The sequence below is a fragment of the Geotrypetes seraphini genome, chromosome 2 (genome assembly GCF_902459505.1).
Source record: "Geotrypetes seraphini chromosome 2, aGeoSer1.1, whole genome shotgun sequence".
NCBI classification, from domain to species: Eukaryota; Metazoa; Chordata; class Amphibia; order Gymnophiona; family Dermophiidae; genus Geotrypetes; species Geotrypetes seraphini.
Window position 1 is genome coordinate 252,736,852 of NC_047085.1, and position 288,358 is coordinate 253,025,209.

General features: G+C 43.6%; 3 protein-coding genes across 7 annotated transcripts in view; 1 reads left to right on the plus strand and 2 right to left on the minus strand.

Moving 5' to 3' along the window:
• Positions 1-26,716: 26,716 nt before the first annotated feature.
• On the minus strand, positions 26,717-160,048 carry CSDC2 (cold shock domain containing C2). Of its 2 annotated transcripts, XM_033929376.1 has the most exons (5): positions 159,908-160,035; positions 110,683-110,779; positions 37,144-37,396; positions 35,110-35,232; positions 26,717-28,602 (listed from the first exon to the last, which is right to left on the minus strand). In XM_033929376.1, the coding sequence occupies exons 2-5, from the start codon at positions 110,684-110,686 to the stop codon at positions 28,440-28,442; spliced, it is 543 nt and encodes a 180-aa protein (XP_033785267.1). In that variant the 5' UTR covers positions 110,687-110,779; positions 159,908-160,035; the 3' UTR covers positions 26,717-28,439. The 2 variants fall into 2 exon arrangements, with proteins under 2 accessions (XP_033785267.1, XP_033785268.1); XM_033929377.1 differs by lacking the exon at positions 110,683-110,779 and having other exon boundaries at positions 159,908-160,048.
• A 52,286-nt stretch (positions 160,049-212,334) lies between these two features.
• Positions 212,335-249,431, plus strand: POLR3H (RNA polymerase III subunit H). Of its 3 annotated transcripts, none has more exons than XM_033929387.1 (7): positions 212,335-212,556; positions 212,905-213,038; positions 214,701-214,797; positions 225,484-225,570; positions 227,047-227,110; positions 228,308-228,512; positions 249,233-249,431. In XM_033929387.1, the coding sequence occupies exons 2-7, from the start codon at positions 212,928-212,930 to the stop codon at positions 249,284-249,286; spliced, it is 618 nt and encodes a 205-aa protein (XP_033785278.1). In that variant the 5' UTR covers positions 212,335-212,556; positions 212,905-212,927; the 3' UTR covers positions 249,287-249,431. The 3 variants fall into 3 exon arrangements, with proteins under 3 accessions (XP_033785278.1, XP_033785277.1, XP_033785276.1); XM_033929386.1 differs by having other exon boundaries at positions 212,336-212,610; XM_033929385.1 differs by having other exon boundaries at positions 212,338-212,574.
• Positions 249,432-262,293: 12,862 nt separating this feature from the next.
• The window catches only part of ACO2 (aconitase 2), a 183,014-nt gene continuing 156,949 nt past the window's right edge, over positions 262,294-288,358 (minus strand). For both annotated transcript variants that reach the window (XM_033929388.1, XM_033929389.1), the window contains exons 16-18: positions 279,632-279,764; positions 274,666-274,787; positions 262,294-262,790 (exon numbers count right to left, since the gene is read on the minus strand). In XM_033929388.1, the coding sequence (XP_033785279.1) occupies positions 262,656-262,790; positions 274,666-274,787; positions 279,632-279,764 (390 nt within the window). In that variant the 3' untranslated portion in view covers positions 262,294-262,655. The remainder of the gene's footprint in view (positions 262,791-274,665; positions 274,788-279,631; positions 279,765-288,358) is intronic.

Genomic DNA, 288,358 nt, shown 5'->3' on the forward strand with positions numbered 1-288,358 from the left:
AGAGTCCTAAAAAGTGGCAAGATTCCATGTTATTTACCTCCGGGGATAAGCTGTGGCTTTCCACAGGTTTGTCTTTATAATAGTTTATGGACTTTTGCGTCGACGCTGTTCAGCAGATGCAATTGCTCGCAGCGTTTTAGGACTGGGCACAACATTGATTTCCAAGCTTTCATATATGAACTGAGAACATTCCTTTTTAGTTTTTGCAAGTATACTGGCGCCATCTACTGGATTTGATTAGCACACACACCCCTGAGGAAGGCTTTCCAAGCCGAAACACAGACAGTGTCGGGGACCAGTACAGAAAAGGCTAAAAGAGTCTCCTATAGGCTTGCATTATTTATTTTTTTTGTATATGTTTTTAGCTATTTATATGTCTTCAATAAATTGATTGTCGTTGAGGCTGATGGGCTGTGTCTCTTCCCCACTCTCTTTTGTGTTTTGCGGTGTTTTGTGGTGTTTTGCGGTGAATACAGCAATTATGGACTTTTGCATCAGGAATTTGTGCAAACCTTGTTCTAAACCCAGTTGTACTGCTTTTACCATATGACTGGCAATGAGTGCCAGAGCTTAACTAGATGGCGAATGAAAAAATATTTTCTCCTATTGGTTTTAAGTGTGCTGATATGTAACTTCATGTAGTATCCCCTAGTCTTTGTACTTTTTGAATGAATAAACAATTGATTCACATTTACCCATTCTCCCTTCAGGATTACATAAATCTCGGTTATATCTCCACTCAGCTGAAGAGACTCATCTTTTTTAGCCATTCCTCAAAGAAGTGTCATTCTAGCTCCTTATTTTGGTCACCCTTCTTTGAAGCTTTTTGGGTTTCATTACATCTTTTTTGATATTCAAAGGCCAGAACTGCACTTAATACTCAAGATGTGGTTTCACCTTGCATTAGGATACTCTGTTTTATTCTCTATTCCTTTCCTAATATCCCTAACGTTCTGGTTTTGGTTGCTGCCACACACTGAGCAGATTTCAACATATTATCCACAATGACTCCTAGATCCTTTTTTTAGATGATGACTCCTAAGCTGGAGCCTAACATCATGTAGCGATAAAAGTGAGTTAATTTTCCCACTTTGCACTTGTCCGGGTTATAAATTTCATCTGCCATTTGGATGCCCCATCTTCCAATTTCTGAAGGTCCTCCTGCAATTTCACACAGTCCACATGTGATTTAACAACTTTTAATAGTTTCTTGTAATCTGCAAAATTTGAGCACCTCACTCTTCATTCCTCGTTCCCATTTCCAGTTCAAAAGCAACAGTCCCAGTATAGATCCCTAAGGCAGTCCACTTGTCATCTTCCTCCTTTGAAGAAATTGTCCATTTAACGGTTAACCTTATCCTCTGGTTTCTTTTTTAACCAGTTCCCAATCCATAACAGAACATTACATCTTTTCTTAGGAGTCTCTCATGAGGAACATCGTCAAAAGGTTTCTGAAAGTCTAGATCAGACATGGGCAACTCCGGTCCTCAAGGGCTGGAATCCAATCGGGTTTTCAGGATTTCCCCAATGAATATGCATGAGATCTATTTGCATGCACTGCTTTCAATGCATATTCATTGGGAAAAGCCTGAAAACCCGATTGGATTCTGGCCCTCGAGGACCGGAGTTGTCCATGTCTGGTCTAGATACACTGTATCAACTGGCTCACCTTTATCCGTGTGGGAGAGAATTGGGTGAGACCAGGGACATCCAACCTCAGCCCTTGCCAGTTCGGGTTTTCAGGATTTCCTAAATGAATATGGATGAGATCTATTTGCATTGAAATGGAAGCAGTGCATGCAAATAGAGCTCATGCAAATTCATTGGGGAAATCCTGAAAACCTGACTGGATTGGGGCCCTCGAGGACCCAAGCTGGATAACCCTGGGTTAGACATTAAAGGGTGCATTTTCAATAGGTCACCTAATCACAAAAGTACTCATGCACTTCCCCTTGGCGGATGATGGCACAAAGCTTTTGTGCTTTTCCAGCCGAGCCTTTGACTCCTCCCCCCCAAAAGTACTTTACAAATGTGTGTTTAGGCAGTAGAAGAACTTACAGGTGATTGGAAATCCATTTATGCTAAGTCCATCTCCCACTTTCTAACTGATTTGACTAGGGAAAGGGAGAGACTGTCCATATTTTGAAGGACTTGAAAGATTAGGTTAGAGCAGCGATTCCCAAACATTTTACTATAATGGAGCCTCAAATAATTTTTTCATATCTGCAATTTATATAAACATATAGATATGTTCATACAAGAGATCCTACTATCTAATTTCTTGAGGAACCCCTGAAGAGAGTTTGAGGGACCCAGTTTTAAAAATCACTGGGTTAGAGAAATATCAGTCTGAATTGCTAAGGATAAAGGGGAATAATCCTGCACAGAAGCCACAAAATAGACTAGAGCTCTGTTTCCCAATGGAGGAGGGCCGTTTCTTAAGTAGTTAATGAGGGAATTAGCACGCAGTCTAAGCACACAGCTATGGTAACAGTTAATGTTGTTGCGTGTGCATAGCCACCCAGCCAATTTTGGATGAGCCTGAGCCTGACTGGGTGGGTGCAAAATCTCTCCATCCCTTCCCATTCACCTGGCATCCTCCAAACTCAAATATAAATACTTTAACTGGCAGGGATCCCCAAGCCCCAGTTGAGGACCTCCTCGTCTGGTGGCCAGAACTCCTACCAAACTCAGTAGGCAGTACCATGATCCTGAGCCCTTTGCATATGCTTTGCCTTCACACATACAGTGTTGGTCCAGGGAGATTGCCACCAACCAGTAAGGGGGGAGGTGGCAGTCTGTCGCAGTGGGCCTCTCTGTCCCCCCCCCCCCACTACTTCTCCCCCCCCCCCTCCCTGCCAGGCGTGCACCTTCACTTCCCCCCCACCATACCTCTAGCTCTTCACTGATACAAGCAGCAACTCCAACCTGTTGCTTGTGCCAGCATCGGATCTCTCTCTGACATCACTTCTGGGTCCTGTGCCTAGGAAATGACGTCAGAGGGAGAGCCGACGTCAACGCAGGCAGCAAGTTGGTGATGCTCCTTGGGTCGGGAAAGTTAAAGAGGTACAGGGGAAGGGACGCACACATGAAGCAGGGGGAGGCGGGGAAGGAGCAAGGGAAGGGCGTCACCACCCCGGACGCCTTTCACTCTCCCTCCACCACTGCCACCGACGCTTGCTAGGAGTTCTGACCACCGGAGGAGGAGGCCTTCAGCTGGAGTTTTGAGAACCCCGCCAGCCACAGGAAAGGTGCACCGCTGTTGAATGGGGATGAGCCCAAAGAGGGCAAACCCTGGCCCATCCTTGGCTATACCACTGATACAGTAACCTGATGCTTAGTGTGTGCTAATTTCTATATTAACTGCATAGCGTGAAATGGGGAGGGAATGCTGCATTAACTGTTACACAGATCATGTAATAGCACCTTCCTGGATGGCACTAAGAACCAGATTCTATAAATGGTGTCCAACTTGGTAGGCGCCTGGAATAGCAGCTTAGCTGCCACATGTCAATCAAAGGTGCCATTTGTAGAATCACGCCTAGCAGTGCCTAAATTTCAAGAAGTTTCAAGCTAGCAAACAGCAGACCTGGCTAAGCAATTACATCAACAGAGCTAGGTTGACCTATGGTGCATTTCGGAAAGAAATTAAGACAGCACTGTTCAATAGATTTATCTCCTAATCAGTTACCATTTCTAAAATGATTAACACCATGCTGATAACTTGAGAAATATGGGGCTCATAAACAAAAGAGAAAAACGTCCAAAAACCCGCCTAAGTCAGCACTTGGACAAACATTTCTCATAAATGTCCAAGTGCCGATAATAAAACTAGGTTTTGGACGTATTTCTAAACGACCTAGGCCTTTATAGTGCCGCTGAACGACCAAAGCTAAACGGGGCGTTTCGGGAGGAGAATCGAGGGCAGGAGTTGGATGGGACATGGGCTGGCTTAGACTTAGTCGTACAGCATGTATAACCAAAAGTTTTACAACAGAGCCTAGACGGAACTTGGACGTTGTGACTTAGACCATGTAAAACATGGTCTAAGTCACAAAAACCCACCTGAAGTCACCAGATAAGCACTGAAAACACATGAAACAGACCCTCACACACTACCCCAGTGATCAACGACCCGCCCACCCCCATAAAAATTTTAATCACAAGTTGAAAATTCAGCCTCCAGACCATCATCACCTGGCCGCCTGGCATAGGAAAGCCTAGTCGTCCAGCATAGATGCAGCTTAAGTCGTCTTGGGGTGGGTTAGAGACCCATAGAGAGGAGGACCCATGCCCATAAACCCCTGTAATCACAGCATTGATACTTAAACATGTGCACTGCCCTATACACCCCCAAAACCCTTTTGTACTGGCATATAAGTGGCTCCTGCAGCCATAAGGGCTATTGGGGTGGTAGATAAGTGGGTCTAGGGGATTCTGGAGGTGGTTTGGGGGCTCACTGTAACTCATAAGGGAGCCGTAGGAAGGAGAAGCCATGGCACCCTTTTTGTGAAGTTCACAGCAGTGCCCTGTAAGGTACCCCACTATTTAGGTGGCATGTCTGGGTGTGCAGTCCATCACTGCAGACCCCTCCTACATCCAACAGAGCTTGTTCTAGGCGTTTTTGATTTGGACGAAAAGTTGGACGATCAGTTCGGCAGGACATATAATTAGACGATTTTTGACACGAAAAAGAAGTTGGACGTATCTTTCGAAAATGTGTCTTAAGCTGTTTTTTACTTTGGACGACTTGCGAGATGGACGTAAACAGACTTAGACGTCCCTTTCGATTATGCCCCTCTATGTGTATTTTACTAATTGTATTCTGTAATTCGCTGATTGTCCAGCTCTCTTCACTGTAAACTGCCTAGAAGTTGTAAGATTTTGGCAGTACAGGAAAAAAAAGTTATTATTATTATTATTATTATTATTAAATTGACTTAGGCACCAGTATATTAAGTCAGGAGTTTTTTTGGCCTAAAATACCAGCACTTAACATGATTCACAGCCAAACTCCACCCCAAATCCACCTCTAATTACTCCTACTTGCCAGTGAGCACCTTGGTGTAATGCCTGCATTGAAGTGGAAGGCTCCTACTTAGGCACCTACCCCCAAATTATTTTTTTTAAATTGGGTTTTAATGGTGCTTTCAATTAATGCCTATTAAAAATTTTTACTTAGGCGCCTAGATCGGCTAGGTGTCTTTTATAGAATCAGGGCCTAAGTATCCCTCATGCTCTTAACTCACAATAAATACTCTTTATAACCTAAATATAACATAAATTTTTATTTATATATCGCAAAAGCCTTTCAGTTCTATGCGGTCTACAAAAGAGATAGGCTGGCCATTGTCAGTGAGCTACAATAGATAGAACACTGGCATCGACAAGTTAAGAATAGTTTCATATCAATAGGGAGTAAAAGAATTTTGAGAACAGATAGGTTTTTCATAGCTTTCTAAAATGCATATATGAGGTTGATATTCTAACCATTTGGCCCAGTTCGGGATCCCTGGAAGCAGCTTGGTACAATAAGAGTTGGTTAATGACTCTTTTCTGAGTGCAGTCTTTTTATCTGTGTGTTAACTGCATGGGCAGATGCTAGGAATAACCCCAACAGTAACTGCAGAGGCTTTGTGGCTATATGATAAGAGACATTTAAATACCTATGTGGTGTAAATGGGCACGAGTCGAGTCTCTTTCACTTGAAAGGAAACTCTGTAATGAGAGGGCATAGGATGAAGTTAAGAGGTGATAGGCTCTGGAGTAATCTAAGGAAATCCTTATGTACAGAAAGGGTGGTAGATGCGTGGAACAGTCTCCTGGAAGAGGTGATGGAGACAGAGACTGTGTCTGAATTAAGGAACGCCTGGGATTGGCACGTGAGATCTCTTAGAGAGAGAAAGAGATAATGGTTACTGCGGATGGGCCATTTGGCCTTTATCTGCCATCATGTTTCTATGTTTCTATCATGCAGTCATTTGAGCAATGACTGCATGGCCAGTGCAAAATTCTACCTTACTTCAGTTAAAAGGGCTTCTTATTCCTGCTATCCCCAGTGAATAGATATGAGGACAGAGAGTGTGGCCCAGATTCTGTAATGGGCACCTAAAAAAGTTAGACGCATGTTGTATGTCAGTCACACTTAGGTGCCCATTACAGAATCATGCTTAGGGTTTTAAAGGCCGACATTATAGGCGCCCGAGTTCTTTAGAGAATCACGCCTAATGGCATCTTTTCTCGACCTCTAAAGATACTTACTTTTGTGTTAGGCACCTACCACATTGTGCCTAGTGGCACCTCTCTTTTGTAGAATTGCGCCTAAGAAGATAGGTGCCTATCTCCCAATTAAATTCTGATTTTTCAAAAATTATGAGTTTGTTAAAGTTCATAATTGAACCCAGTTTACCAATTAACCTCCCCCCCTCTTTTTTTTTTACGAAGCTGCATTAGGCTTTTTTTTATGGCCAGCAGTGGCGGTATTAGCTCCGACTCTCATAGGAATTCTGTGAGTATCAGAGCTAATTCCACCACGGCTGGCGTTAAAAAAAAAGCCTAACATATTACTATGTGGAGAAATTAAATGTTTACTTTGTTGAAATTTGAATACAGTGGTACCTCGAATCCGAATGCCCCAGAACTCAAATGCTTTGGAATCCGAACTTTTTTTTCTAGTAAATTTTGCCCCAGAATCCGAACTCTGCTTTGGAATCTGAACGCCCTGCACATTGTATGTGTGTGTTTCTGCTCCAGAATCTGAATGCTGCATTGGAATATTTGTTAATATTTTACCTTAAAATTTGTTAATACCTTAAAATATTTGTTAATATTTTACCTTAACATTTGAGTTTGTGGGACCCAGGAACGGATTAATCCAGTTTCTATTATTTTCAATGGGAAAAATTGTCTTGGAACTCAAACACTTTGGAACTCAAACGGGGTTCTGGAACGGATTAAGTTTGGATTCCAAGGTATCACTGTACTTGGATGTTAAAAACTGTAGCCCTGGTTGGTGGCATAAATTTAGGGCTATTTGGGCGATAGTATGGGACACTTTGACCCCAAGAGCTCGAAGTACTCTACTGAATTTTGACACGGGATTGCTTGGGAGGGTGGGAGAGGGTAGGTGGGTGGAGGGGAGGTGGAGTCTTGGTTTGCTATTGTTGAAATCTTTGAGTCTCAATGAAGAAACCACAAGGTAGACTTTCTTGTCTGTTTGGTCTTGTGGTACATTGAGTATTGTGCTCATTGTATGATTTACTGCACTGCAAACATTTTCAAAATAAAAATGATTCAATTGAAAAAAAAGAAAAAGAAGCCGAACATGGCTTTGTAAAAGGGGGGGTGGGGGTGGGGGGTTAATTAGTAAATCGGGTTCAATTATGAGATTTAACTTTAGGCACCTATCTTTATAATAATAATAATAATAACTTTATTCTTATATACCGCCAACAATCTTGCGACTTCTAGGCGGTTTACAATAAAAGAAACTGTAGATACAATCAAAGAAACTGTAAATACAATCAAGAGAAACTTTACGTTCAGCGAATTAAAGAGTATATCAGTGTATATCTCGTACAATGAATTAGAGAGTATAGCAGTGTACATCTGATAACATTAATAATGTTAACGTCAGTTTGTGTGTTGCAAGGCCAGGAAGTGCCAAGTTGTTTACACAGAAGTAGAAATATTCCGTAAGTTCATAGAGTGTTCATATTTAGTGAATAGGGGTTGGGGTTTGCAGTTTGCACGTTCAGGTATGTGTTGATGTTACGAGGGGGGTTGATGTTCCGGTTCGTTACCTAGGTATTTCAAGAATAGGTAAGTTTTTAGGTGTTTCCTGAAGTCTTCATAGTTGTTTGTGTGCGCAATTAGTTTTTCTAGGTCTTTACCCCATATGGCTGCTTGATATGATAGCAGTTGTTGATGGTGTCTCTTATATTTGCACCCTCTAGCCGGTGGGGAGACAAATTTCATGTGTGTTTTTCTTTCATGTCTGTTGGTTGGGAATGAGAAGAGGTCTGTAATGTATTTTGGGGCTAGACCATTTAATACTTTGAAGCAGAGGCATCCTTTATCAAATTTCCCCATGTGTGCTTATTATACGATGTGCCATACTGTGCCCTGAATATATTAGCAATAGCATCCACAGGTTCAGAGCAGAGGCTCGGAGGAATCACTTACAGCTGAGAATTCTCTGCCCAACATACACTTGACCACCAGGTTATTTTTATGGCTCTAATTAAAAAAAAAAAAAGAGGGGTCCAAATTCAGACCAAGAACTAGGATGAGATGTGCAAGCTACGAAGAAAAAAAAAAAATATAAACTGAAACATTTTCCTTTAAGCCCAGCCTTCCTGATGATTTGTGTGCGTGGGAAACAGAAAGGGCTGTTGTTTGTAAATACAGAGAGCAATGTGTGGTCTTGCTTTTAGCTCTGCGCTCTCTCCTTCAGCTTGTGGCTGGGCTTCTTTTGCCATGTCTCATCTTGCTGTGTTTACATTCTGTCAAGGGACCAAAAATCCAAAGGAGGCAGCAATACCTTCCCTTGCAGCTCTGGAACGGTACATCCCGTGACGACTCGTGCAAGGGGAACTAGGGCTGAATGGAACCACTCAGGGCCAGGTCTGTGGAAACAGACCGAACTGGTCCTGGTTTTGCCCCGTGCTAGAAACTATTACTTTAATAGGAACAGGACTAAAATGTTTATTAACCATTTAGTCAAAAATTAGGCCTGGCTCGAGCTGTGGGGTAGACCTAGGCCTGGATGATCTGCAGGGCCTGCTTTTCCTGCTGACATTCCTGAGAGGGCCTAAACGAGCCATTTCTCTACTGTCTGCCTGCATGTGTGACACTCATCTCCCATGGGATCAAAGAAGGGAGTTACTGTGAAACAGAATTTTATTTAACATTGTTACTTAAGATTTTGTATTACAATGATCACGAATAAAATGTCAAAAATATAAGAATTTTGTTTCTACCTTGTTCTTTGTGAAATGTAGATGAAATTAGGCATTTGACTTTAGGATGGTGCTAATGGGCAAGTGACAGCTGTTCTACTCCACCACCAAAGGTTCTGCCAGCAATGCTAGGGTTACCATTTTTCGGGCCGCAACAACCCAGACACAAGGCCCTGCCCTGTTCTGCCTCCACCCCCCCCAGCCCCACTCATTGCTAGTTCCACCTTCGGCTCTGCCCCAGCCCCTCTCCATTCAGCCTCCTGCCCCTCCCTAACCCCACAAACCTCCTCTCTTCTTCCTCGACAAGCTCCAGCCACATCTGGAGGGCCTAGAGCACGTGGGGAGGTGAGTGATGTCATCCGCACAGGCTCAGATGCCTTCCAGATGCGGCCAGAGCTTGTCGGGGCTTTCCAAAACCCAGACAAACTGCCGGGTTTTGGAAAGTCCATCCCGGACATTCATTTAAAAAGAGGACATGTCTGGGTTTTCCTGCACATCTGGTAACCCTAAGCAATGCTATCAACCCCACACAATCACCAAGCATCTTCGTCCAAGATCGGTCCTTGAGGGCCACAAATAGGGTGGGACTTTGGGCTATCCTGATTCAATTTGCTTCTCCGCCATCTACATTGTATGCAACCTCTGTCATTCAAATGCATTAGGGCAGGGGTGTCAAAGTCCCTCCTTGAGGGCCGGAATCCAGTCGGGTTTTCTGGATTTCCCCAATGAATATGCATTGAAAGCAGTGCATGCAAATAGATCTCATGCAGATTCATTGGGGAAATCCTGAAAACCCGACTGGATTCCGGCCCCCGAGGACCGACTTCGACACCTGTGCATTAGGGTTATCCTGAACATTTGACCTGTCTGTGGCCCTTGAGGTCTGATCTTGGCAAGCCTGGGCTGAACAAGGTGACATGTGAACATTTCATGTTGGCTCATTTCTTTCTTCATTAGAGACATCTGCAAATGTTAAAGTTTCTATTACATAGAAATCACATGAACTATCAGGAACTGCTTTGTCCAGTAGGGAACCAGTAGGGAATGAAATCAGCCGATGGGGTTTGCGGTAGACTAATGGTACTTAAACCTGCCTTGTGAGACCCCTAGCCAGTTGTGTTTTTGGGATATCCCTAATGAATATGAATTACTATAACATTCAAATCAGCTATTATTTATTACTAAAACACTTTTTCTTTTAATTAATTTAATAGTGTAAACACCATAAACCACCCCATATCTTAAATCATTTATAAATAATACATAAATTTTCACAGGTTATAAACGCTCTCCAGTGAAACTAGCGTGACTCAAGCAGGAACCCAGGTTCGACACAAACCGGGTATCAGCTGACAAACAGGAAACACACCATCTACCAGGAAATTCAAACTGTTGAGTCACACTAGTTTCACTGGAGAGCGTTTGTAGTTGGTGGGCCTCGTAAGCACAGCTCCTGAAGACGCCAAGTGGCAAAACACAGTCCTGTGTCGGGCTGAATGCTTTGACTTCTAAAGTAATGGACAATTGAAAAGCCGCCTGTTATTACGGCCTTCAATAACTAACCTCACGGCAACCCAATATGCTGGTATAATTAATATATATTTTATTTAACAATCAATAACAGGTTACAAGAGCAAATCCTTTTAGCATATGGAGCTGACAGATAATATACCTCAAGCGCTTGAGTATACCTGGATGTCTGTCCTGCCTAAGACCTCAAAAGGCTGTCTTTTTATATATTTCCTAACAGCCTGAGACCACATTGGCATATATTACGTATTTGATTATTATTGGACATACACAGTTTCTCATTTAATTAATTGGACAATATTTTTATTTTTTCTTACTGCGCAGGACATCCTCTGTTTACCAAAAGGTTCTATCTATTTCCCGACAAATGTTTTTCTAATATCACAGTTCGCCCCTTCCTCATTTGTACAGTAATTAATTCAATGTTCTTTGATTAGGATATGTAGTACTTCTCTGTGCTGGTAATTCTATCCTCATAAAATGGACTTCTCTATTTCAGCAGCTGTTCTGCTGACTTCTGTATGAAGAATGAGTTCCACTTGGCTTGGCCTTGCTAAGAGATAAGAGAGTTTGTGAGAACTATGTAATGTTTTATAAGTACTTTTCAGGCCTGTAAAAACATATTGCCTTTTTCTTATTATTCTGGGGATTTCAGGGGGCTTTGTCTTCACCTCCAGTATCATGAAGGTTGCAAAACAGCTGGACAAATGTATAACAACTCCTCGATCACCAACTGCTGTTCTTGAGAAGAAATGGCTGATGGTCCTGTCTTCTAAAGTGACTGACAGTTGAGAAGAAAGAAGGGAACAGCAGTTGGTGATCGAGGAGTTGTTATACATTTGTCCGGCTGTTTTGCAACCTCCAGTCTGATTCCCTCGATTGGCAATAATGTTTACTGAACTAAAATCCATTATTGGATAATTGCAATTACATTGAGTGCAGCCATATTTATGAGTACACAGTATGCTGTTATCGGTGTTTGAGTGATTGTATGTATGAGTTTGAGTGATTGTATGTATGTATGGTGTATGAGTTGGTAGATTGGAGAAAAGTTCACCAACTGTGAAATATCTATATATAAAAAATATTTATAATCTGTGAAAATTTATGTATTATTTATAATTGATTTAAAATATAGGATGGTTTATTGTGTTTATGCTATTAAATTAATTAAAAAAGTGTTTTAGCAATAAATAATAGCTGATTTGAATGTTGTAGTAATTTAATAGGCAGCTATTTAATTAAATAGAATATCCCTAAGCCTAAGTTTTAGGTTAATTAATATGAATGAGAGAGAATTGCATACAATGGACGTGACAGGTATGCAAATCTGTCTCATGCATATTCAATAGGGATATCCTCAAAACTCAACCGGCTGGGGGGTCCCCCAGGACTGGTTTGAGAACCAGTGCAGTAGACCATGACTATTTTGAATCTGCTTGGTTGAATTTGAAGCCTGTTCAATGTGCTTCGTTTTTGCTTTTTTGGCTACTGTTAAGGGCTGTTGGTACATTGCCTTGTATATCCTATAGCTGAACCTGTCTTCATCTAGGTGAGATTTCCGACATGGTTTAGTACTGAAACAGTGCTAGTGACAGTTGTGGACTCAGTGCTGAGATTTTTATGAAAAGGCATTGAGGTAATATTGACACTTTTAGAACTCTCTGCAACTTTTGATTTGGTCAGACATGATATACTCATAAAGTGTTGTGGTCGAGTAGGAATAGGGGAGACAGTTTAAAAGTGGATATCATCCTTTACAGAAAACAGAAAAGTTAGGGTGGAGACAAATGGTGAAGATTCATCCTGGCACAAATGTGAGATGAGTCCCTCATGAATCAGCACTGTAATGCACTTTCTTTTACAGCTCTTGGATGGAATTATTAGACAGTTGGGCTGTGAATATTACATCTACACAGTAGTGTAGAAAGGGATGTTGTGTGTGTGTGTGTGGGGAACACCCTGGGCGCCTTCTTGGTAGAGGCGCCAGCAATCTCTCCTCTTCTCTGCCCCAACACTTCCTCCCATCCCTCACCTGCTGTACACACCTTCACGTTCCCCACCCCCGGACCTCTAGCTCTGCACCGGCATGAGCAGCACATCTAACTTGTTGCTCGCACAAGCCTCGTTCTCCCTCTGACTTCACTTCTTGGTCCCACGACCAGGAAGTGACATCAGAGGGAGAGCTGAGGCCAGCGTGAGTAGCAAGTTGGAGATGCTGTTTGCACCGAGGAAATTAAAAAGGCACGGGGCAGGAGGACGTGAGCATGGTAGGGAGCTGGTGGAAAAGAGGGCGGGAGGGGCGCCAGCACCCTGGCGTCTCCCACCCTTGCTACGCTACTGCATCTACAGTATGCTGATGATGTGCAGGTGATCATTCCTGTTGGGGATCTCTCTCGGCCAAATTTGGATCTGGAAAATATTACACATTGGTTTAAATGGAATGGTTTGGTTGTAAATACTGAGATTTTAAGGATAAACCAGGATAGAAAACAGCTGCCATCCATACAGCTGTGTGTAGAGGGAATTAAGGTCTTATCCAATGAAGAAAAAAAAAAATGATGGAGCTTGGGGGGGGGGGGGGTGTATTTCTCATAGCTTTGAGTTCACTCGCACTGCCAATGGCACAAAGCATTTACATCAGCTACGAATAAGCAAGCACCGGATCCTAGGGGTGGAGATGCGGGGATGGCAAGAAAGATGCTGGACTGCAGGGATGGTTAGGAAAGATGCCCTAGACCTGCAGGGGAAGAAAGGGAAGGGGCAGCTAGAGATACCAAACCATGGGAAGAGGGGAAGGGAAGGAGAGAGATGTCAGACCACTGGATGGGGAAGGGGGGAGAGAAGAGAGAATTGTCAAACCAGGGAAAGGAAGGAGGAGGGAGAAATTCCTCACTAAGGAAGGGGAAGGGAAAGCAGATAGATGTTAGACCACTGGATGGGGAAGGGGGGGAGAAGAGAGAATTGTCCCAGGGAAAGGAAGGAGGAGGGAGGGATTCCTTACTAAGGCAGGGGGAAGGGAAAGGAAAGACAAAGATATGTCAGGCCATGAAGGGGGGGGGGATGCCAGACTGTAAGAAGGAGAGGAGAAAGATCCTAGATTATAGGAGGAGGAAAGGAGGAAGACAGATGTCAGACCATAAGAGAGGAAGGAAATGGTACACAGGATGGAGGGGAAGGGGAAAGAGAGGGAGGACATGGTGCATGGGGATGGGAAGGGTGGGGAAGGAGAAGGGGAGAGCAAGGGAAGAGATGGTGCATAGGGATGAGAGGAGTGTGGAAGGTAAGAAAATGGAAGAAATGCTATTTATGGATAGATGGAAATAGGGGAGAAGATGGTACACATGGATAGATAGGAAGGAAAGACATGGAAAAGTAGATAGATTTGAGGAGGAAGCAGAAAAATGGAAGAAAGTTGAATGTTAAAAATTAATGCCAAAGATGGATGTAGCCAAAAATGTAGACTGACCTCTCATTCAGACAGGTAACCCAAACATGGATTGTGGCCAAGAAATTATGAGTCACTCAGAGACGTGAAACTCTACAAGGAGGGAACGCTCCCCCCTGAAGATGTACCAGAATTTACCTTCCAGTCATTGCAACTGTTTCAATGCTGGTCACGCTCCATGTTGGATTCCAGAGTGAATAAATAAATAAATAAATAAAGGTTACAATCTTGCAGTCTTCTGTGTGAATATACTTTCTTGCTATTTTCTTATTTCTTATTTCACAAACATCAAGAGCTATAAGGGCTTTGAAACTTAGCTCGGCTTGGCTTTTAACAAGTGGAGGGGTCTCCACTTGTTAAAAGCCAAGCCGAGCTAAGTTTCAAAACCCTTATAGCTCTTGATGTTTGTGAAATAAGAAATAAGAAAATAGCAAGAAAGTATATTCACACAGAAGACTGCAAGGGGTCTCCACTTGTTAAAAGCCAAGCCGAGCTAAGTTTCAAAACCCTTATAGCTCTTGATGTTTGTGAAATAAGAAATAAGAAAATAGCAAGAAAGTATATTCACACAGAAGACTGCAAGATTGTAACCTTTATTTATATATTTATTTATTCACTCTGGAATCCAACATGGAGCGTGACCAGCATTGAAACAGTTGCAATGACTGGAAGGTAAACTCTGGTACATCTTCAGGGGGGAGCGTTCCCTCCTTGTAGAGTTTCACGTCTCTGAGTGACTCATAATTTGTTGGCCACAATCCATGTTTGGGTTACCTGTCTGAATGAGAGGTCCAAGCACTTTTCTGGCTTCTATTGTATCTTAACTAATAATACCCCTGAGATTTCTGAAGGAAAAAGATGGATGTAGGGCAGAAAATGAAGGAGAAAAACAGTAAATGGATAAGGCTGTCCTGGAAACACAGTTAAGAGCACAGACAGAAGAAAGTGCAACCAGAGACTGAGAAAAGATGAATAGAAAAATAAAATCACCAGAAAACAAAGGTAGGAAAAGTTATTTTATTTTCAATTTAGTGATTGAAATGCATCAGTTTTCAGAATTTACATCTGCTGCCTATATTTTGCACTGTTCAGGAAGGAAAGTATTTATTTCTATTTCTCTGGTGTTATACTGTAGAGAATGATGCGGGGGAAAAAATCTGTCCCTGTCCCTGCGAGCTTGGTCTCCATCCTCGCCCTGTCCCAAAGAGCTTGGTCCCCATCCCCACGAGCCATCTGATCCCATCCGCACAAGCCTTGAATAATTATGATTTTATACTGAACTTATTTTATTAAAGTATAAAAAGAAATAATATTCTGTACAAGTGTCATTTTATAAACACAAATACAGAGCAAGGATCAACAAAACCCCCGTCTCCCCTCCCCTTTACAAATATCCCCTCCACTATCGAGAAAACTGAATAAGCCAAATTATTACAGAATGCTACACAGAAAAATCATACTTACCAAATACCACAGCCACACATGACAGGAATAGTGTTTGGAAGCTAAAGAAGCACGGCTTGGGCTTTGCTGTCCCCAGTTATGTCTAACACCAACTCTAGCAGGATACACATTTCAAATCTAATATATTCTAATCACAAAATTGAAAATAAAATTATTTTTTTCTACATTTTGTTATCTCATCATTTTATTCTTCAATTCCATGTTGGTCTCAGGCATTGGTCTCTGTTTTCTTTTGTCTTCTCTTAACTCACTTGCCAGGGTATTCTGATCATTTGACATTTCTTCTTTCTCCATGCTCACCATCCATCTTCTATCTCTGTGTATGTATTGTTCCCTATGTTCAGCGTCTCCCTTCTTTATGTCTCCTATGCATCCCTTTCTAGTATTTCTCCTGTGCCCATCTCCCTGTGTTCATCATCTCACCATTCTATGATCCCCTCCTCCTGTGTACAGTATCACTCCCCTATATCCCTATGCCCCTCCCCCATCCAGCATCTTCATTCTGCGTTCTTATTCTCCCCCATGTCTAGCCATCTTCTCTCTGTGTCCATATGCCCTCTCATGTCTAGAGGTGTTCCAACCCCTTTATCATCTTGGTCGCTCCTTTTAAACCTTTTCTAGTTCCGCTATATGTTTTTGAGATAAGGCGACCAGAATTGAATGCAATACTCAAGGTGAGATCATCACACCATGGAGTGATACAGAGACACTTTTAGTCTTGTGGATCATTGGGTCTCCCTTTTTGTTTTTAGTCTTGTTAACCATCTTTTTTTTTTTTGGTTGCCGCTGCTCATTGGGTGGAAGGTTTCAGCATATTGTCTACAATGACACCCAGATCTTTTTCTTGGGTATTGCATCTAGTAACTATGATTTGGGTTATTCTTCCCAATATGCATCACTTTGCATTTGTCCACATTAAATATCATCTGCCTTTTGGACCATGGAGACCACAGAGCAGAGACTCTCTCTTATACATATTTGTAAAGTGTTGCATACATCTAGTAGTACTTTAGAAACAGATACTAGTAGAAATTAGCTTATATTTAGCAGGGAAATTTTATTTTAAAAACAGCCAAAGTCTGATCTCAAGACAGGTTTATGTATCCAAGTTTCCACATCAGATTACAGCGGAGACACATTAAGAAGGTTAAGGTTTGCTGGAGTGTTTTAGGCCCAGCATTTTCTTTCTGTTCCAATGGCTGGAAATTGGTGTCACTCACAGCTTTAAGGATTTTTGCCCTTTTTTGTATCCCCTCACAATGTGCCTGTAGTCCAGCAACAGTTTACAGCTGGAAGCCATACATCAAAGTTCATTCCAGGACCTGTGAAGATAGGCCCTAGATTTGGCCACTAGATGTCACTATTGTGCAATGATGTGTTTCTTTTATTTTGGAAATTTTATTTATTTATTTATTTGTTTAATTCAATTTATATTCCGTCCTCCCCAAGGAGCCCAGAGCACAGATATCAAATATTCTCCTTTTAAATTTAAAAGCCATGCTATGCTATGTATGAAATAGTATGTTAAAGCTTCCCTCTGTCACAATTTGACTGCCTCCCAGATGGGAATAGCCATTCAGTGCAAAATCAAGGAAAAATCAAAGAAAATACCAGCCAGTTTCTTGTGTTCTGGGCCATTCAGGCATAGTACATAACATATGCATACAGGCATCTACAGCCTCAAGCAGTCACACAAACATCTATCTTCTAGGTGAGACAGAAGTGGGAATGGAGACAAGAAAGGGCCCAGGAAGGCTATTCCATTTCCTTGGTTCTTTACAGCAGCCTTGTTCAGAGCAGCACATTTCCTTAACACCACCTGTTCTGCCTTCCAGTACGCTGGAGACTGTCTCCCTAGGAGGCTAGAGTAGAAATCATAGGTTGGTGGGCCTGTCCCACAGCTTCCTAGTAACCCACTCTCTAGAGCAGTGGTTCCCAACCCTGTCCTGGAGGAACACCAGGCCAATCGGGTTTTCAGGCTAGCCCTAATGAATATGCATGAAGCAAATTTGCATGCCTATCACTTCCATCATATGCAAATCTCTCTCATGCATATTCATTAGGGCTAGCCTGAAAACCCGATTGGCCTGGTGTTCCTCCAGGACAGGGTTGGGAATCACTGCTCTAGAGGACAGCTTTGGGTCAATGCTGACAATATAAACATCTGATTTATCTTAGTATCCACGAGACAGACTGCGAATAGAAGATGTAAGGAGTGCAAAACGGGAACCCAGAAGTGACCAGTCTCCCTTGAGGGCCTGGGCTACTTGTTGGCTCTGGAATGCTGCCCAGCAAAACATAATAGAGACAAAGATGACTTAACCACTGTAACCTGAAGTGGCAGGCACATGCCACAAATGAGGCTGCCGCCACAGCTTTGATTCCCAAAGCTAGCGCTTCAAATTGCCTCCTAAAAGCCATGTCAGCCTTGCAGTCCTGCGTATCCTTTAACATCACGCCTCCCTCACTAAAAGAGGGAGGTATACTTTGTCACTTGAGCCATCGTAGCATCTACCTTCAGCTGACTAAAGAGCTGCTGAAATTCCGAAGCCGTAAAGTAAAGCTTAGCCATAGACTTGGCTACCCAAAGAGATGACTCAAGTTTCAAGTTTAATAAAATTTTGATTAATCGCTTTATCTGGATTCAAAGCGATATACATCATGATAAAATTACATTATTAAAATTATTACTACAATAGATAAAACAAACTCAACTTTAGACAAATGCGACAAACTGGAAACATAAGGAATTAAGGGGAGAATTTACATTGTATTAAAAGTCTGGAGAGACATATAGGGAAAGAACATGAGGAAGGGTAGGGTGATTGAAAAAAGAGAAAAAAATGATTTCTGATTTTTTTTAAAAATCAAATTATAATTAATTTATAAATGCATCATTGAAAAGAAAAGTTTTCAATTTACTTTTGAATTTTTCTATATTAGATTCTTCTCTTAGATAAATAGGGAAAGAATTCCAATTTTGGGGAGCAATAACGGAGAACATAAACTGGCGGCGCGTATTTATTATTTTTAAAGATGGGATAGATAATAAATGTTGTTCTGCAGATCTTAAAGTTCTATTGCTCAATAACGGGAAGGGGTAAAACGCGGACCTCACGGATCTAAAACCACACGTCCTTAAAAAATCCAAGGTCCGTGCATTGACAAGTCCGCCTTCGCTTTCCCTGCAGCTTAGCTCAGGCCCCCGGCTCCCTCGCGGACCTCACGGATCTAAACTGCACGTCACATCCTTAAAAATCCGAGGTCCGTGCCACTTTTGAGGTCTGCACCACTTTTAGTCTCTGGCTCTGACAGACCTCTATGACAATTTAACTCTGACAGATCCTAGCATAGGGAGGGAAAAGCATTAGGATCTGTCAGAGTTAAATTGTCATAGAGGTCTGTCAGAGACAGAGACTAAAAGTGGCATGGACCTCGGATTTTTAAGGACGTGCGGTTTTAGATCCGCGAGGTCAGTAAAGTCCGTGTTTTACCTCTTCCCCTCAATAACTACTAGCAAAGTGATGTCCGGGTATGCAGGGGGGAAAAAAAAGGTAATTTGAGCATTTGTACCATTCATGACTGTGCACAGATAGGTCAACAATTATTGCAGTTCCAGCTTCAATTTCCTGAGTGCAGTAGCTGACTTGAAAAGCTGCTGCATCAAGGGATGCAGGTTGAGCTGGACTAATGCCTCCTGAACACTGGTCCCTGAAAGGGAACTCGAGTCCTCCAGGCAAGAAAATGCACTTGGGACAATAAAAGCAAGGAGTCTGATCTCCAATCCTCCCAGTCCTGGTCTGCTTGGTCACTCAGGCTGGAAATAGGGTTCCTTAGCGGCGTAGAGGTCTCCTAGAGTGGAATATCTCCCTAGAGCAGGGGTAGGGAACTCCGGTCCTTGAGAGCCGTATTCCAGTTGGGTTTTCAGGATTTCCCCAAATAGATCTCATGCATATTCATTGGGGAAATCCTGAAAACCCGACTGGAATACGGCTCTTGAGGACCGGAGTTCCCTACCCCTGCCCTAGACCAAAGCCCACAGGCAACACAGAATATCCCGGACACATCAAATAGGCTCTCCACAGGAGATAAATGAAATACGGGGTAAATTCCTGAACAGGAGGCCCCATAGGGCTTCTCTTGGGCTCTGCCACTTCTACGCACTTGTGCATTGCGGACTCACTTTTCAGGGGTTCTGGGAGGGATTTATTTAGTACCATTCAGACCCCCTACAGTTTCCCAGCCCTAGAGGACTCTGAGGAGGCTAAGCCCGAGGCTCCCGCCCCTACCTCGCATGCCCCACGGCACGTGGTACACGGATGCTCCTCAACTGACCATCCAGCACAACATTGGAATGATATGGGGGTAGAACAGCTTGAGGAATCTAATTCAAATTGTTTTTGAGCCAAATCGAGGGGTTTTGAGGCAGATTGAGGCTTTAGAAAAAAGGATAATTTAAAATCCTAGATGGTCACTGCCAAGGAATTCGCACCTGTAGGGCCTCCCCTGAAGTTTAAAAAACTCAGGAAAAGTGGTTTTGGAGGTGAGGGACCCTACTTCTGGCCCCATAAACCCTCAAAAATTAAATTTTTTGATCCTGCGATTTTCCCTATAGGAAATAATGGGCTAGTGCCTGCCTTGTTAGCTTTCCTGCAGCCTGATTAATGGGAGATTTTCTGCCTCAGATCCAAAACTGGAGATCTTTGGGCTGCCAGTTGGACCTGACCTGACTGAGGCATCGACCCCTACAGATCCTCACACCATGATAGAGGGAGTGAAAAACACAGCTAGTTCTCTGAAGTCCAAAGGGCACACAGAGACTCCACAGCCTGCGCTCAAGTCTCTGATAAAAATCAGAAGAGCTAGTTCCCGCGGGAACGGCCCTGAGCATCCAAATTGCACCAAGCAGGCTGGCTCAACAGGTACACCTGGGGGTTGTCCTATGAGCAGCAGACCGCCCATGCAGAATCTGCATCCTCTTCCAGGTACAGCTGCCCCAAATTGAGGACCTCTAGGCACTAAAGCCTCCCAAAATGATAGAAAAATACCTGAAAATAATAAAATCTAAATCATGCAGATCAGAACACACCTCAGTTCGCTTGCAGAAGGAAAATCTGGAGACGGCACTACACTGATGGAGGAAGAGCTGAAAGATGTGATTGACATCCTTCTGCAACAGCTCACGGCCAGAGGATATTCAGACTCTTCAAGTACAGACTCCTATTTTTATGTAACAGAATTGGAATTAAATTGCCTTTTCCAAATGTGAGCTCAAGGCAAGTTACAGTCAGATTCGCAAGCTATTTCCCTAACTAAATATGCTTATGATCCAAATTGTGCCTGAGGCAGAAAAGAATGAAGTCACTTGTCCACTCTCACAAGGAGTGTTATTGAAAAATGCAAAATTTGAATGGGGAGGCGGGCTGATTTTCATGCCCCATTGTCTGTCCGAGCAGTTCACCCCAGTTTTGAATGCTTAGCTGGAAGAAAATCATGTATAGGAGAGGGTGGGAGGGGAGACAGAGATCTGTTACCCAGCTGACTGTGGGAATCCCTTCTATTTTTTTTAATTTATAGGTGGGTGAGGGAAGGGAATTAGAAAAAGATTCTACATCAGAGTATTGAAACCTGTCCTGATTTTTTAGAATATCGATCATGAATCTGCACAAGATGAATCCAGTGGTGTAGCGCGGTGCAGTGGCGCCCCTCCCCCACGCTTCTTCCCCGATCCCCCCCTGCTGCGCCTCCCTTCCTTTCCCCAGTTGTTCACTGTCGCAAGCAGCAAGAATGTCAACATGCTCCTCGCAACCCCGTCGGCTTTCCCTCTGACATCGGTAGGAGAGATGACACGGTTGCAAAGTAGGTCTTGTCGCTCATGACGGTGAACAAATAGAGGTACTGGGGAAGGAAATGGAGGCGCAGCAGGGAGGATCGGTGAAGTAGCGTGGGGGAAGGGAAGGGGGCCTGGAACGAGGGGAGGAATGGGAAGAGGCAGGGGGGCAAAGAGGAGGAGGGGTGCCGGCACCCCCACCAACATGGCGCCTGGGGCGCACCCCTCCCCCTTACTATGCCACTGGATAAATCAACTTACAATGAAGACCCACCATGAGCAGATTTGCTACATGCAAAATCCCTCAAATCACAAATTGAAGGGCACACACTGTAATGCAATATCCAGCAAGCACGCTCCCTCCCACCAAATACAGCCTACAGACTTGTAGGGCTACTGTCTATTGCAGCCCTCATCATCGTTCTGTCCTTTTCGGCTACGCACTGGCCAAGCTTACAACAGAAAAGGAGGAAGTGAATGCCGTGGCGTAGCGAGTGCGCTTGGCATGACATCTGGGGCAGTAGCACCCCTCCCCCACCCACTCTTTCCCAAACCCCACTACCATGCGCCCCTCCCCCCCCTTCCCATGTACGTCTTTCATTTTCCCAGCGTGAGCAGCATCATTAACTTGCTGCCTGTGTCGTGCTGGCTCTCCCTGCATCGTCACTTCATAGGTGCAGAACCCAGAAGTGACATCAGAAAGAACCAACACCGACATGGGCAGCAAGTTCGTAATACTGCTTGTGCCGGAGAAATTAAAGAGGTAACAAGGGAAGGGGCAAACGTGCATGGCGGGTGTGTGTGTGTGTGTGTGTGTGGGGGGGGTTGGGGCAGAGAGGACAGGTGCTAGCACCTCCACCGAGATGGCACTCTGGGTGGACCCCTCCTCCCTTACTACGTTACTGAATGAATGGAAGAGCTGCACGCTTGAAAGACAAGGCATTTCTCAAGACAAAGGTAATATATTTGGAAATGCCCATCTCCTTGAGAATACCCACCATAAAAAGTTTGAAGGCAGGCTGGTTGTGTGGATATCATTGACACAGACTGATAAGCACTGTTCAGGTCTTATGTGGGAAGATATTTAATGGCTCTCCTTCAGCTCATTTGGACCCAAAGTGGCTCTGACTTAAAAATGAGCAAAAACTACTGGTCTATCCATTAAAGCTACCAGCGTTTCAATCTCTTGCTATCAGAGCAGGGTGTAGGAGGTGAGGGAAGCTCCGCATTACCAGTGTTATGCAGAGCCATTTCTGTTCACTTCTTTCATGTATTTCATTTTTGATCCCATCCTCCGAGAGGACCCAGAGCAGGTTACAAATTTTACATGCACAGTGAGAGAACAATAGCGAAACATTATAAACAGATCGTCTTAATATGAAAATGAGGCAATGGGTGTAGAAGTTCTTTGACAGTATCGATAAGATAGCTAGACATTTATGTACATTGAAATTTCGTAGGTGCCGCCATACTGGAGATCCTTCGGAAGATGATGGTTGGGATCTAGTTTCAGTTTGAGGGCAAGATTATGTGAAAAGGTAAGTTTTAATAGTTTCCTGAAGAGTTCCCGTACCAGATTTTGTGCTAAAGCCAGAAAGCAAAGCACCACCACTTTATGTGAAACAAAAAAGCAAGTAATACCAGATTTAAAAACAAAATAGAAACAGACATCATCCAGGATACATATTATTGCATTTCATTTATTATTGCCAAAGTTACAGTGAAAGACTAAAAACACCATCTTCCAAACACAAAGCCACTTGTAATGAATAGTTTTATTTAAAAAAAAAAAAAAGGCAGTATTTGTGTCAGACAAGTTGGCAGCTGAGATTGTAGGGAATAAGATCACAGTGACATCAGAGTACCCCGGAGGTGTGGAGGGTGGGGGTGGGGATGAGATCCCTCGTCCCTTGGATACTGCAGTGGACTCTGGAACTCAACCGTGACGCTGCAGGCCCAAAGAATGACTAATCAGCTCCCAGTCTTGTCTGCAACAAACTGAGGCCCCCAGCACTCTCCTACATCAAAACACCAAATATGGGTTTGTACAAAATGGTAAAAAGCATAAGGCAGAATAAAAGGTTTGCAATTCGCAGTAGGCCTCTGTACACTGAGAGGTACAGGATAGGCACAGCTGGGTCAGATGATTTCGGGAACTAGGAGGAGGGTGGAAAGGTTGGCTATGGCAGATTTTTCAGACCCATTGACCCATAGTTTGCCACTCTGATATATTTCATAGTCTGGCACAATGTGCTTTCTGGATAGCTTCCAGCACCGGACGGGAGGACCTGAACTTGGCATATATTAGGGCCCTGCTACTATAAAGTCTGCCTAATTTAATTGAGCGATAGGCTTAATCCGTGCTGATACTGACACTCAACACCTCACAATCTGCTTTAATTGGAATTAATTTAAAGTTAAGCACCTAACTCAGACATTTTGAATCTATAAAAAGTAGGCGCCTAGCCCAAAGCACCTACACTACAAGTGGGCGTGGTCAGGGGGCGGATCATGGGCATGTTCTTCAGTTAGGCACTTCTCTGTGAATCAGATATTGGCGCCTAACTTTAGGCATAGAAAACCCTAGCATAGATTGGAGACGCCTAAGTGTTAGGATGCTGAGCACCGCCTAAGCACACTTAACCCTTTAATTGGCAGATAGTGAACCAGCTGCCATAGGTAACTTGATGTTGAACGAGAACAACAGTGCCAAGTAACAGGCAATTAGAGGTGCAGATCTCCCATAAGAGCCACAGAAAACACATGTTGCTTCTGAGCAACAATGCCAAATAAAGGGGTTAAGCGATGCCAAACCTGATTCTATAATGGGCGCCTGAGTTTTATAGAATCAGTGCTGATATCGGCACCTAACTTCAGGGCCTTGGTGTCTAACATTATAAATCTGAGCTTGGCTAATACCTAATCATACAGCAAAGATTCTCTACACATAAGAAGCTAACTAACTCCCCCATCCCCCCATAAAACCCCACAACTCAGATATATGTCCATGTACCAGAACCTCAACACCAAAATAAAGGCAGTATGTCTTTCCCAGCAACCCCCTCCCCCCCCCACACACATTGGATCCTGATACCTTCATTTTCAAATGGGGTGCTCTTACCTTGATAGATTTATTCCCACATTATGTGCTTAGAAGTTTCAGAAACTCTCAGTGTACACTCATATTGTAAAAGATCCCCAATAAGGTGAAGTATATGTCTCACAGAACTTCTCCCTGCCCCAACCTTCCTCGCCCACAAAAATGTATTATTGATGTGGGATACAGAAGACAGAAACGTGACTTTGATCTCTCTTTGTCAGAAATAAGACAGGAGACCAAGAGAATGAGGATGGCAGTATGAAGGGACTTAATTTCTCTCCACAGCGACGCCGTGGAGGAGGAAGAAAGGGAAAGGAAAGGGATTAGGACTTGTATACCGCCTTTTTTGTAGTATTACAACCACATTCAAAGAGGTTTACATACAGGTACTTTAAGCTTTTTCCCTCCCTGACCCAGTGGGCTCACAGTCTATCTAATGTACCTGGGACACTGGAGGATTAAGTGACTGACCTGCCCAGGATCACAGGGAGCAGCACAGGGTTTGAACCCACAACCTCAGGGTGCTGAGGCCCTAGCTCTATCCACACGGGTTATATACACAGCCTAAAAAATAAAAAGGTCATACCCAGGTTTGTGAGGTGGCAGCAGACGTTTATGACTTCTGTACATTAATTCCCCCATCCTCTCCTAAACACACCAACACACTTTCAAGTCTCATACCTCATAGTGCAGCCATCTTGAAAGTCACATCTCAAAGACTCAGGGAAATGCACTGCAGGGTTGAGTACAAAATATCCTGTATAGGTGTTAGGGGGGATTTTTTGAGCAGATATTAACAAATTTTACTTCAATATGTCAACCAGGATAGGCTGATCCAGTCCTGGTTTTTACCATGGTACGCAAGAATTTGCAGTCTTGCTTTCTTTCCTTAGGGACCATGTGCGAGACAAAAACTTGGAACTGGATCACTCTACCCCGAGGAAGTGCAAGCGCCTGGAAACCCTAATGCCAACACTTCCTTCTCCCTGCGTTGTCCATTAACCCTGATGCATAGAGGGCAAAATCCATCCAAGCTGCCCTAACAGTCCCCTCTGCTCTACAATGCAGCCTTCTTGTGCTAGGGGTACCAAATGTCACCCTGCTGCCAGTGCTCATTGGAGGACAGAAGCCATGGTCTAAAAAGAATCAGACCTAGATTGCTGCCATTTGGCTAGACATCCATATGTACCTCCAATCACTGATGGGCTATACCCTCCTGTGTCATATTGAGGGGATTATCTTTCTTGCTAAAGGTTATTTGGGGGGGGGGCAATCTGCTGGGGATACTTTACTCCTTAGCACAGGTTATACTGTGGGTAAGAAATGTATTCTGAATCACTGGTTACAGGACTCCCCACCCACCATCTGCGATTGCTACAATAAATGTGATCTTTTAATGGTCTGGAAATCTATGCCGTCCCTGTTCTCCAAACACCAGAGTAAGATCTTTCTGTCTGATTGGTCTTCTTTGATACTCTATCCCCTACTATCAAGAGTCAAATTGTAAATAGACTGTGGAAGCCAGCAGTATCTTTATTGCCTGTTATTTGATGTGTGATGAGGGGGGGGGGGGAGGTTAGGGAAGGGGGGTTCCAGTGGGGTAGTTTTCTTTGGCTGAGTCTGTGTTATAAGAACCCAAACCTGGACTCTGATTGTTTAACCTTTGCTGTATCTGTTAGGTTTTGTACTTTTCTTATTGGGAAATGTTACATCTGTTTGTATTGCTCTATGTTTTATTTCTTGAATAAATTGTTTAAAAAAATAAAAACAAATCAGACCCCGCTAACATACTGACTCACTCCTAACTGGTCTCTTCTGTCAAGTCCACTCAGCTTACTTGTCAAAGTACACTTCTCCCTCGGTATTCGCGGGGGTTAGGTGCAGAGCCGGACCGCGAAATGTGAAAAATTGCGAATAACTTCTTGGCCAGCTCTAATCCACTCCCGCCTCCCTCCTGCATCCCCAGAATCTTATCTGGTGGTCTAGCTGTGAAGCGGGGCAGGAGCGATCTTCCTATGCTTCTGCCCCGTGCAGAGTCGTCATCAATATGGCTGCTGTGAATTCCTGTTGTAGTCTCGAGACTACAACGGGAACTCACGGCAGCCATTCTGATGATGGCTCTACACGGGGCAGGAGCATAGGAAGATCGCTCCTGCCCCGCTTCACTGCTAGACCACCAGGTAAGGTTCCGGGGAGGCTTGGCGGCTTAAAAATAGCCAAAAATTGAAAATAGTTTTTTTTTGTTAAAATAATCGTGAATAACCGAATCCGCGGATACTGAAACTGCGGATTCGGAGGGAGAAATGTACGACACTTCTCAGATTCAAGCAGCAGGCACAGAAAGCAGAAGTCTAATTACCTCTGAAGATTTCTAGATTTCTTGTTTCTAAAAATGGTGTTGGGGGGTGGGGGGGTTTCTTTCTTGTTTTAATTTTCAAATGCATCCTGCTTTTCCTAGACAGTCCTGCTTGGGTCTGGGGAGCCCACCATGCTAATTACAGCATTCCCAGGACTCTGCCTTTTTGTCATTTAGCCAGTAGGATCTCCTATTTCATCATGAATATGGTATATCATTGAAGGGGGTTCTCCAATAATCATATTTGAAACAGATCTTACTACAGGTACTCATCGACTTACGACCTATTCAAGTTATGACTGTTCGACTTTACGACGTGTTTACAACAGTTTCCCCTGCCAGCTGTTAGCAGCCCCAGTCTCCCGCACTCCCAAGTCTCGCTACGCAGCAGTAATAATATAAAGAGGAGGAGGCGCCACAACAAATGTTCACCACAAAGGGATTGTGCTGTACTTGACTTAGAAAGTAAGAAAATGTTGATAAAATATTACTTTAAGATGATTACAATATCATTACCCAATCTAATACAGTATTCTTACCTTAGTCTAACACAGGCCGACTTACGTCCTGATCAACTTACGACCTGTCAGTCGGAACCAATTATGGTCGTAAGTCAACGAGTACCTGTATACGATTATAAAAGTACTGTAGTCACCTAATCTTGGATGCTCAGGATTATCTTGTTCTTATATCGTGGTTGTAATGTATCTCGCAATTTATTACATTTGACTGAGTGGATAATTTTGCTGCCTGTCGAATAGGCTTTCCAGGATTCATAAGAGCCCAGGGTCTTGGATTCTTTTTTTTTATTTATTATTTACATGGTTTGGTGTGATGGGTGGGGGTTTTGCTTTTGTGTTCTTAGGCTTTGTGGGGAGGGGGAAGGGAGCTGTTGTGGGATTGGGGGGGAGAGAATATGGGGGAGGGGGGATGATGGATGACACACATTGTACTGTTTGGTTGTTGTTTGCACTGTTTTGAATGAAGTCATCAATAAAAATCGTCATAAATTAAAAGTATTGTAGTAATGATTCTGAAAGCCACAAATGTGTGAAAATTACAAGGCCAGAGAGACAAAAGATTAATGGAAACCTCAATTTTACCAAAATCTACGTCAAGCCGCTCTGCTGCTTTGGTGTCCTGCAAGACCAACCTAGCAGTAGAATAACAACTAGTTGTGTTTTTCAGCACCACCAGCAATAAACATTCAGCATTGGGATCTTGTTTCCTCTTTGTTGGATAGAGGAAGATGGGGCAGGGGACCTCAGACCTTCTGAGCAACTCTGCAGAAGGTTCCTCAGAAACTGTGCAAGGCTGGATTTTTGTGGACACTCTTAACATATTAGCTGGCTTTCAAAAACTAAGAATGATGGAGACTGCCACAAAACAGAATGCAAAGGATAAAAATGCTCAGAAAGGTAAGAGCGCAGGCTGGTCCCTTAGCTGAGCTGGGTCTTCAGTTGCTCAAACCATGATTGATAAGCCAAGCGACCATGACACAACAGATCACGAGAGCAAGATTTATGTAACAGAGACAACAGCTTCTGTGCTTTGAAATTCCCCTCAGTCCCTCAATGTAAAAAATAAGCTTCGATAATGTGAAACAAATTCATCTTAAAAAGAGAAAATTCTGGTTCACGTTATAGATGAGACAGATCCCCCAAAGTCTTACATTGCCCTCTCAAAAGTTATTTGCCACCACCTTCTTCCTCAGTCACACCGTGGTCCAGAGCCCAGGCCTGACAGGAGCCTTAGGAGCCAATTACTTGGCCTGTCCACGTCTCATGCTTCGTGTGTGGGGCCAGATGGGTGATGACCACCTCCACAGCCTGGAACTTCTGGTTTTTGGGAGGAATGGGGCACATCTTGTAAGAAACTTCATCTCCTTCCACTGGGACATACTCCCCTTCAATGCTGATAGAAAGAAAAGCAGAGAAGGAAATGGTAAATACATAAATAAAATTTAAAAATGGACAATCCCTCTTAGAGAGACAACTTGAACGAAGATGGCTATGAAGAATAGAAAAACTTGTGGGATTTTCCCCATCAGGAACAATGGCTGGCGGGGTTTATATTTACTGTAGCCCGAGTGGCCTTGGCTCATTGCTGGCGCTCCCCTAAAATACTTAAACAGCAGTGTCTGATTCGTAGAAGGCAGGCGTTACTCCCCTATCAAAAGGTTTGGGTTCCCTATGAGACCTGGAGATCTGGTTATTCTGCCTAAGTGCTGTAATAGACCCATGATTCTTATTGTACTCCTATCATTTGACTGCACTGTATATTCGGGTGCTTTGGTTGGGGTGGGTGAGCTGGTTTGGGCTGGGAGGAATTATTTGGGACTGTGCTGATTTATATGCTGAAGATTGTATAGTCAAAACTACACAGGAGGAAAATAACTTCAAAAATCAAACAGCGTGAAAAGATTCAAGAAAATAAACAAAAAACACGCTAGTGTAATTGCTGTAACTTCTTAAAAGTCCTCTTGAAACTCCATATTCCTTATACTTTAATCAGTGGCTAGATTGTGCTCAGAGACATGGAGGAAAAAGGGGGACAGAAAGTCCCCAAAAAACCTTACCACCCAATCATTACAAAACTTCCACCTTAACACACTTTTATATGTGCATGACTTAAAAGATTGAAAAAGCACTTATCTTTTGTGTATAGTTCTTTGGCCTTGACATGCCACGTTTCAAAAATTCCTTCAGGAAGCCAAATGGTAACAGCGAAAGACTCTTAAGTCTTCCAGAATGGGTGTCAGTCTCTGGTCTAGCTTGCAATTCAGCTTTCAGTGAACTTCCGATATCTGCTGTTGTCAGATGCTTAAGGCCTCTCCCATAGGAGGGGCCTTAAACAACCTGGGCCAATCAGAGTCTCAGGCCTCTCCCCGGTACATTCCAGGATGCACCAGGGAGGGTAAGGGGGAGAGGGTGTCGGGTGTCAGAGGCAGGGGGGTGTTGTGTGGCAGCGGAAGAAAATGGGCATCTTTCCCGCTGCAGGTGGAGGGTGTTGGTTGGCAATGGGAGAGATTGAACATCTCTCCCGCTGTTGTGTTTTTGGTTTTATGTTTTTTTTTTCTTTTTGTTTTTGTTCTGCGCATGTGTCCAACACTATCACCAGCGATGGTCACATGCAAATTCAGCGAGTCTTCGCTACTTTCCACCAACCTCATTTGCATGAGTGTTTTTTGGAGAATGACTTGCTTTTTTTAAAATCGCTACTAGAATGGCTGCAATAGCAGCCTGTCATTTTTTTTACACAGTTTTTTGAGACTCTAGACTTCGGACACCAAACAGACATACACAATATTCCCCCCAAGGACTGGCTGGGTGCAAATTTTTTTTTTTTCGTTTGAGGGCCAAACTCTCAATTGTTTTTCTTTCATGTGAGCAACCAGTTCTAAAAAACAAATTTGCAACTATTTTTGTGAGCAGCCATGTAAAATCTGTGAACGACACTCCTAGAATGTATGAGCGATTGTTCATGTGCTCTGAATAGAGCAGTGGTTCTTAACCTTGTTGGAGGTACTGAACCCCACCAGTTTCATATGCGTGTTCACCGAACCCTTCTTTATTGGAAAAATAAAATATGATTTTTACAAATTCAAAACATAGGTATACAGTGAGGGAAAAAATAATATAAATTTTGAAAACAAAAAAGTTCTCCTATATTTTGAATAATAATAACATAATAATGAAATTTACTGCAAATCAGTGTGACTTCTGCTGTTGCCTCTCAGAGACCAGTTCAGAAATGCGCGGCTTTACCTTGGCAAGTGCCACTCTCATGTCATTTTCGCAACAAAGTCTGTTCCTTTTCTTCGTTTTTATGTCCAGCATCCTCGAAAAGGATTGCTCGCAAAGATATGTTGTAACAAACGGTATGAAAATTTCCAGAGCTTTCTTAGCAATAACAGGGTACGTTACCAATTGTTGACACCAAAACGTTGAGAGCGTTGTTGTTCTGAAGAGTTGCTGTTGAACCTGGCTCTGCTGAATTTCAATGATTTCATCGAGGTATTCATCATTGACATCTGTTGTCTCAACACTAAACGTGAACGGCTGTCTCACCCATGCTGGATATGACTCTCTTGTAGGGAAGTATCCGTCGAGAGACTTTGCAAGCTCATCTAAGTGTGTGGCAATAGTTTGCTTCAGTTCCGCGGGTAAAGAAATGTCTCCGATTCCAGATATATCTTCGATCTTACTTACACAGTTGTCTAGCAGGGGAAAGTTTGCGAAGTTATCGTTTTCTGTTCGTCGTTTCCATAATGGTAGCTTTTTTTGAAAAGCTTTCAGGTTTTCTTCCGCTTCGATGATGTTGACTCCACCACCCTGCATCTGCTTATTGAGATGATTGAGAGCTGCAAAGATATCAGCCATGTACGCTAAAATGAGAATGAACTCAGAATTTTTGAAGCAATCTGCATGACAATGTTGCTGCTCTTGCAAAAACAGAGCTAATTCTACACGCATGGCAAAAACACGATTCAGCACCTGTCCCCGGGATAACCACCGAACGTTAGAATGGTACAGAAGTACCTCGAATTCAGATCCCATTTCTTTACACAGCTCCTTGAAGATGCGGTGCTTCAGAGCATTATTTCACACACAGTTCACGCATTCCACAACAATTTTTAAAACTTCTGCCAGTTTTGGAGGCAAGGTTTTTGTTGCCAACGCATGCCTGTGCAGAATGCAATGCGTAACAATGATGTGTGGTGCATCGGCATTCACTAGCGCACCAAAACCGGACTTTCTTCCAAGCATGGCTGGAGCTCCGTCCGAACAAACTGCAGAAGCCATATCCCACGAAAGATTGTTGTCTTTGAAGAAGTCAACAAGTTTCTTCACATCAGTTGCCTTAGTTGTTGTTGTAAGAGGCTTACAAAATAAAAAATCTTCCTTTATCATGTCATCTTTCACATAGCGCACGAATACTGCAAGCTGGCTTAGACTGGAAACGTCTGTGGTCTCGTCGAGTTGAAGGATGAATTTTGCCGGGCTTGAAATCAGATCTGCAACTACTTGAGCCAAGATGTCTTTGCTCATGTCCTCTATTCTATTGCTGATGATGTCATTTGAAAGAGGAATTTCAGATAACTGAACTTCAGCCGCTTTTCCCAGTATGATATTCGCCATCTTCAACACAGCTGGTTTTATGAGTGTTTCACCAATGGTGTGTGGTTTGCCCTGCTTTGCGATCAGGTAAGCAACTTCGTACGATGCTGTGAGGATCGGTTTGTTGATGGGTACAAAGCCGAGAACAGGCAGAGTAGCCTTTTCATCGAATCTTGCTCTCTTCACCTTGAATTCAGCGAGCGTTGTGTTCTTGTATTTTCCTTCTCCATGCAGCTTAAGGAAGTGTTCCCTTAGTTTTGCCGGAGCTAGACTAGAATTACTCAACTTGGCATTGCAAATCATGCAATTAGGACGCTGACTCCCATCACGTTCCGTTATACATGTGAATCCATATTGTAAATATTCGTCCGACCACTTTCGTATTTTGCTCGACATAGTTAGTAAGGGATTAAAATATTAAGATAGGTATCACATGACGTACCATCACAACAGTTACAATTCGACTACTGTGCGCATCAAATCCCCTGCAGCACAGTTAGGCCAAGCAATGTTGCGTGATCACCTGCAGCCAATTATGGACAAGCGGGGCGTATCATCATGAATCATAAGCGCTTCGGTCACGTTCAATCATCTATCAGTTAAATCACAAATTTTGATCAGGAATTGATTGATGTATATAAGGCGTTAGTTACAGATTGATAGATCAAGAAACCGAGTATACGATCAGTCTTGATCAAAATCACTGAATAACTGATAGATGATTGAACTTGACCAAAGCGCTATATGAGTCGGAGGTGTGTTTTGACCTCCGCCGAACCCGCGAGACTGACTCACCGAACCTCTGGGGTTCGGTTGAACCCAGGTTAAGAACCACTGGATTAGAGGGAGCATAGGACATACTCGAGTTTGCAAATTAAGAAAGGGGAAATGTGCCATTTTGTCACAACAAGAGGCTTATTCTATAATTGTGCACCTCTATTTAGGTGACCTGAAGATGCGCAATAGGAGTCTATTCAATTAATGGAACCTGCGCACCCAGATTCCATTATAGAATATTAGTACCAATGGCATAGTAAGGGAGAGGGGTGGACCGCCCTGGGTGCCATCTTCATGGGGGGCACTGGCACCAGTGCCTCTCCTTCTCTCTGCCCCCCCCTCGCATACCACTAGCGAGACCAGGACACGATGTCAGAAGGGGGCCAAGGCCAGTGCAAGCAGCAGGTGGAAGATGTTGCTCATGCCGGCGAGCATTTCAGATGTGGGCAGGAGGCAGGGTGGGGTTGGGGGGGGGGAAGGGAGCTCAAGTGGCGGGGAACAAACAGAAAAAAATGTGTAAAAACTATCGCGCATCAGTATGTCGTTTCAATTAGACAAAGCCCAGACATACGCAGCCCATTCAGTTCCTAAGGGTTTCGTTGCATTTGCCACGCAGGGAACTGCTACTGCGGTTTTGTAAAAGGGGCCCTTTGGGTTTTTGAATATTTCTCTAATTATTGTTTCACACTGAACGCAAAGAGCAGCGTTTCCCAATCTGTCTCTGGCCGTGACCCCATGATTGCAGCCAAATAAAATTACGATTCCCCTTGGAGGTGTAAAATAATGATGCACCTAGGGAGAACTCACCCAAATCTTGACTCCAAAGGTAGGTTTTATGACCCCATTTAGGGTCCTTAGCAATGCTCCCTCTAAAGAATGGCTGGGTCCATGCAAATTTTTTTTTTCATGTGAACGAGTCTCATCCCTTTTACCCTTTATGCGTCGTCGAATATCAGTGAATAGCTCAGCATGAGCAATTTAACCAACCAGGAGCTGGAGGAGAGTGCTGTTCCTTGTGACCCTAGGCAAGTCAGTTAATCCTCCACTGTACATTAGATAGATTGTGAGCCACTGGGACAGATAGGGAGAATGCTTGAAGTACCCGGATGTGAACCGCTTTGAGTGTGTTTGTAAAAGTACAAGAAGGTGGTATGCAAAGTCAAAATCCTTTTCCCATTTCTGGCTAGTTAAATCACTTTGAATACTGACCCATAAATGTTTTTTTTTGTGTTTTGTTTTGTTTTTTTAAGATAGCAGCAAATTGCATGTGAAGACTTTTACAAGGTATGTTATCTTAAAACATATCTGATCCAAACTCAACAGACCATCTGACACAGACTTTGTCCCTACAAGGGCAATATTAGGTAAGTGTCATAATTTTTACTTTTCATATTAACTGTCGATGCAAACTTTTTTTTTTTTTTTTAAATTCTGTGCCATTTGATTTGGTTTTTCTGCTCATTACTTTGATCTGTCACTGACAGGAAAATGGTAGCTAAATTAATAAATGACAATAACCTGAAATTTGGATATTTGGGAAAGAAACTATGCTGCTAGATTAGTGATGACCTTTTTTTTTGGAACAGAAACTGGGTGCATTGCAATCTCTTTTTGGTCTGTCACTTAAAACCTGCATGGATTCCAGGATTCAGGACTTACAGAGGTGAGAGTGGAATCCATGGAAACCAATATAACTTAATTCATTTGGAAACCCTTCTGGTTTTTTGAAAACAGCCACCAAAGAAGTAAAATGTGGTCTTTGCAGGAGTTCACATTTCTGATCCTGCTTTGAAACCCTGCAAGGTGCCTCCCCCCCTATGAACTATTTCCATGCAGAACTGGTGACCTTGAATAGATCGTAGGAACGATAAGAGCAGCAGAATTATAACTCAGCCAGGAAGGGCTCATACTGAGGTGCCGTTTACACCTCTGGGTTTGTTTGTCCTCCTGCAGCCTCTGTGTTATAATGTGCTCAGAGCTGGCGCTTTAGGGGTGCAAACAGGGCAATTGCCCGGGGCCCCCCATGCTTCAGAGGGCTCCAAAGCCTGCTTAAAGCTGAAAGAGTCGCAGCCTGCTAGTGGGCTTGGGGTTCCATTTCAGGTTTCTGCCCTGGGCCCAGCATCTTTAACATAAGCACAGCACGTTACCAGATTAGTGCTGCATGTGATCCCTGTCTCCCCAGCTTCTGAACGTCACAGTATGTTTCATCACAAGTGGAAGTCAGCAGCAGCAAATGAAAGTCCAGTGGGGCACAGATTTCATCATTGCTGGAGTCTGATGTGTTAAAACAGGAGTTTTCCCATTCCATTTCAACGTTTCTTCTTAATGGGAAGAACCCACCACCAACCCCAGATACCAGGGGCAACAGAACAATGTTTGTTTGGAGGGGACAAACAAACCAATCTTCCGCCACACCCTCAAACTCTCTAGTTGCCGATAGTGTTGGGCAAAAAGATCGGTGGGGCCACTCCACACTGCTGCCTGAACCAGATACCCAGCACCAGGGGAGGTCAGGGGGACTCACTCAGAAATGTGTACGAATATGTCCTCGCTGCCATTCTCCGGTGTGATGAACCCATGGCCTTGTGAGCGTGAGAACTGCTTACAGGTGCCCTTGTAGATAGGGCCAGCAGATGCACGGGCAGTTCTGAAATAAATAAAAAAAGAGAAAAAGAAGCAGTAAAGTTTCCTATGATCAGATTCCAGAGGACACAGCCCTTAGCTAAGGGTTTAGTGCTAGTCACTCTGAAGCCAGTTTTCAAAAACAGCCAGAGTGTCTGACTTGTTAAAACATATTTTCAGCCATAATCGATCTGACTTCACTGCAGCTAAAACCATTCATAAAATCTAGCAGGCCAAAATAAAGCCAGCTAAATCCAATCCAGTTCTCCCTGTACATAGGTACACTTCTCCCTCCTTATTCGCGGTTTCAGCATTCACAGTTTCGATTATTCATGGTTTTTAGCTTGCTGGCTCCTTCACCCAAATTACATCAGTTTGCATAGAGAAATCACTGATTCCAAGCGTTTACAGAGAAAATTGCTGATTCCCAGCACTTTCTTCACCGTGATTTGCCTCTCCTTCAGGAACAGGCCAGGTCTCCCACCATATTCACGATGGTTTTTAATAGAAAACAGCAAATAACATATAAAAAAGTTATTTGCGGTTTTTCAGTATTTGCAGTTCTGTTAATCCTCTATCACAGCGAATACGGAGGGAGAAGTGTATATCTATTTGGTGGGGAGGTGCATAGGGGAAAATAGTTTGATTCATTTTGCTTCATTCAGCCTCTTCGCCTGAATTTTTGGATTTTTTTTTTCAGGTCTTTTCACACATTCGGATTAACGAAAATTTTTAGCATGCACAAATCATCTTCATGCATACTATATCATAGGTTAAAGTGTATGAAATCAATCTTGTATGCACTAAGGCCCCAATTCTATAAACGGCATCCAAGACCTAGATGCTGTTCAGCACGGATGTCAATCATTCGCTAGGTGGTGTTTATATGAGGGCTGATTAAAAAGTAACAAGACTGCCTCTGTTTTTCTTTCCGAGAAGCAGACATGGACAACGCTGTGCTGGTTCTTGTGAAGCTTGTACATCTGCCGTGACGAAACGTACAAAGTTCTTCCTCTCGCTGTGATCCAGCAATGAAGACTTCGGCAGTCCAACTGTAGGTTCAGAAACGTCGATGCACAAGCTTCACAAGAACCAGCACAGCGTTGCCCATGTCTGCTTCTCGGAAAGAAACCCAGAGGCAGTCTCGTTACTTTTTAATCAGCCCTCATGTAAACACCTTCAGCTAATTAGGGCAGCCTGCAGAGGATCGCTGATGCTGCAGCGATCCTAACAGGCTGCCGTCGGCCTCTGCAGCACGTTCCCTGTGCAGAGGGAATGTGCTGCGGAGGCTACAGAAGCCTGTTAGGATTGCTACAGCCAACCGGCGAAGCCAGGATGGAGGGAGGGAAGAAACAGAGGGCCAAATCTAATTACCCTGTGGGCCAAATTTGGCCCGCGGGCCTCAGTTTGACACCCCTGGTTTATGGTTAATTTACATATTCTAATTCACTGAAACACTTGGGGCTCCTTTTAAAAAGGTGTGCTAGTGTTTTTAGTGCACGCACCAGATTAGCGTGCACTACCCGAAAAACTACCGCCTGCTCAAGAGGCGGCGGTAGCAGCTGGCGCGCACTAAAACCGCTAGCGTGCCTTTGTAAAAGGAGCCCTTGGAGGAACAGTTTGCCATCTTTGCTCTCTTCATCACAGAAGTCACCACAGTGCCTGGGGCAAGTGGAATAAAAGTCCAGTGGGCATAGGCTGCTGGCCTAGACAGCAGTTCAGCTACCTAAGCTGTCATGTGGTGATGCCCAGCAGAGCAGGACAGCCTGGGTTTTCGATGTGCTTGACAATTCACACATTGCTTAATATTTCCTCACATATTAAGTTACTTCCCACACAGAGTCTGAATAATATATATCCAAATGCCCTCTCCCCAATTCCTCTCTAACTCTCCCCCTCCATTCCCCTACCCTTGAAGAATTCAGCAGCCACGTACGCAGAAAAGGTCCTGGTTCTCTTCGTAGGGAGTGGGCTCGGGAGGTCCCCGAGCAGATGGTGACTCCTCTCCCAGAGCCGGCTGCCCTCCCTGTGGAAGGGGAAGGAAGGCGAGATGGGCGACCTCGGGGATTGCAGGGGTTGCTCTGTGGGCAGCGGAGTTGTGGGATCAGAAGACATTGCAACTGCTGAGATCAATTCTGTCTCCCGGGACAAGGGAAGAAGGCTGGGATCCTTCAGCCTCTTACTGCAATCTAGAGAAAAAGAAGATTTTTGGACTACTAATAAAAAAAAAACATTTCAGAGATAACCTGCAGGGCTAATATTACTAACAGAGAAATACAAGGTCAGGAAGTAGAACGTCAGCAAGCGGTAAAAATATCCAGGTAACTTTAGGCCAGCTTTTTGTATGTGAACCAACTTCTTTATCATCATCTTTCCAGAGCTGACCAGAAAAAGGTGTGCGATACCCTGGGAATGTCTGAAAACCCACCTATTTAGTCAAATTTAACCCAACCAAGCCAACTACATTACTGAGTGAAGGAAGCGGATGTGATTTAAGCAAATATTCAAATCTCACATTTTGTCCTGCTAACACAAAATGTTAGCTTGACAATCTCTTTGAATATTGACCGTCATTCTTTATTTAGCTCATAAACCTCCTCCATCTCCTTTTACAAAACAGCAATGTTACTTACCGTAACAGTTGTTATCCAGGGACAGCAGGCAGCTATTCGCACTAGTGGGTGATGTCATCCGACAGAGCCCCGATAGGGACATCTCACAAGCATACTTGCTTGCAGAAACTCAGAAGTTTCGAGATGCCCGTACCGCGCATGCGCCAGTGCCTTCCCGCCCGATGGTCTGGGCGTGTCTCCTCAGTTCAGGTAGCTAGCAGAGAAGCCAACCCAGGGGAGGTGGGTGGAATGTGAGAATAGCTGCCTGCTGTCCCTGGATAACAACTGTTACGGTAAGTAACATTGCTTTATCCCAGGACAAGCAGGCAGGTATTCTCACTAGTGGGTGACCTCCAAGCTAACCTCAATGGGATGGTGGGAGAGTTGGCAATTTAAGAGAATAAATTTTGTAACACTGTTTGGCCAAACTGTCCATCCCGTCTGGAGAAAGTATCCAGACAATAATGAGAGGTGAATGTATGAACCGAGGACCAAGTGGCAGCCTTACAAATCTCCTCAATCGGTGTCGATCTGAGGAAGGCTACAGAGGCCGCCATTGCTCTGACCTTATGGGCTGTGACCTTACAGGGAAGGGGTAATCCAGCCTGGGCATAGCAGAAAGAGATGCAAGCCACCATCCAGTTGGAGATGGTATGCTTCGAGACAGGTCCCAACTTGTTTGGATCAAAGGAGACGAAAAGTTGAGGAACAGTTCTGTGTGGTTTGGTGCGATCCAGGCAGAAAGCCAAAGCACGTTTACAGTCCAGAGTGTGAAGAGCTGATTCTCCAGGATGAGAATGAGGCTTTGGAAAAAACACAGGAAGAACTATGGATTGGTTGAGATGAAATTCAGAGACCACTTTAGGCAGGAATTTCGGATGAGTGCGAAGGACCACCTTGTCATGATGGAATACTGTGAAAGGTGGATCTGCCACTAAGGCCTGAAGCTCACTGACTCGGCGGGCAGAAGTGAGGGCAACCAGAAAAACCACTTTCCAAGTGAGAAACTTCAGCGGAGCCTTGTTGAGAGGCTCAAAAGGAGGTTTCATAAGTTGAGAAAGGACAACGTTGAGATCCCAAACCACTGGAGTAGGTTTGAGAGGAGGATTGACGTGAAAAAGACCTTTCATAAATCTGGAAACCACAGGATGAGCAGAGAGAGGTTTCCCTTATAGAGGCTGATGGAAAGCCGCAATAGCACTCAGGTGAACATATATAGATGTAGACTTGAGGGCAGACTGAGACAGGTGTAGAAGATAGTCCAATACAGAAGGCAGGGAGGCTCGCTGAGGCTCCTAACGATTAGAAACACACCAGGAAGAAAATCTAGTCCACTTCTGGGAGTAGCATTGTCGAGTAGCAGGCTTCCGGGAAGCCTCCAATACATCTCTCACCGCCTGGGAAAACTGGTGAGGAGTTACGTTGAGAGGAACCAAGCTGTCAGGTGGAGAGACTGCAGGTTGGGATGGAGTAGAGATCCCTGTTGCTGAGTAAGCAGTGAAGGAAACACTGGAAGAGGGAATGGCTCCCTGCTGCTGAGTTGAAGTAGAAGGGAGTACCAAGGTTGTCTGGGCCACCGAGGAGCTATCAGAATCATGGTGGCATGGTCGGATTTCAATTTGACTAGAGTCTTTTGAATGAGTGGAAATGGAGGAAACGCATACAGAAAGCGATTCCCCCAATCCAGCAGAAAGGCATCTGCCTCGAGACGATGAGGAGTGTAGATCCTGGAGCAAAATTGAGGCAGCTTGAAGTTGTGGGGAGCCGCAAAGAGGTCTATCTGAGGCGTCCCCCACTGAGAAAAGATCTGATGAAGGGGCCTGGAATGGAGAGTCCATTCGTGAGGCTGGAGGAGACGACTTAAGTTGTCCGCCAAGACATTGTCCTTCCCCTGAATGTAGACAGCCCTGAGGAAGGCGTTGTGGTGAATTGCCCAATCCCAGACTCTGAGAGCTTCCTGACAGAGGGAGGCCGAGCCCGTGCCCCCCTGCTTGTTGACATAATACATGGTGACCTGTTTGTCCATGCGAATGAGGACCACCATGTCGTGAAGCAGATGTTGGAAAGCCTGAAGAGCATTAAAGATGGCTCTGAGCTCCAGAAGATTGATTTGATGGAGTCGGTCCGCACTGATCCAGAATCCCTGAGTGCGAAGCCCATCCAGATGAGCTCCCCATGCAATCAGTTGTGAGAACCTTCTGGTGGGGAGGAGCGTGAAACAGCAAACCTCTGGAGAGATTCGAAGAGGTCATCCACCAAAGTAGAGACTGCTGAAGAGCAGGAGTGACAATGATGTGTCGAGTCAAAGGATCTGACACCTATGTCCATTGAGAAGCCAGGGTCCATTGAGGAATCCTGAGGTAAAGTCTGGCAAAAGGCGTCACATGAACTGTAGAGGCCTTGTGGCCCAGGAGAACCATCATGTGTCTTGCCGAGATGGACGGGCGAGAAGATACAGACTGGCAGAGACGAAGAAAAGCCTCCATGCGCTGAGGGGGGAGGTATGCTCTGAGTCGAATGGTATCCAGAACCGCTCCGATGAAGGGGAGAGACTGGGTAGGCTGTAGATGAGATTTGGGAAAGTTGATCTCGAAGCCCAAACTCTGCAGGAACCAAATAGTGGTTAGAGTCGCCGAGATGACCCCTGGAGCTGAGGCGGACTTGATGAGCCAGTCGTCGAGGTAGGGAAAGACATGAAGACCCTGGTTTCGGAGTGCTGCGGCCACTACTACCAGACACTTCGTGAAGACTCTGGGAGACGAGGACAGGCCGAATGGAAGCACTCGATACTGCAGATGTAGATGTCCCATCCAAAATCTGAGGAACTTGCGAGAGGCCGGATGAATGGGAATGTGAGTGTAGGCCTCCTTGAGATCCAGAGAGCATAACCAGTCGTTTCGCTCGAGGAGGGGGTAGAGAGAAGCAAGAGTCAGCATGCGAAATCTCTCCTTGACCAGGAACTTGTTGAGGATCCTGAGGTCCAGAATGGGACGCAAATCGCCCGTCTTCTTCGGAACAAGGAAGTATCGGGAGTAAAACCCCCAGTTGTGTTGGTCCACAGGGACCGGCTCGACGGCTCGAAGCTGGAGCAAAGCCTGAGCTTCCTGAAGAAAAAGGGCGGTCTGTGTCAAGTTGGAAGGAAACTCTCTTGGAGGGTGGTCCGGGGGGATCCGATGGAACTGAAGAGAGTACCCTTCCCTGATGATGGTAAGGACCCAGAGGTCGGTGGTGATAGCCTCCCATCAATGATAAAAATGATGGAGGCGACCCACAATGGGAAAAACAGGGAGAGGCAGAACGAGGTTGGTTATGCTCTCTAAAAGAGAGTCAAAAAGGCTGAGGAGCCTTGGGGACAGTAGAAGGCTGAGGCTTTTGCTGAGCCTTTGGCGGAGGCTGTCTCTTCGCTAGTTGTCTCGCAGCGGGAGCCTGCCTGGGTGCATAGCGTCGCTGATAGATCAAGGGCGATCGAGAAGGTCGAGACTGCGGCGGCTTAGACTTGAGACGAAGAATGGACTGAAAAGATTTTTCATGGTCCGACAACTTCTTTGTCACGGTCTCGATGGACTCGTCAAACAAATCCGCTCCCACACAAGGAACGTTGGCAAGCCTGTCCTGGAGGTTCGGGTCCATGTCAATGGTCCGCAGCCACGCCAAGCGATGCATAGCCACAGAACAGGTGGCAGCCCGTGCCGAGAGCTCGAAGGCATCGTAGGAGGATTGCATCAATTGAAGGCGCAGCTGGGACAGAGAGGCGACCACCTCCTCGAATTCGAAGCGAGCCTGAGACTCGATGTAAGGCGTAAACTTCCGAAGCACAGGCAGGAAGAACTCCAAATAAGTTGCAAAATGAAAAGTATAATTGAGAACTCGGGAAGCCATCATCGAGTTCTGGTATATACGCCTTCCAAACTTGTCCATGGTCCGGCCCTCTCTGCCTGGAGGCACCGAGGCATACACCTGGGACGGATGAGACCGCTTAAGGGAGGATTCAACCAACAGGGATTGGTGAGAGAGTTGGGAGCCCTCGAATCCCTTGTGATGCACTGTTCGGTACCTGGCATCCAGCTTGCCAGGAACAGCCGGGATAGAGTACGGCGTTTCAAAACACCTTATGAAAGTTTGATCGAGGAGTTTATGAAGAGGAAGACGAAGAGATTCTGTCGGAGGATGAGGCAAATGCATGGTATCCAGGTATTCCTTGGAGTATCGGGAACCGGAGTCCAAGGTGATGTCCAGGTCATCCGCCGGAGGAAAGATGAGAATGATAACTGGTTCGCTAGCACAGGCCGGCGGGACGGACTGGACGAAGTCGAGGCCTCGGGATCCATAGAGACCTGTGATCGACAGGGCGAGAACGAGCCACAGGGATCCTCGAACTCCGGTCCTGGAGGAGGAGAGACATCCGAAGAGGAATACCCCACACGAGGCAGCTTCTTCTGAGGTGAAACTGTAGAGTGTCGAGAGGAATGCCTTGAAGAATGCCTGGACCGACGCCCCTCCCGATGTCTGGAAGGGGATCTAGATCGGCGGTGCTTAGAATGGTCCCCAGAAGCCTCCAAGGAGTAGATGGGACTCGAAGCAGTAGAGCGAAGAAGCGGGAGATGCGACGCCTCTCGAGATGCATCCCAGGCCTGATAAGGAGTGCGGAAGAACTCTTCCTGTTTGCGATGCCCAGGGCTTCGATTACTCGAGGGAGGATTCCAAACATCCTCGTCTGGAGGTGTAATAGGTTCTAAGGGGGGCATATCACTAAAAGAGGCCCGCCTCGAGGGACTGACCACCGAGCGCCGCTCCTCCTCGCCGAGCAATGAGAGCGAACGGCGAGGAGGAGGGGGCGGCCCCGCCCCCCGGAGGAGGAACCGGTTGGTCACCTTGAATCATGGCCAGCAACTTGGGTCCCACGGTTTGCATAAGCTCGAGGAATTGAGCCTCCATAATAGAATGTAACGAAGCCGACAAGGAGGTAGCCGCACCTAAAGTGGGGCCTCCTGCACGGTCTTCACGTTCCTTCGTGGTCGAGTGCTTTGGCTTGGAAGCCTTCGGCACTTTGAGAACCACTGGCGGAATGGGAGGCTGAGGTACCTGATCTGAGGAGACGGAGGAAGGCACCGGAGCAGGAGGCGGGGTCGAAACTGGAATGAAGGAAGCCGGCTTCAGGAGACCGGCGTAGCAGGAGCGGTGGAGGGCTTCGCAGAAGCAGACGAAGCGCTGGTCGAAGTTGTAGCCGAAGGTTCTTTAGCAGCTTCCATCTTGAACATCAACTCCCACAAAAAACAGCGACGCTTAAACGCACGTGCTGTGAGAGTGGAACAAGGCTGGCACGATTTCGGAAAATGTTCTGGACCAAGACACTGCAGGCAGCGTCGATGCGGGTCCATCAACGAAATCACGCGCTGGCACTTGCTACACTTTTTAAAGCCGGTAATTGGCCGGGACATAGGCCGAAAAAGCTCCGCTGCGAGATCGAAGGAGCGGGGCTTGAGCCACGCAGCCGACCCGGTCGAACCACCGGAAGAAATTTTAAAAAAAAAAAAATAATAAATCAAAGAAAATAAAACACACGATAAAGAGTAAAATAACTCAAAACCGCAAAAAGGCAAAAAAACGGGTTTTCAATTAGCGCAGAATTGAAGTAAACTTCTCAGCTCCGCGGAAAGAAAAGAACTGAGGAGACACGCCCAGACCATCAGGCGGGAAGGCACTGGCGCATGCGTGGTACGGGCATCTCAAAACTTCTGAGTTTCTGCAAGCAAGTATGCTTGTGAGACGTCCGTATCGGGGCTCTGTCGGATGACATCACCCACTAGTGAGAATACCGGCCTGCTTGTCCTGGGATAACATAGTGTTGTTTTTAGTGCCAGCCATGGCGGTAACAGCTCCAACACTCATAGAATTCCTATGGTTGCAGTCTCACAGGCATCAACACACTTCCATAACACCAGCAGCACAGAATGACAACAAGTAAACACTATTACAATGGGTTCAACCAAAGAAAACTAGTTTACTGACTAAATGTTTGGACTAAGGGCCAGATTTTATAAAGGCCGCCTATGTTAGATGCACTAATCACAGCCACTTAGCGATACCTAACTTTGGGATCAGCATACAACTTTTTTAAAAAATTGGCTTACTAGACATGGTAATTGACTGCGCTAGTTTTTGGCCAATCAAAAAAATTTTAATTACCGATTAAGAATTCAGTGCCAAACTCTTAGAATGTCTAGCGACACCTAAGTGGAGGCACCCTCTGATGTCTACCTGAAAAGTAAGCGTGGTTAGGGGCAGAGAATAGGTGTGGTTGAAAGGCATCACTAGGCGTCTGAGTTAAGCACCAGTAACTTAGGCCCGGTAAACCAGGCCTACTATACAGGATGCCTAATGCCACCTAAGCACACCTAGGCTAGGGTTATCAGACAGCCAGGAAAACTCGGACAAGTCCTCTTTTTAGAGGACTGTCTGGGTTCTTGGATGGACTTTCCAAAATCCAGCAGTTTGTCCAGGTTTTGGAAAGCCCTGATGTGCTCCGGCCACATCTGAAGAGCCTCTGAGCAGGCGCGGATGATGTCACACTCATCCACGCATGCTCCAGGCCCTCCAGACGTGGCCAGAGTTCGTCGGGGAAGACGAGGCTTTGAGGGGGCGGGGCTGGGGGTGGAATGGGGCCTGAGGTAGAACAAGGCATGGATGGGGCGGGACCATGCATCCGGGTTCATGCGGCTCCAAATATGGTAACATAACCTAGGTGCCACTAGGTGGGATTCTATAAACTGCATATGGCCTTTTTTACTAGAATACTGCCACCAACAAAAAGTCCAACTATTTTTCTGGATGATCAAGAATTTTTCAATAAATGATGCGCAATACCTTATTTGTTCCTGTTACAGCCAGAGACTACTATTTCACTTCGGTTTGGTTTTATCAAATAGGAAACCATTTGACCTAGATTAGTGTTAAAGACATATGATCCTAACGCTCATCACGAATCCCCTTCTCTTCCTGTAATATTGTATTATACAGACCCATAAAGGGATGGTAACTATTCAGGCCTCTCTGTTTGGAGCATATAGGCACTTGCTGTCCTCTGGTCCAGTACTTCACTTTTAATAAGCTCATAAAAATGAACATAATCAATCTCTCCCCCTCCCCAACCTATGATCTAGCATCTCTCTCTCTATAAAGTCTCCCCCTCCTGCTGAACCAGGTGATGCACTGGTTCAGGGAACTGATAAAGGCTGCCAAAATGCAAGTCCAGCATCAATTCTTCTAGAAGTTTGAAGGTAGACTAGACTGGGATTTTGCTGCCCTTTATCACCGGTTCCCTGGCCAGGGCCTCACCTGGACCATAGGTTGAGCCATCCCCAGTTCTTAGCCGTTTCTTATTCTTTCCAACCCAGCTGCCCATCTGTTTAGAGCAGAGTAACTCTGCCAGGTACTTGTGACCTGGACTTACCACTGGCCTATTCTTGTGTTCTCCAAAATCTTAATGGAACAGGACCAAATTGGGCATGGGGAGAATACAAGTGAAAAGATGCAATGAGTTTCCAAATGAGCCAGAACAAACTGGGGTCTCCAGAGAGCATAAAGCCCCACAGAATGACCTAATGCACTTTAAGGAAGGGGGAGGTGTTCCATTGCCTGCAGTATAGAAACATCAATACAGTGAAGAGAACTCGGGGAACGGCTCTTTTCAGACTGCCCTTCCCGTTTCATGATCTCTCCCAGATACAGCCAACAGAAATATATGTACATATATATATATATATATATATATATATATATATATATTATAATAATAATAACTTTATTTTTTCTATACCGCCATAATCTTGTATATATATATATATATATATATATATATATATATATATATATATATATATATAGAGAGAGAGAGAGAGAGAGAGAGAGAGAGAGATATAGATATATATATATATATAGAGAGAGAGAGAGAGAAGTAAAGCATAACCAGCAGACAGGAGGAGGTTTTAATGCCCTATACAAGTCATTAGGAGGCCCCAGTGATGGAGGCCGTATCTTACTAAGGACATAAAAGACTTGAAACAGATCAGAGGAAAAAACAACCAAAAGACCAGAAAACATCTGAGAAGAGATTTGAATGTATACACTATAGGAGAGGGATCTGGGGGATAGATGATACGGATGTTAACATTCTTGAAAGATATTAGTGAACATTAACAAACCTTTTTCAGAAATGGGGAGGCTATACAACCAGAGGACCTAAAATGAAGCTGCAAGGAAATTTTTTTCATGAAAGGGTGGTGGATGCCCAGGATGCTCTCCCAGGGGAGGTGGTGGGGATGAGAATGGTGACAGAATGCAAAAATGTGTGGGACAACACACAGAGGATCCTTACATATCAGAAGGGTGGAATACAAAGTATGAGCATTTCCACTCAACGCAAAACTTAAATGACCTTCACACTTTTAAAACCGTTTTTTAAATCTTTATTCATTTTTAAACGTATAATAAGTGTGATAACATATCCATACAAATAACCATAAATATATCACTTAATAATCAACAATGATACATATAATATCTCCCCCCCTCCCCACCCTTATCTATCATATAATCAATATTTATACAACATGTAACAATAAAAATACCCTCCCTCCCACCCACCCCATAATTGAACTTGTAAATTTAAGGGAAACAAGATTTTTCTAATCATTACAATACTTTGTTAATGGCTCCCAAATATCTTGAAATTTCCTGAAACAACCCTGTTGTATTGCAATAAGTCTCTCCATTTTATAAATATGACATTTAATATGACTTTAAAACCATAATGGGGGCAGCAGTTAAGCTAGGTTTATCAGATTTCTTAATGAAAAAAAAAAAAGGCTACATGGCCCTGCCCTGTTCCACCCCCAGCCCCACAAACTTCATCTCTCTCTTCTTCCCTGAGTCTGGGCCACGTCTGGAAGACCTCCAAGCTAGACATGCATGCATGTGGGCGACATCATTTCGTCACATCCGTGTATGCTCGGAGGCTCTCCGGACACGGCCCCGAGCTCAGGCCCTTCCAAAACCCAGAGAAACTGCCAGGTTTTGGAAATCCGTCCAGACACCTGGACAGTCCTCTAAAAAGAGGTAACCCTAAGTTAACTGAACAGAGTAGCAGTCAGAACCCAGAAACAAAAGTATGTGGGGGGGGGGGGGGAGGAGGGGGGAAGGGTTAACACACACAGAGTCACAAGTACAACCCTGGCCTCCTTTCTGGGTGATCCATGCTGGTCTTTATTTGTTGTCTTGTTCCTATATAAATTTTAAAAGACATTTAAAAGCACATTTTTTCCAATTGGCTTTCTCAACTTAGAACAGAGTTTAAGAGCATAAGAGCATAAGCATAAGCAATGCCTCCGCTGGGTCAGACCTGAGGTCCATCGCGCCCAGCAGCCCGCTCACGCGGCGGCCCAACAGGTCCAGGACCTGTGTAGTAATCCTCTATCTATACCCCTCTATCCCCTTTTCCAGCAGGAAATTGTCCAATCCTTTCTTAAACCCCAGTACCGTACTCTGCCCTATTACGCCCTCTGGAAGCGCATTCCAGGTGTCCACCACTCGTTGGGTAAAGAAGAACTTCCTAGCATTTGTTTTGAATCTGTTCCCTTTCAACTTTTCTGAATACCCTCTTGTTCTTTTATTTTTAGAAAGTTTGAAGAATCGGTCCCTCTCTACTCTCTCTTTGCCCTTCATGATCTTGTAAGACTCTATCATATCCCCTCTAATGCTGTCTAAATTTATAAGTGTAACTTTTTATCTGTAAAATTAAGATACATTTTCAACTAAAAGCTCACGCTCTTAAGTTTTTCTGAAAATAGGGCACAGCTTTTCTTTTTAATATCCGGAGCATCCTGAATAAAGGATGCAGAGAGCGGAGGGATAGAAGAATGCTTTATGGAATTAAATAAATAAAAAAAGATATGAACATAAGAATAGCCCCCACTATTTAGAACTGTGATCTTTGTTTTATTGGTTTACTATTAGAATTGTTACTGTTGAGATATTTGCTATGATATTTTATGGGAAAAATATATATATATATTTTAACTTTTGTTCTTAATCTTTCCTTTTCTATTTTTAATGGAGTTCTTTTCTTGATGAATATGAATTGTGTATTGTAAACCGATTAGATCCTTTTAGGCTGTTATGCGGTATATAAAAATTCTTAATAAACATAATATGCTAGTCCTTCAAACTGCACCATAAAACTTACTTTTGAAATTGAAGAATGTTTGGCGAGTGGAAAAATACTATCAAGCTATGGAATTTGTTGGCAAAAATGTGGTCAAAGTATATGACATAGATGGGTTTAAAAGGAGGTTGACCTTGAAACGTTCTCTCTCATCCCTGGGAGGAAACTGCAAGAAATGTATCCATTGCTTGGGTCTTCAAGGTACACTGGCCACTGTCAGGATACTGGCTCTGACTCAGCATGCCATTTCTTTTGTGTCTCCATCAGACTTATTGACTACTGTGAATTAGAGAGTTGCACGGGGACAGAAATCCCACCCATCCCCACAAGGAATTACCTCCATCCCCGCCCGTCCCCATAAAAAGCAGCAATTACTTCTGACAGGATCATCAATTCCACCGTTTCTTTAGTATTTGTGCTGCTGTTTTCCTTGTGGAATCTCTGTGGTGGAACCCTTTTTTTGTTTTCTGTTCAGGTAATTAACTTATAAACCCCCTCTTTTACTAAGGCTGACGTGTCCATTATATTATATGGACGAACCCTGCTTCCAAAGCCTTCCATCCCCGTGGGAATCCCGTGGGCCAGAGGGGGGTCCCTGCGGGACCCGGGGGATTCCCGCGATCCCCGTTCCCGTGCAGACCTCTACCCCCTTAAGAAGACCTTTTCTTCCTGGTATCCAGGAAACTGTGTGTGTGTGACAAGCTCAGGCTTTCTTCTTACCCTTGTAGAGCTTTTTGGGATAGGGGGAGGAAATTCACTTTCCGGGTCCTACCACCATACGCTTCTTTTCTCTAGGCCAGGGGTGCCTGCACCCTCAGAGGGAGCAAGATGGAATTTCAGGGGATGTGACAGAATGGCTTAGTGATGAGTTACGTATTGTCACTCAGCCAGCTGCCAGTGTGCCTTGAGTAGTGGTAGAAGGGAGCCAAGGCGGGCACAAGCATCTGGTGGAAGGTGCTGCTCATGCCGGCAAACTTTACATGAGGAATGCGGGGGGCGCTCAAGTGGCGGGGGAAGAATTGGCACCCAACACGGCGATGCTGGGCGCCAGCCTCCCTCGTTACATCACTGAATGGAACCTCCCCAACAGATGTTATTGTAAAATGTACTGTGCACATTGATTCTTCTCTGTAAATAAAACATAGAATTAAATACAAGAGAGACTGTAAAGCCAAAAATCCAGATTGGCCTGTGTTAGGGATGAGGCTGCTGTTACAGCAGTAAGTCACACTTTGTTCATGCAAATTACGGTGTCCGCTTTAAACGGTACGTATCTTGAAGCATGGAGGATAGTATAAAAGGCAACTAGAAGGCCAACTCTGATGGTGACATTAAAACAAAGTAAGCACCACTCTGTAAATTAATTAACAAAAATATTTCTATTGCATACCAAATAGTCTTTTGCCATATAATAATGTGTTTTCTTAGGGTCAGCAAATTTCTTCTGTCCCACTGTCTCTATAATACTATGGATTACTATATTTACACAAAATTCCAAGGGTGGTCTCCTCAATTTTATCCCTCCTCTGGTCTTGTTTGGTCCAGCTGCACAGCAACAGACCCTAACCAGGTGGAACAGATCTAGGATTACCAGACGTCCAGGGAAACCTGGACCTTTCCTCTTTTTAAAGGATTGTCTGGGTACCCGGAGGGATTTCCAAAACCCGGTAGTTCGTCTGGGTTTTGGAACTCTCCAACCTCAGGGCCACTTCTGGAGGGCGTCTGCACATGCACGGATGTTGATGCAGTGACATCATATGCATGCACACATGCATGTGATGTCATCCTGATGATGTCCGCGCATGCGCAGTTGCATTCCTGAGTTTGGAGAGCTTCATGTGGAGGTGGGGGTGGAGCTAGAGGCAGAAAAGGACGGGGCTGTGAGTGGACCGGGCAGCGTCAGGTATCCTCTTTTTTCGATTAGAAAATCTGGCAACCCTATACAGATCACCACACAGCGCCCCCCACAAACCATATACATGCCCCAAAACTAGTTGCCAGCTTTCACTGCTGGGGAGTGGCTGGTATCCACCCTTCTACCACATCCTGCTTTAGGGTTTCTGAAGACTCCTCCACTGCAGCACCCCCAGCAAACCTGAACATCAGAAGTCGGGCTGAGGAATCAAATCCAGGTTGCACTGCTGCCAAGCCATCCAGCCAATCCCTACAATACATCTGAATAGGAATAATTCACTTAGGAGTGTCTGCTTCACCTTACTTCCCCCTCCTTTTACAAAACTGTATAAGTGTTTTTTTTAGCACAGGCCGGTGTGTTGCTCCCGATGCTCATAGGAACTCTATGAGTGTCGGGAGCAGCGCAAAGCATTCAACATGCCGGCCTGTGCTAAAAACCACTTTTGTGGTTTTATAAAAAGTGGGGCTTATTATTTAGACAGGTATTTAAAAAAAAACAAAAAAACCCCAACAACATACAACTGGCCACTTTCCAGTAGTACCTGTCTGCTCCGGAGCATCATCTTTTTAAAATTTGCATTTATACTATACATATTTCACACAAATGAAATACAAAAAAAAAAAAATCATAGTCCTTATCAGTGGGAAGAAGCAACTGAAATATTATTTAAATTTAACAGATTAACCCTAACCCCATCATCATCATCATCAAACATTTTCCTAATTTTACCTATGTCCACTCACATTACCCCCTCTATGGATGCTTCTTTTTCAATCAGTAATTTTTCATGCTGGGTAGGATCAAAGTAAAATGTATCTTATGGAATTCAAATGTTGTCACACATTTACAGGAAATTACAGAGGGGAAAAAAAACCCCCGAGCATCATTTCTTATCTTGTGTTTTGAGGGCGTCTGCAGAACATAGCAGGTGATGTGTGTTGTGAACTGGGAACTGAATCAAGGCAGAAGTACACATCATCATATCATCCTCCGCTGCCAGATCCCTGTCCTATTCAACCTCCCCTGCCTACCAAGCACAGATCACGCAACTGTCACTATGTAGGTATCAGACATGCATGGTGGTGGAGATGAAAATGACAACGGAATTAAAAAAAATAAATAAATAAATGCATGGGATAATCCTCTATGAAAAAATAATTAAACCAAACTCACTTAGGAGGTTGCTAAAGATGCCCATTATATTCCTATGGGCATCTTTGGCGGTTTGCACACGCTAATGAACTCAGCACCCTCTGTTGAAGTTCCCCCTTAGATGATAATGCTAGCAATTGGAAAACAAAGCCAGTGCCAGGCAGACTAATACAATCCGTGCCCCGACAATGGCAAAGGCAACTCAAGATCAAGTATGCTTATGTACCATATATACTCAAATGTAAACCAACATTTCTGGGACATAAAAATGGCCCAAAAATGGGGGGTCTCGGTTTATATTCAAGTTGGTGCCCCCTGCTCCCTCCTGGACTTGTTACAGGCCTTCCCTGGGTCTACTGCAAACCCTGGTGGTCCAGCGGTGAGCTGGGACAGGAGGGATCTCTCCCACCTCCTGTCCCAGCTGACTCTAAAACATCCCACCTCTCTCCTGCTTCCCAGACCTCTAGAATGCCTGCCTTGAAAGCCCTCAACCAGGGCGGGAGCGATCTTCCTAGACTCTTGCTCTGTGTAAGCTGTTATTTAAAATGGCTGCCACGAGTTCTCACAAATTCCTGCGGTCTCGCAAGGTTTGCTGCAGGAACTCACAGCAGCCATTTTAAACAGTGGTTCACAAGAGGCAGGAGTGTAAGAAAATCACTCCTTCCCCAGTTCACTGCTGGACTATCAGAACTTTCAAGCAGGAGGGAGGTGGGATGTTTTAGAGTCACGCTGGGACAGGAGGCAGGAGGGATCCCTAATGTCCCGGCTCATCGCTAGACCACTAGGGCTTATGGCAGGCTTGGAGAAAGGGCTGCAATGCATTAGGAGAGGGCATGGGGACAGGAGAGGGCATGGGGACAGGATGCAGAGCCTGGCAGGGGAGGGAGGGGGGGGTCTGGTCCAGAGTCTGGCAGGGCAGGAAGGAAGAAAGGGGCTGGGTGCAGAACCTGACAGGACAGGGTACTTGAATATGCACCCTCGGTTTATAATCATATTAACCTTTTCCCCCTCTTTTTAGGAGAAAAAAAAGAAGGTTACCCCAGTTTATATTTGGGTTGGTTTGAGTATATATAGTAATATTGCATCGTACCATATGCTATGAATTTATCTTGTTGGGCAGACTGAATGGATCATACAGGTCCTTTATCTGTTCTCATCTATTATTTTACTATGAGGTTCTAAAGCATTTTGAATTTCAATTTGGCTCAGATAAAAGCCACTCTGCTGCAATTCCATTCTCCTTCTCTTCTACTACACAGGGATACATCTGGATGTTACAGAGTATTAGCTACTCTGCTGTCAGAGGTCTTCAGTAGGGAGAAGCAACAGTATCGGGACCTGGGGTGACAGACCCATACACCACTTAGAAAATCCACACCAGAAGTTGCATTCCAAAATCAACAGTGTTTACTGAAGTAAAAAGGATTTGTTGCTTATTTGCCGATTCAACATTATATACACAGTGTGTCAATGAAGAATCTTGAGTTCCCTGGGGTGCAGACTCTTTGAGGTGTCTCTAGTTGCAGGGCTGTGATAGGGACAGACAGGTGGACTACCAGAAGATCCTGTTTCCCTTTTTTGATTTTACTAACTGGATGGAGAAGTGGTGTAAAGGATTTATGTGCCACTGGTAGCCCTGATCCTCTTAGGGACAATTTTTTAAAGTTGTCGAGCTGGTTTCCAGTACCAACATCCTCCTGAGGGAGCTTCAACATAAATTTCTAACAGGAACTCACACTTCTCCGTGACATGCCCATCATGTGTTTGTTTGGTGATGGACAGCAGGTGTCCCAAGTGTCAGGTGAATATGGCTACTTTGGAGAATAGGTTCTTTCGGAAGCATTTACTGGCCCTGTCTGTCTGCCGCCTCAGTCTTGTACTGGAGTGCATAGTATTTGGGAATCCTACATCTCAGCTGCCGCTTCAGTGGGATAGCAGCTTTTCCTTTGGGAGGCACTGCTGCTGACTCAGAAGACCATCCTGCTGCGGTTCAGAGGAACTCCATCTTACGAAGCCACCTTGACAGCCAGCAATGGTGCAGTTTTCAAGTTATCTGGGAGCAGTACTGGGATCTTCTGCTGCAAAGAATGCATAGTTTAGTTCTACCTAGCTAAAACGTGCCAAATGATGGCTTGCGAGCCTCCATCTTGGAAGAATTCTTGCTGCTGATTTAAAATTCATGCTAGATGATTTGGGTTGCTTTCCAAGGTGGATTCTCTCCAGGGGTTAATTATAAATGAAAAATACTGCGTCAGGATAGTATTTGTAACTATGACTGTTGGACTGCAATCCTACTGCAGTAATATTGTGTTCATACAATTACTCAATGGTGTACAAGAAATCACTCTATGCCACTGGGAGAGTGTGGCGCAGTGATTAAAGCTACAGCCTCAGCACCCTGAGGTTGTGGGTTCAAACCCACACTGCTCCTTATGACCCCAGACAAGTCACTTAAATCCCCCCCCCTCATTGCCCCAGGTACATTAGATAGATTGTGAGCCTGCATAGACAGACAGGAGAAAATGCTTGAAGACCTAAATAAATTCATGTAAACTGTTCAGAGCCCTCCTCGAAGAAAGGTATAGAAAATGGAATAAATATGTTGGGTTTTTTTTTTTAACTTTATTTAGGAAATTTTCACAATACATAATCAAAAGCAATACAAGATGCAAAAAGCAAAACAAGAAAAAAAAAATACAAAACATCCCCCCTTCAAAATCCCCAAAATCCCAAAACAAAACTAGGTAGAGTGTTGCTGCCATATGATAAGCTAAGAATGTATTATGCTTTAATGCAGTAAGATGGGACATTAAGTGTAAATAATTCAAACGAGAGTAAACCTTTGGAAGAGGAGGCACCCTAGGAGTACGCCAACATTGCGCCAAAGCAAGTCTGGCAGCTGTAAAAGCAAAAGCTGCCAATTTCTGTTCAGGAGTGGACAAACCAGGAATTCCCACATTAAGTAAACAACATTCTAGCAATAGGCAACAATGCTTATGATAAATCTGAACTAAAAAGCAACCCACCCGCTGCCAATAAGATCTCGCTCCAGGACAGGTCCACCAAATATATATAAAATCACCCCGTTCCCCACAATTTTGCCAACAACGATCAGAACCCACATGAAAAATGGGAAAAAAAGACGCTCAGGGGTATAATACCACCTATAAAACATTTTAAAACCATTTTCTATATAGTTAAGAACATAAGAACTGCCTTCTCCGGATCAGACCCAAGGTCCATCGAGTCCGGCGATCCGCACACGCGGAGGCCCAGTCAGGTATACACCTGATGTAGTTTTAGTCACCCATATCCCTCTATGCCTCTCGTAAGGAGATGTGCATCTAATTTGCCTTTGAATCCTAGCACAGTGGATTCCTTAATAACCTCCTTTGGGAGAGCATTCCAGGCGTCTACCACTCGCTGCGTGAAGCAGAACTTCCGGACATTTGTCCTAGACTTGCCCCCCCCTTAGCTTCAAACCATGTCCTCTTGTCCTTGTCACGTTGGACAATGTAAATAATTTATTTTCCTGCTCTATTTAAGGGACAATGTAGATTTAAATAACCCTTATAGATATGGTCCCAATGAGGTGGAATAAATATGTTAATTTTGGTGTTGTACTCAGAGAAAAGTTTAAAGGGTGCAGCTCCTTAGCAGTTATGCAGAAGAGAGAAAAGGAGACCTGTCAAGTCTCTCACATCAAGTGGAAGACGCGCTTTTGCGAGTCATCTCCTGTACTCCCACTAGTGAGCCACAATCTCCTGCTTTGCAGCTTCCCCTTCCAGTGGTAGCAGGAGACACCTTAATAAAGCATTATCTCCTGCTGCTGCTGCTGGACCAGTCTTGCAATAAAAGCTGTGGGACTGGTCCTATAGCAGCAGGAGATATTTTGTTAAGGTGTCTCCTACTGCCGCTGGAAAGGGAAACATAAGAACATAAGCAATGCCTCCCCTGGGTCAAACCTGAGGTCCATCGTGCCCAGCAGTCCGCTCATTCGGCGGCCCAAGAGGTCCAGGACCTGTGCAGTAATCCTCTATCTATACCCCTCTATCCCCTTTTCCAGCAGGAAATTGTCCAATCCTTTCTTAAACCCCAGTACCGTACTCTGCCCTATTACGCTCTCTGGAAGCACATTCCAGGTGTCCACCACACGTTGGGTAAAGAAGAACTTCCTAGCATTCGTTTTGAATCTGTCCCCTTTCAACTTTTCCGAATGCCCTCTTGTTCTTTTATTTTGCGAAAGTTTGAAGAATCTGTCCCTCTCCACTCTCTCTATGCCCTTCATGATCTTGTAAGTCTCTATCATATCCCCTCTGAGTCTCCTCTTCTCCAGGGAAAAGAGACCCAGCTTCTTCAATCTCTCAGCGTATGAAAGGTTTTCCATAGAAACATGATGGCATATAAAGGCCAAATGGTCCATCCAGTCTGATCATCCGCAGTAACCATTATCTCTTCTTCTCTCTAAGAGATCTCACGTGCCTATCCCAGGTTTCTTGAATTCAGACAATCTCTATCACCTCTTCTGGGACACTGTTCCATGAATCTACCACCTTTTCTGTAAAAAAGTATTTCCTTAGATTACTCGTGAGCCTATCGCCTCTCAACTACATCCTATGCCCTCTCATTCCAGAGCTTCCTTTTAAATGAGACTCGATTCATGCATATTTACACCATGTAGGTATTTAAACGTCCCTTTCATATCTTCCCTTTCCTCCAAAGTATACAGATTGAGTTCTTTAAGTCTGTCCCCATACACCTTATGACGAAGACCACGCATGAAGACTCCATCCTTTTTATATCTTTTTGAAGGTGCAACTTCCAGAATTGTACACAATATTCTACATGAGGTCTCACCAAAATCTTACACAGGGGCATCAATACTGCTGCTGGTGTTGTGGGCTGCGTCAGTGAGGTATTACAGGCTGCCCTATATCTCCCACTGAGAAAGCTAGCCCTCTTGGCAGCTCTGGAAAGGGAAAGAGATAACATGCAAAATTGGTGAGGAGACGAGGGACAGAGAGAGCAGAGGAGGTGGTGAGAAGCAAGCAGAACATGCAGGAGAGGAAGTGACGTGATAAACTAAAAAAAACAACCCATGGGGAAATTAATGGAGGAAAAGCTCAGGAGGTGATGAAGTGGTTGAAAATGAAGGAAGAAGGGAAGTCAGTGGTCAGTGCTGGAGAAGATAGAGCATGACAAGATTATGGAGAGCACACAGGAGGAAAAAATATTGGACAGAAGGAAGAAAATGAAATGGGTAATGGGAGGGAGAACACGGGAGAAGCAACAGAGGACAGTTGAAAGCATTAAAGGCTAAAGTACAGGAGGAAAGTAGAAGAATGAATAAAGGCAGAGGAAAGGACAAAGAGAGAAGAAAGTGACAGCTGTTTTGAGATTGCTTTTAAATGACTGATTTTAAAACTTTTTGATTATATTTTGTCAAATTAATTATTGTAACATAAATTGTAAACTGCCTTGTAGCTTTAACAGAAAGGTGGCATAGAAAAAGGAGAACTGAATAAAACATGAAAGAATGAATAGCAGAGAGAGAGTAGAGAATCAAAAGAAGACAAAACACCACAGAGAGCAAAAAAGGAAACGGATACATAACAGAGATAATGAGTCGGAAAATAAGGTTAGAAGCTCCAAAGGTTGGAAAAATGTTTCATTAGGCTAGGTCAGGGGTAGGCAATTCCAGTCCTCGAGAGCCGGAACCAGGTCAGGTTTTCAGGATATCCACAAGAAATATGCATGAGATAGATTTGCATCTCAAGGAGGCAGTGCATGCAAATCCATCTCATACATATTCATTGTGGAGATCCTGAAAAGCTGACCTGGCTCCGACTCTCGAGGACCGGAATTGCCTACCCCTGGGCTAGGTAAAGAAACACAGTAATGAACTTCTTCACACAAAATCTCCTGGGGCCTCATTAGGATAGCTGCAGCCTGCCTGGATCACCTCTGCATAGTAAGAAATAACACAACTGAAAAACAGAATATAGTTGATTCAGAATTTTACAGGGTGCAATTATCTTTACTGCATTAGATAGGAGAGTTTACATAGAGTAAAAATGAATCATCTTAGATTAAGTGCTGCTTTAAGATTCACATAATTGCATATTCTGAAATTATAACAGGTCCAGGAAGATTTGCAACTACAAGAAAATGGGTCCCAGATACCATCCCTAGAAGTCTGCAATCTACCTCTTTCCAGCTTCATATTCCCCTTCTTTTACAAACGCATAGTGCAGGCTATAGCGCCAGCAGCGGAGGTAACTGCCCCAACGCGTTCGTAAAAGAGGGGGATTGTGACTTCTTACTCTAGAAGTGTCTGTCCTTTAAAAGTGATTCATTTTTTTTTTGTGCATTATCTATTTGCCTCTGTCATATTCCTCCCATCTCGCCTCTCCTCTTAAGTATATAAATTTAGGTTTTTAAGACTCATCTCAGAGGACTTATATAAAATTCTGCACCACCTTGGCCTAGTGCAGGGGTAGGCAATTCCGGTCCTCGAGAGCCGGAGCCAGGCCAGGTTTTCAGGATATCCACAAGAAATATGCATGAGATAGATTTGCATCTCAAGGAGGCAGTGCATGCAAATCCATCTCGTACATATTCATTGTGGATATCCTGAAAACCTGACCTGGCTCTGACTCTTGAGGACCGGAAATGCCTACCCCTGGCCTAGTGGATAAAGTTGCTGCCTCAACACCCTGAGGTTATGAATTCGATCCCAGCCCACTCCTTGTAACTCTGGGCAAGTCACTTAACCCTCCTTTGCCCCAGGTACCACCAGTTAGATAGTGAGCTTGCTGGGACAGATAGGGAAAATACTTAAGAGCACTGATTACTAGTCAATGTATTATATACTGCTTTGGGTGAATCTCTTCATGAAAAGGCGGTTAATAAAGTCCAATATGTACATGTATATCTTGGTAACTGTCTTTCGGTGAAGTGCTTTGCAACTGGTGTATTGTGAGACAAAGGTTCAGGGGTGCATGTACTCCTTTCTGCCTCCCTGTGGTCAGCAAGAGGCGAATGTTGCCACACAATAATCTGCTATATCTGTCAGCTAGCTTCCCTTTCAACTTGCAAGGTGCCCTAGTTTCATGGGACTGCTGTCATTGTACATTCGAAAACCAGGCTCCGTCAAATCCGCTCTGTCTCACAATTTCTCAGTGCCAATTCTCTTAATATCCTTATTCATTCTCTTTGTCATTTCAAAAATAGATTACTGTAATGCTTTGTTTAAAGGTATAGCTCAAAAGGAAATTAAACGCTTACAAATTATACAAAACACATCCATTAAGCTTATTTATAAAGCTAAAAAATTCGATCACATAACACCTCTCCTCAAGGAAGCCCATTGGCTTCCAGTAGCCCATAGAATAATATATAAACTTAGCCTGCTCACCTTTAAATCTCTTCTTTTTAAAACTCCTGCTTTCATTCATAAATTGCTAATCCCATACACAGCTAATAGAACATTAAGATCTACCGAAATGCATTTATTAACGATTCCATCTCTTAAAATAATAAATACGCGTCGTCAGTTTATTTTTTCAGTTACTGCACCCCAAACCTGGAATTCTCTACCTAGTCATTTAAGGGAAGAAATTAACATAGAAAAATTTAAAAGTAAACTAAAAACTTTCCTTTTTAACGATGCCTTCATTAACTAACTAGCTACAATGTAACCTTTTTCACAATCATGAGAATCTCTTAAAATCATTTTTTTAAGTCTCACTTTCAATTTTTACCCTTCTTTTACATCTTATTATTATCATTACCCTCTCCTTATGTGCCTTCCCTATATGTATGTTTCTTTAACTTAAATTGTAACTTCTTCCCTATACTCCCCCTTTGTTTCCAGTTGTCAAATTTGTCATTAACCTTGTTTGTTTTATCTACTGTGATACTGTTTTTTATATTGTAATTTTATCTTTATGTACATCGCTTTGAATTTAGATAAAGCGATTAATCAAATCTGTATTAAACTTGAAACTTGATTAAACTTGAAACTTGAAGCTAGCCAACAGAGGAGAAAGACACAGTATTTAGTAATGATGCTCTGCTAGCAGAGGAAAGAGGATTTAAAGGCGTGGATGAAAGGTAAACTGCTTTGGCTATTCCACAGAAAGGCAGAATACCAAGAATCTAAAACAAACAAGAGAAAAATGCAGGTGGCTGGGTTACATGTGAAATAGAGAGAAAGCACATGAAAGACAGGTCTGAGGCTGAAAGAGGACTGTGCAAGTGGAGGTGATCAGAGAGAGTGAGTAGAGAGGTTGAGGGCGGTAAGGGAGAAAATCAAGGAGGGTGAGAGTGTTACAAAAACACTTGAGCAAGAAGCTCTACAGTGCGTTGCTTTGCTTTTTGATCATGACCCTATCACAACTACAACCGAGATAAGAGGGTTTCAAGGGCGGGGGAAAGGAAACCAAGAGAAGATGTTGGGCCATTTGGGAGACAGGGGAGACATAAGAACATAAGAATTGCAGCTGCTGGGTCAGACCAGCGGTCAATCATGCCCAGCAGTCGCTCATGCGGTAGTCCCCAGGTCAAAGACCAGTGCTCTAAATGAGTCCAGCCTCACCTGTGTACGTTCCAGTTTAGCAGGAACTTGTCCAACTTTGTCTTGAATCCCTGGAGGGTGTTTTCCCCTATAACAGACTCCGAAAGAGCGTTCCAGTTTTCTACCATTCTCTGGGTGAAGAACTTCCTTACGTTTGTATAGAATCTATCCCCTTTTAACTTTAGAGAGTGCCCTCTCGTTCTCCCTACCTTGGAGACGGTGAACAGTCTGTCTTTCTCTACTAAGTCTATTCCCTTCAGTATTTTGAATGTTTCAATCATGTCCTCTCTCAGTCTCCTCTTTTCAAGGGAGAAGAGGCCCAGTTTCTCCAATCTCTCACTGTACGGCAACTCTTTTAGCCCCTTAACCATTTTAGTCGCTCTTCTCTGGACCCTTTCGAGTAGTACTGTGTCCTTCTTCATGAATGGTGACCAGTGCTGGACGCAGTACTCTAGATGAGGGCGCACCATGGCCTGGTACAGCAGCATGATAACCTTCTTTGATCTGTTAGTGATCCGCTTCTTTATCATTCCTAACATTCTGTTCGCCCTTTTTGCTGCCGCCACACATTGCGCGGACAGCTTCGTCAACTTGTCGATCAGAACTGCCAAGTCTCTTTCCTGGGAGGTCTCTCCAAGTACCGCCCTGGACATCCTGTATTCGTGCATGAGATTTTTGTTACCGACATGCATCACTTTACACAGAAAAAAAATGAAGGCAGTTAAAGACCAAATGGCACATCTAGTCTACCTAACCATTTCATCTACTATCCCTCCTCTTTCTTATCCCAAGCTTTCTTGAGTTCAGATCCACTTTTCATCTCCACTGGGAGGTCATTCCAAGTATTCACCACTCTTTCCATGAAAAAGTATTTTTTTTGAGGTTGCTTCTGAATCTACCCCCTTTCACCTTCATTCTATGCCCCCTCATTCTATAATTTTCTGTCAATTGAAAGAGACTCACCTCATGCACATTTATGCCATGTAGGTATTTAAATGTCAAAGGACATTTGGGGGGTGTGTCCGGGTGGCTGAGGCAGAAAGGAGTTGGCATCTCTCCTGCTTCTTTTTTTTTAGGGCTGTTGTCATGGGGATTTATTGAAAGGGGGGGGGTCAGCACAACTTTTTTTTTTAATGGTGAGATGTGCATTTCTAAGATGCTAATTCCCTATAGTTCCGCACGCACACTCAGATCATCTTCCCAAAACTTATTAGTTATTCCATCTTTAAAAATTATAGGCACTCGTAGATTAGATATGTTTTCGGTCGTTGGCCCCCAATGGTGGAATTCATTGCCCCATTATATAAAAAATGAAAAAGACATTCCCTCTTTTAAGAAATCTTTAAAAACTTATCTTTTTAAAAAGATTTTTAATACATAAAAATTTTTTTTTTCTTTTAATTATAAATTTTTCGTTTCAAGAATTTTACTACCTCCTTAATGTTTTACCCTTAAATGTGTTTCTTATTATAAGATATGTAACTTTAACCTCCCTTACCTCCCAATTGTTGTTGGTCCTGTCTAATATCTAATGTTTACATATTTATTGTATGTTTTTATCTTAACAAATTGTATTTTAATGTACATCGCTTTGTATAAAGATATAGCGATTCATCAAATATTTAATAAACCTTGAAACCTTGAATGTGTGTGTAACACACACACATCTTTGCCCATTAAAAAAAAAGAATAAAAGTCTTTTTGCCCTGAACAGCTGAGCGGCAGGAGGCTAATTCGGGGCTTCCCTGTCAGCTCTTCCCATATGTCAAACATAGAAACATAGTAATATGATGGCAGATAAGGGTCAAATGGCCCATCCACAGCATCCACCATTTCCCTCCTCTCCCTGAGAGATCCCATGTGCTTGTCCCACGCTTTCTTGCATTCAGACAGTTTCTGTCTCTAGCATCCCTACTGGGAACCTATTCCATGCACTTACTACACTTTCTGTAAAAAAGTATTTTCTTAGATTATTCTTGAGTCTATCACCTTTTAACTTCATCCTACGCTCTCATATATTCCGGAGCTTCCTTTCAAATGAAATAGACTCCTCATGTGCATTTATGCCATGTAGTTATTTAGACGTCTCATATCGCCTTTCCTCCAAAGTATAAATATTGAGATCTTTAAGTCTGTCCCCCATGCGCCTTATGACAAAGACCACTGACCATTTTAGCATCCTTTTCCAACAACTGATCAGATGGGATTATGGCAGATCTCTGCAAAACTCATTTGCATGTGAAGTCATTTGAGCATCAATTACCATTTTCAAATTGGACAATTTGTCGGCCCCTCAGCAACCCACAGGATTTTAAATGACGATTTGAGTGCATTCGGGCCATGGTGTTTGCAATGATAAATATGTTTAAAACAGTGTGCATGTTTTGGCAGGGAACAAAGCTCATCAATACTCATCTAATGGGAGGGGAAAAAAAAAGTTCATCACCCCCCCCTCCAATAAAGTTTTCAAACCACAGCTATGTATGTATAAATTTAGTGAAAATAATGTCATTGCAAAATTGAATTCAGTCTGCCGTAAAGACCGAGCAAACTTGAAAGCGTACTGTGAAATAAAAGGCTGTGAAATACTGCTCTAGACAGTTTCCGTACTGTGTATCCTTTTCAAGCTGAAGCCTTGAGAAATGGACAAAGGTCTCACAATCCTTTTTAAAGTGTTGCATATTAACAAAAAGTGCCTGTTAGGAAAGGCTCCATTGGTTTGTCTATCCATAGACAAAGACATACACATAACAACATATACACACACGCAAACACCTCAGGCAGCCCCTGTCACCCTAAGGAGACACATTTTAGCAAGTCTTTTCACACCCAGTGCCTGAACAGACATGCATGGGTTTGCATATGGAGAAAGGGAGACACGCTGTCTTCTTATAATAATCAATTCGTATCTGTTAGTTAAGCCTCTCACTACATCATACATCATCACCATGTCTCACTGTCTAGCAGACATGAGATCATCAGACACAATCACCCCCACACCTCTCTCCTGTTTGCTGCTCATCACTGCCTCACTCCTGGTTTACTGTGCCTTGAATGCTTTATAAGACATTTTGCATAATAGCTTCAAATATTCCACTCTTTCAGTCATATTTGCACTCTTTCTGGAATGCTATCTGAATGCATCTGAAAACCTGGCTTTTTTCAAAATTGTAACACTTACCCCTTCTTTGGCCTTCTAAGCCCCCCAAATATCCCTCTCACTATTCCCTTTAACCTCTTTGGAGTTTCCTTTCTCTCTCAACTCTTGTAAACCGTGCCGAGCTCTACGATTGTGGAGATGATGCGGTATATAAACCTAAGGTTTAGTTTAGTTTAGTTATCTTCCAAAAGACATACCTTGCCATTTAACCCCTCTGCTGTATTGACTATAAAAACACTGCACAGGGCGATGGGCCAAAAAACGCTCAACTTAATAACACAGTCAAAGTCGGCCTGTCATCTACTGGACTCAAAGTACGTCATTATCCTTTTGTTTAGATGCGATACCAACACAGCCATCTCCTTTCTTCCTTCCCCCCAGCCTCAAACAGAAGCCTGTTTTACAAGGATTCTTCTGGTCTGCACGCCTCTAATCATATATGAGTTTAAACACAAACGCACTGTATTTTCATTATTGTGCTATCTTGTCATGCAAAAATATATTGTGGGATTCGTTAACTAATGGTACCTCAGTAATTTATTTTGCATTGCTGCAGGAGAGAATATTATATAAGAACATAAGAACATAAGCAGTGCCTCCGCCGGGTCAGACCATAGGTCCATCATGCCCAGCAGTCCGCTCCCGCGGCGGCCCAAACAGGTCACCTGTCTGAATCACCAGAAGGGGCCCCCTTGCCACCCTGGTTTCCCATTGAAGTCCTATCTTCCCATCGAAGTCCTAACCCTCCGGTTTTGCACATGCACGATCTGGTCGAGATTCTATACTTATTTCCTGGATACTTCTCTCAGTATCCCACGATCCCTTTATCCCAGAGCACAAATGTAAAGATAAGAGATGATCTATGAAGGGGGGGGGGGGGAGAATAAACCTGCTCTTCTTGCCCTTCTCAATGCTTGTAAAAATATACATTTCTCCCTCCGTATTCATGGTTTCAGCATTCGCGATTTCGATTATTCATGGGTTTTAGCTTGCTGGCTCCTCCCCCCCCTCCCAATTATATCAACTTGCATAGAGAAATCGCCGATTCCAAGCATTTACAGAGAAAATCGCCGATTCCCAGCAGTTTCTTCACTATGTTTTGCCTCTCCTTCAGGAACAGGCCAACATAATATTCGCAGTTTCACCATATTTATTTATTTATTAAATTTTCTATACCGTTCTCCCAGGAGAACTCAGAACGGTTTACATGAATTTATTCAGGTACTCAAGCATTTATTCACGATGGTTTTTTTTAATAGAAAACAGCAAATAACATATGAAAAAAAGTTATTTGCGATTTTTCTGAATTCGCGGTTCTGTTAATCCCCTATCACAGCGAATACGGAGGAAGAAGTGTACATCTGTTTGTGCTCTGGCCCCATTCTACCCCATCTACTCACAACCTCTCTAATCCTGGTAAAAAAAAAAAAAGTTTCTGTTCTCAGTCCCATTTTCCCTGATCCTTTTGTAAAAAAATATTCTTCCTCCAGGCATTCATACCCTCGATCTTCCCCAAGTGTTTCTAGGGATGACGAATTAGGCTACCGAGGAAGAGGCAGAAATGTATCTTTATACAAGATTCAGGGGACTTGGAATAGGACATTCTTGTGGGAAGCACACAATTTTAAGGGATTAGGAGATAAAATGATTTTTTTTTAACCTGGCACGTACAGTACTTTGGACATCATCCAAGAGTATCTTGCTTGCTGGTTACTGAACCAGTGCTCCGACCCAGGGGAAACATAACACCTCTTGAGGTGATGTAAACTTTCAGTGAATAATGCAGCTTGGGAAGTTTAATGCAAGCTGTATTACTCAAGTGAATTGGTTTTACCTGCATTTGTACTATTTAATACATTACATTAGAGATTTCTATTCCGCCATTACCTTGCGGTTCAAGGCGGTTACAGAAGACGGATTACAAAAGAAAATATCTGGTAATTTCCAGGGGAGATAAAGAGAATATCAGGTTGCTTCGGGGAATCTGGTAGGTATTGGGAAGTGGGAAGGAACTTGCGGTATTAAGTCGTTTTCAGGGATTTCTTGAAGAGTAGTCTTCATTTTTTCTTGAACGTTTTGTAGTCTGGGGTCGTTATCAGTAAATTGGAGATTTGGTTATCTAGTTTTGCTGCTTGTATGGCTAGGAGGCCATCATATAGTGTTTTCCGTTTAACTTCTTTGATTGGAGGGTGCGTGAATGGAGTGTGGGTTTTCCTATGTCTAGTTGAGGCAGTTTGGATGAGGCGGTTGTTCAGGTAGGTTGGGCTGTCGTCGTTTATAGTTTTAAATAGTAGACAGTATACACTGTGGTGTTAAAAGAAACATGCATTATTGACAAATTGGGTACAGTGAACAGCCTCCTGGGGACAGGGAAATACCCACTGTACCTTTATATCACTCCCCTTGAACTACTAAGAAAGGTGTGTGCTAAAACCAAACAACAATACTGTATATTGAAAGCAAGTATTTTGCAAGTATTTCAGAGATTTGGGTAACTACTGAACTAATAACTGGGGCCTGGGTTATTATAATGTACTCCAAAATGTGGTTCATGCTTTGTACTGCCATGCTACAGGTCCCTAGCTTAATGCTTGAGTCAAAGCTTTCATTCCCTGGTCATCCGGGGATTCGGTGGAAGCAGCACTCACAGTCCCTGGTGGGAGGGGCAGAGGGAGTCATCATCATCACTTAGATGCGACATCTAGCGGCGACAGTCCTCAGCCAGACTACGATCCAGAACAAGTGCCATCAGCCTTCATCTGCAACTCCTTTTCCCTCCCCCAAGGTGGGGGGGAACCCTCACCCCCCCAATGAAAACAACAGAATGTTAGACATTAGGAAAGGAATAGAGAATAAACAAAGGATGTAATGCCTCTGTATATATATTGGAACTGGAAAACATACAGAGAAAAGCGACCAAAATGATTGACAGGATGGAGCAATTCTCATATGGGGAAAGGCTAAAGAGGACAGGGCTCTTCAGTTTAGAGAAGAGAGACTGAGGAGAGAGATGACAGAGGCCTGAGTGGAGTGGAGTGGAATGGGTGCAAAGACTAGGAGACAATCCAAGAAATTATATACTAATACATTTCAAACAACTAGGAGAAAATAGTTAAGCTCTGGAACTCATTGACAGAGGATGTGGTAAAAACAGTTAGTGTTGCTGGGTTTAAAAAATTAAGTTTGGGCAAATTAAGGTACACCTCATAGGCGTAGTTTGACTGTTTCATTTGGGGAAGGTGAGCTGTGTGCATATATACATCTAAAAAATAGACCAGATAGAACCCAGTTTATTGAACACTGAAGTTTGGGGGGTTCACTAAAATGAGCCAGTACCAAGGAAAGTTTGTCTCGTGGTGCCCCCAACCGACATCCCTGTGAATTAGCAAGGGGAGTGCATACTGTCACTCTTCCCTTTCCTTTCACTACTACAAATGCTCTCTTTTTTCCCTTCCTCCTTTAGCCAGCACTTCCACACATATCACTGTTTCTCTTTCTGTGGTGCTACATTGTGTGCAGAGTCTGGCTTCTTTAGGGTTCAGTTTAACTTTTGTCTATACAGTATATTTGTTTATTATTAACCTTTAGAGAAGAACAACGCAGTTATACTACTACATTATCCAAAATTAAAAATAAAATTATTTTTTTCTAGCTGTATGATCTGGTCATTCAGAGCTCCTTTTATTTTATTTATTTAATCATGCATATACCACTTATATCCTAAGTGGCTTACATTTATCATATTTCCCTATCTGTCCCAGTGGGCTCAAACTCTATCTAGTGTACCTGGGGCAATGAGGGGATTAAGTGACTTGCCCAGGGTCACAAGGAGTAGTGAGAGATTTGAACCCACAACCTCAGGATTCTAAGGCTGTAGTTCTAACCACTGTGCCACACACTTCCCACTGTGCTACCAATTAGGACACACTGAATGTAAAGAAGCCAATGGAAATAGAATGGGCTTCTTCACATTCAGTGTGCCACTAAACCAGGGGTAGGAAACTCCGGTCCTCGAGAGTCATATTCCAGTCGGGTTTTCAGGATTTCCCCAATGAATATGCATGAGATCTATTTGCACGCACTGCTTTCAATGCATATTCATTGGGGAAATCCTGAAAACCCGACTGGAATACTGGCTCTCGAGGACCGGAGTTCCCTACCCCTGCACTAAACCAATAGCGCAGCTTTGTAAAAGAAGTCCTTAATTTTTCTGATTGTGTTGATTCCAGTCTCTGGTTCTGCTTTTCTCTGTCTTCTCTTAACTCTCATTCCAGAGTTTTCCCTTCATTTCAAGAAGACTCTGGTTCTGTACATTAAGGCCACAGAGATATTTAAAACATATTTATCATATCCCCTTCCTCCCACCTTTCTTCCAGAATATACATATTCCAAGTTCTCGAAGTCTGTTCCCATATGCTTTAGGACAAAGACCACTAACCAATTTTGCAACAACCCTCTGAACCTACTCCATCCTATTTATATCTTTTTGAAGGTGCAGACTCCAGAATTCCATACAGTATTCCAAACGGGGCCTGACTATTACAACATTGCTGACGGAACAGCCTTGGACATTTCAAGATTTTTCAAGAAGACAAATCCAAACAAGAAGATAAACTCAAGCAACATTACAGGACAAGATGTCCTACCAAAAATTATCAGAACTGCTGACAGAACAACAAACAAGCTCAGAAAGGAGAGGGCCTACTCTCAGAAATTATTGAACTTAGTATTAAGAATGCACTGTCAGGGAAATAGAGAGGTCAAATTTGACAGTGGGTGATATCATGCTTCAATATGGCTCTGAGATAAATATGCAGACTATACAATCAATAGATATAACAGAAAGTGAGTATGTAATCTGTAACTAGGTGATACTTTAGGCTACTGAACTAAAAGGTTTATAAGTGGCATACCGGCTGCCTTAGACTTTAGGATGGAAAGTGGCCACTCTGTATGTTATCCATTGGCTCAATGTGCTTTGTTCCATGTGAACTGACTTTTGTCTATTATTAATAAACCTATATATATATATATATATATATATCTCTCAATTAGGTTGTTTCATTTGGTGATCTCTCGACCATTGTCTGCCCAGATCTGACTGATATGATGTCAGTGGAGGGCCTAACCTGATCTGACTAGTGTGACTCCAGCAGAGGTTTGTACTATTGGTTTCCCGGGAGCAGGCTGGTTGGAGTGACTTCAGCAGCACTTGTATTTTGACTTTTGCTTCTCTGTATTGTAGGACCATACTTGTAGGGATCATAGTGTGCATTTGTTTCTGTGCTAGTTTCATTAGGTTTTGTATCCATGGATTCTATATTTTTTGATACTGTTATTGCTCAGTTCAGAGACACTGAGCTTGTCTTCTGCTCTTTTGTGATTTACTACAGAGAGAGAGAAATAATATAAAATATTGCTTTTGAAATTGAATTGTGCTGTTTTTATGAATCATCACCGTTGGTACCATGTGAAAACAGTCACTTACAAATCTTTCCCTGGTAACCAAACTCTAATCTAATCTATCACTGTTAACTGTTTATATCCCTTTTCAGTCAGCATGCATCTTAGTGAACATATATTATTAAGATATATGGGAACTGATGCCTGACTTCTTTATTCTCCTTAAACTATATTTTCCTCCTGAAACTTCCAACCTGTTGAAGGCTGGCACATATTTTGTGTTTATGGCATATTTTTGAGGGCGGTCTTTATAGTCAGTATAACTCTACTGAACGCCCACAAAATTTATGTCCTCAAAGCTATATTTCTAAGCTTCTCTTCTCCATAGAGGAGAGCATTTCTCCATACAATAGAGCCTTTCCCGGCTGTGTCCCAGAACCAACGAGTGAATTAGGGAAATTCAGAGTATAAATTTAGGAGTAGACGGATTTGAACTATCATTGTTTTTGTACACAAAGGAGTAGAGAAAAAGTAGGTGAGAAAGTGTGCAGAGGTTCTGATAGCATTGTGTGTTTATAAGGGAGAAATGAAATGGTTTGGGTTGGACAGATGGGGAAGGATGCAGATGCACGTTTGCAATCAAAGATCAAGGGAAATGCAGGGGGGTTACCGGAGGTTGAAGATAGGATAGCGTAGGTTGATGAGAAAAATCAGTTTGCATATTCACAAAAAAAGAAAAAAAAAATGAAATGAATGTATGATGGGCATCCTAGCATGTTTGTTTATTGTATGTTGTAAAATAACCCCTTTATCTTTACAGGTCCGAAAGATCGCTTTCCCATCACTTTTTCCCCATTATTAATGCCTATTTGTTTTCTAGAGCTCTAACCTGCAGTCTTCATTTTATGAATATATTTTGGATACAGTGCACTTTAGGGAATTACTTGTTGATTTTCAATTATTAGTACTCAAGAATAAAGAAACGCAGAATGTTGTCCCCAACTTGAAATGTACATTTTATCACCTATCAATGTGTCTTTGCTTTTCAGTAGTATCCCTGCTTGTAATGTAGTACTGAGCAGTGCTGTTTTAGTACCAGAAACTCTGTGACTTTGAGACGGTGCTTTAAAGTGAGATGGGAGGGGCTGAAAGGCATTTCATAGCTTAAATGTTTAGAGTAAGAATTTATTCCTTAAATAACCAAGGGGTTTCCTAGCTAATTTGAAGTTAAGTCCTTTAAGGTGTAAATGATGAATAATATTGAGCTCAGTAAGTAAGAAATAGTTAGGGAAGCAGATATTACATTAAAAAATGCATTTCTGTAAGTTTATCCATTAGCAAGGACACACGCTAGAGGCAAGGGGGATAGTGTTCGCTGACAAATTGTTTTGGAATCTGCATAGATAAGACTTTGTGTCTTAACCCTGAACATACCGCGATGCATAGTAATTTGTTATATTCAAATGTTACCAGACAAATGAGATCCTAATTGGAGGATCCTGTGATTTGACAGTGCTCAGGATCTATTTTGCAGAAAAGAGCAGGGAATTATTATTATTTTTTTAGACCACACTCCTTTTTCCTTCTGTTTTATTCTAATTGTAGTATGCATACTGTCTGAATTTTCTGTTTTCCCTCCACCCGTATGTCATTTTTAGAAGTTCCTTTTTTCCTTCTTACAAAAGGGGCAATATATATAGGGTACATAGTATTGCTTTAATCAAGAGATATGACATGTGTTTTACGTACTGGTTTGTTTTTCGGAAGCACTGTGAAAAAAAAGCATGGATTTAAGAGTTAGTTTTTTTTTTTCTTAACTTGTACCATTGTCAGTACTGAGTTTTTATTTGTTTTGTTTTTTGTATGACACAGTGTATCTGAAGAAACCATATGGAGAGAATATGACAAATTAGTGCACTACAGTATAATGGTTGCTGGACGTCCAGGGTTAACATTTCATAATCATGACGCTTAGGTTGTTATATTTTATTTGTCTTATTAACACTGAAGTTATACAAGCAAGCAATGGCGTACCAAGGATGGGGCAGTCCGCCCTGGGTGCACGCCTTAGGGGGGGTGCACAGCCGGCCAGGTCCGGGTCGTCCGGTGCCGGTCCGGCAAGATCGCATTGGAGCCATCGGCAGCGTCTGGGCTGCAACGGCGATGAGCGGCATCAGCGGCTCCCCCGCAATGCAATTCATGATCGGCAACGCACCTTCCCGTGATGACACTTAAGATCAGCAACGGGCCTCCTTCTACCCTCGGCATCAATAGCACTTCAGATTGGCAATGTGGTGCTAAATCAAAAGCTTCCCTCTGACTGAACAGCCTGGGCGGAAACAGGAAGCTGAGTTAGAAGGAAGCTTTGGACTGAGCACTGCGTTGCCGATCTGAAGTTCTGTTGATGCCGGAGATAGAAGGAGGCCTGTTGCCGATCTTAAGTGTCATCGTGGGGGGGGAGGGGCGTTGCCGATCTTGTTGCCAAAATTGGAAAGGTGAGAGGAAGGGAGAGAGATGGGCCTGTGGTGGATGGAGAGATTGAGAGAAGGGGAAGATGATGAAAGTGGGGAGAAGGGGGGGAGAGAAGAGGGCAGATGATGGAAGTGGGGAGAGAGAAGAGGGCAGATGATGGAAGTGGGGAGAGAGAAGAGGGCAGATGATGGAAGTGGGGAGAGAGAAGAGGGCAGATGATAGAAGTGGGGAGAGAGAAGAGGGCAGATGATAATAATAATAATAATTTTATTCTTGTATACCGCCATACCCAAAAAGTTCTAGACGGTTCACATTCATTAATTAAGGTCCGCGGTGATACACGGATTTACAAAATTTTGACAAAATTACAGAATTTTAACAAAAATTACAGGCAATGAAGAGGGGGGGGGCGAGGGGAAATCTATAACTGAGATTTAGCAGGGGTAATGGTAAGACAGAAGGTAGGGTTGGTAAGCGATAACGAGAGCGAGACCAAGTGTGGAGGGGGGGGGAGGAGCTGGGGGCAAGGGGGATGAAGAGCCCTGTTCGCGGAAGAGGTGCGTTTTGAGAAGTTTTCTAAAACTAAGGTAAGAGGGGGCCTCGAGTATCATTTGGGCAAGCCAAGGGTTCAGCTTAGCCGCCTGGTAAGCAAAGGTTTTGTTGAGAAATCTATTGAAGTGACATAATTTTAGGGATGGGAAGACGAACAGCTGGGTTCTGCGGGATTTCTTGTTGATGAGATTCAGAGTGAAATGGTGATTGAGGTAACTTGGTAATAGGCCAAAAACTGTTTTGTAGCAGAAGCAGGCGAATTTGAATAGGACTCTGGATTCGAAAGGGAGCCAATGCAGTTGGTGGTAGAAAGGCGTGATGTGGTCCCATTTGTTCAGGCCGAATATGAGGCGGACGGCAGTGTTCTGGATCAATTTTAGTCTCCTCATGGTTTTCTTTGTGGAGCACAAATAAATGACATTGCAATAGTCTAGTACACTGAGCACGGAGGACTGTACCAAAAGGCGGAAAGAGGAGTCATCAAAGTATTTTTTTATGGTGCGTAGTTTCCAGAGCCCCGAGAAGCATTTCTTGACAGTAAGATCGGTGTGATTTTCTAGCGATCTAGAGTCTAGAGTGACTCACAGTATTTTTAATGTTTGTTCGAGGGGGAAGACCAGACCTTTCACCTGGATTGTGGAGTCTTTGATTTTGTCATTGGGGGAGGCTAGGAAGAATTTTGTTTTGTCCAGGTATAGTTTTAATCTGTAGGATAGCATCCAGAGTTCTATCTGATTGAGTATGCTTGTGATGTAGGCTAGAAGTTCTGGGGAGAAAGTGGAGAGTGGGATGACTATTGTGATGTCATCTGCGTAGATGAAGAATTTGAGTTTGAGGTTATGAAGGAGGTTACCCAGGGAGGCGAGGTAGATATTAAATAGTGTGGGGGACAGGGGGGAGCCCTGTGGCACCCCACAGGAGTTAACCCAGCTAGGTGAGGAAGAGTCGTTTTTAAGTACTCTGTAAGATCTGTTTTGTAGGAATCCGCGAAACCAATTGAGGACCTGGTCGGAGATGCCTATGTGGGTCAGGCATTCAAGGAGAATGTTGTGGTCTACTAGGTCGAACGCACTGCTCAAGTCAAGTTGGAGGATCAAGGCGCTGGAGCCCAGGCTGAAAAGGGTGTGCAAGTGGTCAATTAAGGCTGCTATGATGGTTTCGGTGCTGTGGTCTGTTCGAAAGCCCGATTGATTGTCACTTAGTATGTTGAATTTATCCAGATAAGCGGTGAGATCAGCTTTTACCACCCCTTCAGCTATTTTGGTGACAAGAGGGATGCTAGCGATTGGTCTGTAATTAGAAGGGGCGTTTGGGGGTTCTTTCGTGTTTTTTATGATTGGGGTTAACATAATATGGCCTTGGTCTGGAGGAAAGTGTCCTGAGGAAAGTAGGAAGTTCACCCAGGTTAGCATGTTGGCTTTGAAGTGGATGGGCGCAGTTTTCATGATGTTTGGAGGGCAGGTGTCTAGTTTGCAGAAGGAGTTAGAATATTTGTTGTAGAGTTTATTGAAGGTTTCCCAGTCCATTGTTTTGAACTGGTTCCAGTTTAGATCTGCTCTGGACCCTTGTTCTAATTTATATATGTCGGTGTCAGGAAGAATGGGAAAAAGCTCAAGAGGATTAGTCGAGGTAGGTAAAGTAGATCTTAGTTTTTGAATCTTGGAGGTGAAAAAATCAGCTAAGGTGTTTGCGGTTAATGTGGAATCTTCATGGTTGTTGGTGAATGTCTCGATGTAGTATATGTCATTAACCAGCTTAAAGAGAGAGCTACTGTTATTTGTAATGTCACCAATTTTGTGTGAATAGAATTTTTTCCTTTTTTCCTTGGTAAGGTTTTTATAGGTTTTTAGTTTAAGTCTCCAGGCGTCTCTGTGTTCCTGGGATCCCGATTTTAGCCATACTCTTTCCGATTTTCTAAGGTCCCTCTTCAACTGAAGTAGCTCTGCATCGAACCATCCCTCCTGCTTTGTAGTTCTGATTTGTCAGTTTTTTATGGGGGCTATTTCGTTTAAAATGTTTGTGCTGTCGTTGATCCAATCTGTCATAAGTTGTTCTGTTTCTTCGCTTAGTTTTGTGTTCTTTTCGTAGCGGGCCCAAAATTCCTCTGGGTCAATCTTACCCCTGGAGGTGATAGTTTTGATATTTCTTGCTTTGTCATTTTTAGAGGGTTTTTGTTGGCAGTCAATGGAAAAGTCACAGATTCTGTGATCAGACCATAGGGAATCTGACCAATTGGATTTGATCCAATTAAATTTTGGGCTGGACAGTACTTTGGAGGAGAAGGTCACCAGGTCTAGCTGATGACCTCGTTGATGAGTTTTGGTTGGTGGGGGTTTGAAGAAGCCTAGTTGGGTGATGAGAGACCAGAAATCCGATACTTCTGGTTGATCAGGTTGCTCGAGGTGGATGTTGATGTCCCCGCACAGTAGGTTGTATTGGCTTGTTAAGGAGTTAGTAAGTAAGGCTTCCGCAAAGTCCTCTTTGGCTGGATTCCATTTTTTTGGTGGGATATAGAATAGAGTAATTGTTAGGGAGGCGGCCAGGGATTTTGACTTAAGAGAACAGGCTAGTATTTCAGAGTTAGGAGAGGACTTGGTGTTAAGTAGAGAGCAGTTGAGGTGGTCTCTGAAGATTATAGCTAGACCACCACCTCTTCCCCAGGTTCTGGCCAGGGAGAGAATCTTAAATCTTGGGGGTAGACAGTCTTTGATTATGATGTCCTTGTCGGAGTGCAGCCAGGTTTCAGTGAGTAGGACAAAGTCTGGGTTAGTTTCACTCAGCCAGTCTTTGATCAGAATGGCTTTGTTCCTCAGTGATCTAATATTTAGGTAGAAACCTAGTAGGTTCTGTTAGTTGGAGTGGGCGACAGGGTAGTCGTGAGAGTAGGCTAATTTTTTTAGAGACCTAGGTTTTTTTGGGTAGCGCTTATAAGAATAGCGGGCGGGTGGAGGGTTTGGAGGTGAACTGGTATTAGGTTGGTTCTGAGGCGTGTGGGAAGAGACCGTAGGAACTTTTGGTTTTATTGAGCGGTATAAGGAGATGTGTACAGGAATGGGGGTTGTGGCATAAGGGTCTGCAGTGCATATCCTGAGAATGAGGAGAAAAAGTAAAAGCGGAATTGCACATTGATGGGGGTTAGGCCATGCCATGATTCCGCACTCGGGGGGGGGGGGGGGGGGAAAGGAGGGGGTTTGAAGCACAGGGAGGTAAAATTAAGTGGTAAGAGATTAGGAGTTAAGAATATATCCCTTTTTTTTTTAATAGACTAGTCAGATTAAAGCAATATAGCAATACAGTAGGTGAGCAATGAGCATTAATGTTCAATACAGTATGTGAGCAATGAGTATTAATGTGTAATAAGAAGTGGTTATTAAGCTATAATTTAGTAAATTGTGTTCATGCTAGTATTTCAGAGTAAATTGTATTTAGTATCCATGGAGCTGCCCTGAAGGAAGCGCAGGCAAGAGCTAGGTTGCAGAGGGTTTCGGGGGGGCGGAGCTGGACTCCCACGCGTCACGAAACCTCTTTCCCTGCAACGGGACGGTCCGGCTGAGTTGGGGCAGCTCCCGGTATCAATGGAGCTGCCCTGAAGAGGTGAAAGCAGGCAAAAAGAGCTGCAGGGGGTTTCAGGTGGCGGAGCAGGGCTCCCACACTGCCCGAAGATCTCCCTCTGCGGCTGAAGTCTGAACCAACGATGATGGAAGTGGGGAGAGAGAAGAGGGCAGATGATGGAAGTGGGGAGAAGGGAGAACAAATGCTGAATAGAAGTGGAGAAAGAGAACACATCCCCTCTCTGAAATTCGAGCTCCTTACAACTTTTCAGAAAACATCTTAAAACTTGGCTTTTCTCAAAAATGTAACACCTCCACCCTCTCTGTTACCCAAAACCACCCTTTTTCTCCGTTCTCTCTACCCATAACCATCCTTTGGAGTTCCATTTTATCTTAGTCCTGTAAACCGTGCCGAGCTCTACAACCGTGGAAAAGATGCGGTATACAAACCTAAGGTTTAGTTAGGAAGGAGGGATAAAGAAAAAGGGCATGTGCTGGATGGGGGAAGAAGATAAGAGTTAGTGAGATAGTGGAGGGGTGAAGGAAAGGGGTGGCATGCTGTGGGTAGACACAGTGAAAAGAGGGAAACTGAGGATTGCATAGTAAGAAAGAATTTAATTTAGACGGAGGCAGAAAATAAAGAAGGAAGACCAGAGAAGGAAAGGGAAGAGAGAGATGCCAGAGAATGGGGAAGGAGACAGAGATATCAGATCTGAGCGGAGAAAATGAGAAGAGAGAGAGATGCTAAAAACCACAGGGGGGAGGGAAAGAGAGATGAAAGGAGAAAGATGCCAGACCATGAGGGAACAGAGGGAAGATGATGGATGCCAGACCAAAGGAGGGGGGGGGTGTCTAGAGGAGAGATGGCAAGGGGAGACAGACAGTTTCTGGAAGGGGCAGATAGTGGATGGAATGGGCAGATGCTTGATTGAAGAGACAGGGCAGACGCTGGAAGGAAAAAAGTGAAAAGAAGATAAAAGCAGAAACCAGAGACAACAAAAGGTAGAAAAAAATCATTTTATTTCTATTTTGTCATTAGAATATATCAGTTTTGAAATATATATCCTGCTAGAGACATAACTGGGGACTGCAAAGTGCTTCTTTAGCTACATGGAAGGGGTAGAGAAAGAGGGCATATGATGTAAGGAGGGGATAAATAAAAGGAGGACACATGATGGGCACATGGGGGGGGGAAGGGCTGAGTTAGGGAAATACTGGAGGGGGTGAGGGAAAGAGATGGCAAGCTGCAGGTATACAGTAAAAAAGGAAATTGATGAGAGGGTAGTAAGAACGTAATCTAGATGGATGCAGAAAATAAATTCCAAAGGAAAATGAGGGAAGAAAGGGATTGCAGAAGAGAGGTGTGGGAGAGGGAAGGAGAGGAGAGAGATGCCAGACCAATGGGGGTGAAAGGAGAGATGGAAGGGGGAGGCATACAGTTTCTGAACATAAGCAATGCTTCCGCTGGGTCAGACCTGTGGTCCATCGCGCCCAGCAGCCCAGGAGCATAGAAGGAGAGAAGATGCCATATAGGGGCAGAGAGACGGTAGACAGTGGATGGAAGGAAGAGAGTAACAAGAAGATGAGGAAAGCAGAAACCAGAGAAGACAAAGGTAGAACAAAAATTTTCTATTTATTTATTGCTTTAGGAGACATATGTCACTGTTTCTGTGGTGTTGCATCGTATGCGGAGTCCAGCTTCTTGCTGGTTCAATTTAACCTTTGTCTATGTAGTTCTATTTTATCCCCCCTTTTACAAAACTGTGGAGCGTTTTTTAGTGCCAGCAGTGGTGGTCTGATGCTCAGAATTCTACGAGTGTCAGAGCTGTTACCACCGTGGCTAAAAAGCACAGTTACTTACCGTAACAGGTGTTATCCAGGGACAGCAGGCATATATTCTCACATGTGGGTGACGTCATCTACGGAGCCCCGATGCGGACAGCATTTCAAGCAAACTTGATTGAAGATTCAAGTTTGCAGTGCTGCACCACGCATGTGTGCCTCCTGCTCCACTAGAGGGCGCATCCCCTCCTCGTGGTCTCCAGTTCACATATTCAGCAAAGTAGCCAACCCCGGGGAGGTGGGTGGGTAGTGAGAATATATACCTGCTGTCCCTGGATAACACCTGTTACGGTAAGTAACTGTGCTTTATCCCAGGACAAGCAGGCATGATATTCTCACATGTGGGTGACCTCCAAGCTAATAACGAAGGGGTGGAGGGAAGTTGGCAATTTAAGAAAACAGATTACGTAACACCGATTGGCCGAACCGGCCATCGTTCCTGGACAATGTATCCAGGCAGTAGTGGGAGGTGAAGGTATGAACCGAAGACCACGTGGCAGCCTTGCAGATATCCTCGATAGGCGTAGACCTGAGGAAAGCCACCGAAGCTGCCATCGCTCAGACTTTATGCCCTGTGACTCGACCGTGTAGCGCGAGACCAGCCTGAGCGTAGCAAAAAGAAATACAAGCAGCCAACCAGTTTGACAATGTGCGCTTGGATACTGGGAGCCCCAAGCGATTGGGGTCGAACGTTAAAAATAACTGTGGAACCTTCCGGTGAGACTGAGTGCGTTGGAGGTAAAAGGCCAGCGCTCTCTTACAGTCAAGGGTGTGAAGCGCCACCTCTCCGGGATGAGAGTGGGGCTTGGGAAAAAATACCGGCAGAACAATGGACTGATTGAGATGAAAATCAGATACTACCTTGGGCAAGAACTTAGGGTGAGTGCGGAGGATTACCTTGTCATGGTGAAAAACCGTGAAGGGCGGGTCCGCTACCAAAGCCTGTAGTTCACTAACCCTCCGAGCAGAAGTGAGGGCCAGCAAGAAGATCACTTTCCAAGTGAGAAACTTCAGATGACACTTATCCATAGGCTCAAAGGGGGGTTTCATCAGTTGAGCCAGGACGACGTTTAGATCCCAAACCACAGAGGGAGGCTTGATGGGAGGGTGAACATTCAAGAGACCTTTCATGAAACGAGAGACCAAGGGATGAAGTGAAAGAGCCCTTCCTTCCAGGGGCTGATGAAAGGCGGCGATCCCGCTAAGATGTAGTGAATGGAAGTTGTCTTCAGGCCTGAGTGGGACAATTGAAGCAAATACTCCAGAACCAAAGGCACGGGGACTGTCATTGGGTCCTGGCGGTGGGAGGAGCACCAGGACGAGAATCTAGTCCATTTCTGGGAATAACAGAGTCTGGTCGATAGTTTCCTAGAAGCTTCTAATACCTCCCTGACCGACTGTGATAGTGGGAGAGAGGTCAGGGGGAAAGGAACCAAGCAGTCAGGTGAAGAGACTGAAGATTGGGATGTAACAATGAGCCTCGACTCTGAGATAGCAGAGAGGGAAACACGGGCAGGAGCAGGGGTTCCCTGACACTGAGTTGAAGCAGTAGGGAAAACCAAGGCTGGCAGGGCCACCGAGGAACGATCAAGATCAGAGTGGCCCTCACCGATTTCAGATGAACCAGTGTCCTCAGGATAAGAGGGAAGGGTGGAAACGCGTAGAGGAAACTTCCCTCCCAATCGAGGAGGAAGGCATCGGCCTCGAGACGTTCTGGGGAGTAAATCCTCGAACAGAAGAGGGGCAGTTTTTGGTTGTTGGGGGAGGCGAACAGATCTATCTGGGGGGGGGGGGGAAGGGCTGAGTTAGGGAAATACTGGAGGGGGTGAGGGAAAGAGATGGCGAGCTGCTGGTATACAGTAAAAAAGGAAATTGATAAGAGGGTAGTACGAACGTAATCTAGATGGATGCAGAAAATAAATTCCAAAGGAAAATGAGGGAAGAAAGGGATTGCAGAAGAGAGGTGTGGGAGAGGGAAGGAGAGGAGAGAGATGCCAGACCAATGGGGGTGAAAGGAGAGATGGAAGGGGGAGGCATACAGTTTCTGAACATAAGCAATGCCTCGCTGGGTCAGACCTGTGGTCCATCGCGCCCAGCAGCCCAGGGGCATAGAAGAAGAGAAGATGCCATATAGGGGCAGAGAGACGGTAGACAGTGGATGGAAGGAAGAGAGTAACAAGAAGATGAGGAAAGCAGAAACCAGAGAAGACAAAGGTAGAACAAAAATTTTCTATTTATTTATTGCTTTAGGAGACATATGTCACTGTTTCTGTGGTGTTGCATCGTATGCGGAGTCCAGCTTCTTGCTGGTTCAATTTAACCTTTGTCTATGTAGTTCTATTTTATCCCCCCTTTTACAAAACTGTGGAGCGTTTTTTAGTGCCAGCAGTGGTGGTCTGATGCTCAGAATTCTATGAGTGTCAGAGCTGTTACCACCGTGGCTAAAATCCACATTACAGTTTTGTAAAAGGGGGAGGGGTTAGTTTGTGATGACATATACCATACTAGGCGAAGGTGTTTTCTGTGTTCTGTGTGTTAGAAAGACATGGTTTTTTGTTAGGATTGACTGCAGGATTGATCTGTACTAGTCTGGCTTGTTTAGTTTTACAGTGGGTGTATTGATGTTGTACTGCTCACTGCAGTATGTAAGATGTTGCCTTTTCCTAGGTACTCATGTGTGACATGTGGCTTGTTACTAAAAATCATGTTTTTCGTACAGATGGGGGGGTGTCAAAAAATGATGTGCCCCGGGTGTCACATATGCTGGGTACGCCACTGCAAGCAAGGTTCCCCAACTGCCGGCAGTGTGTGTTATGCTCTTGCTTTGCTTTGCTCTTTTTAAAGATTGTGAACTATTTGAAACTTAGAAAAAAAGAGTCACTATGCTCTGACAGGATTGCATGTCGGAATTTAGAATTGTATCTGTCTATCTCTGTGTGTAAGATGTTTTTAGTTCTGTGCAGTATGTTTCTCTCTCTTTATTTTGCTCAAGAGACAGTGAACGTCTGTGTGGTGGTGCTTAGGATTATGGGAAATGTAGTGGCTGTTGGTATTAGAAAACTATCAGCTTGCGGAGCCTGACTGCCACGGAGATCGAACACATGGAGTGACTGCTCCTCTGCACCTGCACCTAAAAATCGTCAAAACGGCTTATCGGGTGTTGTTTCACCTAAAATAAAAGATTGCAGCTCTACCTGCGCTCCTTATGTCTCCTCCGAAACCGGTCAAAACTGACTCTGGTGCGCCCGCGCCACTCAGCGGTAAGAGGCCTAAGCCGGACCCGTGCTCGCCCGACAAGATGGCGGCGAAGCATGACGACACTTCGTTTGATCTCCTCCTTAAAGAGATACGCTCTGTTCGGCATATAGTGCAGGAGCAGGTTGAAGAAACCAAACTCCTGCGGGGGGAAATTGAGGCACTTAACTCCCAATTTGTAGATACGCGTCACCGCCTCGATGCTCTGGAGGAAAAAGCTGCCACCATACAAACGACTCAGGCGCTGGTTAACAAGCACGACAAACTGACTATTTCCCTACAACGGGACCTCGAGGACCTCTCCAATCGCAGTATGAGATCCAACCTGAGAATTATTGGGCTGCCTGAATCATCCGAAGGCTCAGATATGGTCTCTTTCTTATCTGCCTTCCTGCCTGCAGCCCTGGGCCTCACCTTCTCGCCTCCTTTGGAGATAGAACGCGCTCACCGCGTGCCATCCCATCTTTCTCCACAAGCCTCTTCACCTCGACCCATAGTAGCTAAACTACTCAGATTCCAACATGCGCTTCAGATCCTCACAGCTGCAAAATCTCGATCACAGCTGCTTCATCAGGGCAAGAAATTTTTCAGAGTATTAAGATCCAAGATGGCGACGGGATAGGTAGCCTGTGCGTTTGCTCCCGATAACCTCCCACAAGCGGTTTATATTTCTGCAGGCAAACTTATAATTACCTATTTTTGAGATGCCCAAACGAAGAGGGAGAAGCGCCGCTGCGGCCTCGCGGCGCTCCGAGACTTCGACAGTGGGCAACATCGAGGAGCTTATCCGGCGCATGCAGGAGACGTCAACTCGTTCAGGGCTCCCCCCGCTGGAGACGCTGCAGGAGAACGGCATGCAGCAGGTCTCCTTGGGGCTTGAAACCACCTTCAGCCCTGAAATGCGAGCTCCTCCCCCGCATCCCCGAACAGCCAGTTCCCCGAGGGAGGGGGAGCCTCCGGGAGTTCGAGAGCTCCTCCCTTCAGAGGCAGTGGAGAACAGTCCGGGGGACGGAGATTCGAGTTCCCAGTTTTCTTCTGGGAACCTGAGTATGGAGTTGGAGGCCTCGACATCTGCGGGAGAGGGAATGATCCAGACTGAACAGTTGGTGGAAGACTTGCCAGTGGGTGAGCACAAGAATTCACATTCACATTTACATTTTCAATTTCCTCAGTTAAACAAACCCCAGGAAGTAACTTTGGATGCCCTGTGGGACTTGGTTGCCACTATACCTAAAACTCTAGCGTCTCAGTTAAATCAAGTAGAAGAACGGTTTAATATGTATGATAAGAGTATTTCAGAACTACAGAAAACTTCCACTGATAATAAATTGTAATTAGAAAATCAACAACAGAATATAAACTCTTATAAAGCAGTGCAGGAGGCACTAATTAAAGATAACATAAGTTTAAGAAGAAAACTTGAATCAATTGAAAATTCCTCAAGATCAAATAATCTTAGATTAATCAATTTTCCAAAGATTACAACGGTAACTCCTAGGGAAATGATTATTCGTTATCTAACAGAAATTTTGGAAGTTCCTGAATCTTCGATACCACCTTTCACTCAGGTTTATTATCTTCCTGTTAAAGATATTAAAGAAGAGAAAAATTTACAAGAAGTAAATCAAGAGCCTTTGAATGTGACGGCTTTATTAGAATCCTCTGACAGGGAAGTAGCCACTCCGGCAACTTTACTTATTTCAGTGGCTCTTACAATGGATAAAACATGGTTACTGAAGCTATATTTCAAAAATAAACATAAAGAGTTTCTAGGACTGAGAATTCAAATGTTTCCTGACCTGGCCAGAGACACACAGAGGCGGAGAAAATAATTTTTGATATTGAGACCAGCAATTATTACTCTGGGGGCCACTTTTTTTCTTCGGTATCCTTGTAAATGTATAGTACATTATAAGTCGCATAAATTTGTTTTCTTTGAACCCTCACAACTGACAACATTCCTATCACTGTCAAGGTTGGAGAAAGCGCAAGATGGACAAAATGATAAATGACTTCCTTGCACAGATTTACCTATAACTGTTTTTTCTTATTATTGATGATTGCTTAAAATCCGTTTTTACTTAATCTTGGATTTCAAATGATGAGGACTTGAGTGAGATTTAAGATAAAAACTTTTTTTTTTTCCTTTTATATACCATATATTAAGTTTGAACTATTTTCTTGTTTTATTTCTTGAATTTTGCTTTCTGTACAAGTATATACTTGATTGTTATATTTGAAAAATTCATAAATAAATAAAAAAATAAATAAAAAAAATTTTTTCATTGTTCTGGATTTGGCCAAGTCCACGGCGCTGAAGAGGAAGGCGTTTCTGTCTCATCGGCAGGAGCTTAAAGATATTGGGGCCAAATATGGTCTCATGTATCCAGCGCGGATGAAAGTGACCTACAACAACCGTACCACTTCCTACACAGATCCCGATGAGCTAGCAGCGTTTCTGGAATCTTTGAAAATGCGCCGATATGCTTTTGGCTGCTAATCTTTCTCTTTATGCTGTTTTATATGCACGCCTGATTAGCCTGTTTTTTTCTCACATTGCTTGTTTAGTTTTTAGGTGTGGAGATGTGTTAGTTGTTCCTACATGTGTTTCTTCTTTGTGCTCATAGGAGCACCCTTTAATTGTATATTCGCATGCATGAATGTGTGGCCCATTTCGGCTGTGCTTTGTGCTGATCTGTCTAGCTTCTTTTCTTTTTCCTTCTTATTCTTTTTCTTTCTCTCTTTCTTCTCTGACAGGAGTGTCCTTATCATTAAGTTGATTTGTTCTTTGCTCTTATTGAACGATAGCAGAATTTGCTGTATTTTTGTACTGTTTATCACTGCTTATGGCTGACTTACATGTTTTTTCCTTCAATGTGAATGGTTTGAATCATCCTATTAAACGGAAAAAGATAGCTAACTACATCAATGCCAAACATCCAGATGTAGTTTACCTACAAGAGACTCACCTTCCCCATGCTGCTGCTCTGAAATTTCAGTTGAGGGGCTACTCCACTCATATAAGTTCTCCTGCAACTCCACACAAAAAGAATGGTGTATCCATTCTGTTTAGTGATAAATTATCACCAGTCATCCATTCCTCCAAAACAGACACTGAGGGTAGGTGGTGTTTGGTACATGCTGCGTTGCACTCAGTAGACTTCGTATTCCTTAATATCTATGCCCCTGTTCTGGACCACCCAGAATTTTTCAGAGATCTTCAACTTACTTTATTAGACTATGGTTCCTGTTCTTTAATATTGGGTGGGGACTTTAATCAACTTCAAGATATTTATATTGACAGATCGTCGTCTTGTAAGCCCTCTAAATCCAAGTCTTTTTCAGCTTTGCATGCTCTTAAGGAAGCTTTCTCCCTTGTTGATCCCTGGCGCCTGTTACACCCGAAGGGCAGGGAGTACTCTCATTTTTCACCGCCACATAACACTTACTCCAGAATTGATTTTTTCCTTCTGTCTTCTTCCCTCACTCAAACCCTGCTGGACACTATCATACATCCGATTTCCCTCACTGATCATGCGGCAATCTCTCTACACCTGATTACTTCTGCTCCTCGCAAAGATTCTTCTTCCTGGCGCTTAAACAACTCTCTTCTCCTGGATGATGATATCATTGAAAAGATTAAACTCTTTACTGTGGAATTTTTTGAACTTAACTCTAAAGATCCTGAGGTTTGCCCCGCCATTGTCTGGGAGGCTTATAAAGCTTCTCTCAGAGGGGAATTGATCAAACTTGCTTCCTGGAAAAAGAAGCTGTCTCTGAAAAAAGAGGAAGAATTGGAATCCTCCATCAAGGCCTTGGAACTGCAACACATGTCAGCTCACATATACGATCCGTCTATATTCCAAAGTATCCAAAATCTTAAATATGAATATAATACTCTTCTTTCTTGTAAAGCCAGACGGGATTTATTTATCTCTGCTTCAGGTCATTATATGGGAGACAACCTTATGGGACGTCCGCTGGCTCGATATCTTAAGACCAAATCAAAACGATTACATATCACAGCTGTTCAAACTCCGTCTGGACAGACTGTATGAATGGAGTCCTTAAAGTCATAGCGAACAACTAGGGAAGAAATGGTCTGGGAAAGAAGAAGCCATTGTGAGTAAGCAGACAAAGGTAGCTGATATAAACAACATAATGTGGCTCTGATGGGAGGAAAGATGATCTCCCTTTTCTATAATATTTTAAGGGATCATACCTTCACCTTTTCTCCTCAATCTATGCAACATTGGGATTCTATGTTAACAATCTCGCTCTCTGATGTTGATTGGGAACTTTTTTGGACCTCGACGAATCGACCTCTCATGTCCTCCAGAGTCTCGCAGCCAATGTTCTTTGTTATGTGGAATGCAGTTTGGACCCCGTTTCGCATGTGGAAAGCCAAGTTAAAACCGGATCCCCTCTGTTGGAACTGTCTAAAGGAACCTGGCACTCTTGATCACATGCTTTATACATGCACTGAGGTTCACTCTTTTTGGTCTCGTATTTGGGTCACCGTTCAATCTATTACATCCTGCTCAGCTGATATCTCCATGGATATTATAATTCTTCGATCTCAACACCCCTGTTTTGCTCTTTCACAATGTCCAGCCAAACTTATCGACGCCATGTTTGTGACTGCTCTTATGCATATTTTGAAAAACTGGAAGTCACCTTCATTACTGGACCACACCTTTTGGTGGAATTCCCTAAGCATGTATCATAAATTTGAATCATATGCATATGAAAAGAAATGCCTATCCAAGCTCTCTTTACAGTTGGTATGTCCTAAGTCACCCTGGTTATTTCTTGACATGTATGTTCACTCTGCTGGATAGACACTCCTGTCTTCTTCTCCTTTTTTCCTTCCTTCTTTCTTCCTTTCTTCTTTTCCCTTTTCTCTTCTTCCTTTCCTTCATAGCAGTTTTATTGTTTTGGTTCATTCATAATGCCTACAGTTCTTGGTACTTTATTGAACTGAATGTATATGTTTAATGGCTTGTTTTTGTTGCTTATTATTTATCTATTCAGTTGGATTAAGGCATTTGTTCACTGTTACTTATACTAATACTGCCTTTTGTACCTTTGAAATATTCAATAAAGAAATTGAACTAAAAAAAGAAAACTATCAGCTTTTACCTTATGCCTGCATTACCTTGCATTCTACTCACACTATACAAAAGATACTGTTTATTCCAACTGTCGCCTTCACAAATAATTAAAGATCTGTCTTTAGAAATCGAAGCCTTTAGAAGCTTTTAGATACAGAGAACTGAGAAAGCTTTTGGACGCAGAATACTGAACTCATCCTGTTTTCTTAGCACAGCCATATTTTTAATTGGGTTGTAGTATGAATAGACCCAAGGTCCTTAACTATATTTTTGTTCCATCAGACAGCTGTTTCCTGGGCATGTGCCTAGATTTGCTAAAATGATGGGTATTTGGTTGAGTTGGGGTTTTTTTTGTCAAACTGTCATGAAAATGCTGGATTTGTGTTTTAATTTTTCCTTGATCGCTCTCATGTTCATTGTGAGATCCTTCCTTATCTCTCTCCTTGGGTCTGTAATGTTGCAGGAAGTTTTTTTTTTTCCCTTCCTATCCTTGCTTGCAGATGGGAACGTCTATTTCCTGGTCTGTGCTACTCTTACGAGTCTCCCATATGTTTTAAAATTGTCCCTCTATTATACGTGGGTGTGTGATACACTTTTTATTTCTTGTACTGGCTTGTTACTATCTGTTTGCAGTTTTTGAGTTGCAAGCATTCTCTTAGACTTTTCTCTTGCTTTCTGGAACTTATACTATAGTGATGATACATAAATTGGATTATGTGATAGTTTCTTCTGCTGCATGTATATATGTGTATGATGAGAATGTTATCAAATGCAAAATTTGTAAGGAAATAAGAGTTTATGTATACAAATTAACAATGAAATTTATTGGAATGCTATCAGGGCCTATCTGAACTTGTAAATGCAATAATTGACTGGACTATGGCCTATACAAATGTGATCACTGACAATGTATTCAAGAGTTTTGTAATGGAACATTAACTAAAGATATGACGTTAAGCTATATATATATATTTAAAAGATTTGAGGTGCTGCATTTTGGGACATTTGCTTTACCAATGTGATGCACATGTTCCAATATGCTGCAAATGTCTATGATGACTTAATCTTGCTGTTTGCACTTTTGCTCTTTGGTAGAATCATCTTTTTAACTTTTGTTGAGGACTTCCATTTACAGAGACTTAACGACTGCCTGATTTCTGGAAAGACTGTCCATAGCCGAGTACTGCGGCCTAACATGGATCAACACAACGCACCAGGACTTTTCTTCATTGGCCACCGCAAAAAGGACAGATTGCCTGATTTACTATTGTCACCAGGATCATTGGCCTAAAATGGCAGAGTGGAATTCAAAAGACTGGACTTTAAAGTTTTAGTTTAATTTGTTTTGTTTTCTTTGCAACTATGGACTTGTTGCTGATTTACCGTATTTTTTGCTCCATAAAATGCACCCTATATTTAGAGCAGGAAAACAAGAAAAAAACCCATTCTGAACCAAATTCTCCCTGCACCCAACTCCATACTCCTTGCCAGGCTCTGCACCCTGTCCCCCCTCCCTGCCAGGCTCTGTACCCTGTCCCCCCCCTCTGGTGGTCTAGTGGTAGGCCGGGACAGGGCGGGCAGGCCTAGTGGCAGGCAGGCAGGCCTAGTGACAAGACAGGCAGGCAGGCCCCATACCCCCACATACACCCAGTACCTTAAATCATCCCCCCACGTACCCCCAGTACCTTTTTTAATCATCCCCCCTTGTACCTTTAATCATACCCCCTCTTGTACCTTTTTCATCACATCCCCCCCTTTGTACCTTTTTAATCATATCCCCCCTTATATCTTTTTATTCATAATCCCCTTGTACCTTTTTAATCACATCCCCCTTATATCTTTTTAATCATAATCCCTTTGTACCTTTTTAATCATAATCCCCTTGTACCTTTTTAATCACATCTCCCCCTTTGTACCTTTTTTTTTATCATACCCCCCCTTTGTGTACCTTAAAAAAAAACCCAAAACTAAAAACAACTAACCCGTACCTTGTTTTAATTTTCCCTCCCTCCAAGGCTCTGCATTATTTTCTGGCAGCAGGCGCACAAGTCAGGAGGCCAGAGGTCAGGCCCAAGCTTTACACACTCCCGCCTGGCACCCCTCTCACACCCAACCCAAACCAGAGAACCCACCCCCTTGTTATTGTACCCCCCTTTTTATATGCCAAAGTAAAAGCTGTACTCTTATGCACTCAGACTTCCCGGTACCGGGTCCCCCAACCCTCCCCCTCACCAGAATCCTCTCCCTCCCCCCAACCCCCACCCCAATAAAAAAACTCCAACAATCATACAACCAGCCACTCCAACATGCACACCATTCTCCCTCACCCACAAGGTCCTGGGGAACAGGACAAAGGCAGGAACAAACAAACCAATGAGAAAGGCTGGTTAAAAGGTGTTCAACACTAAGCTCCTAGCCTGGGGGGGGAGGGGAATGATTGAATGTATGCGTCCCAAGTCAACAGGAAGGCTTTCTTCCTTTTGAAAGAGAGGTGAGCATGACGCCGCTCCATAAGCATTAAACTATAGAGACAGTTCCACCAGGCCCAGAAAGCAGGTGTGGTCGGCTGCAGCCAGACACTCAAAATAATTTTCTTGCCCAGAACAGCAGCCCTTCGGAGCAGCAACCGATATCTCCTTGCAGGAATACAAAAAGATTCATATCTATCTAGAAAAAAGTCTGCTGGTGACATCGGAAGAGATTGCCCAAAAAGGCACTCAAGATATCGAAGAATAGCCCTCCAAAATGCTTTAACTTTAGAGCAGGCCCAAAAGGCATGAAAAAAGGAGTTGCTGCCTTGGTTGCATTTCAGGCAGGTTGGAGAAGGGACACCCCCAGCCCTATGTATCTGTTCCTGAGATTGATCACTAAATTTAAAATAAAATCATTTTTCCTACCTTTGCTCTCTGGTGATTTCATGAGTCTCTGGTTGCACTTCCTTCTTCTGACTGTAAATCCAATATTTCTTTCTTTCTTCCTTTCTGCCTCCTGCATGCTTTCTCTCCTCCAGACCTCATTCCATTCCCCAACCAACATCTCTCTCTGTCCCTCCATGAGTCCAACTTTTTCTTTCTCTCTCCCTGCCCCCTTTCTTTGTCTGCTTTCTTTCTTTCTCTCTCCCTGCCCCCCTTTCTTTGTCTGCTTTCTTTCTTTCTCCCTGCCCCCCTTTTCTTTGTCTGTCTTTCTCTCTCCCTGCCCCCTTTCTTTCTCTCTGTCTTTCTTTCTCTCTCCCTGCCCCCCTTTCTTTATCTGTCTTTCTTTCTCTCTCCCTGCCCCCCTTTCTTTATTTCTTTCTCTCTCCCCCCCCCTCCCAGCCACCACCACCAATTTCTCCCTGCTTCCCTGACACCAGGTCAGGCACGTACAAATGCCAGGCCCAAAAGCTTGTACACGCCTGGCCTGGCATTGGGGAAGCAGGAAGAACAGAACGCAAAGGCAACGCGAGTCTATCGCGGAACCTGGGATGGGCTCTGCAATTGACTCGCGTTGCCTTTGCGATCTACTGGTCGATTGTGATCGGACCTTTTGGGGCCACCCCTGCTATTACAATATCATTCTCTTGATTTTTTGTGGTCCAAGTGCATGACCCTGCATTTTTAGCATTAAATCTTAGTTTCCAATTACTGAACTATCTCTTCAAATTTCACTAGATCTGCCTTATGTTATCCACATCCTAGGGCAGGGGTCTCAAAGTCCACCTCCTTGAGGGCCGCAATCCAGTTGGGTTTTCAGGATTTCCCCCAATGAATATGCATGCAATCTATTTGCATGCACTGCTTTCATATGCATATCTCATTGGGGAATCCTGAAAAACCCGACTGGATTGCGGCCTCAAGGAGGGACTTTGAGATCCCTGCCTCTAGGGTGTCTACCCTACTACAGAGTTTGGTATCATCCACAAAAAGGCAAACTTTGCCAGACAGTTCTTCCACAATATCACTAACAAAGATGTTAAAAAGAACTGGTCCAAGGACAGATCCCTGCGACACTCCACTAACATCCTTTTCCTCGGAGCAAACTCCATTTACTACTACACCCTTCTTCCACTTAACCAGATTTTCATCCAGTCAGTCACTTTAGGGCCCATGCCGGCACTGTGTCAAAGGTTTTTGCTAAAATTCAAGTACACCATATCTAGTGGCTCTCCTATATCCAACTGTTTGGTCACTCAGTCAAATAAATCAATCAGATTTGTCCGACAAGATCTGCCTCTCATAAGCCATGCTGTCTCAGGTCCTGCAACCTATTTGATTCTAGAAATCTTACTATTCTCTGCTTAAGAAGCGTTTTCATTAGTTTACTCACTACCGAGGTCAGACTAACTGGCATGTAATTCTCAGCTTCTTCCTTACTTCCGCTCTTGTGCAGAACGACCACATCTGCCCTTGTCCAGTCCTCTGGGACCACTTCAGACTCTAAAGAGGCATTGAAAAGATGAGACGATGAAGCCACCAGAACCTCTCAGAGTATCCCATCAGGCCCCATTGCTTTGTCCATTTTTAAATTTAGCTAGCTTCTCATAAACGTACCCTCTTTTTTTACTAAGGCGCGCTGGCTGATTTAGCGTGCGCTAAATGCTAACGCGTACGTTATATTCTATGGATGTGTTAGCATTTAGCGTGTGCTACGCCTTAGTAAAAGTTCCCCACAGTCTTCTAACACTTTAACCTGGTCTGTCACACATTTATTTCCATTTGGTGTTTTGTTTAAATAAATTCTTTATTGTTTTTCAAACTTCAACAGTGCATTACAAATAATATAACATTAGAAGATTACATAAAATGCACCACAATACACAACTAGAATAGCAAAAACAACCATTTCCCCCACCCCCTCTCAATTATGAATACATTAAATCATATTATTTATATAGCATTATACTCAATTAACTCCTCAAAATATCCTTCCCCTCCCCCTCCCCCCCCACCTTGGATGCATAAGGAAATCTAAGAAAGAAAAATATTACTATTATTGCGTATTAACAAATGCAGTCAACGGGCTCCATATTTTATTAAATGCATTACTAAAACCCAAGCATTCCGCGTTCATTCTTTCATATTTGTATGCGTTACACACACTTGTCCACCAGAATGTGTAATTAAGTCTGTCACGACATTTCCAGTTTCTCGTGATCATATGAATAGCTATCGCTGTCAGGATAAATAAAAGACGGCTTTTGTATTTATCTAACATAGGCTTTACCTGTAACAACGTACCACAAATAATAGTCCAATACCCAGTCTTTCATCCATGAATACAGAGCAGAAATAATTGTTAAACAGTTCAGCCTTATCCTTATCAGTTTCTACATATCTGTCCTCATCACCCTTGAGCCTCACAATGCCATTCTGACACTTCCTCCTATCACTTACATACCTAGAAAAATGTCTTGTCCTCCAAAATTTTACCGTATTGGCTATCTTTTCTTTCATTTATATCTTTGCTTTTCCAGCTTCTCATAGCTTTTCCACATATTTTTACTTGTCTTCCTCTTTCTGTGATATTTTGTAATTTATGAAAGCTAACCTTTTTTCCCTTACTTTTTCAGTTACTATAGAGTCCTTTTACAAAGGCGCGGTAGCAGTTTAATGCGCGGAATACCGTGCGTTAAACTGCCTGCCGCGCTAGTACCCAACGCCTCCATTGACGAGGCGTTAGGATTTTAGGCTGCCGCGGGAGGTTAGCGCATGATGAAATGTCCGACGCGCTAACCCCGGTAGTGCGCTTTGATTAAAGGAGCCCTATGTTTGAGAACATAATACTCTAGTCTTCTCAATGTGAAATGGAGTCCTATTGCTACATTAATAAATTTTAGAATATTACAAAGATTAAAACTAAACCAAAGAAATTTGGGTTTGTCAGATGATGAAAAGAAGACCAATTTTAATTTAATTTAATTCTTATATACCGCTAATAACCGTGAGGTTTCTAAGCGGTTTACAAAAATGATGCATTAAAAGATACAATAAATAAAAATAAATATGATAGGTACTTAGAAATTCCCTAACTGTACCAAAGGCTCACAATCTAACTAAAGTACCTGAAGAAACAATTTATATTTTTATCTTTACTTTTCATAAAGACAGAGGTAGAGATAGAGAGAGAAATGAATATTCCAACAAAATGGCGGATGGCGGCCAGTTAGGTCATCTTCTGTGCTGTCTCCCTTGCCCTGCTTTTGTTTTATTTTGCCTTTGTTGATTTTTCTTTTAAATTTCTTTTTTGTTGGTTTTTTGCAAATAAGAACTCTCCTAATTCTAGTATAATAAGTCCCAATGAACTCATACATGCACATATACTGTACAGTAATGAAGATATGGGTGATCCCTGTAGAATACCAAAAAGATTTCCAAGAAGGACAGAAAACTTCCTTTGTTCCTTCCAGCTCCTCCTTCCATCCTCTCTCCCCGTTTTTTCTCGCATCTCCGTCCATCTCTCCCCCTTCCATCCAACATTTCCTATTTCTCTCCCTTTTCCCCCTTCCGCTCCCAATTCCAGAGAAGCATTGAAAAGGTCAGCCAACAGATCCACCAGAAAATTCCCTAAGTTCCTTCAGTACCTCAGATATGTGCCATCTGGCCCCATCACTTTGCATTCAGTTGAATAGTTATTTGAATATGAATATTCAGAGTTCTAGTGTGTTTAAATCCTAAATCAAGTGAGCAAAGCATGCACATGCTTGATCTTCAATTCCACTTTGCTTCTTTTATTATTTGTTATATTAAAGCTCAATGCTCATTGTTCATATTTGGTATTCATAATCAGCTGAACAGTATAATATGCTATTCGGTACCACTGCGATCTTGTTTGCAGGCTGTTCCTGGAAAGTAAACAGTGCGAGGAGGCCGGGGGGGGGAAGCCGACAGCAGAACTTCCCGACTGACCCTCCCCCCTCGCCCTCTAAAGCAGGTGCTGCATCTGCCGCTCCTGCTTTAGGGGCGAGGGTCAGGCGAATCGGGAAGCCGTTTTTTTTTGTTTGTTTTGAACTGACTCGAATCGATTCACCCAAAGTGAATCGGTGAACCGATTCGAATCGTGAATCGGGCAGCACTAGCCTGCAGAGTGGGGAGCTAGGCCAGGGACTAGAAACACCAGCCTGAACAATGTACAATCTTGCTGGAGGTAGAGAAAAATATTAGATTTCCACTGAGCACCAGCAAGTTATTCCCTGGTGAATCCCTGAACGAGATAAGTTTTTCTCTACTTCCACCTGCTGGTAGGAGGAGATAACACCCACTTGATCAGAATGGTACAGCCAGAAGACAAGGAATTTGCTGTTACAGAATTCATGCTTAGCACATGAAATGTAGGCACCTATTTTAAACACTTTTTTTGAATTGAATCCTTAGGGGGAAATTTCATAACAGAATGCCTATGTGAAAAAAAAAGGTGATTATTTTAGGCCTATTTCATAAGCAACGTACGTAGGTTCCTATAAAGAGCTCCCAGAACCAACCACAACTGCATAAAAATGCTGCCAAAGGAAATGTAAAATGTGTATATTGTACCAGGGCTGTGGAGTCGGTAGATAAATGTTCCGACTCCGACTCCTCAGTTTTTTGTACTTCAGACTCCGACTCCAACTCCAACTCCAGGTACCCGAAATTCCCTCCGACTCCTCAACTCCGACTCCACAGCCCTGTATTGTACTGTGGGTCCGGTTGGATTTTTATCATTGTTTTTTTATGTCAGTGTTTAATAAATTATCTCCATAACATCTGTATTCACAGTTTTTTGTTTTTGTTTGTATATTGTACTGTGCACATGTAATTGTTTATTTTATAAAATATGCACAAACATCACACCACCACCTGAGCTTTGCCCAAATTATTCCTTCCCCTCCCCCTACCCCCAAAAAATCTGGCATTCCTATATACACAGTCTGTGAAAAAAATGTTCATTTATGTTTATTGGTATTTATAGACCACTATTTGATACATCATCATAGATGTTTGCATAGTACTGAACAATTTTATAAAAAGGTCTTTTCCATGTGGAAACACTTCACAGGTCAGGGAGAGGTATGGCCAGTAAGAAAAAGGAGGTATTGATGCCTCTGTATAAGACTCTGGTGAGATCTCATTTAGAATATTGTGTACAATTCTGGAGGCCGCACCTTCAAAAAGATATTAAAAGGATGGAGTCGGTCCAGAGGAAGGCTACTAAAATGGTGTGTGCTCTTCGTGATAAGGCGTATGGGGACAGACTTAAAGATCTCAATCTGTATACTTTGAAGGAAAGGCGGGAGAGGGAAGATATAATAGAGACGTTTAAATACCTACGTAATGTAAATGCGCATAAGTCGAGTCTCTTTAATTTGAAAGGAAACTCTGCAATGAGAGGGCATAGGATGAAGTTAAGAGGCGATAGATTCCGGATGTAATCTGAGGAAAATACTTTTTTACAGAAAGGGCAGTAGATGCGTGGAACAGTCTCCTGGAATAGGTGGTGGAAACAGAGACTGTGTCTGAATTCAAGAGGTCCTGGACAGACATGTGGGATTTTCTCAGAGAGAGAAAGAGATAATGGTTACTGGGGATGGGCTGACTAGAGAGGCCATTTGGCTTTTATCTGCCGTCATGTTTTTATGTTTGAAGACCTTTTCAAAGTTAGCTTCTAAGCAGGTAACTTTAGAAGCTCCTGCAAAGCTTTGAGTTTGGAAATAAGCTTTTATAACCGCCTGCCTGCCAAAAACAGCTAGTGTAAACCCATCTGGGAAGCTCCCTGGAGTAGTTTTCAAGGTGAAAGGCATGCACATATTTTTGTTTTGAAAAATTCATCAGTAGCTGCACAGGAAGGGGGAGGGTCGTGTTCGGTCTGTGCTTACTGTTTACTCGTACACTCAGTTTTATAGTTAAGGTTCCCATCTGCATTCCTTCTGAGGCTGCTTATGAATGTTGTTTATGAAAAAGACATAGGCTGGTTCCCTAGAGACATACTCCAGGTCTCTGCAAGCATTCACTACTGGTCTAGGTTTGCCAATCTCTACTTTTCATATTCTAGAGCTGCCAAGCTACCCAGTTCCAGGCTGAATACTTTTTGCCCATCCCGATTCAGTAAGTTTACCTCCTAAAGCAGTGTGATACTGGTATATACTGTAGTCCCTGATTCTCTCCACTGAATTCAGCACAGCGAGTCCCATCATACAAGATAGGGCTATCAGAATCCAGACTGGCCTCCAATCTGCGTTCGCCTGGAACTGGGTAGCTCTGCTATTTTTAACATCACCAAGTATGAAAAGAAGACAGTTTGCTGGAGGGATGAAAAGAGCTGCTCTCCTTTCCTCTGTGAAAGGGCCAGTTCTCTTTCGCTTCCTTTTCCCTGACATTATACAGAATGAAACACCATGGAAACCAGCAGCTCATGGGACAAGCTGGGAATAAAAGGGAAGGGAAAAGATAAGAAAAGATCCTCTGATGATACTACTAAAAATGAACGTATAATTAAGGTCATCACAGAAGCAGTAAGTAGCAAGCAGCTATTTCGGCAGGAGATGGATGCTCCCCTTTCACCCTATAAATGTCAGGGTGGTGCAAATCTGTACCAACACAATTCTAAAAGTGATCAGTATACAGTTTTGGGAAAACAGGGGTCTGCCATGGGGTGCGGGAAGGGACAATTTGAGAAGAGATTAGTCACAGAGATGGGCCAAAAATTTGAGTTCCATGGCCAAACTTGTAAACTCCACCAACCCAGGTAAATACACAGACCGCAAGCAAAGCTTTCAAACAGGGCTCATCTCTAACACCATAGGAAGAGTCATAAGAACCAGGGCTGTGGAGTCGGTAGATAAATGTTCCGACTCCTCAATTTTTTGTACTTCAGACTCCGACTCCGACTCCAGGTACCCGAAATTTCCTCCGACTCCTCGACTCCACAGCACTGGTTAATTTTCAGATCGTTAAAATGGAATGTCAAGTTGAGAGAAATTAGCATTTTCGACACCACCTTCTTTTTGCTTTTAATCATGGTTCTAAGGCCGCAGAAGCTGCTCGCAACATTTGTGCTGTGTATATAGTGGGTGCTATAGCTGAAAGAATCGCTCGTGATTGGTATGCCAAGTTCAAAAATGGAGTCGGTAGATAAATGTTCCGACTCCGACTCCTCAGTTTTTTGTACTTCTGACTCCGACTCCGACTCCAGGTACCCGAAATTTCCTCCGACTCCGACTCCTCGACTCCGACTCCACTGCCCTGATAAGAACATAAGAATTGCCATGCTGAGACACAATGAAGGTCCATCAAGTCCAGTATCCTGTTTCCAACAGTGGCCAACCAAGGTCCCAAGTACCTAGCTAGATCCCAAGTAGCAAAACAGATTCTATGCTGCTTATCCTAGGATTAAGCCTATGCTGCTTATCCTAGGATTAATAATGGCCTATGGATGTCTATTTTAGGAAATTATCCAAGCCTTTTTTAAAACCCTGATAAGCTAACTGATTTCACCACATTCTCCAGCAACGAATTCCATAGTTTAATTAGTTGAAAGAAGGAGTCTTTTAAATGGCACCTGCCCTTAATGTGTGTGTTTGTTTTTATTTCCAAGAAATGTGAAGCTGAACCAATCTGCAGAAATAGGCACACACCCTGCAGGAGCCCCAAGCAATCCCAACAAGTCCCTGCATGCAGATAAGTACAGCGGGAGGACTGAAGTGGAATAGTCAATGACGGCATCAAGTCACAATCAGGCTGCACAAAGAAAACTATTCTCTTTAAATTGTGCTTTTTGTTTGCAAGTGTGAAAATGATACTTTAGGCCATCACTGGTTTAAGATTCACATTTCTAATATTATTCAGTGGTTCACTGCAAATTATTTCCAGTGACACTGCCCTACAGAGCTCCATCTGAAGAGGCCTGACAAGCCTAGAGCTCTAATATAAGATTTAAAGGTCACCTCAAAATGGGATGGTTGCACCAGATATTGGAGTTCCTTTCTATCCCAGCCCTGTAAACTGTGCCGAGCTCTACGATTGCGGAGAAGGTGCGGTATACAAACCTAAGGTTTAGTTTAGTTTAGTTTAGATAAATATAGTAGCTTATTTTCAATTCTGCATTTCTAACTTTAGGCTTGAAAGTGGTTTTTCTTAACTGCTGGTGAAATGGATGATTTAGGGTCTCTTCCTTGCATTCCCTGCTCTTCTTATCTGAATAGTTGCTATGGCAACAGGAATGCCAAGTCTAACTGTTAGTTGAAATCTATCTTTGCGCCCGCTCACACCTCTGTGGATGAGCATTTTTCAAGACTTGGACACTGCATCAATCACTTTATGATCAGAATATTAACAGGTAACTTTAAAATCTAAGAATGTAAGATCTTTGAAATTAAAATGATGGAATATTTTGACATCCACTTGATAAGTCTTAACAGTAATCTGTTACTGAGTTTCCTATTATAAACCATAAAATTATACTGCTTTGTCACCTTCTGATTACATCTTTCTTTCCGTTTCTCATTCCATCCCCACCCCCAACATTTCCCTTGATACTGTCATTTGACTGCTTTTCATGTTTCACATATGAATTCTGATACAGTCATCTTTTCCTTAAATCCACCCTGAAGAATGTTCTGCTTTTGAAAGGTTGTCTAAAAAAATTTATTTAAGTTAGTCCAATAAAAAAGGGATCAACCGTTCTTTTTCTATTCCAGAGAAAAGGAAAATGGTAAAACCAGAGGGCATAATCTGAGGTTGAGGGGTGATAGACTCAAGCGTAATATTAGGAAATTCTTCTTTACAGAGAAGGTTATTGAAGCCTGGAATGTGTTCCCGAGGGAGGTGGTGGAGAGGGAAAACGGTGACAGAGCTCAACAAAGTGTGGGATGAACACAGAGGATCTCGAATCAGAAAATAATGTTCCAGCCACAGCCAGAATCCAGGAGCTAGATGAATAGCAACCATAACCTGCTGGGAGATAGAGAATACTGGAGATGCAGGAGGAGTCCCAGCCAGTAGGACCACCTGTTAATCAGTTTCTCTATCTCCGCCTGCTGGTAGATGTGGGCTATCTTATTGGTCTCTGGATTCATCTGCTGCTGTTGCTAAGGAATGGTATATATTGAAGAACTAAGGCCAGTACTGAGCAGACTTGCACAGTCTGTCAGTATATGGCCGTTTGGTTGAGGATGGGATGGGGGGGGGGGCTTCGATGGCTGGGATGGTTTAGATGGGCTGGAGTGAGCTGACAGAGACTTCAGTAGATGGAACCGAAGCAAAGTACTAGACAGAGCTTTGGGTTTCTGGCCCAGAAATAGCTAGGAAAAAGGAAAATTTAAATTAAATCAGTAATTTAAAGAGATGGTATGGTTGGGCAGACTGGATGGACCATTCGGGTCTTTATCTGCCATCATTTATTATGTTACTATGAGAGCGGAGGGCACTTCCAATCTAGAAAATATATACACATGTAATTGTTTACCGGTATGTAGCAGACCTCTCAGGTAACAGGGCTGATGGGGACCTAACAGGCCAGCACACAAGCCAAACTGTTCATGTATGTTACTAATAAGTACCAAACTCCTCCAAACCTTTGTTTCCCAATGCACACAGACAGGCAAGGGATCCACTAAATGCAGATTCTAATAGAAAAAAAAAAATAGGCATTCAGATATATTCACATTTAATACATTTTGGACAGTCCAATAATCTATGCCACAGAAAGGATAGCAAAAAATGAAGCAAATAGTCCATAAAACTGAAGCGAGATAGTTGCAAAAAGTATAAATTTCATAGATGTTTAGTCTTGTTTTCTTTCTTCTCATATATCTTTCAAACCTCCTTACAGACTGGACCGGTGTTACATTACTTATTCCCAGTAATGTGTCTTTTGTCTGCTTTAAAGTGATCAGCAGCCTCTCTTTTCTTCATCAGCCCTCCACAATTATAATCTAGCTTCTGGGTATAGATACACCCTAGACCAGTGGTCTCAAGCTCAAACCCTTTGCAAGGCCACATTTTGGATTTGGAAGGCCTCAGAAATGACAATTTTGCATGAGCTAAAACTCTTTATAATGTATAAATCTTCCCTTCTGGCTAAGTCTTAATAATAATATTGTCATTTATAGCTAAAGAGACATTTGATCAAGAAGGTAAAATTATGGTCATACCTGTTAATTTTCTTTCCTTTAGAAGCAGCAGATGAATCCAGAGACTAGTGGGTATAGCTCACATCGACCAGCAGGTGGAGATAGAGAACTGATTAACAGTTGGCCTTAAAGGCTGGTGTTCCTTCAGTTAATTCAGTTATGCACTTTGCCCAAGCACCCCGAAAGGAGAATGAGCAGCCACAAACTCCATTCCAGTAACAAATTTGTCTTTTTCTTCTGAATACCATTGATATTTTCCCTCTTTTTATTTTAATTGAATTGAAAATTTTTTTTTTTTTTTTTTTCAGTCCTGAAAGAATACACTTACCAACTATAGCCCCGGCTACCCTAATGACATAAACACCCTACACCGAGCCCGTGCACTTGGGGAGGGGCTCTGGATTCATCTGCTGCTTCTAAAGGAAAGAAAATTAACAGGTATGACCATAATTTTACCTTCCATAGCAAAGCAGCAGATGAATCCAGAGACTAGTGGGATGTAGCAAAGCAAACTCAAACTGGGTGGGACGCCAATGCCGCCTCCGCCAGCACTGCAGCGCCAAAACTCGCCTCTGAACGGGCCGCTACATCTAACCGATAATGCTTCGAAAAAGTATTCCCTGACGACCAAGTGGCCGCCCGGCAAATCTCCTCTAATGACATCCCCCCGGACTCCGCCCAAGATGTAGCCAAAGCCCGAGTGGAATGAGCATGAAGATGCTCCGGTACCTTCTTCCCTGATAACACATACGCCGAAGCAATAGCGTCCTTGACCCAACGCGCAATGGACGCTTTAGACGCCGCCATCCCTTTGTTTTTACCCGCGAACGCGACAAAGAGATGGTCCGACCGGCGAAAATCATTCGTCACCTCCAAATAATGGAGAAGCATACGGCGCACATCCAGTAGCCGTACCGACAAAAAACGCTTCCCCCAATCATCCTTCCTGAAGGATGGCAGGAACAAACTCTGGTTCACATGAAAGGACGAAACAACCTTAGGCAGGAAGGACGGCACCGTCCGCACCGTCACTCCAGTCTCCGAGAAACGCAAAAAGGGTTCCCTGCAAGAAAGCGCTTGCAGCTCCGATACTCGCCTTGCTGAAGCCATCGCTACCAAAAAAACTGTCTTTAGTGGGACATCTTTCAACGTGGCCGCTGACAGGGGCTCAAAAGGTGCCCCCTGCAATTTTCCAAGGACGAGCCTAAGGTTCCAAGTTGGACAAATTCGCTTAACCGGCGGCCTGATATGTTGAACCCCCTTGAGGAATCGCACCACGTCCGGCTGTGATGCGAGAGCCGAGCGAGCCACCCGGCCCCTGTAACAGGCAATGGCCGATACTTGAACCTTTAAAGAGTTATATGCTAACCCTTTTTCTACGCCCTCCTGCAGGAACGCAAGAATAGCCGGCAGAGCAGCATGGAAAGGCGCAATTCCGTGTCTTCCGCACCATGCCTCAAAGACTCTCCAGACCCTCGCATAAGAGGCTGACGTTGAAATCCTCTTAGCCTTAAGCAGGGTAGAAATCACCCGTTCAGAATAGCCCTTCTTTTTCAGCCTTGCCCTTTCAATAGCCAGGCCGTAAGACCAAAGCGGCCCGGATCTTCCATTAATATTGGACCCTGAGTTAGCAAGTCCGGAGTTACCTGGAACGCTACCTGCTCGCCTACCGACAGCAGCATCAGATCTGCGTACCACGGCCGCCGTGGCCAATCCGGAGCCACCAGGATTACTCTGCCTCGAAAGCGAGAGATGCGTTGCAACACCCGCCCTATCATGGGCCAAGGTGGGAATACATAAAGAAGGGAATTCGGAGGCCACGGGAGAGCTAATGCGTCCACCCCCTCCGATCCCTGATCCTTGCGTCGGCTGAAGAACCGAGGCACCTTCGCATTGCGGGAAGAGGCCATGAGATCCATCTCTGGCAACCCCCAACGACGGACTAGCAGGCCGAACGCTCGAGCCGACAACTCCCATTCTCCCGGATCGAGAAGAGTTCTGCTGAGGAAGTCCGCCTGCACGTTTTCGTGCCCTGCAATGTGTGCCGCCGACAGAAGCGGAACATGCAGCTCTGCCCATTGAAACAAATGTCTTGCCTCTTCGGCTAACTGCGGGCTCCGGGTCCCCCCTTGCCGATTGACATATGCGACTGCCGTGACACTGTCCGAAAAGATCCTGGTCGGCCTTTCGTGAACTAGGGCCTGAAGCGCCCGCAGCGCTAACCGGATCGCTCTTAACTCCAACAAGTTTATGGGCCATTGAGCCTCCTGGGAAGACCAAATTCCCTGCACCGACGTCTGCATGCACTGGGCTCCCCAGCCCTGCAGGCTGGCATCCGTTGTCACTACCACCCAATCCGGTGTGGCCAACGGCATGCCCCTCCAAAGATGCAAGTCCTGGAGCCACCAGCGCATGCTGTGAGCTGCTCGAGGACTCCACTGGAGACGCACATTGTAGTTCAGAGAAGCTGGAGACCAGCGAGAGAGCAGAGACTGCTGTAAGGGCCTCATGTGGCTCCGGGCCCAGGGAACCACCTCCAGAGTCGCCACCATGGAGCCCAGCACCTGTACATAATTCCAAACCCGAGGTCTGGGTGACCCGAGAAGGAGGCGAATTTGAGCCTGCAATTTCTCCCCCCGATCTCGGGGTAGAAACACCTTCCCCAGAGCCGTATCGAACTGTACCCCCAGATGCACCAAAGACTGCGATGGGGCCACAACACTCTTGGGAAAGTTGACAATCCACCCCAAAGACTGAAGGAGAGAGATCACTCTCTGCGTCACCGCCCAACTCTCCTGCCGGGACGAGGCGCGTATCAACCAATCGTCCAAGTAAGGGTGTACCCGAATCCCTTCTTTGCGTAGAAAAGCGGCTACTACCACCATGACCTTGGAAAAAGTGCGGGGGGCCGTCGCCAGGCCAAAGGGCATGGCCCGAAACTGGAAATGTTGGCCCAGAATCGCAAACCGCAGATACCTCTGGTGCGGAGGCCATATCGGAATATGGAGGTACGCCTCCTTGAGATCGAGAGACGTGAGGAACTCTCCTGGTCTTACCGCCGCAATCACCGAGCGCACCGTTTCCATTCGGAAATGGCGCACGCTGAGGAATCTGTTGACCCCTTTGAGATCCAGCACTGGTCTGAAGGACCCCCCCTTCTTTGGAACAATGAAGTACAGGGAATAAATACCGCGGCCTACCTCTTCCGGGGGCACCGGTACCACCGCCCCCAGCTCGAGCAGCCCCTGCAGTGTCCTGCGGACCTCGGCTCCCTTGGCCGCACCACGGCACGGGGACACCAAGAAAGAATCTACGACGGGAGCGGCGAATTCTAATTTGTACCCATCGCGAACAATGTCCAATACCCATTGGTCTGACGTGACTTTGGCCCACTCCGCCCGGAATGCCGAAAGCCGACCCCCTAAGGGCAGGGCGGAGGGAGCCAAGCCCCCGTCATTGTGGAGGGCGACTGGCTGGGGTACGGGCTGACTGCCCTGAAGAGGGTCTCGCCGTCCGAAAGGAACCTCTCTGCTGAAACCGAGGTCTCAAAGCAGAAAACGGGCCAGATGCAGACCTAGAAAAAGGCTTACCAGCCCTGGCCCGCCTAACATCCCGGAAACGCGGCCTAGACGATGCGGCCTTTACCGGGGGCCTAGCCCTGTCCTCCGGCAAACGCTGCGTTTTGGTATCCCCAAAATCCTTTACCAGTTTATCTAACTCTGCTCCAAACAATAAACCCCCTTTAAATGGGAGTCTCACCAGTCGGAGCTTGGATGCCGCATCGGCCGCCCAATGACGGAGCCACAAGGACCTGCGGGAAACCACAGATAGAGACATCTGCTTCGCAGACGCCCTAATAATATCATACAAGGAGTCCGCCAAATAAGCCAAGCCGGACTCCAAATCAGCCAGTTCCGAAGGGATAGAACCTCCAGACTCCAGCAAATTATCGGTCATCCCTTGTGACCACTGCAGACAAGCTCGCGCCGCGTAAGAACTGCATATTGCGGCCTGTAAGGTAACTGCAGCCACTTCAAAGGACATCTTTAGGGATGCCTCAACCTTTCTATCCTGTGCATCCCTAAGTGTCACGCCCCCTTCTACCGGCAAGGTAGTTCTTTTAGTCACCGCTGCCACCAGAGCGTCCACCTTAGGCAATCTAAACCTATCCAGTTCGGTCGGAACGACCGGATATAAGAGTCTCATGGCTCTTGCCACCCGCAAACTGGCCTCCGGCGCCTCCCATTGCGCCGAGATCAGCTCCTGCATGGCCTCATGGACCGGAAAGGCCTTAGACGGCCCACGGGTACCTGCCATCAAGGGGTTACCAGACCCCGTGGCATCCTCCTGAGCAATGTTCAAACTCTGCAAAGCTTTTGTAATAAAAGAAGAAAGCTCCTCTCTATGGAACAACCGGATAGCCGTAGGGTCATCCCCCTCCCTACCCGGGATACTCTCCGAGTCCCAATCCAAGAGCTCCCCTTCCTCCAATGACTCAGGCAGGGAGAAAGGAGATCTGGGCAACATATCCACTGCCTCCGCAGCCACTAGCCTGCGCTTCTTAGCCCCCTGTGACTGCCCCGGGGATCCTGTTGCCCCTGCCGTGGGTCTAGCGTCTGTCCCCTCCCCCCCCGTAGAGGTAGAGGGTACTGCAAGGGACCGCCCGGCCCCCAGCCCCGGCTGGGTAGGCTGCGAGCGCTGCAATTGAAATGCCTGATGGAGCAACAATACAAATTCGGGCGAAAATGCACCCCAGCTAAGAGGGACTCCCCCGCCCTGCTCCGAGCCGAGGGGAGGGGCCGCGCCGGCCTCCAGCGCTTTCGCCTGTTCCCCCGCCGCCTCACTCTTGTCCTCCATGGCCGAGTCTTGCAGCAACCCTGCATCGGCTCCGAGCGGCGGGGACATTGCGCAAGACTCCCGCACCCGGGACATGGCCGCCTCGCAAGCCGCCAAAAACGGGTCGTCTGCCTGTGCTTCCAAGCACCCGGCAGAACAAAGACCCGACCGTGTTCGGCGCTCCCCACAGCGCGAACACCGCTGACCAACTTCTTCAGCCATCCCCCCTCGGCCTGCCAAACAGCTCCGACGCGATTTTTTTTTTTTTTTTTTTTTACACACGCGGCGAACGCCGCCAAAAGACGACTCCGCCCCCCAAGACGCCCGGCACCCGGGAAACGCGACCACACTCAAAAAAGGCAAAGAAAACACTCACCCGGTCCGCCGCTTACCCCCGAAGCCAGGCACTCGTTGGTAAATGTACTGGAAGCCGAGTTAACCACTGCCCGGCTCAGTACTAGCAGGAAGGCTCTAAATTTTTTTTTTTTTTTTTTATACTGGAATGAAGAAGCCAGCCAATATCCTGCACCTGGAAAGAAACCCCTCTATCCAACGGAGGGGAGGGTGGAGCAGGGACCTGGGAGGGCCCAGGTGTACCTCCCAAAGCCGGCACCAATCAGCCAGGCACCCCCACCTACTGAAGAGAACTAGTCTCAACAGAGGAATCCTAACAGAACACCACTTCCATCTATCCTGCAGCAGGCAGAGACCAGGAGCTAGAAGTATAGCTCCCACCCTGCTGGGAGATAGAGCAAAACTGAATTAACTGAAGGAACACCAGCCTTTAAGGCCAACTGTTAATCAGTTCTCTATCTCCACCTGCTGGTCGATGTGAGCTATACCCACTAGTCTCTGGATTCATCTGCTGCTTTGCTATGGAAACTGTTTTATTTTACTTTTGCGATTATGATAAACATACCTAGGCCTCAAAATAGTACCTGGCATGCTGCATGTGGCCCCCGGGTCACGAGTTTGAGACTACTGCCCTAGATTCACTGCCCTCACTCTCTGGCAGGCAAGCAGATCTTCTGTGCTTCAACAGTCCTCACTCTCCAATGTTGTATAAAAACTCAGGGCTAGATTTAAAAAAAAAAAAAAAAAACCCTGTGTAAAAAAACCGACCGGCTGCTATCGCAGCTGTTATAGTAACAATTTTTAAAAAGCAAGTCATTGCCCAAAAAATGCTGATGCAAATAAGTCTGGCAGAGAGCAGCGAAGACTCGCTAAATTAGCATGTGCCCATCGCTAGTTATAATGATGGGCACATGCGCAGAATAAACGAAAAAAACCCACAAAAGTGGGAGAGAAGCCCAATATCTCCCACAGCCAACCAACACACAGCTCCCGACAGCGGGAGAGATGCCCAATGTCTCCCGCCACCAACCAACACCCCCCAACCCTCCTTCGGCAGCAGAAGAGTTGCCCAAGCTCTCCCGCCGCCACGTAACCCTCCCCCCGGTGCCTCCAATGACAGTTATAGTTAGTTATTTTATTTGATATACCACCATTATTAACAAAAAAAGTCAAATCAAAGTGGTTAACAATAGATAAAAATCAAAGGGAAATAATTAAAAAAACAACAATAAAATAAACATAATAGGGAAATGTATACTATACAATTAACAATACCAGATGCAAAATGACAATCAAGGGCAGGAAAGGTTTACAATATGACCCCCACCCTCTCCCCCTTATCTTATTTTCAAATGGCTGGCTGGAGGGATGCCTACTGTGACAGTTTTTCTACTTGCGAGACCAACAGGGTCGTATACATCATTCAGTGTCCGTGCCCCAAATTATATGTGGGTCCCATATCAAGAGCAATGCGGACACGTAAAGGAGAACACATTAGCAGAATACGCATCCAGAATTTAAAAGCCCCCCCCCTTGTGCAACATTGGCTTCTACACCAGCATACTATATCTAGTCTCAGTGGCGTACCAAGGGGGGGCGGAGGGGCAGTCCGCCCGGGTGCACACTCCAAGGAGGTGCAAAGCCGGCTGGATCCGGAACCTCAGCGCGGCTGCTGTACTTAGAGCAGAGCTGGCAGCCGCGATGAAGTGAACGAAGGTCCAACGATGACTGCGCCATCTACCGCCTCTATTCCGGCAGAGGTAAGTGATGTCAGGGGGGTGGACCGGCAGCCGCTGTCATCGCGGGATCTTGCCACAACTAACTGCATCTGCCGGCCCAGCCCCCACCGACGTCACTTACCTCTTCCATCTGGAGCAGAAGCAGTCATCGCGGGACCTTTGGGATGGAGAAAGAAAGGAGCATAGTAGGGCGGTGAAAGGAGGTCAGGGTGGTGTGGAGGGTGAGAAAGGGAGTCAGGGTGGTATGGAATCATGCTGAAGGGTGACAAAGGGGGGTCAGGGTGGTATGGAAGGGTGTGGAGGGTGACAAAGGGGGGTCAGGGTGGTATGGAAGGGTGTGTAGGGTGACAAAGGGGGGGTTAGGGTGGTATGGAAGGGTGTGGAGGGTGATAAAGGGGGGTCAGGGTGGTATGGAATCATGGTGAAGGGTGACAAAGGGGGTCAGGGTGGTATGGAATCATGGTGAAGGGTGACAAAGGGGTTCAGGGTGGTATGGAAGGGTGTGGAGGGTGACAAAGGGAGTTAGGGTGGTATGGAATCATGGTGGAGGGTGACAAAGGGGGGTCAGGGTGGTATGGAAGGGTGTGGAGGGTGACAAAGGGGGGGGTCAGGGTGGTATGGAATCATGGTGAAGGGTGATAAAGGGGGTCAGGGTGGTATGGAAGGGTGTGGAGGGTGAGAAAGGGAGTCAGGATGGTATAGAATCATGGTGGAGGGTGACAAAGGGGGGTCAGGGTGGTATGGAATCATGGTGAAGGGTGAGAAAGGGGGTTATGGTGGTATGGAAGCCTGGTGGAGGGAGAGAAAGGGGCAGATGCTGATGGAATTGCAGGGAAAGAGACATAAGGGGGAAGGATACTGCATGGAATTGGGTTGGAGGGAGAGAAAGGGAGCAGATGCTGATGGAAGTGGGAGGAAGGGAGAGGAGAGAGTGAAATGTCAGACCATGTGGGTGTGGGAGAGGGAAGGGAAGAAGAGGAGAGGAGAGATGCTAGACCACTGGAGGAGGGAAGAGAGGAAGATGGATGCCAGACTTATGGGGTGAAGGGAGACATGGAAGAGGGATGCATAAAGTTTCTAGAACGGGAATAGAAAGAGAGAAGATGCCATATAGAAGGGGCAGAGAGAGGGTAGACAGTGGATGAAAGGAAGAGAGTGACAAAAAGATGAGGAAAGCAGAAACCAGATTATACAAGGTAGAAAAAAATTCTATTTATTTTTTTGCTTTAGGTAAGATGCATAGCTGTTTCTGTGATATTGCATTGTATGCAGAGTCCAGCTTCTTGCTGCTTCAGTTTAACCTTTGTCTACGTATTTTTATTCTATCTCCCCATTTACAAAACTGTAGAGCGTTTTTTAGCGTTGGCATCTGAGCTGTTACCACCGTGGATAAAAACCACACTACAGTTATGTAAAAGGGAGAGGAGTTAGTTTGTGATTACATACTAGGCGAAGGTGTTTTCTGTGTTCTGTGTGCTTGAAAAGACATGGTTTTTTGTTAGGATTGATTGTGTAGATCTGTACTAGTCTGTCTTGTTTAGTTTTACAATGGGTTTATTGATGTACTGCTCACTGCATTATGTAAGATACTGCCTTTTCCTAGATATTCATGTGTGACATGTGGATTGTTACTTAAAATCATGTTTTTCATACAGATGGGGGGGGAAGTGTCAAAAAATGATGGGCCCCGGGTGTCACATATGCTAGGTACGCCACTGTCTAGTCTACAAGATTCTGTACTAGAAGTACCTGTTCTAGCCAGGGGAGGCAATCTAGCAGGGTATCTATGGAACAAAGGTGAATATATTAAACTCAACACCTTATTCCCTGCTGGTCTAAATAATGAGATCGAATGGCAGGCTTTTTTAACATCATAAACCTCACAGGTCTTTGTCTATTTGCTTACTGAGTTTTGCTGTGGTATCACAGCGTTTTTGCAGTACTTTCCATATGAACGCCTTTTGACCTTTTTCTGTAAATGTTTTTGTCCTGTTCCAGCCTCTGTATATGGGAATTTTTCACATAGTACCGTTTTGCCTTGTGCTCCTGTTGTCCTGTTTCAGCCACCGTACTACAGCAGAATTTCCTAGCTGGGAAGTAATTATGTTTGCAGCGCTAAAATCTCCATTTTAAAACTTTCAGTTGGCGTCCCTTGCCGCAGCAAACAGTGATGATAATTTTTTTCTTTAAAGCCTGTTCTGTATAGCTCTTGGGGTACCCTTTGGTTCTGCTTCAATTAATTCTGTTATATTTTGCATTTGAATGTTTGACAATTGTTCATTAATGTTAAAAAAATGTTTTGGTTTGTGTTTCAGAGACTGACACCCTGTATGTAAGACTTGTGTCTTATTAATCTTTTTTGTTTGGCTTCCTGATGAAGATGTGAAAAGTGGCACGTCAAGGCCAAAGAATTATAACTAAAGATAAGTTTTTCAACTTTATTTCATTACAACACACTGAAAAGTACCATCTGTTGTTAACTGGAAAGTACTGCAATGATTAGGTGGTGAGGTTTTGGGGGGAATTCATTCCCCTTTTTCCTCCATGTCTCTGAGCACTATCTTCCTTTATATAAAAATTAAATATATTAGTTAAAATATTTTTATTTTCTCATGTTGTTATTTTGATTTTTTCATGCTTCCTTCCAGAAGGAGTGTACATATATTTTTCCTCCATTTGTGTTTTTGTAAATGGGTCTCTGCCAGAGCCTCTAATGTAAATACACACTTCTTCCTCCATATTCACTGTGATAGGGGATTAATAGAACCGCAAATACAGAAAAACCGCAAATAACTTTTTCATATGTTATTCGCTGTTTTCTAATAAAAACCATCGTGAATATGGTGAAACCGCGAACAACATGGTGGGAGACCTGGCCTGTTCCTGAAGGAGAGGCAAAACACGGTGAAGAAAGTGCTGGGAATCAGCGATTTTCTCTGTAAACGTTTGGAATCAGCAATTTCTCTATGCAAGCTGATGTAATTTGGGGGGGGGGAGGAGCCAGAAAGCTAAAACCTATGAATAATCGAAACCGCGAATGCTGAAACCGTGAATACGGAGGGAGAAGTGTAAAATATAAATGCTCCAGCTGATGAGGACCCTCAAGCTATGTCAGCTGAAGACTTCCTCTGAAAGTGGTCAAAAATCCCTTTTACCAAGCTTGGCAGGCAGCAGCAATGTCCCTAAGCCACTTTGGAGGAAAGGCGGGAGAGGGGAGATTATGATAGAGATGTTTAAATACCGTACTTATGTGGTGTAAATGAACATGAGTCGAATCTCTTTCATTTAAAAGGAAGCTCTGAAATGAGAGGGCATAGGATGAAGTCAAGAGGCGATAGGCACAGGAGTAATCTAAGGAAATACTTTTATACAGAAAAGAGTGGTAGATGCATGGAACAGTCTTCCTGGAAGAAGTGGTGAGAGAGAGACTGTGTCTGATTTCAAGAAAGCCTGGGATAGGCATGTGGGATCTCTTGGAGAGAGAAAGAGATAATGGTTATTTCGGCTGGGCAGACTGGATGGGCCATTTGGCCTTTATCTGCCATCATGTTTCTATGTACAGTAAGTAAAAGAACATAAGAATTGCCATACTGGGACAGACCGAAGGTCCATGAAACCCAGTATCCTGTTTCTAACGGTAGCCAACTCAGATCCCAAGTACCTAATACAGAAGAATGTGTAAGCCCTAGGTCTAATGTATGGCCCAAATGTGTTGAGGATTGTAACATGTTGTTTCAGGCCTGTATCTGAAAAAATATCCTACAATCTGAAGCAGAAGAAGATGCTAAATCATCAACCTACATATTAAAATCCCCTACTATTAGTATATTTATAAACTGAATCATTATCTCTACAAGAGATTGATAGATGGAATCCCAAATCGCTGCTGACAGCCCCCGGAGGACAATAAAATACTACTATGTATACAGGAATAGAAAGTGCTACTTTAGCAATCAATACTTCATAGTAAGGCAAATGAAGAATATTAAATTTGTTTACTATGAACCTACTCTCAAACGGAATGGCTAATCTTCCATCCCTTTTTGTTATATGTGAAGAGTGTAAATAAGAAAAATCATCGGGGGCTGCCTGAAGTAAATAAACGTCTTCACCTTATTGTAACCAGATTTCTGTCAAACAAATAACACTCAAATTATATTCTTTAATAATATCATATACTAGGGAAGACTTCTGTTTCAGCGATCTACAATTTAATAAAGCCACATGGGCAGCGACTACCATGTTTCCCCAAAAATAAGCCCTAGCATGATTTTTAAAGATGCTCCTAATATAAGCCCTACCCCAAAAATAAGCCTTAGTTAAGATTGACCCCCACCAAATGTCCCCGACACTCCCCGACTCCATCCTTGACACTGGTGCTGCCTGATTTGCTGAAAAAAAATCAGACTCGTCAATTTAGCAACCCCCACCCCTGCTGCTTTAGGAGGCCTCGGAGCGGAGGTATGTCAGTCTCACGGTGGGAGGGAGGGATAGAAAGATGCTGCACAAAGGGATGGATGAGGGGGAGGAATGATGCTGCACATGGGGGGTTGGGGAGAAAGGAAAGAGGAAGAATTGGGGTGGAGGAAAGGAAGGGAGAGATGATTGTTGTACATGAAAAAAATAAGACATTCCCGAAAGTAAGCCCTAATGCATTTTTTTGACCCAAAATTAATATAAGACTGTATTATTTGGGGGGAAACACGATATATACAACCGATCCCCTTTCTGGTTTATTGAATGCTTTTATCTCAATTCAATTAACCCCATCATACCATCTCAACGGAGGAACCGGTCTTCTACCTACATAGAAAAAACTGTTTGGCAGTCTGTTACAGTTAGTTATTTAAATGAAATCCTTTCCAAACTGGCACATAAGTGTCCAAAAATTTCACCAGGGCCAGTGTTAAATGTGCTGTGGCCCAGGGAAGACATTTGGGAAGAGGCTCCCCAAACCCACAAGCAGTTTGAAATCTGCTTCAACTTCAGGAAGGCTTTATGTCCCCTATAGCATAGGGAAATTGAACTGTCTACACCACCCTAATGCAGGCCCTATCCTTCGCACAGGAAGATACCAATGAAGCAGATCTAGCAAAGGCTAAGGGTGGCCAGAAATGGTTGCTGAACTATGAATTTCCAGGAACAAGCAGTATTTAACTCTGCTCTTGGAAATACAAGAGTGTTATTGTTCAGGCGATCAGTGACTGCAGCACGGAGCCACTGATGCGATAGAGGGTATGTAATAATAATAATAATTTATTTCTTGTATACTGCTATACCAAAAAGTTTGAAGCGGTTCACAACAAAGGATAGCATACAGTCAATATTTAAAATACAAGATAAAAACAATCAATAAAAAGGATACATCAGGTAAAATCGATAAAGTTAAGACAGCTTAATTAGCGTAGGTGGGAACCATTAGACTACAACAGCAGATTCCGCTAGGAATGGCTCCCCATCGGCAGAAATAACCTGCTTGAGGTAGTTATGTGTTCAGCCTAATCTCAACCGTCTATCTGTTTGCACCCATTACCAGACAAACACACAGTCTGCCTCTGTACCTTCTATGGAGCCATCTTACCAGGATTTTCAAACAACTTTTTTCAAAATGTTTAATACAGTTTAGCTCTTATTACTGACCCATGATAAACTGATACCAAGACCTGGAGATACATGTTGGGACAAGAAACAGATGACGATCTTTGTTCCTCTCTTTTCTTAAAATGTATTGCAGCTTCTGTAACAAGAATTTTTAAATTGTAACTGCCTAAAATAAGGCAACCTGAAACTTGAAACAGAGGGTTAGGCAGGAACTGGGAGTCATGGGCTAATGAGGAACTCCCCCCCAAATAAAAACACAATTCTTCCTACTGTGGACATAACTTTGTAAAAGGAAGGACCAGTCCAAGACCTGACAGTACGAGGGTGGCAGCAGACTCAAAGGGGAATCCAAAAACACAAAAAGTAGAATTCTAGTTTCTGGAGATACAGGAAGTTTGCATAAAATATTTAAATTGTTTATTTCACAAAATTTAAATAGTAAAAACATATCAGGTACATAAAAGTCTGTGTCAGAAGTACTGGATACACAAAAGTGTTAACGGTAATGCAGCAGATGCTTTGTATGCACGCAGTGAAACAGGTGGACTCCTGTTGGGAAAAGACGACGGAGCTGAAGCTAATGGCTGTGCCCTAGAAAATCTGTTCCAGTTAATTGAGATAAGTGCTGTTGGGGTGTGGCCACCACTGGGTTCTGTAAGTCAAAGGCCCATTTCAAGACTTTTGCCTTAGAACTAAAAGACTATTTTCCTTCCCTAAGCCTGTGTAGTAACAGGGTTCAGGTTTCTGAACTAATAAAGAGGTTTTTGTTGCATCTTTCATGTGTGTCTTACTGTGTGTGCACCGACTTAACCTCAAAAATCCGCTCAGGCTATTACAAATGCCTAAATATTGTTATGTAAGACTGAACTCTGCCCAAGCTCCGTCCGTGTGTGTACATCCTCTTGTAAACATGCCAAATAAAGTGCACATTTGCATAACAACATTTAAGCAGACTTTTGGCATTTATATGTATATGTGTGTACATAAGCAAGTAATGTAGGGTGTGCTCTACTCTTTGGCTTTTCAGGCAAAATTTGAATTTCTGCTGGATATGGGATTTTTCCTAGCCAACAGTAAAATGTTGCCTTTTCAAGCTGCTCCTATAGGACCCAGGATTCATAATATGTTTCTAAGATTTAGGTTCTCTTGCAGATCTTCTAAAGCAGAGGATAAGATGGCCAGATTGATCTCAGAATTATTTAATTCTTCCCTATTACTAAAGAACTCTCCAGCAGTGTGGGAAGGCCATGAAGCATGTACATGTTAGAGAGAGGTAGGATTCTGCACTGGATTTTTTTTTTTTTTTTTTTGGGGGGGAGTAAGGGCTCCCTCCAAATTTCTGGTCCTGGGCTTTAGTCCCATCTTATTCATTGCTTCTGCCTGAAATTGTCTGTATGGTGTTTGTCTCTGGGGGTAGGACACAGGTGGACAAGGGTGGTGATATTTTAAGAATGCCCTACAGGTCTTTTTTGGATAGGATGCTAGCATTCCAAGCAAGTAAACAACAGTCCTGGTTGGGCAATTATATTAGCGGAACCATGCAATCTTACAGCACATGTCGAAAAGGGATTAAGATTGTACTATTTAGTAAATTCATTTCTTAACTGAAGTTTTAATAATAATTTTATACTGTCTATACTTTAGATAACATGTTGTACTTTTATTCTCAATACTTTGTACTTCACTGATTATCCAGTTTCTCTTCTGTGTAAACCGCCTAGAAGTCGCTTGATTGTTGGTGGTATAGAAGAATAAAGTTATGTTATGTTAGAAAACAAGAAAAAACTGATGTCACCTCTTCTTTCATTGTTCTGTAAACCTTTTATGAATATGCTGCGTTTTAGCATTTATATACTTGCATCAAATAAAAAATACTTAAAACAAACCAAAAAAAAAAAAATCTCTACTGGACTTTTAAAGTGCTCAAAACAAGCAGTGAAGGTGCTAAAACACAAACATCAGGGACACAAGTGTAAATCTTTTCTAAAAATAGATAAAACATATTTATTCAGGTATTATGCAATAACAGAAAACAAGCAAAACAGAAAACTCATTAAAACCCCAAACAGCTGTGTTTTGGCAATACTGTCTATATAAGGGGTATAAACAAAACTAAACCTACTTAATTCAGACACAGTCGTAGAACATATCAGCCAACTACAAAGTTGCTCATATGAATATAAAATCAATATCACTTTTTTTCCTGGTCCAAATACAAAGTTTCTGTGATGGCCAGGGATCTCTTTTCCAGTCAGAAGGAAAGGAGAAAAAGAGAAAAAGAAAAAGAGAGAAAGAAAAAGAGAAAAAGAAAAAGAGAAAGAAAGAGAAAAAGAAAAAGAAAAAGAGAAAGAGAAAGAAGCACTAAAAGGGTACAGAGGATGGGATCCTGTATCCTGTTCTGAGCTCTTTGGAGAGAACGAGATAGAAAACAAATTAAATAAATAATTATGATGGTGCATATCATGATTCATTAAAGGAGACACTAGAGTGGAAGACACCACCAACGAAAAAAATGCACAAAAACATAACATAATTATCTATTTATATACCACATAAGCCTTACAGTTCTAAGCAGTTTACAAGGAAATAGCAAATAACCCCCCCAACCCCTTTTACTAAACCGCGACAGCGGTTATTAGCACAGGGAGACGCGCTAAAAGCTCAGCGCTGCTCCCGATGCTCGCAGAGTTCCTATGAGCGCCGGGAGCAGCGCGGAGCATTTAGTGCAGCTCCCTAAGCTAATAACCACTATTGCAGGGGGAATTTGTAACATAGGGAATCAAAGAATGAAAGAATTGAAGAATTTTTAGTAACAGGGAGAGTTATTAAAAACAAAAAAAAAAAAACAGCCCACCCCTACTAGAGACTCCACTCCAAATCCCTCACCATCTCTGCTGAGAGAGAAAAATGCTTTGGAAGTTGGATCCATACCCATTCCTAGTACAAAATGTCACAGAGCTCCTCCTCCTCTTGCAATGCATCTGGGTCTCCCGGGAAACTGTCTCACCCCGCCCAAGCCCGCCCTCTTGCATATAGAACCCTTCACCTACAAGAGCTGAGCCACTCTGCACAGCTATGTTTATAAACAGAGCACTGCTGGCCCAGCGCCCTCCCCCTTCCCTCCAGCCCCTCTCTTCCCAGAACACAGGGCCTTCCATCCATTGTGCAATTCCAGAACACTGCAAAGACAGACAGACCAAGGGGAACTTGATAGTCTCCGGTCCCAAGGACAGCACCAATAGGCAGACACCAAGAATCCCTCTGCTCCAACTCTGCTCCACCACTCCAGAGTTTCTGGATCACTGTCCTACATCAATGAAGCACAGGTTTCAGTACCTGCACAACTGTGGAGGATGAGTAACAGGCAGCACTAGAATAGTTAAAAAGGGTGCTGCAAGTCAGGATGGAGGTGCATTGATAAAGCTATGTGTAGGGATATGAAGACTGAACAGCTGGGGTGCTAGAGGTATATAGGAAGCAGAGAGACATGCATTTTACGGCCTGGGATAATCAAGATTTTGTGCTCTGTACCTATGACTAGAGAATGACACAGGGAAAAAACTTTATCACCGTTCCCGCCCCCGTGAGCTCGTCCCTGTCCTCGCGAGCTCAGTCCCCATCCCCGCCTTGCAAACTGTCAGATCCCATCCGCACAAGCCTCGAATAGTTATGATTTTATACTGAACTTATTTTATTAAAGTATAAAGAGAGACAATATTCTGTACTAGTCTTTAAGCCCGTTATATTAACGGGTGCTAGAATAGATGTGTGTGTCTTTCTTTCTTTCTCTCTCTCTCTCCTTGGCCGCTTTCTGTCTCTCTCTTTCCTCGGCTGTCCACCATCACCCCTTGCCTGTTCCACCTGTCCAGCAGTAGGCCTTCTCCCTTCCTTTTACCTCCCCCTGTCCAGCAGCACTCCTTACCTGCTCCCCCTGTCCCTCTTCTCTGCTCCCCCTGTCCAGCAGCACTTCTTCCCTGCTCCCCTGTTCCTCTTCCCTGCTCCCCCTGTCCAGCAGCACGCCTTACTTTCTCCCCCTGACCCTCTTCCCTGCTCCCCCTGCCCAGCAGCACTCCTTACCTGCTTCCCCTGTCCAGCATGCGGCTCCTCTTCTTTAAAACAGCCTACCAGCTGTAACGAACCTCGCAGGCTGCTCTGCACCTCGGTAGCACGTTTCCTGTGACACGATACTGTGCATCAGAAGGAACGTGCTATCGAGGTGCACAGCGGCCTTCGAGGTTTGCTACAGCCGGCAATCAGAGATGGAGCAGCAGCGGTTGGTGAATTAGGGTGGAAGGGGGGAGTCGCCAGCGTGTCCCCTGCCTCCATGTTCTCCCTGCCTCTGTGTTTGAAAATCGAATTCTGCATGGAAGCACACCTCACTGAGGCAGGAAACATAAAACCCTAAGTGCGCATGCGCGCTTAGGGTTTTATTATAGAGGATTATTATTCTTCCCCATACACATATATACCAATCCCCATACCCCTTCCACAAACCCACCCAGCCAACCACATCTCCACCACATACGCACAACATCTACCCACCCCACACTCACCTACACACATCTTTTCACACCCAACCACAAATATATGTAGGTCTTATGTAAAATGTGACCCATTTTCTAACAAATCTACATGAAAGACGGGTTTAGACACCAAGAGAAACAACTTCTATCCTGTTCAAATTAGAATTCATCTTGCTTAAAATAAATGCCATGCTTTAGTTCAACAGAAAAGGAAATTGTGGGGTAGTAGATAGACTATTTATAGAGAAAAAAAAGATTTGTTCTCCCAAGCTGACAGTTTTATATTACTTAACAAATATAAATGACTCCCCCCCCCCCCCCGAGACGCGCCATACTGAAAGCTCCGGGGGAAGCTGTCCTCCTTTCCCTCGGTGCCGCTGTTGCGCTGAGGGGGGGGGGGGCGCGTCTGCTTCCGTCTCCTGCGTTCTCAGCGCTCCCTTCTGGAAGCAGCGACTCCGACCTTGCACGAAACCTCTTCAGCGGATCCCATTTGTTTAAATTAGCATGGCCCTCCCCCTTCTCCCTTCCCGCCGTGAGTTCGCGTGTGCAGCACTCTCCACACCTGCTTCGAGGCCTTGTACTGCCCTGATTTACTCTGGCACATCCCTGATGACATCATCAGAGACGCGGCAGAGCAAATCAGGGCAGTAGAAGGCCCCGAAGCAGCGTGTGTAGGTTGTTTGGAGTCGGCCCGCGAAGAAAGTAGCAGCTGGAGTTTTTTTTCTGCGCTTCCCTTCCCGCCCCTTGAGGTGTCGCCGCAGCTCCTCTCGATCCCCGCCAGCGTCGGAAGCCTTCTCCGACGCTGGTGCGGCTCGTGAGAGGAGCCGACAGGAGAGCACGATGTCTAGCGCTGGGGTCCAGTCCTTCCGGCGAGTGTAGGTAAGTGCTGGGGATTCGCGCATGCGCACTCCTGCGGCCACAGACCTACTATTATTATTAGGGTTTTTTTTTATATACCGCCTATCAAGGTTATCTAAGCGGTTTAACAATCAGGTACTCAAGCATTTTCCCTCTCTGTCCCAGTGGGCTCAAAAATCTATCTAACGTACCTGGGGCTATGGAGGACTAAGTGACTTGCCCAGGGTCACAAGGAGCAGCGCGGGGTTTGAACCCACAACCCCAGGGTGCTGAGGCTGTAGATCCAACCACTGCGCCACACACTACTGATCACGGAAGCACGCCAATAGGAGTATAGCTTTTCTATACTGTTCTCCCAGGGGAGCTCATAACGGTTTACAGAAATTTATTCAGGTACTCAAATATTTATCCTGTCTGTCCCAGTGGACCTAATGTACCTGGGGAAATGGGGGGATTAAGTGGCTTACCCAGGGTCACAAGGGTTTGAACCCACAAGCTCAGGATGCTGAGGCTCTAGCTTTAACCACTGCACCACACTCGCCACCAACTGGATCATATAGTTTTCTTATTAGTTGCTATGTGTGCTGCAAACTAACACCTGTTGCTAGGCTGTATTAAGGTCCTGGCAAAGTAGGCATAAGCCTAGGGCCCAAGTGTTTAGGGGGCTCTGTCAGATGTGCTCAGGACTTAGGAGGCTAGGACTGCCAACTATCTGGTTTTGTTTCAGGGCTCTAGAGACATTCATGTCCATAAGCTAGAATGCAAGCATGGACATTTTTTTACGAGTCCAAGCTTGAGTTTAAAATCTCCATCTGCAATTCTCCAATTCACTCCCTCCACCCTCTCTCCCTGTGTAAGTCTGCCCTGCCTACTTCACTAGCAGAAAAGTCTATGGACAGAATACAGCCAATGGAAAGGCTATGGGGTGGGAGCAGTGGAAGGCAGCTCTAGTCATAGAAAGGGAAGGTGCGAACTAGAGAATGACACGTGGACAAATTTTTCCCCATCCCCGCAGGAGCTCAATTTCCCAGACCCGTCCCCATGAGTTTTGTCGCTGTCCCTGCCCCATTCCTGTATGCTCTGCCTTAACCGCATAAGCCTCGAATACTTATGGTTTTAAAGCGTTTGAGGCTTGTGCAGATGAGGATGGAACTTGCAGGAATGGGGCAGGGACAGGAAAAGAACTCACGGGAATGGGATGGGAAAATGAGTCCCCGTGTCATTCTCTAGTGCACTGCAAACCAAGTGGGAGGGGAGAAAAAAAGTCTTGTGCTGTACAAATAAAGCTTCTGCTTGAGGTGGGAGAAAGAGTGCTAAGAAATAGAAACGGAAGGATGAGAGGAGAGAAAAAAGAAAGGCAGACTGAGAAAAAAGAGCTGTTGCCAGTTAGTTAGATGCCATCAACTGGCGTTCAAGTCCTAGTGACTTGATGAATTATAGATCTAGTCTAGTAAGGTCCTCCAGCATCATCCCCATGGTTGTTTTCAATATGACCAACCATCTGATTGCAGGTCGCCCTCTTTGCCTGGTTCCTTCAAATCTTCCCAAACATAATGTCCTTCTCCAATGATCTTTTTCTTGTCTGACCAAAATAAGACAGTCGTTAACTTTATCATTTGGGCTTCGAGTGACATAGCCGATTTGATCTCTTCCAGAATCAATTTGTTATTTCTTCTGAAGGTCCATATCATGCATAAAATCCTTCTCCAACATCAAAGCTCAAATGAATCAATCTTCTTTCTGTCTTGTTTCTGTAGTGTTCAGCTTTCACATCTGTAATTGACCACTGAGAAAATGAGTGCATGAACAAGTCTGATCTTCATTTGGAGTGTTATTTCCTTGCCTTTGAATACTTTGTGGAGAGTCTTCATTGAAGAGTGACCAAGTGCTATTCAGCAGAGTATTTCTTCCCTGCTCCTTTGTTTACAAAAGAGCTGTTGCCAATTGCAATAAATTTACATAATAATGAGCAGAACCCAGCAGTACGCAGCAGCATGAGAGAGAGAGAGCGAGAGAAAGACAGACAGAGCGAGAGAAAGAGAGAGCAAGAGAGAGAGCGAGCAAGAGAGAGAAAGCGAGCGAGAGAAAAGAGAGAGCGCGAGAGAAAGAGAAAGAAAGAAAGAGAGAGAGAAAGAAAGAAAGAGAAAGAAAGAAAGAAAGAAAGAGACAGAAGAGCACAGAAAGCCAGATGAGTTTGCGCATTTCTCTAATGGTGTCCGTCTCTTATGACTAGATTTTCCATTTGAAAATTTGGTCTGGATATGTGCACTGCTACAAAATGTGGTCATGTGCCTATAATGTTGAAGGAAATTTTCAATTTAGAGAATTTACCCAGGTAACTGAATACCTGGGCAAATTCCTTTGAAAACTATCTCAATAGGGTCTCCACTTGCTGATGGCAAGTTAGATTCTGAGCCCACTAGGTCCAGGGAAATGCCTACTATATTTGAATTTAACTTCATACCTGAAAAATAGGAGGTGGGGGGTGAAGTGACTTCCTAAGCCAGTGTATTGCAAACTGTGTGCCGCCCGAGATTTCAAGTGTGCCACGAGACACCGGGAAGGAGAGGCGCCGGCGCCAGCTGTCTGCCACAGGACATGCCTCTCACGGCGAGAGGCACATCCTGTAGGCTATCAGTCGGTGCCAGGACCTCTCCTCTCTGCACGTCTTCCTTTCCGGCACCTCCCATTGGCGGCTCAAGGCCTGTCTGTAGGGCCTTTGCTCATGTGCGGACATCGACATGATGACATCACACATGCACGTGACATCATCGCATCAACATCCGCACCCTTCGGGATGCCTCGAGCAGCAACCACTATGTTTAGTGTGCCTTGGCTTGACAAAGTTTGCGATATATTGTCCTAAGATCACAAAGAATTTCAGTGGGACATGAACCCTCCCGGCTTTCCTGGTTCTTAGCTGCTGCTGCTCCAACCACTAAGATATTCATCCACTCTTAAGTGTGTCCATACATACGTATGTATATAATTTCCAAACGCTATCACCTAGGGAAATGAGCTATTTGAAAATTGTCAACCCTTCTCGTGGATTTCAAGTACATTTGATGGCCCTTTGAATTTATGCTTCTGTTGGGAACCGTTTTGCTTTGACTGCAGCTGCTTTTTAAAATTGCTCACTCAGAAACTGCCACCCCAGGCAATTATATGTCCTTTCACCATTTCATCATTAGCATTACATCACATTTATCCATCTTGATTTGAACAATTCACATTCAATTGATGTTTTTTTCACCAAGTCCACATTCACACAGCGGTCACCATTTCACCACCACACTCTTGTCATTATATTTACACAAGTTTGTGTCATTCCTTTACGACCCCTGAGGAAGGATTCATATAGCCGAAACACGGACCATATCCCACCATTGTCAGTCAGTCACTCAGTGAAGTGGAGATTGTTTTGCTCTTATTGATTTTAATAAACATCACTTCAAGTTTCCTGCCTCTTTTGTTTTGGACTTCCATTTCCAACTGTGTTACACTTGGGCACGTTCTTGTTTGTAATGGCTAAGTCTGCCATGCTCCTAGTGCAGGAATAGCAGGGGCTGCCTTAGGTTAGGACTTTATGGGGCACTAGCAACTGCTTAAGTTTTGCTCTAGAATGATAAAGATGCTAAAAAGAGTAGGGTGACTTTTGGAATGAAGCACAGCCAACCCCTCCCGTCTCTCTCGCTCTGTTTCTTAAAGCATGTAACTCCCTCTAAGTCTAGACTACTAGAAGGTCACACATACATACTGTATGCTCACACCTTTTTTTATTTTGCCAAACTGAACAACAGAACAAACACCAAGCATAACCGCTTGTTCAGAATATAAACTGTACATATATAAAGAATAGTTACAACTAAAGATTAGAAAAAAAACTTTAAATAAATCATAACCAATCAAGTCCACAATAATCAGACTGAACCAATGAGAATATACGCAAGAAAATATTTTAAGAAAAAAACAACAAAACTGAAACTGACTGAATATTTTAACCCCATATTTTTAAAATGCAAATATCTTGTACACAGCATCCCTGTTCTCAACAATAGTAACTCTAGATGCAAAAGGTACAGGTCTATTCAAAGCCAAACAAGCTGTCAACTGCGCTGGCTGAAAGAAAATACATTTAACAAATTTATACTTCACAATACACTTGGTAAAGAATTTAAGAAAGAAAAGGGCCTCCCAATGAAGAACCCCAGGATGCATCGAATGAAACTCCCTTCTATAGTTATTTATTTTAAAAACTTTTATACCACATATACCTATGCGGAGTACAATGTAACGTTCATAATAAAAGGCACCTATCTTACTAGCATCAAAGCTTCACTACATCACATTCTAAAAACATTACCCACCTTCACAATCTCACACTAATCCAAATGCTTGCACAAATAAATGTGTTTTCAGTAATTTCTTAAAATCAATTCTTGAAGTGCAAAGCCGCAGAACTCCTAGAAGTTCTAAATCACTGGTGCTGCACAAGAAAGCGTGTTCTGGTTATATACTGCATGATGGGCATCTAAAGCAAGGAGGAGAAGATGGCGTAGTGTTTACAACTACAGCCTCAGCACCCTGAGGTTGTGGGTTCAAACCCCGCACTGCTCTTTGTGACTCTGGGCAAATCACCTAATCCTCCACTGCCCAAGGTACATTAGATAGACTGAACACAATACTCCAAGTGGGGCCTCACCAACGACCTGTACAGGGGCATCAACACCTTCATTCTTCTACTGTACAGGTCATTGGTGAGGCCCCACTTGGAGTATTGTGTTCAGTTTTGGAGACCATATCTGGCAAAGGACACAAAAAGGCTTGAAGTGGGTCATAGGAGGGCAACGAAAATGATAGGAGGTTTGCGACAGAAGATGTATGAGGAGAGCCCTGAATATGTATACCTTACAGGAAAGGAGGGACAGGGGAGATATGATTCAGACGTTCAAATACTTGAAAGGTATTAACGTAGAACAAAATCTTTTCCAGAGAAAGAACATATTTTGAGGTTGAGGGATGGGAGACTCAAGAGCAACGTAAGGAAATTCTTCTTTACGGAGAGGGTGGTGGATGTCTGGAATGCACTCCTGAGAGAGGTGGTGGAGAAGTAAACAGTGACAGAGTTCAAAAAAGTGTGGGATGAACACAGAGGATCTAGAATCAGAAAATAATAGTAAATATTGAAGAACTAAGGCCAGTACTGGGCAGACTTGCACGGTCTGTGTCTGTATATGGCCGTTTGGGGAAGGATGGGCTGGGGAGGGCTTCAATGGCTGAGAGGGTGTAGATGGACTGGAGTGAGCTTTGATGGAGACTTCAGTAACTGAAACCTAAGAACAGTACCGGGCAGAGCTTTAGATTCTTGCCCAGAAATAGCTAAGGAGGAGAAGAAGAAAAAAAAAAAAAAAAAGCCCAACAAATTTTTACATTAAATCAGGTTGGGCAGACTAGATGGACCATTCGGGTCTTTATCTGCCATCATCTACTTTGTTACTATGAGCCCACCAAGACACATAGGGAAATGTTTGCAGTACCTGTATATAAACCACTGAGTGTGGTTGTAAAATATACAAAAAGGCAACATACAAGTCCCCGTCTCTTTCCCTTTATGCTAGACTCTGATCTTACACTATGTTTAGGTTGATACAGAGGTAACAGTTGCTGTATCATGATGCCCTGTGGATGAAGCATCTGGTGCACCAAACATAGGGCCTTAAACATAGAAACATGATGGCAGATAAAGGCCAAATGGCCCATCTAGTCTACCCATCCGCAGTAATCATTATCTCTTTCTCTCTCCGAGAGATCCTACATGCCTATCCCAGGCCTTTTTGAATTGATATACAATAGCAGTTCCACATCCAGACAGGCCCTATGAATCTATCTCCACTACCTCTTCTGGGAGACTGTTCCATGCATCTACCACCCTTTCTCTATAAAAGTATTTCCTTAGATTACTCTGGAGCCTATCACCTCTTAACTTCATCCTATGCCCTCTCATTGTAGAGTTTCCTTTCAAATGAAAGAGACTCGACTCATGAGCATTTACATTACGTAGATATTTAAACTTCTCTTATCATATCTCCCCTCTCTTGCCTTTCCTCCAAAGTATACAGATTGAGATCTTACTTCCCAAGTAGACTCACTGTACATTTCAAAAGATTTTTATCTCAACAGAAAAAAAAAGGAGTCTTCCTTTGCCCAGCACAGCAAGAAGCAAAATAAAATAAAATAAAGGCAAAACCGATGTCACAATACAACACAAGGGATTTTATTGAAAGTTCCTATGGGAAGTCCCAACTAAGATCCTGGTTTCGGCAGAACACTGCCTTCTTCAGGGGATATACCAAACTGATAACAGGATATTACAGTGGTATCTCTATTTCAGGCAGTCTTGAAAAAGACCTTTAGGAACGTACTGAAAGAAGTACCGACAGCCAAACTTCTAAAGAAACTTGTCAAGGAACATATTTCTACTCCCCCTTCATATCTAGAACTCACAGACTGATATACAATAGCAGTTCCATATCCAGACAGGCCCTATGAGCTGCTCCATGCTCTATGAATGCACAAACCTTGGAAGCTCAGCAATCAGTTGCTCCACAGCCTCTAAGGCAGTGTCTCTCAAACTGTGTGTCACAGCACAGTGGTGTACCCTGAAGAGATTCCGGGTGTGCCACGAGAGATTCCAGAATTTTACTGTATTTTTAAAAATTCCTTTCATAAGTATACACTAGAATAGATGACATGTAAGTTGCGTACGCAAGAATCTGTCAATGTTATGAGTGTCTGGGTGCGTAAGGAAACAACCGCCCAGACAAGCATCATTCTTTCGTGATTGGTCCTTGAAAACTAATAGCAAGTAATTTTATTTTGTATGCAGTAACTTGAGCAACAAAGCAATCACGCAGCTTTCTTAACATTTGGATCTTCTTATCTTTGCGAACTTGAATTTTCAGCTCTAACAGAAATTAAATTGAAAAAAAAACCCAAGTGCAGATGGTGGATGTTAAAATGCGTGTTTGCTTGTTGACTATTGGAGCCGCGTTTTAGACTTATTAAAAAAGAAGCAAATCCATCACACTGATTAGCAATTCTACTTTAGTTTCACTGTTGTTACAATTACCCATACATAGCTTACATAACTTTAAATAACTCTCAAATTTAGCTTTTTGTTGGTTTTGCAATCTTATAATTTCAATTATAATGTGCTGTGAAAAACATGTGCTCCATTTAGTGTGCCAGAGCTAAAACAGTTTGAGAGACGCTGCCCTAGGGCCACATTTGCATGTGGTGCTTCTTGTTCTCAGACTGAAAATCCCAAAGATCACATGCTGAGAAGGAAAAATCGGTGAACCTAGAGGTGTGCATTCATATCAACCCACTGTGTGCCAGCCTACAGAGTAGTTGATTGGCTTGGGGAGCTGAGTTAGCCCCAACTCTAGTGCCTCCTGCAAAAATGGAAATTGGTACCTCATTCAGTGGTAACAACTTTGGCACATAGTAACATAACATAGTAGATGACGGCAGATAAAGACCTGAATGGTCCATCCAGTCTGCCCAACCTGATTCAATTTAAATTTTTTTTTTTTTTTTTTTTTTTTTTTTTCTTCTTAGCTATTTCTGGGCGAGAATCCAAAGCTTTACCCGGTACTGTGCTTGAGTTCCAACTGCCAAAATCTCTGTTAAGACTTACTCCAGCCCATCTACACCCTCCCAGCCATTGAAGCCCTCCCCAGCCCATCCTCCACCAAACGGCCATATACAGACACAGACCGTGCAAGTCTGCCCAGTAACTGGCCTAGTTCAATATTTAATATTGAATACACAATGCCCTCTCCTTTATTAGTGGCGATTCCAGCACAACATCCCTCTTACTCTCTCCTTTTACCAATCACCCCCTTCTTTCTCCTCCATTCTCACCATTATAACCCCACATTATGTGGAAGGATATGGGAGTGGCACACCACTGTAGCAGTACCCCCTCATTCATGGTGCTCTACACAGCCACAAAGGTCATAGACCCCCAAATGCTAGCCTATAGCAGAGCGATGCTGACTCTGAGAATGGCAAACCAAGGCTGAGCCAAAAGGAAAACCAAACCAAGAACCTCTTACCCCCTGTGGGGTCCAAATTCATCCAGCTCTTCTGTAACCTCTTCCAGCTACCGCCATGCTATTGGTTTGGGACTATACAGCATAAATGAGTCCACTTAGTAACACCATCTCCTTTTTTTTTTCACAAAAATAAAACACTCATTCCCTTGTTACGTCTTATGGGGTAGAGTGATGTGGGATTCTCTAGTCCCCTTTCAATCTGAAATCAATCATAGGTCTCTATATTTCAGAGCTTCCAAAAAGAATCTATTTTAAAAGATATTTTTCAAACGATAGCATCAGATACTGGCACAATCCCTTCCTTCTCCCCCATGTCCTTCAAGTAAAATAACATATTAATTCTAGTGACGTCAGAGAAAGGGCGGGACCGCCGGAAGAGGAAGCAGCGCAGCAGGGCTCAGAGAAGGGGCGGGACCGCCGGCAGAGGAAGCAGCTGGGCTCACTGGCATCCGGAAACAAGGTAGACAGCTTCTCCATGGGGGAGGGGGGAGGCTGTGGGGTTGCGAGCGGTCCTTCGGGTGGGGGTGCGAGCGGTCCTTCGGGGTGGGAGTGCGAGCGGTCCTACGGGGTGGGAGTGCGAGCGCTCCTTCGGGGTGGGAATGCGAGCGGTCCTGCGGGGGGGGGGGGGTGAATCGGACGTCGGGGGGGGCATCAGGCTTTCAGGGTGGGGACAGGACTTCAAGGGGGAGAGGAGAGTCGGGGCGGGCGAAAGGAGAGTCAGGGTGGCCAGAGGAGAGTCGGGGCGGGCGAAAGGAGAGTCGGGCGGCGACGGGAGAGTCGGGCAGCATGCGCGGTATACGGGTGTGCGCGGTATATAAAAATTTCTGTACATAAATTTGTGTTTTTCGCGCGCTATACCCGTGTGCGCGTTTTACACGGGTGTGCGTTATCTACGTGAAAATACGGTACTCTTACTTCATGTCAGATACAGCAAGTTCTCAAAAATTTGAGAAAACTGTCTACTAATATTCTGCACTGGGAACTACAATTGAAATTTATCCTTTGCCTTTACATTTCCCCCATACGAGCTTACCGGATGGGCATTTCTCAGACTCATCAATGCCCTAAATTTTCGCAAGTAAATGCATCCTTGGGCCATATGTTTTGGTTTTGCCCTGGTGTCCTTCAGTTTTGGCATCGTTTGGGATCTTTCATTTCCACTCTTTGGGGTCGGCGGTGGTCTCCGTCTTCTAGAGCGCTTTTTGGTTTACATGCTGTTGTCTCTCCCAAACCTAAAGGCATGTCAGCCTTTTTGGCTCAAGCCATATTATTAGGTAAAAAAGCAATACTACTACAATGGCTAGCTAGCGATGCCCCGATCTACAGCCAATGGAAATCTTTGATGATCATCCATGCCTCTTTGGAACGTAGGCACTTCACTGATCTTGATTCAGGACCAGGCCGCAGATTTACTGTGATTTGGGAGCGCTTTTGGATGACCCTTACTTCGGTGGCCAGGAACAGAACTCATGATATATTCTTTTTTTTTTTTTTCTTTTCTCTCCAGGGATTTTCTGTTTGGGGTTATGTTGGGGGGTGGGAGGGATGATTTTGATCTTGTGCAAATATGTCTGTATTCTGTATTGTTTACTCTGGTTGTAGTTGTTTTTTGCACGTTAAAATGAATAAACACATTTAAACATATTTTATACTTTTGTGATTATGATAAAAATACTGAGGGCCTCAAAAATAGTACCTGGCGGGCCGCGAGTTTGAGACTACTGCTCTAGACCAGTGTTCTTCAACCTTTTTACACCCATGGACCGGCAGAAATAAAATAATTATTTTGTGGACCGGCAAACTATTAGGACTAAAATTTTAAAACCCTGTTTACGCCCCATCTCCGCGAGCTCGGTCCCCGCAAACCATCTGATCCCATCTGCACAAGCCGCAATTATGATTTTATATTGAACGTATTTTATTAAAGTATAAAAAGAAACAATATTCTGAATTGTGATTTTATAAATACAAATATACAGAACATGGACCAACAAAACCCCTGTCTCCCCTCCCCTTCACATATATCCCCTCTACTATTAAGAAAACTGAACAAGCCAAGTTCATAGAAATATCATGCTAACAGAATACTGCAGTCCCCAGTTATGTCTCTAGCAGGATATATATTTCAAATCTGATATATTCTAATCACAAAATAGAAATAAAATTATTTGTTTCTACCTTTTGTTGTCTCTGGTTTCTGCTTTCATCTTCTTTTCACTCTCTTCCTTCCAGCGTCTGCCCCTTCCATCTACTGTCTGACCTCTCCCCCTTCCATATGGTATTTGTCTTCTTTCTATACCCCTCTCCCCTTTCCATCCAGCCTATGCCCCTCTCTCCTTTTTACACGATTCACTCCAGCTTCACTGCTCTCTTCATTTTTATATCTCCTACACCAGATCTAGCATCTTTGTCTCCCTCAATTTCTCTGCTGACCCCCCTTCCCATCTCATTCCTGCATCTCCCCTTCCCCTCCTCTAATCTCCCTGCAAGCTGTTTCCTTCCTTTTTTCTTCTCCCTTCCCTCCTCCCCCTGTCCAGCAGTAACTCTCTTCCCTTTCCTTTCCCTCCTTCCCTCCCAGCAGCATCTCTCCTTCTCCCTATCCAGGTCCAGTAGCAGCTGTCCCTTTTTCCCCCTTACCCAGCAGCTTCCCAGACTCCTTTCCCTCCTCCCCTCCCAGCAGCATCTCTCCTTCTCCCTCTCCAGGTCCAGTAGCAGCTGTTCCTTTTTCCCCCTTACCCAGCAGCTTCCCAGACTCCTTTCCCTCCTCCCCTCCCAGCAGCATCTCTCCTTCTCCCTCTCCAGGCCAGTAGCAGCTGTCCCTTTTTTTTCACCATGCCCAGCAGCTTCCCAGACTCCTTTCCCTCCTCCCCTCCCAGCAGCATCTATCCTTCTCCCTATCCAGGTCCAGTAGCAGCTGTCCCTTTTTCCCCTTACCCAGCAGCTTCCCAGACTCCTTTCCCTCCCCCCTCCCAGTAGCATCTCTCCTTCTCCCTATCCAGGTCCAGTAGCAGCTGTCCCTTTTTCCCCCTTACCCAGCAGCTTCCCAGACTCCTTTCCCTCCTCCCCTCCCAGCAGCATCTCTCCCTCTCCAGGTCCAGTAGCAGCTGTCCCTTTTTTTTTCCACCATGCCCAGCAGCTTCCCAGACTCCTTTCCCTCCTCCCCTCCCAGTAACTCTCCTTCCTTGCCAGCGCTGCGATTCAGTAAGGCAGCCTCGGGTCCTTTGTTGGGTCGCACCGCCTCTGAGGAACGCGGAAGTTGCATCATCAGAGGCGGCCCGACTCGGCAAAAGCTCCAAGGATTCCTTCTTCAATCGCTGCGTTTGTAAGGAGAGCCGCTGGGAGGGGAGAAAGCACAGTGTGAGGCTCCTATTATCTCTTCGGCCCTGCGCGAAGGACAGCTCCTTGATCTTGCCGGTCCTGTGCGGACCGGCAGGAAATTGAAGAAGTTGATCTCGCCGGTCCTGTGTGGACTGGCAGGAATTTTTTGCGGACCGGCACTGGTCCGCGGACCGGCGGTTGAAGAACTGTGCTCTAGACCATGTAGAATCAAGAATATTAGGGTACATAACTAAAATAGTCCTAGCTTCTCCTGGAAGACAATGTAATTTGTGCTGCATTTTATCCTGAAGCATTTGGAATGTTTTTTTCAGCTTTCTTTTTACACAGTTTGTTTCCTTACAGCCCACATATACTAAATTACAGTAATCTGAGATGAGATTAGTGATTGTTATCTCAATTCCTATTGATTGAAGTTTAAATAGCCACATATACACTTTAGTTTCCATAACATTCCAAAACGTCTTAATCATTAGAACCACAGATTAACACATTATCAAGGATTATCCCCAAGATGTTTCAGTTACTTAGCTAAAATGTATTAATAATGCACAAGTAACAAACCTTTTTGCAATGGAAATGAGGTCATAGAAGCAAGGGTCATGATATACAGCTCCTAGGGGACAAACTCACGAACAATGTCAGGAAATAGTTTTTCAAGGAAAGGGTGGTGCATATGCGTAACGTCCCTCCTAGAATAGATGATGGAGACTAAAACAGTAGCCAAAAGGCATGGGAGAATCACATGGGATTTTTAACTGCAAAAGTGAAAGGAGAGCCAAGCCAATGACTTAATGTCAATACGAGTTATTCAGTAGCCAGGAAAGTACTAGCAAATTATTGCCCAAAGTTGGTGGTGGTGAGGTACTGACCGAGAGTGGAATAGTGTGCCTGAGAAAGAAACAGTGGGCCTATATAAGGTAGTTTGAATTAAAGAGTGACACGGGACAAAGTTCATCACTGTTCCCACAGTCTCTCTCTACATTCCCGCCCCATCCTCATCTCCATCCCCGCGAGCTCTGTCCTCATTAACACTTAGGATTTTATATTTAAATCTTTTTGTTAAAGTATAAAAAGGGACAATATTCTGTACAACTTTTTATAAATCACAAATAGTCTTCCATTTCAATCTGAATTTGGTACAATCTTCCAAAGATTCAGTTGTCTATGTTTTTACATAATCTGGGAAGGTAATTGGATTGTTTTTCAGACATGGGAGTAGAAGAGAACCTAAACTTTGTAGTGGATGAACAGGAAAATAAGGCCTGGATGCACTAAAGATAATCACTAATACCAACTGGATCACTGATTCTCTGGTCGATTGTGGATGAGTGATCGATGCACTACCGAGTTAACGTGCAAATGATTTGAGCGGAGACTCTCCCTAATCTCACCCTATCGATCACTGTGAGAGTGATTTAACTGCATGAGCAGAATATTCCTGTTGGTTCATGCTGCAATGTGCACATGCGCCAGTTGTATGCCAGTCATAGGCATAGGTTTATTTGCATGCGTCATATGTGTATGTCATTGGCGCACATTAAAGATGTTGGCCACAAAGCATTATAAGGCATGCCAGTAGAGATTTCCCTTCTTTTGGGAGCTGTTGGAAGTAGCTGTTTGAAGCTGTTGGACAGAGCTGTTCTAAGGAGGTGTTGGAAGGAGCTATTGAAAAAACTGTTGGACGGCACTGTTAATAAAAGCGAGAAGTATCCAGCTGGTGGGATATGAACGTTTGGCTATTTCAGATATGGATTCTAAATTTGGTTCTTTTTACCTCAATTGTTGGTTGCCTTTTTGTTCCACTTACAACCCTCTGTACGTAGTAGACTGCTTAACTGACTGTTGGATATTGGATTGACTGTTCCCATGGGTGGGTGGGTGTTGGGTGTTGGGGGGGGGTAGTTTTCTTGTTCACTGATATTTGTTGTATTGTTCCTTTACTGTTGTTTGAAATGAATAAACAGATTTAAACATAAAAGCGAGAAGTGAGGCAGTGTTTATTCTTTTCTGTCCTGTTTTCCGTTTACCACTTTTTTCCACTGCATATTATAGTATAACTTCAATACAGATTCTATTCCTTTCAGGGCTGAAGAGTCGGCAAGGATTGTGAGCCAATGGTCTTCACCAATTGCTCTTTTTTGGATCAATAAACCCGATCGCTTTTTCTTCTGCTGGCAGAAGCCATTTTGTGCATAGATCGCTCACCTAGTTTGCATGGCATTTTAATTCTAATCCCCTCATTGGTTGGATGGGGAGCTTTCCTTTAAAGTGGGCTGATTCCTCTTTTCGTTATCTGCGGATTCACCTGACGCCCTCTACTGCTTCTCTTAAAGATTGTAACCTCCGGTTATTGATGGATTATACTTGTCTGCGGTTAGAGGGGTGGCGTTTTTTTCCACTTTATTTACATGGTAAAATTCAGCTCTTCAATATGGTACTTTTTCCCACGCTGGCTCTATGTTTTACAGTTGCTCTCTATCCGCCTTCTTCAAAAAGATCTGCAGGCGTTCTATAAATTATCATCATTCTTTTTTGGGGGGTCAGGAAACCTCAAGTGGCTTTTCGTTCATTGTTAGGATCTTGGGCCCACGGGGGGGATAGGAGCTCCAGATATGCAGAAATATAATTATGCCTGCCTTCTTCGGTATTTGGGAGATTGGGTTTTGGAGCAGATTGGGTTTTGGGGTGTATACGTGTTTTGATTGTGAATTGGCCTTCTATCGTCCGTTGAACTTGTCTTCTCTACTCCATTTTCCAAAGGCGGTGCTCCCTGTCTTTTTGTGTTCCAGTTTTCTTATTAGGTTCTCTTAGGGATACTTGGAAATATTTGGTCCTTATGTTGGATGGGCAGCCTGGGACTTCGGACCAATTATCGATTCAGGGGAATCTTCAGTTTGCCCCGGGATGGGATAGTTCCTCCTTTCAGCGGTGGCAGCAGGCTGGTGTAACCTTGTTAGAACTTGTACTTCAGCCGGACGGTTCTTTGGTCCCCCGGTGGGAGTTACAGCACAAGGAGGGGATCTCGGCCACAAATCAATTTGCATATTTACAGTTACAGCATTATGTACATTCTCTGGGGGAGGAGGGTCTTCACTGCGGCCTAGGAGGTAAGCTTCAGGGTTTTTTTGCCCAGTTTCTGGATATGGGCCTTACAGTCAAACTCTTACATAGAGCCCTTTATAAGCTTCCTCCTGTTCGATCTTGGGAGTCCTTATGTGCCACCTGGGCACCCGAGTTGGAGCTCTGTCCTCTGAATTTTGAGCTCCTCTGAATTATGAGAGAGTCAGTTTTGAATTATTACCCGAGCTTATTTTACACGGGTTCAATTATTTAGGGTAGGTTGCGTGGATTCTCCCCAATGTGAAAAATGCACTTTGGATGCCAAGTCCTTTTTCATGGTTTTTGGAGTTGCCCGGTGGTTAAGGCTTTTTGGCAGTGGGTGGTCCGTTATTTGGAATCGCTGTTGGGTTATTCGATACCGGTATCTCCTGCAGGGTTTCTTCTTGACTAGTCTTTAAGCCCGTTACATTAACGGGTGCTAGAATAGATGTGTCTGTCTGTCTGTGTTTCTTTATCTCTCTCTCTCCCACTGGCACCTGTCCTCATGTCATTCTCTAGTTTGAATCTGAAGAAGCCTTTCCTTTGTGTTTTGAGTCAAAAAGCAAGATGTGAAAGCATTCAGGATTAGCAACAAGAGAGTGTATGTGTAATGAGATGGAAATTGATTAGGTGGAAGTCAAGTAGAAGGCAACTGTCTCATGGTCTGTAGTGGACACAAGATCATAGTAAAGAATTCTGGAAGGCTTGAATAATAGATTTATTGCCCTGAGTTAGGACTGGCTGGATATCATCCTCAGTACAAAGAAACCATACGAGAGAGAAAGAGATTATTAGAAAAAAAATATGATATGAGAGGTATTTCAACTTGTTTAGGGAGATGAGCACTAGTGACTGCATGTGGATATACAGTAGACTACAAATAATGGAATTACAATCACTGCTAGTAGCATTTATGCCTCACCTATCATACCACTTCTAGGCATAAGAATAGAAATATCCATAAAATCAGCAAAATACAACAACACATTAAAAAAACCAACAAATAAAATCAATGAAACTAAAATAAAAAGACATGTGGAGGGGCATTTTCAATATGATGTTTAAATCAGAGTTTAGACGTTTTTGCAGCAGAACATGCACAAAAATCCAGTAGCAAACATGACCACTTTCAAAACTACAAAACATCTATCTTGTTTTTCGAAAATGTGCTCTGTGCATCTATCTTTTTGAACCATTTTTGAAAAACACACCGAACAAGCCATTAGGATATAGGAGGGGCCAGCATCTGTACTAGATTGGCCACACAGTCAGCCCAGCAAAGCAATGTGACACCCTAGAGGGCATGCAGTGATCTTCATATAAAAGGTCCCAGAATTCGCAGAGGAGAGCAGGAGCATGACTACTCTCTCCCAATGGCACTGACTATGATGGGAAAGAGAAGGAGAAAGACTCAAATATACCCTCTGGTTTGGGCTTCCATTCCCTACCTAAGGCAGTCAACATTGGAAGATTGTAGCCTCGAACAGTTGGGAACATCGGTTGGAACTTCGGGCGGCTCAAAGGATACTGCAGAGCTTAGCTCGGAAAGGGCATTGTTAAGCCCCGAGATTTGTCTGCCACCTCTGTGGTCCGGAAGTGCAACGGCATCAGGAAGCATGGTGCCGCGGGAGGTGTTTGCCTCTGATTTAGCTGTTTCTGCTGGAGGGACTACTGCTGCCGTTTCCTCGCCAAGTGGATTGGTTGAGGCAGCTATTCAAGGAGCTTCTGCTGTGGCCCCTGAAGCAGGGAAATTTATCTATGATGCCTTCTGGAAGAATTCCAATGTTGGATTAATTAGTAGAAGTAATAATGAAGTTAAGAGCTTGAACAGATCCTACTGAGTACCGTCTTCTCAATTTTCTAAATGCTGATTTTTCTACACAACTTGACAAGTAGGCTCAGACCCAAAGCTTGCATGCTTCCATATGAATTTAATTGAATTTCTTGTATGGAACTAATATCAGGCAAGGCAAGTCAACTCTTGTGGTCGCTTTTGTGTTGGAGCCCGATTGTAACTTGGTGTTGAAATAATACTTCAGGCATATGAACCACATGGTTTTTTTAGCTAAATTATAAGAATTTTTCCTGACATGTTATGAGTGACCCAAATTAGAAGAAACTTTCTGGCTTTGAGGCCAAGGGTTTTGGCTCTACCTTCGTCATTTATTTTGAAATTTCCTTCATGTTGTTTTGTAATTTTTAAGTCTAATTCATATTTGTTTCTGAAGCCAAAACAACTTCTGGAATTTTTGATTGCTAAGGAAATCCAGCAGTTTCTAATGTTTAACCACAGGACCTTAACCATTGTGCAACACTTTATAAAGGCTATGGACTCCTTTTACAAAGGTGCGCTAGTGTTTTTAGCGCACGCACCGGATTAGTGTGCGCTACAGCGCGCGCTACCCGAAAAACTACCACCTGCTCAAGAGGAGGCAGTAGCGGCTAGCGCGCAGCATTTTAGCATGCGCTATTCTGCGCGTTAAGGCCCAAACGCACCTTTGTAAAAAGAAGCCCTATATTTTCCCCTTTATTCTTCTGTAACCTTGACTCTCCAATTGTGGGCTAAAGTTTAATATTTCCTTTTCTTCTTTAATATATTTGATCATGCATTTATCATAAATAAAAAATTAAATAAATAAATAAAAGGGAGGCCCCAGGTACACACCTCACCATAAGCCCCTTATGGTGTATGGCGAGCCCTCCAAAACCCCACCCAAAACCTACTGGACTCAACTGTACACCATACCAATAGCCCTTAGGCCTGTAGATGTCACCTATATGAAGGTACAGTGGGATTTGGGTGGATTTTGGAATGCTCACATATTTCACCATAAGTGCAGTAGTTAGGGTATGGGCCTGAGTTCCCCTCTCTGTGGTTAGTTACACCACCCACTAGGCTACTTCAGAGACCTGGAGTGCGGGGCCATGCTTACATCTCTCCAGTGGTTATATGGTCAGTTCGGGCATCTTTTTGTTATTAAAACAGGTCTATCCCCTAATATTTACCTTGTGCCCTGGACATATTCAAAAATGTTTATGGCAGAAAAATGTCCAAGTCCTGCCCAAACCATGTATAACAGAAAGAAAAAATAAATTTAAAGCAGAAAATGGTAAGGAAATGCTGAGGGCTGCTTGGGGGATGGGCCCATGCCAGAGCCTGTGAGCTGCAGAGATCATAGAGAAGAAGGATAGAGTCTCCAGTAGGAAGTTTTGCACATGATAGCATCTTGATCATTGAGTCCAAGAACCATTATTGTAAGAGGAAAGCAGCAAAATAATGATGCTGCTGAGTGGAAGTTTCTAGGTCTGCTCTGGAGTTTCTATGTGTGTATAAGAAATGGATATTTTTGAAATAATATTTCCTATAAATGTTTGATTCCATGAGAAATGCTGCAAATTAAATCTGTTTATGGGCTGTTCAGCTAAGGTGTACACTAAGAAAGCTATAAACAGAACACAGATGAGGTTTTCTGAATTGTGGGTCTAGAGCTTATCTGACACCTGTTGGTTCTCATGTTTTATTGAGATTTCTAAATTAAATTTGGAGTTATATTTCAAAGGAAAAGTGATAAGACCTTTTAGAGTGTATTTCAGAATTTAAACTGGATTTTTTTGTAATTCCTGTTGCTGAAGAGAAGTACAGTATTGAGTACTGGGCAAGAGAGAGCTTTAATCCCTTCACTGTGAAAGGCCACTGATTCAACTCGGATTGCCTAATATTCTTGATGTTTAAGGCAAATGTTTTGTATTTAATTGAGCTGCTGGAGTACATTCCTGCAGTCTTTTCTGGTTGCTGGTCTGCTGAGACCTTGACCAGTGTGCAGTTGTGTGAAATTTGGAGGATGTGAAACTAGCTAAATGTTCTTCTGAGAACTGAAAGGTCTAAAACTTTAAGAGTGGTCTCTTGTCTTGGAATTTGGAGAGGTTCTGTGATGCACAGCTGTTTCCACACCAGACCAGTGATTAGTGGGTGCCCTCTCAAATTGGCTTTTTGCCTTTTTGAGGGGTGTGCTGTGTGCACTGAGGTCTTTTTTTCTTCACATTAAGATTGGACTACAGTACCATTCCTGTGTCTCTTGAAGAGAGTAATGTGTGTTGAATTTATTGAGTTGTTTCATACTCTGCCCTTGTATGATTGTTCTGTGACAAATTCTTTTCCCCATATCAGTCTCTAGTCCAGTCAGTATTCCTGATATACAGCACTATCAGGCTCTGTGTGAAGAAGTGGTGAGACTGTAAGGTAATTACTGAGAAGTTTCATTATTTTTGAATCAAAGATACAGTTCTTGGATATTCAGATAAAGCCGAGGTAGCTCAAATAATGTGTGAATGTGTGTGTTGAAACTCTGTGAGCGGATTTCATATTAGAAGCATTTTTTTTTTGGGGGGGGAGGGGGGTCCTGGAAGGGTCAGCTTAAGGATAAAAGAATTATCTGTTCTTTTGCACATATAGTTAGAAAAAATAGCCTTTTGCCTAAGAAGACAATGACTTTAGCCTGCATTCATCTAGGGAAATTAGGATTTTGCTTCCTCTCATTTGTTTACAGATAGGATAGTAGCAAACATCCAGATCTTCAGAGAAGCTGCTGGTTCCAGACAGAAGACATGACAACAACTCAGCGGTACCCAACACATGAAAGCTGAGATACTGGTGAAAACAGAGGGAGGGGGGGTTAATACTTTATTTTTGTGTGCACATGTATACATTTTTGCATTTTATTGAATTTTGGAATTGAGAAACTCTCTAGTTTTAAGAGAGTCACCTGGTCAAATACTTAGCTGTGGTTTTGGGTATCCTAGAAGTATTAGTATTAAGCTGAAAGGCATGACATGTTTGAAGTTTGAATATTATCACCGACTATAATGGTGTTATCAATGTAAACTTGAATACATGTGAATGGTAAATTAGTTTTATTATTAATTTATATTTAAATTTAAGTTTACCTTATTTACACAACATCTGATAACAATTGTTGGACGTATTTATTTAGGTTTCTTTTTCCATCCTCAATTGGTAATTGTTTTTTCTTAATTGCTACAAATAAATACAAATATTTAAATGTTTAACCACAGCGTTGGTGTGAATTGAAGGGAATACCTATTGAAACATCTGACTGCGATTATAAAAATTGTAATCCAATTGCATCACATCGCCACTAGGGGGGTTTTACACATGTTTCTACCACGCCCCCTTGAGACATAGACAAACTGCAAATAAACAGCATAGATATCCATCTAGAATACAGGTTTTGAAAATAGTGAATTGGAAGATTTGGTGAGAAAAATCTTGTCACGCTCAACTGGCTGTGGCACCTGTGGTATGCCAACCTGCTGCAGCTTGACCAGCGACTCAGGCTACCTTGTCATCCTCAGCTCTTCATGCAGGGTCCAATTGTGCTTCAGGATCCAGACCGCTTTGGTCTTACGGCCTTGCTATTGAGCGTGCAGGGGCTATTCCTCGATTGCGATTGCCACCCTTCTCCATAGCAAGAAGTTGTCCACGGCGGAATATATAAAAAATAACTAACTAACTGTACACAAAAGCTTGGAGGAGATGTTATCAGGCTTGGTGCGTTCCCCGTATTCTGAAGTTCCTTCATGATGGTCTGGCGAAAGGCCTGGCCGTGGCTTCTCTCAGTATAGCTTGCTGGTCTTTCCTGTCTAACCCCCAGACCTGAGAGGCTCCTTAGTCTCTCCTCCGGATATTGTCCATTTTCTGAGGGGTGCGCCGAGGCTTCAGCCTCTCCTGCAGCTGCCTTGTCTGACATGGAATCTCAACCTGGTCCTTCATTCCTTGGCTCGTCCACCTTATGAGCTTCTGGACCATGCATTCTTAATGGATCTCACAGTCAAGTCTGTCTTTCGGGTGGCCATTACTTCTGCCCAAAGGGTTTTGTGAGCTTCAGGCTCTTTCCTGCCGGGATCTCTTTATGCGTATCATGGATTCTGGTGTGATTCTGCACACTGTTTCCTCCTTTCTTCCCACAGTGGTCTTGGCCTTCAATGTTAATCAGGAAATCTGGCTTCTTTCCTTTACTTCCTCCAGTTTGAGGGAGCAGAACCGGGTGCTGCAGTCCTTGGATGCATGTAGGATCCTGTTGTGGCAGGTCCTTTGCTGCGCTTTAGTGCAGTTCTTTGCTTGAGATTTTTCTGTGTTAGTCTTACTCCCAAACTCAAAGATTTCTAGCTCAGGAAAATCTTGAACAAAACCAAGCTTCTAAGTGATAGCTCAGTGGGCGTGCAAACTGCAAGCAAAAGAACCAAACCAAAATTGCTCCCAATGAAAAAAAATATTACCCTGAAAATTTCCCTTAATGCTGAAATCTAACACTCTGGCTCAGGGCTGGCATAAAGACAAAGCAGGGAGTAAAAAGGCCACCTCAGGTGACCCACATGGGCCCCCCTGCCCTGATCCCCCCTCCTCACTGCACCAAAATATCCTTGGTGGCCTCACCCCTGGACTTCAGGCCCCTCACCCACCCTGAAGGATCTCCCCTGGTGGCTCCTTGCACCCCTTTCCTCCTCATGAGAAATATGCTAGGGACCCAAGTAGAAACTCCAATGCCCTCAGAACCCCTCCCCCCTTCCAATTTTAGAAAGGAGGAATAAAGCTTCTTTGTTCCAGCCTTGTGCCTCCAAACTTAGAAAATAGCGGCAACTGACCTTATCCCATCCTAGCTGTATGTACATTGAGATGCCTGCCAAATAAGGGAATTCTAAGATGGTAGCTGCTGCCTCCTTACATTTGAGAATAATGAAGGATAATTGTGTAGAGGAGGGGACATTTGTAGGAGAGAGCAGAGGCATCTCAAGGGCTTCTTAGGCCACTAAGGAAATTTGTGGGGTTGGGGTGATGGGTCCACAGAGTCAGGAGGAGGTGCACAAGACATCCAAGTTCACCCTTGAACAAATCCATATGTGCCTAAGTCTGACATGCTCTCTCACATTAGCTCTCAGCTTTTCTTGCTTGCTATTTTGTTACTGCACTGAGGAACAAAATGTTTGCATTACCCTTCTGTTAGACAACTATGCACCGAGGTTACTATCTTGACCCTTGAGTTTATATCCTGCTCACACAACAGTGGGAAGCCCTGGCAATGTCAAGGAAAAGGACTCTACAGAAGAGTCTCACCCTGCTAGGCAGAAAGCACCTTTTTGAAAAGAGGCACGCTAATAACCATTAATGAAGAGGGGTAAGAAGTAGGGACTAGGCTGCATTTCTCCACAAAACAAGGCTAAATCTTAAAAATCACAAGCAACAGGAAGCCATCCTTTCAGATATAAATAGCTAGAAGCCATCAAGGATACATTTTTGTCACATTTTGGCCTTCTGCTGCAGTGCAAGAGGAGGAGGCCCTGTAACAAGACAGTCCCACTGGAGAACCACCGACACAGTAAAAGAACAAGCAGGGAAAGCATGCAGGGCTTGGCTCATGGAATTCCTTCCAAACCTCCTCCTTCCCACATATGCATGTGTGTGTGTGTTGGGCAGCTGCAGGGGGTAGTTTGGGGGAATACAGTGATTTGCAGGCAGTAGAAAGTGAGCTGTTGGCAGGTTGTTTTGAAGGGTGCAGATAGTTTGAGGAAGTGGAAGAGATTACAGAGACAGCATGAAAGGAGGAAATTTCCTAACTGCTTGTTTCACTGTATATTAAAAAAAAAAAAAAAGATTCAATGCCACAGAGGTTAGAACAACTTCTCTTACATTTCTGTATTGGGCCATTTTAGGTGAGATATTTCTCTGGCACCCTCAGTCCATTTAATCCCTTTTCAAACTCGATGTGTCTTTTTACCTATTTTTCCCCACATATCAAGTTTCATTCAAATCTGTAAAATTTTCAAGACAGTTATTTTTGCCCCCTTCTATATAATTATTTCCAAAAGTTTCCTTGAAAACAATAAATCAGTACAGAAATAACACTAGAGTCTCCAATATGCTTATTATAACAAATGGGGTCAGATTCCTTAGAACCCTAATACAGTGTTACAACCACAAAAGAATAGGAAAACAATTCTATCATCAAATAATGATAAAAAGACATTTTATTTAAAATATCTAGCAGTATTTTATTAAATGAACCTTCAATATCTGCACTTTATTGTGGGGAAAAGAGACATTTAAAATACTTTGATAATAATGTAGTCTTCTACCAATGGCCTTCCAAACACCCAAGCATTCAATGTTGTTGAGATAGTGAGGATAAAAGCCTGCGATACTGTTAAGAACATAAGAACATAAGCAGTGCCTCCGCCGGGTCAGACCATAGGTCCATCCCGCCCAGCAGTCCGCTCCCGCGGCGGCCCGAACAGGTCACGGCCTGTCTGAGTCACCAGAAGGGGCCCCCTTGCCACCTTGGTTTCCCATTGAGTCCTATCTTCCCATCGAAGTCCTAACCCTCCGGTCTTGCACATCCACGACCTGGTTGGATTTCTATACTTATTTCCTGTTTAGCTTTCTATACCTGTGTTACATCCCAGCACCTCTCTCAGTATCCCACGATCCCCCTATCCCTCAGGAATCCGTCCAATCCTTGTTTGAATCCCTGTACCGTACTCTGCCTTATCACTTCCTCCGGTAGCGCATTCCAAGTGTCCACGACCCTTTGGGTGAAAAAAAACTTCCTTGCATTTGTTCTGAACCTATCTCCCTTCAGTTTCTCCGAATGCCCCCTCGTGCCTGTTGACCCCTTCAGCCTGAAGAATCTGTCCCTATCCACCCTCTCTATGCCCCTCATGATCTTGAAGGTCTCTATCATATCTCCCCTGAGCCTCCTCTTTTCCAGAGAGAAGAGCCCCAGCCTATCCAACCTCTCGGCGTATGGGCAGTGTTCCAGCCCTCTTACCAGTTTCGTTGCTCTCCTTTGGACTCTCTCAAGTACCGCCATGTCCTTCTTGAGGTACGGCGACCAATATTGAACGCAGTATTCCAGATGCGGACGCACCATCGCTCGATACAATGGCATGATGACTTCCCGCGTCCTGGTTGTTATGCCCCTCTTTATGATGCCCAGCATCCTGTTGGCTTTTTTCGAGGCTGCTGCGCACTGTGCAGATGGCTTCAGTGATGCATCCACCAGCACACCCAAGTCTCTCTCAAGACTGCTGTCTCCCAACGATGCCCCCCCAATTTGTAGTCGAACAACGGGTTCTTTTTCCCTATATGCATGACCTTGCATTTTTCCACGTTAAATCGCATTTGCCATTTGTTTGCCCAGTCTTCCAGCTTGTCCAGGTCCCTTTGTAGGTCCTCACACTCCTCCCTGGACCTAACTCTGCCGCACAGTTTGGTATCATCTGCAAATTTTATAACCTCGCACTTTGCCTCCTTTTCCAGGTCATTGATAAATATGTTGAAGAGTAACGGCCCCAGCACCGATCCCTGTGGCACACCGCTCGTGACTCCCCGCCAGTCAGAGTATTGTCCCTTTACTCCAACCCTCTGCAGTCTACCCGCCAACCAGTGCTCGATCCATCTGTGCACATCCCCTCCCACACCGTGGTTCCACAGCTTCCTAAGCAGCCTTTCATGTGGCACCTTGTCGAAAGCCTTTTGAAAATCAAGGTAAATGATGTCAATAGGTTCCCCATTGTCCACCCGACTGCTTATTCCCTCAAAGAAGTACAGAAGGTTCGTTAAGCATGACCTTCCCTTACAGAATCCATGCTGGCTTGTTCTCAGTAGGCCATATCTCTCGATGTGCTCGCAAATACCGTCCTTGATCATAGCTTCCACCATCTTCCCTATAATTGAAGTCAGGCTCACCGGCCTGTAGTTTCCGGGGTCACCCCTCGATCCCTTCTTGAAGATAGGTGTGACATTCGCCAATTTCCAGTCCTCTGGTACCTCTCCAGTTTTCAAGGATAGGTTGCAAACATGCTGGATTGTGCCCACTATTTCTTGTCTTAGTTCTTTCAGAACCCTTGGGTGGATCCCGTCCGGGCCCGGCGATTTGCCGCATTTTAACCTGTCTATCTGTTTGAGGACATCCTCCTTACTTACCTCTATGTGTTCTAATTTTTCAGCCTGTTCCCCACTCATGAGCTCCTCTGAGTCCGGTATATTAGATGTGTCTTCTTTCGTGAAAACCGACGAGAAGAACGTGTTCAACCTCTCAGCTACCTCTTTATCCTCCTTAATCACTCCCTTCCTATCCCCATCGTCCAACGGCCCCACCTCCTCTCTCACTGGTCGCTTCCCTTTTACGTAACTGAAGAATGCCTTGAAGTTTTTCGCCTCCCTGGCCAGCCCCTCTTCGTATTTCCCTTTTGCTTTTCTAACCTCTCGGTGGCATTCCTTTTGGCATTTCCTGTGCGCCTGGTGATTTTCCTCCGTTGGATTCTTTTTCCATCTCCGGAAGGACACTTTCTTGTCGTTTATTGCCCTCTTTACTTCTGTTGAGATCCAAACCGGGTCCTTTGACCGCTTGTTCTTGCCGCCTTTCCTGAAACTTGGGACGTACATTCTTTGTGCTTCCTGCAGGGTGTCCCTGAATAGGGTCCAGGCACTTCCTAAAGTCTCCATCCTAAGGATGTTTTTGAGCTTCCTCCTCACCATTTCCCTCATAGCAACATAGTTTCCTTTCCTGAAGTTGAGCGCAGTTGTTGCGGTCCTCCTTACTGTGGGTGTCCCCCTTTCTTATGTGAATCGGATCGCGTTGTGGTCACTGTTGCCTAGTGGTCCTCCCACTTCTACCCCTCTTGCAGGCCCCCCTAATCCGTTTAGGATGAGGTCAAGAGTAGCACTCCCTCGCGTCGGTTCCCTGACTAGTTGCTCCATGAAGCAGTCCCTCACAGCTTCTACAAATCCTGTTTCCCTAGTGCAGTTGGAGTGACCCGTACTCCAGTCAATCCCCGGGTAGTTGAAGTCCCCCATCACTGTTACACTTCCAGTCCTGCATTCTTGTCTCAGTTCAGCTTCCAAGTCGTGTCCGATTTCTTCCGGCGTACCAGGTGGGCAATAGTACAGCCCCAGTTTTATGCCTGCACCCTTGTTTCCCGGCAATTTGACCCATAGCGATTCCAGCCCCTCTGCCTTCTTTGCCATATCCATCCCGACCGAGTAGATAGAATCCTTTATATATAGTGCTATGCCTCCCCCCTTCTTGTGGGTCCTGTCCCTCCTGTAGAGCTTGTACCCCGGCAGCGCCACATCCCATTGATTCTCCTCTGTCTACCATGTTTCTGTAATTCCAATTATATCCAGGTCTTCCCCCTTGGCTACGACCTCTAGTTCACCCATCTTGGCCATGAGGCTTCTTGCATTTGCGTATAAGCACCGCAGGTCCCGTCGTTTTTCCTCCACCTCCATATTTACCTGGGCCGCCTCCCCTTGAATTTCAGGCGGTTCTCCTGTTCCCTGTGCTTCTGCTTTGCCCTTAGCCTTTACCCTCGTAGCTTTCGGTTTCCCCACATTTCCGCCACCCCACTCCCCTGCTTTTCCTCTAGGTTTTCTAGCCCTACCGGCCCCCCCCTGTTCAACTCCTTGCGACCAAAACAAACACCTCAACTGCAGTGAATTACCAAATCGAAGAACATTTGGACCCCTGAGGAAGGAGCTTTAGTGACAATCGCTTTTACTGATCCAGTGCCCATTTTCCGATCCGGCCATGCAAATTAGCTAAAACCCCATGCAAAATAGCCAAGCAATTGATGCATTAACATCGCTTGGCTATTCCAAACTCATGCTGCTCCTTGTGACCCTGGGCAAGTCACTTAATCCCCCATTGTCCCAGGTACATCAGATAGAGTGTGAGCCCACTAGGACATATAAGGAAAAATGCTCGAGTACCTGAATGCAGGAAGTATTGGAGAAGGGCTTAGCAGATAGATCTCTTAAAGTTCAAGTAGCGACTTGAAGACAACATACAAGAGCTAGAAGGACTTTACACCACCGAGGACCCAACCGGGACAGCTGAGGACTTCATGAGTGAGAGACACATTGGGGAGGAAGTCAAAGAACTCGAGAAATTCATTGAGGAAGCCTACAGGAAAAGGGTGGAAGAGAACGACCTTCAGATGAAAGATGGAGTTACACCAACATGGAAGGGAGAACAAGAAGCAGATGACTTCATAGAAGACACCCACAGAGGAATACCACATGAGAGAGAAGAACTGACTATTCGATGCCCAGAAGAAAGAGTGCAGCACACCGAGGACATTGACCTGAGACCAAAGCGAAAAATGAAGAAGGGAAAGTCAGCGATCCTAGTGGGAGACTCAATCCTGAGGCATGTGGACAGCCACATAGCAGGAGGGAGAGAGGATCGACTGGTGACCTGCCTCCCGGGAGCGAGAACAAAGGACATCGTAGACAAAATTGGGAAGATCCTGGAAGGAGCGGAGACAGAAGAGACCGCAGTAGTGATCCACATCGGGACGAATGATGTCAGTAGGAGAGACTACAGGAGAAGCACGCTGATAGAACAGTTCAAGATCCTGGGAACGAAGCTGAAGATGAGGACCCAGAAGATAGCGTTCTCAGAGATCCTACCGGTACCGAGGGCGGATGTCAAGAGGCAGGAGGAACTACAATCAATAAATGCGTGGATGAGGAAATGGTGTGAAGAAGAAGGTTTCTACTTCGTGAGAAACTGGACAATGTTCTGGGGCAAGAGCAAGCTCTACAGGAGAGATGGACTGCACCTGAGCGCGGCGGGAACTAGACTTCTAGCAAATAACGTCAGGAGAGGAATAGAACAGACTTTAAACTAAGAAGAAGGGGAAAGCCGACAGTTGACCAAGTGTCGATGATTCGGAAGAAAGTATCCCATGAAGATACTGAGGGGAAAAAAGACTGGGAAGAAACAAGGGACAAATTACAGGAGTCAACTATCCCAGAAGAGGAGGTTAGGAAGATTGTAACAAAAGAAAAGAAACCAAGGACCGAAGCACAAGGAAAGGAAATGAAGATAAAGAAATACCAGGATCTAAATTGCGTATTTACTAATGCAAGGAGACTAAGAAATAAAATGGGGGAATTAGAAGTCATGGCCAATGCAGAGGACATAGACATCATTGGAGTCGCTGAAACATGGTGGAATGAAGAAAACAAATGGGATACAGCACTGCCGGGGTACAAGCTCTATCGCAGGGACAGATCAGGCCAGAAGGGTGGTGGAATAGCCCTATACATAAAAGAAAGCATACAATCGACAAGAATGGACACAGCAGAGACGGCCAACAAGCTGGAATCGCTATGGGTTAAAATACCGGGAAGGAAAGGGCCTGAAATAAAGCTGGGCCTATATTATCGTCCACCCGGGCAAACTGGAGATATAGATGAAGAAATGGAAGCCGAGATGAAGCGAGAATGTAAAAGCAGTAACACGGTTATTATGGGAGACTTCAACTACCCCGGGATAGACTGGAGTCTTGGAAGCTCAAGATGCGCTAGGGAGACAGAATTTCTGGAGGCTACACAAGATTGCTTCATGGAGCAGCTTGTTAGAGAACCTACGAGAGGAAATGCCACTCTGGATTTAATCCTAAATGGGTTAAGAGGACCTGCAAAGGAAGTAGAAGTAGTGGGACCGTTGGGAAACAGCGATCACAATATGATCAAGTTCAAAGTTGAGGTTGGAATACCGAAAGGAAAGAGAACCATAGCGACAACCTTTAACTTCAGAAAAGGAAACTACGAAGCAATGAGGGAAATTGTAAGGAAGAAACTTAGGAACACTTCCAGGAACTGGAAAACGGTAGAAAATGCCTGGTCTTTTTTCAGGGACATGGTGAGCGAGGCGCAAAATCTGTATATCCCCAGATTCAGAAAGGGGTGCAAAAAGAGTCGAACAAAAGACCCGGCGTGGATAACTAAAATAGTGAAGGAAGCGATAGGAAATAAGAAAAATTCATTCAAGAAATGGAAAAAGGACAAAACTGAGGAGAACTGGAAAGAGCACAGGAAGTATCAAAAGGAATGTCACCGTGTGGTTCGAAAAGCCAAAAGAGATTATGAAGAGAGGCTAGCCAGGGAAGCACGGAATTTCAAACCGTTCTTTAGATATGTTAAAGGGAAGCAGGCGGCTAGGGAGGAGGTGGGACCGCTGGACGATGGAGACAGGAAGGGTGTGGTGAAGGAGGAAAAAGAAGTAGCAGAAAGACTTAACGTGTTCTTTTCGTCCGTATTTACAAATGAAGACACATCCAACATACTGAAACCCGATCAATTCTTCAATGGAGATCAAGCAGAAAAATTAACATCCATGGAAGTGAGCCTTGAGGATGTACGCAGGCAGATTGAAAAATTAAAAACTGACAAATCCCCGGGTCCGGATGGAATCCATCCAAGGGTTCTGAAGGAACTAAAGGAGGAAATAGTGGAACTACTGCAGCAAATTTACAATCTATCCCTGAAAACGGGCGTGATCCCGGAGGAGTGGAAGATAGCCAACGTTACATCTATCTTTAAAAAAGGATCAAGAGGAGACCCGGGAAACTACAGACCGGTGAGTCTGACCTCTGTTCCGGGGAAAATGGCGGAAGCACTGATAAAAGAAAACATCGATGAACATTTTGAAAGAAACGAACTTCTGATAACCAGCCAACATGGTTCTGCAAGGGGAGATCGTGCCTAACGAACTTATTGCACTTCTTCGAAGGAATAAACAAACGGATGGACAAAGGAGACCCCATAGACATCATATATCTAGATTTCCAAAAAGCCTTTGACAAGGTGCCCCATGAACGCCTACTCCGGAAACTGAAGAACCATGGGGTGGAAGGAGACGTACATAGATGGATCAGAAATTGGTTGGCGGGTAGGACACAGAGGGTAGGAGTGAAGGGCCACTACTCGGACTGGAGGAGGGTAACGAGTGGGGTCCCGCAGGGCTCGGTGCTCGGGCCGCTGCTATTTAATATATTCATAAATGATCTAGAATCAGGGACGAAGTGTGAGATAATAAAATTTGCAGACGACACCAAACTTTTTGCAGACGTCACGCCAATTTTCAAAAAAGGATCGAGAGGAGAACCGGGCAATTATAGACCTGTGAGTCTTACGTCTGTCCCAGGCAAGATGATTGAATCACTGATCAAGGATAGCATAGTTCAGCACTTGGACACACACGACTTGATGAAACCCAGTCAACATGGATTCAGGAAAGGGAAATCGTGTTTGACGAATTTACTCCAATTCTTTGAGACCGTGAACGAGCAAATTGATAGTGGAAAGCCGGTGGACATAATATACTTGGACTTCCAGAAAGCGTTCGACAAAGTTCCACACGAAAGACTTCTCAGGAAACTACAAAGCCATGGCATAGAGGGAGATATACAAAGATGGATAGGCAAATGGCTGGATAACAGGAAGCAGAGAGTGGGCATAAATGGGAAGTTCTCCGACTGGGAGATAGTGACTAGTGGTGTACCCCAGGGCTCAGTACTTGGACCGATCCTTTTTAATATTTATATCAATGACTTGGAAAACGGAACATCCAGTGAGATCATCAAGTTTGCAGATGACACAAAACTCTGCCGGGCAATCAGATCGCAGGAGGATAGTGAGGAACTCCAGAGCGATTTGTGTCGGTTAGAAAAATGGGCGGAGAAATGGCAGATGAAGTTCAACGTGGAGAAATGCAAGGTAATGCATTTAGGCAGTAAGAATAAGGAATACGAGTACAGAATGTCAGGTGCAAGTCTGGGAAAAAGTGTACAAGAAAGGGATCTGGGTGTACTGATAGATAGGACCCTGAAGCCGTCAGCACAATGCGCGGCAGCGGCAAAGAAGGCAAATAGAATGTTGGGCATGATAAAGAAAGGAATCTCGAGTAGATCGGAGAAAGTTATAATGCCGCTTTATAGGGCAATGGTCAGACCCCACTTGGAATACTGTGTCCAACATTGGTCTCCCTACCTAAAGAAGGATATAAAACTGCTGGAGAGGGTGCAGAGACGAGCAACCAAACTAGTGAAGGGTATGGAGAAACTGGTATATGAGGATCGACTTAAAACACTGGGATTGTTCTCCCTTGAGAAAAGGAGACTGCGTGGGGATATGATCGAAACCTTCAAAATACTGAAAGGAATCGACAAAATAGAGCAGAGAAGATTATTTACATTGTCCAATTTGACACGGACAAGAGGACATGAAATGAAGCTAAGGGGGGACAAGTTCAGGACTAATGTCAGAAAGTTCTGCTTCACACAGAGAGTGGTTGGCATCTGGAATACTCTCCCAGGGGAGATTATTGCAGAATCGACAGTCCTAGGCTTCAAAAGCAAACTAGATGCATATCTCCTTGAGAGAGGCATATAAAGTATGGTTGGCTATAAAATAAACCAGGTGTATACCTGGCAGGGCCTCCGCGTGTGCGGATCGCCGGACTTGATGGACCGAAGGTCTGATCCGGAGATGGCGCTTCTTATGTTCTTATGTTCTTATGACTAAAGAGGACTGCGAAGAATTGCAAAGAGATTTGAACAAACTAGGAGAATGGGCGACGAGATGGCAGATGAAGTTCAATGTTGAGAAATGTAAAGTATTACATGTGGGAACTAGAAATCCGAGGTACAACTATACGATGGGAGGGATGTTAGTGAAAGAGAGTACCCAAGAAAGGGACTTGGGGGTAATGGTAGACATGACAATGAAGCCAACGGCACAGTGCGCAGCAGCCGCTAAGAGAGCGAATAGAATGCTAGGTATAATCAAGAAGGGTATTACTACCAGAACGAAAGAAGTTATTCTGCCGTTGTATCGGGCGATGGTGCGCCCGCATCTGGAGTACTGCGTCCAATATTGGTCGCCATACCTTAAGAAAGACATGGCGTTACTAGAGAGGGTTCAGAGGAGGGCGACACGTCTGATAAAAGGGATGGAAAATCTTTCATATGCTGAAAGATTGGAGAAACTGGGACTCTTTTCCCTGGAGAAGAGGAGACTTAGAGGGGATATGATAGAGACTTACAAGATCTTGAAGGCATAGAGAGAGTAGAGAGGGACAGATTCTTCAAACTTTTGAAAAATAAAAGAACAAGAGGGCATTCAGAGAAGTTGGAAGGGGACAGATTCAAAACAAATGCTAGGAAGTTCTTCTTTACTCAACGTGTGGTAGACACCTGGAATGCACTTCCAGAGGACGTAATAGGGCAGAGTACGGTATTGGGGTTTAAGAAAGGATTGGACATTTTCCTACTAGAAAAGGGGATAGAAGGGTATAGATAGAAGAGTACTATGCAGGTCCTGGACCTGTTGGGCCGCCGCATGAGCGGACTGCTGGGCGCGATGGACCTCGGGTCTGACCCAGCGGAGGCAATGCTTATGTTCTTACTCTTTCATGTTTCGGGGCCAGAGTAGATTGAGAGTCTCTAGCCTCGCATCTATCTATAAGTTTCCACTGAGGCTCTGTCCTCTGATGAGGCAGCCGATTCCAACATGGAATCTTAATATCACATATTACGGGCTTTCACTAAAGCTCCGTATGAACCCTTATTGGAAGTGTCTATCATGGATCTGACTGAACGTAAACCACTTAGGCTATAAGAGGTATATAAATAAATAAATAATAGCCAGAGTTAGTAAAATGAAACTAGGAGTTTCTGGGCAGGAACTATCTGATGGACAATGTCATCAAAGAACAGAATTTCAATGATATAAATCTTCCTCTTATCCCTGATCTCCCTTTTCAACAAGAGATATATCATCTGATTTGCCCAGCTCTTTGCCTGGGATTCTCTTATGCATTGAGATAAATACAACTGGATTAGAAGACGCACCCAGCCAATGCCTAGGTAGACTTTTGAGAGCCATTATGCATCACTGGAAATGAGCTATATGAAACAGATTTACTTTTCAGGACTTGCTGGGTAATTGCTACCTGGACTGGCCACTATTACAAGACCTTGATGGACCTCTGTGTGTCTCGGCAATGTTTTTCTTATGATTAAATCCAAGTGAATTTGCCTTGTATACTATGGTCTCCTTTTACAAAGGTGCGTTAGGGCCTTAATGCGCGGAACAGCACACGCTAATCTTGTGTGCGCGCAAAAAACGCTAGCGCACCTTCGTAAAAGGAGGCCTATAATTTGAAGGTTTTTTCTCTGCTCAAGAATAAAGCCAAGCTGGTATTGTATTGCTATAGTCCTTGTGTAGAACCTGGACATTTTCAAATCTATGCTAACTGTTGGACCATGGGAGCGCAAGGAAAAAGAGGATACGACTGAAATAAACACATTTTCCTGAACAAAAATGAGAGAGTGAACAAGAGAGAGGGAGGATCATACACAGACTACAAATCTCAGTTTACTTCCTACCCCCTCATACTGCAGCCTTTCTGTGCCAAGCCTCTATCCATCTTAAGACAGGAAGCACATCAAAGTACAGTATTCTGTTCTAGAACACCAGGCACTTACATTTAACCCGGCCATCTGGAAATGCTACATCAGCAGGCTTTCAGAAACCATAACAGAAGAATTCCTGATAAGATAAGAGGTATAAATCAACAAGCTGTCCTTCTAGGGAGAGTTAATCAATTTATCTCTGCTCTGCCCACTATAACTTATGATGAAAGGCAGAAGCCTTTAACTCATACTTCTTGAATTGTAGAAGTTTTCTGAGCAAGAGAAGACAAGGAGGAGCCCTTCCCTGGTTCACAACAGTTCTTACATTTCCAATGATTGCTTTTGCCAAGTATTATCTATTGGGTTATAGAAAGAAGCCATGTAAAACAGGGAAGCGTGATGAGGACTGGCCTACAGAGTATCCAAGGGTCAGACACAACTGAATGGGTAGCAGTAACAGAAATCTATTGGGTTAGTCCAACTGAAGATGAAAGAGCCTTAGAAGATAGATAAAAATTTGCAGCTACAAGAAAACAAGAATGGAGGAGGGCTCGAACAATCAGAGCAGGGTGTATACAAAATCGTTAGAAAAATCTGTAAACATGTATTCAAAACCAGAGGGAGATGGAAGTACCAGCAGAATACTCACATCAAGAGGGCCTGCAAAGAATAAGTGAGGAAGATGATGAAATGCTTAATGCACCAATCACAGTAGAGAAAGCATATTAGGTTATTCAGCAGAGCCCCTTCAATAAGATTTCTGGTCCAGATGGGGTGAATTTCATAAAATATTGAAAACTGATATTTTAGGACCTTTGTAAAAAAAAAAAAAAAATAGAGACAGTAAACCTGGCATTCATCACAGTCATCCCTGAGCCAGGCAAGAACCTATAGCGGTTGGAATCCCATTGGCCAATCTCAATATTGAGACTATTATATATATTCTAATATAAACCAAGGTACCTCAACTTGCAAGTTGTAGAAGGCATCATTTTTCTGAGCTCCACTTTTTTGTCTCCCTGGGCAGTACCCTCTCTCTTCAATCCATACCAAAGCAAGTGATAACTCCTAAGAGAGAGGAAATAATAACAAGAAGGGGTTTGGGGGACATTCCCCCCTCCCAATAACATTTAACTTTGCTCTGCAATAGGAACAAAAACCAGTAACCAAACATTGCAATTGCAAAACTAAAGGTGAACCAACTCACCATCTACCTGTGTGCAACCATCACTAACACCTGTATGGCTCTGTGAAAGCAGTGTGCAGCGGAACGCTAACTCAGTGTCTTACAATAAGTTTCTTTTCTTCTCTTTTGGCTGCCACGAGCCAAACCACTGGAAATTCAACACACACTATATCCATCTCTGACAGGGCGGAGTGTAAGGAATCATATGCTGTTGTACAGAAAAGAGGATTATTGAGGTAAGAACATAATCTATCCTTCCTGTGCAAACAGCATACGATTCCTTATGGATGGAACATACCAGAGCAGTTCCTTGAGTCTAGGGCAGGATAGAAGAGTCTGTAACAAGCATCAAGGATCCAAATTCCATGTCCACTTGTGCCGACACATCCACTCTGTAAAACTTCATAAAGGTATGGAGAGTGGACCATGTGGCTGCCCTGTAAATTTCATCAGATGGCACTGCCCTAGACTCTGCCACACTTCTTGAAGAGTGAACTTTCAAGGGGAATGGCAGTTGTTTACCACAACCAGTGTATGCTGAGGAGATCATGTGAATACATCGGAAGATAGAAGCCTTAGAGGCTGTTCTTTTCCGATGATTACAGCTGGATAAGACAAACAGATGGTCTGAAAGCCTAAAATCATTTGTCATCTCAAGAAAGCGAAGAAGCACCCTCCACACATCCAGCAACCTCAAAACCTTGTCCTGTTTCTTTTCACCTGTGGGCTGAAACGCAGGTAACTTCACTTCTTGATTAACATGGAATGCCGAAATCATCTTCAGCAGAAAGGAAGGCACAGTGCGCAAAGACACTCCTGCTTCCGTGAATCTGATTAAAGGCTCTTTAAGCAATAATGCCTGCAGCTCAGACACCCTTCTAACTGAAGCGATGGCGACCAAAAACACTGTCTTCACAGTCAGATCCATAATAGACACTTCCAATAAGGGTTCATACGGAGCTTTAGTGAAAGCCTGTAATATGATATTAAGAATCCATGTTGGAATCGGCTGCCTCATCAGAGGACAGAGCCTCAGTGGAAACTTATAGATAGATGCGAGGCTAGAGACTCTCAATCTACTCTGGCCCGGAAACATGAAAGAGTAGCTACTTGAACTTTAAGAGATCTAACTGCTAAGCCCTTTTCCAATACTTCCTGCAGGAATGAGAGGACCTTGGGAATGGAAACCCAGAAAGGATCCAACTGCTTATCCTTGCAGCAAAGCTGAAAAGTTTTCCATGCTTTAGCATAGGCCACCACTGTCGCTGGCTTTCTAGAACTGAAGAGAATTGATATCACCGTCTCCAAATATCCTTTCTGCACTAAGGTTGCGTGCTCAATAGTCATTCCATAAGACCAAAGTATTCCAGATTGTCTATACTATGGGCCCCTGTGACAGAATGCAGTGATGCACAGTAGACTAAGACAGCTGTCCCACTGCAAATGGACCAGATCCATATACCATGGGCAAAATGGCCAATCTGGGGCTATGAAGACTACCAATCCCCAACAGGTCACTATTCTGCAAATGACTCAGCCTATCATTGGCCACAGTGGGAACACATACAGCATTTCTCTTGTTGGCCAAGGTTGTACGAAAGCATCCATTCAGACGCTTCCTGACTCAAATCTTCAACTAAAAAGCTGATGGGCTTTTTTATTGTTCACCGACACAATAAGATCAAATACCGGGCACCCTCAGCATCTCAATGCAGTTGAATGCTCTTTGGGACAACACCCATTCCCCTGAATCCAGCATCATCCCAGCTGTAGAGACTGGCATCTGTCATTACTATCACCCACAACTATGTGGAGAGGAAGGCCACTGTATGACAACTCCAGCTGAAACCATCATTTTAAACTCTGTTGCGCCTCTGTCATCCAGGCTAAGTGAATCCAAATAAGGAGACCAATGTACTAGCAGCGAGCTCTGTAGGGAGTGCAAGTGTGCTCTTGCACATGGAATCATCTCTGTGGTCATCACCATGGACCCCAGAACTTGCAGGTAACCTATAGGAGCCGGCTTCGCCAAGATGTCTAGGATTCAGTTTGTATGGCTCTGAAAGAAATACTCGGTCCTGCAAATGTCTTATTACATATCATGGTAAACAATTTGTATTTTGAGATTCTGTACAATTAAAATATTTCCTTAAAGGTAATGAAAAATTATAGATTTAGGTTTGGAGTGTATGAAATAATCCTCTTAAATTTGAGACTATATTTCTCTTTTTCTTTTCAACCTATTTCTGATTTAAAGATTGTAATTGTTTTCTCCTATGATGTGGGCTTGTAGGTTTTTCTAATGAGATTAGGCTGGATCTATTATGATTTAATTTAGTTTTGGATATAATACCTAGCCTGTTTCTATGGTATAGAAAATTATTATAAAAATTTTTGGAAAAAAAGGGGAAGAAAACACTCGGCCCTTTGCCCTTTTGAACAGGATTCCTAGATATTCCAGACACTAAATTGGTTCCATGTGGCTCTTTCTGAAATTGATATCGGCACTTGAACAACCTGTCTTTTTGATCATCCAAGTGCTGATTTAGGCGGGTTTTTAGACGTATTTCTGATTCGATTACGAACCTCATAGTATAGAGTTTACAGATTAATATCTTATCTACATGAGGTAGAACATAGTCAGACTTGTGAAGGCATGTTCTGATAAGGTTGAATTTTGGACCATCCTAACATACCGTCACCCCACCCATATTCCAACATCCCCCTTCTCTTCAACCTCAGGTGTCTAGCATTATCCCTCCCCTATCCTTCCCTACAGTCACTTCCATCACTCAACTTCCTTGAGAGCCCAAAGGAAATACAGGAGAGGTTGGAGGGCAGCAGCCCTGAGCATGCACAGATAATTGAAGGCCTTCAGGAGACAGTGGCTTTAAAGGACTTCCCTACTACTCTGGGTAGACACCTAGCCATGACAATGTTTATTTGATAGTCCCTAGAAATAAAGGGGTTCTTTTACTAAAGCTTGGAATTAGTATGTGGTAAATGCTAAGAAACCTACAGATATTAAAAGGGCTCCTTAGCATTTAGCGAGAGCTAATTTCATTAGTATGCACTAAGCTTTAGAATAAGGACCCAAAAAGTTAGCTAAGCAGTTTGACATTATAAGATAGGTAAGGCAAGATAAGAGGAGGCCTAGATTCCAAAAGAATCATTAAAAAGGAGATCTATCTATTATAAGCAGTGCATTTTTTCTGGCAAAGATGCTGGTACTCAAATACTAGGCTATCCCTTCAGACGAGGTGATCACCGAGGGCTCCTTTTTCAAAACCGCGCTAGCGGGTTTAATGCGTGCAACTTTTCATCACGCGCTAACCCCCGCGCTGGCCGAAAAACTACCGCCTGCTCAAGACGAGGCGGTAGCAGCTAGCGCGGCCGGCAGTTTAGTGCATGATATTATGCACGTTAAACTGCTAGCGTGGCTTTGTAAGAGGAGCCCCGAGTGACTCCATTACAGCCAGGCCCCCTGCAACCAGCCAGATTCTATAAAAAGGCTGAATTGGTAAGTAGAGCCCGAGCTCTCATTAATTCTTGGGGATCACGGGTCAATTTCAGCAGCAATGGAAAAGGTGACAGTATTCAGTACTCCCAAGTATCCCATCTATAAGACAGGTAAGATCAATCCGTTTACTTCTTGAGCAGTGACAAAGCATCCACATACTGGAATTGCGGACGGGGGAGGGACCTAATTTCTTAAACTTTCTCAACAGTTAGGGAAAAATGCTTAAGTACCTGAATAATTTGTAAGCCGCATAGAATTGTATGATATGCAGAATATAAATTTTTTTTTTTTTAACCACTTCTGAAACTAAAGGTTTATTGCAGTAGGTCAAGCTCCATCCCTGGTACAATTCAAATCCAGACTAAAAGCCCACCTTTTTCAAAAGGATGCTTTTAACTCCTAACCCCCACTCGCTTGTAAAGCGCACATGCCCGAGAAACTCCCGGGCTCCCCACTTGTCTGTCTATTTGATTAGATTTTAAGCTCTACTGAGCAGGGACTGTCTCTTGAATGTTTTAATGTACAGCATTGCATAGATCTAGCAGCACTATAGAAATCTAGCAGCACTATAGAAATGATAATTAGTAGTAGCAGTGTTGCATCCTTGGTTTTACACTTCCGATACCTTCAAGGTATTTTTTCTACATTTACAAGCTTTCTCTTGTTTTGTACTCTGTTCCTAGAGAGATTCGGACCATCCCTGGAAAAACCGTTCCTCCTCATCAATGCATTTTGTTAAAAATTTACTAGCATTTTGATGCCCTGGACTACCGTCAATGTTTACTTTAATATTCTTTCTCATTGGCATTTTTTTTTAACTGGGTGCTCTTATGTTAAACCTTTTTCTGTATTATGTCACCAAAAGCCTTTTGGGAGATGCATCTCATAAATATAATAATAATGAACCATTGATTTCTTGCTTTCGGCTTGTTTCTTTCCTGCAGCCTCCCAGCTCCATGTACTCTGCACCAGCCACACCCATGATCTCTGTGCATGAAGCTTCAGCTCCCAACATCCTCAAGCTACCGCAACAGCAAGGGGCACCATATGGCAGGAGTGAGGTGCACAAGCAGAGCAGAGGTAGGAGGTATAAGCACTAAAATGGCAAGGGATGCTACAGGACAGGGCTGAGGTACACTGGAAGAGCTGTGGGTGAGGGCAGGATCTTAGCACTGGAATAGCAGAGAATACTGCAAGTCATGACTGAGGTGCATTAGCAGAACTGTGTGTGTGTGTGGGGGGGGTCTTAATGCTAGAATGGTAGGACAGGATCATTTATAGACAACAGGGAGTAAACCTGTTTTCAATCTAGTGCAATAATTATAGGCTGAAACTGCCAGGAACTTGCTCCTGAAAAAACGTGATAAAGCATAACGGGCGGCTCCCTTGAGCCTTTGGCAAGATAAGTTACCTTCTCCAAGTGCAATTAATAGAATGAAAATAAGTTTGATATGGTAAAATATAAAGTCACTAAAAAAAAAAAAAAAAGATTATGTTAAAATAATTTGCACATTTGACCCGACATTTGATTTTTGAGAGGCAGATTCCATCGCAGTTGAGAGATTGAACTATTACTCTAGGTCTTCTTTTTCCTCCTCGAAACTTAAAAGTCATGTATATAACACTTATCATATTCGCTCATACTGGGTGAATTTGTTCTAACAGAGAATTTTTTGATAAGCAGTATTTTCAGTAGTGTGGTGCGAGGATAGGACTGAGGTACACTGATCAAGTTGTGTTGAGAGCGGTGTCAGCATTGGAATAGCAGGGACTGCTGCAGGACATGCCTGGAGATTATTGGCAGAGCTCTCTCTGCCTTCTTCATAGCACTACTGCAGTTTTGGGTTGGTTTTTTTTTTTTTTGAGATGCTCCAAAATATACAGCCAGAGGATATATAGGAGAAGATATCGCATACACTGGTATGCAAAATTTCTATTTTGTAGAATTTCTGTAGATGCAGCTGGTAGAATATGATCTCCAACCTGCCTGAAATGCAACGCAGCAGAGAACACTTTTTCCCATGCTTTTTGGGGATGTCCCAAGGTTCAGTTATTTAGGGGTACTGATTGGACAGCAACTCAGAGTGACACCTGAAGGTATCTTACTGAATATGGTAGATAGATACCTTGGGAGTGACAAATGCTGGGGCTAGAGACTGTTGGTCAGAAAAGCTGATGTAACAGAAAAAAAGGCATCTTGACCACTTGGTCACTGATAGTTTGGCAGGCGAGGAAGGCAGAAGTATTTTCTTCCAGTGTGGGGAGTTTCAAACTTCAGGCTCTGTCCCCTTGCCCAAAGAGTCTAATTTTGCACATTATGGGCCGAGATACCCTTGCCCTGATTATTGTATTGTAGCCCTGGGGGACTAAGCAAGGACTAGGATTGAGGGAGGCTCGGTTGAAAGTAGAAGATAGGGTTGAATTGGGTAAGTGCAGCTTTGCCTAGTCTTAATTGAATTTCTTCCCACCCTATAAGAATCAAAGCTTCCTCTTTATGGCTTACTAGGTTTGCATGTGACACGGCTGCTATAGGATGGTTATGAGGATTTGAGGAGGGAGTGTGTTGCTTTTTGGCATATTGGCTTGGATTAGGTAGGGTAGGGTGGAGATTATTATGATATTTGAATTCTTTTGGCGATACTAATGTCACTTGTTAATGTTTTTGTTATTATTCACCAATAAAAAATTGCTACACATAAAATGGACTTTAAAATATTTAGAAAAAGAATAAAATAAATGTGACATGCTTTACAGAAATTCATCACTTTAGTGCATTGTAAACAGGATTTCTATAATTTCTTATTTTCCCTCTCCCTTCCCCAATATATGTACTGGTGACAACCCCCCCTCCTCTCCAGTCCCTCATGTGAGCCCTCTGGGCTATATCCCCTGCCCCTTCCCTTCTCCCACTAAATATATACTAAAAGCCCAAGTAGATCTCCTCTAATACCTCTCAAAACCCCTCATCCTCAAACACCTCCAATTCTGTGAACTGTCATCTTGGAAAATGGTGGTGCCTGACTTATTTGGCAGAACGGCCCCCTGGAGCATTTCCTGCTACTTTATTTTGCATACCACTGGAAGAGAGGAAGGAGCAAGTGGGCATCAATCCTGCCTCCCAAACACTGAAGATGCAGGTGGGAGATTGGTAAGGGCTGCAAGGGGTCCGCAGGGATATTTGTGGAGGTTGGAGGGGTCCTAATAGTCAAGAGGGAGGAATCAGTGAAGGGTCATTCCTGACCATTTTGCTCCCAGCTGCATCTTTATGTCAGCTATTTTTAATTTAGTCCTTTGCATGCCCCTCTGCAATATCCTTCAACATAGTGGTTTTACGCAAGAATTATCCGAACTAGAATCTGTCTGCATTAGGAGTAAGACTAGCACAGAAACATTTAAGGCAGTGTTTCTCAACTCAGTCCTGGAGTATACTCCCTTGCCAGTCAGGTTTTCAGGATATCCACAATGAATAAGCATGAAAGAAATGTGCATATAGTGGAAGCAGCATATGCAAATCAAGTTTATGCATATTCATTGTGGATATCCTGAAAACCTGACTGGAAAGGGGGTATTCTAGGCCTGAATTAAGAAACACTGCTCTAAAGCATAGCCAGTTCACTGCACCGGCCTCTTTTGCGTCCCCTATGCCCTGCTCTGTAACATACCCGATTCCTAGCAGCCCACACAAGCAGACAATTTGGCTATGTTGCTTTCCTTGAGGCACTGCTCCAAACAAATTATTTTTTTCTTATCTAATAACAATGATCCTGACGTTCTTGAAGTGTATACTGTAATCAGACTATAGCTCTGGGCAGTCATCTCTGGAGCAAAAGTTTTGAAACAAAGAATGTAATACTCATAATGCATATCATCCCACAAAAGACTAATGAATACCTTACTAAGGCTGAGTGTATGGAAGAACAGATAGGAAGGTACAGCATTTGTCTTGCCCAAGGACACACACAGGACAGAATGTCCCATCTCCTAGAGCTGTAACCACTGACAGAGTAATGTGGATGCTCTGTTAGTTCACTTGAATATATCAAAATAAAGGCTAGCAAGTGTTTATTACTATTTTTATTAAACTAACATAATAGCGTTTGGGAGCCATCAACCCCTTGCTCAGGTCAGAACAGAATGAGCAAATGATGTCGTCATTAGGAGTAACATATAAGTAATCCAAATAAATCACAGTGTTCAATTAGCAAAACTAAATTATTCATTTGTGAAACATTCAGACCCGCAACCGTGATGGTTAAAATATAAACCAAACCCGTATTGCCGTAGGGACCATCATGATGTTTCACTGCCCTGACCACCTTTAAACATTATAAGAAACCACCATGTCGTGATAGGAATTCAAGAAAACCAATTAATAAAAGTGAAGCCTATCTGTGTATAACGTGAACTGCACATTCAGTGTAAGTGGTCGGCTGGCCCCCCAATTACTCAGGCGATACTGGATTTGCTGCTCTCAGCTCTCAGAACTGGTGAGTTGTAACCGGTGTTTTTTTTATTATATTAAAAAGTGGTCGGGGCAGTGAAACATCACGATGGTCCCAACGGCAATACCGGTTTGGTTTGCGGGTCTGAATGTTTCACAAATTAATAATTTATTAGTTTTGCTAATTGAACGCTGCGATTTATTTGTATACCTTGAAGACTCAGCTCAGTGTCTTAGTCAATTTCCCTAGACCAGGGGTAGGCAATTCCGGTCCTCGAGAGCCGGAGCCAGGTCAGGTTTTCAGGATATCCACAATGAATATATACGAGATGGATTTGCATGCACTGCCTCCTTGAGATGCAAATCTATCTCATGCATATTTCTTGTGGATATCCTGAAAACCTGACCTGGCTCCGGCTCTCCAGGACCGGAATTGCCTACCCCTGCCCTAGACCACTGTGTATTGATAACATAAGTAAACCACAGAGGAAAGGGATTTGGGGTGATCAAGGTGACAGTAAAAAGGATGAATTACAAAGGCCAGATCTAATTCAATAAAAGGAAACCATGTTATAAATCAATTCACATAAAAAATGCATAAATGAGTTCTTATCACTTCCAAAGTGACTGCTCATTGTAACTTTACATTGTAGTCTTTTATGCCTAGATTATTCTTCAAGTTTTCTTCCCACCCTGATCACAGATCATGGAGGAACAGTGCCAGAGGCACACTACATTCAAGCATCTTATCAGGGATCTCTGATTTATCAAGAAGTTTTTTGTTTCTCAAAGAAACACAGGGGAAAACAAAATCCGAGATTAGATCCCTTTCAGCGCCATACCTCAACTCTAAAGAGGGGAGAAAAATGAACAGAGGCAGGTGATGCCACAGATTAACCACTTATTGAGGAGTGAGCTTTGGAGGACCAGGCTAGGCTCCATTTGGTCAGCTGCAGGCAATGTCTCTTATCACCCCGAACCTGAAATCCCCCTTGGGGTGAGCCCGCCCCCTGTCTAGCACCATCTCCCGGGAGAGGTGCAGATTCATCTTCCATGGTTTGTTGTTTCTTCACTCATGACAGATCTCCTGTCAATCTTTATTTGCTATGCTCCAGGGCATGGGAGTGGAGTTAGAGCTTCTTCTAGGCTGCTGGTTTAAGATTAGAGCAAGGGTGTCAAAGTCCCTCTTCGAGGGCCGCAATCCAGTCGGGTTTTCAGGATTTCCCCAATGAATATGCATTGAAAGCAGTGCATGCAAATAGATCTCATGCCTATTCATTGGGGAAATCCTGAAAACCCGACTGGATTGCGGCCCTCGAAGAGGGACTTTGACACCCCTGCCATAAACTGTCACCAGCAGAAAGAGTTCCCTCCGCCCCCTGCTGTGCGGGGGGGGGGGGGGGGCGTTCCACCTGCGGACGAAGCGGATGGAGCTGGGATTTTTCTCTTCCTTTGCTGCCAGAAAGAAACAAGACCTTTCTTGTTCTTTATCTAGGGCAACCTCTCGCATCAAATCTCCCCGAACCATAACAAAAAAAAAAAAAACCAACCAAAACTCAGCCCTTGCCCAAGGGGGTTACTTCCCCGATTGCAATACTACAAAAGGAGCCGTTTGCTTAATCCAACCTCCGCCGCCTCCTCCTCCTCCTCCCTCACCACAAGCAGAAAACCCTACCCGTAGTAAACAAAACCGCACAGCATGCTGAGGAGGGGGTTTTCCTTCTTTTTCTAGGCAATTCTCGTGTGCCTTTCAACAGTAAAAGAAAGAGCGAACGGGGACACAACAACCAACACCTCTCGGGGGGGAGGATCTGGCTGCTATTATTTTTGCAAAAGCTTCAGCACCCTCCTTCCTCCAAACCTCCCACACCGGCTCCTGCTCCAGGGTCTTACCTGCGAGTCCTTCCCTAGGGACAGGTAATCGGAGTGGAAGGAGGTGTGAAGCCGCCGCTGAAGAGCTCAGGTAAGGCTGCTCCTCCCTGCAGCAGGCTTTACCCCCTCTGCTGGCTCTTCCTGCTCTTTCTTTTGCTTTCCCCCCCCCCTGGGCTCGGCGTACGCCCCTGGCCTGACGTCACGGGTGGGCGGGGCCGTCGGGAGCTGGAGAGAACGTCGCCCGTCGCCTGGGTCTTCTTTCTAATTCTCCTCTCTCTTTTGCAGCTGCCCCCGATTCAACCTCGTGCTTTTGCGTTTTTCACACCGAAAAGGGAGCCCAAGCAGGCCCCGACGACGAGACAATCAAGGCACAACAATGGAGTCGTGAGGATGAGATGTCAATAATTCAGCCACGGGTGTAAAGGTCAAAGTTCACTTTAATGATAGTAGCACTGCAGGGACTCGAAGACTATCATTAAAGTGAACTTTGGATTTTGCATTTTTGAAGGCATTAGTATTAGATGGATCATTCAGGTCTTTTTTTTCTGCCATCATCTACTATGTCACTATGTAGTATGATTCACCAGTATGGTCCAGTGTGTCTTTCATAGATTGCAAGCTCTTTGGAGCAGGGACCGACTCTTGTATGTTTAATGTACAGCACTGCCTGCGTCTGGTAGTGCTATAGAAATAATAAAGTTTCAAGTTTAATGTTTTTTTTGATTAATCGCTTAATCATATTTCTAAGCGATGAACAGTTTAAAATTACATTTGGTGGGAAACAATACAATACAAAACTTTATATAATAACATTAGGGATTAAAGTTTAACTTAACATACTCATAACACAAGGAAAGAGGGGATGTGAAATACAAATCAATATAGGAAAGTAGAACAAAAAGGGAAAAGTACAAAAAGAGAGACAAATAAAAGGTATAATATAATACAGTAAAAATAGTTTAGCCTAAGGATTATTAAGTTAGTTACCAAAGGCATATTTAAAGAGAAATGTTTTTAAATTACTTTTGAATTTTCCCAGATCCTGTTCTTCCCTTAAATAAATTGGAAGAGCGTTCCAAGTCTGTGGTGCAGTAACCGAAAAAATAAATTGCCGTCTTGTATTTATAACCTTAAGAGAAGGAATGGTTAGTAAATTCTGTTCATTGGATCTCGAAGTTCTACTTGGAGAATATGGAATTAATAATTTATATATAAATGCTGGGGTTTTATTAAGAAGAGATTTGAAAGTGAGTATGCAAAGTTTATATGTTATCCGATGGATAACTGGAAGCCAGTGCGTGTTTTGTAGAAGGGGTGTTACATGATCAAACTTTCTGGATTTGGTTATAAACATAAGAATAGCCTTACTGGGTCAGACCAATGATCCATCAAGCCCAGTAGCCCGTTCTCATGGTGGCCAATCCAGGTCACTAATACCTGGCCAAAACCCAAGGAGTAGCAATATTCCATGTTACCGATTCAGGGTAAGCAGTGGCTTCCCCATGTCTTTCTCAATAACAAACTATAGACTTTTCCTCCAGGAACTTGCCCAAACCTTTCTTAAAACCAGCTACGCTATCTGCTCTTACCACATCCTCTGGGAATGCGTTCCAGAGCTTAACTATTCTCTTGAGTGAAAAAAAATTCCTCCTATTGGTTTTAAAAGTATTTCCCTGTAACTTCATCGAGTGTCCCCTAGTCTTTGTAATTTTTGACGGAGTGAAAAATCGATCCACTTGTACCCGTTCTATTCCACTCAGGATTTTGTAGACTTCAATCATATCTCCCCTCAGCCGGCTCTTTTCCAAGCTGAAGAGCCCTAACTGTTTTAGGCTTTCCTCATATGAGAGGAGTTCCATCCCCTTTACCATCTTGGTCGCTCTTCTTTGAACCTTTTCTAGTGCCACTATATCTTTCTTGAGATAAGGAGACCAGAATTGAACGCAATACTCCAAATGAGGTCGCACCATAGAGCAATACAGGGGCATTATAACATTGTTAACTGTCCCTTTTTTTAAAAAATAATTCCCAGTATCCTGTTTGCTTTTTGGGCCGCCGCCACACATTGGGTGGAAGGTTTCATCGTATTGTCTACAATGATACCCAGACCTTGAACAAAGTTGATGGTAGGTACAAAGGAGAACTGATACTGGATCTGGGGAGGATAAGCAGAGGGAAAAGAGATAGAGTCCTGAACCTAAAAGGGATGAGGCTGGATTGTGAAAGAAATGTTGGATGCAAAGTCAAAAGGAAGTCTAACCAGAAACTAAATCACCAGACAACAAAGGTAGGAAAAATTATTTTATTTTCAATTTAGTGATCGAAATGTTTCAGTTTTGAGAATTTATATCTGCTGTGTGTATATGAAAAACGAAAGGAAAAAATTGCATTACAATTAGTAAAGGGGGCAGGATCTGGGGCAGAGCTTGGGTGGGTTTAGGGCGGAGCTTGGGAGGTCTTTGGTTGGGTTACTTAGCTTGAAGTAGTTGAGAAACATTGCTGTAGGCAATCAGCCGCCGCGAGTGCCTCGCCTCTCCTACCCTCTTCCCTGCTGGCACCCCCTACTGGCGTCTCAGAGCCCGTCTGGAAGGCCTCTGCGCATGCACAGATGTCAATGTGATGAGGTCACACATGCGCGAGACATGCCATTACCTGCAGCCCTCGCTACATTTTCCGACTTCGTTCTGGCCCCAGATCATTTTTGAGTTGTGCAGGCCTGCTTTAGGACAATAATCACGAAAACAAGGGAGAAAACTGCAGATGTGATGTACAAGGCACAAGATCCAAATAGTGGCTCTCTTATGTGAAGAGACAGGACCCGATACAGTCTGTGTTTCAGAAAACACTCCTTCCACAGGGGTCCGGGATGTTATGATACATACACTTAGAGAACCATAAACGACAGGTGACATAGAGCTTCTGTCCTGCGGCAACTCCGTTTAGTAACTGATTGTCAAACGTCACCTGTCGATTACGGTTCTCTACATATATGTACCATAACATCCCAAACCCCTGAGGAAGGAGTGTTTTCTGGAGGAATGAAAATATGCCCCTCCAGTGGTCACTGACCCCCCTCCCACCCCCAAATACACCACCCAAAGCGGCTCCCATTCTGTCACAAGCTGAAACGTTTTGGAGCTCGGGGGTCGATTGAAAAAAGTGGATTTTTGCCGATTTGTGTCTGCTGGCTGTGGAGCCTAGCGAGGCACGTCCTGCTAAGGCAAGTGCATCACGTGACCCCCTTGCTCAGGACTCTGATTATGTCATATAGGGCATCTATCAGAGTCATCAGCTGGGGGGGGGGGTAAATGTCATCACCCATTGTGGGAGTTCAACGTAATCTGGTAGGGCTAATGCATGCCACAAATGAGGCTGCTGCTGCCTTAATCTCCAAAGTCAGGGTCTCAAATTACCTTTTAAGGACAACATCTAGCCTGGAATCCTGCTCATCCTTTAAAATTACTTCTTCTTTACTAGGTAAGGAAATACGCTTGGTAAACTTGCTACCAATGAATCCATTGTAGGCTGAACAAACAGCTGCTGGAATTCAGGAGCTATGGGGTACAGGTTTGACATAGTCCTAGCAATCTATAAGGAACCCTCTGGGTTCTTCCAGTGCTCTGTGATTAGCATAGTAATGTCAGGATGCAAGGGGAAAAATGTGGTCTGAATTTTAGAGCCACTCATATTAGAGCAGTGTGCTGTAGAGAATGACACGGTGGATGTTACCCGCGGCTAGCCGTGAGTAGCTGCGGGTAACCTGCCAAAATGGTGGAGGGGGGAAAAGGTGCTCACCGCAGGTATGGGGACAAGGCCATCCACTGCCCCGTGGAGCGGTAAATGGCCTTGTCCCCACAGTTAAGGGAGGGAACGCACGCGGTCACTGAACGCGCGTGGCCCCTCTCCCTCCTTCCTACCTACCCAAATCTATCTATCTCCCTCCCTCCCCCTTACCTTCATGGTGCGTTTTAAGGTTTGAGACTTGTTGAAAGCCGCCGGAGCGTACGTGCAGATGCATGCGTGTGTAGGCAGAAGCTTCTCCTCTGACGCAACTTCCGGTAAGGTAAGGGGGAGGGAGGGAGATGCACGAACCGCGTGAGGGGTGCCAAAGGGCAGTAAGGTGGCGAGAGGGAAGGGTGGATGCTGCGGGGATGGGGACGGGGCGGTGAAGGCGGAGACGGGGCTGTGGAGGGGATGGTGGTCCGGTGACGGGGCAGTGACGGGGTCAGATTTTTTCCCCATGTCATTCTCTAGTGTGCCGTTTAGGTCTGAGCGGATTTTGAGACACCCCCCCCCCCCCAATTCTTCCATAGGCTATCATAGCCTGTACTCACTGCACTGTACTGGTGCTTTTTGCCTGCTTCAGATCATACTGCAGCTGGAATCTGGAGAAGACCACTGCCTCAAACAAGCCTATGAAATATCCACAATGCTGTGATCTTCGAGCTGCCAGTTGGACCAAAATCAGACTGAGACCTCAGACCCACTTGTGGCAGTGAAGGGAGGGAACACAGCCGGGCCCGTTAAAGCCCTGCCCAGCCTGCACTCAAGTGCCTGATAAATCAGGGACAAGCCTAGCTTCCAGGGCAATGAACCTCGAGCTCCACAAATGAAAATGCAAACCGGTTTAAAAAGGTTTCCTAAAGGATTGCCCTGTTAGCTGTAGACTGCTGCTCAGAGAGTCTGCATTGTCTACCCAGCAGAGTTGCCCCAGGCAGGGGCGTAGCAAGGGTGTGTGGGGCCTGGGGCGGAGGCACCCTTTTTCTGTCCTCTTCTCAGTCCCCCATGATCCTTTCTGCCCCCTCCGCTGCACGCGTTCCCCGTTCCCCCATACCTTTTTAATTTTCCAGGCAGGAGCAACATCACGAAGTTGCCGCCCGCGTCATGTTGGCTATCCCTCTGATATCACTTCCTAGGAAAAGACATCAGAAAGAGGCGACACTGATGCGGACAGTACGTTCGTAATGCTGCTCGTGCAGGGAAAATGAAAGTGGTACAAGAGGAGGAAAGAGGCACAAGCGCATAGCAGGGGGGTCAGGAAGGCGTGTGGGGGTAGAGAGGAGGACGGGTACCAGCGCCCTCCCTTTTACTGCACCAATGGCCCACGCCATGGCACTTGAGCATTGAAAGCCTCCAGATTTGGATAAAAACCCCCAAATAATAAAATATACTCTGAGCAGATCAGAAAGACACCTTCTCAACTCACTTGTAGAAGGAAAAACTGAAGAGAGGCATTACAGCCCACTGAGGAAATTTTCGATGATGCCTTCTGTACAGCTCCTAGTTAGGGGAAGTTAACCCAATGGTTAAGACTCAAATGCCCTGTGAACCAGAATTTCTATTGGGTTTTTAGCACCCCCAATAATTTTGAAAGTTGGCTGCTCAGGCCTAATGTACACAGGGTAAATGAATGAAATGAATGAGATGAATGAAAACAATCTGGTAAGTTAAGGCACTGTAGTAGGTATTAAATAATTCTATCAGAGAGAAGTGCTGAGTTCAATTAAATTGCTTTTAAGGTTGTGAGAATGGAAAACAAAAACACCATTATAAGAATAAATGTAACCTATTACAAATTCAAGGCTATTTGTATTTCTTCTATTTCTGGATTATTAAAAGTGAATTATCATACAATCAGCAGGAAGCAAAGCTGCAGAGCTGATCAAGAGATTAACTGAATTACCACCATGGGCTTTCATTAAGTGGACAATTTCTATATGAAATCCCTTTACTGAACAAATAATGGCCGCAACCCAAAAGCCATTACAGAGAAATAAAGTTCCATCAGCGCAAGAATTTGTTCCAATTTTAATCATGCCCTTATCCACTTCCTTCCCTCTTTGCCCACCAATCTTTCAATAATCGCCAACAAACTTCCCCCCTTCCCTTCTCCTCTCCCCTTCCACCTCTCCAAAAGTATTAGGACTGCAGATGTCATTTCATGAAATTATGTCTAAAAAAGTGGTTCTTAAACCTGTCCTTGAGGACCCCCAGTCAGTCAGGGTTTTCAAGATATCCTTAATGAATATGCATGAGGCAGATTTGCGTGCCTAATATATTCAAATCTGACTCATGCATATTAGTGTCTCAACCTTTTTTAGCTCTGGCACACTAAATGGAGCAATTGTTTTCGTGGCACATTATAATTTAAATTATAAAATTGCAAAACCAACAAGAAATTAAATTTGAGAGCTATTTATTAAAAGTTCTTTAAATTATGTATGGGTAATTGTAACAATGGTGAAACTAAAGAGATAAAATATAATTGCTAATCAATGTGATGGATGTGCTTGTTTTTGAGTGCACATTAACTCATAACGTGGCTCGATAGTTGACAAGCTAACACGCATTTCATCATCCACCATCTGTAGTCGTTCTCTTTTTTTTTTTTAGTTTAATTTCTGTCAGAGCTGAAAATCCAAGTTTGCAAAGATAATAAGATCCAAATGGTAACAAAGCTTTGCTTGCTTTTGTTGCTCAAGTTAGCATAACTACTGCATAATTAAACTGAAATTACTTGCTGTTAGTTTTCAAGGACCAATCATGTCAAAGAATGATGCTTGTCTGGGCGGTCGTATTCTTACGCATACAGATGCTCATAATATTAGAAACATAGAAACAGATTCTGTTGCATGCAACGTACTTGCCATCTATTCTAGTGTATGCTTATGAAGGGAATTTTTTTTAAATAAAGTAAAAATCTGGAATCTCTCATGGCACACCCAAAATCTCTTCGGGGCACACCAATGCTCCACTTGTCTAACATATTTAAAATCATAGCTCCTCACTGTGGTCAGGAACTGAATATAAGTCTCCAAGATGGACCAAATGTTGTTTTATTTTTCCTTTTAAAGGTGAAGCAGGCATTAGTTCCTGGCTTCTAATGTTATATGACAGTACAGGTATAGTGTTTAAACCCATTACATTAACGGATGCTAGAATAGATGTGTAAACTTTTAGCACAATGGAGACTGAGGCCTTTCTTTCTTTCTTTGCTTCCTGCTCCCCCTGTACAGCAGTAGCTCTTCTCCCTTCCTTTTACCTTCCCCCTGTCCAGCAGTACCTGTTCCCTGCTCCCCCTGTTCAGCAGTTGCCCTTCTCCCTTCCTTTTACCTCCCCCCTGTCCAGTAGTACCCATTCTCCCTTATCTGCTTCCCCTGTCCAGCATCCGCTAGCATTAGCAAAGTGGGCCGGCCTAGCAAATGCCCCGCGGCTGCTTGATGAAACCGCGGCTGCTGCCGCTGCTGGTCCAAGGGTGAGAAGAAGAGGCGTTCTGGCAGTGGCAGCGTAGTCAGAAAATAGGAAGTCAGCTGGCGTCAGAGATTGGGGCAGAAAATCAGCAGAGGCAGGCACTGTGCATGCGCGGCACGCCACCACGGAGTCACAGAACACAAAGATTGAAGTGCGCATGCACACTAAGAGTTTTATTATAGCGGATAACAGTGGTGTAGTAAGGAGGGGTGGGGGCGGTCCACCCCCAGGTGCCATCTTGGTGGGGGTGCCAGGCCAGCACCCATCCTCCGCTCCACCTCCCTGATCCTTCCTTGCCCTCCACTACTGCATGTGCGTGCGTCTCTTCTCTTCCCCATACCCCTTTAACGGTCACAGCACGAGCAGCAACCCTAACCTCCTGCTTGCGCCAGCGTCGGCTTTTCCTCTGATGTCACTTCCTGGACCTGCACCTAGGAAGTGACATCAGAGAAAGAGCTGATGCTGGAGCGAGCAGCAGGTTGGGGTTGCTGCTCATGCCAGAAATGTTAAAGAGGGACAGAGGAAGGGAAGGGGGGGACACATACACGCGCACATGGCAGGAAGGGGCTGGAAAGGAGTGGATGGGGTAGGGGGCGGGGGAGGGGCACTTCTCACTCTTGTACTCCACTGCAGTATACAAAACATTTCTCTTATTACCAGTGGAATAAAGGAGTATCCTATGTCCAGCAAAGCAGGAGACCCTTTTTCTTTACTATACGGTTTGTTTGTTTTTTAAATGGGGGAGTCTGAGTTTACCAGCTCTCTTGACTCCCCCACCTACCTCTTCCCCAGGCCCAGTCACTGTAACTGAATCTTCGGGCAGCCGACAACAGCAACGAGGTAAGCCTGCTGCTGCCGGCTGGTCCCAGAAGCCACCTCTCGGCAGCGACTTAGATTTAACTGCTGCCTTTGATCTTGTGTCTCATTCCCATCTTCTGCCACGCTTGCCATTGCTTGGTATTTCTGCTACTGTCTTTTCCTGGTTTTCTTCTTTTCTCTCAGAATGCTCCGGAAACTGAATTGGCAGTTTGACCTATAAACCAAGACGTTCCTCAAGGCTTAATACTATCCCCACTTCTGTTTAATAATTTTCTTTACCCATGGCCAGTTAACAGGTGTTCATTTTTATATCTATGCTGATGATATTTCACTAGTTTCACTCCTTTCGCTCGTAATCTTTCCCCAGTTCAGAACTGTTTAAACGCAATTGACCAATGGCTCAGTGATAATCATCTGGTTCTTAATCCATCTAAATCTACAGCATTATGGATTACTGGTGTATCCACAACTCCTGTTCATCAACCTACTCTCCATCATACCCCATTCCCCCTTTTGCATGTAACATCGATCAGATATCTTGATAAAATCATAGATTTGCAACTTTTCTTTCTGCCTCAGATTTCATCCGTAGTACATTCCAGAATGGATTCTCTCCCCCCACATGATTGGGCTAGAGACTCCATTCTGTGAATTCAAATAACAGACATGAGAAGAAGCCATGCAATAAACAATCAGAATTTATTATCAGTGCTCCCATTGTCTGGGAAGAGCAAGCCATCAGAATTTCAGTGCTCTTCAAAGGGAGAAACCAAGAACAAACAGATTTATACCCTATGTGACATCATTTGTAATAATTATCATGCTTTAGAATACAATGGCACAGTTGATCACATGACTTCCTTTCCAAAATGCCTTACGCCAATGTTAACATTAAGGGCTCCTTTTACTACGGTGCGCTAGCGTTTTTAGCACACGCATGAAATTACCGCGTGCTAAACCGCATGGTACAATTCTAGAATAATGCCAGCTCAATGCTGGGATTAAGGACTAGCGCGTGGGGCAATTTAGCGCGTGCTATTCCGTGCGTTAAGGCCCTAACGCACCTTAGTAAAAGTCCCCCGCCACAACTACATTAGAAGCAGCCGTTTATTAACATTTCTCAGTAGGGATATATATAAGTGTAGCACCATATGAAGGTATATAGGCTGTGATGGGGGGAAGTTTATTTTCCTCCTTCTATTCAAATGGGTATGTTACCAGTGTTTTTTCAGGGGTCCTTTTATAAAAAGTTAAATAGTATTCTCACCATATTTATTTGACTAGGAAAAATTGCAAGAGTTGCTCTAGTATCTTTACAAAGATCAATTGCGGAGGGTGGGGTAAATTTTCCCAACTTTTATAGATACCATCAAGCCTATATAATGTGTCAAGGTATGTATTGGATCCTCCCTGAGCTCATGGAAAATCTTCCAGATTGGTTATGTTTGGAATGGCAACTCCTGTCTCCATTGAGATTGTGTCACGTTTTGAGTATCAAGATGCCTAGGCTGCATAAGGACAACAGAATTTTAATGGATACTTGGAAGACATTAAAATTTGTTACTAATTTAACAGATATTCCAATTCATAAATCCACTTGTCAGTCCCTTTGGTTGAACCCCAAGATTCAAATTGATGGGTTTAAGGTCATCTGGAAGTACTGGATGAAGGCGGGCATATAAGTACTTTAGATGATGTAGTATCAGATGGATAGCTGCTTGAGTTTTCATGACTGCAACAAAAATTTGGTATTGCTAAAACTCAAAGTTATAGGTGGTTGTAGTTGAAGCAGGCCATTCAGGAGGGGTTCCCTGACTGGAAAAATCTTAAAAATCAGTATAGTTTGCTGTTCCTGTGCTTCCAGACAGATTTCCTGGGTCACCAGGCCACTCAGTGGTATAAATTAATATCTGGATTTTTGAATAAGAAACTAAAAACTAGTCTTTGTGACATTTGGAGCATTGAGATAAAGCAACAGATTACTGCATCTCAATGGCCACGAATTTGGACTTGGAGGATGAAATGTACGGTGTCTGCATTTATGAGACAATCATGGTTTTTCTTATTACATAGAGCTTTTTAGACCCCCAGTTTGTTTACATAAAGTAGATAGTACCAAATCTAATAGATGCTGGCACTGTCATCTCGAACCTGGGACGTTGGATCATTTGTTATACTATTGTCCCTTGATACTGAAATTTTGGAGATCTATTTGGGATCAAGTTAATAATTTATTGGAGAATCCAGTGGCACTATCATATGATACCATTTTATTTGGTTCAAAAAATAGCAAGAGGAATATATTTAAAGTTCACAAAAATTATTCCAATTTATGTCCACTACTGTAGAGGAGTGAAGCACAAGATAGGATATGTGTTTCTAAATGGAGAAAAGACCTCAGTTTCTTCCAGGGAAAGAAAACATTCACCTGGAGGATCTCTATGTCTGCCGTATACAACTTAAAGCAGCATAGGAAAAAACATCCCTGGTCAAAAACTCCATTATCAAATAATATCTGAAAAAACTGTTAGCATACAGTCCATAACATCACAAATCACTTATCTTTTAGATTCATTGTCCTCCAGGTGGAAATAGAATCAAAACAGTACAATCAATGTCCCCACATTGAGACTCAACAATATCTGTTCCCACGTTTGGAAGAAAGTCAATGTGGGGACATTGATTGTACTGTTTTGATTCTATTTCCACCTGGAGGACAATGAATCTAAAAGATAAGTGATTTGTGATGTTATGGACTGTATGCTAACAGTTTTTTCAGATATTATTTGATAATGGAGTTTTTGACCAGGGATGTTTTTTCCTATGCTGCTTTAAGTTGTATACGGCAGACATAGAGATCCTCCAGGTGAATGTTTTCTTTCCCTGGAAGAAACTGAGGTCTTTTCTCCATTTAGAAACACATATCCTATCTTGTGCTTCACTCCTCTACAGTAGTGGACATAAATTGGAATAATTTTTGTGAACCATTTTATTTGGTACATTTGTGAGAGCGAAGAGTCAACTATCTGTGAAAAGTAACAAACTTCTCTTTATATTGACAGGGGTTGCCATGCAGCTTATTTAAAAAAAATTTGAAAAATTGTGATAGACTAAATTACACACTCTGGTGGGAATCCCTTTGTTATATTTTTTAAATGGAGAGGTTTATGGCTATTCAACAGAGAAATTACAAGAAATTTATGGATGTTTGGGAACCGTTAACTAAATACTGTAAGGATTGATCTCTTTAGATGTCCCTTTAAACATACACATCCAGGATGGGAGGGTGGAGGAGGGGGGTATGTTTTGGAGTTGGTTTAAAGGGTATGTATTGATTGTTCTTGAAGGTATTTATTTATTGTTTAATAGTTGGAAGGGTGGGGGGAATTAATTATCCTTTTTATAAATTATTGTAAGTTTAATGTGCTTTAATTTTAATATTATATGTATGAGCATTAATTATTGTGCTCATCTATAGTTTAAAAATTGAATAAAGAATTATAAAATAAAATAAAATAAAGTGTGCTAAGTCAGATAACATAACCAACTGCATTTGAAAGCACTCGGAAGCAAGGGTGGCCTGTCCTCTCTGTAGCAGCTCAGATCTGAGGCAGTCCAGACCTGAAATAGCTGCAGATGACTCCAGTGGTTTGGTTTCAACTGGTTTGACTTTTATTTACAAGAAAAATATTTACAAGCTTCTCCGCAGACACTGTTTCATTGTACAGAGGTTTTCTCAATTTGCATTGGGTTAATTTAACCTTTCATATTGCAGTTTAGATTTCACAGATCCCTCCTGTTTGAAAGAAAAGCTTCTAGTGCAGGTGTACCATGTAGGCCCTCTTCTGCATATCAATCTTTAAAACAAGCAGAGTTCCCCAAACTGCAGGCCCTGGGGCATGTTCTTGGCCATCTTTGCTTCTCTTGTCCCCAGTTCAGATATGGCCCAGGAAGCAACATTTATGCCTTTTTTATGCCCTGTGCTCCCTCCTGCAGCTCAGGGATTTAATCTACGACTACTATTAATTATTTGCAGAGTTCTACCAGACATACGCAACACTGCCAAGAGTCATGAAGGAGACAAGTTTCTGCTCGAAAGAGTTTACAATCTAAACAGACAAGACAAACAGGATGAGGGTGAGGGATTTAGTTAGGAGGGATGGTTAATCTGCTGGCTAGGGTGGTGAGCAGTGGGCAGAGGAGAGTAGGGTTATGAACTGAAGGCTGTATAGGAGTAGAACTGGCTGAGGAGTCCATCTATATCAATCCTGAACCAAATCAAGGTGTGTTTGAGGTAGATGGAGGCAGATTGAGTTGGACTGAAAAATCCAAGATGGCCACTGTGGCAGCATTTTAGCACCAAAAACAGACCGGGAGAGTAAAATTATGGTTGAAAAAAAGTTAAGGGAAGGGGTTTTTAGAGGTGGGGACCCTTCAGGAAGCCCCAGCATCCCTCAAAACTGCAAACTAAAATCACCCCAATGTCTCCCATAAGTTGCAATAACCTGAACTCACAGTTCAGCAGTCTTTCCTTCTCTACCCTTCACTACCTCAGCTTTCCTGTGGATGGAACTAAGATGATAAAGGGGATGGAACTCCTCTCGTATGAGGAAAGACTAAAAAGATTAGGGCTCTTCAGCTTGGAAAAGAGATGGCTGAAGGGAGATATGATTGAAGTTTACAAAATCCTGAGTGGAGTAGAACGTGTACAAGTGGGTCAATTTTTCACTCCATCAAAAATTACAAAGATTAGGGGACACTTGATGAAGTTACAGGGAAATACTTTTAAAATCAATAGGAGTTAAAAAATGTTTCACTCAGAGTATAGTTAAGCTCTGGAACGCATTGCCAGAGGTTGTGGTAAGAGCGGATAGCGTAGCAATTTTAAGAAAGGTTTGGAAAATTTCCTGGAGGAAAAGTCCATAGTCTGTTATTGAGAAAGACATGGGGGAAGCCACATCGGCAGCATGGAATATTGCTACTCCTTGGGTTTTGGCCAGGTACTAGTGACCTGGATTGGCCACCATGAGAATGGGCTACTGGGCTTGATGGACCATTGGTCTGACCCAGTAAGAATATTCTTATGTTCTCCTGCCAGGAAACTAGAATTGGCCTCATAAATCAGGTAAGAGAATGAGAGGTCCAGGAATAACCACCACCTTCAGAATCCAGGACTGCTGAACTTGCCAAAAGTGAATCTGTCCAGCTACATATGATTCCTATAATCATAGTCTAGCCCTGATGTGCACCCATCACAGACCACTGAATTTATAACAGGATTATTGAAGTTTGGATTTATACCACTGAACATGTAAACCAGTCATTAGGTCATTGACCAGTTCATCAGTGCTGTAATCTCATCTGTCTTGATCACTGATATCTCTCAAATACAACCCATATCTAATGAGATCCCTGGCAGCTGATAGTTCAGCTACAGATAGTTCTCTGCCTGATCCCATGAAGAATTTTATGCGGCCCAACTCGCACTTGAGGACAATGCGGTGTTTTCCTCTGCCGCCCCAGCTGTTTAACATCTTACTGGCTCCCTCCTCCATCTTGCTGCAATATTCACTCAAAGCCACGGGCAGAGGCTCCTATGTGCCTCCTATGGCTGACCTGGAAGTGTTCCCTCTGATGTCATGAAAAAGGTAAACATCCGCAGTACAGAAGGGAGAAAGAGAGAAGGGCATGAGACTTGAGAAGACTTGAGAGGGAGGGAGCACAAACTTAGGAAAAATGATGGAAGGAAGGAGGGAGGGGCATGAACTTAGGACACAGAATGACGGGAAAGATAGAGGGGAGCATGAGCCATAAGATGGAAGAATGGAAGGAGTGAGGGAAAGAGATGCAGAGGTGAGGGAGATAATAGAAAGGGAGAATTGAGTGTCTGAGAGAGGGAAAGAGATGGTATCTTACCTCTGTTAATCTTCCTTCTTGTAGATATTTTCTGGCAGCTAAACGCCCGCCGATCTGTTTTGGGGGTTTTTTCCGATTCGCAGGTCACCTATTCAGTAATTGGTAAGCTGGATTTCTGTCTTTGACCAGTCCCTTTTGTGTTTACCTTAAATGTTTCTCCCATTTACTATAACAATTGTATTTCCCCCCCCCCCTTTCCTACTTGTGTCCATTGCTTGTTAGTCCATAATAACCTAGTATGTATTGTTGTCAGCTTCGCAGTTCATAGAAAGTATGTTTTAATTGTTACATTGTTTGTTGAAATGTTATTTTATACTCTGTACAACGCTTTGTAGAATCGAAAAAGCGTTTAATCAAAAAACTAAATAAACAATAAACAATAAGATGGTGCAATTGGGGAGATAAAGAAAGAGGAGAATTGTTGGGCAGAGTGAGGAGGGATGGAGACAGAGAGAGAATTATTGGACATGGAGTGAGATAAAGATGCATGGATGCAGAGAGAAGGGGGAGAACATGCTGGGCCGAGGAAGCCTCCTGGATGTTGGAGGTTTTTTTTTTGGGGGGAGGGTATTAAAAGAAGTGCCAGATTGGTCCTGGGGGGAGAGCTTATGAGACCAGAAACAGGACAGAGAGAGAGATGGTGGGCAATGGTCTGAAGAGAGAGAAGTTGGACCTGGGGTAGTGTGGAGGAAGAGGGAAAGAGATACTTGAAGGGAGAACTGTTGGCAAGAGAAAGGAAGAAATGGTGGACCTGGGGAAGGGAGGCAGACAGACAGGGGGATAGATGGGGTGGGGGCAGTTGGGAAGAGAAAGGGAGAGAAGTTGGATCTAGGGATGGGAGGGAGGGAGAAATGTTAGGCCTGTGGATGGAAGGCAGAGAGATGCAGCTCTCTCCTTTTTTTTCTCCATTTCATTGTTCAGTATCAAGGCGAGAGAGAAGAAGAAAAACAGAAAAGAGAAGGAGCAAAATGTTGGCCCATGGAGATAGAGGAGGAGAGATGGAACCATGGAAGATTAGGAGGAAAGAGAGCTGGGATAAGATTATGCTAGGGGATGGAAAGAAAGGGACAGGAAATTATAGCCTGACCAGTGGAGAGAGGGAGGGGATTCTGAAAGTGGTGAGCCATGTGAATAAGGTCAAAAGGGAGCTGAAGAGTGAGAGAGCAGTGACTACAGTGGTAGAAATGTGGCAGGGCCGCCATCAGGGCAGTACTACCAGTCCTGCATTCAGGGGCCCGGAGCTGACAGGGGGCCCGGGCTCCCCCAGGGTCCTAGGCCACAGTTCTTCAACCGCCGGTCCGCGGATCGCTGCCAGTCCCAGTGGCGTACCTAGTGGGGGCGGTCTGCCCCAGGTGCACAGGAGAGAGCTGGACAGGGGACCCGCGGAGTTAAATACATCTTGAACCGCGAGGCTCGTCTTCTGTTCCTACCTACCCTGCCGCTCACATATAGCCGATCGGAAGTGTTCCCCGATGTCAGTGCTGACGTCAGAGAATACTTCCGGTCGGCTATTTGTGTGCGGCAGGGCAGGCAGGAAACAGGAGACAAGCCTCTCGGCTTGAGCTCCGTTTTGCTGAGAAAGTTGCAAAGATGGGCTGGGAGGCAAACGCGGAACACAAAAGGGGGGAGGGAGTGCGTTTTGGACACAAGGCATGAACTTGGGAGAGAGGAAGGGAGGGAAAGAGATGCTGAGGTGGGGGAGGGAATGGGTTTTTGGACACAGAAGGCATGGACTTGGGAGAGAAGAAGGGAGGGAAAGAGATGGTTGTATACATGGGGAATAGAAGAAAGGAGAATTTTTGGTCATAGGGAGGGAGTGAGGTACAGATAGTGGTATACCAAGGTGGGGGAGGGGGGCGGTTCGCCCCACCCCGCCCCGCCCCGGGTTTACGTCCCAAGGGGGTGCACAGCTGGCCACCCTCCCGTGTTCTCCCTAGGCCGGCAAACTGCGGCTCTTTAGCCACTTGAATGCCACCGCCGCCATCGGGAACAGGCCGGTGCCAAGTTCTCCCTACTTATCCCTGTGGGGCCGACCAACTCTCGCCATTCGCGTCAATTCTGACGTCGGAAAGGATGTTCTGGGCCAGCCAATCGCTGCCTGGCTGGCCTAGAACGTCCTCTCCGATGTTAGAATTGACGTCGGGTGGCGAGAGTTGGTCGGCCCCGCGGGGAAGAGAAGCAGAGCGAACTCGGCGCCGGCCTGTTCCCGATGGCGGCAGTAGCAGCCTATTCCCCAGTGGTGGTGGCAGCATTTTCCCAATGGTGGTGGCATAAGGGAGGGCAGGGAGAAAGAAAAAAAGGGGGGGACAGGAAGCCAGAAAGAAAGAAAGGGGGCAGGGTGAAACAAAGAAAAATGGGGCACGGAAAGAGAGAGAAAGACAGACATACAGAACGAAAGAGGGTGTGGAGAGAGAAAGAAAGAAGGGGGCAGGGTGAGAGAGAGAGAAAAACAGACATACAGAAAGAAAGGAGGTATGGAGAGAGAGAAAAAGAAAGAAGGGGCAGGGTGAAACAAAAAAAAAGTTTGGGGAGGGAATGAGGTCTGGAGGAGAGGAAGCATACAGGAGGCTGAAAGAAGGGAAGAAATATTGGATGCACAGTCAGAAGAATAAAGTGCAACCAGAGACTGTTGAAATTACCAAAGGTAGGAAAAATGATTTTATTTTCAATTTAGTGATCAAAATGTGTCTGCTTTGAGAATTTATATATGCTGTCTATATTTTGCACTATGGCCCCCTTTTACTAAACCACAATAGCGTTTTTTAGTGCAGGGAGCCTATGAGCGTTGAGAGCAGTGTGGGGCATTCAGCACAGCTCCCTGTGCTAAAAACCGCTATCGTATTTTAGTAAAAAGGGAGGGGGAATATTTGTCTATTTTTGTATAGTTGTTACTGAGGTGACATTGCATAAAGTCATCTGCCTTGACCTCTTTGAAAACCCGCGGAATATAAATGATAATTAACATTTTCTCTGCGTACAGCGTGCTTTGTGTTTTTAAAATTTTATTGTTGGTAGATCATTTTGACTTGGCCACAAAGGTAAGGGGGAGGGAGGGAGGGGAGCTGCTGAAAGACATCTAGTAATCCTTGCAGGCTTGACTGCGCAGGGAATTATTTTTGTAAAATCATGTTTTGTTATGTGACTGGCATTATTTAGACTTTAATTTCTATGAATGAATAGAATGAAAATGATATAAATTACTTGCTTGTTTTTATGTGCGTGCGCTGAAGGAAAGTGGAGAGAGAGTGGGCTGAGGACGCTGAAGGGAAATGGGGAAGAGAGAGTGGGGAGAAGACGCTGATTTATAAATTGACAATTGTACAGAATATTGTTTCTTTTTTATATTCATCCATAGCTGCATGTTAATGATGTGCTCATATGCACATCATAACATATACATCATCATTAACATGCAGCTGTGGATGTGTAAGGACAGGCTGAGGAGGATGGATGTGAAGGAAGGAAGGTGCACATATCAACATATCGTACATTTTTAACATGCATGATGCAGCTATAGGCAAGCTGAGGAGGATGGGATCATACAGATGTGTATGTTCAGATATGCGCTCAGATGTGTATTTTTTTCTGATATAGTTATTAAGCTTATAGTATTTATAAAAACACATTTAATACTTGTTACAAAAAATATTGTGCAATTGTGATCTACTTCTGGCCTACAAAGGTCAAAAGAAATCCTTAACTGAGATTTTACATTCAAAAGTGAATTATAGCTACTAGCACTATTATTTATTAGTTATTTATTATGCAGATGTTTGTTAGTTTGTTATTAGTTCAGTATTAGACATATGTTAGTTTAGAATAGATAGGTATAGATTAGTTTATTTTAGGTTAGGTTAGGGCCCTGCTGAAAGAGTCTACCTTGACGTGGTTGCAGGCTTACAAATCTTTTGGTCAAAGAGTGCAGCGACAGAGAAAAGTATGTGTGTATTCGGCCCAGGGAAGAAGGGGGGGTCGGAGGGGGAAGGGGTGCGTGGGGGGCCCAATAGGATTGCTCAGTAAGGGGCCCAGAAATTTCTGATGGCGGCCCTGAAATGTGGTAATGGGGAGTAGATAGAAGGGAATAGGAGGCTGGGAAAGGAGTGAGATGGGAAATGGGAGAGCTAGGGACTGAGAGAAGATGGAGAATTGAGAGGTAGCTGAACATTTAAAAAGAAGGGTGAGAAAGAAGCAAGATTTGAGTGGACAGAGGCAGAAAAGAAAAAGTTAAGAAAGCTGAAAGGGAAAAATAAATACGCTGGAGATAGGCATAAGAAGGAAATGGAACGACAGAAGAGGAGAAAAAAATGGACAGCAGACACTGGAAAGAGAATTAGTTGAAGACAGACAAAAAGCAGAAAGAGAAACTGGGACCCAAATGATGTAAAAACAAAACATCCAGACAACAAGGTAGGAAAAATTGTTTTATTTTGAATTTATTAACTGGAATATGTTAGCTTTGGGATATGTGCATCACAATTATTTTTGTATTCAGTGGCGTAGTCATATACAGCTGATTTGGGGGAGTGACTGGAGCCCAAAATTAGTGGATGGGCACCAAAGTTTCTCCCCATCTGAGTGCATTTTATAAATACTTGAGCTAGTGGGGATTCCCAAGCCCTGCCAACTGAAGACATTTTCCTCCAGTCTGGCAACTCAAACTCTCCAAGCTTTGCAGCCAATGGCAATATCCTCAAGCTGCCACTGTTTTCATGCATGCATGAAAGCCAAGGGGGGGGGGGGGGGTCGGGGAAGGGAGGAGAGAAGGCAGCAGCTCTGCAATTTTGCTGCCAGCTGCAGAACTTGGAAAGTTGGAGGGGGAGGAGGTGGCCGTCAGTTGGTGAAATTTGGGGATCCCTACTAGCTACAGCAGGGGAGATATTAATTTTGAGGGAGCCTAAGCTCAAAGTGGGAAGCCCAAAAAAGCAGTAATATTTACCCTGATTAAACGATCCTCCACGTGCACTGCTGACAGCTGATTCAGCATCCCCGCTCACCGTAGCTGTAATAGAAGTGAATGGGAGAACCAGGAGCGCGCATCCCTGCTCATCAGAATGGGGATGCGGAAGCCTGTGGATGCTCCTACTGTCAGCGGTGCACATGGAGGGATCACTCAGTCAGGGTATTACTGTTTTTTTGGGTTCCTCTCCACAGTGTCCCTTTAATGAAGGTTTATTATTAGATATATACATCTTCTATTTAAGTGATTGCAGATTTGTGACCTGTTCAACCTTTTTTTTGCTCATCGGCTAGTGTTAGTGTTTGTGCGGCCCCAGAAAAAATATTTTCAGCCAATGCGGCCCAGGGAAGCCAAAAGGTTGGACACCCCTAATGTAAATGAATCGAAATCTGCAGTCTTGTTTTTCTTTTGGACATTTTCAATATTAGATTCGCTATGATGAAAATAGATTCGCTATGAAAACCTGTCCATAAGAAAATGAGGAGTTGCTGTACAGTGAGATATTAGAGAAACTGGGCCTCTTCTCCCTTGAAAAGAAGAGACTGAGAGGGGACATGATCGAAACATTCAAGATAATGAAGTGAATAGACTTGGTCCTTTTATCAAGCTGCAGTAGGGGTATAACGTGCGTAAATCCGTGCATTAAACCGCCTGCCGCACTAGCCACTAATGCCTGCATTGAGCAGGCATTAGTTTTTTAGCCAGCCGCGGGGGTTAGTGCCTGATGAAAAGTCCGACGTGTTAACCCCACTAGCACGGTTTGATAAAAGGACCGCTTAGTAGATAAAGACAGGTTGTTCACCCTCTCCAAGGTAGAGAAAACGAGAGGGCACTCTCTAAAGTTTAAAGGGGATAGATTCCGTACAAACGTAAGGAAATTCTTCTTCACTCAGAGAGTGGTAGAAAACTGGAACGCTCTTCTGGAGGCTGTTATAGGGCAAAACACCCTCCAGGGATTCAAGACAAAATCAAGTTCCTGCTGAACCAGAACGTACGCAGGTAAGGCTAGTCTCAGTTAGAGCACTAGTCTTTGACCTAAGAGCTGCCACGGGAGTGGACTGCTGGGCACAATGGACTCCTGGTCTGACCCAGCAGCGGCAATTCTTATGTTCGTATGATATTTGAGACTATGGGCTCCTTTTACAAAGGCGCGCTAGGGCCTTAACGCGTGGAATAGTGCGCCCTAAATTGCCATGTGCGCTAGCTGCTACCGCCTCCTTTTGAGCAGGCGGTAGATTTTCGGCTAGCATGCGCTATAGCGCAAGCTAATCCGGTGCGTGCATTAAAAACGTTAGTGCACCTTAGTAAAAGGAGCCCTATATGGCAAGGTGTATGTCCCATCACTGTCCAGCAGAGGGAAGACCCAGCATCAGAAGAAGGAGCTAAAATCCAACACTAATGATGAGTTATAAATAATCAACCATGTCATATTTAAACTCCACAAAATACAGTGTCACAGAAACACTGGTTATACATAACTGTTTATCTTTCAATAATCTCTAAACGGGATGGAAAATCCTCAGACTCATTATGGGAACTTCAAGATTTATTAAAATTTGATTCCACGCCTTATCTGAATTCAAAGCTGTTTTATGGAATTAAAATAATTTTACAACGATTAATAATAAAAGAGCTATAAGTAAAATTGAGCAGGTAATCTTTTACCCATCCTTCTGTTTCAATATCCTACCCTGTTTGATTTACTTAATAAATTGTATTTAATCCATTTTATTTTTTCCTTGTGTTTGGCTGGTACATGGTTGTGTAAATCAATTGTCTGAGTAATGTGTTATTCTTATTATGTTACCCCAATTTTAACAGTTTTTGTAAATCGCATTGAAGTAAGATTTTGCGATCAAATCAAAATTTTATTAAACTTAAACTTGAAACAAATGACGTAAACTTGACTTTCAGTGTTGAAAGAATAATGCTCAGATCCTCCAAGTGGTGGCCAGCATTTTGCAGTTCAAATATTGCTGCATCAGGGAAATTCCTGAACCACAGGATAATTTGTTTGTTGTTGTTTTGTAAATAATTTTTATTAGAAATCTGCATCTCCAGAGAAAAATAAACAGAAAAGAACAGGAGATAAGGAAAAGCCCCAGGTAGGGTTTACAAGCAGTGATATAACATGATAAAACCAACATAGGCAAATTCCTCCCAATGAACAGGTCCAAAAGTAACAATATCTCCTAGAAATCCTCTAGAATACAGACGCATTTTGTTTTATTTTGGAAATTTGTTTTATGTTTCTTAAAATCTTTTTATGCCGCATATACAACCAAAAATGATTGAGTAAATCCAATACATCCCCATGTTCCCCTCCCCTCTACCACAAATCACCTACCCTCCGAACAAAAGGAAAATCAACAACAACCCCCACCCCCCAGAAAATAAGTAGATACAGTAACAACATGCTCTTCTCAGGGACTCAGTAGTAGATAGCCATGCCATAGATTCCAATAGACCTTCTTACACAGCCGCTGGTCGTGGAGTTCACTCCCAAGTTTCCAGGCAGCCATTTCCTTCATAGATTCATGCCATGCCATCCCAGCCGGTGGGTGTTCAGCTTTTTGTTTGTTTTAACCAGTCTTTCAGCCCTGGGGCTTCTAGCTTTGCAGTTGAACCAATTGTGGCATGATTGCCAGCTCTGTAGCCAAATTTCCAAGTTTCCAAGTTTATTAAGTATTTTGATTTATCGCCTATTTAAAATTCAAGGCGATGTACAAGTAAATAAAAAATTTTTGGTAACATACTTACAATTATTAAATTAAAAAAATAATAATCTTATATATACATATTACAGTACATTTAGAGGGTATTTCTACAAATTATAATGAAACAAAAGGAAAATTATTTAATGGTTACATTCAGTATTAAAATCATTAATTCAGGGGAAAAACAATAGGAAGGGAGACGAAGACAATTGACCTATTAATTAAATTAAGAATGCGAAAAAATTAATCATTAAAGGCATCTATAAATAGAAAACTTTTAAGTTCAGACTTAAATTTTGCCAGGTTTTTTTCTTGTCTTAGGTACAGTGGAAGGTTGTTCCAAGATTGAGGGGCTGTTATAGAAAAGATTGTGTTACGCCTTGTGTTAATAACTTTTAGTGAAGGAATTACTAATAGGTGTTGGTCTTGAGATCTAAGAGATCTAGAGGTAGTGTAAGGTATCAAAAGTCTAAATATAAAGGCTGGAGTTTTATGTTCTAAAGCTTTAAAGATGAGTAAACATTGTTTAAATAGTATTCGATGTGCTACTGGAAGCCAGTGTGCTTTCTTAAGTAGGGGTGAAACATGATCAAATTTTTTGGCTTTATAAATTATTTTAATAGCGGCGTTCTGGATTATTTGTAATCGCTTAAGCTCTTTCTGTGGCAAGCCTATGAATAATGCATTGCAGTAATCAAGTTTAGAGACTACAAGGGAATGAATTAAGATATTCAATGATTTTGCACATAAAAATTTTGATACCGATCGAATCTGACGAAGTCTATAAAAAGAAGAAATAAAAACACTACTGTTCAAAAAATATCTCCCATCAATCTAAACCGCCATCTAATGAGTTCCCAACCAATTCCATTGGGAACAGAATCTCTTTATCCAACCCAAACTAAACACCCCTACTGTCCATATCATCAACATTAATTAACCAACATCATGCAATCATCAAAACAATAAATACACCTCCACTTATAGGCATATGATGCTACTCTCCATCCGAAGAAACTTGACTCATCTCATGGAACATCTTTTGTAATCTAGAATATATTGTAATTCTTACTCTCCACCAGTTGTAAATTGACTCAGTTGCTAGGTAACATCTCCTGTGATATTGAATGTACTGTAATTCTTCACTATTACCTGTAATTAACACTTCTCCTGTAATGTAATTCTACGGGAAATGCCCAGAAATCTTCCTTATTGTAAATCCGTGGCTATGTCTATCTGCTGCGATATTGAATGTATTGTAACTCTTCACTGTTACTTGTAATCTACTCTTCTCCTGTAATGTAATTCTACTGGAAATGTCCAGATATCATCTTTATTGTAATCCGCCTAGAACCGCAAGGCACAGGCGGAATAGAAATCCCTAATGTAATGTAATATTATTAGCCATCTTTAAAGAAATGCCTTTAATAGTTATAGGTGAAGAAAGTATTTCACAATCTTTCCAGGGAAAGAACATAAGATTTGATTTCTGAATATTTAAAGCAAGTTTATTGGTTTCCAGCCAATAATAAATTTGATACAGTTTCTCATTTATTGTTATTATTTCTTGTGGATTTTTGGTGTTAATTGGATGTATTAATTGGATATCGCCTGCATACGCATATACTGTAAATCCAATGGATTGGCACAGTGTCAACAGAGGGGCTAAGAAGATATTAAATAAAATAGGCGAAAGTATTGAACCTTGTGGGATTCCATACGGAAGAGAAAAACTATTTGAAATGGCATCGTTAAAAGAGACAATCGATGTGCGGTGATCGAAATAAGACTGGAACCAAAGTAGAACTTGATCAGTTAACCCGATTGATTGAAGTCTATTTATTAAAAGATTATGGTCAATAGTGTCGAAAGCAGACGATAAATCAAGAGAAATCAATATGACGGAAGTATGGTGATCTAAATGGTATAGTATTGATGTTGTTAAACCAATTAAGGAGTGTTCAGTAGAATGGTTTAATCTAAATCCTGTTTGATTCGGGTGTAGCACATTGGTTTTTTCTATGAATTCTGATATTTGGTTGAAGACTATTTTTTCTGTTATTTTAGCTAAATATGGAATATTGGCAATGGGCCTATAATTATTTTTTATATCGGAGCCTATTTTTTGATCTTTAATAACCGGGCGTATATGAGATTTTTTCCAGTCTAATGGTACTTTACTTTGTTGTAGACTGATTTTAATTAATGTATGTATATATGGGCCAAATATAGAAAAATATTTCTTGAGGATAAAAGGAGGTATTGATTCATTAAATGCTCCTTTATGATTGATAGTTTTAATAATTGTTTCTAATTCTTTAAGACTAGGTATTTTAAATTGAGAGCATTTTGCAATAAGTGATGATTTGGGTTCATGCTCTGTTTTAGATGATAATACTTGTTGTATCGTAAAATTATTTCTGATTTTTTTTATTTTGTCAACGAAAGTGTCAGCTAATTCTTGCGCGGTTGGAGGAGGTTTAATGTCAAGATTAGAGTTGTTGGAATGTTGATTAATAGATTTTAAAATGCTATATAGTACGGTAGTATTTTTAGCCTGAATGATTTGTTTAGAATAATACTTCGATTTAGCATGTAGTATTTTTTCCCTATAAAATGCAGCATGTTCTTTAAATTTTGAAAGATTTGATTGATTTTTATCTTTTCTCCATTTTCGTTCTAGTGAGCTTGAGCATACCCCCCCCCCCCCTCTTTACTCAGCAAACTCCTTCAATGTGTGTGCTTTGATGGATCATTTCTGTTGCGTTTTCAAATATTGGTCCCCATGGTACACGAGGTCTTGGTAAGTAACAAGCAAAGTGGGGACTTTGTGTAACTTCTTGAGCAGTCTGCTCACCAGCAATGCAGACCATACAGATAAGGGCAAACCTTCTTACTCTCAGTGAAAGTAGCTGAAAAGAAGCCGTTTCTTGGGATTTTCTAAAACAATGTTCATTTGGGATGAGCACGCTTAGGAAAGTGATGAAACCATACACAAGCACCCCTGTTCTGCCATCCCTAACTGAACAAAGAGTAGAGCTTCCACCAGCGTTCGCAATCAGGATCAGTGCCATGTATATTAGATGCGCTCCCGAGAGAGGTAATGGAGAGGAAAAGGTGACAGAGTTCAAAAAAGCGTGGGATGAACACAAGAGGATCTAGAATCAGAAAATAATAGTAAATATTGAAGAACTAAGGCCAGTACTGGGCAGACTTGCATGATATGTGTCTGTATATGACCGTTTGGTGGAGGATGGGCTGGGGAGGGCTTCAATGGCTGGAAGGGTGTGGATGGGCTGCAGTGAGCTTTGACGGAGACTTCAGCAGTTAGAACCCAACGGGTAGAGCTTTGGATTCTTGCCCAGAAATAGCTAAGAAAATTTTTTTAAAATTTAAATTGAATCAGATTGAGCAGACTAGATGGACCACTCAGGTCTTTATCTGCCATCATCTACTATGTTACTATGCTCTAGGAAGAAAACCTTCAGCCTTATACCCCTCAATTAACTTTTGGGTCCCTAATCTCCCCTCCCTCAAGATGACATGCTTTTAAACTTTGCTTTGTGTATGCATGTGCACATATATCACACACAAATAATAAGACCAAGTTTCTAAACGCCATCTACTCATGTACACGAGCCTCAATGGTGGAACATGCTCCCAGAGCAAATTTGAATGACAACTGACCTCAAAACACTAAGGGCTCCTTTTACAAAGCTGTGTTAGGGCTTTTTTATTGCCAGCCATGGCAGTATTAGCTCCGACACTCACAGAGTTTCTATGAGTGTTGGAGCTAATACTGCATAAACAAAAACACTGTGGAGACGACGACGTCCAAGATGCAGGTCTTTATTGAAAATACAGTCAAATAATCCATATGACGAGATGTCAAGGACCCCAAAAATGGGGACTAAGGACCCAACACGGTCCGTGTTTCGACAACGCTGTCTTCCTCAGGAGTCCCTGAAAGTCCTAATGCAAAAACGTGGATCAAATCCTAAAACCTAAGGTGGTCAAATATGGGAATGGACTGGTCCAAGCAGAAACCTCTGTGTGACTGAAATAACATCAATAGCTGGAGAATTTACCTTCAGGTCTGTGGAGTGTTTAGGGTCAATTTTTGTTTGCTGTTTGGCGCTAATACTGCTGCAGTGGCGATATAAAAGCCTAATGTAGCTTTGTAAAGGGGGGGGGTACAAGTCTCATTAAAAACACTTTTGTTTAAAGATGCATATCCCTCATGTTGATCTTAAGTACAACTGTACTATACTACTGTGGAGTAACTGTAAAAATCAGTGTCACTGGAACCAGCATATTGAGAATATCTTCGGTAAGAGTAAATTTGATCACGTAACCCCTCTGCTCAAGGAATTACATTAGCTTCCAGTGTATCTCAGAATTCAATTTAAGTGCATTTGTATTGCATTTAAGATCCTATTTGGTATTTTTGCCACTTTGATTCTTTTAGACTGGAATGTTCATAGATCTCATCTTGCCAGAAGTTCTCAAAAACTAATACTCACATTTCCCTCTCTCTGGTAAAAACAGAGAGAGGGAAATGTAAGTATTAGTTTAAGTACTTTAAGAGATATAGTTATTCTTTTGCTTTTAAATTAATCGAATTCTGGAATGCTTTACCACTTACATTAAGAAGTTTAAGTTCTTTTGCTTTATTCCAGAAAGTTCTGAAAACTTTTTTGTTTACTAAACATTTTGGAAATTAACTATTTTAGTCTACTTTTTCTTGTCAAATTTATGTATTATGTTTTACATTATTGTAAACTGAATCAAGCTCCTCTTGGTTGATGACCCGGTCTATAAAACTAAGTTTTAGTTTAGTTTAGTTTAGAATAGGTGGTGATTTTAGAAATGTATAGACTATATTGCGTTGTCTTGTGAACTATGTATGTAAATCTGTAATCCGCCTAGAAACAGAAATATTATAAATACTCGTAAAGAAATAACATAAAACATTACATTACATTAGTGATTTCTATTCCGTCATTACCTTGTGGTTAAAGGCGGATTACAAAAGGAGTTATCTGGCCATTTCCAGAGGAATTGAAGAGTAGAGTGGGTTGCTTCAGAGAATTGGGACGAGTCTTGCGGTGTTAGTTTGTCTTCAAAGATTTCTTGAATACCATGGTTTTTATTTCTTTTCTGAACAATTTGTAGTCAGGGGTTGTTATCAGTAAATTGGAGAGTGGTAGTCTAGTTTTGCTGCTTGTATGGCTAGAAGGCCATCGTATAGGTTTTTTTTTCGTTTGACGTCTCTGATTGGGGGATGCGTGAACGGTTTGTGGGTTCTCCTATGTCTGGTTGAGGTAGTTTGGATTAGGTGGTTGTTTAGGTAGGCTGGGCTGTCTCTGTTTATGGTTTTAAATAGTAGGCAGTAGAATTTGAATAGTATTCTTGCTTGTATTTGGAGCCAGTGTGAGTTGATGTATGCCGCCGTGATGTGGTCGTGTTTCTTCAGTGAATAGATAAGTCTTAGCGCTGTGTTTTGAACTGTTTGCAGTTGTTTTATCATGGTTGCGGGGCAGGGGAGATAGAGTATGTTGCAGTAGTCTAGAAGACCTAGGACTAGGGACTGGTCTAAGAACTGGAATTGTCGAGGAATTTTCGAACTTGCCTTAAGTTTTTCATGACCGCAAATGATTTTTGTATTGTTTTGTTGATTTGTGGTTGCATGGTACAGCATCTGTCTATCGTCATTCCAAAAGCCATTTATTCATGTAAATGAGCTATTTTTAAAATTAACAATTTTTCTTACAAAACCAAAGAGAACATTGAGGTTTCCTTGTGTGACTGTTAGAATCTATTGTTTTGCTTTAAGCACAACTGCTCTTTTGCTGCCTCGTCTTGCCTAATGGTTGGACCGACACTTCTTCCATAGTCAAATGCAATACAGTATGAACCCCCACGAATATCGAAAAACCGTGAATACAGTTTTTCGCCTGTGGAGGCAGTAAAGGGCAGCAGAAGTGCCGGCAAGTAAAGGAAATCACTTGCGGTATGCTTCAATCGCCTCTTCCTGTACTATAATCAGGCTACACCAATCAGGAGCTGCTTTGACACACAGCTCCTGATTGGTGTAGCCCGACTTTAGTACAGGAAGAGGCAGTTGGAGAATACCGCGAATGAGTGAAATCATGAACCACGAACTGCAAATTCGCGGAGGAACATTGTATGTAGAGTGGGCTTGTCCAACCAGAATCTGACCCACCAAGTGCTTTTTTTATGGCCCTTGGAAGTTTGGTAATTCTTGTGTACAGTGAGATTCTTGCTTCCTAGGGTTACCAGATGTTTGGGAAAACCTGGACGTATTCTCTTTTTAGAGGACTGTCTGGGTGCCTGGACAGATTTCCAAAACCTGGCAGTTTATCCGGGTTTTGGAAGGCCCCGAGTTCGAGGTCACATCTGGAGGGCCTCCGAGAATGCGCAGATGCGAAGCAATGACATCGCACAAAAGCGCATATGCATGTGACATCATCGAATCCCATCCACACATGCTTGCAGGCTCTCCAAACATGGCCCCGAGCTCGGGGACAAAGAGGTGAGGTTTGTGTGGGAGTGCAGCTGGAGGCAGAATGTGGCGAGGCCATGTGACCTCTTTTTTTTAATGAAAAAATTTGGTAACCCTACTGCAATCTCCTGGACTCTTTAAAACAAAGAACCAACTAGCAGGGAGGAAATACTCCACAGAATAGCACTTGGTTGCTCTTCAATGAAGGGTCTCAAAGTATTCAAAGGCAAGGAGGTAACACTCCAAACCAGAGGTGTTAAACTCAATCACATTAAGGGGCCAAAATCCAAAACACAAGCTAAGTTGCGGGCCAGACCCCACCCATCTCCGCCCCAGACCCACCCCCATAATAGTACTAATTGTAACACTATTTTTTCCATTCATTTTTCATATATACACACAATATAATCTTATTAACAACACATAGTTAGCCACAAAATTAAACTACACAAAACACACTGTTTGCTTCTCAACATTAATTCCTACCAGAACACCTGGCCTTGGTCACACATACAGAACACAGGTAACACCTATGCAAATACAGAACCACAAACTAAAAGTACTAATATATACAAACAAACCCTAAGATTCAAGACTTTGTATGCTGTACAACCCCAGAGAAAAAGAAACAAATGCATTTCTTCCTGAACAGTGCAAAATACAGATGGCAAATGAAAAATCTCAAAATTGACACAATTCAATCACTAAATTGAAAATAAAATAATTACCCCTACCTTTGTTGTCTCCCTCCCTCCATGCTGTGTCTCAATTAGGTGCCTCCCTCTGGTGGTTGTCTTACCTTCTGGCCTGCTCCTGCCTGGCGGTTTTATGTTGCCCGCAGTGCGATGCGTGTTTGCATTGCTGCCTCCGGTATTATCTTCTGGCCGGTTCCCTCTTCCTCACTGTCAAAGGGTGCACAAAGCCGCATGCGGTGGCTCCTTGCACGTCCCACGCCTCATTCAGAAGCCTTCCCTCTGATGTTGTGATGCCAGAGAGAAGGCTTCTAGATGAGGCGCGGGACACATGTAGGAGCCGCTGCTCTTGGCTTTGTGCACTGCCGCAATGAGGAGGAGAGAGCCAGCCAGAAGATAACACCGGGGGCGGCAATGAAAATGCTGCATCAATTGCACTGCAGGCCGCATAAAACAGCAATGCGGGCTGGATTCAGCCCACGGGCCTTGAGTTTGACACCTGCACTCCAAAAGAAGATCAGACTTGTACATGCACTCATTTTCTCAGTGGTCAGTTACAGATGCGAAAGCTGGACATTACAGAAACAAAGCGAACGAAGAAACAAAAAAACTGTGGGGTGGTCAACACCAAAATAGAAGCGGTCCAACTTCACACAGCCAAGGACCTTGGTACCACAAAGGTAAATAGTGAAACAAGCAAAGAATGGAACCAAGTCCTGGGCTAGCAGGAGTGAAAAATCAATGTTTATTTATCAATGTGTATAAAAGTACAATACAATATCATAAAAGTCATACTGTAGATTCTGGAACTTGGAGGCTGAGTGAATGGCTGGTTGAATAATGAGCTCCCTCCTCTGAGCATCTAATACAAGAGTTCAATATACAATAAATAATAATTTGGGAAAAAACCTTCAAAGATGGCATCTACTAAACAGAAGATACAGGAAATCTCAGCAAAATCTTCAGGAAAATATAAAAGCCTAAAGGAAGATCCACAGACATCAAGTGGAAGTTCATCATTTATAGATGCATTGGATGTTATAGATGTTTTGGACAAATTGGAAAACATAAATTTAACTCTGATAGAGATGAGAAAAGAAATGAATAATATGAATAGCAAACTGGATATAATTACCAACAGAACTGACAACATGGAAAAAAGAGTAGAAAAAATAGAACAAATACAACATGAAAATAAATAAGATCATGAAATGTTAAAAGTAATGCAGAAGAAGATGATAGATCTTGAAAATCGTTCTAGGAAACAGAATTTGAGAATTATAGGACTAAAAGAAGGAAGTGAAGGGAAAAATATGATTTCTTTTTTAAAAGAAATTATTCCAAAGATTCTTCCACCCAAGATAAAAACACCAAAAGAAATAGAAAGAGCACATAGAATTGGAGCAAAGAAATCTCAAAATCCAGGAAAGCCAAGAACAGTATTATTCAAGTTACTGAGATTCCAAAATGTTCTGGATATTTTAAAAGCGGATAGAGAAATACAAAATATAGTTTATAAAGACCCCATAGACATCATATACCTAGATTTCCAGAAAGCCTTTGACAAGGTGCCTCATGAACGTCTACTCCGGAAACTGAAGAACCATGGGGTGGACGGAGATGTGCATAGATGGATCAGAAACTGGTTAGAAGGTAGGAAGCAGAGGGTAGGGGTGAAGGGCCACTACTCAGACTGGAGAAAGGTCACGAGTGGTGTTCCGTAGGGCTCAGTGCTCGGGCCGCTGCTTTTTAACATATTCATAAATGATCTAGAAACAGGGACGAAGTGTGAGATAATAAAATTTGCAGACGACACCAAACTATTTAGTGGAGCTCGGACAAAGGAGAACTGCGAAGAATTGCAAAGGGACTTGGACAAACTAGGGGAATGGGCAGAGAGATGGCAGATGAAATTCAATGTTGAGAAGTGTAAAGTATTGCATGTGGGAAGCAAAAACCCGAGGTATACTTATGCGATGGGAGGGATGTTTTTGAATGAGAGTACCCAAGAAAGGGACTTGGGGGTGATGGTGGACATGACAATGAAGCCGACAGCACAGTGCGCAGCTGCCGCTAAGAGAGCGAATAGAATGCTAGGTATAATCAAGAAAGGTATTACAACCAGAACGAAATAAGTTATCCTGCCACTGTATCGGGCAATGGTGCGTCCACATCTTGAGTACTGCGTCCAGTATTGGTCTCCGTACCTTAAGAAGGATATGGCATTGCTCGAGAGAGTTCAGAGGAGAGCGACACGACTGATTAAGGGGATGGAAAGCCTTTCATACGCTGAGAGATTGGAAAAACTGGGACTCTTTTCCCTGGAAAAGAGAAGATTAAGAGGGGATATGATAGAGACTTACAAGATCATGAAGGGCATAGAGAGAGTAGAGAGGGACAGATTCTTCAAACTTTCAGAAAATAAAAAAACAAGAGGGCATTCGGAAAAGTTGAGAGGGGGCAAATTCAAAACAAATGCTAGGAAGTTCTTCTTTACCCAACGTGTGGTGGACACCTGGAATACAATTCCAGAGGATGTTATAGGGCAGAGTACGGTACTGGGGTTTAAGAAAGGATTAGACAAATTCCTGCTGGAAAAGGGGATAGTGGGGTATAGATAGAAATTTACTGCACAGGTCCTGGACCTGTTGGGCCGCCGCGTGAGCAGACTGCTGGGCGCGATGGACCTCAGGTCTGACCCAGCGGAGGCATTTCTTATGTTCTTATGTTCTTAAGACTCTAAATTGATTTTTACTCCGGATATGGCCAAGGAAACTGTTCAAATAAGGCAAAAGTTTTTACAGCTAAGGCAACCATTAAAAGAAATAGGAGCAAAATATGGAATATTCTACCCAGCACAAATGTAAATCACCTATAAAGATAAGTTTTATTTCTTCGAGGATCCAGAAAAACTTAAAGAGTTCATATCTTCTGAGGAGTAGTGGCTCGTGGCCAGCAGGGGGTGATGGTTATGGGACGGTAATGGAATGGATGTCAGAACATGATAAGTGCAGTATTTTTGTGGAGTTTTTCTACAAAAGTGCCTGTTTTTCGTATGATTCTGGGTAATTCTAGTTAGATACAAACATCTGTGTCAGTTAGGGACACGCCCAATAGAATCATACAACAAATTGGTGAATAAAAAATCTGAATAAATGTAGATAAAGCCAGAATAACACACTACAGATTAATATAAGGAAAAGCATAATAATATCTGTTTATGTACTTTGCTATTAGGCTAGATCATGGAGGAAATCATAAAGGAAACCAGAGGAATCCATTTTGGGTTCTTGGAATCCATTTTGTGTTTCCAGGTCTTTGTTCTCAGCATCGTGGGTTAATTAATACCACATGTGTTTGCTTTAGACTGGTAAAGAAAGATAACGTGTCCCAAACTAAGATACAGTAATTAAATATAGTTTTGAATGAATGGATATATGGAAGGCTTGGCCAAGCAAAGTATAAATGAATAAATATGACTGGAGTGTGTGTATGACTGTGTATTTGAACAAAAGAATATTATATATATTTGCAACCTAAAGAAATCCTACAGCAACATCTGGAAGTAATTAAGTCAGAGACTCCTGCTCTTTGTGTGTGAGACTGTCAGCTTAGGAGGAGAGGGGGACCAGCCCCTCCTCCTCCAGGCTAGGGTTTGTGTGCAGAATCCATAGTCTGTCAGCTTTTTTCCTCCAAGGTTGAGAACTTCTCAGCACCCTGTTAATAATTGTAGATTCTCTTGAATATGTTATAATGTTATAATGTTAATTCAGAAATCAAAAGTAATTTTCTAAAACTGTCTAACTTTGAAACATGGAGGAATTTTTTTCTTTGTCCAACTTTTAAGACCACCCATATTACTTTATGGTTGTCAACCTGATGATGTCACAATAAGCCAAAAGTATATAACAGAATGACCGGAGATATTAAGATGAGCTCGTTATGAGAAGGCCAGCATTTGGCAACTATAACGATCTCCCATTAGCGCAACTGTTAAGCAATTATGCTTGATTCTTTTGATCTCATAATGGAAAAATAGAAATAATAACTCAATAAATCTTAATTAATTTTTAAAAACCTTGCGCTGGTGTCATTTTGCCTATTTTATTATTTTTAAAACCGTGAGCTTTCAAAGAGGCGTTGATGTCCCTTGCTCACTTCTCAAGAAACACCCATGAACTGAGAATTAAAACAATGGTATGAATAAAAAACTAAATTTGAAAAATATTAGAAATTCAGAACTATGTAAATAAATGATTATCTATATTAATATTTATTTTAACATTAAAGATGGCCGCTCCAACTAACTTTCAACTGAATTTAAACTGTTTGGAATTAGAAGTGTTTTAAAATGAGAGAAGATTCTAAGTTTCTACAAAATACCTTCTGAAGAAATTAATATATTCAAGAACATGCTGACATCAAAGGAGTCTAGAGTTGGAATCATAAGATCTTATGATTCTGAAGTCTCCACTCAAACCTGGATTTAAAGGCAAGGAAATTGGGCTGAATGAGGAGAAAGGTTAGATGGCAATCACATCAGGGATGCCAGGAGATCTGACTGGCACTAGCAGCAATACTGAGATTGCTCGAGTTTCAGCCTGAAACATTACTGGTGTCGATTGACCCTCTGAGGTTTGTCTGATGGTTGTTGATGTTGGTGTCTGCGCCTTGAGAGGAACGGTGGATTATGGAGGAGTCCGCATCGCTGAAAGTTTGGAGTGTTTTTCATGCAGGGTGAGGGCATGTGAGACTATGAAAAGGATCTCCGGGGACAGCGATATAGCGGAAGTCATAAGGGAAGCGGCGGTACAATCCGTTCTTGTTCCGTAACCTGAGGGAGGTGCCTTTTCTTTCTGCTCTATGATATTACACTTCCGGGGTCAGATGAGAACTGAGAGAGAGATGATGGCACCTTCGTGACCGCTGGGCAGACGGAGAGCGGACAGTTGATGTTGGCCGAAGAGCAGAAGCCCTCCTCTAATTTATTAGAACTGTTCATTTTGCTGACTATAGGTGCTAAAGGGTTGGACTGATTAACTTAACAAGTCAAGTGCTGGGTGCTCCTGGAGTTAATGACTTTGGAGAACGGTATTATTGGTTTTGATGGAGTGAGAAAAGAAAAAAAATTACTAAATGAATGAATTTATTTATTTACATAATTTCATTAATTATTTTCGATGAACAAATATAATACACTTTATTATATGTATGTTTTCATCAGATAGACAGATAATTTGAAATGGATGATAATATAAAACTAAATGGTTATGAATTACATAATAGATTGAGTGAAGAAACGTGATGTTCTGATATCTTAAAAGTATTTTATTATGGTCAAAGGGAATTACATGAAAAATTCTTATATATTTTAGATAATTATATTAATTTAAAGTTCATTTGTACCATTTATTTTTTCACTCATTTCATGGTATCAAATTAATGCTAAGGTTTATGAAATATGATAGAAATATAATATTTTGGTTCATTGTGATTAACAGAAAATATAATTTCTTCTAATCTCTATAATATTGTAGAAAGAGTTATGGTATTACTAATTAGCGTAACATAAATAATTTACGTGTCTCTTCGTTTTCTAGGGGAAAATCATAATCTCCTTACCCAAGGTTTGTTATTTTGTCAGTTTATACTAAGAACAGAGACCCAGGCTAATGAAAAATACTTTTATTATGAAAATAGAAAAATATAATTCAAAAGCCAGCAGCAATTACTAATTATTGATCACAATATATCCGATTACATATATGAAACTCAGTACATAATTATTACAACACACTTGCTAGATAAATAAGTAAAACTAATTCTTACACTCTAAATAATTCCTTATAATAATAATTCCTGATTAGCAGCAACTATTACAGATCATCACCAAGAGTAGCTTCACTTTTCCTTATCCCGAACCACAATAGGATTCATTTATCTAACCCCAGCTGATAAGATAATAGAATTCCGGATTCTCACCATCCAATTAGGCCTTGGCACAATATCAGGTGAAAGGGAAGATGTCTTCTACTCAGCACTGAAGATAAGAATTCTTTTGGTACCGGAACATGAGTACGTCAGCCACTGGAGAAGCTGTAACTTATGTTGGCAACAAAGGTTTCCTTTATGTGATATGAAAACCAGGTCTGAATAAAAGTCCTGTTCCTTCACTCTCTGGAAGAGAGCTAATCACAAGAGGTAACTTCTCAGGTCTTAATTATTATACAAGAAGTGCTTGGAGAACACCTATGATAAGATGCGAGTTCACCCACATCCTAACACAGACTAAATTATAATTAGCACGTTTTCACTTGGATCTCGTCAGATGACCTCCTGGACCAATCCAGAAACATAACTTTGATGAATAGCCTTTCTAGTCTCGTACAATCTGGGAGACAGAGGCGCCTTCGTTAGATAAGAAACACAGGAGCAATTCCTCCCCCAAGATTCACACAGGCTAAGCATGAAGGCATAGATGGATGTCCTTGACTAGAATACAATTCTGGTACATACCCAGAATGCATCAGGCAGAAACAGCAAAGATGTATTCTTCTTTCTCTTCTTGCTAGGTTCAGGCTGGAATGATTTCTTGCAAATAATGGTTCAGGCTTGATGATGTCAGAGAGGCCTAATCTTCAGGTGCAAATAAGGAAACACCCCTACAATATATATGAAATAATGAAATAGGATGCTTGGGGGAGGGGGAGGGGGACCAGTCTGATTTTATGTCTTCAAGTTATCGTATAATAGGAAGGGAGGGGTTACAGGAGGGAAAAGGAAGGGATTTTGGGAATATATTAATATAAGATTTAAGAATATAAGGGAAGTTTTTCAAAGTAAATTAAGGGAAATGAGTTATATAGAGGAAAATTATAATAAGATAAATTTTTTGATATGGTACATATGTTCAATAATTAAATTTTCTAAAGGAGCTTAAGTTATTTAGTTATTTAGCTTAAGCTAAATATTAATGGCCTTAACCATCTAATAAAAAGGAAAAAAACACTTATTTTTAAAAAACCAGAATGTAGATATATGTTACATTCAAGAGACTCATCTATCAGCCTTGGAATCTCAAAAATTAGAAGGGGATTGGGTAAAGCATTGTTTTCTTGCCCCAGCTATAGGGAAAAAGGCAGGTGTGGCAATTTTAATCAATAAAAAAATGTAATGCTTTATTTAAAATGATTAATGCTGATCCTTCAGGAAGATGGATACATGTAGACATGAAATTGGGAAATACTACACTGGCGCTTTTCAATATATATGCACCTAATTTGAATCAAATTGAATTCTTCAAAACTCTACAATTGTTAATACCACTGGCTACTTCTAATTTAGTTGTGGCAGGGGATTTTAATGCTGTAATAGATCCTTTAATAGACAAAACCCAGTAGATTTATGAAATAATTAGGACTAGATAATTTGGTGCAAAATTGTGACTTAAATGATATATGGCGTATATTTCATTTTAATGATCGGGAATTTTCGTTTTGCTCCCATGTTCACAAATCATTTTCAAGAATAGATTATATATTTGTTTCTAATTCCTTAGTACAACAAGTAACACAAGCCTTAATAGATCCAATTATTTTATCTGATCATGGAGGGGTGTGGATTAAAATCAAAATAAGTGATCAAGGTAATAATAGATCTATATGGAGATTTGATAATACATTGCTTACAGAACCACATTTTATTGAGAAAATTCAGTCAGAAATAAATGATTATTTTCAAACTAGTCTTTAAACCCGTTACATTAACGGGTGCTAGAATAGATGTGTCTGTCTGTCTGTTTCTTTATCTCTCTCTCCATGGTCGCTGTCTGTGTCCTTCTGTCTTCCCCCCCCTGAGCAAAGCTGTCTGCCCCCAGCACACACCTACCCCCAAAGCAGCCCCCTTTCCCTCTCCCTATCTTTCCATGGCCCCTTCTGTCTCCCCCCCAGAGCAAAGCTGTTTGCCCCAAGCACACCCCTCCCCCATAAGCAGCCCCCTTTCCCTCTCCCTGTCTCTCCATGGCCCCTTCTGTCTTCCTCCCAGAGCAAAGCTGTCTGTCCCCAGCACACCTTCCTCCCAAAGCAGCCCCCTGTACTGATTCCCTTCTTACCATCCCTCCATCCCGGCGTCTTCTGGCCTGCTCTTCAAAGCAGCCTGCAATCGTGGTGGCCGGCTTTAGCGAACCTCGCAGGCCGCTCTTCAACTCGGTACCATGTTCCCTCTGACGCGATCCCGTGCGTCAGAGGGAACGTGCTACTGAGGTTGGAGAGCGGCCTGCGAGGTTTTTTAAAGCCGGCCACGATCGCAGGCTGCTCTGAAGAGGAGGATCATCAGTGGCGGCGGCAGCAGCAGCGGTGAGCGAGGGCGGGAGGTGTGTTCCCTGCCGAAGATGCGGGTAGGGAGAGAGCTTGCTTGCGCTTCCGGTTGGTGAGTGAGGGCGGGAAGAGGGGAGTGGCCAGAATGTTCCCTGCCGCCGGGTTCTAAAATGGAACACGGCCACGGATCACACAACACTGCGGCAGGGATCACACTGTTTTAACAGCGCATGCGCCGGTAAGCTTTTATTATATAGGATTAATAATACAGAAGATATCTCCATATAAACTGTTTGGGATGCTTTTAAGGTAACCAAAAGAGGTCAAATTATTTCCTTTTCGGCATATATTAAAAAACAAATTAAAAAGCAATTTTCTATCGTATAGATCCATCTCCCTCAATGTTGATATCAAAATTCTGGACAAAATTTTGGCTAATCGTCTGGCCACATTATTGCCTACGCTGATTGTCCCTGAACAGGTTGGCTTTGTACCATGTCACCACTCTGTCCTTAATGTTTGTAGACTACTTATGGCGCTACAGCGATCAATGGATGCTGGTCTGAGGGGAGTTTTGGTGGGTTTAGATGCTGCTAAGGCCTTCGACCAGGTGAACTGGGTTTACCTGTTTCGGGTCCTTTCCTATATGGGGTTCGAGGGATGGTTTTTAGAGATGGTGCACTTGCTTTACACTGGCCCTACAGCTTGTGTCTTGGTGAACGTCTCCCGCTCCCCTGCTTTTCCGATAGCTCAGGGCACCAGACAGGGTAGTCATCGGTCCCTCTTTTATTTCTTCTGTACTTGGACCCCTTTCTTCGCACGCTATTGCGGGAAGACGTGTTATAGGGGTTGCCGGAGGGTGCCTCGCAACTGCGGGTCTTGGCGTATGCTGATGACCTTCTGCTGACTCTGGGGGAACCCAAAACTTCTCTTCCCTGAGCCTTGGATTTGCTCGACGAGTTTAGCATGTATTTGGGCATGTCCTTAAACAAACAAAAATCCATGGTGTTGCCTTTATCTCCATAGGTTCAGACTCAGTGGCAGGGTGCATTCCCTCTAGCATGGGCTCCAGGAATTCTTACATACTTGGGTGTTACTGTCTCCCCTGATCTTATGGCCCTTTACGCTCTTAACATTGATCCTCTTGTTTGCTCCACCTTACAAAAGCTAGAGAACTGGAGGGTGTATCCTTTAACACTGTTGGGGAAAATAGCATTGTATAATATGGTACTGGTGCCTCAGTGGCTTTATGTGTTTCAAATGTTGCCTGTTCTGTTATCCGCTAAACATGATAAACTGATTGGAAAGTGTTTGCAAAAATACTTGTGGAATGGCAAGAGAGCACGATTGTCCTTAACTCACCTGGTGCGCCCTAAGGACTTGGGCGGTTTGGGATTGCTAAGCCTTCGGCTGTTGTCCCAGGCGTGCCAGATGAGACACTTAAATGACTGGTTCCGAGGGACAAGTTATTTTCAGCTTCACGACATGAACTTCAACTTTGTGCTCATTTTCACTTTAGCTACTTGCTGCATGTTCCTCGTCTACCTCCGAAGACTTCCTCAGCGAGAGACCTTTTCTTGCAGCCTCTGCGCCGAGTCTGGAAACTTTTGTGACAGCAACTTTGCACTTCGCCTCAGGTGACTCCTTACTTACCACTGAGGGGTAATAGGAACTTTCCCTCTGGACTAGCACCTACCTCACCCAGCGTGTGGACTGCCGATGCAAATCTTTATGTGTTCCAACTGGTACGTTCTGATGGAACTTTGAAATCCTTTGAAGATCTCCAGCGGAACCATGGATGGAAGGCGAGTGACTGGTTTTCCTACCTCCAGCTTTCTTCTTATGTCCGCTCCTTACCACTGTAGCCACACTGTAGCCCAGACCAGGGCTCTACAGCACTCCAAGTGGTTACACCTAAATAGAACACCAGCGTGTGACCCGAGATGCAGTCATCCTGCAGGACTGGAACACAGCTCCTACTCGAACCACCCCTCGAACTAGAATGCCGCTCCCTGTTGATCTGTCCTCCTTCCGGTTCTGGTCACACAGACTCCTCCCCCCGGATAGGTCACAAGATCAGTTGCACAGGTTCTCAGGATCCAATCAACAATTAATCTCAATCCAAAACAGTTCAGCCATGTATTGCCAAACACAGCTAAAAATAAAATCCAAAGCAAAAACTTTTTTTTTTCAACTTGCAGTTCCTCAGTGTGTCCTGCAGGAGGTGCAATATCCCACTTCTGACACCAAGTTATGTAGCCACACTGTAGCCCAGACCAGGGCTCTACAGCACTCCAAGTGGTTACACCTAAATAGAACACCAGCGTGTGACCCGAGATGGAGTCACCCTGCAGGACTGGACTGGACTGGACTCCAAGCAGGAACCAAAAATCATAGTCACACAAACAAGGTTTATAGGAACATAATTCAGCTTTACTGTTCCAAACACAAAGATAAGCAGTTCATAAATAAAAAAGCAAATGTCAGTAGGCAAAACAACAGCAAAGCCAAAATGCAAAAAAAGGCAGGAAAATAAAGCAGCACAAAATAAAGTCAAAATGGCAGCTGAGGTTTCAGCTCTCCTCAGAGCCAGCACAAGCCTGCTCCTAAGCAGGTTGTTCAATACAGTTCAGTGCACTGGTTCCAGCAATTCACAGTGCTTGAAAGAAACAAATAAAATAAAGCCTCTGGCAACTTGATACTACTGCCAGGCAAGGAGAATGTCACAGGTTTTGCAAAATTCAAGCCACAGGACTGGCTTTCAAAATTCCCACCCAAGGTGACAACAAAACCTCTCCCCAAAATGACACTCTTAGCTTTACAAAAACAAAATAGTCCAAAACAGTCACTTGAAAAACCAAAACTCACTGTTTGCAGCTGCAAGTCAGGCCCACCTGCATAGGCTCAGGAAAATTGGTATCCCCTTCAGGAAAACTCTCATGGCATTCCATGGGCAGTTCAGCATCCAACAAAGACAGCTCCTCAGCTGGTCCCGACTCCTCCACTTCCATCGGTGTAGGGTTAGTGCACCTGCTTGGCCCAGGGAGTACCTCAGGGAGACAAGGCCTAAACCTTCTCCCTAACCATCCTACTTGTCTGTTCTCCACTGCTGGCTTAAATACTCTAGGGACACGCCCTACCCTGGCTGAGTCAGCAGTGTGCAATGAAGCTCTTGGGCTCCCCCGGTGGTGACCTGGATACCACTCATCTACTTCCCTGTCAGCAAGTTCAGGCTCCCTCTGGTGGTCAATGGAGATATTGTCAGTATCAGGAACCACATGTACATTCCTGATTCCTCTCCGGGATTTCTTTTGGGTCTGATCTTGGGATCTAACTGGGACCTGGGCAGGGAGAATGCCTGGCTGGTCACACCACGAGCCCTTCTTGCGGATCGGTGGATGGAGTCCATCTCTGAGGCTCTGAGTTTGTCTGCCCAGGACTTGATCCCGCTGAGATTCCATCACCGGAACCTTCAGGAAAGTATGGGTGAGCTTTCTTAAGGGCGAAAGCCGAGGGTAATATAGAGGTACCACAAGGCAAGGGGGATCAAACAGAGGCTCAAGGGATGACAGCCCAGGAGGGGGCCGGTAGGGCTGGAAATCCCAGAGGAAAAGCGGGTAAGTGGGGTAGCAGGAATGTGGGGAAGCTGAAAGCTAAGAGGGTAAAGGCTGAAGGTAAAGCAGAAACACAGAGAGCGGGAAAACTGCCAGAAATCCAAGGGCAAGGGGGCCAGGTAAATGCAGAGGTGGAAGAAAAACGACGGGACCTGCGGTGCTTATACGCAAATGCAAGAAGCCTCACGGCCAAGATGGGTGAACTAGAAGTCGTCGCCAAAGGGGAGGACCTAGATATAATTGGAATTGTAGAAACCTGGTGGATAGAGGAAAATCAATGGGATGTAGCGCTGCCGGGGTTCAAGCTATATAGGAAGGACAGGACCCACAAAAAGGGGGGAGGCATAGCACTATATATAAAGGACTCTATCCACTCAGTCGGGATGGATATGGCAACGAAGGCAGAGGGGCTGGAATCGCTGTGGGTCAAATTACCGGGAAACAAGGGTGCGGGCATAAAACTGGGGCTGTACTATCGACCACCTGGTACACCAGAGGGAGTCGGAGACGACTTGGAAGCAGAATTGAGACAGGAATGCAGGACTGGAAGTGTAACAGTGATGGGGGACTTCAACTACCCAGGGATAGACTGGAGTACGGGTCACTCCAACTGCACTAGGGAGACAGGATTTGTAGAAGCTGTGAAGGACTGCTTCATGGAGCAACTAGTCAAAGAACCGACGCGAGGGGGTACTACTCTTGACCTCATCCTAAACGGATTAGGGGGGCCTGCAAGAGGGGTAGAAGTGGGAGGACCACTAGGCAACAGTGATCACAACACGATCAGATTCACTTTAGAAAGAGGGACACCCATAGTTAGGAGGACCGCAACAACTGCGCTGAACTTCAAGAAAGGGAACTACGTTGCTATGAGGGAAATGGTGGGGAGGAAGCTCAGAAACATCTTTAGGATGGAGACTGTGGGAAGCGCCTGGACCCTATTCAGGGACACCCTGCAGGAAGCACAGAGAATGTACGTCCCCAATTTCAGGAAAGGCTGCAAGAACAAACGATCAAAGGACCCGGTTTGGATGTCAATAGAAGTAAAGAGGGCGATAAAGGACAAAAAAGTATCTTTCCGGAGATGGAAAAAGGACCCAACAGAGGAAAATCACCAGGCGCACAGGAAATGCCAAAAGGAATGCCACCGGGAGGTTAGAAAAGCAAAAGGGAAATACGAAGAGGGGCTGGCCAAGGAGGCGAAAAACTTCAAGACATTCTTCAGTTACATTAAGGGGAAGCGACCAGCGAGAGAGGAGGTGGGGCCGTTGGACGATGGGGATAGGAAGGAAGTGATTAAGGAGGATAAAGAGGTAGCTGAGAGGTTGAACACGTTCTTCTCGTCGGTTTTCACGAGCGAAGACACATCTAATATACCAGACTCAGAGGAGCTCATGAGTGGGGAACAGGCTGAAAAATTAGAGCACATAGAGGTAAGTAGGGAGGATGTCCTCCAACAGATAGACAGGTTAAAATGCGGCAAATCACCTGGCCCGGACGGGATCCACCCAAGGGTTCTGAAGGAACTAAGACAGGAAATAGCGGACACAATCCAACATGTTTGCAACCTATCCTTGAAAACTGGTGAGGTGCCAGAGGACTGGAAATTGGCAAATGTCACACCCATCTTCAAGAAGGGATCGAGGGGTGACCCCGGGAACTACAGGCCGGTGAGCCTGACTTCAATTATAGGGAAGATGGTGGAAGCTATGATCAAGGACGGCATTTGCGAGCACATCGAGAGGAATGGCCTACTAAGAACAAGCCAGCACGGATTCTGTAAGGGAAGGTCGTGCCTAACGAACCTTCTGTACTTCTTTGAGGGGATAAGCAGTCGGGTGGACAATGGGGAGCCCATAGACATCATTTACCTCGACTTTCAAAAGGCTTTTGACAAGGTGCCACATAAAAGGCTACTTAAGAAGCTGTGGAACCACGGGGTGGGAGGGGATGTGCACAGATGGATCAAGCACTGGCTGTCGGGCAGACAGCAGAGGGTTGGAGTAAAGGGTCAATATTCTGACTGGCGGGGAGTCACGAGCGGTGTGCCACAGGGATCGGTGCTGGGGCCTTTACTCTTTAACATATTCATCAATGACCTGGAAAAGGAGGCAAAGTGTGAGGTTATAAAATTCGCAGACGATACCAAACTGTGCGGCAGAGTTAGGACCAGGGAGGAGTGTGAGGATCTACAAAGGGACCTAGACAAGCTGGAAGACTGGGCAAACAAATGGCAAATGCGCTTCAACGTGGACAAATGCAAGGTCATGCATATTGGGAAAAAGAACCCGTTGTTCAGTTACAAATTAGGGGGGGTATTGTTGGGAGACAGCAGACTCGAGAGAGACTTGGGTGTGATGGTGGATGCATCACTGAAGCCATCTGCACAGTGCGCAGCAGCCTCGAAAAAAGCCAACAGGATGCTGGGCATCATAAAGAAGGGCATAGCAACCAGAACACGGGAAGTCATCATGCCATTGTATCGAGCGATGGTGCGTCCACATCTGGAATACTGCGTTCAGTATTGGTCGCCGCACCTCAAGAAGGACATGGCGGTACTTGAGAGAGTCCAAAGGAGAGCAACGAAAATGGTAAGAGGGCTGGAACACTGCTCATACGCTGAGAGGCTGGATAGGCTGGGGCTCTTCTCTCTGGAGAAGAGGAGGCTCAGGGGAGATATGATAGAGATATTCAAGATCATGAGGGGCATAGAGAGGGTGGATAGGGACAGATTCTTCAGACTAAAGGGGACAGCAAATACGAGGGGGCATTCTGAGAAACTGAAGGGAGACAGGTTCAAAACAAATGCAAGGAAGTTTTTTTTCACGCAAAGGGTCGTGGACACTTGGAATGCGCTACCGGAGGAAGTGATCAGGCAGAGTACGGTACAAAGATTCAAACAGGGATTGGATGGATTCCTGAGGGATAAAGGGATCGTGGGATACTGAGGGAAAAGGAGATAGGGGGGTATGGATGGAGGATTACTGCGCAGGTCCTGGACCTGTTGGGCCGCCGCGTGAGCGGACTGCTGGGCACGATGGACCTCGGGTCTGACCCAGTGGAGGCATTGCTTATGTTCTTATGTTCTTAAGTATCCTACTAAGTGGTCCTTGGACCTTGCCTGCGAGGTGACAGCCCGCATGGTCAAGAGAGCGATCCCTAAAATGGCCCGTCTGACACCTAGTGCAACTTTGATTGAAATGAACTACAAATTCTTGTTGCGTCTTTATAGATCTCCCTCTTACTTGTTCCAGGCGAAGATGTGTGCTTCTGATCAATGCCTCAAATGTTCTTACTCTCCAGCTACCCTAGGGCATCAGTTTTGGTCCTGCGTGAGGGTACAATCCTTTTGGCAGCAGATTCAAAGACACATTCAGAGTATGTGGAACTACACTTTTACGCTCAGCCCTGTTCTGCTGTTCACGTTGGACTATCTACTGCTCCCTTCCCCGAAGGGATTTCGGAGCTTTTTGGCTCGTGCAGTGTTGATGGGGAAAAAGGTGATATTGCACTGCTGGATTTCTTCGGACCCTCCTACTTTATCTCATTGGCGTACATTGCTGCTGCAGCAGGCTTCCATGGATCGATTACAACTTTCTTCCTTAGACATAACACTTGGCCGAGCTTTTCGCCACTGTTGGGAACCCTTCTGGAGCACTTTGACCCCCAGGGCTCGGAGTCATTTGCTTAACGTATGACACTACACACTGAACTGGTATCTGGAATGGAGACTGTTTCTACTTCACTGTTTTTTGTGTGCCTTTGGTTGTTGGGGTTGCGGTTTGGGTAGGGATGGAGGGAGGATGGGTGGGATCTAGGGCGTGTGGTGAAGTCTGGGAGAATGTTGGTACTCATGTATTCTTTTGACCACCATGTACTCTAGGGTGTATTCTTACTTTTTTGAAATTTAATAAACATATTGAACTAAAAAAAAAAAAAGCAATTTTCTAGTTTGGAACAAGAAATTAAGATTTTGGAATCAAAATTGATTGATAAATGGGAACACTCTACACTACAGGATCTCTTGAAAGCTAAAGGTAAATATAATGAAATTTCTTCTAAAATGATAAGAAAAGACTTATTTTCTCAACAGGCAATATATTATGGAAATTCAAATAAGGCGGGAAGATTATTTGCAAATTATTTAAAAGCAAAAAAAACGGAAATTGAAAATAGTGATGGTGAAAGATGATAAAGGGAATACTTATTCTCAAATTGGTTTGATTCTAGAACAATTTTTAAAATATTATAAAGCTCTATATTCTTCTGAGCCTTATTCAGATAAAGAAAAGGAAGGATTAGAATTTTTAAATTTAATTAAGGGACCAAAAATTCCTGAGCATATAAAAGAAAGCTTAGAAAAGCCAATATCACTAATAGAATTACAAACAGCATTGAAGTCCCTTAGAGTTGGATCTGCTCCAGGTGGTGATGGTTTTACAATAGAGTTCTACAAATCATTTCAAATTACCTTGTTACCTTATCTGTTAAATTTATATCAGTTACAACTAACTAATGGTTGCACAAAGGGTACTATGGCAGAATCAGTTACTATAGTTTTGCCGAAGACAAATAAAGATCCCACATCGGTTTCAAATTACAGGCCTATTTCTTTAATTAATGTAGATGGAAAATTTTTAGCTAAAACATTGGCTTTATGCTTGGCCAAGGCTCTCCCTTTTATTGTTGGTATGCACCAAACAGGATTTGTTGCTCAGAGACATTCCTCTAATAACACCAGATTGGCTTTTCACATGTTAAATTTAACAAAAGCTATGAATGATCTGGCCTTTTCTGTATCCTTAGATGCAGAGAAGGCTTTTGATCGGGTGGAGTGGACCTTCATGTATCAAGCAATGGAATGCTTTTTATAGGTTCAGGATTTATACAAATGATATAGACTTTGTATAGCTCCCCTGCTGCTAGATTATATATTAATAATAATTTCTCAGAACGTTTTAATCTGCAGAGGGGGGTTAGACAAGGCTGTCCTTTGTCTCCTTTACTTTTTGATATTGTATTAGAATCCTTGTTATTAGCTATTCATCAAGTGAAGGAGATACAGGGTATTCCTTATTCAGATCGGGAATATAAAGTTTCCACTTATGCGGATGATATACTGCTTTATTTGAGAAATCCAGAAACTTATTAGAATTGATAGAGAAATTTGGAAAATGTTCAGGGTACAAGATAAATTAGAGTAAATCAGAAGTAAAAACATGTTGGAAGAAACAATGAAAGTGAATGAAAATTTTTTATTACAGAAGGTAACAGAAATGTGTGAGCAATGGAATCCTTTACATCTGTCTTGGTGAGGGAGAGTCCAAACTATTAAAATGATGATTTTGCCTGTGGTTTGTTATCAAATGGGTATGTTACCGGTTTTTTTTCAGGGGTCCTTTTATAAAAAGTTAAATTGTATTCTAACAAAATTTATTTGGCTGGGTAAAAAGGCTAGAATTGCTTTAGTATCTCTACAAAAACCGATTACAGAGGGAGGGGTAAATTGTCTCAACTTCTATAGGTATCATCAATCCTATATTATGCGCCAGGGTATGTATTGGATCCTCCCAGAGCCTGTTGATAATATCCCGGATTGGTTTTGGTTGGAATGGCACCTCATGTTTCCTCTGAGATTATGCCATGTACTTAGTATCAAAATGCCTAGAGTATATAAAGAAAATAGATTACTAGTAGACACATGGAAAACAATAAGATATGTGACCAATCTAACACCTATTCCAATTAATAAATCAACAAATCAAACTATATGGCTGAACTCCAAGATTCAAATTGACGGATATAAAGTCATCTGGAAGCATTGGATGATTGCAGGAATACATGTATTAGAAGATGCTATTTCTAATGGTAAATTGCTTGACTTTTCACAGTTGCAACATAAATATGGTCTAAGTAATTCACAAAGTTATAGATGGTTGCAACTGAAGCAGGCTATTCAGGCGGGGTTCCCCGAATGGAAAAATCTCAATAATCAATATAGTTTAGAGTTCTTATGCTTTCAGGTGGACTTCCTGGGACACCAGGCCGTACAGTGGTACAAATTAATATCTGGATTTATAAATAAAAAACTAAAAACTGGTCTTCGGGACATTTGGAGCATTGAAATCAAGCATCAAATTACAGCTTCTCAGTGGCCACAAATGTGGTCTTGGAGAATGAGATGTGCAATGTCTGCATCTATGAGACAAACTTGTTTTTTTCTGTTACATAGATCGTTTTGGACCCCTGTTCGTTTATATAAATTAGATAGCTCTAAGTCTGATAGATGTTGGCTCTGCAATCTCGAAGCTGGGACTTTAGATCATCTATTATTCTATTGTCCATTTATTTTGGATTTTTGGAAATCAATATGGGGCCAAATAAATAGTTTATTGGAAAATCCAGTGGCCCTGTCATATGATACTGTTTTATTTGGCATGTCAATGAGGGCAAACAGTCAAATATCCTCAAAAAATAATAAGCTCTTGCTAATTATGACTGGGGTCACCATTCAACAAATTACTTTTAATTGGAAGAATTGGAGTAGATTAAACTTTAATTTCTGGTGGAATTCTTTATGCCATATATATAAGACTAGTCGTTAAGCCCGTTACATTAACGGGTGCTAGAATTTATGTCTGTCTGTATTTTTCTTTCTGTCTCTTTCCTCCCTACATTTCCCTGTGTAGCGCTGTCTCTGCTTTCTTCCTCAGTCTGCACTCTCAAGCTGTAACATTACTGCTTAGCTTTTTCTCCCTGCAAGCATCTCTGCTCTCTTTCTCATCCCCAGTCTCTTTGCTATTTTTCTCTTCTTGCAGGGGTCTCTGCACTCCTTTCTCTATATGTTCCTGATTCCTGCAAACTTCTGTTTTCTCTGTATGCTCTTGATCCTGTGTTTCCCTGTAGGTGTCTCTTCCTTTTTTTTTATTCCTTCTTCACGTATGGTTGATTTATTAAAAGTTTTTATATTTTTCCTATTTGTTGCATGCCTGTCTCCTTGGCCGCTGTATGTTTCTCTTTTTTTGCTTTCTGTGTTTGTTTGTGTTTTTTTGCTGATTGTCTACTTGGTCGCTGTCAGTCTGTCTGTCTCATTGGCTGCTGTATGTCTGTATGTCTTTTTTGCAGTCTAACTCCTTGGCCACTGTATGTCTGTATGTCTTTTTTTCCTGAATTTATCCTTGGGCATTGTATTTTTTATTTTTTTCTGTTTGTCTCCTTGGCTGTTTATATTTTTTTTTTTGCTGTCTCCTTGCCCACTGTCTCTCTGTCTGTCTACTTGGACGCTGTATGTCTGTATGTCTTTTTTTGCAGTCTAACTCCTTGGCCACTGTATGTCTGTATGTCTTTTTTTCCTGAATTTATCCTTGGGCATTGTATTTTTTATTTTTTTCTGTTTGTCTCCTTGGCTGTTTGTATTTTTTTTTTGCTGTCTCCTTGCCCACTGTCTCTCTGTCTGTCTACTTGGACGCTGTATGTAAGTATGTCTGTATTTTTTTGTTGTTGTCTGTCTCCTTGGCTGCTGTATGTGTGTTTTTCTTTTTTTTCCTGTGTCTCTCTCTCTCCTTGTCCTCTGTGTTTTGTTATTTTTTTCAATCTGTCTCTTAAGCCCCCTGTCCTTCTGTGAGTGTCTGTGTGTCTCTCTCTTCTTGTCCTCTGTGTTTTTGTTATTTTTTCAATCTGTCTCTTTAGTCCCCTGTCCTTCTGTGACTGTCTGTGTGTCTCTCTCTCCTTGTCCACTGTTTGTTTTTTTTTTTTTTCAATCTCTCTTTAGCTCCTGATCCCCTCTCACTGACCCTTGCGACTGCATGTTATTCCGGCTGGGTTTCCATGGCAACTCTGCTCGCGGGTCTGTGAGTGTAGGGCCATTTTGTTATTTCCTCGTGGGAAGTTGTCCGGGTCTGGCGGCGCCGTGTAGGGCGGAAGTGGGGAGGCGGGGCCTCAGCACCGGCCGAGTGGCTCGCGCCGCCGGCCCCCCGGTGGCGGGGGAGGCAGGGACATGCCTGGCGTGCCATGGTGCAGGAGGAACAGAGATTGGCGGCTGGCTGCGGTCCAGCTTGTGGAGGCGATCGGCTGGTGACGTATAAGTGCGCATGCGCACTCCTTTGAGCGCATGGAACACGCAAATAGGAGTGCGCATGCGCGGCTAGCTTTTTATTATATAGGATGGAAAGAATATTAGCCACACAGAAAGGACATTTTAATAAATTCAAAGATGTTTGGGGACCATTAACAGACTATTGTAATGATAAATAACACTTTTCTCTTATTTACATAATTGTAACTGAGAGGGTGGGGGTGGGGGGTTTCTGATTTTACATTAATTGCTTGGATTAGTAGAAAAGGAATATATTATATGATATACATGATTACTTATGATATGGGAAGGGTGGGAAGGGGGGATAAATTTCATTAATTTAAGATGATTGTAATAGAAATTCAAGTGATGTTTGTTAGTTTGTAAGTTTAAATGTTATTTCTGATTACACTTGTTGTAAGTTGTAAAAATGAATAAAGAATTAAAAAAAAAAAAAGTCATACTGTAAAACTCTAGCCGATGCCAGAAGGTTATGAAACAAAAAAATAGTGCTGTATATAAAATCAACAGACCCTGTGTATAAAATCAACAGACCCTACACGGTTCATGTTTCGGCAACAAGGTTGCCTTCCTCAGGGGTCCTAATGAGGGACTGATTTCTGTTGGAGCTGAAATAGTTTGATATCAGTATAAGGTGCTTTTTCTGATATATGTTTGCATTTATGGATAGTATATAGTGTGTTTTTATACCGTAACCTTTGTCAATTATCATAGTTATTTTTCCTTTTTCTTTTGCATTCATTTTCTATTATATTGATTTGTCTTGTTCTGTGTCCCTCTTTAGGACCCCTGAGGAAGGCAACCTTGTTGCCAAAACACGGACCGTGTAGGGTCTATTGATTTTATATACAGCACTATTTTTTTTTGTTTGAAACCGTCAGCACAATGCGCGGTGGCGGCAAAGAAAGCAAATAGAATGTTAGGCATGATAAAGAGGGAATCACGAGTAGATCAGAGAGGGTTATAATGTCGCTTTATAGAGCAATGGTCAGACCACACTTGGAATACTGTGTCCAACATTGTCTCCCAACCTAAAGAAGGATATAAAACTGCTGGAGAGAATGCAGAGACGAGTAACGAAGCTAGTAAAAGATATGGAGAAACTGGAATATAAGGAACGACTTAAGAGACTGGGATTGTTCTCCCTTGAGAAAAGGAGACTGCGAGGGGATATGATCGAGACCTTCAAAATAATGAAAGGAATCGACAAAATAGAGCAGGAAAAAAAAAATTATTTATAATGTCCAATGTGACACAGACAAGAGGACATGGACTGAAGCTAAAGGGGGACAAGTCCAGGAACAAATATCAGGAAGTTCTGCTTCACACAGAGAGTGGTTGACACCTGGAATGCTCTCCCGGAGGAGGTTATAGCAGAATCGACCGTCCTAGGATATAAAAGCAAACTAGATGCACATCTCCTTACGAGAGGCATAGAAGGATATGGGTGACTAAAAATTACACCAGGTGTATACCTGGCTGGGCCTCCGCGTGTGCAGATCGCCGGACTTGATGGACTGAAGGTCTGATCCGGAGATGGCACTTCTTATGTTTCATAACCTGCTGGCATCGGCCAGAGTTTTACAGTATGACTTTTATGATATTGTATTTTATTTTTATACACACCAATAAACATTGATTTTTTTACTCCTGCTAGCCCAGGACTTGGTTCCATTCTTTGCTTGTTTCACTACAGAAACAAGAAAAAAAGATTGACTCATTTGAGCTTTGGTGCTGAGGGATTTTAGGCATGCTGTGGAACGCCAGAAGAAATCAATTCTGGAAGAGATCAAACCGGCTATGTCACTTGAAGCCCAAAAGATGAAGCTACGACTGTCTTATTTTGGTCACACCATCAGAAGAGAGAGATCACTGGAGAAGGACATCATGTTTGGGAAGATTGAAGGAACCAGGCAAAGAGGGTGACCTGTAATTAGATGGCTGGACACACTGAAACAACCATGGGGATGATGCTGGAGGAACTTTCCGAACTAGCACAAAACTGTTTTCTTTCTAGATTTGCAATTCATCAAGTCGCTAGGACTTGAGCACGAGTTGATGGCACTTAACAACAACTGCTTCCCCTCCATGACTTGGCTTTCTATAAGCATAAGCTGTACTGTGCCATAAATTCATGTTGACCTTTTGGTTTTAATCTCATGAGACCTGAAACCATCAGACCAACTTGAACTCATGGCATCATGTGGTTCAAGCTTGCAGAGAGCCAAGTAGTGGTGAGGAAGCAGGAATCCTCCTGTTTTCAGCTGAAGCCAGGTGAAGGAAAAGAAACTGGGTGATGGGCTGGGGGAGAAGTTACATGAATGAGAGACTGGGTGAAGGCTGGGGGATTACACGTCTGAGAGCAAGACTGGGTGAAAGTTGGGGAGGGAACAATAAACATGCTACTATTTGACAAAACATGTGGCAAAATACAAGTGTTTGTTTTGGCCCTCTGAATGTTATAAAATATAAAATGTGTCCCCCAATACAAAAAGGTCGGGCAAGCCTGATGTAGACCTTGGAACCTCAGACAAGTTTAGCGTGTGTTCTCCCTTGTCACTAAACCCCCCCCCCCCAAAAAAAAAAAACAAACAACACAAGCCAAAGACCTCATGTATTCAGTTTTATCGTGCTTCCCTTCCATACCCGAGACTCTCTTTTCAAACTATGAGCTTTTGCAGGAAGAGCAGCGAACAACCAGCAGTTGTGCAGCTTCTAGTTCCCACCCTAGGATTTCCATTTGTGTGTGTCATAATACAACAAATCTGCCAAGCAGCTGTCTTTATTTTTACTAAAGATAATGCTGTGATAGTTTTACAAAATTATTATCATTTTTATAAACTGATATACTTTATTAGTGTGTATACTTAGCTTTTAACCACACAGCTGGACCTGGGAGTCAGACCCGACATGTTTCGCACCAACAGTGCTGTCTCAAGGGTCTCCCGAGGCCGCCGTTGTCATCCGACTCACAAATACAAACTTCACAGAGTATATCAGTTTATAAAAATGATAATAATTTTGTAAAACTATCACAGCATCTAGATAAATATAATACCTATGATGAGTTGCCACGTAAATCTCCCGCTGTTTTGAAGTTAACATAGCGGTGGAGTGGTGGGGCTGAGGTATTTTAGAAAAATCATTTACTTTTGAACATTCCAACCTTGTTTATCTTTGCTATCATTTAAGAAGGGTTGGTGTTAGAACCAACAGCTAACACACTGGTATTGCACTAAAGTTTATTTTTACTAAGACATCTGGAACCAGTTTATCTTGCGCAAAAGCGAGAGTTTTTCCTGACACCTTGCCCTGTATCTGCAAACTCCCCTCCGAAAGGACTGATAACACGGCCCACCTTCAAAGAACAGGGACAAAGCATCACAAACCTATCACTCTGAAACGCAAAATAAGACACCAAAGTGAGGCTTAGCGCACACTGGTAGAGAGAGGCTATTGGAGCAGCAGTATGCAGTTTGTAAGACACTAAAAGAGGCTATTGGAGTACTAGAACGAGGCTTGGAATACAAGCTAGTGGAGTGGCAGACCGAGGCTTGGATTGTACACCAGGGCGGCCTGAACACCAGACCGAGGCTTGGAACGCTTATTGGACTGAATAGTGAAGATACAGCTCGAAAATGCGCAAAGTCGCAACCGCAAAAAGTTTCTCACAGCCCGTCTTCAAAAGTGGCCCAGTTTCGAAGGCATCGCGCCAACTGGCAACACTGGGTGGCAGTCGGTGAATCTTCACAAGTCCTTGTCCTCAGTGTAAGCTGGAAACTCGAGGTCTGTGCTGTTGTGGTCATCGCTGTTGCCTTCTCGGTTTGTATAAGTGAATGGGGTAGGGGAGGAAATAAATGGGAGAGGAGAGAGGTGTGCTGTTCTTTTCATAATCATCTGGGGGTCATCATGTGAATTTTTAAATTTCAAAATGAAGGTTGTAGTGTTAACAGTTTGGGAAGCACTGTGTTAAGTAGAGGGAATGGAAGACTTTCCAAATAATCGACTTAACAGATCTATGTCTATCAATAAGAAGGAGATATGATGAAAATATGACACAGTAACATATTTTGTTTTCTTCTCAGGGCACTCACTGTGTTTTCTGTCCTATTCCAGATTGCTGATTGTAGGTGGATGCCATGTTTGTGCTTGTGGAGATGGTGGATACCGTACGCATCCCACCCTGGCAGTTTGAACAAAAACTAAATGACTCTATTACTGAAGAGCTAAACAAGAAGCTAGCCAATAAGGTGAACCCTTTTTCAGGCACCTTTACTAGATTTTAGATGCGGGTATAAATCTATAGCAAAGTCAACTGAGTAAGATGGGTAATTTTTGTATAAGACAGGTATCAAAATTGGTCCTGGAGGGCTGCAATCCAGCTGGGTTTTCAAGATTTCCCTAATGAATATGCATGAGATCTATTTGCATGCACTGCTTTCATTGTATTCTAATAGATCTCATGCATTTTCATTGGGGAAATCCTGAAAATCCGGCTGGATTGCGGCCCTCAAGGACCGACTTTGACACCCCTGGTATAACGCATGGAATAGAAGCATACATAGGGTTACCAATTTGTGAAATTAAAAAAGTGGATCCTCCCACCTTTCACCCATTTCCTTATTCCCCTTTCCCATCTTCAGTACCCTTTTAGTGCTTCTTTCTTTCCCTCTCTCCAACCCTCACTCCTGCAGGTCCCTCCCCTCCAAACCCCTGTGGATGCTTCTCCCTCTGTACCTCCCTCCAGTGCCCCCCATGGGTGCTTCTCCCTCCCTCCTCTGCTGGTCCTTTTATTCTCTCTCTCCAACTCCCCTCCTGTTGGTGCTTCTTTTTCTCTTCCTCCACCCCCTTCCTTCCCCTGTGGTATAGTATTCTCCCCTGTCCTCCACCTATCTCCTTGCTGAAATTGAATCTTTGGGCTGGCCTGTAGCAGCAGCGAGGTGGGCCTTCTCCAGAAGTCTTCTCTTTGGAGCGACTTCTGTTCCCACATAGGTGGGATGCTCTAGAGCAGGGGTAGGCAATTCCGGTCCTTGAGAACCACAGGCAGGTCATGTTTTCAGGATATCCACAATAAATATGCATGAGATAGATTTGCATCTCAGGGAGGCAGTGCATGCAAATCCATCTCATATATATTCATTGTGGATTAGAGAATGACACGGTGACCAAATTCATCACCGTTCCCGTCCCCAGCATTCTTCAAAGCAAAGCTTGCGGGTCAGTGGTTGTGGCCATTCATACTCTGATTCTTCCCTCTCTTCTTAAAGAATGACATGAAGATGGTTTCCCGCGGTTATCCGTGGGGACGGGAACGGTGATGAATTTTGTCACCGTATCATTCTCTATTGTGGATATCTTGAAAACCTGATCTGCCTGTGGCTCTCTAGGACCGGAATTGCTTACCCTTGCTCTAGAGCAGGGATCTCAAAGTCCCTCCTTGAGGGCTGCATTCCAGTCGGGTTTTCAGAATTTCCCCAATGAATATGCATTGAAAGCAGTGCATGCACATAGATCTCATGTATAGTCATTGGGGAAATCCTGAAAACCTGACTGGAATACAGCCCTCAAGGAGGGACTTTGAGACCCCTGCTCTAGAAAGAAGGTTTCTGGGGCAGGCTGACAGCAGCAGGCTCATCTCACTGCTGCTGCCAGCCGGTCCAAAGATTCAGTTTCAGCCAAGCCTGGATGCAGGTGAAAGGGGGGGCAGGGCAGATAGTATAAGGCTCTAGTCTGGACACTTTCTCCCCGGCCACACAAACAGTCCTCTAAAAAGAGGACATGACCGGGTAAATCCGGACTTTGGGTAACTCTAAGCATACATGTGTGGGAAAGTAGCTAATTTTTAGACTTTATCTAGCATTGATATACAAGTCCCAATCCCTTGTCCCCTACTTGTTGTCATTTCTCATCAGGTTGTTTACAATGTTGGACTCTGCATCTGTTTGTATGACATCACCAAGCTGGAGGACTCTTACATCTTCCCTGGGGATGGAGCCTCTCACACCAAAGGTTATATTTTGCTTTACTATTTTTCAGAAACTTTAGTATTCCTTAAAAAAAATATTTATTTATTTTATTATAAAAAAAATTCTGTTCTGCCTAATTCCTAAGAGGAGTACACAGTAAATAATATGCATAGAATCTATATAATAAAACCGTAGGCGGCGCATGCGCAGTCTAATCAGCGTGCTTCCGTGATCCGTATGTCCGTGGCCGGCAAGAGTGCACATGCAAACTTACAACAGCTCGCACTCACGGTCTGGCTGGCTCTTTAAAGTTTTTTTCGGTGCCGGCTCATCTGCTCCGCTTTCCTCTTCCTGCCAGTCTCAGCCGGACTCAATCCTCCCCCCCTGGCAGCCCTGAACCTGTTCCTCCGTTCCCCGCCCGACGGGCCGGTGAGTGCTGCGCCAGGTGCAATGCAGGTGGAGACTATCGGCGGCGGAGCCGGAGGGAAGGGGGGGGGTGGGAGGCACGCGAAGCTGCAAGTCGCCGACTCCACCCCCCTCCCCCTCTCTCGAACCGCACAAGGACTGCCGTTGACGAAATTTGCCCCACCGTTCCTTCCCTTCCTCCATCAGGTACAGTTCAGCTACGCCTATGTTAAAAGCAGCTGCTTTGAAATTGGCACGGCGGTTTCCCCAGATAGGGTAAGCCGAAAAAACTCAATCCCGCCGCCCCTCACGAATTCCCCCCCCCCCCCAACAGCCGCTACCACTCCTGTTCAAAGCGGCCTGCTGAGGTTCGCGGCCGCTGTAACGAACCTCGCAGGCCGCTCTCCACATGGTAGCACGTTCCCTCTGACGCAATCGCGTCAGAGGGAACATGCTACCGAGTTGGAGAGCGGCCTGCGAGGTTCGTTACAGCGGCCGTGAACCTCAGCAGGCCGCTTTGAACAGGAGCGGTTGCGGGAGGGGGGGGGGAGTTTTAACAGGAGGAGTCGCCGAAAAAAACCTTCAGCCGCAGCAGGCCAGCACACGGGAAGGGGGAGGGGCCGAACGGAGCAGGGCAGCTCAAGGTAAGAAGGGAATGGGGGGTGGGGGAAAATGTTTCTACTACTCAGCAGGGACCTGGAGGGGAAGGGAAAACCGCTGCTGCTTCTGCAAAGAAAAGTGGTGGTAGGGGAGAGAAGGGAATGGGGGGTGGGTGGGGGAAAATGCTGTTACTACTTCACAGGGATCTGGAGGGGAAGGGAAATATCACAGCTGCTTCTGCAAAATAAAGTGGGGGGGGGAGAGAAGGGAATGGGGGGTGGGGGAAAATGCTGCTACTGCTTCAGCAAGGACCTGGAGGGAAAGAGAAATACCGCTGCTGCTTCTGCAAAGGAAAGTGGGGGGGGGAGAGAAGGGAATGGGGGGGTGGGTGGGGGGAAATGCTGCTACTACTTCACAGGGATCTGGAGGGGAAGGGAAATAGCACTGCTGCTTCTGCAAAGGAAAGTGGGGGGGGGGAGACACAGAAAGAAATACAGACAGACAAAGGAGGCTAGGGAGAGAGACAGACAGAAATAAAGACAGACAGGGGACCAGAGAGACACAGAAATAAAGACAGACAGGCAAAGGGTGCCAGGGAGAGAGAGAAAAAAATTGCAGGAGGGAGAAAGACAGAAAGAAAGGAAGAAAGAAACAGGAGCAGGGAGAGAGACATAAAGAAAGAAAGACAGACAGCCATATATTCTAGCACCCGTTAATGTAACGGGCTTAAACACTAGTATAACAAATAAAACACAAATGCTCACCTGTATATGTAATATTTATGACTTTATCATATATCTTACAAAGCATAGCATTAAAACATACGGCCTCTTTTACAAAGCTGCGCTAATGGCCCCGAAGCCCATAGAGATTTAAAGAACTTCGGGGCTGTTACCGCGTGGCTTTGTATTTCAGTATTGTAACTTAAAATTAGATGACGTAGAATTGTCTCATTTTGGATGAACCTTTGGCTCATGTTTAATGATTGCACTTTTTGAATCTTCTCTATCTCTAAGTCTGAATCAGTTACACCTTTCCTTATACAGTTAACACTGGTTACCAATTGAGTGCCGGATCTGCTTTGTGTCTTTGCCTTGCTTTATGTCATTACACTGGGATTTGCCCTCTTATTTGTATTCACATTTTCAGTGGCTTCAGGGAATAGGGAGGCAGAATTTTTTTTATTCAGCTTTCCTACTATTAAATCTGTAAGATTGTATAGATTTCATAGCAATAGTCTGCTATGAAGGCGTTCCTATGTGAAGCCCCAAATGATGGGAATTATGGATGGCCAAATGAAGACAGAGGTAAGTGTGAATTAAAAATTAAATTTGGATGTTGAAAGTATGAATGGTTGCTGATTCATATGCTTAATGTTTCACTGGTCATAAAAATCATTTTTGGACATATTAGTAAATTTACATTTAAAATTTGTTTACAATATGACGTGAAGTTTCTTGTTCTTCTGGTGCTTGGTCTTTTCAGATATCCCCAATGAATATGCATTAAAGAGATCTGAATGTACTGCCTCCCATGTATGCAAATCCATCTTGTGCATATTCAGTGGGGATATACTGAGAACCTGACTGGCTGGGAAGCACAGGGATAGAGGGGAAACCCTTTAAGTTACAGTAGGTGTCATGAAAGGTCTGCCTGTGTTGTGAAAACATGTCAGAAAATGCACGGTAGAAAAATAAATTCAGAAAATACAATATTAGCAACCAGGTGAAAATCAGAGAAATTTTGAAAGGTGTGTGGTATGCCTTTCTTCTTTGTATAGTGGAAACAAATTGCCCTAGCCATGGAGGGGAAAGGTTGGTGTCAATTTTAATCTTAGAACTGCATCAAAACAGTCTGTCTTATTTTGTTATTCAATGGTTTAATTTTTAACCAATGTTTATATAGCAGCTGATAGTGGTAAATATAGTGCTGAGATACAAAAAAAAAAAAGAAAACTTGGATTCCAGCCAATTGTTTTGTTATGGGAAACTATTTTTTCCCTATTTTCCCAGAGGGCTCTGCTGCCCCCTTCGGTTTTCCTTGTGCATGCGAACCGGAAGGTGTCTTTCTGATCTGCTCTGTATATTTCTTTATTATTTTTCACAATTTTTGCGGCTATCGGTGCACCAGAACTTCCCATTGTGGGGGTGCACTCTGCCTGATTGGAGAAGAAGGAGATTTGGGTCTGTAGCCAGCAGGTTAATCCCTTGGGGACTGAGTTGGCCAGCTTGCAGAAAACTTTGTGGCGTTCGGGGTCCATATCCTTAGTAGCTTAGCTTGCCTACTGAATTGCAGGTGCTTGAGAGGCATCTGCAAAGGGCTCAGTGGGGCTTTTCAGGGTGCTGACTGCGATTTTGCCTCCCCCCCTCTTCACATGCACAGTTCTGCGTGTTTTAAGGAACAGTCTGACTTTGGTCTGACTGGCAACCTGAAGATCTCGGTGTTGGAGTCCTGGCTGATTGAGGCACAGATTCTTCTCCTAGATCCAGATCCAGCTACTGCTTAAAGCTGAAGCAGGCTGCAGCACCTTCAGAGCACATCTCACAGTGAGTAAGGCTATTACAGCCTATGGGCAACATTGGGATAGGGGAGTCTGGAAAACCTATTTTTGAAGGTTTCTGCCATGTCCTATAGGGTCCCTCACCTTTAAAATCCTTCATGTAGGGAGCCCTTCCTCAAGATCATGGAGGCGAGAGTTTCTTTGCGCATGGTCCTGTCCTTTTTGCCAAAAGTCATTTCAGCATTTCATATAAATCAAGAGGTAAGATTGCCAGCGTTCCAGGCCACAGGGTCAAAGAAAACGGAATGAATTCTGAGGAAGCTGGATGTGTGGAGAGTTCTATTTTATCTAGAAGTCATCAATGAGTTCCGATTGTCAGACCATATTTTGTGCTTATCATTCATGTTAGACGCCGGTGGTAGACCCAGCGTCTAAGGCTACCTTTCAAGATGGATGACCATCTCATCAGCATATATGGCCTAGGATGACTACCTAGGCAATTGAGGAGGAGATGGATGACCATCTCGTAAGCACCTATATTGCATGTGGCAAGCAATCGCTGATCTCCTTGAAAGCACATTACACAAAAGCGTGGCTTCTTCATTGGCGGAAGCTTGGGTGATTTTGCCTGAGGAGATTTGTAGGGCAGTGACTTGGTCGACTATGCATATTTTCTCCAAATTCTACAGAGTGGACATGTCAGAATGGGAGGGCATTGTTTTTGGGTCCTCAGGTGCTGAAGTCCCACTTGGGTTTCTGGGATTGCTTTTGTACATCCCTGCTGACAAGAATGATACACGTATTGCACTAGAAAAAGAGATTAGGTTCTTACCTTGCTAAGTGTGTCATTCTGGAACCCTGCCCTGTCAGTATTTCTCTGCTTGCCTACTGTCTCAGTCAGGAAGTTTGAGTCAAAAACTTAGATTGTGATGTCAGTCAGACCTTAAGGGTATGAAGAACAATCTGTTACTATAACATGTTGGAAAAATGTTTGAGCTGCAAAAATGTTTCTGTTTGGTATGGCCTTATCCCCACTTCTGAAAAAAGCGGATCTAGACCCCTCCACACCAGCCAGCTATCGCCCAATAGCAAATATTCCTCTCCTGACCAAGATGCTGGAGTCCATCATATCCACCCAACTCTCATCCTATCTTGAGAGATTCTCCATTCTCCTATCCTACCAACACGGCTTCAGACCCAACTTTAGCACCAAATCCCTACTGGCCTCATTAATCTCAAAGGTCCAACAACTTCACTCTTGCAACAAGTTCGCTTTTCTTCTTCAATTCGACCTTTCTGCGGCTTTCGATATTGTCCATCATGATATACTAATTCTCCAACTTTCTGAAATTGGCATAAACTCATCAGTCCTAGATTGGTTCTCAAAATTCTTAGGTTCCCGCTCCTACTTCGTTAACATGAATGGCTCCTTATCCCTCCCTTGGAAACCAATTTGTGGAGTTCCCCAGGGTTCACCTCTTATCTCTGATTCTTTTCAATTTTTATATGTCCTCCCTGAAACTCCTCCAACTATCCCCCTTGGAAACACTTTACACTTACACCGATGACATCCTTGTCCTCCTCGAAACCGACTCTAACCTCACCAATCTCTCTGAGAACATCTCTTCATGTATATCAAACCTCCAATCCTTGGCCCTCACTGTACAAATGAAATTAAACAAGACCAAAACAAAACTACTATGGCTCGGCCCAAAATTAGATCAGCTACCCACCCTCATCCCACTTTCCTCTGGCACCACTTTGCAGCTTGAACACTCAAGCAAAGTTCTGGTCATCATCATTGATTTTACACTGTCCTTTAACAACCACCTTAACTCCCTAGTAAAAAAATGTTTTTTCAATCTTCACATGTTAAGGAAAGTGAGATCCTGTTTCCATCAACAACACTTTGCTGTCCTCGTTCAATCCATTATTCTTTCCAGATTGGATTACTGTAAATCCATCTACCTAAGCCTAACAAAGAAAAGGCTTCTGAGACTCCAGCGGATTCAGAACACCACGGCTAAACTAATCTTTGCAAAAAGCAAATTCAACCATGTCTCCCCGCTTCTGTCTAAGCTTCACTGGCTCACTACAAATGCGCCTGCCTAACCTTCAAGTCTCTACATGGCATCCTTCCTCCCCTTTTTCTATTATCTTGGAACTCCTCGAATCCCAACTCCACCAGATCTACTCAAAAATTCAAACTATCCTTCCCCTCTTTAAAAGGCATATCCCATGCAGGAAAATTAGGGACATCCCTCTTCTTCAGGGTCACCGAACTCTGGAACAGCTTTACTATCCCGCTTCGGAGTCTGACCTCCCTCCAACTCTTCCCAAAACATTTAAAAACATGGCTTTTCTCTAAAATGTAACGACCTCTCCCTCTTCGATATACTAAGTCTCTCTAAACTTCTCTGTACCAAGTTCTTCTGCTTTTCTTTGGAGTTCCTTTCTATATCAATTCCTGTAAACCGTGTCGAGCTCTACTTCTGTGGAGATGATGCGGTATACAAACTTAAGGTTTAGTTTAGTTTAGTTTAGTTTAGGCTATTTCAATGTTTTCTCTGATCATCCTTTCGTCCTGACAAATCCTAGCTGGTTAGGGAAGCTGATCTCTAAGACTTCCATTTCCAGATGGATTCATGGCTATCTCTTCAACATACATCAGGTGTGGTAAGCAAACACCAATCTTGGTGAGGGCATGCTCTACAAGAAGTGTGGCTTCTTCATAGGTGGAGTTCCAGGTGGTTCTGCCTGAGGAGATTTTTAGGGTGGCCACTTGGTTCACCCTCCATACTTTCATGAAATTTTAAATGGTGGTTGTGGTGGCATGAAAGGATGCTACTTTTGGATCCTTGGTGCTAGCAGTAGGCTTATGTATTCCACTCTAGAACTGCTTTGGAACATCCCACTTGTCAAGACTCATATACCTCAATAATCTTCTTTATAGTAGAAAGGCATATGAGTCTTGTTGGCCCACCATGTCAGATTTTCATTTAGCCTGCTTACTGTCTTAGATGTGTCTTGATGCTTGACCTTCTGCTGTCAAACGGTCTGCAGAGTGATGAATAGCTGGAAGGTCTCTACAGTGACCAGAGGTCTACTTCTCAATTAGAAAAGTTGTAGATAATGCTCTCCAGTTTAAAAACAAAAAAAGGACCCAGAAGTTTATAAATGCAAATGGGAGAGTGAGGAAATCAAATAGGTGTTGGTGCCACTTGCACTCAGGTAGGTGGCTTGTTGGGTTCCACCTTATTTTCTGTTCCTAATGGCAATGGTTTTCTTTAATTGAATTGCGTTTAAGGTCAGAACAGACTTTGCTTGGTCGGGGATTCCTGTGTCCCTCCTCTTGCTCCTTTTTGTAGTGGTTACCAACTGCTTTGGTACAAACTGAGGAGCACAAAACATAGATGAGGTGGGACTGTAAATGTAGATGATGCCTTCTACACGACTTGCGATTTAAAGGTGACTAACCGACTGATGAAGACTTGTATGCCTTTCTACTAGAAAGAAGATTATTGAAGTAAGAACCTAATCTTCTGTTATGTTTCTTCTGGATTTCATATGCTAGGAGTTCAATCCCAACCCGCAGTCCGGGTGTTGTAGAAATCCACATCTTTCCTAAACATATGCTCCAACCCCTTAGACTGAGTGTCAGCAAACAACCCTAGTTTCCAATTTCTGCAAGCAGTCTGAGCAGAAGTCTTTTACTGTTGCTCTGCTTCTGTTTCTTATTTTTTCGCTTAAAGTTCGTTTAAACTTTGTTTCTCGGTGGCTTCAGTACCTTGAGACTCCTCCCCAGTGGTTCGCTGTCAGAGAAAAGGAAGCAGTCTTGTGGTGCTGGATTGCAGTTTCACAGAGAAACTCTGGTGGATCTGTGAAGCCAGCTTGTTGTGTGCCGCCTTCTGGAAGTACCTGGGGTCCCTTCCCGTTGAGTTTACTGGCAAGTGACCCCTGTCGCAGGTTTCCAGCACAGACTGTGTGCATAAGGGCAAAAACCCACCCGGGTTTCAAGGTGTAGGCTGCCTTTCCTATTGCCAACCGCATGGCAGAGGATCCATGAGGGCGGAGGGTGTAGTCGGTCTCTGGCCAGCTGGCAGTCCGAAGATCTTCAATTCTGTGCATTTGGAGCTGTTTCTGAGGCAGAAAGTCCTTTTACTCCACTCAGCTGCTGTAAAAACTCTGACAGACAGAGGCACTACAGAAACTGTTGGTACCTCTATTATTTCCTATGGGAATTTTGGGGGTGGCTTGTGGATTAATTTAAAAGTTGTTTTTCACAGTTTCTGTGGGTAGGGTTCAGGTCCCCCACCTCCCCAAATTGCTATTTTTTATTTTTGTTTATTTTTTGCCGTTTATGGCGTGAATTTGTGACAGCAACCATCTTGGATTTTAAAATCAATCTTTTTTTCTAACTTTGATTTCTGCCTCAAAACCCTCTTGATTTGACTCAAAATTGATTGATTGGGATGGACTCCCTAGTCTCTAATCTATTGAATGTAGACATTGATTACGCTGGATGGGCGCTGGATCAGCGATTGCATATAGCATGCTGCGGGAGGGGGCAGGAGCTTTGGACTTTGCCTCCTCCATGTCCTCTTGGGCTGGGAAGCTGGCCTGGGTCTGTGCTTTCCGAAGAAAATCTCACCCAGAGGCCATTCTAGAGTCTGGTGCTGTACACCTGCATTCCAAGTCTAGGGACTCTTTTGCCGCGATGCATGTATCTCAACAGAGCTCTACCGTGGTGGTTGAGTGGGCCTTCTCATCGGATTTTACTTGGCTCCTCGGAACTGCGCATCCTCAGACCCCACTCATTGGATACAGCTGGTGGGCACGTTGGGACTTTTTCGGTCTACTGCCTCTGTGGTGAAGCTTCCTGTTCGGGAGCTCTCTTGTCTGATCCTGCTAGACCTCGATTGCAGTAGTTGCCATTCAGATTTTGTTTCTTCTGTCTCCTGCCACTGGTGCCTTTGCTGAGACTAGTCTGCTCGGCCACTCTGAGCATCCGGATTTGGAGGTGTTGATCCTTCACATTTTCAGTGGGCTTCTGTCCGCCTCTTTTTGGCTGATGTTCTAATAGAGCTCCATTTGGATTTTCCACCTTCCAGGCTTCGGTCCTGGACCATTCTCCTGTGCTTTTTCCATTCCGTCCACAGCTCCTAGGTCTGGTTTCAGCACAATGTGCTCCCCTGGATGGATTTCTCTGATCTTCTAAAGCTATGTTTACACTTTAGCACCTGAATCCTGCTTTTTTGGCAGGTTTGAGCATCCTGAGGTAGATTCCGCCATGGCGCAGGTTTTCCAGTGCACAGCCCTCCCTAGTGATGATGGAGTGATGTTCAGGATTCTCAGGATTGTAGGAGACTGTTATGAAATAAAATTTTCTTTTCTAGTATCCTCAGGTAGCCGGGTGGCGGCCACTTCCTTTATGACATGTGCCTGTCATTCCGACCTGCGCAATGCGTCCTCGGTGGAGGTGCATGCCTGTCCTCCGCTGATGCAGGTTGGTGTGGCTGCGATGCTGGGTGCCTTTATGATCTCATTTGGGTTCTTAGTACTTTTTCTGCTAGTGTAGAGTCTGAGAACCGAACTCTTTGGACCCTCTTTGGATGAGGACACTGCCTCGAAGATCACCTTCAGTGGCCGTCTTTTCAAGGTCCAGATTCTTGTTGGTATAGGTCTGGCTGGCCTCTACTCAGGTGTTGCGAATTCTGCCCTATGTTCCCTTTGCACCAATTTCGCTGGACATCGGGAGGGGATCGTAGTTCTCTTCATTCCTCCTGCAGCTGTTGTCAGTGATACTCAGCTTTTTCCTCCTAGAGTCATTTCCATTACCACGGTTCCATCCTGGGCTCCACGATAGACTCACGTAGCCTAAGCATTCTGTTCTCCCTGCTTCCCCGATGCCAGGCCAGGCGAGTACAAGCACCGGGGCCACAGCCTTCCCCCCTGATGTCAATTCTGATGTCGAAGAGGAAGTTCCGGGCCAGCCAATCGCTGTCTAGCAGGCCCGGAACTTGCTCTCCGACGTCAGAATTGAAGTTGAGTGGGGGGGAAGGCTGTGGGCCCGGTGCTTGTACGTGTCTGGCCTGGCATCAGGGAAGCAGGGAGAAATCGATGGCGGTGGCTTGGGGGGGAGGGCAGGGAGAGAGAAAGAGACAGAAAGAAAGAAAGGGGGCAGGGAGAAAGAAAGAGAGGGAGGGGAAAATTTTGGGTTGGATAGTATTACCTTATATTGAAGAGTACCAGTATGACTGTTTATATTTTGGGGTGGAGATTTGGCTATCTGGTGTATTTGCCATTGTGAAAATTCAATAAAACTTGTTAAAATAAAAAAAAGAAAGAAAGGGGGGGCAGAGACAGAGAGAGAAAGAAGAAAAGGGGAGGGGGCTGGGAGAGACAAAGAAAAAGTTGGACTCATGGAGGGACAGAGAAATATGTTAGTTGGGGAATGGAATGAGGTCTGGAGGAGAGAAGCATGCAGGAGGCAGAAAGAAAGAAAGAAATATTGGATTTACAGTCAGAAGAAGGAAGTGCAACCAGAGACTCATGAAATCACCAGACAGCAAAGGTAGGAAAAATGATTTTATTTTAAATTTAGTGATCAAAATGTGTCTGAATTTATATCTGCTGTCTATATTTTGCACTATGGCCCCCTTTTACTAAACTGCGATAGCGGTTTTTAGCGCAGGGAGTCTATGAGTGTCGGAAGCAGCGCATGGCATTCAGCGCAGCTCCCAGTGCTAAAAATTGCTTTCGCAGTTTCGTAAAAGGGAAGGGGTATATTTGTATGGTATTGGGGTTCAAGAGGGGATTAGATGATTTCCTGAAGGAAAAGGGGATAGAAGGGTATAGATAGAGGATTACTATACAGGTCTTGGACCTGATGGGCCGCCGTGTGAGCGGACTGCTGGGCATGATGGACCTCTTGTCTGACCCTCTGGTCTATTTTTGTATAGTTGTTACTGAGGTGACATTGCATATTTTAAAGTCATCTGCCTTGACCTCTTTGAAAAAACCCTGAATATAAATGATAATTAACATTTTCTCTGCGTACAGTGTGCTTTCTGTTTTTTAGAATTTTATTGTTGGTAGATCATTTTGACTTGGTCATTTTAAAAGTAGCTCGCAAGCCAAGAAAGTGTGCGCACCCCTGCTCTAATTGGTCACTTCAGCAAATCAAAGTGTCAGGGGCATCTCTCATTTGTCGTTTTCTTGCAGTTCATTTCCGCTACGTGGTGTTCCGTCCCTTCCTGGATGAAATTCTGATCGGCAAGATCAAAGGCTGCAGCCAGGAGGGAGTCCACGGTAAGTGACATAAACACCAACAGGCACACAGTATTTGTTCCACAAACCTAGTAAGGCAAGGCCCTAGTAACCAACCAAATGCCAAAAGAATCGTATTTGTCAGCTTGCAAACTTGTGAGAAAGAGGGAGATAACCAATACTATTTATTTTGCCATTCATAAAATATTCCAGAACCCTTGGGTTTTGTATAATATCTATAAGTCTGTGCAAAGGTTAGGTCACCCCGACCAAATTGTATGATTCTCTACATGGACAAAAGTTGCATTGACTTCTACATGATGCAAAGTAAAACATGATGACTCTGCAGTTTTAGAAGCCTTGTCCATCAATTATAAATGTGATATGTAAGCAGGAACAGATTCACTTCTTGGTTGGGTTTGTCCAAAAAATGTACAAGGGTTGATTGAATAGTAATGAGACTGAGCCAGCCACTTCTTATCCCTCAGCATTCACTCTGTAGCTATTCACTTCTCTCAGAGCTCTGCCTCTTGTTTTTGCTTTCCATCTACCTTCCCTGGCTCTTTTCTGTGAAGTGCTAGAACTGCACACACATGCAGAAGGAACAGCAGCTGGGGGCTCACCAGAATTTTCCATGGATAGTAGGATATTCCCCTTAAAACTGTATTCCAATTAAGTTATACAAAAACTCACTGAGCAGTACTCAAACATTGATTCAGTACAAGAAGGAATGCACATGTAATTTGTAATCAAGACTTCTAAAACATAGGAAGCTAAGAGAAGCTTTTCCTTTGCAAATTCTATATGGATGATGTCATAGAGTTGTGACACTGTCCACAACAAACACCTGCTATAAATAAGTTACTTTGGTTTTTAGGTAAACAAAGATCCTCTCCTGTGTACCAACTTTTTTATAAATCCAGGTTTCAGCTGTTTTCTTAAATTTCTATTGCAAAAATCTTGGCTGCACATTAATTTTACAACAAACTTTCAGAAGGCTACCTGTCCTTTACCTTTCAAAGTAAGAACATAAGAATTGGCATACTGGGACAGACCAAAGGTCTATCAAGCCCAATATCCTGTTTCCATCTGTGACCAACCCAGGTCTCAAGTACCCAGCTAGATCCCAAGTAGTGAAACAGATTTTATGCTGCTTATCATCCTAGGAATAAGCAGTGGATTTCCCCAAGCCATCTCAATAATGGCCTATGGACTTCTCGTTTAGGAAATTATCCAAGCCTTTTTTTAAAACCCCGCTAAGCTAATTGATTTTACCACATTCTCCGGCAATGAATTCCAGAGTTTAATTACACATTATGTGAAGAAATGCCCCCTAGTTCTAGTATTTTTGGAAAGAGTAAATAAGCAATTCACATTTACCCTTTCCACTCCAGTCAGTATTTTATAGACACCTATCATATCTCCCTTGAGTTGTCTCTTCTTGAAGCTGAAGTAAGATCCTGATGGTGGCCAAAGATATGGATTATAACTTTTTTCTTTTTTCCGTTCTTCTGACAGTGTCTCTTGGCTTCTTTGATGACATTGTAATCCCTCCAGAATCCCTGCAACAGCCAGGAAAATTGTATCCTTATATTGAGTCCTACTAAAATGGATATTGCAGAACTTGTCCTTACAACTTACTCTTTCCTATAATGCTTCCGCTCTTCCACTCATCTTTTTAACAAGGCCATCATACTAGTTGCTGAGACAGAACTTGACATTGGTAAGGAATCTGCACTTATGAGAATTTACCTGCTGGGAATTAGCAGCTGTAAAAATGTGACAGAGAAGGTGGCTTCCAGGTCAGCTGCAGGGAGTGAGTAGGGGTTGCTGCCACTTGCCCCTTTACAGAAGCTAGCTGCTGAAGGGTAAGAGAGGGAAATGCAAGGCCATGGAGTTTTATCCCATGCTGGCCAGGTGTGCACAGTGGCTGGATAATAAGATAAACAAACCAACACAGTGGAGAAGATGTTGCTGTGCAATTTTATTCAACAAATCATAAGATCTTGTGCAATGGCTCGACACGCACGTATTTCGGCCTATGGCCTGCCTTAGGAGCCTTTATTGAATAAACCAGATGTGAATGATGTAATCTGGCTTAATACACAACACTCCTGAGGCAGGCCATAGGCCGAAACACATGTGTGTCGAGCCATCGCACAAGATTTTATGATTTGTTGAATAACATTGCACACCAACATCTCCACTGTGTTGGTTTGTTTGATTTGGATTGTGAAGTTTTTCTCCTGGTCTTCTTTTGTTGGGTTATAAGGTAGACATGGGGGCAGTGGTGCAGCGAGGGTGAGAGGCGCCTCATCACCAGAAATTATTTTCATTTATCCTGGGTTGTTTTCATCAGGTCCAGGTAGATCCAAACCTTTTGTCCACAAAATAGTTTTTGAGAGTTATGAAAATTAAAGTTTCATTATTGAGTTTAAATTTTGCTCAAAATCTATAGAGACAAGCAAAGTATGTATCTAATTCCATTTGGACAGATGCTGCAGAGGCTGGACAGGAGGTAACAGTGGTTTAAAAGGAGGAAAGCCAGAGTAGAAGTGAATAAAGCTGATAGTGCAATAGCTCGAGTAAAAGCAAGTTCGAATTGGGTTGGAAATCCGAATGAATAAGTGGAAGCTGCTGGCAAGGTCATATGTTTTCTCGCTTATCTCAAGCTCTGCATTGCTTGTGACTCTGAACTGTGAAACTTTTGAGGTAAAAGAGACTTGATGGTTCAGCAGTATGAACGGTTCAGTTCTTCCTTGACAGTGGCCTTTTCCAGTGATGAGACAGAGCAGGTGTGGGTATGGGAGTATGAGACAGACGAGGGAGCCCATGACCTGTACATGGATATTGGTGAGGAGATCCGCTTCCGAGTAGTTGATGAGAACTTTATTGACACTTCACCCACAGGGCCCAGTTCTGCCGAGGCGTCCTGCTCTTCTGCTGAGGAAGTACACAAAAAGGAGGCACCCTATACACTGGTGGTAAGACCATTTGTTCCCTGCTTCCCCTCACATTTATCAATAAGTATGGCTCATTTCCAGAAGAGAAAATGACCTTGGGCCAGACTATTTGTAATTCAGGATCTTAATCTGGAGGAAAGCTGTATATAGAATATAAATACTATTTTAAACTAATTTCCACCTTGTTGTATGATGCTTGCAGAAACAGTAGCTCTGGGATGAGGGAGACCTAAATTCAATTTCTGAATCAAGCTTTATGGGCTAGCCAGTGCTGGGGTGTCCTGGTCATTTAATAATAATAATCCTATATAATAAAACCCTAGAGCGTGCATGCGGTCTTGAAATTTCGTGATCCCTGCCGCTATGATTTCTGATCCGTGGCCGCCAATCTGGCGGCAGGGAACATTTTGGCCACTCCCCTCCTCCCGCCCTCACTCATCATGGAAGCCAGGCAAGCTCTCTCCCTGCCCGTGTCCTCAGCAGGGAACACACCGCCCACCCTAACTCGCCGCTGCCACCGCCGCTGCCGCTGCTGCTCCTCCTCTAAAGAGCAGCCTGCGATGGTGTCCGGCTTTAGCGAACCTCACAGGCCGCTCTCCACCCTCGGTAGCACGTTCCCTCTGACGCACGGGATTGCATCAGAGGGAACGTGCTACCGAGTTGGAGAGCGGCCTGCGAGGTTCGCTAAAGCCGGACACCATCGCAGGCTGCTCTTTACAGGAGGATCAGCCACCATGGGGATCCTGAGAAGAGCCACCGGTACTTTGAAACTTGCAGGCCAGCCCGTGGGAAGGGAAGGGGGAGGGGCCGAACGGAGCAGGACAGCTCACGGTAAGAGAAGGGAATGGGGGGTGGGGGAAAATGCTGCCACTGCTTCAGCAGGGACCTGGAGGGGAAGGGAAATACCGCTGCTGCTTCTGCAAAGGAAAGTGGGGGGGGGGGGAGAGAAGGGAATGGGGGGGTGGGGGGAAATGCTACTACTACTTCACAGATCTGGAGGGGAAGGGAAATATCACTGCTGCTTCTGCAAAGGAAAGTGTGGGGGGGAGAGAAGGGAATGGGGGTGGGGGAAAATGCTGCTACTGCTTCAGCAGGGACCTGGAGGGGAAGGGAAATACCACTGCTGCTTCTGCAAAGGAAAGTGGGGGGGGGAGAGAAGGGAATGGGGGGGTGGGGGGGAAATGCTGCTACTATTCCCAGGGATCTGGAGGGGAAGGGAAATATCACTGCTGCTTCTGCAAAGGAAAGTGGGGGGGAGAGAAGGGAATGGGGGGTGGGGGAAAATGCTGCTACTACTTCACAGGGACCTGGAGGGGAAGGGAAATACCGCTGCTGTTTCTGCAAAGGAAAGTGGGGGGGAGAGAAGGGAATGGGGGGTGGGGGAAAATGCTGCTACTACTTCACAGTGATCTGGAGGGGAAGGGAAATATTACTGCTGCTTCTGCAAAGGAAAGTGGGGGGGAGAGAGAAGGGAATGGGGGGTGGGGGAAAATGCTGCTACTGCTTCAGCAGGGACCTGGAGGGGAAGGGAAATACCGCTGCTGCTTCTGCAAAGGAAAGTGGGGGGGGGGGAGAAGGGAATGGGGGGTGGGGGAAAATGCTGCTACTACTTCACAGGGACCTGGAGGGGAAGGGAAATACCGCTGCTGTTTCTGCAAAGGAAAGGGGGGGGAGACAGAAAGAAATACAGACAGACAAAGGAGGCCAGGGAGAGAGACAGACAGAAATAAAGACATACAGGGGACCAGAGAGACAGACAGAAAGAAAGAAAGACAGACAGACAAAGGGTGCCAGGGAGAGAGAGAGAAAAATAGCAGAGGGAGAGAGACAGAAAGAAAGGAAGAAAGAGACAGGAGCAGGGAGAAAGACATAAATAAAGAAAGACAGACAGGCATATATTCTAGCACCCGTTAATATAATGGGCTTAAACACTAGTAATAATAATAATAATTTTATTCTTATATACCACCAAAGCCATACTAGTTCGAGGCGGTTTACAACAAGATGTGCTGGACAATCAGAGAAATAGTCACAATATAGAATCGTCAGAACATGCATATCGAATAGAAGAAGTAAAAACTATAGAATTTTTAGGTTACAAATCGATTGAACAATTTCATTTTTACTGATTCTCTAAAACTAAAATAGGATGAGGAGTGCATAATGTTACACAGCCATTTACCTGCCTGGAAAGCGAGAGTTCTGTCCAGGAATTTTTTATAAAGGCAGGTCTTTATTGTTGGATAGGTGAACCTATGAATTTTATGTGTGGGCCTAATAGAGTTACCCAAATTAAATTGAGAGACCAAGTACATAGGGGTCAGACCAAATATTGATTTAAAGCAAAGACAGAAAAATTTGAACAAAACTCTTGCTTCCAGGGGCAGTCAGTGAAGTTTTTGATAATAGGGACTTATGTGTTCCCATTTTTTTAAACCAAAAATCAGTCGAAATGCCGAATTTTGAATAACTTGGAGGCTTTGAAGGTTTTTTTTTTTTTTTAAGATTCCCAAATAAATGATATTGCAATAGTCAAGCATGCTTAAAATGGAAGATTGAACCAATAAGCGGAACAATATTGCATCAAAATATTTAGCACTGGCAACACCTAGTGAGTAGATAGATGGCCCTTGATAGCAGAGTTCTGCAAGGCATCTTGTTCTTAGCTCTGAGCCAAAGACAGTTGTTGTCATGATGGAACTAAAGTAAATTGGGAGGGGATATAAACAATTGTGAATTAATGTTTATGGTGCCTGATCTGTCCGTGGTTCTACAGAAGTATAGAAGAGGCAAGAAGATCATGTCATTATCCCAAGACAAGCAGGCAGCCTATTCTCACATATGGGTGACATCATCAGCGGAGCCCGGATGCGGAAGCTCGCAAACAGACTTGTTTGAAGAAACTAGAAGTTTCGAGTCGACCGCACCGCGCATGCGCGAGTGCCTTCCCGCCCAACGTAGGGCGTGTCTCCTCAGTTCTCAGTTTTCCGCAGAGCCGAGAAGTCCGTCTTTGACTCTGCGTTTAACTTTGTTACTTTGTGCCTTCTCTACACCGCGGTTTGTGTTTTTTTTCTTCATGAATCGCTGTTTTATTCTTTTAAAAAAAAATTGTACTTTCTTCCATTCGGCTGCCGGAGCAGGCCGCTCGGCCGCAACCCAGGGGCTTTGATTTTGCAGCGGCTGTTTTTCCTCCTATGTCCCGGCCAGCAGCGGGCTTCAAGAAGTGTAGCCAGTGCTAGCGTGCGATTTCCCTCACGGACCCACACCATTGGTGCCTTGGGCCGGATCATTAACCGAAGTCGTGCGAGCGCTGTGCTACTCTTCAACTTCGAGCCCTTAAACGTCATCGTCTTTTGATGGAGAAGCTCTTCGGGATAGATTCTTTCTCCGATCCCTCGACTTTGAAGGCAACCTCGGCCTCACCTTCGACCGAGACTCCTCCTGCTTCTACTGCTTCCACCTTGAGCCTCATCAGACCTTCATCGTTTGCAGTGGCTCTCTCCTCGACAACGTCTGCTGTATCTTCCCCTGTATCCTCAGGTCAGATAGTTCAGCAGAAAGTTCCAGTGGTGGTGCTTAAGGTGCCTAAGACTTCCAAGTCGAAGCACATTTACACTGCCTCGGTGGAACCTCCATCCAAAGCAGGTGGTCTGGTTTCAGATGCTGATCCATCCTTGCCGACTTCTTTCTAGACCATGTTGTAGAAGCAATTCATTCAGTTCCTTACTAATATGGGACCAAAGCTTCATCCTCTCATCCAGCCTGGGCATTCTGCAGACTCCTGTGAGGTCGAGCTGCTTCCTTTGCCTCAGTCTGAGCTTGCTCACTCTTTGCAGGGAGTAGAGTCTCTGTGAGTGTCTGGTCTGGCATCTAAGCACGTAAAGCAAGGAGCAGAATCTTTGCAAGTGCCTCATGCTCTATACAAGGAGCAGAGTCTTTGGGAGTGCATCGAGGTTCCTCCACCAAGCCTCTGGAGCTTCGATCTACAGCCTCCAGTCCTATCCATTCTTTGGTGGCATCGGCTGCTTCTGTCTCCGAGGCAAAGTCTCCTCGATCTTCGAGATCTGCTTCCAAACACCGTTCTCACTGACGATCGAGGCATACTTCCAGGCATAGTTCTTCTTCTAAAGAACATCCCTCTTCAACTAAGCCTCGATCTACACCTACTTCGACTAAACCGCCGATTCCTCGATCGAGGTCTCCACTTCCACACCTCGAGGATGCAGTGGTTTCGATTGCTTCATCCAAGTCTCCATATTCTTTTGATGGCTTTTTTCCTGCCGAAGTTTTATCTTCGACCTAGGCTACCTTAATGACCTCGAGTCCTTCTCGATGCAAAGCATTGGCGGATCAGCTATCTTTTTCATTGTCAGATGGCTGTTGACTTGGATCTTCAATTAGATACTGGTTCCAAATGCTCTAAGGAGTATCTCACAGTCATGCATCTATCTCAACCTCTGGCAGAGTCACTTAAGCTTCCTCTTCACAAGCTTTTGTCTCAGACTTTTGCCAGATGCCTGGAGACCCCTTATACCATTCCAGCTGTTCCAGGCAAATTGGACTCTAGGTATAAAACTCTCCATCGCAAAGGGTTTGACAACTCACAGTTATCTCATCAATCCCTGCTTGTGGAGTCATCCTTAAAGAGGTCCCATCCTTCCAAGGTTTATGCCACCGTTCCTCCTGGAAGGGAAGGGAAATCTATGGACAAATTCGGACGTCGCATCTATCAAAATTCTGTGATGTCCTCTAGTCATTAATTATAATTTTCATTTTATTATTACTTATTTTGAGTTCCTCATAACTCTTTTACCTAAATTTTTGAGTTATTTGGGTACTCAAAAACACTTTGAATTTCAAGAAGTCATTGCTTCTCTATCACAACTCAGATTACATCTCCTTCAGTCGTCTTATGATGCCTTCGAGTTGTCTACCCGGGTGGCTGCTTGCTCTGTAGCAAAGCGTCGCCTTGCCTGGCTTCATACTATTGACATGGATCCTAATCTTCAGGACCACTTGGCTAATATTCCTTGTGCAGGCAATGACCTCTTTGATGAATCTATCGAGGGAGCCACCAAGAAGTTGTCTGAACATGAAAAATCTTTTGCTTCTGTTGTCAGACCTAAGCCCAAGCCAACTCCTGCCAAGTCTACATGTCCTCCTCCCATTTACCAGAGGCATTTTGCTCCAAGGGCAGCTCCTTATACTCGCTCCCCTCCTAAGAAACAGCAGCCTCAGAAGCAAGAAAAATCTCAACCTTCTGCTGCACCAAGGCTTCACAGCCTTTTTGACTGTTTACAACAGAGCATAACCTCCATCGTTCTGTCTCTTCCTTCTCTGCCCCCTATAGGAGGTCGTCTCCATCATTTTTACCACCGATGGATGACAATTACATCTGCCCTCTAGGTGCTGACCATCATCAGGGAAGGATACTTTCTTCATTTCACTCAGGTTCCACCAGAGCTTCCTCCAAGAGAGTATCCTTCCAATCCTTCCCAGACCGCCCTTCTTCTTCAGGAAGCTCAAGCTCTGCTTCGTCTCCATGCCATCGATCCAGTTCCTTTGGAATAGCAAAACAGGGGGTTTTACTCCCGTAATTTCCTTGTTGCGAAGAAGACGGGCGATCTGCGGCCCATTCTGGATCTCAGGGCTCTCAACAAATTTTTGGTCAAAGAAAAATTTTGAATGTTGTCCCTGGCATCCCTTTATCCCCTTCTCGAGCAGAACGACTGGTTATGCTCTCTAGATCTCAAGGAGGCTTACACTCATATTCCCATTTATCCGGCCTCCCATCAATATCTCAGATTTCGGGTGGGGAATCTGCATTATCAATACAGAGTGTTGCCCTTCAGCCTGGCTTCATCTCCCAGAGTGTTAACCAAGTGCCTGGTAGTGGTAGCAGCAGCTCTAAGGAACCATGGTCTTCAGGTATTTCCCTGCCTCGACGACTGGCTCATCAAAGATTCAACATCTCGGGTTATTGTAGCGACCCAACGGACTACCTGGTTCCTACAAAGTTTGGGATTCAAAATCAACTTTCCCAAATCCCAACTTCAGCCCTCACAGAATCTACAATTTATCAGAGCTGTTCTGGACAGTGTCCAGCTCAGAGCATTCCTCCCACAAGAATGTCTGGAATTTCTTCTTCAACTCTGTCATACAGTGTCTTCCCGCTCTTCCATCTCAGCGAGACACATGATGGTACTCCTAGGTCACATGGCCTCCACGGTACACGTGACTCCTTTTGCCAGACTTCACCTCAGAATTCCTCAGTGGACCCTGGCATCTCAATGGACGCAGGTTTTCGACCCACTTTCTCGACACATAACAGTCACTGCTTCATTGAAGCAGTTTCTCTGTTAGTGGATGCTCTCTTCCAATCTCTCCAGAGGCTTGCTTTTTCAAACGCCCCCCATCAGAAGGTCCTCACGACAGATCCTTCGACTTACGCTTGGGGCGCTCATCTCGATGGTCTCCGTACACAAGGCCACTGGACCAGTACGGATCGTCAGTGTCATATCAATCTGTTGGAACTCAGAGCGATCCTCAACGCTTTTCAACATCTTCTTTACGACCAGGTAGTCCTCATTTGGATGGACAATCAAGTTGCCATGTATTATGTCAATAAACAGGGAGGGACGGGATCTGCCTCCCTTTGCCAAGAAGCTCTGAAGGTTTGGGCTTGGGCAATCCGCCACAACGCCTTCCTCAAAGCTGTCTACATACAAGGGGCGAAGAACTGCTTGGCGGACAACTTGAGTCGTCTTCTGCAACCTCATGAATGGACACTCTATTCCTTGCCTCTTCATCACATTTTTTCACAGTGGGGAACGCCTCAGATAGACCTCTTTGCAGCTCCCCACAACTACAAACTGCCACAGTTCTGCTCCAGGATATACTCTCCTCACCGCCTCGAGGCAGATGCTTTTCTTCTGGAAAAGAAACGTAGCAACATAGAAGATGACGGCAGAAAAGGGCCACGGCCCAATAAGTCTGCCCATTCTAATGACCCACCCACTAAATTCTTCACTGAAGTGATCCCACATGCCTATCCCATTTTCTCTTGAAGTCCAGCGTGCTGCTGGCCTAAATTACCTTCAGTGGAAGACTATTCCAATGATCAACCACCCTCTTGGTGAAGAAGTACTTCCTGGTGTCACCATGAAATCTCCCACCCTTGGGTTTCAACGGATGTCCTCTTGTCGCTGTAGGTTCTTTAAGAAAAAAGATTTCCTCTTCTACCTCAATATGGCCCGTGAGATATTTGTACGTCTCAATCATATCTCCCTTCTCTCTACGTTCCTCGAGTGAGTATAGCTGCAACTTAACCAGCCTTTCCTCATACGGGAGATCCTTGAGTCCTGAGACCATCCTGGTGGCCATTTGCTGAACCGACTCCATTCTCTGCACATCTTTTTGATAATGCGGTCTCCAGAATTGTACACAATATTCCAGATGAGGTCTCACCAAGGATCTGTACAATGGCATTATAACTTCGGTTTTCTGGCTGACGAAACTTCTTTGGATACAACCCATCATTTGTCTAGCCTTGGATGAAGCTTTCTCCACTTGGTTGGCAGACTTCATGTCTTTGCTAATGATTACTCCCAAGTCCCGTTCTTGCTAAGGTCTTGCTATTTAGGGTCTTGCTATTTCTGCATGGCTTTCTGTTGCCAAGGTGCATGACCTTATACTTTTTGGCATTAAAACTTAGTTGCCAAGTTGAGGACCAATGTTCCAGTAAGTGTAGGTCCTGCATCATGCAGTCAGGCACTGAGCTGTTGCCTACTATGTTGCATAGTTTGGCGTCATCGGCGAATAATGCAATTTTCCCTCGAAGCCCTTGAGCTAGGTCCCTCACGAAGATATTAAATAGGATCGGACCCAAGACCAAACCCTGCGGCACACCACTGATCACTTCTGACGTTTCGGAGAGAGTGCCGTTCACCACCACCCTCTGAAGTCTGCCACTGAGCCAGTCTTTTACCCATGCAGTTAACGTTTCTCCTAATCCCATCAAACTCATCTTGCTCAATAACCTGCGGTGTGGGACACTATCAAAAGCCTTACTGAAGTCCAAGTATACGACATCCAGGGACTCCTCCATATCCAGCTTTTTCGTTACCCAGTCGAAGAAGCTGATCAGATTGGATTGGCAGGACCTTCCCTTTGTAAATTCATGTTGATGGGGGTCTCGTAGATTCTCGTCATTTATGATTGTATCTAATTTGTGTTTAATTAGTGTTTCCATAATTTTACACCCTATCGATGTGAGACTCACCGGTCTGTAATTTTCAGCTTCTGTCCTGCAACCCTTTTTGTGGAGTGGAATGACGTTAGCTGTTTTCCAGTCCACTGGGACTCTTCCTGTACTCAGGGAAAGATTGAAGAGCATGGATAACGGTTCCGCTAGGACATCACTCAACTCTCTAAGCACCCTGGGATGTAGTTTGTCAGGTCCCATAGCTTTGTTCACTTTGAGCTTTGAAAGTTCGTAGTAGACGCTGCTGGACGTAAACTCAAAATCTTGAAACGGGTCTTCTGAGCTTTCCCTTGTCTGCAGCTGTGGGCCGGATCCCGGCGCCTCGCAGGTAAAGACTGAGCAGAAGTATTCATTTAGTAGTTTGGCTTTATCGGAGTCCGGTTCTACATAGTTCCCATCTGATTTCTTAAGGCGCACAATCCCATCTGTATTCCTTTTTCTGTCACTGATATACCTGAAGAAGGATTTATCCCCCTTTTTAATGTTCTCTGCCAGATTCTCTTCCATCCGGAGTTTGGCCTCTCTGCTGTTTTGACGGCTCTAGACTTAGCCAGATAGTCTTCTTTGGTCTCTCGTTTTCCTGATTGTTTGCAGGAGATAAATGCTTTTTTCTTCTTTTTTATGAGGTCCGAGATCTCCGCAGAGAACCACTGAGATTTATTGTTCCTCTGCTGTTTGCTTACCATTTTTATGTATAGGTTGGTTGCTTCGTGTAGGGTAGATTTCAGAACTGACCACATTGCGTCTACATTATCAGTTGCGGCCTGATTTTACAGTGCCCGATAAACGAAATCACTCATATTTTCAAAGTTAGTGCCCCTAAAGTTGAGGACCTTTGTGGATGTGATGGATCTAGTGAATCCTTTCCTGAGGTGAAACAACACCATGTTGTGGTCACTGGAGGCCAACTTATCGCCTACCGAGACCTTTGTGACACTTTCCCCGTTGGTGAGTACCAGGTCCAGTATCGCCTGATCCCTAGTGGGCTCCAACACCATCTGTCTGAGTTGTGCTCCCTTTATGGAGTTTAGTATGGAGGTTAGCCTTCTTCTGCTGCAGGTTGTAGTGGAAAGTTTGTTCCAATCTGCATCTGGCATATTGAAGTCCTCTAGCAACACCGTGTCACCGTGCAAAGTGATGGTCTCTATATCTTCAATTAGCTCCATATCTATGTTTTCCTGTTGTCTTGGAGGTCTGTATACAACCCCAAGATACAGGCATTTGTCATTCCCCCTGGCCAGGTTCACCCAAAGAGATTCTCCGGTGTACTTGACGTCCGTGATCCTGGTAACTTTGATGTCCTCCTTAGTGTAAAGTGCTACCCCTCTCCCTGTTTTGCCCTCTCTGTCTCGACGAAGTAAGTTGTATCCCGGTATAGCCATATCTCACCCATGGGAATCTGTGAGCCAGGTCTCGGATATCGCTACCACATCTAGCTCGGTGTTTCTCATTTCCGTTTCTAATTCCAAAATTTTATTACCTAAACTGTGGGCATTAACATATATAGCCCTCCATACTTTGTGTTTTTTCAGATTCCCTGGCAAATTTTCTGCCTGAGTTAGTGTGGTTCCTATAGTACTATTTGTTATGTGTGTACTTACCTCAGACTCCGAATTGGAGTGGCAGCTTACCTTGCCAGGATGGTTACTTACCTCACCAGTGCGTGAGTGGGTACCCTCCCCCAACTTACCTAGTTTAAATGGACGAATCTCTTCCTATATGCATAAGAACATAAGCAATGCCTCTGCTGGGTCAGACCTGAGGTCCATCATGCCCAAAAGTCCGCTCACGCGGCGGACCAACAGGTCCAGGACCTGTGCAGTAATCCTCTATTTATACCCTTTTATCCCCTTTTCCAGCAGGAAATTGTCCAATCCTTTCTTAAACCCCAGTACTGTACTCTGCCCTATTACGCCCTCTGGAAGTGCATTCCAGTTGTCCACCACTCGTTGGGTAAAGAAGAACTTCCTAGCATTCGTTTTGAATCTGTCCCCTTTCAACTTTTCCGAGTGCCCTCTTGTTCTTTTATTTTTTGAAAGTTTGAAGAATCTGTCCCTCTCTACTCTCTCTATGCCCTTCATGATCTTATAAGTCTCTATCATATCCCCTCTATGCATTCCCTCCATTCCCTCTCATTCTCAAGACTCTGGTTAAGTTGAAGAATGATCATGCCACCATGATTCTGATTGCTCCTCGGTGGCCGAGACAACCTTGGTACTCCCTTCTCCTTCAACTCAGCAGCAGGGAGCCATATCTTCTACCAGTTTTTCCATCTCTCCTTATACAGAGTCAAGGGTCTCTCCTTCATCCCAACCTGCAGTCACCTGACAGCTTGGTACCTCTCAACATGACTCCTCTTCAGTTTTCTCAATCTGTAAGAAACGTTTAAGAGGCTTCTAGGAAACCTACCACTAGACCAGGGGTAGGGAATTCCGGTCCTCGAGAGCTATATTCCAGTCGGGTTTTCAGGATTTCCCCAATGAATATGCATGAGATCTATTTGCACGCACTGCTTTCAATGCATATTCATTGGGGAAATCCTGAAAACCTGACTGGAATACGGCTCTCGAGGACCGGAGTTCCCTACCCCTGCACTAGACAATGCTATCACCAAAAATGGACTAGATTTTCTACATGGTGTTTTTCTCATGATAAGGAGCCTCAACATTCCTCCTTATCTTCTGTTTTGGATAACCTTTTGCACTTATCCACTTCTGGCCTCAAGTCTACATCGATCCGAGTCCATCTCAGTACAATTGCGGCTTTCCCATCAACCTATTGAAGGGAAACCTCTCTCTGCTCATCTGGTGGTTTCCAGATTCATGAAAGGACTTTTCAATGTCAGACCTCCTCTCAAACTGCCTCCTGTGGTTTGGGATCTCAATGTTGTCCTTGCTCAGCTGATGAAGCCTCCATTTGAACCAATTGACAAGGCTCATCTGAAGTATCTCACTTGGAAAGTGGTGTTTCTCATTGCCCTCACTTCTGCTCGACGAGTCAGTGAGCTGCAAGCTTTAGTTGCTGATCCACCTTTCACGGTGTTTCATCATGACAAAGTGGTCCTACGTACTCATCCAAAATTCCTCCCTAAAGTGGTATCGGAATTTCAGCTCAACCAATCTATTGTTCTTCCAGTGTTCTTTCCAAAGCCTCATTCTCATCCTGGAGAAGTAGCTCTTCATACTCTGGACTGTAAACGTGCTTTGGCCTTCTATTTGGAACGCACCAAACCACACAGAACTGCTCCTCAACTTTTTGTCTCCTTTGATCCAAATAAGTTGGGACATCCTATCTCTAAGCGTACCATCTCCAACTGGATGGCTGCTTGTATCTCATTCTGCTATGCCCAGGCTGGATTACCCCTCCACAGTAGAGTCACAGCCCATAAAGTCAGAGCAATGGCAGCTTCCATAGCTTTCCTCAGATCTACACCTATTGAGGAGATTTGCAAGGCTGCTACTTGATCCTCGGTTCATACTTTCACGTCTCACTATTGTCTGGATACTTTCTCCAGACGGGATGGACAGTTCGGCCAAACAGTATTACAAAATTTATTCTCCTAAATTGCCAACACTCCAACCATCCCATTCTGGTTAGCTTGGAGGTCGCCCATATGTGAGAATAGGCTGCCTGCTTGTCATGTGATAAAGCACAGTTACTTACCGTAACAGGTGTTATCCAGGGACAGCAGACAGCTATTCTCACAACCCACCCACCTCCGATGGTTGTCTTCTCTGCTAGCTTTCTGAACTGAGGAGACGTGCCCTACGCTGGGCGGGAAGGCACTCGCGCATGCGCGGTGTGGTCGTCTCGAAACTTCTAGTTTCTTCAAGCAAGTCTGCTTGCGAGCTTCCGCATCTGGGCTCCGCTGATGACTTCACCCATATGTGAGAATAGCTGCCTGCTGTGCCTGGATAACACCTGTTCGGTAAGTAACTGTGCTTTCTTTTCAAATGTTACCCATTATAGGATTGAATTCAAGATCCTAACTCTTGCAAAAAATGCTTATTATGAACATCAGTCTTCTTATTTGAGTTGTTTAGCAATCCCTTATGTTCACAATAGAGTTCTTAGATTGCTGCAAGATCACAGGATGGTCTTACCATCTGTAGCAAAAGCCTGTTGGGAAATGACATAAGATAGGGCCTTCTTTTGGTTGGCTCTTACGTTATGGCGTGGACTTCCAAAATATATTTGTGCAGAACCAATCCTGAAAAAGTTTAAAATTATGTTGAAAACTTTTTTTTTCCAATACCTATTTATTTTCAGGGGTCCTTTTATAAAAAGCTTAATAGAATTTTAACAAAATTTCTTTGGCTTGGTAAAACACCTAGAATAGCTTTAGTAACCTTACAAAAATCAATTAAGGAGGGAGGGGTAAATTTTCCAAATTTTTATAGGTACCATCAAGCCTATATTCTACGTCAGGGTATGTATTGGATCCTCCCAGAACTTATAGATAATGCACCAGATTGGTTATATTTGGAATGGCGCCTTATGTTTCCCCTAAATTTAGTTCATCTACCAAGTATTAATATACCTAAAAGATACAAAGAAAATAAAATAATAATGGATACTTGGAAAACATTGAGATTTATTGATAAATTAACACCCATCCCAATATACAAATCAACTAATCAATCCATATGGATAAACTCCAAGATCAAAATTGGCGGAGCTCAAATCCTTTGGAAGAACTGGATTAATGCAGGCATTAGAACTCTAGATGATATTATATCAAAAGGTAAACTGCTGGATTTTTCACAATTGCAACATAGATTTGGTCTCAATAAAACACAAAGTTTTAAATGGTTGCAATTGAAGCAGGCCATTCAGGTTGGGTTCCCTGAATGGAAATCATTAAACAATCAATATAGTTTAAAATTCTTATGCTTTAAAGCAGACTTCCTAGGACATCAAGCCGCATTGTGGTATAAATTAATATCTGGATATGTAAATAAAAAACCAAAAAATGGTCTAAGAGACATTTGGAGCATTGAGATTGGACATCAAATTAATGCATCTCAATGGCCACTAATTTGGTCTTGGAGAATGGGATGTACAGTGTCAGCATCTATGAGACAAACATGGTTCTTTTTATTACATAGAGCTTTTTGGACCCCTACCCGTTTGCAAAAATTAGACAGTTCTAAGTCTAATAGATGCTGGCATTGTAATCTAGAACCAGGGACATTAGATCATTTATTATATCATTGTCCTTATATAAAAATTTTTTGGAATTCAATTTGGCCACAAATTAATAAATTAATGGAAAATCATATTGCGATATCATATGATACAATTTTATTTGGAACAATGATGAGAAAAAAAAGTCAAATTTCACCAGAAAATAATAAGCTTTTATTAATTATGACAGGGGTTGCCATTCAACATATAACTAACAATTGGAAAAATTACAACAACCTAAATTACACATTTTGGTGGAATACAATATGTCATATTTTTAAAATGGAAAGAACAATAGCAGTACAAAAGGGGACATATATTAAATTTATAAAAATATGGGGGCCATTGACAAAATACTATAATGAATAAATAATATGATGTTTTCTTCTTCTTTTCTTTTTTTTTTTAAGGATTTTTTTTTTTTATGACACACATAAAGGGGGGGTAAGAAAAATTAATTTATACATAGTATGTTATAATATATTATACAAAATGTAACGTATGAAAAAAAAGGTAATAAAAGGGTGGGGGGAGGGAAATGGGATAAAATTGTTTAGATTATATTGTATTAGATATAAAAAAGTTATTGAATATGTATCAATAGTATTCTAATATGTTGTATACTTTTTATAAAAATTTGAAAATTAAAATATTATATTAAAGTAATGAAAGGGAGGGGGGAGGGTGAGGGGGGAAAATCAAATTCAGATATATAATGTATTAGATATAAAAGTGATAATATGTATTTATAAATTGTAATTAATTATTATGTACACTTTATGAAAAATTAGAAAATAAAAAATACTTGGAAAAAAAAAAAAAACAAAAACATTTGACTTTGACAGGATTAAGAGGGGAGGATTTACTGAGGAGACTGCAGGCTTCAATTATTATATTTTGGTTAGGCTATAAATGATGTAGATCTGTCCTATTAAGACATTATGAGGTTTATTTTCTAATGTTTTTTATTTTTTAATATTAGCCTATTTTTATTGTACACATCTTAAGAACTGAAAAGCCAGGCAGTATATCAAATTTTAATAGACATAAACATAATTCTAGTGCAATAGGCACATCGTTCTTAAACATGTGGGTTGTGTACCTCCTGATTGTGAGATCTGGTGTAGAGAGCATCATTTATATTTTTCTGCTCTGCCTCCCTTCTCTCTGGGCTGTCCTCCAATTTCTCAGTTTTACTCTACACGTGAGATGGGAGGAGCCTGTCTGTTCTGCTTGTGTTTATTTTTATTTAATTTCAGGATTTTTAAAATCCAGTCTTGAGGTTTTTTTTCAGTGCTGCAGAGAATCCCAGTTACGGAACAGCTCTGGCTGCAAGAGAACACAGACTTGGAGGGCAGTAGTTTGTAGACAAGGGGCAACCTGCTTCGCCAGCCTGCACTACCAGTTCGGGAGCTCAGGGTCCATTCCCTCGGTAGCAAGGCTCACTCCAAGTTTTGTCCGCAGAGAGCTTGAGTGCAGGCTGAGTGGCCCCGTGGCGTTTTTTTCACCAGGATTGGGTGCTGACTGCATTTCTTCCCCCCAACTGCATGCACGAGTTCCAGTGGGGGTCTGAGGTCTTAATCTGACTGTTGGGATTAAGGAGCAGTTTGAAGAAACAAGCTATCCGGATTTCCAGGCTTGTCTAAGGCAAAAATTATCTGGCTGCAGTTTCAGCCCCAGCACCAGCATGACACAATGAGTACAGGCTGTTAGACTGAGAAATCGGGGAGGGGTTCTCCAAAAGTGAATTTTAAAGGTTTATAGGGCTAAGGACAGGATTCCCCACCTCTAAAATCCTGTTCCCAGAATTTTTTGACCACTTATTTAGCTCCCATGGGCTGTTTTTGGTACTAAAACTGCTGCTGTGGTGGCCATCTTGGATATCTCAATTTTGGAATAAAAAGCCTCTATCTGCCTCAAAATACCTTGATTTGCCTCAAAATTGGTCTAGATGGACTCCTCAGACCAGGATACTCAGGATTCATGCCAGATTTGCACTGGATAGCTAGCCAAGAACCAATTTACCCTCCTCTAGTCCATCTGGTGATATAAATAAATAATCTTTCTGTTACACTACTGTGTTTCCCCCAAAATAAGACAGGGTCTTATCTTAATTTTAGCTCCAAAAAATGCATTAGGGCATTTTTTTCGGGAGATGTCATTTTTTTTTCATGTAGAACAATCATCTCTCCCTTCCTCTCCTCCACCCCAGTTCTTCCTTTGTTTTTTCTCCCCCCCATGTGCAGCATCTTTCTTCCTTTCTCACCCATCCCTTTGTGCAGCATCTTTCTATCCCTTCCTCCCATCCCCCTGTGTAGCAGAGCCCCACCGACCCTTCCACCATGAGATTGACATACTTCTGAGGCATCCAAAAACAGTGGCAGCAGCGCTCTGAATGGGCCACTTTGTGGCTTTCCTTGCCGAGTCCTTCCCTCTTGCTGGATCACTGATGATGTCATCAGTGACATGGCAGAGGGAAGGCCCCGGCAGGGAAGGTTGCAAAGCAGCCTGTTGCCGCCACTGTTTTTGGATGCCTTGGAGTTATATCAGTCTTATGTGGGGAGGGTCAGTGGGTTCTGCTGCACAGGTGGATGGGAGGGATAGAAAGATGCTGCAGGGGGAAGGCGTTAAGAAGCCCGTTGAGAGCACTGCTGCTTTAGGAAGCTTCAGAGTGGAGGTTTGTCAGGTCTCACTGGGGTGGGAGTCACTGAATTGACGAGTCTGATTTTTTCGGTATGTATTTATCTTCCCCTCCTACTGCTGATGGTGGGCAGCAGCCCAGAAATAGTGGAAGTCTGGATTTTTTTATTTATTTAAATAACTAGGGATGGAGTCGGGGAGTGTCAGGAACAGTCTGGGGGGATGCAGGATCAATCTTAACTAGGGTGTTTTTTTTTTTGGGTATGGCTTATATTAGGAGCATCTTAAAAAATCATGCTAGGGCTTATTTTCGGGGAAACACAGTAGTTCCCCCCAAAAATGATCTTTACATTTATAAAATCCCAAAGCTACTGCATTTGCAAGCATCATACACCAATGTGAAAATCAGGTTACATTTTCAAAATACCCTGTTTCCCCCAAAATAAGACGTATCCCGAAAATAAGCCCTAGCATGATTTTTAAAGATGCTGCTAATATAAGCCCTAGTTAAGATTGACCCCTGAAGCCTCCCTGAATGTCCCCAACATTCCTTGACTCCATCCCCGACACTAGTGCTGCCTGATTTGCTGAAAAAATCAGACTCGTCAATTCAGCTTTAGGAGGCCTCAGAGTTGGAGGTATGTCAGTCTCATGGTGGGAGGGTCGGTGGGGTTCTGCTGCACAAGGGGATTGGTGAGAGGGGAGGAATGATGCTGCACATGGGGTGGGGGAGAAAGGAAAGAGGAAGAATTGGGGTAGAGGATGTTCAAGCCAGGCTGGAAGACTTGAACATTGGGGCCAAAAGAATTGCCAGAATGGATTCTCTCTCCCACTGACTGGGCTAGAGACTCCGTTCTGTCAATTCAAATAACAGAGATGAGGAAAAGCCATGTAATAAGCAAATAAGGTTTATTACTAGTTCTCCTAGGCCTGGGGAGAGCCAATATAGGCCATCACAATTTCAGTGCTCTCCAAAGGAAGAAAGCAAAGACAAAGTAAACTAAACCTTAGGTTTGTATACCGCGCCATCTCCACAAGCATAGAGCTCGGTATAGTTTACAGATTTATACCCTATGTGACATCATTTGTAGTAATTATCATGCTTTAGAATACAATGGTACAGTTGATAACATGACTTCCTTTCCAAGAATGCCTTATGTCAGGGGTGTCCAATGTCGGTCCTCGAGGGACGCAATCCAGTCGGGTTTTCAGGATTTCCCCAATGAATATGCATGAGATCTATTAGCATACAATGAAAGCAGTGCATGCAAATAGACCTCATGTATATTCATTGGGGAAATCCTGAAAATCCGACTGGACCGCGGCCCTCGAGGACCGACATTGGACACCCCTGCCTTATGTCAATGTTACATTTAAATCCTTAATTTTAATGTTAAGTCCATCCTAACCCAGTAGGTGGCAGTGTTTCACTTTTTCTTTCTAAATCACTTTTGATCTCTGACCTTTTCAGACACCAATCATGTCAGTAAAAGGCCGGCATCCTGCAGACACATCCTGACTTATAGTAGATGACGGCAGATAAAGACCCGAATGGTCCATCCAGTCTGCCCAACCTGATTCAATTTAAAAATTTTTTTTTTTTTTTTTTTTTTTTTCTTCTTAGCTATTTCTGGGCGAGAATCCAAAGCTTTACCCGGTACTGTGCTTGGGTTCCAACTGCCGAAATCTCTGTTAAGACTTACTCCAGCCCATCTACACCCTCCCAGCCATTGAAGCCCTCCCCTGCCCATCCTCCTCCAAACGGCCATACACAGACACAGACCGTACAAGTCTGCCCAGTAACTGGCCTAGTTCAATCTTTAATATTATTTTCTGATTCTAAATCTTCTGTGTTCATCCCACGCTTCTTTGAACTCAGTCACAGTTTTACTCTCCACCACCTCTCCCGGGAGCGCATTCCAGGCATCCACTACCCTCTCCGTAAAGTAGAATTTCCTAACATTGCCCCTGAATCTACCACCCCTCAACCTCAAATTATGTCCTCTGGTTTTACCATTTTCCTTTCTCTGGAAAAGATTTTGTTCTACGTTAATACCCTTTAAGTATTTGAACGTCTGAATCATATCTCCCCTGTCTCTCCTTTCCTCTAGGGTATACATATTCAGGGCTTCCAGTCTCTCCTCATATGTCTTCTGGTGCAAGCCTCCTATCATTTTCGTCGCCCTCCTCTGGACCGCCTCAAGTCTTCTTACGTCTTTCGCCAGATACGGTCTCCAAAACTGAACACAATACTCCAAGTGGGGCCTCACCAATGACCTGTACAGGGGCATCAACACCTTCTTTCTTCTACTGACTACGCCTCTCTTTATACAGCCCAGAATCCTTCTGGCAGCAGCCACTGCCTTGTCACACTGTTTTTTCGCCTTTAGATCTTCGGACACTATCACCCCGAGGTCCCTCTCCCCGTCCGTGCATATCAGCTTCTCTCCTCCCAGCATATACGGTTCCTTCCTATTATTAATCCCCAAATGCATTACTCTGCATTTCTATGCATTGAATTTTAGTTGCCAGGCATTAGACCATTCCTCTAACTTTTGCAGATCCTTTTTCATATTTTCCACTCCCTCTTCGGTGTCTACTCTGTTACAAATCTTGGTATCATCTGCAAAAAGGCACACTTTTCCTTCTAACCCTTCAGCAATGTCACTTACATACATATTGAACAGGATTGGCCCCAGCACCGAACCCTGAGGGACTCCACTAGTCACCTTTCCTTCCTTCGAGCGACTTCCATTAACCACCACCCTCTGGCGTCTGTCCGACAGCCAGTTTCTGACCCAGTTCACCACTTTGGGTCCTAACTTTAGCCCTTCAAGTTTGTTCAACAGCCTCCTATGAGGAACTGTATCAAAGGCTTTGCTGAAATCCAAATAAATTACATCTAGCATATGTCCTCGATCCAGCTCTCTGGTCACCCAATCAAAAAATTCAATCAGGTTCGTTTGGCACGATTTACCTTTTGTAAAGCCATGTTGCCTCGGATCCTGTAACCCATTAGATTCAAGGAAATACACTATCCTTTCTTTCAGCAACACTTCCATTATTTTTCCAACAACTGAAGTGAGGCTCACCGGCCTGTAGTTTCCTGCTTCATCCCTGTGACCACTTTTATGAATAGGGACCACATCCGCTCTCCTCCAATCCCCAGGAATCACTCCCGTCTCCAGAGATTTGTTGAACAAGTCTTTAATAGGACTCGCCAGAACCTCTCTGAGTTCCCTTAGTATCCTGGGATGGATCCCGTCTGGTCCCATCGCTTTGTCCACCTTCAGTTTTTCAAGTTGCTCATAAACACCCTCCTCCGTGAACGGCGCAGAATCTACTCCATTTTCTCGTGTAACTTTGCCGGACAATCTCGGTCCTTCTCCAGGATTTTCTTCTGTGAACACAGAACAGAAGTATTTGTTTAGCACATTTGCTTTCTCCTCATCACTCTCCACATATTTGTTCCCAGCATCTTTTAGCCTAGCAATTCCATTTTTTATCTTCCTCCTTTCACTAATATATCTGAAAAAATTTTTATCTCCCTTTTTTACATTTTTAGCCATTTGTTCTTCCGCCTGTGCCTTCGCCAAACGTATCTCTCTCTTGGCTTCTTTCAGTTTCACCCTGTAGTCCTTTCTGCTCTCCTCTTCTTGGGTTTTTTTATATTTCATGAACGCCAACTCTTTCGCCTTTATTTTCTCAGCCACTAGGTTGGAGAACCATATCGGCTTCCTTTTTCTTTTTCTTTTTGACTTCTGTATGACCTCCCAATTAGCATTGTATGTTCTAATCTATAAGGAACAGATTCTCTCTGTAAAAACCCCAAGTTTCCTGCTCCTCTGAGAACCTTATCTATAAATCCCATGGATGTATATGAAGAATGGTACATAAATTTACCCTTGTCTTAAAGAGTCACAAAATCAGACTAACTTTTGAACTTCCTTAGCACAGCTAAAGTACCAAGTCTAGTAGTTTTCATATCTTGTGACACCTATCACACCTGTAAATTTCAGGAAATCTTCAACAAGGAGAAGGGAGAGATGATTGTTGTAAAATACGACATCCCCAAAATAAGCCCTAGTGCGTTTTTTTGGACCCAAAATTAATATAAGACACTGTCTTACTTTTGGGGAAGCACGGGTAGTATATATGCTCCATATACAGCTTTCTTCCAAATTAAGATCCTGAACCAAAAATAGTTTGAACATGTTTCTCAGTTAAGATGTCTGGTTCCTGTTGGGAGTGGAAGACTTGATGAAACTTGTTTTTATTTACCATTATACACTTATAACGGTCTGATCATAGTGGCCTGTGTGGTGTTAGAATTATTGGCTTTGTGTGTTAATGTGTATGTATTACATGGATCTAGAGACAGCCACATTTTGATATTTAACAACATACCAAAAAGCCATAAATGTCATTTGTTGAGTTTTATCTTGAAATCTGATGCCTGGTAATAGGCTTGCCACTATCTTAATTCTTCTCTATCAGCTGTTTATATTGTTCTGTTTTATAGGACGGGCCTTGAATTGGATAGTTGTTGATGAATTCTAGGAGCAAATGTTTTTCATTTGTACACATAGATTTTTGAGTAACAAAGCCTTGTTGTTTATTATATTTAATAAATGTTCTTTCCTTTCAACAGGGGTCAATTAGTGAGCCTGGGCTGGGGCTCCTCTCCTGGTGGACAAATAGTTGAGTGGATCACTAGCTCCTCAGCACCTGTATAGACAGAATACAGATGGAGTTTGTGGGTTCAGTTAGTGCCTCCCTTCGTGAGAGGTAATATATACCCATGCTCAGCACACAAAGAGAAAAGCTGTTTTACATTGAAAGATGATTGACAGATTCAGCAGAACATTGGTGAATCAGACCATCTATGGGCCAGGAGCTTTATCAACAGAAGCAAATCTTTGACAAGCTGCTTTTCTTTTGAAATTAAGACACCCATGGCTTATACCAGGAATGAAAACTGCAGCTTGACAAATAGTTACAGTTCAGCTTCTGCTGTGGGGTCAGCATGATGGCGATACACAGTAGCAGACGGTGTTTGGGAGAGCTATGTTGGTTGAAGATTGGCCATGGTCAACCTGAGCAGTGAACCTCTGCTGAAAGTTATGGTTCAGGTTGTTAGTTCTGCCTTGCTTAGATTAGGCCTGTTATATCTTAAGCATGGATAGTGCAGAACTACAGTTTTTACTGAAGTGAATGCAGGAAGGTCATAGTCTTCCAATAAAGAGGAGTCTTCTAACACTATCAGTTGTGTTGTTACATTCAGTATACCCCAGTAGTGACTGCCTACACTAGTATAAGAGAGCAGAAGGAATTTACACCAGCACAAAGCCTCATTTCTTCCTGACCCATTAGGGAAGTTATTCATTATAGCCATGGAGCTTGTGCCCTGCGTCACACTGCTACACCTACAAGTGTAATTAGCTGCACCATTCCCCCTATTTTATTCTCATCACGGTTGGGTGGCTTCCTTTGAACCTTAATTGTTGGGGGGAGACTGTAATACTTATTTGAATCCAAAATTAGATATCATGGGTACATTTACTAGAGAAGATACAAAAGCTAGTGCTGCATTGAAATACCAGTTTATTTGATGTAGGAAGGGAATGTAATGGACAAGAGATATAGACTACATTTTTCTCATAATTCATACACACATATTGTATCTCTTAGAGGCTACAGTGGAAGGGCTATGATTGGGAATAGAATTCTCTCTCAGATCATGGTGCTTGCTGGATAGACTTGAGTACTATGAGACCACCCTCCTGAGCAAATTTGGGTACTCAATACAAGTTTACTTAAGGTATTCTCAGGGTTTTCACACAGCTGGCATTGTGTTGTAGGTTTTCAGGTCTTGCTGCATCTTTGTCAGGTAGAAACAGACATTTCAGCCATCATGCCCAGCGGTCCACTCCCACGGCGGCTCTTAGGTTAAAGACCAGTGCCCTAATTGAGTCTAGCCGTATTTACGTACGTTCTGGTTCAGCAGGAACTTGTCTAACTTTATCTTGAATCCCTGGAGGGTGTTTTCTCCTATAACAGCCTTTGGAAGAGCGTTCCAGATTTCTTTTTTATTTAGTTATAGTTTTCACAATAGCTTTCAAGCATAAACACTTGTACAGAAAGATAGATTGAACAAATATTTTCAAATTTTTATACATCAAACTAAAAAAGAAACTAAACTATATGCTAAATCTATCTCAAGTACTCAATTAGAGCTGTAAGATTTACATCAGAGTGATTTCAAAGAAAACAAAGGTTAACCAAAGTTAACAATTCTATCTAGAATTACAGCTTAACTATTGAGTAGAGGAATCTTTTCAGATATGATGGTAACAGTATTACACTTCTCTCTCAAGGCGTTTAAGGGATATGAAACTGGATAACTGAAGGAAACTGAAGGAAAACATATTTTAAAGACTGATATCTAATCACACACTTGCAGGGAAATCTCAAATAGAAAACACATCCTATCTCAGTTACTGCTGGTCTCAAAATCAAAAACTGGCGTCTCCTTTTTTGAGTCCAGCCTCACCTGTGTATGTTCCAGTTTAGCAGGAACTTGTCCAACTTTGTCTTGAATCCCTGGAGGGTGTTTTCCCCTAAAACAAACTCCGGAAGAGGGTTCCAGTTTTCTACCACTCTCTGGGTGAAGAAGAACTTCCTTACGTTTGTACGGAATCTATCCCTTTTCAACTTTAGAGAGTGCTCTCTTGTTCTCCCTACCTTGGAGAGGGTGAACAATCTGTCTTTATCTGCTAAGTCTATTCCCTTCAGTATTTCAATCATGTCTCCTCTCAGTCTCCTCTTTTCAAGGGAGAAGAGGCCCAGTTTCTCTAATCTCTCGCTGTACGGCAACTCCTCTAGCCCCTTTACCATTTTAGTCGCTCTTCTCTGGACCCTTTCGAGTAGTACCGTGTCCTTCATGTATGGCGACCAGTGCTGGATGCAGTACTCCAGGTGAGGGCACATCATGGCCTGGTACAGCGACATGATAACCTTCGATCTGTTCGTGATCCCCTTATTTATCATTCCTAGCATTCTGTTTGCCCTTTTCGCCACTGCCACGCATTGCGCGGACGGCTTCATCGACTTATCGATCAGAACTCCCAAGTCTCTTTCCTGGGCGGTCTCTCCAAGTACTGCCCCGGACATCCTGTATTCGTGCATGAGATTTTTGTTACCAACACCACATTTTTGCCATGTCGATGCCCATTTCTCAAGCTTGATTATGTCACATTGCAGATCTTCACAATCTCCCTGTCTTCACTACTCTGAATAACTTTGCTTTGTATCGTCCTTAGACCTGGGAGAAAGAGAGATTATGTACTTACCCTGGTAAGTTATTTTCTAGTAGATAGGTGAGACATTCTAGACAAATGGGTTGTGTCCCCAGGGCTGCGTGCTATCTGTAAAAGGAATCCGCTCTTGATTTTTTCTCTGTACCTCTGTTGTACTTCACTGGACTCCTTCGCTCCACCTACAGTTAGCCACTAAATAAACACTGAGCGCCACTAAATAAACATGAAATAGATACACCTATGGAAATCAAGTTCAGCAACAACCATTCTGCTCAAGAAGTAACATTAGAACATAAACAGCAAACAAAAGCCACCAAGGAGCACAGAAACTACTCTAGAAAAAGTAACAAGGGCTGACAGGCTTCCAAGGAACTACTTGGAGACGCATAAACAGACAAACAGTAGGCAGGCATAGGAAAGACAGGACAGGAATCTAGAATCTCTCACCTATCTACTGGAAAAGAGCTTACCAGGGTAAGTACATAATCTTTTTTTCCAGTGCATTAGGTGAGACATTCTAGACCATGGGTGTCCAATGTCGGTCCTCGAGGGCCGCAGTCCAGTCGGGTTTTCAGGATTTCCCCAATGAATATGCATGAGATCTATTTGCATGCACTGCTTTCAATGCATATTCATTGGGGAAATCCTGAAAACCCGACTGGACTGCGGCCCTCGAGGACCGACATTGGACACCCCTGTTCTAGACAGATGAGACATACAAAAGCATTCCACAAATAGCTTACTACACCGGCTCGTAAGACTGAGTGATAGTATCCGAGGATCTGAATACAACTAAACAGTGTGACAAGGAAATTGCTGTAGCCAGATGGATGCTAGGCTATATAGAGAGACGCATAACTAGCAGAAGAAAGGAGTTGATGCCCCTGTATAGGTCATTAGTGAGGTCCTTCTTGGAGTATTTTGTTCAGTTTTGGAGACTGTATCTGGCTAAAGACAAAAGACTTGAAGTGGTCCAGAGGAAGGCGATGAAAATGGTAGGGAGTCTGCACCAAGACATACAAGAAGAAACTGAAAGACCTGAACATGTAGACTAGTGCTGCCCAATTCAGGGAAAAAAGTTTTGTTTTGATTCAGCCTATTGAATTGATTTTTTGATTCGATTTGATTTTCCTGCCCAATTGGGTGTTTTTTTCAAACATCCTGGTGGGCTTATTTTATAGCCTCTTCACCCCCTTTGCTTTCTCCTAACCACACTGGCGCTATGGTGTAAGCAAAATAAACAAAAATGCTTTTCCTCTCTCTGTTAAATCCTAGCTCACAGTTGCGGTCTAACACCAGCTCAGGCAGGATACATGTTTCAAATCTGATATATTGTAATCACAAAACAGAAAATAAAATTATTTTTCTACCTTTTGTTGTCTGGTCATTATTCAAGTCTTTTTTGTCCCAGGCTCTGGTTGTCTTTTGATAACTTGCTTGCCAGGGTCTCCTTGTTTCTCCGTGCTAACCATCCATCTTCTATCTCTGTCCTCCCCTTCCATTTCCCTTCCCTCCCCCGGAGGTCTGGCATCTTTCCTTTCTATCGTCCCCATCCACAGATCCACTTTTTCTCAACTACCCTTTCATCCAGCATCTCTCCTTCCTTCCCCACCACCCCAGGGTCCACCTTTCTTTTCTCAACTACCCTCCTATCCAATATCTCTATCCCCCTCCACACCATCCCTTGTGTCTAACTTCTCTCCCTTTCTATTCCTTCCCTCCCTAAATCCCATTGTCCACCATTTCTCTCCCTCTCCTCTGTTTTTAGACCCATTATTTCTTCCCCCCCCCCAAAGTCTGGCATATGCACGTCTCTTTGAACCTCCCCTTCCCTCCCTCACTCCGTGTACTTCTTCACCAGGGCCCCCTCACCTGAAGGCCTGTCCCCCCCTTGAAGGCCTGTACCACCCCCCTACCCCGAAGGACTGTGCACCCCCCCCCCGGAAGGCCTGCGTGTTCCCCTGGCCTCCCGCGTACCATTTACCTAATATGAGCATTCTGCAGAGAAGATTACGGTGCTAGCGATTCTTGCAAACTGCCATAGATCTTCGGAGCTGTTTCCTCTGCCGTAGTCCCGCCCCTCCTCTGACATCAGAGGCAGGATCATGGCAGAGGAAACAACTCCGAAGACCTATGACAGTTTGCAAAGAGCGCTAGCACCGTGATCTCTGCAGGCTGCTCATATTAGGTAAATAGTACGCAGGAGGCCAGAGGGTGGGGCCGGACACCAGCAGGAGGTCAGCAAAAGCAGTGCTGCCGCTTCTGCTTGAGGGGGGAGGGTCAGTTACCGAATCGTGATGCCGATTTTTTTTTGTTTTGTTTTAAATCGATTTGAATCGATTCACCTGAAGTGAATCGGTGAACCGATTCAAATCGTGAATCGGGCAGCACTAATGTATACTCTAGAGGAGAGGAGGTATAGGGGTGATATGATACAGACATTTAAATACTTTTAAGGTATTAATATAGAACCAAATCTTTTCCAGAGAAGGGAAATTTGTAAAAACTTGAGGGCATAAATTGAGGTTGCAGGGTAGTAGATATAGAAGTATTGTTAGGAAATTATTTATCACAGAGATGGTGGTGGATGACTGCAATGGCTTCCCTAGGGAGGTGGTGGTGATGATGAAAATGGTGACTGCTCCAGTGTTCCCCGAGGAAGGCGTCTTCAATACTCCGAAACTAGGATCCTTGTGGGACCACAGTTTGGATTAAAGATTGGTTGAAAAGACATCTCCCTTGCCTTTTAGAAACATAGAAATAGATGGCAGATAAGGGCCACGGCCCATCTAGTCTGCCCACCCCAATGACCCTCCCCTACCTTTCTCTGTGAATAGATCCCACGTGTCTATCCTATGTGGCCTTAAAATCAGGCACGCTGCTGGCCTCAATAACCTGAAGTGGAAGACTATTCCAGCGATCAACCACCCTTTCAGTGAAAAATAATTTTCTGGTGTCCCCGTGCAGTTTCCCGCCCCTGATTTTCCACGGATGCCCCCTTGTTGCTGCGGGACCCTTGAAAAAGAAGATATCTTCTTCCACCTCGATGCGGCCCGTGAGATACTTGAATGTCTCGATCATGTCACCCCTCTCTCTGCGTTCCTCGAGTGAGTACAGCTGCAACTTATCCAGCCATTCCTCGTACGGGAGATCCTTGAGTCCCAAGACCATCCAGGTGGCCATTCTCTGGACCGACTCCAGTCTCAGCACATCCTTACGATAATGCGGCCTCCAGAATTCAAGTTTCAAGTTTAATAATAATTTGATTAATCGCTTAATCTAAATTCTAAGTGATGTACATGTTAATAAATTACAAAGTAAGGGGGATAATACAATAAATAAAAAGACTAAGACTAACAAGACTATTGACAAATTTGACAAAACTAGGAACATAAGGGATGAGATGGGTTAGAACTACAATTTGTATAAAAGTTAAAGAAACAAATAAGGGGGATACATAAGGAGAGGGAAGTTACTTCAATAAAATTGTAGAATTGCACACAGTATTCCAGATGGGGCCTCACCATGGATCTATACAATGGCATAATGACTTCAGGCTTATGGCTGACGAAACTCCTGCTTATGCAACCTATGATTTGCCTTGCCTTGGATGAAGCTTGCTCCACTTGATTGGCAGTCTTCATGTTCTCACTGACGATCACCCCTAAGTCTCGTTCTGCTTCAGTTCTTGTTAGGATCTCGCCATTAAGGGTGTAAGTCTTGCATGGATTTTGGCTACCCAGGTGCATGACTTTGCATTTTTTGGCATTGAAGCTGAGTTGCCAGGACCTAGACCAGCGCTCCAGTAGGAGTAGGTCGTGCATCATGTTGTCGGACATTGAATTTATGTCTGTTGTGCTTTTGTCCACTACATTGCTTAGTTTGGCTTCATCGGCGAATAATGTTATTTTACCTCGCAGCCCTTCTGCCAAGCCTCTTATAAAGATGTTGAATAGGATCGGGCCCAGGACCGAGCCCTGTGGCACTCCACTGATTACCTCCGTTATTTCGGAGGGGGTGCTGTTCACCAACTCCAAGCCAGTTCCCAACCCATTTCGTCAATGTGTCACCCAATCCTATAGAACTCATCTTGCTCAGCAACCTGCGGTGTGGTACGCTATCGAATGCTTTACTGAAGTCCAGGTATACAATGTCCAGGGACTCCCCAACATCCAGCTTCCTCGTCACCCAGTCAAAGAAGCTGATCAGGTTGGATTAGCAGGATCTCCCCTTAGTAAATCCATGTTGACGGGGATCCCTTAGATTCTCCTCATTCAGAATCGTATCCAATTGGCGTTTGATTTAGAGTTTCCATTAGTTTGCACACTATTGATGTGAGACTCACCGGTCTGTAGTTTGCTGTCTCCATCTTGGAGCCTTTCTTGTGAAGTGGAATGACGTTAGCCGTCTTCCAGTCCAACGGGACGTTACCCGTACTAAGGGAGAGATTGAAGAGCGCGGATAGCGGTTCCGCCAAGACATCACACAACTCCCTGAGCACCCTGGGTGTAGGTTGTCAGGCCCCATTGCCTTGTTAACCTTAAGCTTTGACAGCTTGCAGTAGACACCGCTGGGTGTAAACTCGAAATTACTAAACGGGTCATCTGCGTCAACCCTTGTCTGTAGCTGAGTGCCGAGTCCTGGCGCCTCGCGGGTGAAGACTGAGCAGAAGTATTCATTTAACAGTTGGGCTTTTTCCGAGTCTGCTTCTACATAGTCTCTGTTTGGTTTCCTAAGACGTACTATCCCGCCTGAGTTCTTATTTCTGTCACTGATATACCTGAAGAAGGATTTATCTCCTTTCTGGATGTTCTTCGCTAGAGACTCCTCCATGCGGAATTTGGCCTCCCTAACTGCTGTTTTGACGGCTTTTGACTTGGCCAGATAGACTTCCCTAGAGTCCTGTTTCCCTGATTGTTTGTAAGAGATGAATGCTTTTTTCTTCTCCTTGATGAGGTCCGAAATCTCCGCAGAGAACCACTGTGGCTTATTGTTCCTTCGCCGTTTACTTACTGATTTAACATAGCGGTTTGTTGCTTCTTGTATGGTGGCTTTCAAAGTCGACCACATTTCTTCCACGTTATCGGTTTCTGCTTGGTTTTGTAGCGCCTGGTGAACGAAGTCTCCCATTTCTTTGAAGTTTGTGTCCTTGAATTTGAGGACCTTGGTCAATGTGGTAGATTTAGTGAAACCTTTCCTGAGATTGAACCATACCATGTTGTGGTCACTGGAGGCCAATGTGTCTGTGACACTTTCTCCATTGGTAAGTATCAGGTCCAGTATTGCCTGATCCCTTGTTGGTTCCAACACCAGTTGCCTGAGTCTTGCTCCCTTCATAGAGTTTAATAGCCTCCTGCTGCTGCCGGAAGCAGAGGAAAGCGTGTCCCAATCCACATCAGGCATGTTGAAGTCATCTCAATCAGTCGATTGTTCTTCCAGTTTTTTTCCCTAAGCCTCATTCTCATCCAGGAGAAATGGCGCTGCACACTTTGGGATGTAACTGCTTTGGCCTACTACATCGATCGGACAAAGCCTCATAGAACACCCCTTTCTAGTTAGCTTGGAGGTCACCCATCAGTGAGAATATGCTGCCTGCTTGTCCTGGGATAAAGCAGTTATTTACCGTAACAGGTGTTATCCAGGGACAGTAGGCAGATATTCTCACAACCCACCCACCTCCCCTGGTTGGCTTCTTAGCTGGCTTATCTTAACTGAGAGACCGCGTGCCTACATCGGGCGGAAAGGCACTCGCGCATGCGTGGTGCGGGCTAATCGAACTTTCTACGCTTTAAAATTGCGATTTACTTTTCAAGTGTCCGTACTGGGGCTCCGTCGATGACATCACCCATCAGTGAGAATATCTGCCTGCTGTCCCTTTATTGTGGTCAAGCTCAAAGGCAAAAGTAACAACTAAGGTTGCTTTCTGTGTAATAACATCCAGGGAAGATATCGGAAAATCTATTAGATTCATTGCATAGCCCTCTTATCTAAACTTTCTACAAAGAAGCATTGGGCTCTAAATATTGGTGATAATAAAGCCACTGGTATCTTCAATTTCTCCATAAGATATTTCTTAAACATATCGATTGAGGTCATCAAAGGTGATTTTGGAAAATTAAGGAGTCTTAAATTACAATGTCTAATCTGATTTTCCAGATATTTTAGACCAGTGGTTCCCAACCCTGTCCTGGAGGACCACTAGGCCAGTCGGGTTTTCAGGATAATAATAATTTAATAATAATAATTTATTTCTTTTATACCGCTATACCGTGAAGTTCGAAGCGGTTTACAATAAAGATATATTTGACAGTACATGGGATAGAAACGGTTTACAATAAAGATACATTTAGTCTTAATGAATATGCATGGAGCAGATTTGCATGCCTGGCACCTCCATTATATGCAGATCTCTCTCATGCATATTCATTAGGGCTATCCCGAAAACCCAACTGGCCTGTTGGTCTTCCAGGACAGCGTTGGGAACCACTGTTCTAGACTACAGTGTTCATAGTTCTTATCCTTAACCAACACAGTGGTCCAAGTTTTGCATCTGTTGTACATTAATTTCCTGGACCTCCAAATATGAAGCAGTCTTCCCCATATGATGTAAGATGTCAATCACAGCTTGCTATATCTATTGTCTTCCCAAATCAGTGAGCAACTCCAAAGCAGCTCCCAGGGGGTTTGAGACAATCAACAGGGGTCCATCTGATAAAAGCAATTCAAACACCTGAATCGGACAAGAGCTGCTCCCCCATTCTATTTCGGGTCATGGTGGAGGTACTCTCTCAACCAAGCTAAGAGAAACCCAGACTTCTCTGCTCTCTGCTATCACCAAGGAGTGGGTGGAAAGAGCAGAAGAGGTAGGGACTTGAGACCCTCTTAGCACCTACAGTGTAGTCTGGTGAAGCCATGATGCATTCTGAGGGGGTAAAGGAGTTTCCCTAACTTACTCCTTTCCTCTTCCCCATGGCTTACTACCAGGGTGACACAACCATTCCAGACACAGCAGTGCTAAGGAGCTGCTTCCAATATGTCTTTTTTAAAAAAATTTATTTATAGTTTCTATACAACCAAAAATGGTACAAGTAATACTGAAATACATATAGTTAGTCAATACTGACTGAAGTAGATATACGAAGCAATATGCTAACTTATATAGTCCTCAATTTAAGGGCTTCCAATATGTCAACATGGCACCATTTCGGTTCAATAAATCTGATTCCATATTGACTTTTTATCTCAGGCTGATTCCACTATCATACATCTGTGATATTTATGTGTATTATATTTTTCATAGTGAGTCTGTTGGAAGCTGATAATTACCTAGATGCAATTAATTAGTATGAGTTTGTCCTTTTTTGGGTTGCAGGCTAATTTCAGAGAGAGATTTATTCTCTGTGCTGAGTGTTTTCCTTCAGTCGGTGCAGGATCATGGAGACAGTCCTGCAACAGAAGTGTTCAGAGCCTTTCTTTTCCTTTTTGCAGTTTGTCAAGACAAGTATGATGACCTAGACATTGTAAGAGCAGTTTTTCATTCCTTACTAGTTGCTCCTTGATGGGTCTCTTTGTTAAGTTTGGTGTGTATTAAAGCAGATTATCACACATTATTGGTAAATAGGCTTCCTTAGACATAATAGAAGTCATGGTACATAATGCACATTAATATACTCTGCATTTTAGTAAATAGACCCATAAGGATGCATATTGACCATGATTCCGTGGTGCACCAGTTCCAGAACAGTTGAAAATGTGTGTAAAGTAATTGTACATTGATAAAATCTTCTTGGTGTATGATATTGAAAATTTTTCAAGTGATTTTGTATTATATTTGGTTGATATTTACTGTACACTTGATGTAAGTTTAAAAATGAATAAAGAAATTATATAAAAAAGATTGTAAGCTCTTCTGAGAAGGGACTGTCTATTGTATGTTAAAATGTACAGCGCTGCGTATGCCTTTCAGCATTATAGAAATAATAAACAATAGTAGTAGTAGTATCTCAAAAACTAGAGCCATTTTTGGAATCAGCAAGTCAAATATACCCGGAAACAGCAACATCTGAGGTACCAAAATGAGTGTTGGCCAGTGTTATCGTAAACGAAATAAGCATCTTAAAAAAAGTCAAAGGTTTGTATAAGTTGGTTAATACACTTCAACTCTGAACAAGAATGGGATAATTATTTAATTGGATTCATTAACACATTGAATTTTCATTTGTAGTTCCCTTCACATATATAATTGCTCATTGTGTCCAATGATTGTTGCTGATATAAGTTAAATTAAATAAAATAAAAAAACACCCATTCAGCATGATCATAAAACAGGAAATACGAATCCAAAATGTAGAAATATTTCTCCAAAACTTGTATGTGCCATCGCAACTGTGCCACGAGACGCCGATGAGGAGGAGAGATGTAGGCACGTCCTGTAGTCAATCAGCCTGTGCCTCGCCTCCTTTAGCACCCCCTCCCTCCCACCGGTGTAGTGATAGTAGGGTCAGGACCCCATCTGGAGGGCCTCTGTGTATGCGTTTGACATAATCGCATCAACATCCATGCATTTCCAGATGCCCTGCAGCCCTGAGTTTAGTGTGCCATGATTACAAAAAGTTTGCGGGACACTGCTCTAGGGTCTCTTAGTCTGGTCTCACAAGAAAGTAATTTATCTTGTTCAGTTCAATCCCAGTAGTTAGAGCACTAGGATGACAAACAGTGAAATCAAGTTCAAATCCTGCTGCTGTTCCTTGTGGTCTTGGGCAAGTCATTTAACCCTCCCGTTGCCTCAGCTTCAAACTTAAGTGCCCATTTACTAAAGTTTATCGTGCGCTGAGTAAGAGTACACTAAATGCTCAGAAGCATTAGCATATGCTAAACTTTAGTAACAGGACACCTTAAACCAGACATGGGCAAACTACAGCCCACAGGCCATATCCAGCCCATTTGTTTTTTAATCCGGCCTGTGGCATCAGAGGCAGCCGTAGTTTGCCCATATCTGCAGCCCTTTCTCTTACCACTGAACAAAGCGCCTACTGTAAACTTTTAGTCGTGCGGGCAGGGCCGGTGTTAGGGGCTATTTGCACCGGTCTGATGCTGTCCTTACCTTCTGTTGCTGACAAATCCATTTTTGCTGCAGGAAGTCTCCAGCTGCGGCAGCCAATCTGAACAGCTGCCTACAGCTCCCTTCCCTGCTTTCTTTTGCCCTGGTCCTCCCAGGCAGAAATGGGAAGTTGCGTCATTAGGGATGGACCATGGCAGAAGGAAAGCAGGGAGGGGAGATGTAAGTAGCGCTTCAGATTGGCTGCCGTGGCTGAAAGTCCCCTGTAGCAAAAATGGATTTTTCAGCGATGGAAGGTAACGAAGGCAGAAATTGATTCATGATTTCCAGATGCAAACGCTATAAGGACTCTTCTTGCGTGGATAAAAGGAGGAAGACATACGAGTGAGGAAATCCCAGTTACTAGTGGTAATTTTTTTTTAAGTAGAAAGGGGGACTTGGGGAGGGAGTTAAAAGAAGTGCCGGACTGAGTGTGGGAGTAGGTAAAGGGGAAGAGCTTATGGGACTGGAAATGGAGGAGGAGGGGGGAAGAGAGATGGTGGGTAGTAATCTGAAAGGAGAGAAGAGAAGCTGGATGTGGGGTGGGCTAGAGTGAAGGAAGGAGAAAGATACTTGAAGAGAAAGGGAGAGATGGTGGATCTGGGGATGGAAAGAAGGGAGAGAGGGAGAAATGTTAGGTCTGGGGATGGAAGGGAGAAAGATGCAGATCCCTCTTTCCCTCCAACCCATTGTTCAGCATTAAGAGGGAAAGGAAGAACACCACAATAGAAAAGAGGGAGCAATGTTGGACCATGGGGAAACAGGGAGAGTTGAACCCATAAGAAAGGGAAAAATCAATATGTTGGAGACAGGCATAGTGAAGGAAATGGAGCAAAACAGGAGAAAAAAATTAACAGACACTGGAAAGATAATTAGTAAAAGATAGACAAAAAACAGAAAGAAAAACTGGGACCAAGATGATGGAAAAACAAAATGTCCAGACACCAAGGTAGAAAAAAGTGTTTTATTTTGAATGTATTAACTGGAATATATTATGTTTAGGATATGTGTATATTTGCGAGGATTAAGCAGTTGGCAGTCACAGGAGTGCTGTTTCCTCCTGCAGCATCAGACCCCCCCTCCTTCTTGCCCCCCCCGCCCGGGCCCTCTGTCAAATTTAATAACCCGTTGTGGCCGAGTCAAAAAATTTGCCCACCCCTGCCTTAAACTGTAAGCTCTCTGGGAACATGGAAATATCCACTGTACCTGAAAGTCACTCAGCCTGAGTTTATACTGAAAAAAGTGTTAAATAAATCTAAATAAATAAAACCATAGTGTAAAGAAAATAGAGTAGAAGATTTCAGTCACAATAAGGATTTTATTTTTTTCTGTGAAATTTGAGAGAAAAATATATCTACACAAATCATTTCATTCAGAATCTTTTTCACTACCATGGATGGCAACAAAATGTCTGAATACCACTGAAGCAGTTAATGAAAATGTATCCTGAATAAAAATACCAAGTTACATGATAAACTGAAATGTCAGTCAAAATAAAATATGTGTAAGGGATTAGCAGATAATAAAACCAATTAACAAACCCCTACAGTCCAGACTTGGGCACAAATACCACAATAACAAAAATGTGGTTAGGTGAACCACTAGGTGACAAATTGCACTTAAATGTCCTTAGTGTCTGGCCCCAAGTCCAGGTGGCTTTAGTGCTGGAGTTCTTTCATGCGGTTGAGGGCACTCCCTGCCTGGAACCATTCTATCTGTGTCTCATTGAAGGTGTGGTTCAACTGGATGCTCTCCTCACTGCCATTCTGGTGCTTGATGATACACTTCAAAGGCTAAAAAAAAAAAAAAAAAAAAAGAGAGATATAGAAAATATAATTCTTGTGAAGGAGGGAGAAGGCTTCCTTCCGCATATTGCATATGCCAGGCTTTGTTCTGTTCTCGCCTTAAATCTCTTTTCATTGTCTCCTTTATAATCTAAGATAGTGGACATTCAGCATTGAATAGGTGGTATAGTGGCACTGGAAGTTGAAGTCTGTCGCAGCTCTGTGCACCATGTCATGGATACAGCTTTATCCCAACACTTTCTGACATTTTATCCCATATATGTCACATGATCAATATTCCTTTTAATATTTTTTTTAATGGAGTGGATGACAATCTAAGCAGCATAAAGGTGCCTCTATTGCAGGATGCATAGGATGTCAAAATGGTCTTGTGACAACTATTTGATCAACCAAAAAAAAAAAAAAAAAAAGACCAAAAGGCAAGGCTCAAGGGGCATAATGACATGGGGTTGCTGATTTGGTGAAAGTTTGCCCATTAAATTAAAGTAAATACAATATAAGATGTTTTCAGGCACTACTACTTGTTGATTGTGACTGTCAATTACTTGCAAACAGTAGCACTAATTCTATGATTCAAATAGCAAGAACACTACTGAGTAATAGGCAGTACTACAAATTTTACACAGGGCCCTAAAGCACCACTACACTTACTATTGGGTAAACAAACTGCTACAGATCTTTACACACACTATATACAAACAGAATACTGCAACTCAGTCACATGCAAAACAGAGTCAAAAATACAGAAAAAGGGATCACAAATTACAAACAAAAATATGCATGTATTTGCAACACTGAAGAAATAAAAACAAATATATTTCTTCTTGTACCAAACACAATACAATGCAATGTAACGCACACTTCCCAAAGCTAATACATTCCAGTTAAGTTCAAAATAAAACTTTTTTTTCTACAATTGTCTGAGCACTATTTTTTTTTTCAATCATATTCTTCCCAGTTTCTCTTGTCTGCTTTCCTGTCTTCTACTGTCTTTCCAATATATGTTTCCGATATATTGATATTTCCTCCTTTTTCTTTACTATATCTCCATCCACTCAGATTTTACCTTCTCTGTTTTTTACTCTTCACCTAACTTTTCATCTGCTTCTCACTCCTAGCTTTTTCATTTCCCATCTCACTCCTTCCCCAGTCTCTTCTGTCTTTCATCTACTTCCCATTACCACATTTGTATAACACCCTTTTCTTAGCTTGCTTAATAATATGCTCCGTATATTTATGTTCAATCAGTTGAGCTTGTAACTTCTGCGCTTCTTCTAAATTTATCTGTGATGTACTGCAAATTTGATGATACCTTAAGAACTGAGCAAATGATTCCCAGAGAGAACATGCAAAACTTCTCCATCAGGTACTTGTTTAGACCTTGAAGGTTGAGAATGGGTTGAATACCTCCAGCCTTCTTTGGTATTAGAAAATACTTTTGAGTAGAACCCTTGACTGCTCTCTTGTAATGGAAAGGGCTCTGTTGTGTTTAGTTGGAGAAGTGTTGAAAGCTCCTGGTGAAGCAAGTCTTCAGGAGGAAGTTGAAAGGAGACTCTTTTGGTGGACAGTTGGGGGTTTTTGTGACCCAACATAGAGCATAGATTTGGGAAATGATCTAAAGCAGTGTTCTTCAACTTTTTTACACCTATGGACCGGCGGGAAAAAAAAAATTTGTGGACCAGCAAATTACTAGGACTGAAATTTAAAAACCCCGTTTCTGCAAGCTCGGTCCTCGCAAACCATCTGATCCCATCCACACAAGCCTCAGTTATGATTTTATATTGAATGTATTTTATTCAAGTACAAAAAGAAACAATATTCTGTACAATTGTCATTTTATAAATACAAATAATACAGAGCAAGGATCAACAAAACCCCTGTCTCCCCTCCCCTTCACATATATCCCCTCTACTATCAAAAAAACTGAATAAGGCAAATTATTACAGAATGCTACATAGAAATATCATGCTAACAGAATACCGCAGTCACACATAGCAGGAATAGGCTTAGGGAAGTGCAACTAGGGCAACTGTCCCCTAGTCAGAGAGAGTCCTAAGCCACTGCTTGGACTTTGCAGTCCCCAGTTATGTCTAACACCAGCTCTAGCAGGATATATATTTCAAATCTGATATATTCTAATCACAAAAGAAGAAATAAAATTATTTGTTTCTACCTTTTGTTGCCTCTGGTTTCTGTTTTCATCTTCTTTTCACTCTTCCTTCCAGCGTCTGCCCTCTCTGTCTCTTCAATCCAGTATCTGCCCCTTCCATCTACTATCTGACCTCTCCCTCTTCCATATGGTATTTGTCTTCTTTCTATGCCCCTCTCCCCTTTCCATCCAGCCTATGCCCCCTCTTTCCTTTTTACATGATTCATTCCAGCTTCACTGCTTTCTTCATTTTTATCTCTCCTACACCAGATCTAGCATCTTTGTCCCTCTCAATTTCTCTGCTGACCCCCTTCCCATCTCATTCCTATCTCTCCCTTTCCCCTCCTCTAATATCCCTGCCAGCTGTTTCCTTCCTTTTTTCTTCTCCCTTTCCTCCCCCCCCCTGTCCAGCAGTAACTCTCTTCCCTTTCCTTTCCCTCCTCCCCTCTCAGCAGCATCTCTCCTTCCCTCCAGGTCCAGTAGCAGCTGTCCCTTTTTTCCCTTGCCCAGCAGCTTCCCAGACTCCTTTCCCTCCTCCCCTCCCAGCAGCATCTCTCCTTCTCCCTCCCTCCAGGTCCAGTAGCAGCTGCCCCTTTTTTTATTTTTACCATGCCCAGCAGCTTCCCAGTCTCTAACAGTGTCTTTCTCCCCTCCCAGCAGCTCTCCTTACTTACCAGCACAGTCCTTTATTGGGTCACGCCGCCTCTGAGGAAAGAGGAAGTTGCATCATCAGAGGTGGCTGTGACTCAACAAAAGCCCCAAGGCTGCCTTCCTGAATCGCTGCGCTGGTAAGTAAAGAAAGCTGCTGGGAGGGGAGAACGCACACTGTCGGAGGCTCCCCATGATCTCTCCGGCCCTGTGTGGACTTCAGCTGTCGATCTTGCCAGCCCTGCGCGGACCAGCAGAAAATTGCAGATGTCGATCTCGCCGGTCCTGTGTGGACCGGCAGGAATTTTTTGCGGACCGGCGGTTGAAGAACAGTGATCTAAAGTACCCACTGGTTTGTGGTGATGAGGAACCAACACTGGTGAAAAAATATTAATTTGACCCAATGAGAAGACTGAACGGTGGAGGTAATGTGATGTTGGAAATGCTCTCTAGGAAAAAGTCAAAAGGAAGGCTGCTGCTTCAACTGAAGTTAAAGGGCAAGATGTCCAGGAAGCTTGAGTAAATCTATACCAAAAAACACCAATGCTTCCTGGGTATGAAAAAGGCTCAAAGTGGCCCAAAGGCCAAAAAAGTGAGAACTGTTTAAACCTGACCAAACTTGAAGAGACTGAAAAAGTAAAAAGACGAAAACAAAGGAAAAAAGTACCAAGACAACACAACAATATCGAAAGTCTGACATGCTGAAGAGAGACTGAAAAATACAGCTTCTTAGTTCTATGGAAAATTAAAGACTGAATGTCAAAGATGGATGAGAAGACGCCTGCACATATGTGATGGGGGCACTGCCTCAAAGATTAAAAGTGGCAGTATATGTCACAGTGTCTGTACCAGGCTCCAAGTATGATATAGAATATAATGCCTGCTTGTCCTTGGGGAATACTGTGCTTACACTGCAATACAATGTTTTTGATGATAGTATATATATATATATATATATATATATATATATATATATATATATATATATATATTTACAAATAAAGCAGAATAGGAAAGTAGGGTTTGAGAGGTGATGGACTGCAAGAAGGAAAGTGAAGAGAGGGAGAGAGAGAGATGCCTGACACGAAGGACTAGGGGGATGGGGCAAATGCAAAGTGATGCATATTGGGGAGAATAACCCAAATCACAGTTACCGGATGCTCGAGTCCACCTTGAGAGTTAGCGCCCATGAAAAGGATCTGGGTGTCATTGTAGACCATATGATGCCGTCTGCCCAATGTGTGGCGACGGCCAAAAAAAGCAAACAAGATGCTAGGAATTATTTTAAAAGGGATGGTTAACAAGACTAAAGATATTATAATGCCTCTGTATCGCTCCATGGTGCAACCTCACCTGGAGTATTGCGTTGAATTCTGGTCTCCTTATCTCAAGAAAAATAAAGCGGCATTAGAAAAAGTTCAAAGAAGAGTGACCAAGATGATAAAGGGGATGGAACTCCTCTCGTATGAGAAAAGACTAGAAAGGTTAGGGCTCTTCAGCTTGTAAAAGAGAAGGCTGAGGGGGAGACATGATTGAAGCCTACAAAATCCTGAGTGGAGTAAAACGGGTACAAGTGGATCGATTTTTCACTCTGTCAAAAATTACAAAGACTAGGGAACACTCGATGAAACTGCAGGGAAATATTTTTAAAACCAATAGGAGGAAATATTTTTTCACTCAGAGAATAGTTAAGCTCTGGAATGCGTTGACAGAGCTTGTGGTAAAAGCAGTTAGCGTAGCTGGTTTTAAGAAAGGTTTGGCCAAATTCCTGGAGAAAAAGTCCATAGTCTGTTATTAAGACATGGAGGATGCCTCTGCTTGCCCTGGATTGGTAGCATGGAATGTTGCTACTCTTTGGGTTTTGGCCAGGTACTAGCGACCTGGATTGGCCACTGTGAGAACGGGTTACTGGGCTTGATGGATCACTGGTCTGACCCAGTAAGGCTATTCTTATGTTCTTACTGCTCTGGGTTCTGGGCACTGCCTGCTTGGCAATTTAGTAAAAAGTGCATAGTCACACAGATTAGAGCAGTGGTCTCAAACACGCGGCCCGGGGGCCACATGCGGCCCGCCAGGTACTATTTTGAGGCCCTCGCTATGTTTATCATAATCACAAAAGTAAAATAAAACAATTTCTTGATCATATGTCTCTTTAGCTATAAATGACAATATTATTATTAAGACTTAGCCAAAAGGAAAGATTTAGAAACTATAAAGTTTTACCTCATGCAAAATTGTCATCCTATATCAGTGATGGCTAACCTTTTTGAGCCCGAGTGCCCAAACTGCCACACAAAACCAAAGAATTTCCTCAAAGTGCCAGCACGTCAATTAAACCTTAATAACAAGATTTTAGTATCTAAAAACTCTTTATAAAGTTGCCTGAACTATGTAACATCATTTTTAAAGGTTGGAATCTTTGTATTGTCAGATAATCAATTTGATTCACAATCCTTTGGTTTTCATTTCAATTTATTGGCAATTTATAATGTTTTAATGATTTCATTCAATTTAATGAATTTAGGAAGAATTTGATTCAGTTACACAATATATTTTAAATGTATTATTCACATAACATGTCAAATGTATCCTGAGTAAAAAAAAAGATAAACTTCTTAAAACTGTTAACTGTGTCAAGACTCAGTGTGCATTCCCAAAGAGTCTATACATGTTTTTTTGTAAAATTTACAATCAAATTAGAAAATAGTTAAATCATTACATTTCTAATAATATGATGTAAAGAAAACAAAAGAGCTTTCAATTAAACCAACCGTTTTTATTGGAAATTCCAGATTGGAATACAAAAGGGCCATGTAAAGTCCCTTTTTTAAATAACATCTTTAAATAATATTTAAATAACTTAGAAAGTGTCTTAACTGCAAACTGAAAACTGCTTCATGTAAACATAAGCATTGGGCATGCTCTGAAAAAAATTAATGTGATTTTTGTTGTTGCATGCATGCTGATAACTTGTCAATCCTTGGCTCATAGTGCGTTAATTTCAGAGCAACACATGCAGCACTCATGTCATCCGTTAATCTGTTTCTAGCATCAGATTTTATATGATTCAAAGCCGAAAACAGCTGCTCACAAGCATAGGATGACCCAAATAAAGTAAGAAGAGCAATCCCAAGTGCTTTCATGGACTTAAAATTGTCTGGCAGAGAATTCCACGCTTTTAGGATTTCATTTTCAGAACTGCTAGCAGTGATTTCATTTGTCACCCTTTCACACTCAATACGTTCAAGAGCCGCACGCAGGTCATTGAATTTACTTTTCCAGATAGAGCTTTCTTGAAATTCCAGTAGCTCCATTTCCAAATTTTGAATATCCAACCACTGTAAGCAGGAAAGATCAAGATCTTCAAATGTGGACTTTTCTGGGGAAGTTATAAATGAAAGGGTTGTCTCCATCTTACGGAACTGAGAAAATCTTTTACTAAAATTCTCCTTTGCTTCGGCTACAATGGTGGAATATGCTTTGTGGATTTCCTGGTGTTTTTTATGACTGTCCACAAATGTTGTAGAATTATCCAAATGTATTTTTAGGTTGGGAAAATATTTTAGCTGTCCACTCTCAAGGTCTTTTTCAAAAACATGCAATTTTCTCTCAAAAGCTTTGATGTCACAAAACATGCTTTCTGCTGTTTTTCCCATACCTTGTAATTTTTTGTTTAGTACATTAAAGTGGTTAGTAAAATCTGTAAAGAACATGAGGTTGGTAAGCCAGGCCATGTTGGTGAGTTGAGGATAGTCTTCCCCCTTTTCGTTCATAAATAGCCTAACTTCTTCCAAGCAGGCCACAAATCTCTCTAACACTCGTTCTCTGCTCAGCCACCGGACATTATTGTACATCAGTAAAGTGTTATATTGTGCCTGAACCTCATCAAGAAGGGCTTGAAATTGTCGAAAATTAAGAGCACGCGCCATGATGAAGTTCACCATTTTTGTTACATCTTTGAGGACATCGTCAAGTTTTTTGCTGCTTTCTTTGGCGCAGAGAGCCTCTTGATGTATTATGCAGTGAAATTGAATCAGTGGATGTTTTGCTTCCTTAGCAAAGAAATGAATGAATCCTGATGTTGTCCCCACCATGCTAGATGCTCCATCGCTAGTAACTGAAACTACTTTTTCTGGACTTATGTCTAGTGATGAAAAAGCCTCCATCACAGCATTGTGGATATCTATCCCTTGTGTTCTTCCAGGCAAAGACAGCAGTTTTACCAGCTCTTCTCTCATGATGTCACCAGTAGCATAACGCAAAATGAGCGCTAGTCTTGCATGGTTAGTAATATCTGTACTTTCATCCAAGCACATGGAGTAGAAGGGTGCTTTTTGTAAGTCGCAAGTAAGCTGTTGACTAACATCAGCAGCCATTCGCAGAACCCTATCTTTTGCAGTATTTCTGCTTAGCGGCATCTCAGAGATGCGCTGCACAATTTTATCCTTGTTTTGGAAATCATGGAAGAGTGAATTACTCCCAGCCAAAATTGCCTTTTTGATAAAATCTCCATCAAAGAGGGGCTTACCATGTTTTGCCATGCACAGTGAAATTTGAAAGCTGGCAACTGTAAGATGATTAGTTTTTGAAAGATAGTTGCTAAAACTAAGAGACTGGGAGTGATATTTCTTTAATTTTCCTACAAGGAACTCTTTTCTTTGAGCTAAACCAAGTTCAGCAACACTGTTATGGTTGGTCTCAAAGTGACGTTTGACACTTGATGTGCGAGACACAACACTTTCATTACACATAATACACAATGCTTTCCCACTGCGTTCAATCACTCCATATGTACTCTGTCCAGGCCTCTTGGAATGGTCTTCCACTATCTGTTTTTGATTTTTTTGCTGTACTCATTTTCTTTGTTCAAGACTTCAAGTCTACAAAAAGATAAAATTTATATAATAAAAAAAAATCTAATGAAGTGCTGTATACAAATCCGTCCCCATAAAAAAATATGTGATTGGGGAATTTTACTAATTGTAGACATCCGTTTTGGTCAAAAAATATACTGTCCGGGTGAAAACCGGACTTGTGCAACCTGAGTGTATGGGAAAAGGACTTTTATTTTTCATTATTGGAGCCTTTGTTATTTTATTATGATGTTTACAAAAGCACTGTGAAGGGCCACATATACACTTTACTGTTTTTTGCTATATTGAGTTTTCCATAAGGTACAGCGCAGAGGATTAGTGTGTTGGTTGTTCACAGAGAGCCCAGCCCTCTTCTCGGCTTACTGAACTTCTCTATGCAATCATCATAAGCAGCTTTTTTATTTCCTCGAATTTAGCATGTCCCCCATGGAAGATACAGAGGTTTTTACAGAGGAGCACATTATTAGACACATTAACTTCCCCCCATATCCTCACCTCTCTAGCATGGGAGCACTAGGAACTGTTCCTGATTACAGATGTCACATGTGGAGTCACACTACAGCCTCACTGAGTTCCTGTGACAGACTGTGTGAAGCTTCTCTTCCTCCCCCCACTTCCCCCTCACACACTGCCTGGCTCATAGGATACTAAGGGGAAGACAGGCAGGCTAAACATCCACTCACAGGACTGCAGCCAGCACAGGAGGATGGGCTGCGGCCCACCGGGACAATGCCCGGTCCTCCCAATGGCCAGTCCGGCCCTGTTGCCAGGTGAGCTGCAAAGCAGACACCGGCACACTCGCCTCCCGCCGCGCCGCATATCTTAATTGCGGACTAGAGAGTTGTGTGGGGACAGAAATCCCACCCGTCTCCACCCGTCCCCGCCAAAGTCTCACCTGTCCCCACCCGTCCCCGTGAGGAATCCCTCCGTCCCCACCCGTCCCCACGAGGAATGTCCTCCATCCCCGCCCGTCCCCGTGAGGAACCCCCTCCGTCCCCGCCCGTCCCTATAAACTTCAGAAATAGTTATTTCATTTAATTATGCTACTGAATTAAAGGCTCTGGTAGAAACCCATTCACAAATAAGCAAAAAGACTTTATTAATTTGGAAATATTAATTGGGAAGAATACACACTTTGTAAACGGGTTTCTACCAGAGCCTCTTTTGTTTATAAATTTTTATCAACACAACTAATATACTACTTTATCCAGAAGCAAAAAAAAAATAGAAAAAAAGAGAATAGAATTCTTTTCCTACCTTTGTTGCCTGGTTTCTGCTTTCCTCATGTTCTCATTCAGTTCCTTCCATCCACTGTCTCTCTTCCTTCTGCGTCTTCCATTTGCTCTGTTACTGTGCCTCTCCCTTTCTCCCCCCTTCCAAATTGGTCTGGCACCCATCTTCTTCCCTCCGCTCCCCCCATAGTCTGGCATCTCTGTCTTCTTCCCTGCCAGCGTCTTCTCCCCACTCTCTCTTCCCCATTTCCTTTTAGCGTCCTTCTCCCCCCCCATCTTCCCCATGTCCTGTCAGCGTCCTTCTCCCCCCTCTGTCTTCCCCATGGCCTTTCAGCATCCTTCTCCACCCCCCCGTCTTCCCCATGGCCTTTCAGCGTCCTTCTCCACCCCACCCCCCATCTTCCCCATGTCCTTTCAGCGTCCTTCTCCACCCCTTTGTCTTCCCCATGTGCTTTCAGCGTCCTTCTCCCCCCCCATCTTCCCCATGTCCTGTCAGCGTCCTTCTCCCCCCTCTGTCTTCCCCATGGCCTTTCAGCATCCTTCTCCACCCCCCCGTCTTCCCCATGGCCTTTCAGCGTCCTTCTCCACCCCACCCCCCATCTTCCCCATGTCCTTTCAGCGTCCTTCTCCACCCCTTTGTCTTCCCCATGTGCTTTCAGCGTCCTTCTCCCCCCCCCCCATCTTCCCCATGTCCTGTCAGCGTCCTTCTCCCCCTTGTCTTCCACAAATGCTTTCAGTGTCCTTCCCCCCCACCCCGTCTTCCCCATGGCCTTTCAGCGTCCTTTTTCACCCCTTTGTCTTCCCCAGTGCTTTCAGCGTCTTTCTCCACCCCTTTGTCTTCCCCATGTGCTTTCAGCGTCCTTCTCCCCCCCGTCTTCCCCATGTCCTGTCAGCGTCCTTCTCCCCCTTCTGTCTTCCACAAATGCTTTCAGTGTCCTTCCCCCCCCCACCCCATCTTCCCCATGGCCTTTCAGCGTCCTTCTTCACCCCTTTGTCTTCCCCAGTGCTTTCAGCGTCCTTCTCCCCCCTCCTTCTCTCCCGCCCCGGGTGCAGCACAGCCGGCCAGGTCCCCTTACTTTTGTGGCGCTTCTGCGACCGACAGACCGACAACAGCCCCGGTCTGACAAACCTCCCTGCCCTTAACCACAAATCTAAATTTCCTTCTTACAGCTGCTGTAAGAAGGTAATTTAGATTCGCGGTTAAGGGCAGGGAGGTTTGTCGGACCAGGGCTGTTGTCGGTCGGTCGGGTTAGCGCCACAATAGTAAGGGGACCTGGCCGGCTGTGCTGCACATGGGGCGGGGCGGACCGCCCCCCTCCCTTGGTAGCCACTCGAGCCGCGAGGCTACTCCTCCTTACCTACCCTGCTTGCAGCACAGAGCCGAACGGAAGTCTTCCCGACGTCAGCGCTGACGTCGGAGTGAGGGAGGGCTTTGTTTACCGACGTCAGCGCTGACGTCGGGAAGACTTCCGTTCGGCTCTGTGTTGCAAGCAGAGCAGGTAGGGAGAAAAGCCGCGCGACTTAGTACATCCATCCCCGCAGGAACCCCTTGACCCTCGGAGGCGTCCCCACGGGATCCCCGCGACCCGTGCAGCTCTCTATTGCGGACCTTCCCGCGTGCCAGCTGCAAGGCCTTCGCGTGCCACAGCTGGCATGCGTGCCATAGGTTCGCCATCGCTGTCCTATATAATAAAAGGCTAACTCGCGAATGCGCACTCCTATTTGTGTGCTTCCATGATCAGTAGTTCTGTTGCCGCATGAGTGCGCATGCGCGAATCCCCAGCACTTCCCTACACTCACCGGAAGGACTGGACTGTATGAGTCCCCAGCACAAGCGTGTGGCCGACCCAGGATCGTGGGAGGATGCGCCGCGCAAAGTGCTGCACACTACTGGAGGGGGAGGGACATACCGGTTCTGCACATACCGACACAAACCTCCCTCCAGCGTTGGCAGCCGCAGCACGCTAAACAGGCTGCTTCGGGCTTTCTCCTGCAATTCAGTCCCTCTGCCGCATCACTGATGACGTCATCAATGACGCGACAGAGGGACTCAACGGCAGAAGAAAGCCGCGAAGCAGTCTGTTTAGCGCGCTGCGGCTGCCAACGCTGGAGGGAGGTTTGATATTAAAGTCATCTCGCTGGGAGAGAAGCGTCTGCCTCGGGTGCTTCAAGCAACAGCAGCGTTTACAATTCACTGCTGTTGCTGGCTTCAGGCTTTCCTCTCTGGCCGGTCCTGCCTACTTCCTGTTTTCATGAAGACAGTACCGGCCAGAGAGAAAGACCTGAAGCCAGCAACAGCAATGAATTGTGAATGCTGCTGCTGACCAATGAAGTAGTTAAATGAGGAAAGGGAGCAGAGGGGGAGAGAATGGCTTGGAGGGAAGGTATGCCAGACCAAGGCAAAAGGAAGGAGGAGATGGAGAGAGGCCATATGGGACAGAAAGAGAGAGGGCGGACACTGGATGGAAAGAGAAGAGAGGGGCAAGACAGAGGGTGAACAGTAGATGGAAGGTGTAGAGAGAGGGAGACACACCGAATGGAAGTGTGGAGGACAGGGGGAGCAGACATCGGAAGGAAGTGGGGAGGAGAAAGAAAAAAGGCCACATGCAGGACTGAGGGAAGAGGATAGAGTTAGAAATAAAGATAGACAGACAGGGGGCCAGGGGAAGACACAGACAGAAAGAATGACAGCGTCCAAGGAGAGAGAGACAAATTAAAAAAAACAAAACAGACAGACAGACATCTACTCTAGCACCCGTTAATGTAACGGGCTAAAACACTAGTTTCTTTAATAAGACATTAACTATTTATTTCTGAGGCCCTCCAAGTACCTACAAATCCAAAATGTGGCCCTGCAAAGGGTTTGAGTTTGAGACCACTGGATTAGAGGGAATGCTACGCATGACCCTTTTTCTCACTACAACCCAGAGACCCTCACAGTGAATGAATGAAAGCATTACCTGTCCAGGTCTAAAGTCCTTCAGTCCAATGATGTTGATCTTGTCTTCAGGGTGGATCTTGTCATAGTCAGCAGAGTTGGAGAAGGTGAGGGGCAACAGACCCTGCTTTTTCAGATTTGTTTCTGTAATAAGTCCAAGTGTCATGTTATACACATATATCTGTGAGAAGGCTAAACAACAGACTATTATGCCATAACAATATCAAGCATGCTATGTCCATTTTACTGAAAAATTACTCTTTATCTAATAATAATTCTATGAGGAAAATAACGTGTATGCACAGCAAAGAAAGTGGCATAAGAGTCAAAAAGGTGGGCTTGTAAGTTTCCTAGGCATCTTGTCCCATAGGTGCCTAAAATATTAAGTTCATTCAAAGGTCAGTAATAATTCTAGTAGAGGGGATCAAACAGCACTATAACAATTTTTATTTTGTTTGTTTCTGGGTAATAAGTGTTCTTTTTTAATTGCCTATGTCACAAAAGTATAGAAAATGGCTATCATTCCCCTCAAACTTTGCTTTTGTGACCAGGACATTGATATTTTGAAATTTACCTCTTTTGCAGAACATTCCAGATTGATTCCAAGCTGAAAAAAATTAGGGCTTTTCTGATGTCTAGGCTCAAGCAGTCAAACTTGTTGGATGAAAGTGTGCATGTCAAAGATCAGAGGAAGTGTCACCAAGCTTTTCCACCTTCTTCACCCATCAAGATGGGCTCTGCTTCTGCCACAATGTAACCAGTTTGCTTGAGGCAACTGTAATAGCCTGTAACCCAAAAGAGCGGCATCTCTTCACTGATAGCTCATCCAGGATATCAATGCCATCCTGCTCTATAACGGGAACAAATATCCATCTCTTCCACTGGCTCACTCAGTGCACCTCAAAGAGGATTACATCAAGACCTTACTAGGTGGAGAAGGAGTGTTGGGGAGAGGATCCAAGATGGCGACGGAGTGAGTCGAGTCTGCAATTGGCTCCTGGACTTTACTGGCTATTTTACATTTCTACCAAATACTCTTACCTCTTGCTATGCCTAAGCGCAGGGGCAAGCAGAGGGGCATTCTTCCAGTCTCCTCTGCCACCTCGTTGACGCAGCAATTACAACTTATGCCGTCCTGGTTGGAGTGGGCATGTATGCTGACCGAGGTGGGCAGACCTTGGTCTTGGAGGGCGCAGTGTCGCTTAGCCCATTGGGGCCTGGAGTTCCTCTGCGTCCCAGGAGGATGTTGGGGACGCCGTCAGCAGCGCAGGAGGCACCAGAGTTGATGTCTCCGTCGGCGTTGTAGATTTCACCCCTGACCCTGGATATGGTCCACAGCTTGCCAAATTCTCTATAGCCGACACCGGAGGTCAGAGGAACCAAAACCTGCAATGAAGCAGGGAAGGAGGAGGTGGAACCCATTGGGGTATTTCCCGGAATATCTTTTCCTGCTCCTTTAACAAGACCTGAGGTGATCGACATGGAAGCGCTATGGAGTGGTTTGGAATCTCTACATAAGGTATGCTCTCAATTCTTTACCTCAGTACAGAATACTAATTCTCAATTTAAAACTTTTGAAGAGAAATTCCAAAAACAGTCCGATAGAATGGACAATTTAGAAAAAATCAATGGCAGAAGTGAAGGTTTCCACTAATTTACAACTGAAGAAAAATTGTTTGCTTACTAGGAAAATGGAACATTTTGAGAATGCAAATAGAAGTTTGAACCTTAGACTGTTAAATTTTCCTGTCTCCAAATTTCAAACACTAAGAGATCTATTTCATTCCTTCTTAAAATCAGTACTGAAATTTCCTGAAAATAACATGCCACCATTACAAAAGTTATATTATTTGAATATTCCTAAAGAGGATAAAGGCAAAGGAACAGTACCAGGAGATTTGGATCTCATTGGTATGTTGGAAACATCTCAACAAGAAGAAATAGTTACTAGAGCTACCTTATTGGTAACCTTCGTTTTTCACCAGGCTAAGGAGGCAATTCTCCGTCTATTCTACAGGACTGACAATGTGGAATTTCATGGATTCAAAATGTGATTTAATTTTGATCTATTCCTGAAAACCAACTTCCCTTGGAGGTGATGGATTATCTCTCCCTATATTGTGGGCTTTGATATTGGTTACTAATGACAAATTATTTCATAACTTGTTTTATTTGTTTCTTATTTCAATTTTTCATTTCCATTTAAATTGTTGTTTAACAATTTGTAAAAGAATATAAATAAATTTAAAAAAAACCTTACTAGATGCCATGAAGTACGATGATAACGGGGGGAGGTCATCGGAGATTTCAAAATGGTGGCATTCTTAATGGATATGGCATTCCTTTCCCTGTTTTTTCATTTTAGTTGTTTGTTAACACGCTTGAACCATACATGGTGTCTGAAAAATAAGAAGAGCCGAGCTCAATTTTAGCCACCTCCTTATCTACCAGCGACAAGTCATTAGACTCGCTATTCAACACATGCTCAGCCCACCAGAAACAGGTCCTGGCCACCAGACCACCACAAATTGCTGCCTGGACTGTCAGAGCTGCCACATCAAAACTCTGCTTAAGAAGAGACTCCATCCTCTGGAGGTCCCCTCAGAGCTGAACCTCGTTCCACTGGAACAGCCTTTTGGCAATGGCTGAAACACAGCATCCACAACCGGTGACCAAAAAGAATCTATCAGGCTCAGGAACAGAATAAAGCCAGGACATGGATCACACCAGCCAAAAAGGGGTATCTGGAGTCTTCCACTGAGCATGCACTATATCCTGATGCACGGGAAAAGAATGGGAAACCGTCAATCATCTTAAGATGATCCACCACTCGTGGAACCTCTTTGGTGGCCTCCTCAAAACGCAAGACAGAGGACACCTGACGAATAAGCTCTTGGAGCTCTTTCCAGTGAAAAGTGTGCACCACACATGAATCCTCCCATGTGGGCAGCTCACACATCCAGCCACCTGCATCGTCAGTTGGTCTGCCAGCCGCCCCCCCCTCGAGGGTCCTGCAGATCCCAGAAAAACCCAGGGCCTCATCAGGGGACAAAAGTCAAGGAAAATGTCATCCTCTCATGAAACATGCAGCCACTTAGGTGGAGGCGGTGGGGGCAGAGGAGGCACTGGCACCGACAAAGCCAAACCCCCCAGATGAGGCCAAAACCACCGGAGAGGAGACAGGAGCAACAGGCACGTGCATAAAATACACTTTGTATATGGTGAGAACAAAATCCGGGTGAAAACCCATGGGTGAGATAGAATCACGCTTCCCTGCAGAGGAGGAGCCCTGCACGACCTGTTCCTGTCTCTCCAACCTAGGCGAGAGCTCCTGAGAAGACGCAGCCAAAATAGCAGTTTCCTGCCAAAGAAGAAAAGCCCGCTGAAAAGACCGAGGGCAGTGAAGAGGTCTGAAAAATCAAAGCCACGGTAAGGGAATTCCCAGAAAGAACTGATGTGCTGTGACGGCTGGGGAATCCCCAGCAGCGTCATTGGTTAGGAAACCTTGGGCTTCCCCACCATCCACGGCCGACTCACCGTTTGCAGCTGCCAGGGAAACTCTCGAGTCAACCAGCTCCCAAGTTAGCTCCCAAGTTAATGAGGGTTCCCCTTCTGGCTGCGAACAAAAACAACAAACACCAGCTGCATTAAGCGGGAGCACACTGAGCACTTCTTAGGCTTGCGAGAAGTGCTCATTGTGAACTGCAAGGCAGGCTGAATGAAATTGGCAGCTGAATGGGAGAAAAACTATGACTGAAAACAGTCCCTGCAAACCAGCACTCAAAGAAAAAACAATGCTTCTGGTTTTTTTTTTTTAAGAAAACTAAAATTAATAGGAGCAGACCCCACAGGCACTCAAAACTGTAGTCTTTGCCGGTTCATAGACAACAGCGCGAAAGACAAAAGCGCGCGCCGACAATTGAGCGCAGCGCGCGCCGCCGTGCCACTCTAAATTACAGTTTTTAGGGGCTCCAACGGGGGTTTTTGTTGGGGAACCCCCCAGTTTACTTAATAGACATCGCGCCGGCGTTATGGGGGGGTTTGGGGGTTGTAACCCTCCACATTTTACTGTAAACTGAACTTTTTCCCTAAAAACAGGGAAAAAGTGAAGTTTTCAATAAAATGTGGGGGGTTACAACCCCCCACACCCCCCACAACGCCCCCACAATGCGGCGCAATGTCTATTAAGTAAAGCGGGAGGTTCCCCCCACGCCCCCCCGTCGGAGCGCTAAAAACAGTAATTTAGAGTGGTGCGGCGGCGTGCACTGCGCTCAATTGTCTGGGCGCGCCTTTGTCCCGGCGCGCTTTTGACCTGACACCGTCTTTGCCCCTTGGCAAGGCGAACAGTTGAGGCACCTCTAGAGAAAAATTGGGGAGGTAGGGAAAATGGGGGAAGGGACTCGGCTGACTGAGTGTGACGCCCCTGAGGTGTAATGGGCCTCCTGAAGGACCCCAGCTTAGTTTGACAAGAAAACAGGGGCAGAGAAAAAGACCACTACCTAACCTTTCCAATAGAACCCGCCAAGGCCTTAAAGAAGACTTTACAGGATCACCACCTCTGCCTTATGATCACTGAGAACAGACTGATTCTATGAGGGACTGCACTGTTAGAATTCAGTGTGTTCTCAGTTTCCACCTGCTGGCAAAGGAACGTAAACCCTGTGCTGGTCTGAAGGGACGATAAAGAATGTAAATAATGCTCTCTACAAACCCCCCCACCCCCCGGGTGAAAGTGCACAAAAACAATGGGTCAAAACTGACCATGAGAAACATCAGTGACAAGTATGTGTAGAATGAACAGTTTCTCTCATCAACCACCAAAGAGGATATTGGGAGGGAATAAGGTAGCATGTGGCATGGGGGTTTCAGTTTTTCTCCCTTACTCCTAAAACTTCCTGGTGAAACTAAGATTTATTTTCCTCCTTGTATGTCAAATATAGATCCAGATGGAGAGCATAGGTTTTGATATCAGGCATATCCAGACTCACCATGAATTCTGGCAAAGCTCTTGGTGATGATAGCTCGACCCCCCAAGTGCCGGGGCTCCAAGGCAGCATGCTCCCTGCTTGACCCCTCCCCATAGTTCTCATCACCGATGACTACCCATTTAATGTTATGTTTCTGTGGGAAGAGATTGAGATCAGAAATAATATCACTATGTACACTTCTGGCAGCTATTATGTTGGAACTAGGAAATGGATTCATAGCAATTGCTATAGCATAAGCAGGAACAAGTCGCAGTTTGCAAGTCTCAATTGTTTTTCCTTATGCACATTTGCTTTTGCCAATTCTATTGTGCTGTGTGTGCCTGTTATGTGTCTAGCATTGCTTCAACAGTACCTTCTTGTATAGCATATGGTGTATACAGTTATGTAGAAATTTTCGCCCTGCTGGTCACATTGTATGTTTCAATGAATCTCTAAATGAACAGAAGCTGACAACCCCTACATAGTAAAAAGTGTAACATCTTTCTGCAAATTTTAATGCATAAATTACCCTCCAGTTCTTAAACTAAGAAAACTGCAAATAAAATGTGAAGGTTGTGGAAAGGGTTTGAATATCCTTTCAGCCAGTACTTTTTAACACATCCTTTGCCAGAAAAAACAGCTTCTGAACATTACCTATAGACCCTTAAAGAGTCCTATTGCTTTTGGAAATTTTTTTTAACTTTATTGAGTTTTCAAAACTAACAAAAATGCAATACAATATTTATACAAATAATAGTAATCATATATGCACTTATAGTCAATCAGTATCCATACAACAGTAAACCCCCCACCACCACCCAACCAACATTTTCATAAGGGAATAGAACCATACAAAAGAAATACCCCCCTTCTGCTCTCCCTCTCCCTGGATGTGTGTGCTAAAAAATAGATAATAAAGATAAAGGACAACTATAATGAATCCACAAAAGACGTCAATGGGCCCCAAATTAACTTGAATCTCTTAGTATGCCCCAGCATATCCGCATTCATCTTCTCATACATTTAACTTAAGCATAAGTTCACCCACCAAAAAGTAATGCTAAGGCAATCCCAGTTCTTCCAATTACGAGTAACCATTTGCATGGCTATCCCTGTCATAATAAGGAAAAGCCGACATTTATATTTGTCCAATGAGGACTTAAGATGTAATATCATCCCACATACGACTATATCATATGTCAATGGAATTGATGACTCAAGTATAGCATTAATCTGTCCCCATATCGACTTCCAAAAATTGAGTATCAAAGGACAATAGAACAGCAGATGATCCGGTGTCCCTATATCAAGATGACAGTGCCAGCATCTATTAGATTTAGAACTGTCTAACTTTTATAACCTAACAAGGGTCCAAAAAGATCTATGTAACAAGAAAAAACATGTTTGTCTCATAGATTCTGACGCTGTACATCTCATCCTCCAAGTCCAAATTCGTGGCCATTGAGTAGCAGAAATTTGCTGCTTTATCTCAATGCTCCAAATGTCTTTTAGGCTAGTTTTTGTTTTTTTATTTAGATATTCAGATATTAATTTATACCACTAAGCGGCCTGATGCCCTAGGAAATCTATCTGGAAGCACAGGACCTGCAAGCTATGACTTTTTAGATTACGCCAATCAGGGAACCTCTTCTGAATGGCTTACTTCAATTGCAACCACTTATAAATTTGAGACTTTGCATGCCAAAATATTATTGCAGTCGTGAAAAATCAAGTATTTTCCCATTTGATAAAACATCATCTAGTGTACGTAAACCTGCCTGCATCCAGTGCTTCCAGAAGATACCAGACTTGCTAATTTGAATCTTGGAATTTAACCATAAGGATTGACTCTATTGACTCAAAACTCTATTGACTCCACACAACTATCATTCAGCACATTTTCAAATTTCAAAATGCCATCATTAACAAATCTTCATCGGATCTTACAATCTTTAAACACTTCTAATAATCCCTTGGAAAGTATTCCCCCTTCAATTCTCAACAAATTCTTCTCTTTTTTCGGTCCATTTATTTCAGAAATGATATCTAAATCTTTCTCTGACTGTGCCGTGCCCAATGCTTGGAAAATAGCCTTAATCTTCCCTAAGCTCAAACAACACAACTTAGACCCCTCCTTACCGAAAAACTACCGCCCTATCGCCAATCTGACCATGATTTCTAAGTTAACCGAAAAAATCGTCCATTCTCAACTCTCAGAGTTTATTGAAAAAACCAATTCTTTACATCCTTGTCAAACCGGATTTCGTTCATCCCATTCTACAGAACTATCACTACTGGGCCTTATTTCAACCATCCATTATTACCATGATCATCAAAAATCTGTTGTTCTTATCTCCCTAGATATAGCAGCAGCTTTCGACACCATCGACCACTCTCTTCTTCTTAACAGACTCAAAGATTGTGGTATCTCGGGTCCAGCTCTATTATGGTTTACTTCTTTCTTTAATGAACGTCACAACATTGTATGCGTAAACAACGCTACCTCTATTGCCACAACACAATCTTACGGTGTCCCCCAGGGTTCTATTCTATCCCCACTATTATTTAATATTTTTCTATCACCTCTTCTTACATTAGCTCAATCCATAGGATTTACTATCTTTGCATATGCCGATGACATACAACTTCTTCACCCAATCAACACCTCAAATATTTCTGACATAAAAGACATCAATAACAAATTAGACATCATATATGACTGGTTGTTCACAAATAAACTCTCCCTCAATCTAGATAAATCCCGAGGCATGTTATTCTCTATCAAAAACACAGAATTCCTACTAGACAACATATCAATCAAATCAACACCTATTCATATGGATACCAAAATAAAACTTTTAGGCGTCACTATTGACAGGGAACTTTCTTTTCATGACCATATAAGTTCAGTTGTTAAAACCTGTTTTTTTAAATTACGTATTATCCGATCTCTAACTTCTGTACTAGAAACCAGTTCAATCATTATTCTGATTCATTCATTAGTAATTTCCCATTTAGATTACTGCAATTCACTCCTTAATGGTCTCCCTCAAAAAGAAATCAGACGCCTACAACTAATACAAAATACTGCAATAAAACTTATATATAAAATAGGTAAATATGACCATGTCACTCCTCTTTTAAAAAAAGAACATTGGCTTCCTGTCACTCATCGCATTACCTATAAAATCATTTTACTTTCCTTTAAAATTAAACTCTATCATCTGCCCTCGTTCCTAGATAAACTTCTCATTCCTCAAAGTTCTCCACGAACACTAAGATCAACCGACCAAAAACTTCTTTTCATCCCCTCCTTAAAAGATTTCTACTATACACGAAAAGTAAACTTCGCAGTAACTGCACCTACTCTCTGGAACTCCCTACCACAGCATCTCCGTGATGAACTTCGACTTGACAAATTTAAGAGTGGTCTAAAAACTTTCCTATTCTGTGATGCATTTAATAATCTTTAGAACCATTATTCTTCTTCTTCCTATTCACAACAATCTCTTTGACAAAGCAACCCCTCCCTTTATGTACTACCCAAACCCTACTATCTCCTTTTTTCTTCTCAAATATGTAACTTTACCCATCCCTTTATTCCACCCTCACATTCCAGTACGTCTGGTAATTGTTTTTTTTTATATGTTCACACATTTTTATTTTTCTCAGTTTTCCCTATCTTTTTAATTCGATTGTTAACCGGCCAGATATTAATTTGATGGTTGGTATATCAAAATCAATAAAATTTGAAACTTGAAACTTGATAAGTAGATTTCTCTACTGGAATATCTGTTAGTTTGTTAATAAATTTCAAGGTTTTCCATGTGTCAAATAAAATACTATTGTCCTTAACATATCTGGATAACTTGATACTCAACACATGAAACAACTGTAATGAGGACATAAGTTGCCACTGTAAGTACAACCAATCTGGGAGATGTTCCAAGACCTCAGGAAGAAACCAGTACATACTCTGCCACATAATAAAAGCTTGATGGTATCTGTAAAAATTTGGGAAATTTACCCCACCCTCCACAATTGGTTTTTGCAAAGATACTAGAGCTATTCTAGCAGTTTTACCAGCTAAATAAAGTTAGTGATAATTCTATTTAGTTTCTTATAGAAGGACCCCTGAAAATAAACTGGCAACATACCCATTTGGTAGCAAACCATAGGCAATATCATCATCTTGACAGTTTGTACTCTCCCCCACCAAGAAAGATGTAATGGGTTCCAATGCTCACAGATTTCTTTGACTTTCAGCAATAAAGATTTTTCATTTACTGTCATTGTGTCTTCCAGAGTTTTTTGTATCATGATGCCTAAATATTTTATCCCCTCTTCCTTCCAAAGGAATGGGAATGACTCAAATAATCCTTTTGTACAATGTACATTTAGCGGCAGAACCAATGATTTACTCCAATTTATTTTATAACCAGAAAATTTACTGAATCGTTCAATCAATTCCAGTAAATGCGGAATGATAGATTCAGGATTCTTCAAATGAAGCAAGATATCATCTGCATACGCAGAGACCTTATATTCCCAACCTGCATAAGGAATACCCTGTATCTCCTCTGCCTGTTGAAAAGCCAATAACAAGGGTTCCAAAACAATATCAAATAGCAGAGGAGATAATGGACATCCTTGCCTAACTCACCTCTCCAGAAGGAAGCGTTCTGAAAAAGTATTATCCTATATAATAAAACTCTAGCCGCCCATGTGCACTCTACCTGCGTGTTCCATTTTCCCTGTTCCGTGAGATGTAAGTCTGTGGTGGCAGGAGTGCGCATGCACGGGTCCCCAGCCTTACAGCACCTAACTACACTTGCCGGCAGGACTGGCCACCAGCGCTGGACTCCCTGCTCTGGTAAAAGTAAGTTCTTCGCCTTGCCGTCCCCCCTTCCCTTTCAGCGGTCCCGACTCCAAAACCTGCCGACTCCAGCAGCGTCTGCATCACTCTACACAAGCTGCTTCGGGGCCGTAGAAGCAGCGTGTGTACAGTGCTGCAGACGCTGCTGGAGTCGGCAGGTTTGGAGTCGGGACCGCAGAAAGGGAAGGGGGGGCGGCAGCAAGGGACTACGAGAGCCGACAGACTTCTAGCACCCGTTAATGTAACGGGCTAAAATACTAGTTAATATATAATCTGGCAGAAGGGGAGCTATACAAGGTTTGGATCATTTGTATAAATCCAGATCCTATACCAAACCAATCCATTGCTTGATACATGAAAGTCCACTCCACTCGATCAAAGGCCTTCTCTCCATCCAAAGAGACACAGAAAGCCAGATCATTCATTGTTTTTGATAAATTTAGCATATGAAATGCCAATCTAGTATTATTTGAAGAGTGCCTCTGAGCAACAAAACCCTTTTGGTGCATACCGATCATATAAGGGAGAGCCTAGGCTAACCTTAGAGCCAGTAACTTAGCCAGGAATTTTCCATCCACATTTATTAAAGAAATAGGCCTGTAATTTGAGACCAACATAGGATCTCTATTTGGCTTCGGCAAAACAATAGTTAAAGATTCAGCCATAGTACCTGAAATACAACCTTTAGTCAGTCGCAATTGATATAATTTTAAAAGATGAGGCAAAAGTGTATTTTGAAATGATTTGAAAAACTCCACCATAAATATATCACCACCTGGAGCGTATCCAGCTCCAAGGGACTTCAACGCTGTCTGAAGCTCTTGTAGTGAGATAGGTGCATCTAGATTTCTTTTTATATGCTCGGGAACTAGGTCCTGAATTAACTTTAAAAATTCTAAACCTTCCATTTCTTTATCAGAATAAAGCTCGGAAGAACATAAAGCTTTATTAAATTTCAAAAATTGCTTTAAAATATCTCCAATTTGAGAATGAGTATTACTCTCTTCTCTCAGCCCCTAAAACAGGAGAGTCCTGCTACTTGACCTCTAAAGGATGCCACTGCCATTCCTTTGTCAAGGGCCTCCTGCAGGAATGCCAGTATGGACAAGATGGGGCTGCCTGGATCTAACTTTGTTGTACTAGCGCTGAAACATTTCCCATGCTTTAGCATATGTTGAAAAAGTCATCGGCTTTTTGGCTCTAAGTAGAATAGCAATGGCTACTTCTGAGTATCCTTTTTGGACTAGTGTTGCACGATCAAGAATCATACCATAAGAACAAAGTGTTGTGGATCTTCTAGGGCAATCACCCCTGCGAGATAAGTTTGGATGCACTTGGAATCTGAGATTTCACTCCTTTTGTAGTCATACGAGATCCACATACCACAGGCGCCTGGGCCAATCTCGAACTACAAGAACTACTGTTCTCATGTGATGAGCTATGTGGCAGATCACTTGGCCTATCATGGGCCAAGAAGGAAAACGGACAACCAGTGGCGTACCTAGGGTATGTGGCACCCGGGGCCCATCATTTTTTGACACCCCCCCATGTAAAAAAATATTTTTTGTAATGACCATGAAACGGAATAAATGGTCAGAATAGAAACAGGCAGTGAAAATTTTCTTATATTCCAAACATAACATAACATAAATTATGTCTGAATTGTCATGACATCAGAAGTACATATGGAGTAGTTGCAGGTGATGCTTGGGACAGTTCTGATTGTGTTAGTTCGGTTTTATGTGTTTTTTGAATAGAAGGGTTTTTATTTCTTTTTGAAGGTTTTGCAGTATGTGGTCGATGTCAATTGGTTGTAGGGTTGGGGGTCGAGTGTTGCAGCTCGAATGGCTAGGAGGTTGTCGAACAGTTTTTTTCTTTTGACGTTTTTGGTTGGAGGGTGTGTGAATGGTGCGTGAGTTCTCCTATGTCTGTTTGAAGTGGATTGAATTATTTAGCTGAAGAAATTAGTTACCCCCTCATCCCACACACATTAATTCTCTTCCATTTTTGTTCCCATTATAAAAAACACTGATAAGTTCCCAGAAAAAAAATACATTAAAATAAGAAGTGAAAACAAAGGCTCCTACAGATGAGAACATAACATAAGAATAGCCTAACTGGGTCAGACCAATGGTCCATCATGCCCAGTAGCCCATTCTCATGGTAGCCAATCCAGGATACTAATACCTGGTCAAAACCCAAAGAGTAGCAACATTCCATGCTACCGATCCAGGGCAAGCAGACACTTCCCCCATGTCTTAATAACAGATTATGGACTTTTCCTCCAGGAATTTGTCCAAATCTTTCTTAAAACCAGCTACACTATCTGCTTTTACCATAACTTCTGGCCACTTCATTTTTAAGTTTAGATCTTTCCTTTCAAACAGAGACCTTGCTAGATGTCAAATACAGCACAAGGTAACTTCACATGGATTTAGCTGTGCAGGAAATGTGAATCTCCTCATACACCCACCATAAAGTGCAAAAATGTGCAAAGGTCTGTTTTTTTCTTTCGATCACTACATAGCCTAATGCCACACAAGCAGCGCTGTTACAAACATATTCTGTAGGCCAATGCTAAGGATAACAAAGTTTCCTTCCTTGGACCAGAAGGAGATACTGATAAACCACTGGAAGAGATCCCAACACAACACCCAATGACCCACTCAGTGTGTGAACCAGTTGAGTGGAGTGGACTAACTGGGGGGTGGAAATGGGCCCGGAGTTTGCTCAGCAGAATTTCCCAGACCACCTCTTCCTCTCAACACATTGACACGCTGCCACCACCACCACTAGAAACACCTCACTGGGTAGGCCAGCTATGCTATAAACTTTATAAAACACATTATTATATTTTCTTATAAAGCACATATTTTAACTGAACTCTCTGACATCCTCAGCCTTTCCATTCACAAAAATAGAAAGAAGAAAAGTTCCCATTTCCTGCTGTTTCATGTCCCCGGCCTATACAATATTTTTTTTCTGCAGACCCTTCAAAAGTCTGACCAAATCCTCGTTTCACTTGCATTATAAAGTACTGAGGATGCCATCTCTCCCCAATCCCAGGTCCTAAAGTCTAAGACAGTAGCGCAAACTAATGCTGCCAGATTCAGGGAAAAAAATTTCGATTCGATTCAGCCTATTGAATTGGTTTTTCAATTCGATTTTCCTGCCCAGTTGGGTGTCCCATCCCCTTGTAGGCCTGTCCCCCCCCTTGTAGGCCTGTCCCCCCTTGAAGGCCTGTCCCCCCCTTGAAGGCCTGCACCCCCCCCCGAAGTCCTGCACCCCCCTGAAGGCCTGCACCCCCCTGAAGGCCTGTCCCACCCCCTTGTAGGCCTGCCCACCCCCTTGTAGACCTGTCCCCCCTTGTAGACCTGTCCCCCTTTGAAGGCCTGCCTGCCCCCCCCTTGAAGGCCTGTCCCTCCCCCTTGAAGGTCTGCACCCCCCCCCCGAAGGCCTGTCCCCTCCCCCTTGAAGGCCTGCCTGCCTGTCACCCCCCTCCCCCTTGAATGCCTGCCTGCCTGCCCACCCGCCCCACCCCGAAGGACCGCTCGCCCCCCTGGCCTCCCCGCACCACCTATGAAGCAGCACTACCTATGCTCCCGGCCTTGCCGTTCAGTCCCCACCACCACCCCTGAAGGACCGCTCACCCCACTGACCTTCCTGCACCACCTATGAAGCAGGAAGGTCCTGCTTCAGGATCGCGACATCAGCTATCCCTGCGCTGCTTAGGCGCTGCTTCCTGCGCCGCGTTCCCGCCCCTCCTCTGACATCAGAGGAGGGGCGGGACCGCGGCGCAGGAAGCAGCGCCCAAGCAGCTCAGGGATAGCTGACCTCGCGATCCTGCTGCTTGCTGCTTCACAGGTGGTGCA

Excerpts from the sequence above, each read along its gene's own strand:
- CSDC2 (XM_033929376.1), bottom strand. Across the intron at positions 35,233-37,143 it reads AGAACCAGGACCTTTTCTGC|AACTGCCCGTGCATCTGCTG; the intron begins GTACGTGGCTGC and ends TATTTATTTCAG. Across the intron at positions 28,603-35,109 it reads ATATTCGTACACATTTCTGA|CATTGAAGGGGAGTATGTCC; the intron begins GTGAGTCCCCCT and ends TCTTTCTATCAG.
- POLR3H (XM_033929387.1), top strand. The coding sequence starts at position 212,928 with ATGTTTGTGCTTGTGGAGATGGTGGATACCGTACGCATCCCACCCTGG. Across the intron at positions 225,571-227,046 it reads CAGCCAGGAGGGAGTCCACG|TGTCTCTTGGCTTCTTTGAT; the intron begins GTAAGTGACATA and ends TTCTTCTGACAG. Across the intron at positions 227,111-228,307 it reads CTGCAACAGCCAGGAAAATT|TGATGAGACAGAGCAGGTGT; the intron begins GTATCCTTATAT and ends GGCCTTTTCCAG.